The sequence below is a fragment of the Poromitra crassiceps genome (genome assembly GCF_964638095.1).
Source record: "Poromitra crassiceps genome assembly, chromosome: 10".
Lineage (NCBI taxonomy): Eukaryota > Metazoa > Chordata > Actinopteri > Beryciformes > Melamphaidae > Poromitra > Poromitra crassiceps.
In genome coordinates this window covers 49,729,440-49,971,729 of record NC_139631.1, presented here as the reverse complement: position 1 = coordinate 49,971,729, position 242,290 = coordinate 49,729,440, and the positions used below count along the sequence as shown (strand labels likewise).

Sequence of the window (242,290 nt, the reverse complement as noted above, 5' to 3'; positions counted from 1 at the left end):
ATCTCGGCTTACATAAACATTTTTTTTTTTTGACGGTGGGACATCGATCAACCCCTTTTACGTCTCCTATACCAATATTGGAGGAAGAGAATGTGTATAATCTATTTTACCGACCAGCTAAGTGGCGACAGTGCTCTCCAGACAGAGACAAAGCCGAGCAAAAACAGCCGCGGGTCCGCGGGAGAAAGCCATTCTCAAGGAAATAGCTGGGTGAAAACGCTTTCGATTTCACACACACACACACACACACACACGCGCGCACACACACACACACACTCGAGTACCTTTGAGCATAAATAAGACCAGAATCGCAAAAGCTTCTTCAAAGCTCTCAGCCGACACCTCAAGAAACGAACGAGCCCGTTTTACAGTAATCCAGACTGCCCGAGAACGGCCGCGGAGCCAGCAGCAGCAGCACAGACGGAGGGAGGAGTTTGGAGACACACACACACACACACAATACAGTATACAGACTTGCCCAAGGGCACCCATAATCACAGGCACGTGAGGTGGTTCTAAAAATCCATTTATCTCAAAACTCTGAAAATCTCTGAAACCATGCTGTACTCAACGGCTAATATCTACATAACTACTAACTCTACAAACTAACTCTTTTAGACAGAGAAAGCACACATTCTATTAGTTCTTTTTAGATGATTGGTGTTCACGAAGTCTTAACAGAAAAGAATCCTCGGCTCTTGTAAAATGAGCCAGAATCCTCAAAAAAAAAACTGGCAGAACCTACCTACAGCATTGAAAAAAGGGCTGGCAGTCAATGTGTTAAGAGGGCCCACAGAAGAGAAATTTTCCTAGCTGGACAGACGAACTCCAGCCAGTCAGATATGTCTAGTCTAACTATTCACCTTTAGGTGACGGTCACCTTTTTGATCTCAAAATAGGGCACTTAATTGAATGATTTTGATTGGTTTTGTGTCTGCCTTGGTATCTGTCACCTTTTTCACTCTGGTGAGTTTGCATCCCTGGTCCAAATAATCTATCATATTGTATCGTGATGAAACTTGTGATTTACTCTATTGCTGATGCGACGAAAGTGGCATTGAGGTATTGAAAAAGTCTTAAAAAAGGTCTTAAAAGAAAGTAATCCTGAAGGAATGGAAGTCCCCCTCTTCACCCTCTTTTCAATTGTAGCTGATGAATATGACCTCTGTTATACGGATGGAGAGACTTAGGTTCCTGAGGACCAACTCACTTGGGAAGTTCTCAGTTATTTGGGACCCGTTTCTGGCCTACTGTATCTCGCTGGGGTTGGGGGCAACGGGTGACTCGCCTGGCTGGTTTCTCATGGACCCCTTGCATGGGATCCCTGGCATAATATCTTCTACAAACCTATAAGCACCTTATGTGACTGGTAGCGTGACGTAATGCAGAATGTCGACAATATTATGTAGGTTTGTTTTGTTTTATTTCCTTCTTTTTCTTTCTTGTGTCTGAGCCAATTTGTTTGTCTTGTTCATGTTTTGTTAAAAAAAAAAGTTGAAAAAAAAGGTCTTAAAAGGTATTGAATTTAACTTCAGGATTTCTGCATATACCCTGATATCAAATTAAACCATTTTAAATACTTTGAACTGTTTTCGGCTTGTACAGTCTTTTCCTAGAGTGATGACAACTGCGATTCATATGGGGTTGGATACCAGGCTGATGATGATCAAACATGATCTGTGGTAAAACAGCTCTGCGCCCGCTCTGCTATTGTTTTCCTATGGGGACAGCGATCCTGGTCAACTATGAGGCAGCAGTATCCTTGGTGTTGCGCACCGCTCAAATTTGCCAACATGCGCGCATTGTTTAAACTTTGACCTACTTACCGCTGTCCCTCCTCGGGGTCATTCCCCATTTCTAAGAAATGTTCCTCCCCATCAAGATTAGGCCCTATGTTCCCACAGCCCTATTAAGGCCGTGAGCCAGTAGGGTTGGTCGGTACCATCTTGGAGGACTAACTTTCATAGTGATTTTTAGCAAGGTATACACCCCTACTGCTAGAAAAGATGTGATCACCCATTTTATAACACTACAGGGAATATTTTTCAGGCGTCCTGCCTGAAATGACGTCCCCAAATTAATCATGATCGCTCCTGAACCATAAGGCCTATTATGCATGTTTCTGGTCTTCCCCGATAGGTAACAAACTAAGCAATATGAATCCAGTGTAAGTAAACCTACATCTATTACCATTCCAGAGTAAATGGAGATACAATGAAGGGAAAAAATGTTTTTATCCTGACCTGGACTTAGCCAATGATATATTGCTTATTGGTTTTTAGAAAAAATATTTCTTTATTTTGGAAAAGTCAATAAAAAAGCCCAGGACACATATGTCACATCACATAATTTATTCAGGACTTCAAATAATGAATTACTTTTTGTATAAGTTCCATCAGTACATGTACATTCTCAGTCTCCTCTATTCTTGGCGATGTTGGCGGCACTCTCCAATTGTCTGGGAGCCAAGACATAGTACATAGTAGTACAGTACAGACAATAAAAATATATATGTAAAACAATAATAACACAAAACTGACCATACTTTGTTTTACATATTTAATAACCTAATAATCACGATCATTTCCAAGTCTTCATCTTCCACATCTTCATCAGAACTTTCCACACTCTCTGAAAGGATGCCTGGTTCTCAGTCTGCCAGTCTATGCATGTCAGTACACCTGAGGCCATTTGCAACACATACATCTTGGGAGTGATTTGTTTTTGGGACAGTTACAGGCCAGTAGATCCAGTGCTTGGGTGCTGGCTGGCCTTCCATCCAGTCCACCAACAACTGTTCAGCTTCCTCTTCTCTCTCCATCTTCCAGCCTCTGCCAGGTACTGATAAATCTTTTTTCAGGAGTCATTCCTCATCAAAATCATCAATTTGGTCCGTTTCATGTCATCTGCAATCCACAGAGTGGAATGCAGTACCTGAACCTTGGTTGTTTCTTCCCAACTGCCATCCACCTATTCAATGAGACCCAAAAGCCCCCACAAATCAGGACTTTATCAGTCCCTCAAATATGCACCATACAGTAAGTCAAATTCCTCATTTGTAATCTGATTACTTACTGTGGCTATTCAAGTTCATCTTAATCTTAAAAGCTCCTTGTAAAAACAACATATTTATTTATTTGACATAATATTATATGTCCCATGTCAGTGCAAAACCTGATTGCCTGCAATGTCCCAAAAATCTATTGTATGGTCCATAGTGGATTATGAGCTCTTGGAGCCCAGGGCCTGTGCCCAGTTGGCCCGTTCAGTAATCTATTCATCGGCGTGACCACAGTAACTTGTGAGCTGGTTTTGATTGATCTGGCAACACTAAAAGTAAAACATGTAAAAACATCTTAAGGTTCAGTTTGACCATAAAGTCAAATCCATCCTCGTACACCTGGACACTGCAGGCAGGACCTATGCCAGGGTCCTGTTTGTGGACTTTAGTGATGACTTGTCATTCTGATGTAAATAAAACATTCTGTATTTTATGAAAACAATTTATTTAAAGTCACACGACAATGAATCAAAAAAATCTGAAGGATTTTATTTCATGGTAGAATGTAGTGTTAGAGAGCAGGGACATGTAACAAATGCTATTTTTGTGTGTTCTAAGTATAAAAAAAAATACTAAAGTTTTAAATTATATATCTTAAGTCGAAGTGAACCGGAACGGAATGCACTAGCGCGAGCGTCGGAGACTGAAAACAAATCTTGTCTGAGATGACAGGGTTGAGAGGCGGACCATATACGGTGTCGATGATTTGATTTGACAATTCTGGGGACTGGCTTTGGCATTGGCCAATCCTGGCGTGTTCCACCCCCAATCGAGTGGGATTCAGCGTGTTGTCGTGCTACGCGAGTGGGATCCACCGAGTACCAGGCAGCCAGCTACTTCTGTGCGGAACGAGCGGACAATCCAATGCATGGGTGCTGCCCGCCCGCCAATCAAATGAAGATTTGATTGACAGCTGCCATGTCGTGATATGATTGGTTGAAATGGGGTAGAAATTTGATAGTACTAGGTGACGTCAGCAAACTGTAGATTACTGTTATGAATGAAATCTTGAAAAATGAACTTTTGATGTGAAAAAGTGTGAAAAACGAAAGAAATTCGATTTTTGTGATTTTTTTTGCATACATTATTAAATAGGTGCACTGCATACCCAGGTATTTGAACTAAAATAAAATAAAAAAGTAATTTTTGGGTTCAGCTGGACTTTAACCTTTAATTCGATTAATGTGCAGGACACTTTGGTTAATAATGAGGTTCTACTGCTGCTGTGATAATAAGTTTAAGGCTTAATAAAATGTCCCATACAGTTCAGTTATGAAAGGTACAATTAGCTATATAGACCATAACGTGTTTTAAATTGAACCAGGCTGTAAACATGTTTATTTCTGTTGTAAAGTCAGGCATTTGAACATGGAGTTGAATGAGGAATGACTCGCTTTTGCAGCCAGCCTCAATTGGCCATTCAAGGAACTGCAGTTTTTGGGGACTTCCACATTGGCTTCATTTTTCCAAAATGGAGGTTGGGGCTTAGACCTCACAGAACAGCTGCTGGTTGGTTGGATGCAGACAGGAGGCGGGGCTAACAGAACAGCTGCTGGTTGGTTGGCTGCAGAGAGGAGGCGGGGCTAACAGAACAGCTGCTGGTTGGTTGGATGCAGGCTGAAGCTCTACAGTCACATATTCACTTCTCAGATTAAACATTAGTGATTAGAGGGATAATACAATAATCTCTTGCTAAACATTATAGATATAAATCAGACAGGTAGACAGACATGGGGCTGATTGGACAGTCATCGCTATGGGCGTGGCCAGAGCCAACTGAAGACCAAAATTTTTGATCGTCACGTGACTCACTTACCTATGAGCTCCATTCTAGCTAGTTCCAAGCATAGTTCCATGAATTACATGCCGTGTGAATGCATAAAATTAAGCTGATAATACAATTTGATTCTTTAAATGTCTGACCCTTTCAAAGTACTTAACAAATGGTCCATTTTGCTGCAACTCTACAGCGCTGCTTAAGCCATATCTCAATGTGAGACTCAGCCTTCATTCTTCAGGTTGAGTCTCGCCGTAGCAAGTCCCCAGTCAACTGCAGGCATCGTTAGAATTTGTTTCAAGCGACATAAACGTACCCAACTCCGACGCAATGTTGTTTTCCAACGATAGGGCAGCATCCCCAAATATTGCATAGTTTCCAATAAATCTCAAAAACTGTTTTCTTCGGCTGTGTCATTTCTGGTTTAAACTGCTCTACAGCACCGGATGTATCGGTTGTGAGCTCAGTGGTTGGGAGGGTGTACTGCACTGTTTACAATTTTTTTGCTTAAACTTCGGCTTCGGAATGTATGGAACTGCATAGGTATGCGAGAAGAGATGGGGAATTACTCAGATTTACAGGAAATGTCAGGACTTTCAGGATTCATCAAGAACATTGCTAAATTCAGATTTTAAGCGCCCATGGAGAGTCTGTCTGTCTGTTCTTATGCATGTCTGTCTTTCTCTGTCTCTGGTTTGTTGCCGAGTTCTGAGGCTCCTGTCAGTCTTTTCCTGGCCCTCCTCCCTTTCTTACTATTGGCCAACCATGGAGACAGGCCTTTGCTGGTAGGTCAGCTCGGTAGGTCTCTCTCCGCTCTGACTGGCCGGTGTGGTGGAGCCAGGCTCACTCCGGTTGGCTGTCTGTGTGTATGCTGCGTTGTGATTGGCCAGCTGGGTGTAGAGGCGGGACCTGAGGAAGCGAGGGTAGCTGTCTGTCAACATGAGGCCGAAAACCTTATCCTGGACCAGCTGGAAGGAAGCAGGGCCAACACTCTCACATAGCTTCTGATTGGTCAGCTCCCTGACGGATGAGTCCACATTCACCTGGGGGTGGAGCCAAGAGATGCTGTGATCACATGACCAATCACATGACAGACAGACATACGGACAGACAGGTACCTGTCTAGCAGCTTTTGTTGAGATGAAGTCGTTATAGATCTTGTCAGCTCTGGCTGCCATCTTGCTGAGAGGGCGTGTCTTCTTGTATTTCTCCACAGCCAACCAGAAGTCCAGATTCTCCTCGCTGAACTCTGATCTCAGGAAGTGTCGGAACACCGCCAGCCCATCTGACCAATAGGGAGACAGGAGGAAGGTTGATCAGCCAATAGTGAGAAGAGAGAGAGATTTAGACCGTAACTATTCTGTTCTAAAATATATTTTAAGGGAAGTATTCTTATTTCATAGTTTAAAGTAGATAATATAGTTTAGAACACGGCTCTCTTGAATACTCGATTCTGATTGGTCAATCAACAATATTCACCGGTCATTATTTCTCGACAACCGACCGCTGCTCTGCCACACCTGGATTAATCAGTTGATAAGAGCCTTTTGTCAGCAAGCCACTACTAATTAGGCCAACCAGTTGCAGCTGTGGTGTCTTGTGTGCCAATTACGAATGAAACCGCTTTGTCGTTGAAAACGCTATTAAAAATATATTTGAATAATTATTTTTGTCAGATTATTGAATGATTTAGTTGTAGGCCGTGTTCTAAGCGGGATAATGTATATTGAGGCGGTGATTACTGGGAAATAATGACCTTCAGGCTACGCGTCGGGCTCAATCCACCTGTCGGTCATTATTTCCCCCGTAATCACCGCCTCAATATACATTATCCCTTACGTATATGATAGACCTTTAGGGGGTCTCAGGAAAAATCTGCAATTGTCACAAAAATGTATCTTAAACCTTGTTTAAGATGTGTAAACCATAAGAAAACTGCATTTACAACACATGTTTTTTTTCCAGTGAGGCAAGGGAGGATGGTCCTCCCTTATTTTTTAGAAGAGATGGGGGATTTTAGATAATAATATATATTTTTTTAATAAAATATCAATCAAATGTGTTTTTTCTTAATAAAAATCATGCTATTCTTAAAATGCTTCAACAACAGTGACACCTGTAGGGCACTGATGGAGCGGCATGAGTCTGTGCCAGTCTGTCATGCCCTGGTCATGCCCTCGGGGGGTAGAGGAGAAAAAAATCCTCCCCTAGGGTGTTTGATTCCCATGGTAATTTATCTCATGCTAAATATTATTGGTTGAAAACGCATGCATTTCACAATGAACAGTGAAATTATGTGTTTTTCAACCAATAACATTTAGCTGGAGCCTAACCCGCCCTCACCAATCGATACCAAACAATTAATGTATTCAACCTAATTAGTTGTTGATTGGATAGATCGGTAAGATTGACATTGTATTGTCCAATGTTGAATGAGTCTCTGAACGCTGAATCCAGTTTACTACGAGGAAGTGATGACATCAAAATTCCACTTTGCTGTGATGAGCTGACAGGAATATATATATTTACACGACACTGACGACAGTAGCAGCATATTATATTTCCCCCTTATTAGGGGTCCAAGCACGAAGTGCGTGGATCCCTATTGTATCTGTTCCGTTTATTATTAGGGGTCCAAGCACGAAGTGCGTGGATCCCTATTGTATCTGTTCCGTTTATTATTATTTTTATTATTCTCCGCTAAAACAGTATGCACAGCAAAAACCGTAAGGGGTACAGTAGCCAGACTTTGCACATAGGTTGGAAATGTGCCCCACTACTCAGAGACAAAAAATTAGCCATATTGGCCAGATGGTGGCGCTATAACAGACCCTTTTGCGTATTGGCCCATAACTGCTGAACCGTGAGGCGTAGAATCAAAATTCCACATCTGCTGGATTCCCTGGATCAATACGCATCTATCCATATAGACCACGCCCATTTAAGTCTGCTAGATTTTCCGCCATCTTGGACTTTGTCAATAACCTATTTTTGCTATCTCCTCCCAGGCCATTTGCCTGAATGAGCCTAAACTTTTTCTGTGCAATCTCTGGACTTACCTGACCAAAACTTTTACACAGAATTTGGATACGTGAAACCGTCTTGAAATGATAAATGTTTAAACTTTTGTGTATTTACTTTTGTTCTTTTCCTGCCCTAAAAGTGTGTGGATCTCAGAAACCATACACCCCCCATCACCCAAACTTTCCACACAGGTTCACGACATCACCCACTACTCAGAGTAAAAAAATTACACCAATCCACCAGATGGTGGCGCTATAACAGCCAACCACCACTACTACTGCCGCTGCTGCTACTACTACTACTACTATTCTTAGTACTTAGGCTGCTACTATTGCTACCACTCCCACTACTACCAACACTACTACTACTACTATTACTACTACTGCTACTACTACTGTCCTGGCTTTCTTTCAATTTTTAAGCCGTCAGACGCCATAGACTTCCAACGCGCAGTCGCGCACAGTTGCTGTCTTCTTACCTTGAGTAGCAGCTCTCGCTCTCGTGCAGATGAAGAGATGAATGTTTGTTTGATGTAGGCTATAGAGTGTGTGTACGTGTACAGCGCAGCGGCCTCGTTAAGTTCAAATCAAAATAACGTAACGTAGGTTCAAAAGGGCTCAATATGGATTCAAGTATCAAAATAAATATCGATAATCAACTTAAAGAGCGTGTAATGCGCGGTGCGGTGCGGTTGGAAACTGTTTCTCTCTGGCGTCTGTTTGCTGTGTCGCACACCTGGCTCAATTAATGTCTCTCACCGCTGTCGCACGTATAACACGTCATCGGCTGGTGACTAACTCTCAGCCACTCAATTACAGCCAAAAATACAAATAAATAGAATGGCTCCAACATAACCGGCCCCTATTGTTATGAGCACGGTGCTAAATAACAATATAACTAAAAAACAGGAGCCAAATGATTTAAATGCTCTTTCAAAAACAAAATTTCAATCTTTTTCTCTTAATTTCATGTAATGTCATGTCAATATGTGAGGGTGAGTGTGAGTATGTATCTTTTCTTCAGTTTTCCACAGGTGCAGGAAGCAGCAAACAGATCTTGCTGACTGGCCGCTCAAGTTGACTTGTTCTTGTCTGAAGTTTCACACTTCTCACGAATCCTCTGTGGTCTGGTTTAGTGTCTACGATGCGGGCCATAACCCAGGAACCTCGGGGGGCGTTTGCATCGGCCACTAATACAATGTCTCCTTTGCTGAAGTTTCTCCTAATTCTGTTCCACTTGTGTCGTTCTTGCATAAGCGGGATATATTCCTTTATCCATCTTGACCAGAATAGATCGGAAATGTACTGCACTTGTCGCCATCGACGTCGAGCATATACATCTTCCTTCTTGAAAAGTCCAGGTGGAAGGATCGGTTGCGACTTCAGCAAAAGCAGGTGGTTTGGAGTGAGGGGTTCAAGATCATTGACATCTTCAGAAATGGTTGTCAACGGACGACTATTCAATATTGCTTCTACTTCGCACATCACTGTGGAAAGACTTTCATCATCAAGAGTTTGTTGCCTTGTGATGGTTAGCAAAATTCTTTTCAATGATCTTATCAACCTCTCCCATACGCCTCCAAAGTGCGCAGCTGCGGGAGGATTGAATGTCCATTTCACTCCTCTTTGTTGTAGTGCTTGCTCTATCTTGTCTTGATTCAAAGCTGTTAGAGCTTCTTTCAATTCTCGGTCTGTAGACACAAAATTGGTTCCATTGTCAGATCTTATTCCAACGACTTGACCACGGCGACAGATAAAACGTCTCAGTGCATTGATGCAAGAATCAGTGTCTAATGAATGAGCTACTTCAAGGTGGACGGCACGGCTTGCAAGGCAGGTGAAAATGACACCGTAACGTTTCACAGTGCTTCGTCCTCGCTTTACCTCAATTGGGCCGAAGTAGTCAACTCCTACTTGAGTAAAAGGGGGTAGATCAGGTGTTACTCTGTCTTGTGGCAGGTCTGCCATCCTTTGCTCACCGACATTTGCATGGGTTCTTCGACATGTTACACACTCAGAAATGACTTTCCTTGATAAGGAATTAGCACATGGAATCCAAAATTTCTGTCGCAGAACTGACAACATGTGGTTCCTACCACCGTGCCCAGTTTGGATGTGAATGTGTTCAAGAATCAATCTGGATACGTGGTGCCTTTTGGGCAAAATGGCTGGATGTTTTGTTTCTTCGGGCATTGCCATTCTGCTAAGTCTTCCACCCACTCTTAGCACTCCTTGATCCATCTTTGGGTCCAACTTAAAGATTGAGCTGTCCTTTTTTACGTTTGAGTTGCCTTTCTTCAAGGTGGCAATCTCATCAACAAAGCCTTGAGCTTGACATAAGCAGATTATTTCAGTCTCAGCTTTCTTTAGCTCATCAATACTCAACTTTGTTGGTTCAAGAGATTCTTTGAACTTTTTCATTTCACATTCAATCCTCAATTTCTGCTTAGTGAGGTCGTTCTCTTGTGCTTGCATGTTTTGACACACATCCTTCCGCTTCCTGCTCAATTTTAGCAACAGGTCTTTGGTGGCAAGCATCCAGGCTACTGCTCTTCTTAACTTGGTCCAGTTGGAATAGCGATGTAATAGAGCTGTAATAGCATCTGGGCCTGTCTGGATGATGTTAGCTGTCACCTTTGGTTTTCTAACTTCTGGGTCATCAAAGCAAAGAGGTTCAAGACGTTCAGGAGATTCAGGCCACTGCTCCTCTGTGGCTAAAAGGAACTGAGGACCATTAAGCCAGTCATTGCATTTAGTGAATGCATCTGCTGTCAGGCCACGAGATGCATGATCTGCAGGGTTCACTCTGGTGTTGACATATCTCCATTGCGCATCATCTGACGCTTCTCTGATGAAACCAACTCTATTTGCCACGAAGGTTTGGAATCTTTTTGAGTCATTTCTTATGTATTTTAGCACTGCTGTGCTGTCAGTCCAGTACATGGATTTCTGAAGATCAATCCTCAATTCAGTTCTCAACATCTTGTCAATACGTACTGCTAACACTGCAGCAGTCAGTTCCATTCTGGGAATCGTTATTTGTTTTAAAGGTGCAACGCGTGCTTTTCCCATAAGGAATGTGACGTGTTTCAGATTTTTTACATTCGTCATCAAGATGTAGGTTACCATTCCATAGCCTTTGTCACTAGCATCACAAAAATGATGAAGTTGGGCTTCTTTGATTTTTCCAAAGGGTTTTGGTTTGATGCATCTTGGGACATTGATGTTTTCCATTTGCTTTAAACCATCTAACCATTTCAGCCAGAGCTGATGGTAGGCAACTGGAATCTTATCGTCCCATCCAATTTTCATTTTGCACAGCTCTTGCAGCAGGTGTTTACCAGTGACAACAAATGGGGCGAGAAATCCTAACGGATCATACACAGAGCTAATGACAGATAGAATTCCCCTCTTAGTGGGTGCTTGATTCTTTAATGTCACTTGAAACCCGAATGAATCTTCTTCAACTTTCCATGCCACACCTAAGGCTCTTTCAACAGGTATGTGATCTTTATCCAAATCTATGGTTTTGACTTCGGCTGCTCTTTCTTCCTCAGGAATTGAGTTCAATACAGACTTGTCATTGCTGATCCATTTGGTTAGCCTGAAACCACCTCTTTCACACAAGTTCATCAACTCCTTGCATATTGCCTTGGCTTCAGATGCAGTGGATGCAGACTTTAAACAGTCATCAACGTAAAAGTTGTCCTTGATCGTTGCAATGGCTTCTGGTGAGTAACTTTGAACATTGTCTTCAGCCGTTCTTCTAAGTGCGTAGCTGGCACAACTAGCAGAAGAGGTTGCTCCAAAAAGGTGAACTGTCATTCTGTATTCGACAAGGCTTTTTGTGATGTCACCATTTGGCCACCATAAGAATCGCAGGTAGTTGGAGTCAGATGATGTCACTTTGACCTGATGATACATGCCCTCTACATCCGCCATCATTGCCACTTGTTCTTCTCTGAATCTCAATAGAACACCAAGTAATGTACTTGTGAGGTTTGGGCCTTGCATTAACTGTTCATTTAGTGAGGTGCCTTGGTAGGATGCAGAGCAGTCAAAAACAACACGAAGCTTGCCTTTTCTTGGGTGTCGAACACCATGGTGAGGTAAGTACCATACTTTACCTTCTTCTTGGCTTTGTTCATCATGTGGAACAACTTCTGCATGTCCTTTAGCAATCACATTCTCCAGAAAAGCAGTATATTCCTTTTGAAAGGTGTCGTCTTTCTCAAACTTTCTTTTTACAGAAAGCGCTCGCTGTTCAGCCATCTGCCGATTGTTGGGCATTAATGGATCATGCTGTTTAAAAGGGAGCTTGAGCTGGTAATGTCCATCTTTTATTTTAGCTGAGCTTGAGACTACATCCATGAACCTTTTGTCTTCTACTGACATTTCTGACTTTTCATTTGAGGTCTTTTCAGGGAAGTCATGGTTATATTGTTGAATTAAGAGATCATTTAAATTTACTACTGATATACGGTTACTGAAAATGTGGTTCAATGCACTTCCTTCAGGGCTGTCTTTGTGCAACATTCCATTTACAACCCATCCAAGTTTAGTTTCAACTGCATAAGGCCCATTTCCTTTGCTGTTGATTATCTTCCAGGGCTCCATCAAATTCGGTGCATCATTCCCTATCAGCAGGCCGACATCTGCATCGGTATGGGCCAATTTCACCTCTTTCAGGTAGTCCCATTTACTTATTGCTGCCTGTGTAGGAATTTGCTCTTTGGTTACTGGAATTTCCTCTTGGATGTACAAAGATGGAAGTTTCATGAAATCATTTTTGTTAATACCTGAGATTTCAAGACCGGATATGATGTCAATATTGGTGACTTTATCTTGCCCTAAAGTTCTCAGCAGTATTTTTGTTTTTCTTCCCTTTATATGCAACTGTTTCCTAAGTGCTTCAGTACAAAAGCTTGCAGTGCTCCCTGGATCTAGGAAAGCATACGTTTGTACACAGGTGTCACTGTTTGTCAGTTTTATTTGAACAGGAACGATGGAAAGGGTTTGGTTGTCACCGGCCCCAGTTGGCTTCTCCAAAGAAACCATTGCACTGCTCACTGACAATTTCTCAGTGTTGACGTTATCCACTTTGTCATCTTCTGTTTGCCTCTTCACAATGTGCAATATTGTCGGATGTTTTAACTTGCAGATGGTACAGGTTAAGCGTCTTCTACAATCTTTGCTCAGGTGACCTTTCTTCACACATCCAAAACAAATGCCATTTGCCTTGAAGAAGTGCACTTTGTCTTCGTGTTTCCTTTTATCCAACTGCTCACAAGCATCCGTGTTGTGATCCTTTTTGCAGTACAAACAAACTTTTTCCTCTGATGTTTCAGTGTTTCCATGGCTTGGACTCCTTGAACGCGTTTCCTGCGTGATTGTCACAAAGCTGCTTTTTTGAGATTTTAGAGGTCGAAATCCATCACTGGGTTTAATATTTACATTTCTGTCTTTCCTTTGTGCAGCATCATTTATGTCTCCAAACATTGGGTCACAAGCGATGTTTGCCTGTCTTTCCACAAAGTCCACAAGTTGTTTAAACTTGGCTCTTTTGGCTGTGCGTTCACAATAGTCATAAGCAATAGTGCGCCATCTTTCTTTGAGTTTGTAAGGCAGTTTTGTTATGACAGTCTTCATATGTGTTGGGCAGTTCATGTCTTGCAGCATGTCAATATCAGTCATAGCAGTACAACAGCTCCTTAAAAATAGTGAATAATCTTGAAGTCCCTTTCTATCCTCTGCTTTGAGCACATTCCAATTCAGGGCTTTCTCTTGATAAGCTGAAGCGATCAAAACCTCATTTCCAAATGCCTTTTGTAATAATTTCTTAGCTTCCTTATATCCTGTTTTAGGTGGCATATGCATGCAACTTCTGACAAGCACTTGTGCTCGACCACTTGTGAACTGATCCAAGAAAAATAGCCTGTCACATTCATTATCGGTTTTACTTTCAATACAGTGCTCAAATGTACGCACGAAGGACAAATAATGCATTGGATTTCCATGAAAAACTGGAATTTCTCTTGTCGGAAGAAGTGAGAGTCTTTGTTCTTTAATTAACATTTGAGTAATTTCATTTTGTCGTTCCATGATTTTCAACAGGTCCGAATTGTTGTCATCCTGCACAGGACTTTTCTTAGGATGACGTTGCACATGTACTTTGTGAATGCTGGGGACAGTCCTAGTATACAAAACTCTGTTGTCTTCGTCTTCATCATCATCATCATCATCATCAAGCCTTTGATCATCATCTCTGTGTATATACTTTAGATAATCCTCTTCCTTAGTAGCTTCTTCAAGAGCATTAACTTCTGCACTTGCTGCAGCAATTTCACTTTCCAGGTTTAGAGCATCCTTTTTAGCTTGAAACTCAGCCATCATTATAGCTTCTTCTTTTTCAAGATCATGCTTTTGTTGCATCACGGCAGCTTTAGCAATAAGGGCTGCTTTTTTGGCTTCTGCCCGTATGAGAGCTGATTGAACAGAGGCTTTACTCCTGCTGCTCGTGGCACTTTTCTTTGAGTTACATTTACTTATTTTACCCACAGAAGTGGCATGCAAACTTTCATGTATTGTTGTATCTGCATTAGGTGACAAATCTGGTTCTTCGGCTTCATTGGCGTGCATAACCGCTTTTTTTAACCATTTTTTCACAATTTCTTGAAATTCCTTGATCATTGCAACTTTAGGTAAATACCATTCATTGTGATCAGAATCCCTTTGCTCTTCTGGGAGCAAATTATAAATAGAACACTGCAGCTCTGAAAATTCCTTTATTAAGTCACAGAGCTTCTCATAGGCCGTTTCAACAGTGTCCACGTTATTGTAATCCACCATCATTGACTCAATATTATTTCTTTTGATTTTCATCTGTTTAAATGTACTCTTTCTTGCATTCTTTTGCTGAGAAAGTTTTGCTTCAAAACCCTTTTCCGTCATTTTGATCTCTCTTTTTTCTCTTTCTTCAGACATGTTTGCTTCCTTTGTTCCAGCCTCGCGGTCTTTGGACATAATTACTTCAAAGCAATATTTTCGCACACTTGCATTGATCAATACAGCTCCACGCCGTTCACTTCACCCGCGGGCGGGCTTTCAAGCAGGCTTCGTGCATACATGTTTCAACGTGAGTGCTTATTGAGCGAGTGGCAAGCCGGTTTGCAACATTCAATGCACGGAAATATCCCGTTCCTCTTCAAATTAACGTTACTCTCCAATAATGCGTTCCAACGCTCATTCACATTCAACAACAATTAACACGATGCAATCCTTCCAATCCAACGGTGACAAACGAAGTCTTCAACTTGAGAAGTTTCCAACTATTGTCCTGGCTTTCTTTCAATTTTTAAGCCGTCAGACGCCATAGACTTCCAACGCGCAGTCGCGCACAGTTGCTGTCTTCTTACCTTGAGTAGCAGCTCTCGCTCTCGTGCAGATGAAGAGATGAATGTTTGTTTGATGTAGGCTATAGAGTGTGTGTACGTGTACAGCGCAGCGGCCTCGTTAAGTTCAAATCAAAATAACGTAACGTAGGTTCAAAAGGGCTCAATATGGATTCAAGTATCAAAATAAATATCGATAATCAACTTAAAGAGCGTGTAATGCGCGGTGCGGTGCGGTTGGAAACTGTTTCTCTCTGGCGTCTGTTTGCTGTGTCGCACACCTGGCTCAATTAATGTCTCTCACCGCTGTCGCACGTATAACACGTCATCGGCTGGTGACTAACTCTCAGCCACTCAATTACAGCCAAAAATACAAATAAATAGAATGGCTCCAACAACTACTACTACTAGTACTGCTTGGAAACCGTCAGGTCACCGGATCTACACACACACACACACACACACACGCACACGCACACACGTACACACACGCACACACATATACACCACACCTGCACCTAATTCTGGACTGATCACCACACACCTGCACTTAAGACGCTAATCAGCCTCTACACTCCGTGTGTGTCTGTTACTGCAGTAGAGGCTGTGTTGGTGTTTCAGTCCTTTGGTGTTTATCCTCCCTTCAGATGCATTATTAAGTAAGTTGTAGTTTTGTTAGCCATTGTTGAATTGTCATTCCAAGCCATCCTGATCTTAAAGGTGAATTGCATATGTTTTTCTCTTTAGCCATGGTTAAAATATATTGTTTATTGTTTGTTTGATTGTTATATTGTTTTTTATTGCTAAACATACTACTTCCTATGACTATTTTGTCTGTTTGCACACGCACACACGCACGCGCACACGCACACGCACACGCACACTAAAATGGCCACCACTGGTGTACTTCATCTCCCAGAGTGCCTCACTCACTCACTTGTGGATTGTGCCACGTGGGTGGGGAGATGGGTGGAGCTATGGCTATAAAAGAAGTGCAAAACTTGCCCCAAACCCCAGTCTGCTGCTACAGAGGTGCTGTGAGCCAGTCCAACTCATGCTGACCTTAAAGGTGAATTGCATATGTTTTTTTCTTTAGCATGGTTAAAATATATTGTTTATTGTTGCTTTAATTGATTGTTACATTGTTTGTTTATTGCTAATTTGATGTCATTTGGATTGCTTGTTAACATTGTGTATTTGGGTAAATAATTCTGTTTGTGTTCTTATCCACAGACAACATGCTGATTGCCTCACTGTCACTTTTGATGTTGGGAAAATAAAATCACCCTGCACCTTGTCCTGCTGTGTGCCTGCCATCTTTCCTTGTGGTTTTATCTGGGTCCAGTGCAGAGGGGTCACATTGCCCTCACCTGTTCATAGGTGTGACACTCATTAACCGCTCATCCTGGCTGATTTTTTACCACATGTTGAGCAGAGTTGCTTTAACTTAAGAACACATAATTTGATAATTGTAAACCCAGTTCACCAATGTTTACACTGCAAAATGTATCACCAATGTATTTTACATGAAACAGAAGTTGGCGGGCTTGTAATCCTGCAGTGTGACTGACATCACTCTGAGCCAATCAGAGTTGGGCTGTGGTCAGGCTCTGTACCAGGTGCACTGAATCACTGATGAATGGAGATGGTGCAAGACAGTTGGCAGTATAGAGGGAATGTTTTTTAACATCCAATTCAACTTATCTTTGAAACCTGCTGAATGAAACCTCCAAAAGCCAAATCCGTGATAGGGAGGTTTACACAATCTGAAATATATTTTCAATGTTATGTAAAGGGAGGTATGAAGGTAATTTGAAGTGACGGCAATGTGTTGTGATTTATTCCTATCTTGTGTTTTAATTAAAGCCAACTGAGATGTTAGTTTTGGCCTTAAAGGGACACTCCACCGAAAACTGAAACAATGCTTATTTATTTTGCACATCTTGCACATCCGAAAACAGTTTAGCAGGCATTCATTTAGTTTGACACTTATTGAGTTGATTTGTGAAAGGTATAGTTTGGTTTATTTGAAGTGGGGTACTATGCGGTACTTGCATGCAGTCGGTGTACTGGGTAAAGCACTCTGGACGCATCACACACAGAGATAGAACTGTACTCTAACCACAACAGGCACAGAGCTGTCTGCTGAGTGAAGTTGACCATGAGCAAAAACATAGAAAAAACAAATACATAGAATGCTTCCATACTGCTCACCTGGTGTAATCAAACTCTCCACAAGCCCTGAGATGCCAAGTTGACTTGAAAATGTCATTTACACCCTGATTCTAGCTTAAATGTTCACTGTAGCAAGGTTGTACCTTAGTTGGTGTAATTCAGCCGCTAGCTCCAGTGCACATTGCCACACACATATACACCTATACACACACACACACACGCCACGCACACACACACACACACACACACATATACACATACACACACACACACATATACTCACACATATACACACACATATATACACACACACATTTACACACTTACACACATATACACTAACACTACTATTACTACTGCTACTACTGCTTGAACCCGGTCAGGTCACCAAATCTCAACCAAACTTTGTGCACTTGTGCACATACCAATTCTGATTAAATGTGCAATTCAGTGTCTATATTATCTGACATACACCCCCCAAGTCACCGGAAGCTTGGACCCCGCATCGCCGCTTGCGGCTATATTTATTTTTATTATTCTCCGCTAAAACAGTATGCACGGCAAAAACTGTAAGGGCTACAGTAGCCAGACCTTGCACATAGGTTGGAAATGTGCCCCACTACTCAGAGACAAAAAAATTGCCATATTGGCCAGATGGTGGCGCTATAACAGACCCTTTTGCGTATTGACCCATAACTGCTGAACCGTGAGGCGTAGAATCAAAATTCCACATCTGCTGGATTCCCTGGATCAATACGCATCTATCCATATAGACCACGCCCATTTAAGTCTGCTAGATTTTCCGCCATCTTGGACTTTGTCAATAACCTATTTTTGCTATCTCCTCCCAGGCCATTTGCCTGAATGAGCGCAAACTTTTTCTGTGGCATCTCTGGACTTACCTGACCAAAACTCTTACACAGAATTTGGATACGTGAAACCGTCTTGAAATGATAAATGTTTAAACTTTTGTGTATTTACTTTTGTTCTTTTCCTGCCCTAAAAGTGTGTGGATCTCAGAAACCATACACCCCCCATCACCCAAACTTTCCACACAGGTTCACGACATCACCCACTACTCAGAGTAAAAAAATTACACCAATCCACCAGATGGTGGCGCTATAACAGCCAACCACCACTACTACTGCCGCTGCTGCTACTACTACTACTACTATTCTTAGTACTTCTGCTGCTACTATTGCTACCACTCCCACTACTACCAACACTACTACTACTACTATTACTACTACTGCTACTACTACTACTACTAGTACTGCTTGGAAACCGTCAGGTCACCGGATCTACACACACACACACACACACACACACGCACACGCGCACACACACGCACACGCGCACACACACACACACACGTACACACACGCACACACATATACACCACACCTGCACCTAATTCTGGACTGATCACCACACACCTGCACTTAAGACGCTAATCAGCCTCTACACTCAGTGTGTGTCCGTTACTGCAGTAGAGGCTGTGTTGGTGTTTCAGTTGGTGTTTATCCTCCCTTCAGATGCATTATTAAGTAAGTTGTAGTTTTGTTAGCCATTGTTGAATTGCCATTCCAAGCCATCCTGATCTTAAAGGTGAATTGCATATGTTTTTCTCTTTAGCCATGGTTAAAATATATTGTTTATTGTTTGTTTGATTGTTATTGTTTTTTATTGCTAAACATACTACTTCCTATGACTATTTTGTCTGTTTGCACACGCACACGCACACGCGCACACACACACGCACACGCACACGCACACGCACACTAAAATGGCCACCACTGGTGTACTTCATCTCCCAGAGTGCTTCACTCACTCACTTGTGGATTGTGCCATGTGGGTGGGGAGATGGGTGGAGCTATGGCTATAAAAGAAGTGCAAAACTTGCCCCAAACCCCAGTCTGCTGCTACAGAGGTGCTGTGAGCCAGTCCAACTCATGCTGACCTTAAAGGTGAATTGCATATGTTTTTTTCTTTAGCATGGTTAAAATATATTGTTTATTGTTGCTTTAATTGATTGTTACATTGTTTGTTTATTGCTAATTTGATGTCATTTGGATTGCTTGTTAACATTGTGTATTTGGGTAAATAATTCTGTTTGTGTTCTTATCCACAGACAACATGCTGATTGCCTCACTGTCACTTTTGATGTTGGGAAAATAAAATCACCCTGCACCTTGTCCTGCTGTGTGCCTGCCATCTTTCCTTGTGGTTTTATCTGGGTCCAGTGCTGAGGGGTCACATTGCCCTCACCTGTTCATAGGTGTGACACGCATTAACCGCTCATCCTGGCTGATATTTTACCACATGTTGAGCAGAGTTGCTTTAACTTAAGAACACATAATTTGATAATTGTAAACCCAGTTCACCAATGTTTACACTGCAAAATGTATCACCAATGTATTTTACATGAAACAGAAGTTGGCGGGCTTGTAATCCTGCAGTGTGACTGACATCAATCTGAGCCAATCAGAGTTGGGCTGTGGTCAGGCTCTGTACCAGGTGCACTGAATCACTGATGAATGGAGATGGTGCAAGACAGTTGGCAGTATAGAGGGAACGTTTTTTAACATCCAATTCAACTTATCTTTGAAACCTGCTGAATGAAACCTCCAAAAGCCAAATCCGTGAGTTTAAAGGGAGGTTTACACAATCTCAAATATATTTTCAATGTTATGTAAAGGGAGGTATGAAGGTAATTTGAAGTGACGGCAATGTGTTGTGATTTGAAATGTATTCCTATCTTGTGTTTTAATTAAAGCCAACTGAGATGTTAGTTTTGGCCTTAAAGGGACACTCCACCGAAACAATGCTTATTTATTTTGCACATCTCGCACATCCGAAAACAGTTTAGCAGGCATTCATTTAGTTTGACACTTATTGAGTTGATTTGTGAAAGGTATAGTTTGGTTTATTTGAAGTGGGGTACTATGCGGTACTTGCATGCAGTCGGTGTACTGGGTAAAGCACTCTGGACGCATCACACACAGAGATAGAACTGTACTCTAACCACAACAGGCACAGAGCTGTCTGCTGAGTGAAGTTGACCATGAGCAAAAACATAGAAAAAACAAATACATAGAATGCTTCCATACTGCTCAGCTGGTGTAATCAAACTCTCCACAAGCCCTGAGATGCCAAGTTGACTTGAAAATGTCATTTACACCCTGATTATAGCTTAAATGTTCACTGTAGCAAGGTTGTACCTTAGTTGGTGTAATTCAGCCGCTAGCTCCAGTGCACATTGCCACACACATATACACCTATACACACACACACACACACACATATACTCACACATATACACACACACACATATACACACTTACACACATATACACTAACACTACTATTACTACTGCTACTACTGCTTGAACCCGGTCAGGTCACCAAATCTCAACCAAACTTTGTGCACTTGTGCACATACCAACTCTGATTAAATGTGCAATTCAGTGTCTATATTATCTGACATACACCCCCCAAGTCACCAGAAGCTTGGACCCCGCATCGCCGCTTGCGGCTATATTTTTTATTTACTTTTTATCAAACAGTAAGTTAGTTCACAAGCCAGACAGTCTTTGTATTGGATTACGAGCCAAAGCGAGTTTCGAGTTGCGGGCCACGGTACCGAGTGGAGACCGAGAAAACTGGGATATTTGCAACGTCTCGGCAGCATGCGGCTACACTACAGACGGCATGGATATGCAAGTAAGTCAATTAATTTCAAGTTATCCAGGCCTTCTATTAGATTCAGCGTGCAAATGGTCCACCAATTGTTTCGTATTAATATGTTTCATGCTGCATAGCCTGTCAAATTGCAAATAAAAACGGCAACCTTAAACTCCCACATTTTTAAACTGAATTTGGCCGGTACAACGACGGCTGACGAGGACCTCGTTTTTAAAGCTAGACTCTAGCTTTAAAAACGAGCTCCCTGTGTGATGATCTTTATACCATATGAAAGTAGAAGAAACAAGGAATCGATTTGGACCAAGCTTGTCAACCTAGCATGTTGGGAAGGGGGGGTAACGCTTCAAAGCTGATGGTAACTTTCCCCTCCATGCAATTGAATGGAACTAAACGAGTATGTTGGTATTAAGTTGATGACAGTATAGCTCCTAGTTCCTCATTGCGCGGCTCGCGAGACGCTGGCGGCTCTCGAAGCTTTAGTTGGCGGCTCTAAGAAATTGCAAAAAATAAATAAATTAAGATTTATTTTTTATTTTTTCCCCCCTGTGTAACCGAGTTGAATCAGCACGGATTCCTCGTGAGTCCAGGGTGGTAGCGAGTGGATTGGTTAAACTCCCAAGCAGAGGGTCGGCAGTTCGAATACACCCCTGGGCAAGCCCTTAACATGGGTTGCTGCAAGTACCACCTACACAACGCTGTTACATTGGTGCCGTGACCCGGATGTCCAGTGGGTGTGGAGTGAGTTTAAGGGGGTGAGTGTAACCGAGTTGAATCAGCGCGGATTCCTCGTGAGTCCCGAGTGGTAGCGAGTGGATTGGTTAAACTCACTCCCCAGGTATAAAGGCATGTTAATCAGCTCCGCCAAGGGAGCTAGCTCTCTTGGCGTTGCGATTAACATGTCGGTCTCCCAAACTGAGGGTCGGCAGTTCGAATCCACCCCTGGGCAAGCCCTTAACATGGGTTGCTGCAAGTATACCACCTACACAACGCCATTACACCTGCTCTCCCCAAAATTTCAATAAACCTTTATGGCATATTATTACAATACAACAATACTGGTGTTGACAGTAATAGAAGGTGCCAAATCATTCAAAACAATAAGCATTTTGCTTTTAGGAGTATTGTGCCAGCGTGCAGCACTGTTCCAAAACATGTCAACATGTGTCGTTGACTCGTTGCCTGGGAAACGCACATCCCATAATACAACTGTTCGCATCACATCCCATAATAGTATGATGATACTTGGGATGCCATTGCGAACATAGATGTGAACAGGTTAGCTAAAACTTCAGCGTCGCCAGTGACGGCCCCCACCGTTACGGTCGGGGTACATTTCGAAATCCCTCCAGGCCTGAAAGATTTTCTAGGGGAAACTGGTATATATGTGTGTGTGTGTGTGTGTGTGTGTGTGTGTGTGTGTGTGTGTGTGTGTGTGTGTGTGTGTGTGTGTGTGTGTGTGTGTGTGGAAAACAATAAAACAAAAAAATGGTAGGCAGATGTGCTTGGTTGGGGTGGCTTTTGGTGTTTTGCGGTAAAAGTGGCTCTCCTATTGACTTTGTCCTGCCAGTGCGGCTCTCATCGAAGAAATAGTGAGGATCACTGGTATAGCTGATAATCACTCCCCCTGTCTTTACGACAGCTACTGTCACCAGTACAGTAGTGGAGTGGTTTTGATTCATTTATTCATCAAACCTTTTACTGACAAACTAACTGTGGCCCCAGCAAAAAGGGGGGATAATCTATTTTCACTATAATTCAATCCATAATTAACACAATCTAAGCTAGTGTAGAAGTGAGTAACTAAGCTAATAATAACCATAACAGCACAGATAATCTACAAAAATCTCGAAATAAATATACAGTATTTACTCTGAGAAATGAAATAATGAGAAAAGGAACAATTATTGATGGTTAAAACTGAATAATGACATCACAACAGTCTAATCCTAATGCTAAATTAAACTGAGATATTCCTCTAAATCGGACTGCAAAATTAAAGAAAAAAATTAAAGAAAAAAAAACGCCCAATTTTTTAGGGAGTAACCTCCCTTGCTTTCAAGCTCACCAGCCGCCACTGATTTACAATGTGTCATGAGTTCACACAGGGAGCCACTCAAGCTCTTGTTTTGTTACATATTACTCTACCACATTGCCATCTAGCGGTCAATTATAGCTATGACATGCAAAATGAAGAGACAATTCTTCAGGGAAATTATCCTTAAAGTGATCTGTTGAATTGTTTTGTTGACCGTTTAGTTGATCAACAAAAGTCTCTTGCACACCTGAGAAGTCTTGTGGCAGGTGCGTAGGTGGAGTAGAAAAAGAAAAAGAATGGACACCCGCACAATGGGCCCTATCTTCGTACAGGCGATATCCCCTATCTACGCTTGAGCACCTGTTTGCGCGTGCCTAAGGCAGGGAAGATACCGGTCTGCCTTGCGCATTTGTCCAGGTGTTATGCCGAGTTTTGCACCCCCACCGGGCAGCATCCCCACCTCACGGGATGATATTGTAATGATTTATACAGAAATGTAACTGTTTAAAAGTTATATAAATGTCTGGGTAGACATGACCTCCCTGATTTCTAAGTTAAAACAGCCCCGAAATATGTTGGGGATGCAATTCTCGGCGGGGATGCGGAAACGTTCACGGCACGTACCGCAGGCGCAAATTAGAGCCGTGCCAAAATCATCTGACCTTTTTCAAGTATATGCTCACAGGAGGAATAGAAAACATTATATACAGGAGGCTGGCTTCACAGTGACCACAGTGACCAGAGTTACTGAAAAAGAGTGTCAGAAAAGACAAAACGTTTTCAGTAACGTGTCATCACATACTCACCCAATTCACATATCAAGTCTATTTTTAAGAAACATTGGCACATTTTGAGTTCTGATCCTGAGTGAGCCAGTTGGCACCTATATTTAAAGACCCCCTTGTTAGTGTTGTTGATGCCTTTATGTATTTTAATTGCTACTTTACTGACAGATGTAATTTCCTAAAAGACCCATATAGACCTCCAATTGAGGCCAATTGAGGTCTTGTAATTGAAGGAGGAGCTGGCTGTGAGCCACAAGGTGAAGGCTTCTGCCACTGATATGATGTCTGTAATGATTGGTCACTGTGAAGCCAGACTCCTGTATATAATGTTTTCTATTCCTCCTGTCAGCATATACTTGAAAAAGGTCTTTTACCAAAATGTTGTATTAAAATTTGTGAAGACAGTGTGTGGTTGACCGTTAGTTTAACCGTAGTTAAAAAGTTATTTGAGTTAACTGTGCTGAATTTATCAAAGATTAGCCCAGATGAACCATCCGTTCTCTGCGACATGGTAAAACCCCATACGCTTTCCTTCCATTAGCACCAGAGACTCTGATAGACTCTGTTTACTATGTGAATTACGCGAAATTGAAAACAAAATTAATTTCTTGTTCTACTGTACTGCTTATGATGACGCAAGGGATGTACTTTTTAGTAAAATGTCCTCTGTTTATGTTGACTTTTTTGAGCTGGATGAGAAACGAGCTGTGCTTAAAAAAAGGAACCTTCACCACAGCAGATTTTATTTGTCAGGCATGGGAGCAAAGACAGAACTTTTTGTTTAGTAAATGATGTATTACTCTGTATTACTGTCTGAGCTGTATGCTGACCGACCTGTGACCTGTTTTATTTAAATGTACCATTGTAACAATGTTGTTTTGTTGTATTTTATTGTGTGCCTTGGAAATCCATGTGGGTTGGGGACATTGAGTGCATGACACCTTAATAAATAAGACTTACATTTATTGGCCAGCAGCGCATCAAAGCTCTCCGCCCACCGCAGCAGCTCCTCAGGAGACGGCCTGCAGCGAAACAAACACACCAAACACATGAGACTGTGTGTGTGTGTGCGTGTGTGTGTGCATGTGTGTGCATGCGTGTGTGTGTGTGAACCTGTGGTTCCTTAGAGCTTTCTCCAGACTGTTGCCGTGGAGTAGGTTGTTGTTTCGTCGCCGTAGAAGTGCCAGGCGGCTCCGGACGTCTGCAGCGCTGAAGAGAGGAGAGCTAATCAGTTAGCATTAGCTGCTAATCAGTTAGCATTAGCTGCAGTAAAGCTCTGACTCACCACTGTGAATTATATTCTCAGGTAGGATGGCCTGCCCTGGCTACCCGTAGGCTCTGTCATTGGTTTATTTATAAGGGAATTTTTGGTCTGCTCCCAGCAGCTGTCTTTATCTTGCAGAAAAGTGCTCGACAATACTCTTTGTCATATCAGATCATATCTATAGGCTAAGCTAGGCTGCTACACCATAGCTACACAACAAACTGAGTCAACTTTGACCTGCCCCGGATGTGCTTCTCTTCTTCTTCTGTGGTTTTCTCTTCTTCTTCCGTTACCAAACAGAAGCGCTTCTCTTCTTCTTCTGGAGCACATCCGGGGCAGGTCAGAGTTGACTCAGTCTGTTGTGATAGCAGCCTAGCTTAGCCTATAGATATGATCTGATTTCAAAATTATGGACAATTCATTTCAATTCAATTGCCGCTCGTATGGAGTAAGGCCATAATGGATTACAAAGAGCAGCAGGAGATAAAGCGGGAGGTGTTATCTATGTGACGGACACTCGGACAGCAAACAGATCAGGCTGTCGGCAGCACGGAGGTACGATACATCGCTAATTCATGTTCTCTCTATTATATACTAAGCATATGAGCAACTGTGTGTCGGAAAATAAGCTTTTGACTAGACATAAATACAATCATTTCAGATGACCCGTTTTCAGGTTGCAGTTCAAACTGATTATCGTTTCTGCTGATGTTAATCAAACCCAAGTTGTCAGGGTGACTTAAACATATTTAAAGCTGGAAATAAGGTTCAGGGTTAACATCTGATTTCAAAATTCTCCTTTAATTGTCACTCTTCATGCCTAAACCCAACCCAGTCAGAGGCAGAGTAGGTGGGACATGCCTTCACAATCCTGGGGGAAAGAAATTGCCAACAGGAGGCGATGTGACATCTGTCTGCCAGCAGGAGGAGCTAGTGCTGACAGACTGCACCGTGTGTGTGTGTGTGTGTGTGTGTGTGTGTGTGTGTGTGTGTGTGTGTGTGTGTGTGTGTGTGTGTGTGTGTGTGTGTTGTCTAATATTTCAGCTAGCACTCCTGATGTTGTTGTCAATGAAAATCATAGAGAGGTGTTTGTTCTAGAGGTTGGTTTTACCTTTCTTTGACCACAGCCTAGAGGAGGCCTTTCTAACCAAGATGCTGAAATAGATGCTCAATATGGAGGAGACGCTGCTTTTTGTACCCATGAAGTGGATCCTGACCGTTATCTTGTCTTACAGTATAACTGTATTTTTCGACCTGCCATTGTCATCATCCTGTGTGTTGTTATCCGATGTGTATGCATTATTGTGGTTGCCGTTTGGGCACTTATGTAACTGACAATATCTGATTGCACTCTTAGGCCATGTTCACACTACAGGCAAATCCGATTTGCTGCTCAAGTCATTAATCATCATTACCTTAATTGGTTTCCCAAATCTGAATTGGGAGTGTGTCCTCACTGCCACAAATCTGATTTGGGCAACTGTTCAAGTACATATCTGTGTGTCCAGATACAATGAGCCTATCTGCATGGGTTGCTAGGGTAACGACATATTGTAACAAGCTTGGGGGTGTTGTGTAGCTTGTTAGCCTCCTGGATAGCCAGCTAACATGACAGACTCAAACCACGGCAGTTGTGGGATTTGCGCACAGACTGTTTATTCATTGCTAATACTTGTCGATCATATAAAGCCTGGTCTCTACGGCACTAATTCTCTACACACATGTAGAAGCTAGACATAGAGCACGCTAATTCACCCACGCCAAGTTGTCACAGATTAGAGTCTGACTTGCGTGTTGCATGGAGGCAGACTGGAGAAGAAGAGAGACGTAAAGTAAGTTGTCGTAAAGACAATACAATAACAAGGAGCGCCACACAGTGGACCAACATGTAATTGCAACCAAAGTGACTGTTACAATATGCATCAGTAAACAACTAGCTCTGAAGGTGCTTTCCAACACAGAAGCAAGATAAATGACGATCATCTCTTGCCATCCAAACAATCGCCAAACAATAGCTGGAACAAATTGCCTGAAGACCTCAGATCTGCCCCAACTTTACTTACTTTTAAAAATAGACTAAAGACTTTTATGTTTACCGTCGCTTTTAACTGCTGCCAGCACTATTATACAATTGGTTTTAAAACATAGATGATTGCAATTACTGCTAAAAGCTGCAGGTCTGGGGGATGGTTCCGTAATACGGATATACTCACAAGAGGGTGAGGTGATGCGTCAGGAGGGACGCACGCACGCGTAAGGGGAGCTTAAAAGAGGACACCGTACCCAGACCTGAGTTTTATGTGTGTGTAGTCATGTTTTTTATATAGTATGTCGGGGGACTAAATATAGATACATTGATTTATTCTATTATGCAAACCCAATGAGTCCTCTATAAGTTTTTAGCTGTTTTTGCAACTGCTGCGCCTATTGCTTAACTCATTGAATGCCATGGACGTCCTTCGACGTCCAATTAAATAGTGACGTAGAATGCCACGGACGTCCTTCGACGTCCAATGCGTTTTTTGACGGTGGGACGTCGATCAAAGCCTTCCGCAGCTCCTGTACAACTATAGTAGGTATTGAAGGTGTATAACCTATTTTACGGACTCATTAGGTGGCGACAGTGCTTGCTCGGTGCAGTCCAGATTAGAGACAGGTCCGAGAAACAGCCTAAAAGCCGTGGATCAAAGACAACCCGATGCATGCTCCCAGAGCCATTTGCTCTGTCGCGGGAGCTGACATTGGCTCCGAACAGGAGTCAATCCGCGCTCACAACTGAGCCCCTCTGTCCCTGTCTGTCTGTCTGTCTGTATAGTTTCTCCACCCGATTAGCAGACAGGAAAGCAGCCCCTGACGCCAAACCATTCAGCAATCCGGGTTGGCTCTTCCCTGCTGTGGCGCTGAGAGCCGACAGCAGCACACAAACGCAGCACTCCGAAAATATAATGGTTGCGTGAGGCTGTGTGCAGTGTGGGGAGGAGTTTACGGGGGGAGGGGGGGAGGGGGGTGGTGCACGCAGGGCATCACACAACAACTACGTCACTACATCAGAAAATATTATCTTCAGACTCAGTGAATGTGCTTGAAATGCTGCATTTCACAAAAGGCGGATTATCTCAGCTAATAATTTGAAAAGCCTGAAAACGCTGAAAACAACCTATCTTCTCCGGCTCATAACTAAAGAACGGAAAATGGTATCAATAAACTTTTTTTTGCTGATGATACAATAGAGCCAGCTCGTTCTTGTGCGTGTTCGGTGTTTACATAGTAATATCACACAATATTCTGTGGGCCTCGAGAAAACACTGAAAACGCTCTGAAAACTCTGGCACTGGGAGCATCCGTTCTCCAAAAGTGGCTGGCACTGAATGAGTTAATGCACCTTTTTATACTCTTTTTTAAAGTTTTGTTGTGATGCTTTTAAATGTCCATTTTATTTTCTTCTTTTATTCTTCTATTTTCCTGTCAACCATTTTATGTGAAGCACTTTGAATTGCCTCTGTGTATGAAATGTGCTGCTATACAAATAAACTTGACTTGACTTGACTTTCTATCTATGAAATAGCTCCATTATGAGCGAAGTTTGCTAGGTGCACTGTGTTTTCTGACAGTGTTTGCATGTCTGCTCTCTGCTCTTCAAGTCCCCGCCCCCTGCAAAAGACACTCTCAAATCTGATTTGGGTGATCAGCTCGTCCATACTGAAGTCACATCAGTCGAAAGCAGATTGGAAACTACCTCCATATGTGGTTTGGGACAAGTGACACAAATCAGAATTGGAGCATCCAGACTCATAAAACCAATCTGGACAGAATCATTAATAGGTCGTTAAGTTCACAAATCGGATTTGGCCTCCCAGACTGAACATGGCCTTAGTGTTTATGTCCTTTGCATACTTGTATTTATGTGGACATAAATAAATTATTCAAGTGTGTATGTGTGTGTGTGTGTGTGTGTGTGTGTGTGTGTGTGTGTGTGTGTGTGTGTGTGTGTGTGTGTGTGTGTGTGTGTGTGTGTGTGTGTGTGTGTGTGTGTGTGTGTGTGTGTGTGTGCAGGCCCGTATCTAGCTATGAGGACAGGGAAGTCCGGACCTCCCCTAATATTTCAGAGAAAAAAATAAAAAAAGCTCCATGGAAAAGCATGAAAAACACGGGATCGCTTTTATTTCGAAACGAAAGGCACGTCAGGCAGGAAGTCATCTGAATGAAAAGGTAATTCATGTTATTAGTATACACATATTACTGTTACAATTACACTTTGAATGATCATTATAACTTATGTTTGTTCTATTTAATTTCAGTTCTCATCCCTTCCGATTATTGTTTTTGGTCAATGACAATAAATACATGTTCTTGCCAGCCAACAGGTCCCTCTGTATGTTTTTTTTTATTATCGATGATGACTTTGTGTGTTGTGTACGGCTTGGGTTGTGTACCTGTGTTTGTAGGTGTCATTTTGATATGAATTTGGCTAAAACAGTTTGTGTTTGTTAGTTACAATTATGTTGACAGGAGAGCTGAGCAGGTGGTGACATGAAAGAGAATATACTGAATAATGACATCACAACAGTATAATCCTAATGTTGATTTAGAATGATATATTCCTCTAAATATGACTAAAAAAGGTAAAAAAAAACATATTTTTTAATTTAAAATGATATATTACTCTAAATATGGCTAAAAAAGGGGGGGAAAAAACCTCAAATATTTTTCCGCCTCCCCTTGCTGGACGTCCCCTATTTCGAAACTCTGGATACGGGCCTGTGTGTGTGTGTGTGTGTGTGTGTGTGTGTGTGTGTGTGTGTGTGTGTGTGTGTGTGTGTGTGTGTGTGTGTGTATGTTCTTACAGACTCTTGGTCTTCTTCTTCCTCTTCTGTTGAATATTTCTGAACTCCTGAACAGATCAATAAAACCATTAGAAATAAAACTAAAATACAAATATATATTTGACAGCTCTCTACTGATGTCTACTGTCCTCTACCTTGGTGCCATTGAGCAGCAGCAGCAGCTGCTGCAGCGACCCCCCCTCTGTGGTCAGCTGCCTCCTGAGGCTGCGGGGGGAGGGGCGGGGGGTAGGGTCAGAGCCGGAGGGGGCGGAGTCAGAGGTGGTGGGGCGAGTCAAGCGGTGAATGGTGCTGTCAGACAGGAAGCGGGGGGAGTGAGGCTCCTGGAGCAGAGAGCCTTCAGAGAGCGAGCGACGCAGCACTGCACACACAACAACACCGCATTAACACACACACACACACACACAAAACAACACCACCACAGCATTAACACACACACACACACGACAACACAACATTTAACACACACGGGGCACACACACACACACAGCACCACCACTACAACACAGCGTTAACACTAAAGAGATCAATATCAAAACAGAAGAAACATTTTAATCATTATCCTAATTATATGTAAATCAATTAAAGCATCAGTTAATTGATTCTGTTCCTATATAATGAGTGTGTCCCCGCCTAGTCTAGTCCAGGCCCTGGATCTCGTGGCGTTCCCCAGAGCACAGCGTCGGGCCCAGTGCTATTCAGCATTCACATGCTCCCTGCTGCAGATGTCACTGTTATTGTTTAGTTGTTATTATTATTTATTTATTTTTGTTTATTTCATTAAAGGGGGACTTACCCCCCAGATTTCTGGCAAAACGGTATTCTACTTGATTTGAAAACTCTGCAGGCAAGATGGCTGCCCTTGTACCCTGACAGAATTCCTAGCCCACAAACTAACATAACTTGGCCAATAAGTATGTAACATACAAAATAATAATAATAATTAATTGATTGGATTTATATAGCGCCTTTCTAGACACTCAAAGCGCTTCACATATCAAGGGAGGGAGGGGGAGGGAACTCAACTCATCCACCACCGATGTGTAGCACCCACCTGGGTGATGCACGGCAGCCAGTTTGCGCCAGAACGCTCAGCACACATCAGCTCTCACGGTGGAGAGTTGAGGACTGAATGTACCAATTAAGTAACGAGGGATGATTAGGTGGCCATGATTGAAGGAAGGCCTGTGTGGGAATTTAGCCAGGGCCCCGGGGTTACACCCCTACTTTGTGAAGAGTGCCGATGGGATCTTTAATGACCACATCAGGACCTCGGTTTAACATCTCATCCGAAGGACGGTGTTCACTCACAGGACAGAGTCCCTGTCTCTGCCCTGGGACATTGGGGAGATTATTCATCAGATCAGATTATTCATCAGACCATTCGGACCAGAGGGGAAGAGCACCTCCTACTGGTCCTCCAACACCACTTCCAGCACCAGTCTCCCATCCAAGGAGTATCCTAGGCCAGTCCTGCTTAGCTTACCAAGGAAGCCAGTAATGTAATGCAGGAGTAATGTCTTTATTTGATGTAGAATGCAGAGGACATGTAACTGTTTCGTTAAACTCGCATTCCAGGAATATTGTATTTACTGCGCTGCTCTAAATATAACGTAACTGCCGCATGCCTCAGTCAGAGAGCCTGTTCGTCCTGGAACCCACTCGCTTTACACCAGAACACAATCGATTTGGGGGTGGAACACACCAGGATTGTCCAACGCCAACGCCAGTGCCCAGAACTGTCAAATCAAATCATCGACAGAGACGCTATGACCTGCCTCCCAATCTCCTTTTCTTTTTTTTTCATGACAGTGTATCAACGTGGCTATATTATAAATATAGCCACGTTATAAACAACTAACCAACGCTGATGAACTGAATGACCAAATTGATATAACTTTTAACCATTTTGGGCAGTTTTGCCCATGGCGTTTTACTGCCTTGTAACATAACTAACTAGCTACAGTAATAACATTAGCCACAGTAGGCGATTACCCATGATGCATTGCGCTCTGTGTTTGTGTTTGTCAGAGAGTACTGCTGGCGTCGTGTGTGGCTGCCGCTTCTTCGTCTGTCTGTCTTTTCCCTGTTTTGTAACGTTACTTTATTCTTTGATCGACTTTTGTTCTGCTTTCCCTATACCGTTTTCATCTCTGTCCGACTTGTCTCTGACCACTGTCTCCTTACCCCCCCTGCCTACGCTTTTCTGCTAACCGGCTGTTAGCTCCACCTGGCTAGCCGGCTAGCTAACGTCTGGTGAGCTGCCCTCGGCTCTGTCCCTAATTCTCCGCTCGTATTTCTCACCCCGACTATTTCCCTCCGCTCATTCGGACTACCATTACCCTTACCTCACTCACTGGACCCTCCGGACACCACTCTCTCTCCCTGGCCTATTCATCACAAACTCATCTGTACCGTGAGTAGCAACGTAACGCTTGCCCCGCGCTAACGTTACTTTCACCCCACTTTCCCACCTCTCTACTGCCATTATGGGTCCCGCATTCAACTTTTTCATGTTCCTACTCACCCTACCCCCTGTTTTACTCCATGCTACTCCCTACCTGTTTTTCCTTCAGCCCAGCTTCCCCCCTCATATCCATTACTCTTCCCATGAACTCCTGCTTCTTAACAACAACTACAGGCTACACCATGATGCACTCATCCCCGCTCGCTCTGCTGGCATCCTCTGCCGCCGCCGCTATCTCCACCGCAGCCCCAGACACCCCCGCCATCCTCATTCCTCCACTATCCCCAACATCCATCCGGTCTCCTACATCCATACAATTAGCTCCCACCGTCCCCCCTCCACTGTAACATCCCGCACTGTCAACCTCGACAACCTCCGACCTCTCCTGTTTGCCCCCATTACTCCACCCTCCCATCCAACCACTTTTGCCCTCCTCAACACCCGATCACTCAACAATAAAGCCCCCCTCCTGCATGAACTGGTACTGGACAACTCACTTGATTTTCTCCTCCTCACTGAAACCTGGCAACAACCTGATGACTTCTTCTCCCTCAACCAAGCATCCCCCCCTGGCTTTAATTACATTTCCAAACCCCGTCCCTCCCGCCGTGGAGGTGGCCTCGCAGTGATATTCAATCAGAACCTTCGGACCTCAGAACTCATCCTCCCCACTGTCAACTCATTTGAATCACTCGCCTTCAAAACCTGCTTCTCACTGACTGTTATTCTCATCTATCGGCCCCCCAAACCAAACCCATCTTTTTTATCTGATCTGTCTGAACTTCTCACAATTGCCTCATCACTCTCCTCCCGTCTACTGCTCCTTGGCGACTTCAACATTCACATCGACTCACCAACCTCCAAGTTTACCTCCGAATTCACCACCTTACTGGACAACTTTAACCTCACCCAGCACGTCACTTTCCCCACCCATGTCAAAGGCCACATCCTCGACCTCGTCTGCTCCCTCAACCAACCAGTTCACAACATCCATCTGTCCCCATTCCCTCTGTCAGACCATAGCATCATCCAGTTCACTGTCCCATCCCCAACCCCACGTCCACAGATCCTCAGGCAAATCACCTTCCGGAAAATAAAATCCATTGACCCCCTCCAACTCTCCGATCTGATCTCCAACACTCTCCCCCAGGAACCTCCCCCCACCTCACCTGATGATCTCACCAACAACCTCAACAACACACTATCTGCTTCCCTCAACCTGCTGGCCCTCTCAAAACAAAAACCGTCTCCTTCACCACCTCTGCACCCTGGTTCACACCTCAACTCTGCACACTCAAACAGACCGGCCGCCAACTGGAAAGACTCATCAAGAAAACACCACTCACCGTTCACCTTGAAGCCTACAAACTCCACCTCTCAACCTACAAAGATGCCCTCACTGCCGCCAAGTCTGCCTATTTCTCCTCCATCATCAACGATCCCAGCCGTAATCCCAAAACCCTCTTTTCCACCGTCAACAGCCTCCTCAAGCCCCGTACCGACGCCTTCCCTACCTCCTCATCTGAACAATGCACTGCTTTCCTTCAATTTTTTGCTGACAAAATCACCACCATCTACCAATCACTGTCCCCTCTGTCCCCCCCAGCTGCCCCTACCCCTGCTTCTCTCCTCTCCATCCCGCTTGCCTTTCCTAGCCTCCCCCCCCCCACCGCCGTCTTTCCCGATTCACCCCTGTCACTGCCTCCACCGTCTCTAAACTCATCAGCTCATCCAAACCCACAACCTGCTCCCTTGACCCCCTCCCCACCCCCCTTCTGAAATCATGCCTTCCTGTCATCTGCCCCTACCTCACAAACCTCTTCAACTCCTCACTCTCCCATGGCACTGTCCCCTCTGCTTTCAAAACTGCTGCTCACTCCCATCCTGAAGAAACCCGGTCTTGACCCATCCTGCCTCAATCACTACCGGCCTATCTCCAACCTCCCCTTCCTCTCAAAAACCCTGGAACGTATAGTAGCCACCCAACTTCAACACCACCTGCACTCCAATGACTTATTCGAACCCCTCCAATCTGGTTTCCGCCCCCTCCACAGCACTGAAACAGCACTCATTAAAGTCTTCAACGACCTCCTCACCTCTGCCGACTCCGGTTCCCTCACCATCTTCATCCTCCTCGACCTGAGTGCAGCCTTCGATACCGTGAACCATAACATCCTGCTCTCCAGATTGGAAGATCTCGGTGTCGAAGGTACTGCACTCAGGTGGATTCACTCCTACCTCTCCAACCGTTCTCAGTTCATTTCCCTACACAACCACTCCTCTGCTCCCTCTATAGTTTCACACGGTGTCCCCCAAGGTTCTGTACTCGGTCCATTTCTGTTCATCACTTACATCCTCCCCCTCGGTCAGATCCTCCGTCACTTCAACTTGGACTTTCACTGTTATGCCGACGACACCCAGATCTACCTCAGCACCACCTCCCCCCACAACCCACCCCTCTCCCACATCAACTCCTGCCTGTCTGCCATTAAATCCTGGATGCAAGAAAACTTCCTACAACTCAACAGTGATAAAACAGAACTCCTCCTCATCGGCTCCAAGTCCACTCTATCCAAAACCAATAACCCCACCCTCACCATCGATAACACCACTGTCTCCCCTTCCTCCCAGGCACGCAATCTCGGCGTCATCATCGACCCCACCCTTTCCCTTGAACCCCACATCGTCAAATCGTCAAATCCTCTTTCTACCACCTCCGCAATATTGCCAAAATTCGCCCCTCCCTCTCACACTCCACTGCTGAAACACTCATTCACGCCTTCATCTCCTCCCGCCTGGACTATTGCAACTCACTCCTTCACGGCATCAACGCCACCCTCATCAACAAGCTCCAACTGGTTCAGAACGCAGCAGCTCGACTCCTGACCCACACCAAATCCTGCCACCACATCACCCCTGTCCTCAAAGAACTCCACTGGCTTCCCATCTCCTACCGCATCAACTACAAAATCCTGGTCATCACCTACAAAGCCCTTCATCAACTGGCCCCCCCTTACCTCACAGACCTCCTCTCCCCCTACCAACCCTCCCGGTCCCTCAGATCCTCCTCAGCCGACCTCCTTTCCACCCCCAAGTCCAAACTCCGCAGCTTTGGGGACAGAGCTTTCTCTCGGGCAGCTCCCAGACTCTGGAACGCCCTTCCCCAAGAAATCAGAACCTCAGAGTCCCTCACAGTCTTCCACTCCCGCCTCAAAACCCATCTCTTTTCCACCGCCTTCTCTTAGTCCCTCTGCTTCCTCCCCCCATCCTTGCTTGTGTGCTGTTTGTGTGCTGTCTGTCTACTGTCTTGTCTCACCACTATCACCCCCCCCACATAGTACTCATTGTTTAGTGTCATCTCTGTCGTTATATGTTCACTAACGTCGCCCCCCCCCCCCCAGTGTTTAGTTTTTGTGTAGCCTACTGTAAAGCGTCTTTGAGCTATGGAAAAGCGCTATATAAGCCCCATCTATTATTAAAGGGCTCGCGCTAAAAACAGGTCCATTGGAGTGAATGGAGATGTTGCAACTCTTCTGGCATGAACTACAGTAATAATCACATGAAAAAAACATTTTTCACATGAGTGGGGAAGGCGGGAGTACACCATGATGTAGGATGCAACCACATTTTGGACATTTTGAAGGGGGGGAAAAAGCAGGTTTGAACCCATAGAGATTTGGTCTCAAATGTGGAAATTTTGACCAGAATGTTAGATGATGTCATCATTCCTACTATGATGTCATCGATCTCTGATGATGTCGCAAACGGTAGTGATGTCATAGCACAGGTGATGTCATGTTCGGATCTATAAAGGCCCGTTCCGGCAGGTCCTCTCTAGTGATTCATAAACTAAACTAAGATCACGTCAATCAACCTCTGCAACCGTTCCCAACCTCGAACAGTGCAGACCTAGCTATCAAGTCCCACAACCTCCCTACTCATCGAGACTTCAGTTACCGAGAGTGTCTTGGCCATCAACTACCCGCGAATAGATCCACATGTCTAACACCAACAGCAAGGTTAACACCAACCCTGACAGTATGAATCACTCTAAAACGGATTTAGCGGATAAGGTCCCACCGATCAAGGAGGAGGACCATGAGGCGCCGGTTTCCCCGCCGGCCGCCTCAGCTGACCCACCAGGCCGCCAGCTGAAGAGGCGCCGGCTTTCCCCCTCGGCCTCTTGGGGGGTTCCTCGTCAGACGCCAGTTCCCCCGCCGGTCGCTTCAGGTGGTCCACCAGGCGAGTCAACGAAAGGTCTTGTCGCCGAGGGGACCTTACAAGCGGCGGTGCAGGCCCTGACGTCAGCCCTGATGTCAGTGGTCGTCACCCGACCACCGCCAGCAGCAGCCGCTGCTGTGCCTCTGCTGCCGGCAACCATGGCAGTCACCCCGCCGCCGGTGGCCGCCACTCGGTCACCCAGGACCACCTTCACGCTGCCGCGTTATGGCGGTAGCACACCTTTAGAGCCATACCTGGCGCAAGTAAGACTGGCGGCGTTGAACAACTGGAGTGCCCAGGAAACTGCTGTTCACGTTGCCCTAGTGCTAGAAGGTAACGCGCTGCAGGTGCTACTCGACCTAACGGCAACGGAGCAGCTGGACTACCAGACGTTAGCTGCGGCACTAGAACGGAGATTTGGTAAACAAGTTTCCACGGACAGCATGCGAGAGCAGATGAATCGCCGCCGTCGCCAAGAAGGGGAGACGTTGGGGAATTACGCAGCTGATGTGCGCCTATTCGCACACCGCGGTTACCCCACCTTCGATCCAGTGGCACGTGAGGAGTTAGCCTTAAGTGCCTTCATCCAGGGGGTTACCCCAGAGAGACTGAGAGAGCACCTACGCATCATGGCACCGATAAATTTCAGTGCTGCACTGAAGGAGGCAGAAAGAGTGGAGGCGGTGATGGCACCACGCTATCAGGGGGGGCCGGAGGTCGACTTGAGTCGGGCTGAGTTTCTGAGTTTGAGGGCCGAAGTCGAAAGGCTCAAGTTCTTGATCCCGGCCGGGGGAGCTCGGTCCGGCCAAGAGACGCCCACCCGCACCGCAGATACCGTTCCTCGCCCTGCCCCCGCCTTTGCCGCTGCCCTCCCCTCTCGATCGGGCAGGGACCACGTCCCCCCTGAGGAAAGACAACGCCGTATCCGCGACAACCTCTGCCATTATTGTGGTTTGCCGGACCATATGCTCGAGGACTGCCCCACCTGCCCGAAAAGACGCAAGGCACCAAAAGACTAGGCTCAGTAGCCGTTGGGCAGATGCTACTGAGCCAAACCGACTGCGCCCCTCTGCCCGTATCGTCGTTTGATTGCACCCTCTCGTGGCGGGGTTGGCCCCTTGCCCTCCCGGCCTTCGTCGACTCGGGGGCGGAGGGGTGCTTCTTGGACCGCGGTATTGTTACTCGACTGGGCATGGGAACCGTCCCACTTTCCCCCGCCCTTGAGGCCATAACCCTCTGGGGCCAGCGCTTCGCCCATATTACTGAAAGAACCATGCCAGTTGACCTTCGCTTTTCTGGGAACCATCGGGGGGCGATTCACTTCCACGTGACCGACTGTCCCAGTACTCCCGTGGTCCTCGGCCGCCCCTGGTTAAACCTGCACAAACCCTTCCTCCACTGGTCCCCAGGCAAGGGCAAGGTGGTTTCGTGGAGCCCCTATTGCCATGCAAATTGCCTGGTCGCCGCGCTCTCTCCGGCTTCCCCTGCACCGGTGTCGGCTGTGGCTCCCCCGGATCTGTCGTCCGTTCCCATGGTTTACCATGATTTAGCCCCGGTGTTCGGGAAGGAGCATACGCTGTCCCTCCCACCCCACCGACCGTTTGAATGCCCTGTTGACCTTAAGGCCGGGGCGACCTTTCCCCGGAGCCGGCTATACAACCTCTCCCGCCCTGAGCAGGAATCCATGAGGACCTACATCCGTGACTCCTTGGCTGCGGGCATCATTAGGCCCTCGTCGTCCCCGATGGCCGCTGGGTTTTTCTTTGTGGGGAAGAAGGATGGGACCCTCAGACCATGTATTGATTTCCGAGGGTTGAACGACATCACGGTGAAGAACACATACCCCCTGCCACTCATTAGCTCTGCCTTCCCACCCCTTCATGGCTCCAAGATATTCTCCAAACTTGATCTAAGGAATGCCTACCACCTTGTCCGCATTAGGGAGGGGGACGAGTGGAAGACGGCCTTCAACACTTCCCTTGGCCATTTTGAGTACCTGGTTATGCCATTCGGGCTTACTAACGCCCCCGCCGTCTTCCAGGCTCTCATAAATGACATTCTGAGGGATATGATCGGCCTCTTCGTTTTTGTCTACTTGGATGACATCCTCATCTTCTCTCAGGATGTTGACGACCATCAACAGCATGTCCGCCTAGTGCTCCAACGGTTGTTGGAGAACAGCCTCTTCGTCAAGGCTGAGAAGTGTGAATTTCATGCTTCCACTGTGTCCTTCCTCAGGTATGTGATTGCAGAAGGTGAGTTACGCATGGATCCCGCCAAGGTCGCGGCTGTGGCGGATTGGCCTGAACCCTCTACCTTGAAACAGCTTCAACGGTTCCTTGGGTTTGCCAATTTCTATCGACGGTTTATCCGCAACTACGGCCGTGTGGCTTCCCCGCTTACCGCCCTCACCTCTACCTCTACTCCGTTTCGGTGGACCCCCCTGGCCAAGGCTGCTTTTAGCGAGCTCAAACGCCGTTTCTCTACAGCTCCCGTGATCTCCCAACCTGACCCAGAACTGCAGTTCATCGTTGAGGTTGATGCCTCAGAGACTGGAATTGGGGCTGTTCTCTCTCAACGCTCTCCTGGGGATCATAAGGTCCATCCTTGCGCCTTTTTCTCGTGTAAGCTTTCACCCGCTGAAGCCAATTATAACGTCGGCGACCGTGAGCTGCTGGCAGTTAAGTCAGCTCTTGAGGAGTGGCGCCATTGGCCATTGGCTTTATCCCACTTCCTAAGCTCCCGTCCTCCAAGGAGACGGCGGACCTCTTGGTTTTACACGTGTACCGGGCACATGGCATTCCGTCTGACATTGTGTCCGATCGGGGGCCCCAGTTCATTTCTCAGGTTTGGAAGGCCTTCTGTTTGGCTCTTGGCACGACTGTCAGCCTCTCGTCGGGTTATCACCCGCAGACTAATGGCCAAGCCGAGAGGGTCAACCAGGAGTTGGAGACCATGCTGCGTTGCACCACAGCTGCTGACCCCTCCCACTGGAGTTCCCAGTTGCCGTGGGTTGAGTACGCCCACAACACGCACCCCAACGCCTCTTCCGGCATGTCTCCCTTTGAGTGCTGCTTCGGTTTTCAGCCCCCCTTGTTCCCCTTCCAGGAGGAGGAGGTTGCGGTGCCTTCCATGCAGGCACATTTGCGCCGTTGCCGTCGCACGTGGAAGAGGGCTCGCGCATCGCTATTGCGTTCCTCTGCCGGGACGCAAGTCCAGGCTAACCGCCGCCGCACACCGGCCCCAGCCTATGCGCCGGGCCAGAGGGTGTGGCTCTCGTCTCGGAACGTTCCCTTGAAGGTTGAGTCAAGGAAGCTTGCGCCCCGTTTTATCGGGCCTTTTGCTATTGAGCGGGTTGTGAACCCTGCGGCTGTCCGCTTGATTCTACCTGCTTCTCTCCGTCGCATCAACCATACCTTCCACGTATCCCAGGTCAAGCCGGTGCACTCTAGTCCCTTGTGCCCTCCTGCGGCGCCCCCCCCGCCGCCTCGGTTAATCGACGACCACCCTGCCTACACGGTCCGGCGGCTGTTGGACAGGCGACGCAGGGGTCGTGGGTTTCAATATCTGGTGGATTGGGAGGGGTACGGCCCCGAGGAACGCAGTTGGGTTCCCCGCCGGTTCATCCTTGACGCTGCGCTCATTCGGGATTTCCTTGCGTCTGATCGGGCGCCGGGTGGCGCCCGTAGAGGGGGGGGTACTGTTAGATGATGTCATCATTCCTACTATGATGTCATCGATCTCTGATGATGTCGCAAACGGTAGTGATGTCATAGCACAGGTGATGTCATGTTCGGATCTATAAAGGCCCGTTCCGGCAGGTCCTCTCTAGTGATTCATAAACTAAACTAAGATCACGTCAATCAACCTCTGCAACCGTTCCCAACCTCGAACAGTGCAGACCTAGCTATCAAGTCCCACAACCTCCCTACTCATCGAGACTTCAGTTACCGAGAGTGTCTTGGCCATCAACTACCCGCGAATAGATCCACATGTCTTACACCGATCCTGACAGTATTCTTCACACACCACCCCAAAAGCCATATATATTGTTTAAAAGCTGAAAAAAGTGTTTTAGGGGTAAGTTACACTTTAAGAGATAACATTTACTATCATCAATTTGCTGACGACACAGCTCTACATATGCACCTTTTTCACAGAGGTCATTTTGTGTCTAAAAGGCAGGAAGTAAGCACAACATTAATGAGGGTTTCCAACTTCCAATCCATTTAGGTGTTCCAGTGCTGGGGCCTTCCTTCATGTTTTGCTTTGTGATCTAACTGCTATTTGCACCCAAATAGCCGATGTGACTATTCACACCCGGGTGTAAATGGGTTATGTGGCTATTTACACCCCAATTCAGAAAATGATTAGAATGTATTTTATATTTAAAATTTTAAATATACTGTAACTAAATGTTTCTAGAGTACAGGGCCTAAAATTTATTTTGCAAATAAATATGCTTCTTGAAGGAATTAATCCAGGACAGCAGTAAAGCAATAAGTTTGACATTTAAATTGTATTGCCTGCACAAACGTTTCAGGCCAGATGCCCTTCTTCAGTGTGCTTAGTGAGTCAGTCACACACAGGTGACGCTTACAGCAGCTCCCAAAAAACCCCATGACATCACCAGCCAATAAATACAAAGAATAAATATGTAGGCTATATATTTTTACACTACAAATTAGCTTATTTTCTTCGTCTTCCACTTCATTTGATACATAATCACATTATTGTACATAAATTTTTTTTATCCAGGACTAAGCCCAGAAAACAGGTATAGGACATAAAGGGACAAATTGAATCCAGAACAATCTCAAGAAAGTTATAAAAAGCAAGATAAACATAACTCCTCATTGAGTCCCCTTTTTTTTTTTTTTTTTTTTTTTTAAGATTCAGATGCAGGTGTCACTAATGAAGCATTTTCAATAATGGACTTTTTTCAAAGAAGAGAGATATTTTATTAAAAATATAAAATCTCCCTCTTGCTTCTCAAAAATGTACGAGCCTCCACTGCTGCAAACTACAGTTACATTATATAACCGGCACCAGGAGTTTACCGGTATCCACCTGTTGTTACCTCTACCAATGGCCAACGAGTTGGCCGGGAGGTTATGTTTTCGGCCACGTTTGTCTGTCCCTTTGTTTGGTGGCAGGATATCTTAAAATATTATGAACGGATTTGCACAAAACATGGTTGAAACATAGAACATGGGCCCATGTTAATCAGTTCTCAGTTAGATCACATCGATTCTATGTGATCTAACTGAGAACTGATTAACTTTCAACACCCACTGGCCAAAAGGGGGCATGGCCAATCACAAAAAGGCGATAAATGCCCACACGCCTTCATGTTTGTAGAAAGGTTATTCCTGTGCCATGGAAGAACTTATTCACTTTCCACGCCCACTGGCCAAAAGAAGACATGCTAATGGACATGGCCAATCACAAAAATGTGCTTAAAGGCCAACTCCAGTCAGTTTCTCTACCTTTGAAATGTTTGGTGTTCCATGTCAAACACGCATGAGTGTATAATCGCACGCCATCGTTTGTCAAGCCTCTCGCCTTCATTATACTGTTTGTCTGCGCCCAGGGGCGTCATGCAAGCCACAAATCTGAGGGGGCATTTTTGGGTGTGTGTTTTTGTGTTTTTGTTTGTGTCGCATAATACAATACATCGAAAACTCAACACTAATGAGTAAATGATCACCTGCAGGCCGGTAGGAGCTGAACTCCTCTTCATCGTCTTCATCACTCTCCTCCTCTTCCTCTGTGGGGGCGGGACTTGTTGTGTGGTGGCGCCCCCCCCCTCAGGCTCTCTGAGGTCTCGGAGGCACTCTCCCCCTCCCCCTGCTGCCGTGAGCTGGGGGGAGGGGGCGGGGCCAGAGGGGAGGGGAGAAGGCGAGGGGGGGAGGAGGACGTGCAGGAGAGGAGGGAGGAGAAGGGAGGCGGGGGAGAGGAGGAGAAGGGGGAGTAAGGGGGGTCACAGGAGGAGTAGGGTGAGGACGGCCGGGGGGTGGGGTCAAAGAGGGAGGCGTAGGGCGAGGAGGGCTGGGGGGCGGGGTCAGAGAGGGAGGCGTAGGATGAGGAGGGCCGGGGGGCGGGGTCACAGGAGGAGTAGGAGGAGTAAGGAGAGGAGGAGCGATAAGGAAAATCAGACGGACAGAGAGAGAGTAGGCCCAACTCTGACTGAAGATCTGAGAGCTGAAGAGAGGAGAGGGGAGGAGAGAGGAGAGGAGAGGAGAGGGGAGGAGAGAGGAGAGGAGAGAGGAGAGGGGAGGAGAGAGGAGAGGAGAGGAGAGGGGAGGAGAGAGGAGAGAGGAGAGGGGAGGAGAGAGGAGAGGGGAGGAGAGGAGAGGGAGGAGAGAGGAGGGGAGAGGAGAGGAGAGGGGAGGAGAGAGGAGAGGAGAGAGGAGGAGAGAGGAGAGGAGAGGGGAGGGGAGGAGAGAGGAGAGGGGAGGAGAGAGGAGAGGACATGAGAGAGGAGAGGAGAGAGGAGAGGAGAGGGGAGGAGAGAGCAGAGGGGAGGAGAGGAGGGGAGGGGAGAGGAGAGGAGAGGAGAGAGGAGAGGGGAGGAGAGAGGAGAGGAGAGGGGAGGAGAGAGGAGAGGAGAGAGGAGGAGAGGGGAGGAGAGAGGAGAGGGGAGGAGAGAGGAGAGGAGAGAGGAAAGGAGAGGAGAGAGGAGAGGAGAGGAGAGGGGAGGAGAGAGGAGAGGAGAGGGGAGGAGAGAGGAGAGGAGAGGAGAGGAGAGGGGAGGAGAGTAGAAGGGAGGAGAGAGGAGAGGGGAGGAGAGAGAGGAGGAGAGGAGAGGAGAGAGGAGAGGAGAGAGGAGAGGAGAGGGGAGGAGAGAGGAGAGGGGAGGAGAGTAGAGGGGAGGAGAGAGGGGAGGGGAGGAGAGAGGAGAGGAGAGGAGAGGGGAGAGGAGAGAGGAGAGGAGAGGAGAGAGGAGAGGAGAGAGGGGAGGAGAGAGGAGGAGAGTAGAGGGGAGGAGAGAGGTGAGGGGAGGAGAGAGGGGAGGGGAGGAGAGAGGAGAGGAGAGGGGAGAGGAGAGGGGAGGGGAGGAGAGAGGAGAGGGGCGGAGAGGAGAGGAGAGAGGAGAGGAGGGGAGAGGAGAGGGGAGGAGAGAGGAGAGAGGAGAGGAGAGGGGAGGAGAGAGGAGAGGAGAGGGGAGGAGAGAGGAGAGGAGAGAGGAGGAGAGGGGAGGAGAGAGGAGAGGGGAGGAGAGAGGAGAGGAGAGAGGAAAGGAGAGGAGAGAGGAGAGGAGAGGAGAGGGGAGGAGAGAGGAGAGGAGAGGGGAGGAGAGAGGAGAGGAGAGGAGAGGGGAGGAGAGTAGAAGGGAGGAGAGAGGAGAGGGGAGGAGAGAGGAGAGGAGAGGTGAGGAGAGGGGAGAGGAGAGGAGAGAGGAGAGGAGAGGAGAGGAGAGGGGAGGAGAGAGGAGAGGGGAGGAGAGTAGAGGGGAGGAGAGAGGGGAGGGGAGGAGAGAGGAGAGGAGAGGAGAGGGGAGAGGAGAGAGGGGAGGAGAGAGGAGAGGAGAGGAGAGAGGAGAGGAGAGAGGAGAGGAGAGAGGGGAGGAGAGAGGAGGAGAGTAGAGGGGAGGAGAGAGGGGAGGGGAGGAGAGAGGAGAGGAGAGGGGAGGAGAGAGGAGAGGAGAGAGGAGAGGGGAGGGGAGGAGAGAGGAGAGGGGCGGAGAGGAGAGGAGAGAGGAGAGGGGAGGAGAGAGGAGAGGAGAGGGGAGGGGAGGAGAGGAGAGGGGAGGAGAGAGGAGAGGAGAGGGGAGGGGAGAGGAGAGGAGAGGAGAGGGGAGGAGAGAGGAGGAGAGAGGAGAGGAGAGGGGAGGAGAGGGGAGGAGAGAGGAGAGGAGATGAGAGAGGAGAGGAGAGAGGAGAGGAGAGGGGAGGAGAGAGGAGAGGGGAGGAGAGGAGGGGAGGGGAGAGGAGAGAGGAGAGGAGAGAGGAGAGGAGAGAGGAGGAGAGGGGAGGAGAGAGGAGAGGGGAGGAGAGAGGAAAGGAGAGGAGAGAGGAGAGGAGAGGGGAGGAGAGAGGAGAGGAGAGGAGAGAGGAGAGGAGGGGGGAGGAGAGAGGAGAGGAGAGGGGAGGAGAGTAGAAGGGAGGAGAGAGGAGAGGGGAGGAGAGAGGAGAGGAGAGGGGAGAGGAGAGGAGAGGGGAGGAGAGAGGAGAGGATAGAGGAGAGGAGAGAGGAGAGGGGAGGAGAGTAGAGGGGAGGAGAGATGGGAGGGGAGGAGAGAGGAGAGGAGAGGAGAGGGGAGGAGAGAGGAGAGGAGAGGGGAGGAGAGAGGAGAGGAGAGAGGAGAGGGGAGGAGAGAGGGGAGGAGAGGAGAGAGGAGAGGAGAGGGGAGGAGAGAGGAGAGGAGAGGAGAGGGGAGGAGAGAGGAGAGGAGAGAGGAGAGGAGAGGAGAGGGGAGGAGAGAGGAGAGGAGAGGAGAGGAGAGAGGAGAGGAGAGAGGAGAGGAGAGGGGAGGAGAGAAGAGAGGAGAGAGGAGAGGAGAGGGGAGGAGAGAGGAGAGGAGAGGGGAGGAGAGGAGAGGGGAGAGGAGAGGAGAGAGGAGGAGAGAGGAGAGGAGAGGGGAGGAGAGAGGAGAGGAGAGGAGAGGAGAGGAGAGGGGAGGAGAGAGGAGAGGAGAGGAGAGGAGAGGGGAGGAGAGAGGAGTTAGTTCATGTTCTCATCACATTGTTTCCATAATATTCATAACTACCAGACGATGCTAAGGCGACGGGAAAGTCGCTCATCCCGGCCGCAACTGTTCTCATCCTTGGCACCACAATAGTGGAACAAGCTCCGCCCCCCTCTGTCAGAATGGCCGAGTCACTGCCCCCTGCATGTGTGCGTGCGTGTGTGCATGTGTGTGTGCGTGTGTGCGTGTGTGCATGCGTGTGTGTGTGTGTGCGTGTGTGTGTACCTGCTGGCTGTGTCCGTTCTCCATGGTGACCAGCTGTCTCTGGATGTTGTCACGGAGACAAAGGTGGACCCTGTTCTTCTGCTCCAGGCTGAAGGCCTCCAGACTGAACACACAGCGCCACTCACCCTGCACACACACACACAGGGAGAGCTGCAGGGGCATGCACGCTACTGCACACACACGCACACATGCACACACACACACACACACACACACACACACACACACACACACACACACACACACACACGCACAGAGGAAGTAGGGGAGAGTGGGGTAAGTCTTCACATAGGTTGTCTCAGTGGCTATTTCCAAGTCATAGCCTATGTCTAATTACAAAAAAGCAGTGACATGTCATGGGGTTAGTTTGGCCAAGATGTCAAGTCTTATTTCACCAGTAATAACTCTTTCTTCCAGTAAATTATTCAAAATGTAAAAAATCCGTTTTTAGAGAAGATCTTAATCTATGTAGAAAAATTCATAAACTTTGCTATGTTTATGCGCCCACAATACTCCAATATTTTCGAACTCCTAAAACGGAGACTTTTGTAGTGACCCTGCCAGTAGCAAGCCCGGGGCTGTCTGGAGCTGGGCTGTCAGCGAGCGCCTGGTGGCCCTGGGCTGTCTGGAGCTGGGCTGTCAGCGAGCGCCTGGTGGCCGGGCTAGCCACGGAGCCTAGTCAGGCCTAGCCCGAAGAAGCAACGTGGACACTTTTCCACGCTGCGGACCCACCATCTACAGGGAGAACCACTCGGGTTGCGTGCATTGCCAGAGTCAAGACGGACCAGACCCAGGCAGCAGGGGGCTGGCTTTGCGGACATGGAATGTCACCTCTCCAGGGCTTAAAATTCGGCACGGTTATTGCGGGAATCCTGCACATTTTACCGAATTCCCGCATATTTTCAATTTAGAAAGGGGGAGTAATCCCGCAATGGTTTGCGCAGACCGATCTATGCAAGCGAAACGGCTGTCTGTCTGACCCACTGAGCACAGACTGTAGAAAGAGATGCAGGATAGCCAAGCGAATGTGATTGGATGAACATTTGACACTAGGCCAATCAGAGGCAGAGAGGGGCGGGCTTTGCCTAGCCTTTGCCATCATGGGGAAAAAAGGAAAAAAATATCGCGTCCCTCAGTCCTCTCTTGACATCAACGCTCCTCTGCTGGTTTCTCGGTGGATAGCCTACAGACAGCTGCTTGCAAACATGATAGATCGCTGGCTAAAAAGGAAAACTAGTCCTCAGAAGGGGGACCCGCTCAGAAAAATCAAACGTGACAAGTCGAACAACAAGGCACTTCTAGCTGAAACGTCAACACCGTGTAACATCAGTGTCAGTGATGTTTAGCGTTACGTTATTGATGATGAAGAATCTGATATCGATAATGACATTAATTATTAACGTTAATCCTCCTTATGCCGAGTGCCAGTGATGTCAACGATGTTGTCGCACTCTCACACTCATAAAGCAGCCGTGAAAATCTGGTGGAAGCATTTTCAATAAAAAGTGAAACGACACACAGATGGTTTATAGTCACTTCAATAGAACTCTCCCCAATGCTAAATTCGAACAGGTTTAGTTGCCAGTAATGAGAGTAAGAAAGGCAGATGTAGTGAGCAAAGATGGATGATTTAATATTCCATAGCTCTGACCTAACCAAATCAAACTGACATCACTATTGTGAACACAAAACAAAGAACACTTCTGATATGATATTAGTGTTTTAGTAGAGTGTATCAGTCAATACAACAAAATAAAGGCTTTCATAGAACCAAAAGCCTATGGCTTAGTCTGCAGAAAAAACACGACAAAAGCCATAGTAATTTAGACTCAGGTGTGCTACTTCCTTTTTTAAATACAAAAATGTGAAATTACAGTATTATCGCTTATTGGACAGGAGAAGCAGGTATTTGTCGTTATACTATCGCCTGAAAAAATCCCCCCCAAAATCTATAAATCCCCCCCATCTGAAGAACATAAGGGGGGACTTCCCCCTAGTTTGCAAAGTGAATTTTAAGCCCTGCCTCTCTATATTTTGTTCAAATTGCCATCTTTGATAACTATACTTTTGCCAACTTTGTACTTGTACCTGTCACTTTGCCTTCCTAACTTTGTTGTCTGCCACACTTGGCTGTTAATAATCTGTCCATCTTGTATATGTTGTAAATGTATTTGTATTTATTGTGTTGTCTATATAACTCATGTAACTTGTGCACCAACCACTGTACACCAAGTCACTTTCCTTGTATGTGCAAACATACTATGGCCGAATAAAATAATTCTGATTCTGGGGGAGCCTGGCTGAGTGCCACTGCGCTGGACTTTAACCCGGTGGACGAGAGCGTCGCCTCCTTACACCATGGGGTTATGGAGGGGGGGACTCAGTTGTGCACCGGACAGCAGTTCAGAGTATTCTGCCTTCTTGGAGATCCTGGATGGAGTCCTGCATGAGGCTCTGGTAGGGGACTCATAATTCTACTTGGATACTTCAATGCACACATGGGCAATGATGGGGAAATTTGGAGGGGTGTGATTGGGAAGAATGGCCTCCCTGATCTGAACCTGGGTGCTGTTCTGTTCATGGACTTATGTGCTAGTCATGGACTGGCCATAGCAAACATGTTCCAGCATAAGGATGCTTATACAGTAAGTGTACATGGTACCTTAGGCCGACAGTCAATGATGGATTTTGTTATCATGTCATCTGACCTGAGGCCACATGTCCACTCTCGGGGGAAGAGAGGGGCAGTGCTGTCAACTGATCACCACCTGGTGGTGAGCTGGGTCAGATGGTGGGGGAAACCTCTGGACAGACCTGGCAAGCCCAAACGTGTAGTGTGGGTGAACTGGAAACGTCTGTCGAAGGCCCTGTCCAGATGACCTTCAACTCCTACCTCCTGGGACAGTGCAGAAGGAGTGGCAGACAGGGGTTGTGGTTCCCCGGTTTACAAAGGGTGACCAGAGGATGTGTGCTAATTACAGGTGTATCACATTACTCAGCCACCCTGGGAAAGTCTACTCCAAGGTGCTGGAAAGGAGGGTCTGGCTGATAGTCGGACCTTGGATTGAAGAAGAACAATGCAGAGTCCGTCCTGGTCATGGAACAACGGACCAGTTATTTCCAATCGCAAGGATCCTGGAGGGAGACTGGGAGTATGCCTATCTGGTCTATATGTGTTTTGTGGATTTGGTCGGAAAATGCTTATCTCCCCCTGGAAGATACTGTGGGAGGTGAGGGCCCTCCAGTCTCTGTACCCCCAAAGTGAGAGCTGTGTCCTGATTCTTGGACCTGTTCTCAGTGGCTGTTGGCATCTGCCAGAGCTGTGCTTTGTCACCTATCCTGTTGTGACCTTCATGGACAGGATTTTGAGTCGTAGTGGTGGAGGGGTTTCAGTTTGGTCGGCTGAGGATTGGGTGAGTGCTTTTTGCAGATGACGTAGTCCTGATGACATAATCGGTCTGGGACCTTCAGCACTGCATCGGTTTGCAGCCGAGTGTGAAGCGGCTGGGATGAGGATCAACACGCTGAAGCCATGGTTCTCAGCAGGAAACTGGTGGATTGTCTATTCCAGGTAGGGAACAAGTTCTTACCCCAAGTGAAGGAGTTCAAGTATCTCGGGTCTTGTTCTCGAGTGAGGGGATGAGTGGAGTTGTGTGTGTGTGTGTGTGTGTGTGTGTGTGTGTGTGTGTGTGTACCCTCTCGGAGCCGTGTTGTGTTCAGGTACAGTGGACTCTGTAGGACATTGCAGCGTCCAGCCTCATCCTCTCTGGTCAGCAGCAGGAGGTCACTGTAGATCAACACCGTGACCTGCAGGCGGTAGCACACGCACGCACACGCACACACACACACACGCACACGCACACACACACACACACGCACGCACACACACACACACACACACACACACACACACACACACACACACACACACACACACATACACACACACACACACACACACACACACACATTCATGGAATTTGTTTGGTTAATTGTAGATTTCCATTCCAGCAATTTCCCTTCTAATCAATAAATGAGTAAAGCATTTGGTCTATTCAAACTCTACTCTTCCACCACAGATGTGTAGCACCCACCTGCGTGATGTACGAGAACGCTCAACACACATCAGCTATGACAGTGGAGAATTGAGGACTGAATGTGGCAATTAAGTAACAAGGAATGCTTAGGTGGCCATAACGGAAGGCCTGTGTGGGAATTTAACACATTAAACTGGGCTAAATAAAGCTATTAGTTTATTTAATTACCCTTATTGTGAAGGTTTTAAAGATAAAAAAAATCTAATTTCTCCTCTGATTTGATTTCTGCTTTGTCCGTCTGTCGATCCCTTGAAACTCACTTGCTCTGTGTGTGTGTGTGTGTGTGTGTGTGTGTGTGTGTGTGTGTGTGTGTGTGTGTGTGTGTGTGTGTGCGTGCGTGCGCGTGCGTGCATGCGCGTGCATGTGTGTGAGTGACCTTGGCAGGCAGCAGGTGGTTCTGGTGAAGGATCATTTCTTCTGACAGCAGCAGAGTTCTGTCTGGACTGCAGAGGTCCAGAGGCTGCAACCAGTAAGCAACAGATAAACAACAACAACAACAACAACAACAACAACAACAACAACAACATGGATGCCTAAATAACATAATAATAATATAATAATAAATAATAATCCATCCACATACAAAAATTGAGGCAAAATACCCCAAAGCCAAATTGACAACATTTCCCCCCCAAAGTATTTGCATGCATCAGAATCAGAATCAGAATCAGAATCAGAAAAACGTTATTGATCCTCGAGGGGAAATTGAGTCATGCTAATGCTACAGAATCAGAATCAGAATCAGAACCACTTTTATTGCCACAGAATGCAAGATTACATACGAGGGGGGTGGGGGGGGCAATAGAATGCCAGGATAGTGTCACATGTCACATGATCCCCGACCCAGCGATCATGTGACACTATCCTGGCATTCTATTGGCTGTGGATTTCTGACAGGATTGTTGCACAACAAATCTGAGAAGAGAAGAGATCCAAGAGCAGAAGTTTCAAGAGCGCACAGAAGCAGTTTGAAGGGGGAGGGGAGGACATTTGCATGCAGGTTTGAGTGCGAACAGAGGAAATGTAAGTGTGAGCAGGGGATTTTTGAGTGCGAGTGCAGGAAATCTGTCCAAGCAGAAAACTTTTGAGTGTGAGCGTACTGTTTGAGGACAAGCAGAGCAAATTTAAGCACAGGCAGGGTCCAAAATCTGAACATGAAATTGATAAATCATGCTCTCAAATTGCTTGAACGACTTCTTGCATTTAGATAGATAAATAATTCCAAATATGTTTCGGTATGCCTGGAATTCGCACTGAGAAACGTTCCGCGGTCTCTTGAGTCCAAAATAAAATGCGTAAATCTGCGTTATTTTTTCTGTAATTAATTAATCTAAGTTAAATCTAAGTCCCAGCCCTAGTCGGAATATTTTGAATAAAATCAGAACAAACAAATTTTCATTTTTAAATCAAGTTGTGTGTTTTTCTGCAATGTCTTGGGACATGCGCATATCGATACCAATACCAATACCAATACCAACACCAACACCAACACCAATACCAATACCGATACCTTACATACACAACACAATACCGGGCCAGAGTCCCAGCAAACTAGATTTGAAGGCCGCGTAGCAGCCTGATAATCTAGTATTGTTAAATGTCACTTTTACAAACCATGCGATTTCATTTCATGAATGGAGAGTTAGGTTGTAGGTTACAATTGTTTCTGCACGCCATGCTTTTCTCTCATATATCTTACTGCATCACAGTGTGGAGCCAGGCCCCTCTGACTCTGGCGCTTTCACACCGACTTGAAAGCCGCCAAATGCATGGAAAATAGGATCCGCGCCTCCGATGTGAAAGTTTTGAACGCGCGTTGGTGGGTAATTGTTGTACGCCTTTTGTCCCGCGAGCCGACCTAGTCTCAGCGCCAGGTTAGCAGGTACCCGCCTCCACTTGAAAGCGTAGGAGCAGCAAGCCGGAACAGTGCGAATGCTCAGCTCATTCATAAAAAAATTACAGGGGAAATCACCTCATGCAGCAAGAAAGACAGTGAAAGTAAAAAAAAGTAGCCTATACAATCATGCGCCAGGAGGAATGCTCCGTGCCTGTAAGTAGGTTAGGCTTTATGCTCAAACGATGTTGACATTAGTAGCCTAGGTAAAATTAACGGATATAATAATACTCTTCAGAGGACTATAGCTGTCTGTGGCGAGTTGGTCTGAGGATATTCCCTCTGGAAAGCAGCTCCAGAACTGCAATCTGTCTAGCTAGCCACTTGTGCATTCCCTTACAAAAACTACTAACGTTATAGTAGTCATGTGCATTTATAGCCTATACTATTCCCCCGACGAACGTTATGCAGACTGCAGCTGTTTGATATGCGGGCGTCGTCTTTCAGAACGGCCCCTAATTAGGCTACTTGATGGGAATCATTTGCTTTACAAAAAACTGGAACCAAAAGATAAGAATTAGCCTTGTAGCCTACCTAATAGGCTACATGATGGTGCGTCTGTGATGCATAAAGTCGATCAGATGAATATTGAAAGCCTTGTTACCATGCTGCATGTGGACAACACTTTCCTGTTTTATCAGTTTGATCCTTAACGAGCGCAGCTTTATCAGCTTGATCCTTAACAACCGCAGCTGCACCTCGTTGGCTGGCGTACATCAGCGATGTTTGGTTGTTGAATGAATTCATTCATCATACAGTAGCCTAGGGCCTAGGCTACTGTATGATGAATTAATTAATATTTTCATAGGTTAGTGTAGCCTAGGCCCTAGGCTACACTAACCTATGAAAATATTAATTTGGGCGAGGAGCTGGGTGGAAATGCCTCCGCTCGCCTTTCAATCCGGGAGCGGTGGCTGTCACTTGAAAGCACACCCCAGGACGGGAATGTGGCGGTGCTGCTTGGCTGTGTGTGAAAGCAATTTCTGTGGCGAGACTGCCGGTTTTGCGGGCCTTTTGAACTGCAATTTTGCGCGATCTGTGTGTGAAAACGGCTGTGATTCAACCGGTTGCCTCTTTATATAAGCAAGCTCTAAAAATAATGGCAAAAAAACAATGTGCTGGCATCACTGCCATAAACTGAAGCAGTATAACCTGCTCAGTTTTGATAACTTCTTAAAATTGTCTTCTCTTAACTCATTCTCTGCCAAAGACGTACTCGGACGTACTTTTTACAATGGCGTTCTGTGCCAAAGACGTACTCGGACGTACTTTCATGTTTTGCTTGTTTACATTAGATCAGACCCTTTCCCAGCCTGTGACATTGTTTCAAGTCAAACTGATAAAAGGAACCCGCTAAATCACGTTTAGTATTTATAGTATAGTCACCCATTTAGCTCATTGAGTGCCAATGACAGCCTGAAAAAGCCCCGTGATCAAAGAGAACTGCATGCAGCCCAGAGCCATGTAGATTGTTCTGGCTGCAACTGACGGTGCCTGCGAACACAGTCCATCCGCTCCCACAACTGAGCCCTTCTGCCTCTGTCTGTCTGTCAGCATAGTTTCTCCACACGATTAGCCGCTAGAAAAGCAGCAGCCGACACTGAAAAGCCAAACCTTTCCCTGCAGTCCGCGTGTGGCTTTTCCATGTTGCGCTGCCTGGGAGGCGGCGCACAAAAAGCACTCCGAAAATAGACGCTGGGTGCGTGAGGCTGTGTGTTACTAGTGTGGGGAGGAGTTTTCAGCTGAGGGGGGGGAGAGGGGGGTGGGGCACGCAGGGCAGGACACAACTACACCACGTCACTACATCAGAAAATATTAGCTAGAGTCAGTGAATGTGCTTGAAATGCTTCATTTCACAAAAGGCTGAATATCTCAGCTTATAATTTGAAATGCCTGAAAACGCTGAAAACAACCTATCTTCTCCGGCTCATAACTAAAGAACGGAAAATGGTATCAATAAACTTTTTTTTGCTGATGATACAATAGAGTCTCCTTGTTCTTTGTGCGTGTTCGGTGTTTACATAGTAATATCACACAATATTCTGTGGGCCTCGAGAAATCACTGAAAACGCTCTGAAACTCTGGCACTGGGAGCGTCGTTCTCCAAAAGTGGCTGGCACTCAATGAGTTAAAGAGAATTTGCAAATCTATTGAAAGACATAGTGTCACTAGAGCCACTAGGGGGCGCGGCTCGTGGTAACTGTGAAATTGCACACCGTAAGACCTCCTTTGGGCAGAGTGCTTTCTACATTGAGGCCTCTCATATGTGGAATGCTAAAGCCCACCGAGCTGAAGCAGACTCTCGATCTTTATTATCTTTAATAAAAATGTTAAAGACTGGCTGAAGAATAGTCACCCCTAGTTATATATGTGCTTTATTGTAGGCGTTTCTTTTCCTTTGCTTGCATGTCATGCTTTGTCTATTGCTTATGTGCTTTTGTCTGCATGCAATACTGATTAGTCTCCTTTCTATATATTATGACTGAGTAACTATTGTGTTTGTTTTATAGCACATGCATTTTATCTGTTTAACATTTTAGGGTGCCTTGATAACATCTGGCCAGGGACAGGAGCTGGGAACTAGCTTCGGCTATAGGCTCTGTATGCATCGCATCAGATACTTTATTTTGACTTGTTGAAATGAATGAATGTGACGATGTGAACTGCATTGTCCCTGTTAAATAAATATTATTTAAATATTTATTTAAATAAATAAATAAAATAACAGATGAGTTTGGAGTCTATGCGATAGGTTGTAGGTTCGAGGTTCTGGGTTCTGGTAGTGTGAGCTATGCTACAGGTTGCAAGTTCGAGGTTCTGGGTTCTGGTAGGTTGAGCTCTATGCTACGGGTTGCAGCTTCAAGGTTCTGGGTTCTGACCTGGACGAAGACGGGGAAGATGAGTGTTTTAGGTGTCAGGCTGACATAGGTTCCGTAGGCAGTGCAGGGCACGTGTGATTGGACGATGGTGCAGTTCTGGTAGTTGCCATAGCTACCGGGAGGCGCCGAGGAGGAGGCAGAGCTGGAGGAGGGGTGATGAGCCAAGGTGGGTCGCCGTGACAACGAGGCGGGGCGGGGGTCATGGAGGAGGCTCTGCCCCCTGCTGGGGTGAGTCTGGTACAGCCGGCCTGGAGACAATACAGCTATCATTATACACAATGTGTGTGTGTGTGTGTGTGTGTGTGTGTGTGTGTGTGTGTGTGTGTGTGTGTGTGTGTGTGTGTGTGTGTGTGTGTGTGTGTGTGTGTGTGTGTGTGTGTGTGTGTGTGTGCGTGCGTGCGTGCGTGCGTGCGTGCGTTATGTGTGCGTGTGTTACCGATGGTTCCGTTGCGGTCATGGTAAATCGGCTGAAGAAGCTGAAAGTAGATTGATAAAAACATTATTGTCAGTAAGCAGATGACAGGATGACATCATCATCTACTGAACTTGGGGCAACCTCCGGCTCTGAAAAGTGAAGCCAATGTGGAAGTGCCTTAAACCTGCAGTGTTTGGCCCTACTTTCCACTTGATTTATGACCTCAGTAAGCTGCTTTCATTTGACCAAACTACACTAAGCAGCAGCTCGCTAGTGTAAAGCTAGTGTAGACCGAACTACACTCTCTAGCAGCTAGGTAGTAGCAGTTCGGTCTAAAGACAACAGTTGCTACATGAGACTTCTCACAACAAGGTCTGTGGAGTATCTTGAGTAAGCAGGTCATGATTTCTGGAAAGAGACATTGCTGTTTGTTTTGTGTTTTTTTGCGCTTTGAGCACCACACGCTGAGAGCCATCCAGTCACTGCAGGTAAGAGGATAACATGTATTTTTGTTTTTTGGGCTGAAAGGTCCCTGTAAAGTGTTTCATCGAATGTGAAGTGTGGCTCCGCCTCCTCTTGCTCACCTGACTTCCTGGATTGACGGGCGACAGGATGATGTAGTTGTCTCCGTTTGATGATGTCACACGGGTGAGTGTGGAGGCTTGAGCGGAGTAATCCGTCCCCTCCTCCCCCTCGCCCCCCCTCTCCTCCCTCCTCTCCCTCCACAGTGAACCAAGTGCTCCCAAACCAGACCTGACCCCCGACCCCTGACCTCTCCGTCGGCCATGTTTAATGTGGGCGGGGTGAGGGAGCAGCTTCTTCATGCTGGTCTGGGAGAGAAACAACAATGGGGAGGAGTCAGACCGAGAGGAGCAGAATCATCAAATGGTTCATATCTCTCAAATCTGCATGGCCCGAGCTAAAAGGCGAAATAAATAAATCACCTATAATGTTCACTGATATTGGCTATGTTCACACTGCAGGCAAAATCTGATTTCTTCCCCATAAGTGACTCAGGTGTGTTTTTTCATGAGGGGGGTCAGTTGTCTGACGTCCCCCAACACACCAGCGTAGTGCACCTGGAACGCTTGGCAGTCAGAAATCAGTAAATTCAACTGGAAATTCCGACCTCTGAGTTGTCTAGAAGGCAGCATAAGACCTCAAGTATTTTCTGTAGGAGGAAAACTTGAGTGGTTGTATCGTAACCGCTCTGTGTTTGACAATATATTGAAAGAAATGGCCTAATAATGGGCGAAGAAGAAGAACATGACTTCAGTGTCAGAGAAAAGTGAACAGCTTTTTAAGCTACGTTTAAAAAAGCTACAGTCCCATCCAACGAAGCGCTCATGGTCGGATCACCTGCCTGTTTTACAGCGAGCTGGACTGTGTTTTGGTGATAAACCGACTGTGACATCTTTGTTAAGGTTCTTTAGCTCCTGCGGGTCAGTTCAGGACCATGCCCAGTTCATACTTTGTGGCCTGGGCATAATGTGGCCTATATCAGATTCCAGTGACTGGAATCTGATATAGGCCACAAACAAGTGCAAATTTGCCATTGAATGAACACAACACACACCTTCACACACTTGACCTCCATGCAACATTTCAGCCATTATCGGCCATTATCGGAATAATAAGTAATAACGCAAAATGGCCATATCGGGCAATAATTTATCGACCCGATAATTATCGTGCATCCCTAATGAAAACTGTGTCCGCTAAAGGGTGGTGAACTTTTTGTGGACTGTCCGACCAACAGAGTGACTTATAGAGCTAAAAAAACAACAACAACAAACAAACCAAAATTTTATGCTAGCAATAAATCGGAATTGAGCGCTAAGGTTTGCGGCGTGAACGTAGCCATTTTGTCCTAAATTAAAAATTTGACAAAATCGCGTTGTGTTTTCATGGCAATTGCTAATACACACAGTAAACCGTGTGTGCGTGAGTGTGTGTGTTTGTGTGTGTGTGGGGGGGGGCAGTCACCGCGCCGCAGGTCGGGGGGCGGGGCCACAACTCGCTGCCAGACTTCACCTCCGGCAAACCTCCTCTCCAGACAACCAACACTATCTGACTGGAACACCTGAGAGACAGACAGACAGACAGACAGACAGGCAGGCAGGCGGACAGACAGGCAGACATCACTAGTTTTGCATGGAATATCTTTGCAAGAAGACACTAACACAGATTTACGACAGAGTATTAGGGCCATGCATGATGAAAAATTACAGGAGGATTTTTTTTTAGTTTCCAATGACAGGAGGGAAAAAAATTAGTTTAGAAATTTTGTGGAAAAAAGTCTAAATTTAAGCACCAGGCAGAAAAATAAATAAATCGGAGGAGCATGTTTTTTTTTTGGAATAAAGTTGAAATACTGTAACGAGAATAAAGTCGAAATGTTGAGAATAAAGTCGAAAAATGTAAAAAAAGAAAAATCAACTCCATCAAAACAAGTTAGGAGAGCACCGCCTTACTGTACAGTGTGTAGCCTACATACTGTACTGTACATAGCTGTCTTCGACTCAGTCTTGTCCAAGTCCAAGTTGATTGATCCTGAGGATGTGGAGGACAGGCGGGTCCTCCACAGAGGGTAAGCTAAACTAGATGCTAATGTTAGCATGTGACGATTTCTCTCTGACCAATCAGCAGTCTGCAGTGTTTTCACATCACCTTTTGGTACCCGCTCAACCAGCCTTGGAACCACAACAAGTGTGTGTGTGTGTGTGTGTGTGTGTGTGTGTGTGTGTGTGTGTGTGTGTGTGTGTGTGTGTGAGTGAGTGAGTGAGTGAGTGTGTGCGTGCCTGTGTGCGTGCATGTGTGTGTACCTGATGGCATGGGCAAGGTCGACACACTTCCAGGTCTCAACAGGAAGTCCGTTCAGCTGCAGAACTGAGTCACTCTGCTGGAGGCCAGCATGGTGGGCGGGGCCACCTGCACGCACGCACGCACACACACACGCACGCACACACACACACACACACACACACACACACACACACACACACACACACACACACACACACACACACACACACACACACACACACACAAGAACGGACCAGTTAAAGAGGACTCCTGTTTTGAAGCCTCGATTTTGGCATTTTGACCATCTTGTTTTTTAGATCATGGGTTTCCCACACCGCCATAGTGCCGCCTGCTATTGGTCCGTGAACAGCGAGCTGCGCGATCACTGGACAGACGACCTGTCAATCATGCCCCACAGCTTTATGGTCTTTTTGACTCTAAATAGGACCATAATTTAGTAAATTAACATCATGCTGTATTGAAGAAGACTTGAGATTGAGACCATAAACTCATTAGGAAAGTGTTTACTGAGGTCTTAAATCAAGTGAGAAGTAGGCTCATTTTACCTTTTGGAGACATAGGGCTCTATCGTTGCAACGGTCTTAAATTAGCGCTTAGCGCCAGGCGCAGCGCATATTAGTGGCCGTGGCCCGGCGCACTAGCTACTCGTGCCTTGCCCCGCTACACGCGGCCTTAAGCATTATAACCACGCCTTTTAAGCGTAGAATTATTCACAACTGTGCTCATTGGTAAACTGCAGGTACTCAATGACATTCTTCCTTTCGAAGCTCCAATCCACTCGATCCATGTCCGGGTTTTGGCTCCATGCTGTCATCTCTTCATGCCAATTTGGATATCTCAGCACATCACAGATCATAGCCTGAATAAAACAATTCAACCTACAGCCAGGCAAATACAGATCTGTTCAGCAGGGCTGATGGTCTCCCTGTAGCCTACAATATAGAACGTTAACTATCGGTGACATTCCTGATAGCATCCAATTCCATGATCTTTATGTTGTAAACATAACTTTCACAATAGTGAACAAGCACCCCCACTCGGCTCATTCAGGGCAGTTAGTTTTATAACTTGTAGACGACCTGCTGCACAGGCTAAATGATGCACATAAATATAGCCTACATTATGTAAAGTCATTGCACATAAATATAGCCTATATTATGTAAAGTCATTGCATGAATGTGTTTTTATTGTAAAAGTACATGTGAAGTAAGCCAAGTCTTATTGGAGCAGACATCACAGTAGAACCGTGTTACGGCTATCACTCATCTATATCACGTTAACTTTGCGAGGGATATATATACCACCTGGATTACATATATGTTTCACATAGGGTTGTGTTTTCATTTTTATGTTTTATTTTGTCCAATATTGAAATGTTCTAGAATTGCATGTTTTGTTAACATACATATTATTTATATCTACCACTTAGCCTATTTAGGCTGATTTGGTTGCTATTTCTTGTCGAAATGTATTAGCCTCAATGCATGCTGGGAGATTTCACATGTGTGGCTTTGGTAGGGGAGCTGGCGGCGCAGTGAATATTTGTTTGGGCAGAATGATATCGTTTTCTCTCGCTACCTTTTCTTCTCCCCCACTGCACAGGTAGGGTGATGCAACAGCCTCTGAATGACAGGGGCTCAAAACTACGGTATAAGAACTTTTTTTTCATCGGTCATTGTGTGCCAGGGGGGAAGATAGCGTTAGGCCGGTATTTAAGGCCGAAACGCCCATTCTGGCCTATTCTGGCACTGCGCCACGCCTCTTCGGCGTAAAGCGCATTTCGGGGCCTAAAACCATGATGCTATCTTCCCGAGGCAGGGGCAAGGCACGTTTTTTTGCGTTTAATGCCAGTTTTAGCGCCTAAGGCCAGTGGGAAGATAGGGGCCATAGGGCTCTATCTTGGAACAGGCGATATCCCCTATTTGCGCTTGTGCACCTGTTTGCGCATGCCATAAGGCAGGGAAGATTGCAGTCCGCTGTCCAGGTGTTATGCCGAGTTTTGCACCCTCCCCCGGCAGCAGCTAAACGCATCCCCACCTCACGGGAGCATATTGTAATGATTTATACAGAAACATAACTGTTTAAAAATGATATAATTGTTTGGCTAGACATCACCTCCCTGTTTTTAAGTTAAAACAGCCCCAAAATATGGTGGCGATGCAATTACTCACGGGGAGGCATAACTCGTCACAACAACGGGCGCAAACGCAGATTAGAGGCGTGCCAAATCATTTATGCACGGCGCAAACGGGATTTGGGCGGTGTTAACCACAGTCTTGCAGTCCCTGTAATACAGTTTGCGTGAGGCATGCTGTAATTCTCCCCATGCGTAATTTGGATAGGTGTAGGCCTATTGACTGTATATATTATCCCTATCTCATAATGACACCATCACATCATATACTGTACATGTTAAAAACATCTGTGTTTTGATGCAATTCGGGTTATTTTGTTGACTGGGGTGGGACAATAGAAACGTGTTTGCAGCGTGTAAACGGCGGAGACAAAAGAAAAGATTGGAGGATTTACAGTGGCCTCAATTAAAACTCGGCGAAACATTGAGCTGCCGACTCCTGCCAAGGACAGAGAGAGATGGAGAGAGCTTGTGACAGATCGGCTGTGGTGCCAATGACCCTCCGGGTTATGGGATAGAAGGTGAAGGTGAATAGCCTATTGCAAGTAGGCTACAATGTACAAGTTTTCTCAATTCATTTACCATAACCCCTCCCTGCGATGTGATAAAAGTTTCTCAGTGAATTATAGTTGATTGCCTCAATTAATAATCTGCTGGTTACCCAATTTTAGCAGCAGAATTTGATGTCCTGGGGTGGCACGTCCGTGCGTAATGACGTTTCTGCGCTGCGCAGCGTGGAGATTATGGTGCGGTCAAGCGCAGCAATTGTGTTTCACCGCCTAAGAGGTGCTTTTCAAAGCTCTTAGCGCAAAGTAATTGCGCGCTGCTGACGATAGGATGATGCCATCTATCCCCACATTTTAGCACTGAAACGCCTGCTTTGGCATGTGGCACGCCTATGCCCAGTACAATTATAACAGGCATGCGCTTGTGCCCGCCCCCAATTTGCATTGCGCACGGCATTAACTCATTGAGTGCCAATGACGTCTAAAGACGTCAATTCAAATAGTAACGTCAATTGCGTTTTTTGACGGTGGGACGTGGATCAAAGCCTGATGCATCTCCTGTAAAAATATGGGGGATGTTGAAGGTGTATAAGCTATTTTACGGACCCATTAGGTGGCGACAGTGCTCTCCGGATTAGAGAAAGGTGAGGAAAAAACAGAAGAAGCCATGGGGAAACGGAAACCGATGCATGCTGTAACGTTAGCTGTGCCTGTGAACAGCAGCCAATCTGCTCCCACAATTGAGCCTTTCTGTCTGTTGCGATAGTTTATCCATATGATTAGTTGCCAGAAAAGGAGCACCCGACACCAGCGTCTTTCTGAAAAGATAAATTATTCTCAGCTGGAAGCGCTGGGAGCCGGCGCACAAAAACGGCGGAGCGCTGTGAAAATATACTGTAGCGATGTGGGTTTGTCAGTAAACATGGGGTTGTCTAGTTGTCACGTTAGTCTGGGGTCGACATGTCTGTGGGGATTTACGGGGGTACGTAAAGGCAGCATACGAGCCAGTGGGTGTGGTGGAAGAGAGGGGTTCACCTGTGATTGGCTGGGGGAAGGGGGAACGTGAACGGGAGAGCGATAGCTCTGGGTTGTTGTGTGTGGGAGCCAGGAGGGAAGGCTGCGGTGTTGGGAGCTGCGAAGCTAGAGGAAGCTAGCTGGGTTTGGGAATGTGGTTGTGGGGTGTTAGTGGCGTGGACGACGGCTGACAGTCGTCCTGTAATAGCGATCCCTGAATAAAGTGCGGTGACAAGATCCTGACTCTTCGCCTGGTTCCTGACATTATTACATTGGTGTCAGTCAAGTGACTACGAACTTTGGCCGCTCGCCTCGCGCGGTAGCAGCGGGAAGGTGGAGCGGAGAGACAGAGGAAAATTAACGCCTTGGAGGATCGATTTGGCGTGCGCAGTTAGCTGCGTGTGCTAACTGCTACAAGGCTAGCTGTGTGTGCTAGCTGGAGGCTAGCTGTGTGTGCTAGCTGAGGGTTAGCTGGTGTGCTAACGGCTACAAACACCACGTGGAATGGCGCACGTTGGTGGACCCTCGTCGTTGGACGCGGGGGAAAAGGAGCTGCCGACTCCGGAGTTCAGCTCGGTGCTGGCCGGCATGGAGGCCCGCCTGGAGCAGAAGTTCAGCGCGGCGTTTGCCGGCGTGGAGGCCCGCCTGATGCAGGGGATCAGACGGCTGTGGGAGGCGACGCCTGCCTGGGCAGAGGTGCTTACGAAGCTACTGAGGGGGGCCACGCAGCGCGGAGAACGGCAGACGGAGGAGCCACAGAGACTGTGTTGGACTTGTGGAGCACAGGGTCATCTGGCGAGGTGGTGTCACGGCGTTCCTTCGGGGCAAACCAGGTACGCGGAGCAACGGTACTGGGGGTGCCCGGGGGTCTGCTGGTCATGCGGTGGGTGGGGACATCTAGCCAGGGAGTGTCACGAGGCTGTCGGAGACCGGAGGACAGCGGGAGAGGAGAGAGGTGCCGGCGGCGGGCAGGTGAGACTCTGTTGGACTTGCCGGTCGCCTGAGCATTTGGCCAGAGACTGCACTGAGGCTGTAGAGGACCGGGGAGAGACACAGGCTGGGGAGGAGGTGAGCGGCAGGGGAGAAGAGAATGTTGTTACCGTCAGGAGAGTGTGGGTTGTGTGTCCAGATGGGCGGGTGTTGCTAACGCCGGAGGAGCCTAGCCGCTCTGCACCCCCCACGGTGGAGAGAGACATCTGCAGCGCTGTTACAGTCGGGAGAGTGACGCTCGTGTCTCCGGGTGAACGAGAGGGGTTACCGCCGGAGGAGCCGGCCCAACCTAGCCGCTCCACACCCCCCACGGTCGCTGTGCAGGAAGCCCAGGTGGAGGTCGCTACCGGTGGTGTTCTCCCTGCTGTCCTGAACACGCCGCCCCCCGGGGGAGGGGGACGGGAGGACAAGCGAGTGCAAGAGGCGGAGGAAGAGGAGTACTGTTCAGATGTGGACCTGACAGACGACGACATGACCATCATGGATGTCGACGTGGGTGAGTGGAGACGCAGGCAGGCGGAGGACGCGGCTATCGGTCCGGTGCTTGCGTGGGTAGCGGCCGGACGCCGGCCCCCTGTGGGGGAGATTCACAAGTGTTCCGGTGCCACGAAGGGACTGTGGAACATGTTTACGGACCTGCGTCTGTGTGAGGATGGGCTTTTGGGGAGGACAGGGCACGGGATAAAGGGGTTCCAGAGGATTGTACCCAGCTACCTGCGGGGATTGGTGCTACGGTGGGGACACCGGGCCCCCAGATCCGGTCCCCCCAGATCCGGTCATTTCGGGCCTGAAGAGACACTCCGCCGTGTTCATGCACTGTTCTATTGGGGGAAACACAAGGAGGATGTGCGGAGCTACTGCCGTGTTTGTGTTCTCTGTGGGGGGCACAGGGGGGAGTAGTGTGCTTCTGGTGGTGGTTGCGATGTGTGTAAAAGAGAAAAAAAGGAAAAATGTAAATGTGACGGGTTTGAACTGAATTGGGATGTGGGGGTGTTACTGTGATGTTGTTGTGCATGTTTACTGTACCACTTGGGACAAGTGTTTGTTTAAAAGGGGGGGCTGTGTAGCGATGTGGGTTTGTCAGTAAACATGGGGTTGTCTAGTTGTCACGTTAGTCTGGGGTCGACATGTCTGTGGGGATTTACGGGGGTACGTAAAGGCAGCATACGAGCCAGTGGGTGTGGTGGAAGAGAGGGGTTCACCTGTGATTGGCTGGGGGAAGGGGGAACGTGAACGGGAGAGCGATAGCTCTGGGTTGTTGTGTGTGGGAGCCAGGAGGGAAGGCTGCGGTGTTGGGAGCTGCGAAGCTAGAGGAAGCTAGCTGGGTTTGGGAATGTGGTTGTGGGGTGTTAGTGGCGTGGACGACGGCTGACAGTCGTCCTGTAATAGCGATCCCTGAATAAAGTGCGGTGACAAGATCCTGACTCTTCGCCTGGTTCCTGACATTATTACAATACGCTGGGTGCAGCGGGTGCAGCGCACTTTGAAACGTGCAGCAGAAAATTCAGAGCAGCAGAGAGCCACCAGAGACACTCCCACGGAGGAGGAGTGTGCAGTTGAGGGGGGTGGGGCACGCAGGGCACCATACAACACTGACCCAGACAGCAGGCTCGATGGACAGATTGGCAAACACAAGCTGGAATACCTGATGCCCACCAGCAGTAAATCAAGACCAGCAAGAAGGTGTAGGGTCTGCGCACGCAGGGGCCAGCGCTGCTGGTTGCAGCTAAAAAATATTATTTTGCCATCAAAATTCCTTTGTTTTCGCTGTTTTATTGAAGGAAATTATTTTTGAGGTGTCACTACATCAGAAAATATTAGCTTCAGAGTCAGTGATGTGCTTGAAATGCTTCATTTCACAAAAGGCTCATTATCTCAGCTTCTAGTTTGAAACGTCTGTTTTTGGTGAAACCAACCTATCTTCTACTGCTGATAACTAAAGAACGGAAAATGATATCAATAAACTTTTTTTTGCTGATGATACAAGAGAGTCTCATCGTTCTTTGGGCGTGTTCGGTGTTTACATAGTAATATCACACAATATTCTGTGGGTCTTGAGAAATCACTGAAAATGCTCTGAAAGGGCTGGCACTGGGAGCATCCGTTTTCCAGAAGTGGCTGGCAGCCAATGAGTTAAACAAGCGCAAACGCTAAATTACGAAGATAAATTTGCAAAGATAGGGTGTGAGAGCAAATGATTACAAGGGCCCATAGACTGTATAAAAGGGTAAAAAGTCAGCCCCTGTACAGAAAGGTGAAATTAGACATAGCCTGTATAAAAGTATAAAACTGTGAAAGTTGTCATGAAGGGTGAAATTAGCTAAAACCGTGTTTTGAACCAGGGTGTAAACATGTTTATGTCTGCTGTAAAGTTGGGCATTTTAACATGAGGGTCTACTATGACTCGCTCTTGGAGCCAGCCTCAAGTGGCCATTCGAGGAACTGTTTTCCACCTTGGGTTAGGCCTTACCGGGGTCGACAGCCTGGACTCGGACCGGACAGTCGGAGCAGATGGTGAAACCAAAACCATCTTTTCCTCGAACGATGCTCACCTGAAACAAAAGAGTCAGAACAAGATGAGCCGAAAGCAACACACACACACACACACACACACACACACACACACACCCACACCCACACCCACACACACACACACACACACACACACACACACACACACACACACAGGTGCAGGACGGGGGGGGGGGGGGGGGGGCACTGATAATGGCAGTGATAATGTCATCAGTGATGTCATCAGTGTTGATTGAAATAGTACAGCACATCTAAAGGTGTACAGGATCGACCACAATTGTCTAACAAAACCAGGAAGCAGAAAAAGGTCCATAGCACAGCTCCATGGAACGGCTCAAACACTGGTCCAGCAGCTTTTATTCATACAGGTTTTTGGACTCCATTACAGCGGGGGGGGGCAGCCTGTCACTCAAACGTGAAGGATTTTGTTTTCACCACGCACCACACAACCTGCACGCAACAAGTCCATAAGTCACTTGTCCTCAGGAAATAGTAATCCAGTCCCTAAACTCTTGACGCCGTGTAAATATCAGCCGGTAGATTGCTCCTGACATACAGTAGGCTACACAGACAACCAGTCATCCCCCCGCGCAAGAAGAACGCGCGACCCGGGCTCCCCTCTCTCATAGCGGGGTGAATCTCTTTCTCACACCGGTGTTACAGTAAAAGCTGTGCCCACGGGCACGTTTGACCGGAAGGGGAAACAAAATCATTATGGGGTTCATAGTTGAGTGTAACACCGCCAGTATCCGCCATTAAAGGCATTTATTCAGGTCAGGAGCCGTGATGACTTAATTTACAAAAATGCCATTTCCTCAGAGACTGCTGTTTTTGGTGAAAACGACCTACATTCAGGTGTCGATAACTAAAGAACGGATGAAGGTAGAATCAAACTTTTTTTTTTCCTATGAAAGTCAAGGCTCTCTTCTTTGTTTTGGGATATTCAGTCTTTACATAGTCATAGAAGAAAATATTCTGTGGGTCTTGGAAAATTAATGAAAATGATCAATGAGAATGAGTTAATACCCTACGGGTACCGTGACTAAATATATTTTCTAAATGTTTATTCATTTTACTATTCTGTATTTTAGTCTAATATCCCCATTGCCTTCATTCTGCGTTTTAGTTTTCTTTACTGTTTCTCCCCAGAGTCAATAAAGTTTCATCTCTGTCTGAACTTCAGTGTGTGTGTGTGTGTGTGTGTGTGTGTGTGTGTGTGTGTGTGTGTGTCTGTGTGTGTGTGTGTGTGTGTGTGTGTGTGTGTGTGTGTGTGTGTGTGTGTGTGTGTGTGTGTGTCTGAGATTCCTGGGCTGTTACCATGACTCGGTCAACATGCAGAGGCAAAGGTCTCTTCTCTCCGGGACTTTTCTCTCACAAAGACTTTAAATGTCTCTGAGCCGACTGACTGACAGCCTGGATATTATTGATGCCTTCGTTTAGAACTCGCTCACAAATTTCCACTTGCTACTAGGAAATCGAATAAAGCGGCACGTCAACTCGGAGTTCTTTCTTGGATTTCTCAACCCCTAGTTGCTCCCAACTCGTCATTTGACTTCATTTCAACATGGCCACCCATGGTGGAAAACATAGTGGGAAAAAATAAGATTGTATGAATTTAAACATATTTTTGTCACATCTTTTATTTTCAACAAGAGACATGACAGACTCGGCCTGAACACGAGCCTCCTCTCGCTGTGTGTCTGCGTTTAGAAGTACTCTATAGAAACAGCCAATCTTCTCACTGATGGTCTCAGTTGCTGATGTGGGTCATTTGTGTATCCCTATGTGGGAGGTACTATAGGGGGTACTGAGAGACAGGGGGAAACTATGTGGAGGTACTATAGGGAGTACTGAGAGACAGGGGGAAACTACGTGGAGGTACTATAGGGAGTACTGAGAGACAGGGGGAAACTATGTGGAGGTACTATAGGGAGTACTGAGACAGGGGGAAACTACGTGGAGGTACTATAGGGAGTACTGAGAGACAGGGGGAAACTACGTGGAGGTACTATAGGGAGTACTGAGAGACAGGGGGAAACTATGTGGAGGTACTATAGGGGGTACTGAAAGACAGGGGGAAACTACGTGGAGGTACTATAGGGAGTACTGAGAGACAGGGGGAAACTACGTGGAGGTACTATAGGGGGTACTGAGAGACAGGGGGAAACTACGTGGAGGTACTATAGGGAGTACTGAGAGACAGGGGGAAACTATGTGGAGGTACTATAGGGAGTACTGAGAGACAGGGGGAAACTATGTGGAGGTACTATAGGGAGTACTGAGAGACAGGGGGAAACTATGTGGAGGTACTATAGGGGGTACTGAGAGACAGGGGGAAACTACGTGGAGGTACTATAGGGAGTACTGAGATACAGGGGGAAAATACGTGGAGGTACTATAGGGAGTACTGAGAGACGGGGAAATGAAAAAGTTAAGAATAAATCATGAGAATAAATGAAACATTAAAATAAATCTGCTCAGGAGGCACAGATTACAAATATTTCACTCCATTTCTTATTTTGTAATGTTATATTCTTCAAAAGGTTATCATTCATTCATTGTATCATAAAATATGGTATAGTTTTTTCTTGCGGCTTTCTAAGTAAAATATAGTCGGGTAAAGCTCCTGGATTTCGAAATCAGGGAGAGGGGATACTGAAGCCCAAAGAAAATCAGCATATCATAAGCAGTTAACAGTTCCAGGCTTAGCAAGTACAGTATAGGGCAGGGGTGGGCAACTATTTTTCATGGGGGGCCACATGAGAAACCCAGATTGTTGCCGGGGGCCGAACAAATATTGTCATGCCGTAACCCATGAATGGGCAACTTTGATGATAGAGAAGGCCACAAAAAAATGTCCTCGCGAGTCGCTACCAGATTTTGCTGAGGGCTGAACGGCGCCAGCGCGAAGAATTTGGGGCATTTGAAGCCAGGTTTAGAGGAATAACTCATTTTAAATTAACAATTGTGATGTCATTATTCAGTCTTAACCACCAATATTTGATCCTTTTTTCACTCCTATGTCACCACCTGCTCTCCCTGCAGGGCTTGAAATTAACTTTTCACCACCTGCCAATATGGCTGCTAGATTTTAAAGTTACCAGCCAATTAGAATTTCCACTAGCCGAAATGTTTTTCTTGAAATAAACCAGAATATGAGTGGGTTAATTTAAGCATAAGTATCAGTAAGTGGCCCGGGATTCTCAAAGCCTGTGTTGAGGGTCACACAAGAACAAAAATGCACTCTTGAAGCTAAATAAATCCAAAACCAACAAGTTAATTATTTCAATTTCTACTGCAATGTAGAACAGTCATTTCTTACACATGAGATTACTTTTAGCCTTTTAGTCATAAATATTATTGAAAGATATTCCATATTCCAGACTGAAATGCTATAACAGAGTATTGGCCAGAATGACATGAACATTTGGACACTTATTCAGCGGGTATCTTGCATGTTGCGTTCAGGTGCACTGTAAAAAAAAAAAAAAAAAAAAAAAAAAAAGTTTTTTTTTTTTTTTTTTTTTTTTGCAATTCCATCGCGGGCCACACAGGGGGCGCCCGCGGGCCGCATACGGCCCGCGGGCCGTATGTTGCCCATGTATGGTATAGGGTGATTATGAAAGGGAGTCTCTGAGTTTACAGTCTGTAGCCTACAGTTTCACAGCATGCAAACCTCATGCGCCAGCCTCCATCGCTATGATGACCAGTTTGGGGGTGGGGGGCACATTGAGGGGGAGCTATTTGTGATGGAAAACCAACAGGTACCAAAAGGATGTATGCGGGACTATGTGGTCGAAATGACGAGGCTGAAGTTGGCTCCCGATTCGCAGCTCCCGATTGGAATTTTCCAGTCCACCTTAAAAAGTGGAATAACGCCTCTAGATGGCGTGGTTCGACCATTTTCAAGCGAGTTCATGAACTGGAAAACATAGGTATATAGGGGGGATATGTAATGAGAATACATTATAGAATGAATCATGCATTTTGTTCGTTTTTAATGTTGCATGCAATTCTTATTGACCTCAAAAAGGTTCTCCTATTGGTGTAAACAGCTGGAAAAAAGAGTTGATTTCACAGCTTTTGCCCATCTAGACTGCATAAAACCACCTCCAACTCACAGACCATTACACATATTCTTTTCAAACCTGGCCTAGATTATAAAGGGGACATTAGACTCTCATTATAGCACAGTGTCTGATTTGTGAAACATATTTCTGATTTGTGAAAGTGCTATAATTGCAGTTTTCTGCTGATTTTGGCCATCTAGACCGCATCAAACCAGGTCCAGCTCAAAGACCATCACTCTAATTCTTTTCAACCCTGGCCTAGATTATAAAGGGGACATTAGACTCTCATTATAGCACAGTGTCTGATTTGTGAAACATATTTCTGATTTGTGAAAATGCTATGATTGCAGTTTTCAGCTGATTTGGAGCATCTAGACCACACAAAACCACGTCCAACTCACAGACCATCACTCTAATTCTTTTCAAACCTGGCCTAGATTACAAAGGGGACATTAGACTCTCATTCTGGCACAGTGGCTGATTTGTGAAACATATTTCTGATTTGTGAAAGTGCTATAATTGCAGTTTTCTGCTGATTTTGAGCATCTAGACCGCATCAAACCAGGTCCAGCTCACAGACCATTACACATATTCTTTTCAAACCTGGCCTAGATTATAAAGGGGACATTAGACTCTCATTATAGCACAGTGTCTGATTTGTGAAACATATTTCTGATTTGTGAAAATGCTCTAATTGCAGTTTTCAGCTGATTTTGGCCATCTAGACCGCATCAAACCAGGTCCAGCTCAAAGACCGTCACTCTAATTCTTTTCAAACCTGGCCTAGATTATAATGGGGACATTAGACTCTCATTATAGCACAGTGTCTGATTTGTGAAACATATTTCTGATTTGTGAAAGTGCTATAATTGCAGTTTTCTGCTGATTTTGAGCATCTAGACCGCATCAAACCAGGTCCAGCTCACAGACCATTACACATATTCTTTTCAAACCTGGCCTAGATTATAAAGGGGACATTAGACTCTCATTATAGCACAGTGTCTGATTTGTGAAACATATTTCTGATTTGTGAAAATGCTATGATTGCAGTTTTCAGCTGATTTGGAGCATCTAGACCACACAAAACCACGTCCAACTCACAGACCATCACTCTAATTCTTTTCATACCTGGCCTAGATTATAAAGGGGACATTAGACTCTCATTATAGCACAGTGTCTGATTTGTGAAACATATTTCTGATTTGTGAAAGTGCTATAATTGCAGTTTTCTGCTGATTTTGAGCATCTAGACCGCATCAAACCAGGTCCAGCTCACAGACCATTACACATATTATTTTCAAACCTGGCCTAGATTATAAAGGGGACATTAGACTCTCATTATAGCACAGTGTCTGATTTGTGAAACATATTTCTGATTTGTGAAAGTGCTATAATTGCAGTTTTCTGCCGATTTTGAGCATCTAGACCGCATCAAACCAGGTCCAGCTCACAGACCATTACACATATTCTTTTCAAACCTGGCCTAGATTATAAAGGGGACATTAGACTCTCATTATAGCACAGTGTCTGATTTGTGAAACATATTTCTGATTTGTGAAAGTGCTATAATTGCAGTTTTCTGCTGATTTTGAGCATCTAGACCGCATCAAACCAGGTCCAGCTCACAGAACATTACACATATTCTTTTCAAACCTGGCCTAGATTATAAAGGGGACATTAGACTCTCATTATAGCACAGTGTCTGATTTGTGAAACATATTTCTGATTTGTGAAAGTGCTCTAATTGCAGTTTTCAACTGATTTTGCCCATCTAGACCGCATCAAACCAGGTCCAGCTCAAAGACCATCACTCTAATTCTTTTCAAACCTGGCCTAGATTATAAAGGGGACATTAGACTCTCATTATAGCACAGTGTCTGATTTGTGAAACATATTTCTGATTTGTGAAAGTGCTATAATTGCAGTTTTCTGCTGATTTTGAGCATCTAGACCGCATCAAACCAGGTCCAGCTCACAGACCATTACACATATTCTTTTCAAACCTGGCCTAGATTATAAAGGGGACATTAGACTCTCATTATAGCACAGTGTCTGATTTGTGAAACATATTTCTGATTTGTGAAACTGCTATAATTGCAGTTTTCTGCTGATTTTGAGCATCTAGACCGCATCAAACCAGGTCCAGCTCGAAGACCATCACTCTAATTCTTTTCAAACCTGGCCTAGATTATAAAGGGGACATTAGACTCTCATTATAGCACAGTGTCTGATTTGTGAAACATATTTCTGATTTGTGAAAGTGCTCTAATTGCAGTTTTCAGCTGATTTTGGCCATCTAGACCGCATCAAACCAGGTCCAGCTCAAAGACCGTCACTCTAATTCTTTTCAAACCTGGCCTAGATTATAAAGGGGACATTAGACTCTCATTATAGCACAGTGTCTGATTTGTGAAACATATTTCTGATTTGTGAAAGTGCTATAATTGCAGTTTTCTGCTGATTTTGAGCATCTAGACCGCATCAAACCAGGTCCAGCTCACAGACCATTACACATATTCTTTTCAAACCTGGCCTAGATTATAAAGGGGACATTAGACTCTCATTATAGCACAGTGTCTGATTTGTGAAACATATTTCTGATTTGTGAAAGTGCTCTAATTGCAGTTTTCAACTGATTTTGCCCATCTAGACCGCATCAAACCAGGTCCAGCTCAAAGACCATCACTCTAATTCTTTTCAAACCTGGCCTAGATTATAAAGGGGATATTAGACTCTCATTATAGCACAGTGTCTGATTTGTGAAACATATTTCTGATTTGTGAAAGTGCTATAATTGCAGTTTTCTGCTGATTTTGAGCATCTAGACCGCATCAAACCAGGTCCAGCTCACAGACCATTACACATATTCTTTTCAAACCTGGCCTAGATTATAAAGGGGACATTACACTCTCATTATAGCACAGTGTCTGATTTGTGAAACATATTTCTGATTTGTGAAAGTGCTATAATTGCAGTTTTCTGCTGATTTTGAGCATCTAGACCGCATCAAACCAGGTCCAGCTCGAAGACCATCACTCTAATTCTTTTCAAACCTGGCCTAGATTATAAAGGGGACATTAGACTCTCATTATAGCACAGTGTCTGATTTGTGAAACATATTTCTGATTTGTGAAAGTGCTCTAATTGCAGTTTTCAGCTGATTTTGGCCATCTAGACCGCATCAAACCAGGTCCAGCTCAAAGACCGTCACTCTAATTCTTTTCAAACCTGGCCTAGATTATAAAGGGGACATTAGACTCTCATTATAGCACAGTGTCTGATTTGTGAAACATATTTCTGATTTGTGAAAGTGCTATAATTGCAGTTTTCTGCTGATTTTGAGCATCTAGACCGCATCAAACCAGGTCCAGCTCACAGACCATTACACATATTCTTTTCAAACCTGGCCTAGATTATAAAGGGGACATTAGACTCTCATTATAGCACAGTGTCTGATTTGTGAAACATATTTCTGATTTGTGAAAGTGCTCTAATTGCAGTTTTCAACTGATTTTGCCCATCTAGACCGCATCAAACCAGGTCCAGCTCAAAGACCATCACTCTAATTCTTTTCAAACCTGGCCTAGATTATAAAGGGGACATTAGACTCTCATTATAGCACAGTGTCTGATTTGTGAAACATATTTCTGATTTGTGAAAGTGCTATAATTGCAGTTTTCTGCTGATTTTGAGCATCTAGACCGCATCAAACCAGGTCCAGCTCACAGACCATTACACATATTCTTTTCAAACCTGGCCTAGATTATAAAGGGGACATTAGACTCTCATTATAGCACAGTGTCTGATTTGTGAAACATATTTCTGATTTGTGAAACTGCTATAATTGCAGTTTTCTGCTGATTTTGAGCATCTAGACCGCATCAAACCAGGTCCAGCTCGAAGACCATCACTCTAATTCTTTTCAAACCTGGCCTAGATTATAAAGGGGACATTAGACTCTCATTATAGCACAGTGTCTGATTTGTGAAACATATTTCTGATTTGTGAAAGTGCTCTAATTGCAGTTTTCAGCTGATTTTGGCCATCTAGACCGCATCAAACCAGGTCCAGCTCGAAGACCATCACTCTAATTCTTTTCAAACCTGGCCTAGATTATAAAGGGGACATTAGACTCTCATTATAGCACAGTGTCTGATTTGTGAAACATATTTCTGATTTGTGAAAGTGCTCTAATTGCAGTTTTCAGCTGATTTTGGCCATCTAGACCGCATCAAACCAGGTCCAGCTCAAAGACCGTCACTCTAATTCTTTTCAAACCTGGCCTAGATTATAAAGGGGACATTAGACTCTCATTATAGCACAGTGTCTGATTTGTGAAACATATTTCTGATTTGTGAAAGTGCTATAATTGCAGTTTTCTGCTGATTTTGAGCATCTAGACCGCATCAAACCAGGTCCAGCTCACAGACCATTACACATATTCTTTTCAAACCTGGCCTAGATTATAAAGGGGACATTAGACTCTCATTATAGCACAGTGTCTGATTTGTGAAACATATTTCTGATTTGTGAAAGTGCTCTAATTGCAGTTTTCAACTGATTTTGCCCATCTAGACCGCATCAAACCAGGTCCAGCTCAAAGACCATCACTCTAATTCTTTTCAAACCTGGCCTAGATTATAAAGGGGACATTAGACTCTCATTATAGCACAGTGTCTGATTTGTGAAACATATTTCTGATTTGTGAAAGTGCTATAATTGCAGTTTTCTGCTGATTTTGAGCATCTAGACCGCATCAAACCAGGTCCAGCTCACAGACCATTACACATATTCTTTTCAAACCTGGCCTAGATTATAAAGGGGACATTAGACTCTCATTATAGCACAGTGTCTGATTTGTGAAACATATTTCTGATTTGTGAAAGTGCTATAATTGCAGTTTTCTGCTGATTTTGAGCATCTAGACCGCATCAAACCAGGTCCAGCTCGAAGACCATCACTCTAATTCTTTTCAAACCTGGCCTAGATTATAAAGGGGACATTAGACTCTCATTATAGCACAGTGTCTGATTTGTGAAACATATTTCTGATTTGTGAAAGTGCTCTAATTGCAGTTTTCAGCTGATTTTTGCCATCTAGACCGCATCAAACCAGGTCCAGCTCAAAGACCGTCACTCTAATTCTTTTCAAACCTGGCCTAGATTATAAAGGGGACATTAGACTCTCATTATAGCACAGTGTCTGATTTGTGAAACATATTTCTGACCACGCCATCTAGAGGCGTTATTCCACTTTTTAAGGTGGACTGGAAAATTCCAATCGGGAGCTGCGAATCGGGAGCCAACTTCAGCCTCGTGTCGAAATGCGCCAATAGAGAGAGAGAGAGAGAGAGAGAGAGAGAGAGAGAGAGAGAGACGGAGAGTTGGAGAGCGAGCGAGAGACAGACAGAAAGAGAAACAGAGAGACAGAAACAGACGGAGACAGAGAGAGACAAGTTGGCGTATCGATAACACATAAATGCGATAAATGCAGTGGAAACAGATTAAGCGAATCTTCCCTTCAAGAATCAAACAGTTTCATGTTGACATGTCGGCGTAGCTACACTAAATAAGGCTACACTTGTAAGGTAAATAATGGTAAATAAGCAGCACACTTTTAGACCGCCTGGCATGGTGTGTTTATTCTACTAACTGTTCCGTGGATTATAACGTTATGCTTGCCGAGTTGATCACCCAGTAATCCACAAATTGCATTCATGGTCTGTGTACCTTTGTAGATCATAAAGAAACTAAATGAATAACGTTAGATGTGTTTAATAGAACATTGTCGCTGCCTGCCTGCCTGCAAGACGATGGCATGTATCAGGTCTAGCAGCAGATCAGCAGTGGATGAAAACGCTCATTATTTCACATTTTCTTTTGCTGATTTTCTGAAAATTGGGTTAAAATGTGAAACCCAACTAGAGACAGAGAGAGAGATGTTTGGTGTTTTGACAGACAGAGAGACGGGGAGGGGGTAGAAGTGTGTTTGTGTAACTGGAAAACATATCAGCCGTCTGCCAGTTCAAACACACTCTAACACACACACACACACACACACACACACACACACACACACACACACATGCATGCACGTGCACACACACTCACAGAATACCCATGAATGGATGGCCATGAATGAATGGCCATGAAGTGCAAATCATAAAACAAATAACAAAAGACAACAAATTGCAAATCAGATTAACAAAAGATCAGAAACAACAGAAAAGTTACCAGCTCAACTCTGAAAGTGTTTTTTGATTTGTTGACATGCTTTCCTATTCGTCGTTACATTTTCTTTTCTGTTGCTCCACCCCCTCTGCCGATCTGGGGAGAGTTGTAGCACATGCTTCCTCTGATACATGTGCGGGCTTCCCACCCGCAGACACAGACAATTGTGTCTGTAGGAACGTTTGACCAACCTGGAAGTACCGCTGCTGGGAATTAAACCCAGGTCTCCGCAATAGTAGGGGAGTGCTTTTACCTCTACACTACCCAGACGCCCGGTCGCCATGTTTGTTTGTTTGCCTGTTTTTCCCCTCTTCATCATTGTGTTTTGCACTTCAGGGCCACCGTACCGGTTACATGCAAACAGAAGCATCACGATTCATCCAGTACACATCCAGCACACACACTTCTGGTGGTTTTGTGACATGAGTAGAGCTGCAATGATTAGTCGATTACAGTTTTGTACAATAGCACAACATTTTTCTCCATTCTGTATAGTCACATTTCTTCACTTTTTTTGGCCAGCGTAAGCGGGCCCTATATCTGGCTTTGTCCAGTACAATTTGTGTGCCGATTTGAGTGCTGATGCTCATGAGCGCTTTATCGCGCTGGCCATATGCTAGGTTCCAACCTAGCCTTGTTTAACTCTTAACACAGTTAGCACAACTTGTGTCTGTGCGGGCTATACCATTAACCCATTTATTGTTGCTTTGACACAAAATGCATCCAGTGAACACATTTTCAAAAAGCTTACAATTATTTTACACACAAGCTGAACTAAGATTCTAATTAGGGTGTCCAGACTTTGTGTGGGACTAGCACAGCATTTTCATGCCTTTTCCCATGTCCCACATATTGAGATATTGTCCCACATTTTGATTGGCTCTAGTTTTCAAAAGTCAAACCACTGCAGGACAGAGAGAGACAGAGAGATTGGTTGTACTATAGAAGTATGAATAACTTCAATATTATTCAAGATTCAAAAGATTTATTGCCATGTCAACAAAAGTTGATAGGAATTTGTCTTGGTTTCACTCTCAGAGACAAACAAAAACATAGCAGCCAGCGACAGGAACATACAGGAACAGTTCTCAGCTACAGCATATACAGTAGAAAGTGCATACAGTTTAAGGTGCATACAGTTTAAAGTGACAACGGTAATGTGTCAGTGCAAATTCAAGTGCCTTATGGCTTGGAGGTAGGTGCTATCTCTGAAGCGAGATGTTCTACTCTTCATACTCCTGTATCTCCTGCCTGATGGGAGGAGGTTAAATAGGTGGTGTGCCGGATGAGAATGGTCTGCAATGATTTTGTTAGCCTTCCTGATTATTCTTTTTGAGTAAAGTGATGACAGTGAGGGGAGACTACAGCCGATAATTTTAGCTGCTCGGCGTACTACTCTTTCCAGCCGAGTCTTGTCCTGAGTGGTTGCGTGACCAAACCAGACAAGCATGGAGAAAGTGAGCACACTCTCAATAGCCGACCTATAGAAGTGGGTCATGGCTACTTTACTGACCCTGAATTTTTTGAGCTGCCGCAGAAAGTAGAGACGCTGGTGGGATTTGCTGATCTTGAGACTGGTGTTGAGATCCCATGATAGGGATTCATGGATGGTGGTCCCGAGGAACCGGAAAGAGGTGACCCTCTCTACCACTTCACCATTGATGAGAAGAGGGGGAAGGAGGCTAGTATTCTTCCTAAAATCAACGACCATCTCTTTGGTTTTTGAGATGTTAAGTATCAGTATCAGGTGTTTTGAAGGCACAATCATGCCACCGGACCGGTTTAAAATGGACAATATTGCTGTGAAAGGGGGGGGGGCTTTGTTATGGCTAAGATTTAATGGATATTAAACGCATAGTGCGTAGTTCATACGTTTGGATCAAATACACAGGGCATATTTTCCTAATATGACCATCATAATATAAAAACAAAAACAATTGCAGCTCATGTGTCTCCCAAACACTGCATGTGTTTGTTTACTCCTTTCTCTCTCTCATGTCTGTGAGATGTTATGTTTCTTCACATTGATATTATAGAGCCACAAGAAATGCATTTGCAACACTTTATAATTTAACTTTAGTCGTATTTTTACTACACAAACTTGTAACATTGCATTGCATTGCATTGTAACCTGACGTGCAAACCACGTGGGGTCTTTTTTATGTGTGCGTGGGGGAAAATAAGCACAATCCCAGCGAGCACAAAACGTTTTTTTCAACGTTGATTTTTAGTTGAAATCTGGGTGATATTTGGTTTGAACGTCTAAGACCTAATTTCACCCTCTTTTCAACCGGCTAAAATGCGGTTACAATGTCAACGTGTCAAAAAACACAATTTGGTTAATCATATTGTTAAAATGTTTGCTGCAGATTGAAATAGAGACAATATTGATAGTGTGTGAATTGGCATTTGTCCAATTTATTGTGTAACAGAGTTGAAATCTGGTCTACACAAACACTACATTTCAACACATTATGTCACATGAAATATCAGAAATATGGGACTATATAGGCTATGTGCTGCCAGCAAAAAGCTTCCAGGACACAACTATGGTTGATACTTTAGCGCAATACTATAAAATCATTAATTGAGTTCCTACAGTAACGCGCATGTGCAAGTACTTAGTAGTCGCTTGCTGTGACTGACTAGACCAAAGCAAGTCTGCACCGGTCTAATTGACCTTATTTTGAAGGTGAATAGCCTGAGTGTGGAGCGATGAGATGCTCTGGGCACGCTATGTTATTGTAACAGACTGTATACGAGGCTCTGTGTACCCCCTGAGTTGCTGGTGTTAAATTAAATTAACCTCTGAAGTTGTACAGCCTACAGACTACATATAGACTAGACGCACACACACAGTCAACATCATTTTAGTCTGTTACATAATATAATAGTCTGGTACACATGATATAAAACACCTGTCCCATGATCGTTTAGCCTGTGGTAACGTACAAACGTGTACAAGTTGTGTACGAGGTCGAGATAGAGTATAATGTTTCAACGTTGACCCTAAACGTTTTTAAACGTCTTTTCAACCTAAAAATGCTCGCTGGGATGTTTTATTATGATCCTCTCTCCTTGTGCCTGTCTTTTTACTTTCAATTTCAGCTACCGCTCGCTCTCTTCTGTCTGTCTCTCTCGCTCTCACTCTCTCTCTCTGTCTCTCTTTTGCTCTATCTCACTCGCTCTCACTTTCTGGCTCTCTCTCTCTCTGTCTCATTCTCCCTGCCAAATCATACCATATAATACTTTGCGGACTGGCACCGGCCCGGGGCCTGGCAGTTGGGACCATTGGCTTAAAGTATAAGAGCAGGAAAACCTTTGAGTGAAATTCTGTTTAATTTAAGGATGGACAAAGTGTATATGGACACTTTTAATGCTTGAGCTAAACATAGCCTACTTTTATTTATTTTTGTTATAATTAGTCACAGGAGATAGACATAACATTTTAAACTACCTCTCAGAATTAGAGCTGCAACAATGAGTCAATCAACAGAAAATTAATCACCAATTTTTAAGAAAAGCTCAAACTAAAATTATCTCTTTCCAGCTTCTTAAATGTCAATATGTTCTGGTGTCTTTAGTCTTCTATGACAGTGAACTAATTATCTTTGGGTTGTGGACTGTTGGTCAAGACAAAAGAAGACATTTGAGGAGCTTTGGGGGGTAAATGATCAAGTTTTTTCCACCATTTTGTGACATTTCATAGACAAAACGATTAACTGATTAGTTGAAAAATAATCAGATGAATCAATAATATAAATAATTGTTAGTTGCAGCCCTACTCAGCATTGATGTGTCCCAATGAGTAACGGCTGCTGTATGCTCTAGGGCTGGCCAATAATTCAGTACTATCGTTTGTCGTCTGTCAGTGGTATCATATCATGACAATAAGGTAGGTAATTATAATACAGTAGATGATAATTGGATTATTAAATGTGACTTTGCGTCTATTAATATACATATTACTGACATATTACTAGATTACAATATACATATTGTGATATGCCCCAGTATACCGTTTGTTTTTGCTCTCTCTTCTCCCACTCCCTCGCCCTGTTCTCTCCCTTCTCTCCCACCCTCCCTCCCTCTAATAGAAGATTGTTCAATCCCGTTTATTGATAGTGCTTAACAAGATTTTGCGAGACATATCTGTAAAGCCCTCTGAGACATGCTTGTGAATTAGGGCTAGACAAATAAACTTGACTTGAAATTAAAGTGACAGACGAGTCAATCGGATATGGTCGAGCTGAGGAGGCCTGGCTGGTGGATTTCTGCCTGAATTCACCACAGGTTCAAATCCTCTGGGACAAGTTAGCGTAACGCCTAGCGCGCAACGTTAGCTGATAAACAACAATTCCATGAGAGACCAGTCCCAGCAGAAGACAAGAAAAGTTTGATGCCTCTTCTGGTGGGACTCTGATGTCCATGTTAACACTATTCTAAAGATCAAGTTAAGTAGTGTCTACACACACACACACCCACACACACACACACACACACACACACACACACACACACACACACACACACACACACACACACACACACACCTGAGGCAGGTTCTGTCCGATGCAGACTCGACATAGCCGGTGGATGGTGTGCATGTCTCCTCAGCACAGGGTTCCAGTCAGATTTAGAGTTAGAGCTTAAAGTTAGACTAAGCCTAACCACATCACAGCCCGTTCCATCTGGCCCACCAGGTCTGATCGAGAATCAGTTCCTCCAGGTTCACCAGTTTAACAGACTCTACCTGACCAGTATGGCAGTCGGTCTGGACTCTTCTGAGACATGCTAGCTGTGTGGTAAAGCCACTGGTGTGTGTGTGCGTGCGTGAGCGCGTGCGTGCGCGCGCGTGCGCACGCGTGTGTTCCTCTCAGGAAGTGTGCTGGCTTATCGGAGGGCACACACTCTTCCTGCTATTATTCTGTCAGCTCGTTCCCAGCAGACAACACACACACACACACACACACACACACACACACACACACACTCCACCCTCCCCGTGTGAACCGTGCAATAGTAAAAACAGGATCTTCCTCTGTTCAACTCTACTGGACTCTACTATGGAAGAACCACTAGAGGGCACCAGACCTGTAGGGCGGTCCCTCACAATCACATGTTTAGGGCTTGGAAGCTTCGGTGATGGGTTACCCGGGCGGAGGGAAGTGGGGGTTGACCTTAGAAAAAAAGTCCAACCCTACCCGAGCGCGTGCACGTTCTGTCTAAGCCCGGCCGTCCCATTGGCTGCATTTATGGGCCTGAGCTCGGTTTAAACCCAAACATTTTCTGGGTAAGTTCGCTGTTTAGAAGTTAACTAACTCTGAGTTGTATGAATGACAAAAATGTTACACACAGGATCTCACTGAACAGCCTACGAGTCGGCCCATTCCATTTGGCCCACCAGGTCAGAATCAGTTCCTGGCCCGGTAGCGTGACACCGTTTCTGGGTTGAAAACGGTGACGTGTTTCCTGGTTTTGTTTAGAGTTTAGGGTTTTTGTTTAAAAAAACTGGGTTAAGGTTAGAGTTACAATTACGACGTTGGTGTTCCATGCATCACCTTGTCTCCGTTTCAGAAGCCCCCTCTGCTGACATGATTGGCTGTGAGGTGCCATCACCTGGAACTGCTGGACCATCAAGACAGAGAGAGATGGGAGAAAGGCTGTCTGATCAGACACAGTCACCAACCTGACTTTAATTTGGATGTCACACCCTTACTGCGCAATTGTCAAGGAGCTACTTCTCAGTTAGATTCCAAGTTTAGCATAGCGTGTGATTAAGAAGAACACACCACTGAAGCGTGTGGGGGCTGCCATCTTTAGCTCCATGCACACGGTCTCACAACAAGCTACTACTGAGCGACATCTCATGGAAGCAAGGCTTGTGCTCTTCAACCACGCAAGACAGAAGGTGTCCTCTGAAGGGCTTCCGGGCCACACCAGCTGTATAACTGCAATACAGGTGAGCTAAACCGCTAAGTTATTCATCCTGTTCACAAAATGTCCTCCAGCATCCAATCTTTCTTTCTTACGTTAATACTCCAGGTATTGTCCATAGCATGAATGTCAGCGTGTCTTGCGCTGCTGGTTTGTTTGAATTGTCTGTTTCTGTGTCACTCGTAGCACGCTTCCTATTGAACTATTTTCTATTGTTTTTATTGTATCGCCTATATATATTGCTATCGTTTTATCGCCCAGCCCTAAGATAACATACACACACACACACACACACGCACACGCACACGCACACACACACACACACACACACACACACACACACACACACACACACACACACACACACACACACACACACACACACACACACCTTTTGGTCACCTTTCACCTTTCACTCAAGGTGAAAGGTGTTAATACACCCTACTACAGTTTCTAAAATATGTTATATGAGAGACTGTGTTCAAATTGATCTAAAGACGTAAATAAAGACCTTTAAAAAGTTATTACTGTTTCCTCCTTTCTTTCACACATGGGACACATTTATCTTTGGAACATGATGATTACTGTACTGTATGCATTTTAATCTGGGCTAATTTCACATTAAAAACAGCAACTTTATGCACTAATTTAAACCCCCCCCCCCCCCCCACACACAATTTTGAAAATGCCCCTATTTCTTAGACTGTAGGGGCAAAATTTGCCCTGAAAATATTTTTGTTAAATTCCTACACTGCCTGTAGATGACTGTCAAAAGTGCCACAACTGACCCATTGTCAGAGCCCGGCTACTACCATTTAGATACTGAGAACGTTCTCAATGTTATTAAGTTATTGTCATACAGAAACCTAATTTGTATTTTATAGCTTCGTTTAAATGCTTAGTTCATTGTTTTTAATGTGCAAAATAATAATTTCTCAATGGCTTCTGTGTGCTCTATACATTACACAATCATTTTGATCTCAAAACAACGCTAGGACGGCCAGAAACGCCGCGGAGATCGCTGGGTGAGTGGCCAAATCATAATTATTGCCAGGAGAGGGGTCCAGGTTAAAAAAAAACGAAATTCTCCTTTAACTATACGGTTAGCTTCCACTGTCACTTCGGTTGCTAACTACTATCTTACTGGTCTATGGATGAAATGCTCAAACAATGATGATATGCGGTAGGAAATTGGTGTTTACTTCGACGTGCAAGCTGAACATGTTTATTTCTGCTAAAATAAAAAATCCTCTTGTCCCTACGAAGTAACAAGAACAAATGTAAGACCTTTGTAGACAAAATTAAAAACTTGTGAACGAAATTCAATATTTCTAAGGCCTTAATTTGAGAATATTAAATTCAATACCTTTTTGATACTTTTTTCCCTGGGAGCTTCAGTAACCAGGGGCCCCTGGGGATGCTGATCTGGCCTTGACGGCCACAGATGACTAGAGGTTGCAGCACTTCTCCAGTATGAGTGAAACATGAGACAGGAGAGAGGACCCAGAAACTGCTGTGTGTGTGTGTGTGTGTGTGTGTGTGTGTGTGTGTGTGTGTGTGTGTGTGTGTGTGTGTGTGTGTGTGTGTGTGTGTGTGTGTGTGTGTGAGGCAGTGATATTCTATAATTTATCACACATGAATCTTTGATGAGTTATAGCATGAGATTTCCACTAAAATACACAAAATACACACACACACACACACACACACACGCACGCACACACGCACACACACACGCACACACACACACACACACACACACACACACACACACACACACACACACACAAGGCCTAAACACAAGACAGTTTACTGTGTCACATAGATGTAGACTTCAACCAAGATGGCGGTGCCCTGAGGAGCGCGGTTACACTAGCAGAAACAAAACCAGGTAAAAACAAATTGAACGAAAAAAACCCGGAACAAAACGAAAGTGGGGAAAAAAGAGAAAATTACACCAAAAACAGCATTTAATCCACTTGAGGAAGAGTTGGAGGGGATTTGAAATGATCTGGATTTCATGTGAGAAGAGCTGAGCACAGTGGCTACAGCCTATGCTAATGGCTCTAATGGACGAAGTTAAACAACTAAAGAACATGCCCCTTTCACACCGGGGGTCCAACCAGTTAATCCCAGGTTGATTTTAGGTATGAAAGGGTTAACACTGGTTCGAGAGCTGGGTCGGATCAGGGTTGACCGCCTCTGTTTCACTCACTGCACTTTCTGCTTGTGTGTGTGTGTGTGTGTGTGTGTGTGTGTGTGTGTGTGTGTGTGTGTGCCCCTGCCCCCCTCTGCTGCGCTCAGAGAGAGAGAGAGGGGGAAAGCGAGCAGACAGATTATTCGTATATAAATAGTTGATGTGAGCAAACGAGCGAACAAACATCAGATAGTTTCCGTTTTTCCAAATGCTCCATGTGTCGCTTGATTGAAAAAACACTCGCCTTGGCTTCTGCAAAGCTTCGTGCACCACTCCACCTTCAAAATAGGGCATTTTTGGACGTGAGGGTCATCCTGCTTCGCAGTATTGGACATCGCTCGTAGGATATTTGGACCTATCGCCAGAATAAAGTGTTAAAGTTTGTTTTTGTTTTTTTAAAGGAGAATTGCTTTATATCTTTGATGTAGTCTACATTGTATCGCATAAACTCCACAGCGCTAAGGCCATGTTCAGACTAGGAGGCCAAATCTGATTTGTGAACTTTAGTGACCTATCAATGACTTTATCCAGATTGGTTTTATGAGTGTGGACGCTCCAAGTCTGATTTGTGTCACTTGTCCCAAACCACATATGGAGGTAGTTTCCAATCTGCTTTCGACTGATGTGACTTGAGTGCGGACGCGCAGATCCACCAAATCTGATTTGAACGTCACTCGCAACTCGTCATCAAATGCTTCTGCGCAGGAAAACCACGTCACCAACGTACGTATTTACTGACGCCCACGTCGTTACCATAGCAACCCATGCAGATAGGCTGTTTAGGTCTGGCCACACAGATCCGACTTGAGAATCAGATTTGTGGCAGTGCGGACACACTCCCAAATCAGATTTGGGAAACCAATCAAGATAATTATGATTAATGACTTTATCAGCAAATCAGATTTGCCTGTAATGTGAACATGGCCTAAGTCATACCCCAACTCCCCCACACCACCACCCACCCCCACTCTCTACTCTCTACACCGGAGATTTTCCTCATGTTTAGAAACAACAAAGATCCCACCCTGAGGCTAAAAAATGTTGTGCACTCCAGACTGACGCCCTGTTTATACGGCGACGCTCCCCGCGTAAAATGGCAAACTTCTTTTAACGTTAGTGCCTTCCTTTTACACGGTGACGGCGTCACGTTTTAAGTTGGTTTCTTTGATTTCGTTGTCCAGTTTTAAACACAAGTTGTCAGAGGTTCTTGTCTCGAGCTGCTCCTGTGGCAACATTTAAACTTCCACTGTGCACTTTGTCTCTTTATGCACTTTATGCCTCTCGTAGCAATATTTGGACTCCTCTGTGCACAATATGCCTCTGCACTTTATGCTTCTTTTATCATCATTTTATGACTATGATTTTAGGATGTAAATCGTAATATACGATTTTTTTTCGTATGCTTTTTACTATTACTTCTGATGCAGTGTTGGTGTTGTCTGTGCTCTGTTTTAATTAGTTTTTGTATCTTGTATGTAAATGTGTGTATGATCTGATCTGTAACTTGCTGCCTTCTTGGCCAGGTCGCAATTGTAAAAGAGATTTCGTATCTCAATTTGTTTTTACCTGGTTAAATAAAGGTTATAATAAACGGGGTGAAAATGCAAAAAAGTGAAAACAGGTCCCAGAGTGGAATTCTTGAAAACGCTGCCCCTTACTGTCGCCGTGTAAAGTGGAGAAACGCAATTCAGGTGATGACACAGCCCCCCTTCACCATGGAAGACAGGTAGGCAATATGAGCATTGAACTAGCCCAAGACAGCCTTATGTCACAGGCATAATGAGTCGCATTGACATTCAACAAACGTGATTTGCTAAAAACACATAATCTGCATTAAGTGCCCACTAACGTCGCACATAGCCTATTAATCATTGTCTCCCACATTGAATAATTGAAGACAACTCACTGTCTGCGATGCATTTCCTCATGTGAAGTCCCAATTGTGCTCAGGTATTTTTTATGCTTTACTGGGTTTTTATTCGTAATCCAATCTGGAGCAGTTTATTAGGCTACCATTTGTGACTTCTGTGTCACTCTATCGTGTGGAAAATTTTTTAATCACAAAGCTAAATCAAGCCCGTTAGAAACAGACAGAATAGGGAAATCTATGCGTTTTTACCTTCAAAATAAAATCCGTATTTTATAACTGGGTAAATAAAAATCAGGGTCGTTGACTCACTACGTGTTAAAATTGACTTTCGGTTGTCTGTTTTGACCAGGTGACCAAGGTTCAATGCCTTCAGTCTAGGGTTGTAGCGGTACTAAATTTCTGTTTCGGTGCCGGTACCAATTTGTATTTCGATACTTTTCGATACTTTTCGATACTTTTTGTAAAAAAAAAGTGAAACTGTCCAATGTCAAGATTTGGCTTTATTTTAAGAGTTTGGGAACAATTACACCAATAAATTGGTGTGGCATTTAAATGCTGAACAAAACAAACCTTTTGAGCAGTGAGAATACCGGTAAGTAAAATAAAGTAATGCCAGTGAAAATAAAATGACCATAAAACACTAGCCTATAGCAGCAAAAACTCAGAGAAACACCAATAACAACAATAAATAAATAATTGGTGGCATTTAAATTCTGTCTAACTTTTACTTGTCAAATAAGTACACACTCAGTAACATAACACAAATCTTTTGAACAGTGGGAAATGGGAATAAGTAAAATAAATAAAATAAATAAAATAAATAAAATAAATAATAATATAATAAAACACTATAGCAGCAGAAACTCAAATCTTTTTTTCTTCAACAAGCAGCATAACTGGCTTCATATTCCCATTCTGTCCCCCAGCCTACTCAGTCTAAACCCTAGTTCTCCTATGGGTGGTAGACAGACTCACTGTTTGGCTGACTCTCAGTTTACTCACTCAGTCCCTCCCATCCCAATGTCTTCTTCAGGTTCCTAGCCAAGAAAACGAGGGTGTCAACATGTTCCTCGGTCAGTCTAGATCTTGTTGGACTGCAGATATTCCCAGAAGTACTGAAAACACGTTCAGATGCACAGCTTGATGCTGGAATACAGAGATATTGTCTAGCAAACTGAGCTAAGATGGGCAGGTCTGTCTGGTGTTGCTTCCACCATGCCAGGGGATCCTCTGCAGGGCTGATGTCTCTAAATTGTTTATACTCAGTAATCTCAACTTCCAGTTTAGCACTTCTTGTCATGGGTGGGGCATTCAGGCAGTATTACTCACAGTTTACATCTAACGTTATGTAGGCTACTTTCACGCATACTTCAGTCAGGGTTATCGACAGTCCATATTATTGCCTCTGCACGTTTCCCGACGCTACAGTGAGCGCTCGTTAACTAACGTTACTGCGGAGTCCGCTGTAAACGTTAGTACAGCAGAGTCCGCTGTAACGTTAGTACAGCGGAGTCCGCTGTAACGTTAGTTAACGAGCGCATTTTCTCACTGTAGCGTCGGGAAACGTGCAGAGGCAATAATATGGACTGTCGATAACCCTGACTGAAGTATGCGTGAAAGTAGCCTACATAACGTTAGATGTAAACTGTGAAAGGGCACAGCTGCTGCACCCGATCTACTCCACCCCATCGAATGGGGACATTTTGAAGCAATTCCTTTCCATTGAATGAGGTGATTCATAGTAGATCGGCTGGCTGCTGCTACTAACTGGGCTGGGAGAGGCTTTGTGTTTAGCCATAGCCTACTTTGCTAGTTTGCTTTTAATGTGCGCGGGTCTGCTCAGTGCTCAGCTGCTTTTTTTCCTCAAACTCTTTTCCTCACCGCTTGACATGTGGATATGACGTCACTCACTCCAGCGCATTTCTTAAAGAGACAGGCTCATATTGACCATTATCAGTCATAGCAGCGGTCGGAAAAGTACCGGTCTTTTTAAATCTTAGTATAGAACCTGTTCTACAGCAATAGTACCGCGGTTCGGGGGTAGTACCGGTAGTACCTACATCCCTACTTCAGTCTAAATGTAACAAACAGGTTTCAGAAAACTCTCCAATATGTTGCACCAAGTATTCCCCGCTTGGTGCGCAATTTAGAGAAGTCATTAAAAAACACTGGCATATTGTTGAGTCAGATCCTAAATTAAAGAGAGTCTATACTGAAACTCCTAAACTTGTTTTTAAATGACCTTCTAATCTAAAGGACTGCCTGGTCAAGTCCGACATGCGCCCTCATTGCGCACCTATCTTTGCTGTGCCAGATGGTAATTATAAATGTGGTGGCTGTGTTCAATGTAATTACACACAAATGCTTCAGTCACCCGCATAGCAGGCTCAGTGTATTTATACATGGTGCTATCACTTGTAGCACCACGCATGTCATATACCTCATCCGCTGCCCTTGCAGCCTTGCTTATGTGGGTACCAGGATGAGCGAACACAACATTAGAACCGGCGACGAGCGCAATCCTGTTGCTCTTCACTTTAAACAGGCCGGCCACAATCTCAATGCCTTCCGCTATGTTGGTGTTGAGAAAGTGGATAAGCCCCCTAGAGGAGGCGACCACAAAAGGAGGCTGCAGAGGGAGACCTACTGGATCCATTTCCTCAATACCATGTCTCCTAATGGTTGGAATGAGGAATTTGACATTAAAACTTTTATGTCATTTGTCCTATTCTATTGTTATTTCTATACAAGTCTTAGTCTATTTTTGTACCCTATGTATTTTTCTGCTATGTATTTTATTGATGTGGATATGTTTGGTCTATACAACTTCACTGATTGCTCCTTTAAATTGTATGTATAGGTAGGCTCCTTTTAAGGCATTAGTCACCTGCCATTGGCTATGTGCTATAGCCGACTTAATTGACTGACAGCAGCTGATGTCAATGCGTTGTCATTAGTATTATTTTCTATATATATTTTCTGCTGTCTTCTTTTCTAGTCATTTGCCTGATGAAGACCCACTGTGTGGGTTGAACCGTTGTAGTCATCATTCAATATTTGGAGGTGCTCCAGTGTGCGGATATTCACTTTTTCAACCCTTATGTATATCTGTATCCAGCACCTGGCCTCAAAACAGGTTGGATGTGCACACATGCTCTTTATTGAACTAGATAACAACAAACCCTCATGTCTGGAAGGGTAGCTTCAGGAAATACCTGGACCTGATTCAATGGGCATAGTCCAGAGTTCATGTCTGGAAATGGCTAGAGGGAGGAGGGCTGGTTGACCCAGGCAGTCACAGAGGCAGGAGGCCTGGTTGGTTTGCAGCACAGAGAGAAACTCTTAGAGAGAAGTCTATATTGATGATATTGATTGGCATTGTGTTTCCAGTGAAGAGACAGCTGATCGTTATCCATGTATCCACATCCCCCCAACTTGCCTCCATTGGTCCACAAACAGCACGGCGGCTCAGTGGTAGAGCTGTCGCCTCGCAGTCAGAAGGTCCTGAGTTCGATTCTCGCCTGGGACACTGTGAGCGCTGTGGTTGTGTTCCCCCCCATATCTTCAGTGCCTACTGCCCAGGTGGGGTATCTCGTCGTAAGGGCCTTTCTGTCTGTGTGGAGTTTGCATGTTCTCCCCGTGCTCCCCCAGGGGGGTTCCTCCGTATATAACCCCCCCTCATTAAAAACATGCAGAAGATCAGATCGTCATCGTCATCCGACCAGTGACGACAACATCCGAAGTCGGTCCCCGGGCGCTGTACGAGAAAAGCGACCACTGCTCCTGGCCTGCCCCCCGGAGGAAAGGACAAGCCAGGATGGGTTAAATGCAGAGGACAAATTTCACCGGCCACCGTCAGCATGTGTGTGTTTGTGGCCGTCCGTGCATGTGTTGATGTGTAATCGTGTGACAATAAAGACAGGCTTGTCCGTCTGAAATCGTGTTTAAAATACATGCTTTCAAAGCAGTGGGCTAGCTTATATTACCAATGACAATGAGTGAATGTCCCGTAACCTAACTTAAGAAATAAGGCCAGTTACGTCTCTCTCCATCCAGGCGTTCAGTCTCTGTGGTGATTTCTATGTGCAGGGTTGGTTCTGCGCATCCCTGAGCCTGCCTCTCTGCTCTTCAGACAGTAAACAAAACCAGAGAAGAAGATCCACATGCTAGAACAGGCTAATGTTAGCTAATGCTAATGGACTGCACGAACATCATCCCCCTTGAGACCCCCCAACATCCCCCCAACATCCGCCCCAACATGCATCATCCCCCCTTGATGCATACCGCCCCAACAGGAGCACAGCGGATGCAGTAGCACACGTACTCCACACCGCCCTCTCACACCTGGAGGGGAAGGACACCTATGTGAGAATGCTGTTCGTGGACTACAGCTCAGCATTCAACACCATAGTACCCTCCAGGCTGGTAAGCAAGCTCAAGGATCTGGGACTAAACACAGCAATGTGTGACTGGATCCTGGACTTCCTGATAGACCGCCGCCAGGTGGTGAGAGTGGGCAACCTCACCTCCTCCCCACTGACCATCAGCATAGGAGCGCCCCAGGGGTGCGTCTCCAGCCCCTTCTAGTACGACCTCTACACCCACGACTGCGTGGCGACTCAAACTTCGAACACCATCGCGAAGTTTGCAGACGACACAGCAGTCGTGGGGATGATCTCCAGGAGCGACGAGACGGCCTACAGAGAGGAGGTGGGGGCCCTGGAACAATGGTGCCAGGACAACCACCTCTCTCTGAACATCTCCAAGACCAAGGAGATCATTGTAGACTACAGGCGCACCCCCCCCCCCCCCAATCACCATCAATGGCACAGTGGTGGAAAGGGTGGACAGCTTCAAGTTGGGAGTCAACATCCACCAGGACCTGACTTGGGCCGGCCACACCGCCACTGTTGTCAAAAAGGCCCAACAGCGACTACACGGACTCAGGCGCCTGAAGAAATCAGGCGCCGGTACGGGAACTGTACCACCATGGACCGCAGGGTGCTAAGAAGAGTGAGGCGCGCGGCCCAGCACGTAACAGGATGTGAGGAACTGCAGGAACTATATAACCAGCGGTGCCTCAGGAGGTCCCTGAAGATCATCAAAAACACAAACCATCCCCACAACAGCCTGTTCTCCCTGTTACCCTCAGGGAGGAGATTCAGGGTCCCAAAAGCACGCACAAATCGCTTGAGGGACAGTTTATTCCCGCAGGCCACGAGACTCCTTAACATACACAAATAGTGTAGTAGCTGTACTGTACTGTACTGTAGCTGCTACCATTACGTATGTCTAATGTTTAATTGTATGTTTAATTAGGTCTATGCTATTTGCACCTGTGCAAACAGAATGTTAATTATGTTTAATTATGTTTAAAGTATGTCCATGCCATTTGCACCTACAGTATGTGCAGTGAAGATGTCACTGTCTTTGGCTTGTCTTATCGCTTTACTGCCTTATTGCTTGTTGCTTCCCTTGTTTTCCTGCACCTATATGCCCTGTTATTTTGCACTATGTTGTAACGGAGTCTACAGCACAAGGATTTCACACGTGATACTTGTACTACGGAGTGACAATAAAAATCTTGAATCTTGAATCTTGAAATGATCTGCAAAAACAGAGTGCACGAAAGAAGCGCGTCTGGCCAAACAGCAGCAACGTGACCGATGTCAGGGAGAAACAAGTCGGACTGTGTTTTCGATTTATCAAGGGAGCTTTTAGCTTGTTAGCTTGTGGTTTGTTATGTTAGCTGCTGTTTACCATGATACTTCCTGCAAAGACTTGATACCTCTGTGACTGATAAGTTTGACTTGTGATATTGTGGTTTTAGCTGGCTGGTGGATAACATTAGTTTGCTTGCTAACGCAGCTATCTAGCTAACAGTTAATTGATTTACCAGCTAGAAGCCTCGCTAATTCATCGAATACCCTCTTGTGTGGATAAGGTAACAGTCGCAAATATGCCTAACGTCACTTATATGCTTTTGGAACATTTTGTTTGGTTGCAGTATCAGATCAAGTCCCTGTTCAATGCCACATGTTTGTTAGTGTCCCAGCTCACAATAACGTTAGCCCTAGGGGAAGCAGGCCGCTCCTGGCTCATGCTAACCTTGTGCTATCCACTTGCCCACAGCCAACACAAGCATAATCACACACCACAATAACGTCAATAACAATAATTTGTCCAGAATCCTTCCTGGCCATCCTGGGGCTGGCTGCCATTTGCAAATAAGTTTATCGGCTAACGTTACGAAGCAACCGACGCCGTTCCATGCTGTGATGTCATTGTTTTGGCCAAGCAGCTGCTGGGCTGACTGCAGTTACTACAAAGGCCACCGGTGTCATTAAGAGTCACAAGTTATAGGACCTTTCATCTTGTATCTGTTATTATTATTTTATATATATATATTTTTACTCAATGTAAGCACTATGGAATCATGTTTGAGAAGCTAAATAATTGTTTGTGTGTGTGTGTGTGTGTGTGTGTGTGTGTGTGTGTGTGTGTGTGTGTGTGAGAAAGTGCTGCGTAACTCACCGTCAGTTGCTGTGTGTTGTCGTCAGTGTTTCCTCCGGCCCCCTGGTGGTTAGCGTTGACACACAGAGTGGAGATGTAGCTGCTGTAGTTAGCGTTGGCCAGTGTGGCGTTAGCATTAGCTTTGGCGGGGTCAGGGCTGTGGATGGGTTTGGTGGTGCCTTGGTTTGGCAAGTCACACTGAAGTCCGGTGGAACCACGGTTCAGGTCAGACGTGGTTCTGTGGTGTAGCAGCTCGCTGCATGCCGTAGCGTCCGTGCGGCCCGTTGGCTCGCTGCGTTCCTTAGTGTCCCTGTGGCTCGTTAGCTTGCTGCGTGTCATAGCATCCGTAAAGTCTGGAGTCTTCGTCAGCTCTGAGCCTAGGAGATAACCACCATCATCATCATCATCACTATTGGCCCACGACCACGCAGTGTTCTTCCAGAACATCCTGACTGTACACACACAGACAGACAGACAGACAGACAGACAGACAGACAGACAGACAGGTAGTTCCGTCTGTCCTTCGTAACAGAGCTAGCTTCTAGCTGTAGTCAGAAACTTGTAGCTAAATAAAACTAGTTACCAATTAAACTAGTTTACAACTGATGAGAACTAACACAGGAGCTAACCAAGTGACTCATTACTACTGCTACTACATTAACTACTATCACTGCTAGTACTGTTACTATTACAATAGTACTCCAGGTAAACAGCGGTAGTGCAGTTTTAGTCTAAAGAAACAGATGCTGTAGAATAATGCATCTCTCCCCTCTCTCCCTCTCTCTCTCTGTCTCTCTCCCCCTCTCTCATGCTCCTCTCTCTGTGCTCGGTCGGAGCGAGCGAGTGTTGTATCTCTGGTGTGATGTCAACATGACAGAGAGACTAGGAGCCACGGCTCGGGGAAGGGGGTCGAGGGTAGATCGAGGTAGAGAAAGATGGAGAGAGAGAGAGGGAGAGAGAGGGGTGGGGGGTGTAATATAGTATATATATAGAGAGAGAGGTGTATTTAGTGGGGTGAGAGCGCGGTAGAGAGACATAGATGGCCACAGGGAGAGAAGTATTGTGTGGGTGAAAGCTGGTGCACATGGTTACTGGGCAGGCTTCTCATCGCCATGGAAACCGTACGGACCCCCGGGGAGAGAGAGAGGAGAGGGGCAGAGACAGGAGTCTCTCTCCCTCTCGCTGTCCCAACACACACTCACTAAAATACATATTATATATACACATACACACATTTGGAGACTTGGAGACGTGTTTTGAGACTTACATTATGGATTTGTGTGTGTCAAAAAAGAATCTAAGATCAGCAGCATCATGTTGTGAAACCACTCCCACTCTCTGTCCACTTCAATGGTAAAAGCTAGAAATATTAATTTAGAAGGTTTTGGGGTTTTTTCTTTCTTTCTTTCTTTTTTTCTTTCAGATTTTTCCCAATTTTCTCCCAAATTGTACTTAGCCAATTTCCCCCCCTGCTGCCCCGATCTGGGGAGAGCTGAGACTAGCACCATGCTTTCTCCAACACATGCGCAATTGCCAGCCGCTTCTTTTCACCTGACAGGGGGAGCTTCACCGGCAGGACATAGGAGGATGGGAGGATCACGTGGGACGATCACGCTAGTTCCCTTCCACCCCAACCAGGCACCCCGACCGACCAGAGGAGGTGCTAGTGTAGCAACCATGACACATACCCCCAATCCAACTTCCCACTTGCAGACAGTCAATCATGCCTGTATGGACGGACGCCCGACCAAGTGTTACCAGGTAACACGGTGGTGCGAACCTGCGAACCTCGTATTGGCAGGGAATCTACCGATACACTACCCGGACGCCCAGAAGGTTTTGGGCTTTTACTTTTTAATGCTTTGGGCTTTTATTATGAAGGTTCTGAGCTTATATTTTGAAGGTTTTGTGATTTTATTTTTGAAAGTTTGAGGCTTTTATTTTAAAGGTTTTAGGCTTTTATTTTCTGGGCTTTTATTTGGATTGTTTTTGCTTTTATTTTGAAGGTTCTAGGCTTTTGTTCTGAAGGTTGTGGGGTTTTATTTGGAAAGGTTTAGAGATTTATTCTGATGTTCTGAGCTTTTATTTTTGAACTTTTGGGATTTTATTTTAAAGGGGTTTAGGATTTTATTTTTATGGTTCTGGGCTTTTTCATTTGGAAGGTTTTGGGCTTTTATTTGGAAAGGTTCTGTGCTTTTATTGTGATGGCAAGGCAAAGCAAGTTTATTTGTATAGCACAGCGGTTTTCAAAGTAGAGTAAGCCTCCCCTGAGAGAACATGTAGACAGCCGGGTCTCCCCATTAGTGGCAGGGCCACTGTTTGTATTTGCCAATATTATTATTATTATTATTCTGCTGGGAAGTTGGACTTCTCATGCACGAAAATAAACCAAACTTTGCACAAAGGTACAGTTCCATGCCAAACTTCATCGACACAAATTTGGCGCCAATAATCCTAATGGTGGCGCTACACCGTTTTGCGGTCCAAAGCAAAACTGCAAAAACTGTAAAACTAATAAAACCCTACTCCTCCCAAAATTTTTCTTCAAACAAACTTCAGCATCTGCATCGTATGTATGTCCTACATAAAATAAAATAAAATAAAACAGATTTTCGATTGATAAAAGATTTAGCCCACAGTGCATCAAAATGTTTTACTGTAAACGGTACTGTAAACAACTACTGTACATTTTTACAAGATTTTGTTGTCACAGTAGTTGAAGTGTGCAAAATCTCAGAATTGTATCTCAAAAACTAAATTTTTGACAGTATTTTGAATTCTGCCCCCATGTATTCACCTTATGTAGCCACGCCCATTTGACCCGGTTGTGTGGCCGTATCAAAACTTCCGGCTAAAAATAAAATAAAATAAAATGGCTGGCATCTAACTCTGAATTAACTAATAATTTAGCCAATTGTATGTAACATACCAAATAAAAGCAAACGGCAATGTCTAAGAATGCAACGCCATGTAACTGGCTCGTTAAGTCTCGCATTCCAGGGAATTACGTTAACGTCTGCGACGTTAGTGGCTCGAGCGCAACTCGGAGGAGAGAAAACTATCTGAAGCTTTCTTTGTTGGAGTCCAGGTATGTTTTACAAGAAAGTGCTCGTCATTGTCGACGATAACGTTATCTGACCTGGCTAACAATGGCTACTCGCTTGCTTGCTGTGTACCGGCTCAAAGTAGTAGGCTACGTTCTTTATTTTACCCCCTTCACTGTCCGCTCCAAAAACAACTCTCTTATTTTGCGCCGTGACTGCCGGAAGTGTTAAAAGGACCCGGAAGAATTTGGCCCACTGTAAGGTCTGAACATAAGGTGAATGTGTGTTCTGCTCTTTTATTTTGGAAGGTGTGTGCATGCGTACGTGCGTGTGTCAAATACGTTTGTGGATTGGGTGGATTCAGATGACAGTCATCATAGATCTAGAGACATCCTAGAAAAGGCATGTGCATTGGAATAGACGGGGCTTAGGGGTTAACTCACCACAGTATGTTGGTAGAGCCCCGTCCCTCCGCTGTGATGTCACCTTCAAGTGTTTGCTCCTCCCAAACTCCTCCCCCAGCAGGTAGAACCAGCCATTGACGAGCTGCCAGCAGAGGGTGGGCAGGGCAAACATGTCACTCATGGCAATGTTAATAATATAATGTACACATGAGAGAGGAGTATATACACATTGTGTGTGTGTGTGTGTGTGTGTGTGTTCGTCTGAATAAAATAATAAAATAAAATAATCTCATATCACCCTACATATTACATATTTATTTATTACATGTTTGTTGTTGTTGTTTTTCAAGTAGACCACCCCCCCCAATTATTCTCCCCAATAGTACTTTTCCAATTCCGCCTGCTGTCCCGAGCGTTGCTCCACCCCCTCTGCTCATCTGGGGAGAGTTGTAGACTAGCACAGCCGGTTACCCTCCTCACCAACAGACCGACCAGAGGAGGTGCTAGTGCAGCGACCAGGACTCATACTCTACCTACCGGCTTCCCTCCCGCAGACACGGCCAATTGTGCCTGTATGGACACCCGACCAAGCCGGAAGTAACACAGGGGCTCGAACCTGCGACCCTGGTGTTGGTAGGCAAGGAATCTACCACTGCACTACCCGGACGTCCCCATATGACATGTACCTTAGGTTTTCATGTTTAGAGCTTTTATATCAATATTTCTTTGTGGATATGTCCAGGTCGTCTATGTTCTGTCTGAGTCTCGTATCAATTATTTAGATGCCATGTTTCTTCCTTGCGTCATCTGTTTCTGTCCCCACAGGTTCAATGACCTTTACTTAATGTAATCTATTGCTTCTATTCTTACACACGCACACACACACACACACACACACGCACACGCACACGCACACGTACACGCGCACGCACGCACATACACACACACATACACGCACACACACACACACACACACACACACACACACACACACGCACACACACACACACACACACACACACACACACACACACACACAAACATACCACACACACACAAACATACACATGCACATAGCCTACGACAGACCCGAAACACCTTACGACCCCAGTTAACATCACTGATGATGTGTCCCAGTGCATGCTGTAGTATGTATTTTAAACAACAAGTGATGATCTTGGGTATGTAGTCTATTTCAAATAGCCTGTTTTCGCTTCCACCAATGCGTAATGATGCATTGAGAGAGAGAGACGTCATACTTGGCTTGCACGTAGGCTATATTTTGTGCAGTGGGAGTGCACAGTGCATTATGTGTGAAAGACGCAGACTTTACAGCATGTTTTGGGAATTGGAGTTGAGCTGGTGTTTGTGTGTTGTTGTTGTTGACGTGCCCCCCGACAGTTAGTTAATTACCCTCCCATTCAATTTGTTCTGTAGCCGACCCTGCCTTACTCTGTAGGCATGGAGAATTCCTCCTGCCTGTTGCAGTCACGGATCAGATCACTTTTTGCTTTCATTTCAGCCTTTCCCCTGCCATAATGTCAAATATACTATAATATTCATATAGGGATGTATGGATATGTTGGGATATAGGCTATTTAGTAGGCTATAAATACACAGGAATACAATAACATTTTCCATAAGGGGACGTGCACAGATGAGACTGCAGCCATTTTTTTCCTGCATTCCTTTGATTCCACTGCTGTATTGAATTATATGCTTTGGTTAACGTATTTCTGATAGTAGAACTTCAATCTGGAGCTGGTTTCCCCTCAATCCTCCTGTCATTTTTTATGAATGAGCTGAGCTTCGATCCGTCTTCCCGGTTAATTATCCTTTTAAACAGACGTCGATTCGGGGCTGATACTGCCTCCAGTGGTGTAACAAAATGAGACGCCATTCCGTCCTTGTGACTTTTAAGCAGGAGGCGAGACGTAATAATGCCGCAACGATGGCAGCTTTCACAAGCTGTGTAAAATAGGCTTCTGGGCTATGGAGAGATATATGTGTCTTTATTCTGTGACTGAAAGTTTACATCCTGTAACCAAAGACTGTATCTGTGAGAAAATAAATCCACTTTGTAATCAAAAAATAGATCTGTAAGCAAAAACATAGATTAGAAAACAAAACTATCAACAATCCAATCAAAGAAAAATTTAAAAATAAAATAAAAAAAATGTTTTTAGATTTTTCATTAATGTGAATTAAAAAAGTTGCATGCAAACACAAACATTTTGTTCTCAACTCCAAAACATTTGTTTGCGAAACCATTACGTTTGCTTACAAAGCTCAACTTTTCTTTTGCGAAACGAAAAGTTTTGTTTGCAAAACCTGAGTTTTGCAAAACTTTTTCTGTTGCAATAAGGGCGGGACCTACAGCAGAAAGACGTAACGCACGTCCCTATTGGCCAGTGTCGATCGGAGTGATAGCTTGGCAACATCCAATCCAGTACGAGACAAGGCGGAGGGCGGGCACTTGAACGGAAGTATTTCCTGAAGGAATTTCCATGCCATTTCAGCGCCAGTTATAACCACAGATTGAAGAGAGAAGCCGTGAGTATGTTCACACCAAGTGCATGTAACCTGACCAAACATAAAAACAACATAAAAACATTGGTGTGAACATACTCACGGCTTCTCTCTTCAATCTGTGGTTATAACTGGGGCTGAAATGGCATGGAGATTCCTTCAGGAAATACTTCCCGCCCTCCGCCTTGTCTCTTACTGGATTGGATGTTGCCAAGCTATCACTCCGATCGACACTGGCCAATAGGGACGTGCGTTACTTCTTTCTGCTGTAGGTCCCGCCCTTATTGTAACAGAAAAAGTTTTGCAAAACTCAGGTTTTGCAAACAAAGCTTTTCATTTCGCAAAAGAAAAGTTGAGCTTTGTAAGCAAAGGTAATGGTTTCGCAAACAAATGGTCTGGAGTTGAGAACAAAATGTTTGTGTTTGCATGCAACTTTTTTTAATTCACATTAATGAAAAATCTAAAAACATTTTTTTAATTTTATTAAAAAAAAAATCTTTGATTGGATTGTTGATAGTTTTGTTTTCAAATCTATGTTTTTGCTTACGGATCTATTTTTTGATTACAAAGTGGATTTATTTTCTCACAGATACACTCTTTGGTTACAGGATGTAAACTTTCAGTCACAGAATAAAGACACATATATCTCTCCATACTGGGCCTCTCTCTCTCTCACTCACTCTCTGTGTCTCTCTCTCTCTCTCTCTCCCTCCCCCTCTCTCTCTTATGTGTGGCTGAGATGAAAATATGTAGCTGTTTATGCAGTTACATAGTCTGGCCTATTGGGGCAGTCTGGGTTAGTTACAGTAGGTGATTCACAGAGATGACTGATATGGAAATGTCACTTTCTCATAGTAGATTAATGTTAACTAGCATTAGGTTAGCAGAAATTAAGTTGCAGGGCGAATTTACTTTGTCACAAACTGACCTTGGAAGAGGTGATGAGAGAACGAATCCCAAAACTCATACAGCCAATGAACCCACTATGCCTGAAGAGAGACACAGACAAGGAGAGTCCTATGTCAACAGCTACAGAAAATACATTTGCCGTCATGTTACATTACGTGGAAGGTTAACTATGGAAGATTACTGTAACAATTAGTTTCATTACACAACAAAATTCCATTGCTTTTTCCAAACTTTCAAGGATTTCACGGCGACTTTTCCAGGCCTGGAAAATGAGAATTTGAAATTCCATGACTTTCCCAGGTTTTCCACAACCGTCTCACCTGCTGTCTGCTCGTCTTCTGAAGACTGTCACCAGCAGCCTCTTCTGCTGCTGCTCGGGACTGACAGCACTGACACACACACACACACACACACACACACACACACACACACACACACACACACACACACACACACACACACACACACACACACACACACACACACAACGAATAAGCTGATAATGTGAACAGTGAACAGTCTGATGACTGAGAGAAGCACATTTACCCAGCCTCAGAGATCAATAATCACATCTGTTCATCCTACAATGTGTTGCATTTTAAACTTGCATCAACAACAGTCTGCTTCTGTGGTGATATAATGGAGATATGACCATCTATAATGTGTTTCTATGGTGTTTTCCTTCTCATTTTGTGAGCAAAATGAAGAGGCTAGATCTATGAAGAACTACACACATCACATTAATATCCTATTTACTATGCTGTGGCTTTACAATTATCAAAGAATTGTGTCCTTATATATATTCTGCATACAGAATTCAGTCAATTCTCTCTCACTCTTAATTAAGAACATTCACATATCCAAAAACAAAGACTGAACCGACATATATCTTTGGAGGACTCTCTCTCTCTCTCTCTCTCTCCATTCATTTAATGATCAAACACAGCAGCGCGGCGGGGAAATCAATGTACAACCTTATTTATACTGTACTTATACCAGAAGATCAGAACCACACATGTGCCTATCCCAACAGCAGAACAGCGTAACAGTCCGGCACAGCTGCTAAATCAGAGGTGCCCAAATTATTTTCGTATGAAGGGCCAATAAATGCTGTTATGTGAAATGACATTAGATTTTATAATTGATAGACAATTTACATTCTAAATCTAAAATAAATTCTCAAAATAATAAAAACGTTAGAACTTTTATTAAAAACTTGTATTAAAGTTAGATTTAGACTTGATTGGGAAAAAAGACACCTTTCTGACAGAAAGTGCATGCAACTCAAGGTGTGTAGCCCTAACCCACCCATAGAACCCATTCTCATTCAGATATCTTGAGGTGAGAGGTCAAGCGACCCCTTTGAAAATGGCCATGCCAGTTTTTCCCTCACCAAAATTTAACTTTGGACCATTATGTAGCCCCCTTCCCGACATGGTTGGTACCAATTCATTAGCCTGGGTAAACCCATCCCCCACGTGACCTGCTCTCAGACCTGTTCTCAGTCACTATGGTCTGGAATCCCACCATTGTTAAACGATTTCCTGCGGTTGTTGGGCCCCCCCCGATAGACCACTCCATTACGCAACCATCATCCAACCAGTTTAGTGCACAGAGCACATGCGCAGTGCAGCAGATGGCGTCATCACTCTGCGACCTTTGTTGTTAGCGCATGAGCTAACACTTTTCATTTCAGTACTGCTAGCACGCAAATGGTTACAACCAGCTACAAGAAGAGAGAACATCGCGTGACGGTGGTCAGGGAATGAAAGAGGAACAGGACAACTGTCTACACGGACCCAAACCTCGATCCCTGCTGCAGATGGCCGCAGATCTGGAGAGATATTTGTGGCTGTGAAGAACAGTCATCATCTATACAGCTGCTGCCAACCTGATGAGGAAACAGGCGTGCTTGTTATGCTGGACACTGAATGCCAGTCTGCAGACTTCATCCTCCAGTGCTGTTCGCCTCAGGACTTGAAGGCCTAACGTTGTACCATGGACTGTATACATTCTGTGCTAATAATGCTAGCATGCTAACATCCTTTTCACACACACACACTGAATATACCGAAATGCTAGATTTGATCATGGACTTAACGCTAATGTTAATCAAAAACGGCCGCAGTCATAACGGTAAGGTGTGTTTGACCTAATTGAAATATTAACGTTAATGCCCTCACATTTCAGCGTGGTTACAGATAAACCTATTTAACGCTAGCTAGCTACAGTAGATTTTTGGAGGCGTTAATGTGAATGTCATGACGTAGTGAGCGTAGTATTATACTGTATATTATACATAATCCAGATGTAACCTAGCTATAGCTAGACGTTAAGAGGTTAGCGTGAATGCGACTGAGACCTGACATTACTGGCTTGATATCATATTCCAGATGCAACCTAGCTAGATAAGCTCCACACTGCTGTATGAGTAGCTACAATCAAATGTATCAAGCCTTGATATCATATTCCAGATCCAACCTAGCTAGCTAGATGTTAAGAGGTAGGAATATACCGAAATGCTAGACTTGATCGTGGACTTAATGTTAATCAAAAACGGCCACACTCATAACGTTAAGGTGTGTTTGACCTAGCTAGAAATATTAACGTTAATGCCCTCACATTTCAGCGTGGTTACAGATAAACCTATTTAACGCTAGCTAGCTACATTACTGGCTTGATATCATATTCCAGATGCAACCTAGCTAGATAAGCTCCACACGGCTGTATGAGTAGCTACAATCAAATGTATCAAGCCGATATCATATTCCAGATCCAACCTAGCTAGCTAGATGTTAAGAGGTAGGAATATACCGAAATGCTAGACTTGATCGTGGACTTAATGTTAATCAAAAACGGCCACACTCATAACGTTAAGGTGTGTTTGACCTAGCTAGAAATATTAACGTTAATGCCCTCACATTTCAGCGTGGTTACAGATAAACCTATTTAACGCTAGCTAGCTACATTACTGGCTTGATATCATATTCCAGATGCAACCTAGCTAGATAAGCTCCACACGGCTGTATGAGTAGCTACAATCAAATGTATCAAGCCTTGATATCATATTCCAACGTGAATTCAGCTGAGGGGTTCGCTCCAGAACGAGACTGTTGCGTTCAATATTTGTACACGTTACTGTGCAGTAGTTAGTGCAGGCTAGTTAATTGTTGGAAGTAAGGTTTTTGAATTCTGTATATTATACATAATCCAGATGTAACCTAGCTATAGCTAGACGCGTGAATGCGACTGAGACCTGACATTACTGAAGTGAATACAAGTGACCTATATTTTTCAATCCTGTCTTTGAATAAAAGTTGTACATTGTGTTATACTTGAAAACCATGTCTTTGCTCCCTTATGTGTTCACAATTACAACAAATCTGTATGGTTTATCTGTTGGCATTAAACCGTGGTATTTCCTTGGGTGATATTCCATATTTGTCATTAAACCTAGCTGTTCACATAAATTTGCAATGATGATCGACCACGTGAGATATCACAAGTAGCCTACTTTTATTAAAAAATAAAATGCAAAGAGAGGTTTCCTTCTCTAACTATTGGTGCGTTCACAAAATATTTACACGAGATTTTTTTTATAAATAATAATCAATAACGTGGATAATGATGACATCTGCAGCTGCTGGACGAGAGACAGAAGAAACTACGAACGAAGATTGGAGCAGAGGACATGACTACAGAGAAACTTAACCGACCAGCACTCTGCTTCAATCAATGAATGCTTATAAATAAACCATACACATGAGAATTACCGTTAACGTTACAGCATTTAATAACATAAATATGGTGATATCTGGTGGTCTGAAATTACTCTATCTACAGTAGGGTAACTGGCTCCTATTGTGTCTTATTATTGTAACGTTTGAATCAGCGTTTCATAACTATAATAGCCTAATGTTACTGTAGCCTGGATGACGTTAGCTAATGCTACCCAGCCTTCCAGCGTTTATCTTCCATAATGCATTAAATCATAATCACAATGCGAAGACATTAGCTGATCACCACAGAGCTGCACAGACAAGTTTATCAGATAATTTCGCCGTAAAATGTGTCCAGGTGATCAGCTCTGAAGCCCCGGCTTGTATGGTCCGCTAAAATCCGATTTCGATATAGGTGTTATTTTGATCAACAGACCTAGCATCACATTATTCAGTTTAAGGATCCTTATGTGGAAACATTTTGAGAACCACTGTTTTGAAGTACTATTACTATAGCTGTTTTCATTCTCACATGACAATACAACAGAATAGAGTATCAAACAAAAACATTTTTATTCGGTTCCACCATGATTCCCACATTAACATTAACAGCTGTTTTCACTTGAATGTCCTCAACATAGTTGCATAGCCATATAGCTAGCCATATAGCTAGTAGCTAGCTCGGGAGCTATGCTTTAGAGAGGCCAAATGCTAACGGCTAGGTAGTGCTAAGCCGCTGCAGCTGTTACACGTCATTGACAAAGACGCACTCTCTGATTGGCCGATCACGGCAGGACTGATGTTGGCAGTCACGCCGTCACTCATTGGCTGCGGGGTGGCTGCGGGTCTGCGGGAGTCTTTCAACCGCCGCGGAAATCGATTTGAATGGCCCGTTCGCTAGACGATAGTGACTGGGAACTGAGAGAGCAGGTCACGTGGTGGCTGGGTTTACCTAGGCTACCAATTCATTCCTTGGGTCTTCTAGTCTATATATAAAATCTCTACTAGGGATCTCGTGTGCTACGCGCTCGATCCTGCAGCTCGCATTCACAGCTCGGCCGCCCACAGCTCGGCTGCTGTGTGGCCAATGAGACCAACATCACTGATGATGTCAGATTTATGACATCACTGATGATGTCACAGTGGGATTTATGACATCACTGATGATGTCACATGTCACAGTGGGATTTATGACATCACTGGGATTTATGACATCACTGATGATGTCACAGTGGGATTTATGACATCACAGATGATGTCACAGTGGGATTTATGACATCACAGTGGGACAATCACAGTGGGACAGAGAAACAAACAAACAAACAAACAAACAAACAAACAGACAGACAGAGCCCCAGCTCCCATTTATATACTGATGATGATGATGATGATGATGATGATGATGATGATAAGGGGCAATTGGACAATCTCTGTCTGTCTGTTCTCTGTTTCAATTTTTGTCCTACTGATGATGTCATAGGCATTGTGACATCAGTGATGTCATAAGAGCAATTGTGATGTCATCAGTGATGCAAAGTTGTGACATCATCAGTGATGTAAAAAGCCGAGCGGCGTAATATGGGAGCTGCATATTCGCCTTTCGCTGCGGCATAGCTAGTGAGCCCGCGCAGCGGGCAAGCCTAGGAATCGAGCGTGCGTAGTACGTGAGATGCCTAGTATGGTACAAGAACAAACAAATGAGCCTGCCACAGCCTCCAAAAGACAGTCATATCTGTCGCGGAGTGGTGGGGACAATTTTAGCTCCTCAGAAAACCCATATCCTATGCCCATGATGACCATCTATAATGTGTTTGTATGGTATTTTCCTGTGAAATGCAGAGAAAATAGACAAGAGGCTCCACATCACGAGGCACGAGCAGAGATCTGCGCTGTAAAACGTTTTTAGAAGCATTTTATGAAACGCCTATGGAAAAATGAATGGGGATGAAATCAGAACCCGGAAGAGGGTGAGACTTTGGTGGGTCTTACAGTAGGAAGCTCTGGTTGTATTCTGGGTTCTTTGAGTCCAGGACCGTCCCAGTCTTTCTCCTGGAGCTGTGATCCACATCAGGCACCAGAGCCAGCTAGACGCACGCACGCACGCACGCACGCACGCACGCACGCACACACACACACACACACACACACACACACACACACACACACACACACACACACACACACACACACACACACACACAGCATCATCATTACTGTGACGTCCTTCTATGAGCACAGATATTTCAACACAACATTTTCATCTTTACAGAAGCCTGACGTTAGCATGATGTTACCTTGACATAGGAGTCACATGGCCGGCGGGTTTTTCCCATCAGCCCCCTGGCCTCGTGGACTGGACAGGAAGAGGAAGTGGAAATGAAAACGTCACATTCTCTGGAAATATTCAGGAGCTAGTTCAGTTTAATTATGTTTTTATTGTTTTTGTTGTGTTTTTATAGTTTCTATTGTGTATTTTTAAAGGGCTGTAATGACGCATGATCATGTAATAACTGTGCATTATATAATAAATCCCCTGAAAGCAATATGTAATAAAGTTGCGGTGGTTGCGTGGTATTGCGGTGGTTATTACAAAATGCAGCTGTTCTGTTTCTTGGTGAAAATGTAATAAACAGTGTTATTACAACGTTATGTAATAAAATGCACTGACTTTGTCATTTGAAAACAATTAAAATGTATAAATATATTTGACCATAAAACACATTTTAATTGCTGCTGTTACTGACTTTCCTTACATGCAATGTAATGTTGACCCGTGCCAATTAAGCCGAATGTGCACAATCTCATTCAAATTCAAGTCCTTGGGCCCTATCGTCGTCAAGCGATATCTGCTTTTTGTGCTTGCGCCCCGGTTTGCCATATCTATGCTATTGTCGGACGAGCGCAGACGGCCATTTGGCACTCCGGCCGCGAGCAGGCACGTTTGTGCCGGCTTCTCCGCCTCAGCACAGCTGTGGGTTAGGGTTAGGGGGTCTGAGGGGGTCAGGTCGGGGGGTTAGGGTCCCTTCGGCTGGTTGACAGAGCCTGGTGCGGACTGGTGTGTATGTGTGTGTGTGTGTGTGTGTGTGTGTGTGTCTGTGTGTGTGGAGGTGAGTAAAAAAACAGACTGACGGAAGTAAGCGTCGTCCAAATGACGGAAAATATTTCCGTAAAGAGTGTGATTTGCAATAGAGGGGTGCGCGGGACTTTAACACACAGGGGTGCGGGTTTTTTAAATCCCGCTCCTGCCCGCTCCAGCTGGATGACCATTACCGCCCGCTCCCGCAACATGTGTCACTGACCGCCCGCAGCCACGTTATGACCGCCTGCTCCCGCCCGATATTTAAAAAAGCAGGGTCTCGCAGTACTTAATTGAATTGGGCTCTCTCAAACATCACATCATGCTTTTAAACTGTTGCACAATTCTTATCTGCTTCAGTCATGGTGGTTAAACTGCTGAAACATCATCAGCTGCATCTCCCATCCCATTCATGAATCATGAAGCGATCCAAAATCTTTAAACTCTTCTTATCCACTGCGGCCATTCTGCTGGGTTTGAAAAGTTCAATGTCTCACTCTGGGTGTAACTGAACAGCCCTCCCTGCCATCTCTAATTTTATTGCCTCGTTTCATGTTGTGGAAAAACTTGATTTCTCTGCTCGCTTCGACGATGCTTCTCCACTCACAGTCTGTCTCTGTTGCTCCGAGCAGAGCGGCTCAGAGGGGCTGAGAGGGGCCAGGGTTACCTAGCGACTCACAGGCCTGCCAGTGCTTGCACATGACTCGCACTGATCGTCTATGTCCGAGATGATGACTCACCTGGCAGTAAACGAGGAGAGATTGAAATCGCGGGACCCGCTGTTTATTTTTTCACTGCCCGTTACGCCCGCGCCAACATGATTACCGCCCGAGTTTTGCGTTGGGTCCCGCGGGAGTCTTGTCCCGTTGCACCCATCTAATTTGCAACACAACAATATAAAGGATAGAGCATAATATGAAACAATAGACATTTTCTATCGTGAAAACAATATAGCCTATATCATACTGGGGAGTGAGTTTAGCCAACTTACTCGCTACCACTTACTCGCTACCACTCACTACCACTCAAATAATCACTATTGTACCTTCACAGAGAAAAATGACAAGACCAACTTCTGCTGCTGATGGACCTCGGAGGTTTTGATTGCGCCCAGATACTGAACTTGGTGTGCAAAGACCTCACACATCCCATAATACTCACATGACTGTGTGCATGGTACTGTGCTACTGTGTAGTGTTATGGGGTTAAATATCTCTGACAGCTGATTGGCTGTTCCATCACTCACTCTGAACGACAAGCCGGCTCGCCTCCGCGGTGATGGACAGCCGTAACTGACCTATAGCAGAGCAGAGACAAATTCTTGATTTACATGTGTATCTAGCCAATAGGAGAGCAGCAGTGCCCTGGGTTGGAGTGGTTTAGAGGAAGCTGTTCAGTAAACCAAACGCACCTAGGGACCACACATCTTATACTTAAAGAGTCACTTAAAGTTAGTTAAACTGTTGCACAAAAGAACTTAGCAGGGAAAGTAAGGAAACAGAGTGGAGATAGGTGGTTTCTGCGGGTCCTACCTCTCCCTGTGAGCCCAGAGGGTGAGATCTTCCTCCTCCTCTGTTGGGCGGAGGGCAGCACCTCCTCATCCAGACCCTCCCGCCTCCTCCAAGACCCTGCCTCAGCTGCAGTTCTGCCTGGGGAAGACCTCCTGCTCCTGGGTAGGCTCTCAGAGACTCTCCCCTTGGAAGACCTCCTGATGCTGGGTAGGTTCTCAGAGACTCTCCCCTGCGAAGGCCTCTTGCTGCTGGAGAGGCTGTCAGAGACTCTCCCCTGGGAAGGCTTCCTGCTCCTAGAAAGGCTCTGCCTGCCTGTCTGTCCTCTAGGCACAGTCTGTCTGCCTGCCTGTCTGTCTGTCTGGTTGCTAGGTAATGTGTGGTTGCTGGTCTGCCTGATCAGCGCAACTCTGACCTGCGGCTTACTGGACTGGACCTTTGCTCCGGCTCGAGTTCCGGTTCCAGAGCTGGCTCTAGCTCTGTCTGCCTGTGGTCTGTTCAGTTTCAGGTCCGGAGGTGGGGCTTGTTCTTCATACTGCGCAAGAACAAGCCCTGCCCCCAGATCTGCTCTGACAGATCTGAGCCCAGCTCCTGTCAAGATGGTAGTTGCAGCCCCAGTCATGATTTTTGCTCTAACCGATATGTCTGCAGCCTCTGTGCAGGCTCCAGCTCTGCTACTGATTTTAGCTCTAGCATGTCTGTCTGCCTGTATGTCTGCAGCCTCTGTGCAGGCTCCAGCTCTGGTCCTCGCTTTACAGTCTGCAGTCTCAGTATCGGTCCTGTTCCACTGCCGGATCCACTGCGGCTCTTCCAGGCTCCCACCTCCTGGCAGCACCGACCTGAAACCAGAGATACTGAATACTTAAGCTGTTTTCCCACATGCGCTTTTTACCGCTAAATGACCGGAACGCGGTCTAATGCCTTCATGTGTGAAAGTTGTTTTTCGGTATAAGCGCGACCCCGTCGTCGCGGACATTTCACCAGTTTCGAGCCAGTCAGAAGAGCGGTATGCGCGATCAGGGACACAAGTGTAGAACGGGTCCAGTCATTTGCTGGTCCTTCTCTCATGGGCGAGGTGTACACACGTTGCTTAACGTTCACTTCCAGCATGCATCATCTAATCATTCGCGCACATAAAAGCAAACTACTTCCACATTTCGCTTCGTGCATTTGCTTTCTCTACATACATACAAGCGTTGGGCGGCTTGCAAGCCGCTGCCATTCTCGCTGTGTCTGTCCTGTGTCAGGCTGCTGCGAAGTGCGGAGGACTGAAGGACTGGCCTCTCTCGAGCAGAGAGGGGAGGGGGGAAATCGGCTGTGTTTATTACGCTGGCTTGACGCTGCTCTTAAGTCAAACGAGTGTGATTTATTGTGTGACAAGCAAACTTATTTCACCATCGGAGTTTTGCCGACCCCCAAAATAAGCTCCCCCCCTCCCCCCGCCCCCCAACATACAGGCAATTTCGCTGCTATATTCCCACATGCGAGCGCCCAGGTGTGAAGGGAAATGTCCGATATTGACTTACAGGTAATTTTCCGGTACGCATGTGGGAAAACGGCTTTAGAGATGCCACATTCCAGGCTCCGCTAATAGTATGAAATGCTAACTCTTACGGTCTCCTCTCCCCCTGTCTGAGATGTTTAGCCCCCGCCCGCCCCTGACCTAGCAAGCTAACTTGAGCTAGAGATTGTGAGCTCCCAAAACTGAATAAACACCACACATATAAACACAAAACTGCCTTCTTAGCTCAGTCCAATTGTAACTGAGATATCAGAAAAAAATCCAAGCACAGATGCAGTTACTACATCCGCGAACTTCACGATCATTCCCTTCTAACGTTAGCTCTGTTAGCGTCTGTTAACGTTAGAGTGTGTTGCTGAGACAGAGACAGGTCTCGAACAAAGTTTATTTTCTCCTGATTTGTCTGGGTAAAAATTTTCATTTTAGTGTCAGAATGTACCGAAGATATGTGGCTTGTGGAAAATGGGTCCAATATTTACTTTGGTGCCTTTTGGTGTCATAATCTGTGATAACGTGCACTTCTCCCATTGACTCCAATAACCCAAATGACACAGATACAGGAAGTGACTGGAAATTGAGCCGTCTCGCTCTGAATTTACTGTCTCTGCTGAACCCAAGCGGCCAAAACCAGAGGTGAATTCTGAACCCAATAAGGAAGCTGCAGTGCCTCTATCGTCCATTAGGGTTAGCTTCAAAAAGGCTCTAAATTCCTAAAAATTCCATTCTTGTCTACGGGACCGGCTTCTCACTCAAAATATAAAGCCAGTAAACTTTTTCGAGGTTTGGTCTCAGTAGCTAGTTCACTTCTAATACGTGTTACCTAATGATGTGATGTCATCAGTGATGTCATCAAGCCACAAACCAGGCCGCATGACTCGGACTCCTGGACGACAACACTGAGCTCGACAAGGTAAGAAATAATACAGCATAATACACTACAAATACTGTTTAGTTATTTGTTTGCAGGATAATAATGAGAGTGATTTGAATGATGCTCTTTGCTTTCTTTGACATCGTTGCTACAATGAACTTGATTGCAGGTCATGGAAGAACGTCCGTTTCGGATGAGAGCTCCGCGAAGTGTTTGCAGCAATCCTCATCTGGATACGACCAGCAAAAGCCATGGACAGGGCCGGCCCGCCCTATATGCAAACTAAGCGGCTGCCTAGAGCCCCGGGAGTTGCCAGGGGCCCCCTAATTTTTTTTAAAAATAAACATAGGCTATAATATTATATAGGCTGTGTGTGGTTGTTAAAACATAGGTTGACGTTTATTTATGTTTGTAGTTTAAACAAAAACATAAATACTGTAGGCTACATACAGTACAACCCAAAAGGCTGTTATTTACCTTTTGTCGCCACCTGGTGAGTAAATATATATGTAACTAAAACCATTAAAATTGACAACCGGTCCTGCATGTACTGTATCTACCGGTCCTTGGCACAAAAAAGGTTGGGAACCCCTGGCCTGACCTGGCAACCCCTATGGCTGCTGGGTTCTACACGCTTGCTTGACACTGATAGGGCTACAAACGAGCATCATTGTCATGTTTGTTTGTTTTAAATATTCTTCTAAATATGGCTAAAAGTCCAAAAAACGTCAAATTTTCTTCGGCGCTGCAGCACAGAGAGTCCCCTCCTTACAGCACCCCCTACTTAAAAGTACTTCCAGCGCGGATGCCCCCAAACCCCTGCCCCTTTTAAGGGTATTTCTTATCATTTTTATGCTGTATTTTTCGTTTAACCCTGACAGGACGGATCATTTTAATGTTTTATGACTGTTTATGTGCAATCAAGGATTGGCTAGCCAGCAACTTTCTTAAGCTAAATGCTGAAAAAACCGAGGTATTGATTGTTGCTCCTGATAATGTTGCCGCCAAGGTGGCTGACTGTATTGGGGCCCTTAGCTCGAATGTGCGATCAAGACTGAGAAATCTTGGAGTGATTTTCGATCAGGCTATGCACCTGGATAAACACATCAAGTCCCTGTCCCGTACATGTTTCTTCCACCTTAGAAACATAGCTAAGCTCAGGTCTGTCGTTTCACACGACGAGCTAGAAATGATTAGTCATGCTTTTGTTTCGTCTCGTTTAGACTACTGTAATTCTTTGTTTACTTGCCTCAGCAAGGCATCTCTGGACTGCCTCCAACTGCTCCAGAATGCTGCAGCCAGATTGCTGACCAGGACAAGTAGGTCTAGTCACATTACCCCTGTCCTGGCCTCCCTGCACTGGCTTCCTGTTAATTTCAGGATCCAGTTCAAGGTTCTGGTCATTACTTATAGAGCCTTGCATGGTCAGGCACCTGCATATTTGTGTGACCTGCTTTATTCACATGTCCCCAGCAGGTCACTGAGATCTGCTGACCAGGGTCTTTTGGTTGTGCCCCGCACCAGACTAACCAAAGGTGGCCGAGCCTTTGAGTCGGTAGCTCCTGGGTTGTGGAATGCTCTTCCACCGGTCTTGAGGGCCGCGGCCTCAGTTGAGATCTTTAAAAAGCATTTGAAAACATTTCTGTTTAGACAGGCATTTGCTGCCTAGACTGGCCTGATGTTTTCGTTTCTCTGTAACCCTGCTATCCTGTATGCTATTTCTCCATCTCACTGTTTTACTTTGTATGCATTGTCCTATTTTTGTGTTTATTTTGTGTGTTTCTTAACCTGTGAAGCACTTTGTGAGTCCTCTCTGTGATAAGTGCTATATAAATAAAATTTACTTACTTACTTAATACTTACATCAAGCAGCGTCTGGACTATGTAAGCTAGGTCTATGAGGGGACCAGCAGTGACGGCTTGAAACTGGCTGACACAGCTGTCAATCATCCCTTTTTCATCATCCCGTCAAATATCTACTTAAAAACAAACTGATCAGATAATGAGCACTTGGACATACATTAGCATGATAAAACAGACAGAAACTTAAACTCTTGTAACGGACAAGCCCGTCTTTTATTGTCACACGAACACCACAATACATGCATGCGGCCACAACACACTCATGCTGACGGTGGCCGGTGAAAAGTGTCCTCTGCATTTAACCCATCCAGGCATGTCCTTTCCTCCGAGGGGCAGGCCAGGAGCAGTGGTCGCTTTCTCGTACAGCGCCCGGGGACCAACTTCGGGTGTTGTCGTCACTGGTCGGATGACGATGACGATCTGATCTTCTGCATGTTTTTAGTGGGGGGGGGTTATATACGGAGGAACCCCCTGGGGGGTACGGGGAGAACATGCAAACTCCACACAGAGAGAAAGGCCCTTACGACGAGATACCCCACCTGGGCAGTAGGCACTGAAGATATGGGGGGGAACACAACCACAGCGCTCACAGTGTCCCAGGCGAGAATCGAACTCAGGACCTTCTAACTGTGAGGCGACAGCGCTACCGACTGCGCCACCGTACCCCCAGTACGGTGCACCAGAAGAATGGCTGAAGAAGATTGACAGGTCCGGACTCCCCGGCAAGTTCAAAACCTGGCTGTACCACTACCAGCATGGCCTTATGCCCAGGCTTGTTTGGCTCCTTACAGTCTATGAGTTCCCCATGACAACTGTAGAAGGCATCGAGACAACAAGCACCTGCGGAGATGGTTGGGAATTTTCCCAAGCTTCTCTTCGGTGGGTTTCTACATCCATTTCGGGCAGCTACAGCACATAAATCGTGGAGGAATTCAAGGTCGCAAAATGCAGAGTCCTGTTAAAGAGATTCCAATGATGACCGGGGAAAGCAAGCAGGCGTCACAAGATCTGGCCATAAATGGACAGCCAATACAGCCATTGAACAGGCAGAGAGTTCACTAAAGCTGCGTGACATCGTCGATTCGTCGGCAGCCCCTCCATTCGACGGAAAGGCCTCGGCACACTTTCAACAGTGGGGGAACGCAAGTGCAAGGATCAAGCGAGGCATGGTCCAGCCAGAGATACGAGCCCACGAGGAGGAGAAGCGGTTGTCCAGAGCAGTGGAACAAGGATCCCAGGGCACATGGACAAAATAAGATCTGCCCAAGCGCAAGATCACATGGGCAGCGATGTGGAGACTGGAGCCACATCTCCTTCCTTCTGCGTTCTGTGTACAACACAATCACACCTGCACACATGGGGGCTGAGGGAAGACCCGTCCTGCACACTCTGGCACACATATTGTCAGGGAGCAAAACATCGCTAACCCAAGGACGATATAGGTGGCACCACGATAAGGTGCTCCTGTCCCTTGCTGACACACTAGAGCGGGAGAGGTGCAAGAAGAGGCCAGCTGGCATGGATGCACGGAAAACCATCACCTTCATTAAGGAAGGAGCCAGGCCCTTAACATCCAAGACGGCAACAAAGCCCAACCTGCCAGCTCCTGGGAAATCAGGTTTGATGTGGGAAGGAAGCTGCAGTTCCCGGAGGTGGTCCACACAACCCTCCGCCTGGACATCGTTCTGTGGTCGGCCAAAGAGAGTAATAATTATTGTAATCGAGCTGATGGTGCCATGGGAGATGGGCTCTGAGGTGGCCCACGAGAGGAAGGCCTTGAAATATCAGCCTCTCATCCTGGGGCCGGTTGCACCAACTGGTCTTAACTATGCCTGGTCATAACTCCTACGTCGGTCTTAGTTAAGACCAGTCTTTAGAGTGGATTTACGCCTGTTGCACCAACAGGGCTTACGTCTGGTCTTAACTATGCTGGTCGTAGCAATGCGCGTTCATGTGAATTGTCGGGGAATGCCCTCTGATTGGCCCACAAATGTGCCTCGCGCCGTCACCCACTACTGTATGTGCGTCACTACACCCTCCCTCGTCCCACCCCCCTCCTCCTGTAGAAGCCCCTGGGGAAAATGGCGGCGGCGATTAGTGTCAGGCAGTCTGAATGAAATTGAATGTAACGTTCCAAATTCTATGTATTAAATTCTAAAGAAATTAACGGCAACATTTGGGAAGGCTAAGCCACACAACTAGTTAGTTATAATCTTAACATCGTGCTTCAAAGACGGAGAACTGGCTGTGTTACGACGATGACGGTCAAAAAGGTCTCCGCGGAGATCTCTGTTACAGGCAGGCTCTACGCCTCCTCCTGACCAGGCGTAACTCTTACGCCTGGGCGTAGTGAAAATAAGGCTTAAGCCGTCTTGGTGCAACCGGCGTAGCTGTTAGGTCGTAAAGTTACGACCAACTTAGCTTAAGACCAGTGTAAGACCAGTTGGTGCAACCGGCCCCAGGAGTGCAGAGACAAGGTTATCCAATGCGGTAAGTGAGGAAAGCCCCCACCAGGTGTATGTCACAACATAAGAACTACCGAAAATGATCGAAACCACATTTGGAAATAAATTATCTGACTTTGATTGTTTAGTTTGGCTCATTTCCCATCCACTAACATGGCGGAGGCGGGACTTGTGACCTATACTGGGACTGGCCACCAGAGCGGTGATCTAACATGCCGTGGCCTCACTATAGAGAGCTGAGACGACGTCCATCTTTTTTATGTCGATGATACACAGCCATAGACTTTGAACATGCTGGAAATCAAACTGTCTGTGTCCAAGGCTAATGCTTACGTAATGCTTAAGTAAGAGTGTCATGGGCGGGGGTGCCCATGACACTCTTACTTCCCACCATGTTATTCAATAGCAAACTGTCATTATTTAAATGACCACTAGAGGTCTAGACTATAACATTACACGTATGCAACGTAATTTCGGTTCACAAACGTTGAGATTCAACGTACTTGTGGTTTGCAGAAAAGTATTATTGAAAAGTAACATGCCAACATGTTATTCTGGAGACTGGGCTATAGTTCACGCTAGCTGCCAGCATGGGCCACTTTTGTGTTGTGTTCTTGGGGGCACCAGACAAATAAAATGCTGTTATTATCCTAGAGGTCATTTTATACAGTGAAGTCAAGTTTCGAAAAATGGTCTCAATATGTTACTATGGGGAGTAACATCATCACACAGGAATACAATTTGGCTCATTGAATCCACAAGAGTCTCAGCCATCCAGTCATACCCAATTTATGCAATTTGAAGACTGTTTAGGGACCTCAATATGCAGAAATATTCAACAATAGGTACAAATAACGCATTTATACTGCATGCAAAAAACTGCATGTCTAAACAAACAAAAAAACAGCCCTTCCGAAACCTGTGGGGATGTCATACGTCACCACGGCCATCATACATTAGGAATGAAACGTCCGCTACCTCGCTAGTCTGCCCCAGAAATTCTACTTAGTTAATCTAATAATTAAATAATTAAATCAATAATTAATAATGTACAACACCGGTATCCGGTGTTGGGCAGTAACGCGTTACTGTAACAATATTACTTTTCCCAGTAATGAGTAGTGTAACGAAATTAGTTATATTACTTTTTTAAAGTAATGAGCCCAACACTGGCCGCCGGTATCCATATGTAAACTGTTACATATAAGATGTTATGCAGCCACTCAGCAGGCAGTAGCCCCTCTCTAATGCCTGGGTATAAATACAAGCCAGCATGTTGAAAGTGGGAGTGGACATAACGTTAATGTTAACACATTCACTGCCAGCCGTTTTTTTTTTACTGTAGGTACTGTAGCTTCTGCCAGAGGTTTTTTTTGAGGATTCTGGCTCATTTTACAAGAGCCGAGGATTATTTTCTGCTTGGACTTTGTGAACACAAAGTTCACAAAAGTACTAATAGAATGTGTGCTTTCTCTGTCTAAAAGAGTTAGTTTGTAGAGTTAGTAGTTATGTAGATATTAGCCGTTGAGTACAGCATGGTTTCAGCGTCTGAGACTGAAAGCTGAGATAATCGCAGTTTTGTGAAATTCAATCAAACAGGCAGAACAGTCACTTTAACCATTTATTTTTGGCATCAGTGAGAGATCAGACATCTAAACAATATAGTTCTGAACGCCCTCTCCTTCAAACTCCTCCCTCCGTGGGCGTGTCTGGTGGCTTTCAGCAGCGTTTGTCACAAGCGAGTTTCTACTGCCTGTCTGAGCAGTGAGCAGCCTCCCTCCCTGGCGGCCCCCTCGTCGGCGAGTGTGGATGGGGCTCACTCGTTTCTTGGGTTTGAGAGCTTTGATGAAGCTTTGTGCGATTCTAGGCTTTATGCTGCGTGTTTCAAAGTGTGTTTTCCACCCAGTCTATTTTTGGAACCCCCCACCGTTGTGCGCCTGTGTGCAGCAGCGTGAAAGCGTTTTCGCCTACAGTATGAGAATGAGGCTCGTTCGTTTCTGGGTTTTCGGTTGAGCTCAGCTGGAATGAAGCTGCGTGCGATTCTGCGCTTTCTGCTGGTGTTTCAAAGTGTGTTTCACCCATAATCTATTATGCAAATTTGCAATCCCCCACCGCCAGCTCCCAGCGCGATAATGCGCGAAAGCGAAAGCGTTTTCGCCAATCCATTTTACAGTATGAGAGAATGGTTTCCTCGCGCGTTCCCCTGCAGTTTTGGCTCGGCTTTTTCTAGTCTGGAGAGCACTGTCGCCACTTAGTGGGTCGGTGGAATGGGTTGTACACGTTCGGTGGCTCCAATATTTTTTATAGGAGACGTGGGGGGCGTTGATCCACGTCCCACCGTCAATTTTTTTTTTTTTTTTTTTAAGACGAGATATCTCGTCATTGGCAGTCAACCGTTGGATTTTGTAAGACGAGATATCTCGTCAATGGCAGTGAACGTGTTAAGAGTCTATGGAGCGGGCAGAGATAACATCTCGTAAAACAAGTGCGGTTTGGCAGTATTTTGGTCTAGAAAATTGTAATAAGGTTGCCTGTACAGTAGGCTGCTGCCTGGGTCAGATAAAACTGGCATATACTGTATATCCACTCGACCAGAGCCACAGCAATGCCTAACTAACGTTACATTCAGCACAGGCATGTGGAATGGAAATTACATTAGCCTGTAAGCAAGCAGGCTGCTGGTGCTATAGCCTGCTAGCTAGCACTGCTACGTTAGTTAGCCACACTCTGCAAACACAGCTCATCCAAGGGCACGGGAAGGTGGGTGCGGAGGGTGCTGCAGCACCCCCTGATGGCAAGAGATGGGATTTTGGAAATTGTTGGATTTGGCTGTCTTGTGTTTACCACCAACAAAATGGATAAAAAAACAGTTTGTGCTTCCCAGCTCTAATCTTATTTCATATGCTCTCTCTTCAAAAGTGTTCGATTTTCATCATAATCTGGTTTTCCATAATAATAATAAGTTCAGTGTTTATGGCTGTGTTGCTGTCTGTTGTAGTGTAAAACAACTAAAGGGAGAGCAGGTGAGTGAGAAACGGAGAAGATACTGAATAATGACATCACAACAGTATAATCCTAATGTTAATTTAAAATTAAATATTCTCCTAAATATGGATAAAAGTCCCAAAAACTTAACATTTTCTCCTACGCTGCCCTTGAATGACAGTGCAAGACAAAGGCTTCAGAAAGTTAATGGACTATATTGAGCCTGAACACATGGTGCTGGTGTGAGTTGTCATGTTTTCTAATGTTCATGATAAACAGTACAAAGTGCCACAGGCGATTTGGTTGACGAAAATAATTAACGGCTACAGATGGATCTTAAATACACACTATTGTTTTCTGTTTTACCATATATATTATAAATTGAGTGTTTTCTTACTTATAGATTAGTCGACTCGACAAAATTGAATTTTCCGTTCGGAAATTAGTGGCCACAGACATCCCTAATGTGTGGGTGTGTGTGTTGTGTGTGTGTGTGTGTGTGTGTGTGTGTGTGTGTGTGTGTGTGTGTGTGTGTGTGTGTGTGTGTGTGTGTGTGTGCGCACCTGTGTGTGTGTGTGCGCACCTGTGTGTGTGTGTGTGTGTGTGTGTGTGTGTGTGTGTGTGCGCGCGCGTGCAGTCGTACCGTCTGTCAGATGTCTTGATGTTCCTCTGCTCTCTGGATGGAGCTCGGTTCTCTTTACCTGCGCCTGTCTCCTCCTCCTCTCTCCACCTCCTCTTGCAGACTGGAGGCTGGTATTGAACCTCCTGGCGCAGGTGGGATTGAACCTCCTGGTGCAGGTGGTATTGAGCCTCCTGGTGCAGGTGATACTGAGCCTCTTGGTGCAGGTGGTATTGAGCCTCCTGGTGCAGGTGATATTGTACCTCCTGGTGCCGGTGGACCAACATTCCACTAGAGGGCCTGCAGGACCATGGTTAGAGTTAGAGTGTCTATGTCTTCTTGTTCTGTTCTCTCTCGTACTTCGCTCTCTACATGCTCACTGAATACACACCAGAGCCCTGTACTACGAAACTAGTTTAACAGATCCGCGATAAGTCCCTTTGATCTGGTTTGACTGAACAGGATCAAAGCTATCTAGTTAACTGATACTACGACGCTGGTTTTTTACTAGGTAAGTGGACCTGGGATCTGCCTGTGCACGCGCACGTTTTTCGCTCGTGCACAGGCGCGCGTCCACGCGAAAGAGGTGCGCTGGCCAATCACATTGAACAGCTGAGTTGATCCACGCCCACACCCATTTCCACACCCATTTCCTCGTTCCATGAAAGCCAGTGCATGATCAGAGTTTTAGCGGATATTTAATGTATCCGCGATTTAATGTCAGAATGAAAATCCGCGTTGGATAGTCTGCTGAAGGGCTGTCTAAAGCAGCAGCTTGTATTCACATCAGTCATTTGATTTAGGCTACTTTGATCAGCGATTTCTGTCTGATACAGCTGCATACATTAATACAGCAGTCTCAGTCTATACATTTCCACAATCTGTAAGCCTATTTAGACCATAGATTTAGAAACGCATGCTCAATGAATAATGATCTCTATCACTCATGTGTGTGGTTGCACTGATCGAATAATTCATATATAAAATAGCCTAGTATAAAGCCTAATAGCCTACTATAAAAGAGAAAACTGCTGAACTGAATTGAGACGATGCGGGCATATTATCATTGATAAAAACTAGCCTATTTTTGCTCATATATTGGCATACAGCCTACAGGACACAGTTCCAGCTGAAAGATGCAAGAATAGCCTGCATATTTAGTATTGGGGCTATCCATATTTATCCCATATCTATATTATATGTATAGGCTTTTCTGGCATGTAGGAGAATATCACCCTCACTCCATTTGAGGGTCCATTCATGATATGCGCCGCGGTGATTAATAGTGATCATATTTCTCCACGCATCGTTGAGCTGTTAAGACATAAAGTGGTAAGTAGGCTTAATTTAATTATGTAGCCTACAGAGCCACAAATGTTTTTCTTGTTATATTCTCAGTTGACTGCAATCTATTTTTCATATGGCGATCTTATATGAATGGTGAGTGACTCCAGAGAGCCGATTATATGGGTCTGTCATGGATTTTGATCTTATCCTCTGAAGCTAACCTGGTCGCGACCAGGTTAGCTTTGCAGCGTCAGTTGCCATGGTGATTGAAAGTTAACTTGCTTTGTAGTACGGCTAAACCAGGTTTAAACTCAAACTTACTCGGATAAGGCATTAAACTAGCTTCGTAGTACAGGCTACAGACAGATCCCTTGACTATACCTAGAATAAACTCTAGATCAGGTTATGGTGCCTTCAGTCATCTTGGTCCTACTCTCTGGAACTCTCTACCACATGAGCGAAGGTCTGTTACAACAGTGTCACATCTCTGTTCACAAGGTTTTAGTTAGATTTAATAATAATAACAACAACAACAACAACAACAACAACAACAACAACAACAACAACAACAACAACAACAAAAAGAATACTAATACTAATAATACATTATCTTATTCCATTGTACTATAATATCTTCTTATCTTGTGTTTTATCTTATTTTATGTTTTTATATGTAATACCTTCTTATTTTATATGTTTCTATATCTTATATGTTTTGGCATGTTTGATCTTTGCATATTTCATGCTTTTATTTTGAAGCACATACGCCTGTCAGATGAAAGGTGCAATATAAAAAATGAACTGACTTGACTACTACTCTTCTCTCTCTCTGCTCTCTTCTCTCTCCCTCTTCTCTTCTATGCTTGTTTTATATGCTTTATATAAGTTGTCAAATTCTGTTATTGATGCGCTGATGTGCTTCTCTGCACTTCATTTCAACAACCATACATGACAGTGACTGGTGTTTTGGCTAACAAGTAGGCCAAGGTCATGGGGGTCTGTGGTCTAATTGTCAGTTTAGGTTCCTTGACATGAAAAAGTTTGACAACCACTGCCCTACAGTGTTTTTGGAGTTTTTAGGTGTCCCCCCCAACAATATATTTATTATTTTTTCAATTAGAACATTCATGCACAAACCAAATTACAATTGCAATATAAACAACCAAAATACAAACCACCACCCTCCCCTCCCCACAACAACACGACAAAAACAACATACAAATAGCGATTTAGCTGGGGATCATTAACTTCAGTTCAGTTCAATTTAGGTACATCTTGTCTAATTTACAGATAGTGAGGATGAAGTGGAGAAAACATAAGAGAAAAAAACAAGCAAAAAAAACAGGATTACTTTGTGTATCGCAGAGTCTCGCGGGACTTTCCTGGCGAGAGTTGTGTCTCACTGACCCGACAGGCAAAAATGGCATGCCTCTAACTAGTGAAAAGAGCCCGGGGGAGAAATGCAGTCTGATCGTTCCTTAGGGAACAGTTTATGACGATATGCGTTGAAAACGGGAATAAAACTGTCTATTTAAATGGAGGAAAAGCATGCTGCCACTTGGCCCTCACGGAGCTCCATTCTAGGACTGGCTTGGACGATAGGACGACAAAAACGCTGCGGAGAGCACTGGGTGAGTCGTCAGATCATAATTAATGTGAGGAGAGGGCTGCAGGTTAAAAAAACAACGAAATTCTCCTTTAAAGACCCTGGAAACCGAATATACTGTAAATATGCATTTTGAGTTCATCACACCACAGGAACCTATGTTAATAAGCTGTTGTGTCTTCCCTATGGTATAGAGACAGTCCGCATGTCTGGGAACGCCCACAAAATGTTAAACGGCTGGCGCGCGAGTGGGGTAAAACCGCCGATATATCTCATGGGATGACTCACCAAAAGACGGTGCTGCGGCTCTAAACTACAGGTTTCGGGGTTCTAGAGCAGAACACAAGACGTCTGCTCAGATGTGCGTTTACTGCGGTGGTTAAATCCCCGATCGTGTCTGCCTGGGCTGGGCTATCAGCTAAATTCTAACTTTGCTGAATAGATAGAACGGGGGTTTTTACCCCACCCTGACCACACCCCCAACCAGGCTGAGCCAGCTATTGTGGGCGTTCCTAGAGCCTGTATGGGCGTTCCCAGACATGCGGACTGTCTCTATTACTTCAACTTATACCACTAGCTACAACATTAATTCAGCCAGAGACGGACTTCTCATTTGCAATGGTAGCTGGTTTATTTCTACACAGTCACTGTTATGTGACTCTCCTAGTGGCTATACATGTCATGACTCATTATACCAACAGAGGGCAGTAAAGGCAATAACCCCAATATATGACATAAGCCACCAGCAAAATTTGAACGATGATGAACTTCGCAAAATATATAAATTTAGGTTTGAAAGTCATGGAGAAACTAGGCAGAATCCTGCCCTTTCTGGGATTGTGTGGGCGTGTCTGCGTTGAACCTGTGTGTGTGTGTGTGTGTGTGTGTGTGTGTGTGTGTGTGTGTGTGTGTGAATATAAAGCTCTCAGACTGTAAGCGGTGTGTTTGGACTCTCCAGCTCTTTTCAGCTTCTATTCACATTCATAAACTATTACAGCTCTCTGCCAATCACACTGATGGGTGGTAATGACTGTGTGTGTGTGTGTGTGTGTGTGTGTGTGGTGTGTGTGTGTGTGTGTGTGTGTGTGTGTGTGTGTGTGTGTGTGTGTGTGTGTGTGTGTGTGTGTGTGTGTGTGTGTGTCCTGACCCCCACACCTCACAGAGAGCTTGACGGCTTGATGCTCAGCAATAGTAGTACGGACACTAGGTGCAAAGTGTGGACCCATAAAAAACAGGCTAATGTAGACATGAAATAAGATAAGGCCATGTCTACATTACCCCATATTGTACTTTGTTTGCAGCTATTGTCCACATTACCTCTATTGATCTGAGCATCAAGCCGTTTGATGAAACGTAGGCTTTCGTCTCCGGCTATCTGACCCGTCTTCGTCACCAAAATCTGTGTGGACACGGGGAAAACGCAGACGTTTCGAATTCCCCATTGTAGGCTATATATAGGCTATATAGATATTTTCATATTCTGAAATAGAAGTGTTGGGATTATATGCGCTGCCCCCTGAAACGATGGAGATTCAACCTTTCAACGATAGGAATTTTAAATAGGCTACTACTGCTAATCATATACTGTAATATGGCTGGCAGCTAAATAAAAAGGTAGCTTTTTGCCTTATTTAGCCTATTTTATGTTTAAGAGAAATACCATCCTGTTAACGAGATGTCCATTATTTCAAAATGCTGTGTTTCAAATATAGCCTGACATTGCAGAAACACACACAACTTGATTTCAAAATGAAAATTTGTTTGTTCTGATTTTATTCCAAATATTCCGACACTTTATTTTCACTTCTGTTGACATCTTAACAGTATATTCCTCTGAGAAAGGATTGTCAGCAAGTGGTCATATACATATATACCTTTTTTACATCAAAAATCCCACTAGTACTACATGTGTTTTTGTTACCCAGGAAAGCAGCAGGGGGTAGCAGCAGCAGCATCGCCTTTTAAACTTTTATATCGCACTCTGAACCCACGTTTCTCCACCGCTGCAGGCTGTCTCTTCCCCCTCCCTTTTCCCTTCTTCTCTCACAGCTGAGCAAAAACAAAATGGAAACTTCCAGGTAAAAATGTGAAACTAATGTGATTTAAACAAGTAAATAGCCTCACTGATGCACGTTGGAGGAGAAAAAGGTGTTTCAACAAACAAAGCAGCAAACAACAAGAACAAGAGCCGTCGCATAAAAACCCACCTAACTTGGAGGGTCACTCTATCGGCTAAACGGCCTGGCTTGGAAACTTTTAGGCTATAGAGCCTAGTTCATCATTGCACGGCTTGCGACATATCCGTGACATATTCGATGCGCAACATCCTCTTCTAGATAGTGACAGATGACGCCGCTTCCAACTTGTTGCATAAAATCCACTTTTACGTCTTTTATATCAAAAAGTCCTTAATGCAATACCATTCAGGAAGTGTGGGGGTCAGTAGTGTAAACACAGTGCGTTGCTGTCCATACTGCCCCCCACACTTCCTGAATAGTATTGCATTAAGGACTTTTTGATATAAAAGACGTAAAAGTGGATTTTATGCAATAAGTTGGAAGCAGCGTCATCTGTCGCTATCTAGAAGAGGATGTTGCACATCGGATAGGGTCTTCACTTCAAGTTTCTGGATCAGGTAAATAATCTTTTAAGACATAGCCGCGAGAGCGCAACGCTGGTCTTATGGGAAATGCTAAGTGGGTCCCCGGATTTTTTAGGTTGGGGTTGCTGAGGCTCCTACGAGTTTGGAATGGGAAATACCAGCTCTGATGACGTCACCGCCCAGCTCATGACCTTTGAAGTCGTAAGATTACCAGTCCCCAGTTATAAAGGAATGCATGATAATGCTCAGGATGAACGAGAAGCGCCCGGCATATACTGTAAGGGATCCCCCCCACGCACGCACACACACAGGTCCTGTGAATTGGGGTTTAATAGTCACACATGCTATTTACACCCGGGTACAATAGGATATTTACACCCAGATGTAAATAGTCACATTGTCTATTTACACCCGGGTGCAAATAGCATCTGCCCAAATAAATACATAAATAAATACATAAAAGCATGCCTCCATGGGAGAAATATGGAGAAAAAGGTGGTATTCTAATGTATATGCTCTGGCTACTGTACAGCAGGAGCCATAATGTTTTGTTTGTTTGTTTGCTTGTTTTTGCTGTCCAGCAGCCAGGCTGATTGAGTGATGTCACTGGTGTTATCTGCCCAGATCAGATCATGAAAACCAGTCTAGATGCAGCTGTGTGTGTGTGTGTGTGTGTGTGTGTGTGTGTGTGTGTGTGTGTGTGTGTGTGTGTGTGGATGAAATAGAGTCCTACTGCTTCACCAGTCCCACATATTAATGCAAAGTGTTCTCCAACCTGCGGTGTGTAAGCTTCTATTCACATTCAGAAACCATTACAGCTCTCTGCCAATCACACTGATGGGTGGTAATGACTGTGTGTGTGTGTGTGTGTGTGTGTGTGTGTGTGTGTGTGTGTGTGTGTGTGTTGTGTGTGCGTGTGTGACCTGAACACCACCCCCCGCAGAGCCATCACACTTTCATTCATGAAGTCACTCCAACAACATTAACATGTCTGTCTGTCTGTCTGTCTGTCTGTCTCTCTCTCTGTCTGTCTGTGGCTCTATTAAAATTGAAAGTAACTTGTACTTTGAGTTATTTACCGAACCAGCTACTTTTTTCTTTTTCTTTTTTACTTTTAATTGAGTTCAACTTGATGTCTACAGGCCTAAACTATAACATGTCCCAGAGGACGTTACAGAGATGAGTCCAGTTAGATCTACACAATCAATCAACAGATATAATAAAAACATGAGGTAGACAGAGCAGACTTTAGCAAGACTAACCAACTATTCTCCAGTTTAGCCTACAGTTTAACCTGTTTAACCTACCCAGCACCCAGCCTTAGACCCTGATGCACACAAGGAAAAACTCTGTCAGCTAAACAGAATCTATTTCATCTGTTTACAAACTACCGTAACTCAATCTCACCTTTTCCTCCGTCCAGCCTCCTTCATCCTGATTCACGACAGATTAACAGATAAACTGATTGAAACACCTCCTCCTCTTCTTCTTCTTCTTCAGTCTCCTCTGTCAATCTGTTGTCTGTGATTCTGAGAGCAGAGAAATTCAAACCAGCCACAATTTTCTCATTGTTAAGTTAAAACAGTCAGGCAGATAGCTTCCAGTCATAACCTTCAAAATAAAATCACACAGGGCGGCGGGGGGGCGTAGCCTACTACTAATATTAGTAGTATTACTACTACAACTGTGGTAGGTCAGTAATAATACTAACACTAAGTTAAGTTAAGTTAAGTTATCCTTTATTAATCCGTCCGCATGGGGAAATGTATCCTCTGCATTTGACCCATCCTCTACTAGGAACCTTTCTAGAACTAGGAGCAGTGGGCAGCCGCAGTGCAGCACCTGGGACCAACTCCAGTACTTTTGCCATTGCCTTGGTCAGGGGCACTGACAGGAGTATTAACCCTAACATACATGTCTTTGATGGTAGGAGGAAACCGGAGCACCCGGAGAAAACCCACACGAACACGGGGAGAACATGCAAACTCCACACAGAGAGGACGTGGGATGGACCGGGGTTCGAACCCGGGACCTTCTTGCTGTGAGGCAACAGTGCTAACCACTGAGCCACCGTGACACTAGGCTAATTCTTATGCTAATATCTTTATTTATGTACCGTTTTGGGATGCAGTAGTTAAAGTTCTTTACAAACACACGCAGAACCAACAGCAAAACCAAAATGAGAGCAAAGTATACTACATAGACATTTTAAACAATATCAGTGATATTTAAGTTTTAAACGTTATGCTTTGTAAAATATTATGGAACCAAAAACAAATCATCCGCAAAGCCAAAAGACACAAAACGGATCAACCGTCAAAACTCAACTCAGGATTTAAATATGTCTCACATGTAATTTCTCTTTACAGATTTTTTACAGTAGATCCTAATTTAGATTAGTATTTTCCTCACCGAGAAGTTTCAAAATAAAAGTTCGGTAACATCATCATCATCATCAACCTTTATTTAATCAGGCAAGTTAATTAAGAACAAATTCTTATTTTCAATAACGGCCTGGTGGTAACACTTTATAATAATGTTCAGTCGTAAGTAATTTTTTGTTAATGATGAACTAATTACTTACAAAACATGAATATATATGTTAACATATCACAAATGTGTGATAAGTCATCTATAAACTTTTAGTAAATTAAGTGTTCCTCACCTGTTATAAATGATGTGTAAATCATTTACAATTAATTTACAAGGCTTTCTGCAATCCCCTAATCTAAAGTGTAAACCATTCGTCACACATAAATGTGTTACATACAAGGGGGTAGCTCTGTCAAAATTGAAGCCAATGCGGAAATGTTAAACCTGCATTCTTTCGATTGGCCTGCAGGGGGGACCCATTGGTCTGTGATCTTGACACAAGTCCAGGGGTTTCCCACAGAGCACGGCCTGCTATTGGTCCGTGATTGGCGAGCTGTGTGATCAGTGGACAAGCAACCTGTCAATCATGCCCCAAAACAAAGTCTGCAACTACAACATAGTCTGAAACTAGTGATTGAGACCATAAACACATTAGGAAAGTGTTTACTGAGGCCATACTTGAGGCTTCAAAACAGAAGTCCACAAACCAATGCGTCACCCCCTGCAGGCATAGAGGACACTTCCGCATCGGCTTCAATTTTGACAAACAGAGCTACCCCCCTGTAGGCCTATGTGTCATGAATGGTTTACACTTTAGATTAGGGGATGCAGAAAGCCTTGTAAATGAATTGTAAATTAGATGACTTACAACACATTTGTATATGTTAACATAACATTTATTAATCATCTACAAATGTATATTCATGTTTTGTAAATGGTTCATCATTAACTAAAGGCTTATAAATGACTTAGGACTGAACGTTATTATAAAGTGTTACCAAAAGTTCTTCAGGTAAATAAACTCACTGTGTCCCTGTACAGAAACAAGCACAAGCTATGCTTTTATTTTGAAGGAAAATGTCCAAGTTCTGCTAACCTGTGGCTGCTTGACGCCACCTAACACCCCCCCCCCCCCCCCCCCCCCCCACACACACACACACACACACACATGTTTGTGTTTAACTGATGGAGGGAAAGAAACGACAGTAGACAGAGAGAAAAACAGTTCTCTTGTTTGTATGTTTTAAGTGTCTTTTTCTATTTTATATATTATTTACTTCCTGTCTCTGTATTTTTAACTTAATTTTACTGACTCTTATCTTCTTATCTTATCTTATCTTACATTGTATTCTATTTGATGACAATGTTGCAATGTTACAAGCTGTTTAGACACTTCTTGATTCTACTGTCTTTCATTGTATGCACATTTTTGTTTTCATTTTACATTTGCTTTGCTAATGTAAATGTTTCCCATGTCAATAAAGCCCCTTTGAATTTGAATTTGAGAGAGAGACAGAGACCAAGAGAGACAGAGAGTGAGACAGGGAGAGAGAGAGACACACACAGAAAGAGAGCGACAGAGAGAGAGGTACTCCGTCTCTCCCTGTCTCTATCTCCCCCTCTCTCCCCCCCTCTCTCTCTCCCCCTCTCTCTGTCCCTCTCTCTGCCCCCTCTCTCCCCCTCTCTCTGCTTCTCTCTCTCCCCCTCTCTCTGTCCCTCTGCAGCACAACATTCCAGACTCTTCACTACTCTGCTCGTCAGCCTGTGTTCTCATGTGTGTGTCTTGTGTGTGTGTGTGTGTGTGTGTGTGTGTGTGTGTGTATGTGTGTGTGTGTATGTGTGTGTGTATGTGCGCACGTGTGTGTGCGCTGAACTCAAGTGTAACCCCCCCCCCCCTTCCCCCCACGCTGGAATGTTACAGGAAGTATTTTAGGGAGTATGTATCTGTGTGTAAGTGTGTGTGTGTGTGTGTGTGGGGGGGGGGGGGGGGGGGGGGGGGAGCTGTTAGTAGCCTATGTGTGGGCAGGCTGTTTACCTACTAAAACCCAAGGCCATGTCTACATTAGGCCGTTATGCATGGATTCATACTTGGTTTGCACCTAATTGTCTACATGCCCTTTGTTGTTGTATCAAGCCATTTGATAAAATCCAGGGTTGAATGGGAATGTGGACAGCAGGAAATTCCATTTTTTTCCCCACCTTTGGAATTCCACTTGTAGGCTATATATTTTCATATTCTGAAATAGAAGTGTTGTCGGGATTATATGGGCTTCCCCCTGAAAGTCGACGAGGACGGAGATTCAACATTTAAATAGGAATTATAAATACACTGGCTATCATAAATATGGCTGCCTGTTAAATAAAAAGGGCAGGCTTATTTGCCCTATTTTATGTTTTAAGAGAAATACAGCCATCCTGAGATATAACGAGATCTCAGTTATTTCAAAATGCTGATGCTGATGATTTTCAAATATAGTCTGACATTGCAGAAACGCACACTTTGATTTAAAGGAACACCGAACACGTCAACATTTTGGGAGATTTGCTTATTTGCCATATTCCCGATAGTAAGACAAGAAGATAGACACCCTTCTTTTCTGTGGGCGTGCAGTAGAACGTTGCAAGGCACCCCTCCTGTTAGTTAGCTTAGCACTACAATGGTAGTCAACGGTACAGCAGCTTAGCCCCATTCAGGCACCAAAAATACACATTCCAACAGCGCCAAAACGCTCTTATGTACATGTTGTGACTCGTGTAGCCTACTCACCACGCTATGAAATAATAATCCAAAATTAGGAGACACTGCAATTTCCGAAGCAAATACATAGCAAGAACTAACGTTACTTCCACGTTCTACTTCTGCATTGATTGAGGCGCAGGCAGTAGTTCTGGGTATGTATTTGCTTTGGAAATTACAGTGTTGTGGAATGCGCAGGAACGAGGAGACCGATCGCTTGATCCACCATATCTTTATTCCAGTACTCCAACAATTTACATTACATGCTATGCATTGCTGTCCTCATAGCCCGGCTAACGACATACCCACCAACACGGAAACTCGTGACATCTAAAACTCTCACGAGCCAGAAGGTGAATGTCTTCATCAATAGCTCTCAATAGCTCTGCACTGCCACACATGCCTCCCCAGAATTCACCTTACCCCCCACAACAGTCAATGACATGGAGGGTGGATAATCCGACTGTAATGGCTCCGCTACACCGGAACTGTTCCAGAGTCCTGAACAGTGGACCCCCGGGGCCAGGAGGGATCAGGTTGCACAGTCCATTAGCCGGCAGGTGGTACACCATGGTATGATGGAGCTTCATGCCCAGCCCCTCCGCCATGGTGTTCCAGAGTTCAGCCATGAACTGCGGGCCCCGGTCGGAAGTGAAATCAGCTGGTGCGCTGAACCAGGCGACCCAGGACCCGATAAAGGCCAGGGCCGCTTCTGTGGACATGGTTGATGACAACGGAACCGCCTCTGGCCACCGGGTGGTCCTATCCACTACGGTGAGGAGGTAGGTGAAACCGTGAGAGGGTGGAAGGGGACCCACAAAGTCCACATTGGTTGAAACGTCTTTCAGGAACCAGGAACGGGGCCAAGGGGGCATGGGTGTGATGATGGACCTTAGCGTGCTTGCAGGCCACATGACTTAGCCCAGTCCCTTACATCCTTTAGTCCAGGCCAGACGAACTTGGCAGCCACCAGCTTTGCGGCGACTTCACACCCGGGTGTGAAAGGCCATGGATGGTGTCGAAAACCTGCCGGCGCCACCCAACGGGAACCATGGGCCTGGCCCGATCCATAGAGACAGAGGAGCGTGGTGCCAGCATCGCTAAATCCCAGGCGCACTGCGCCCTCCACCGCCCAGGAGAGGCAGTCCGTCACAAAGTTGTATTTTCCGGCCACATGCTGAATTTCCATGGAATTTCCATAGATTTCCGAAAGCTGGCATTGTGTCCTATCTTTGGTGGCTCAGCCTTGGACCTGGCTGATGCTAGCAGCTTATGGTCCACGTATGGGGTGAAAATACTGGAGGTTAAACCACGGTCGTATGCTAAAGCTGCAGCCGTAGGAAGAAGCGACGACGCAGATGCTCTCATCAAGGACCAATAGTCGCTTGAAATGCAAGTTACAAGTTTTCTTAAAACCAAAAACACCCTCCCTCAAAAGGATCGCAAAGCTAAACCTGCCATCATAGTTTAAAAGGATCTGCGGTTTACCTGAACGAACACCTAACATCAAAGAACGCTGAGATTGCCCGAGAGGCCCGCAATCTGAGGAAACTAAACAAAATACAAGCAACATGGACCAGAGGGCTATACCACGAATGTAGGATAAGCAGATCCAGGATCTGTCCCTTGATCTGGTTTGGCTTAACCAGATCATTGCCATCTAGCTAACTCGATACCACCAGAGGCGGTTCTTGGCCCAGGCCGAACAGGCAGCCGCCTGGAGCCCCGTCCACTAGAGGGCCTCGCAGGAATTTTTTTTTTTTTTTTTTTTTTTTTTTTTTTTAAATATTAACACATTGAATGCCAGCCATGTTTTCATTCCTGTAGGTAAGTTGTGCCAGGGGTGTTTTTGACGATTCTGGCTCATTTTAGAGACAGCCGAGGATTCTTTTCTGTTAAGAATTCATGAACACCAATCATCTAAAAATAACTAATAGAATGTGTGCTTTCTCTGTCTAAAAGAGTTAGTTTGCAGAGTTAGTAGTTATGTAGATATTAGCCGTTGAGTACAGCATGGTTTCAGCGTCTGGAAATTTATTCAGAGATAAATGGCTTTTTGTGAAACAGTCACTTTAACCATTCATTTTTGGCATCAGTAAGACCGTCAGACATTCTAAACAATAGTTTTGAACAGTAATTTCCTCCATAACAACAGGAAACACCCCTCTCATTCACCCCTCTCATTTAAACTCCTCCCTCCGTGTGTCTTCTCCTCCTTCCTCCTGGCTGTACAGCGGGCGTGTCAGAAGCGCTTTTGCTGCTGCCTGCCTGTGTGCCTGCCTGCCTGCTTGCCTGCGTGCAGACGCTCCTTGTGCGAGTCAAGATGGGCCGGGGAATGCGTGGGCGATGGGCAGATGTTGATTCTGGCCTTTCTGAGGTGTTTCAAAGTGTGTTTCACCTATGATCTATTTTGCAAATCGCTCTCCGCTCTCTGTGTGCTGCTGCCGGTGCGCGGCCGCTCTCAGGCAAGACAAGTCTGTTACTGTAAAATCGCCACGGCATTTCCTTGAACGGCTTGGTCCCGCGGCAGTTTTTTCTTTGATTTCGGTCGTCTGGGGGAGCACTGTCAACACTTAGTGGGTCGGTAAAATAGATTATACACATTATCTTGCTCCAATAGTGATCTCGAAGATGTAAAAGTTGTTGATTGATGTACCACCGTCAAAAAAAAAAAATGTTTATGTAAGACGAGTAAACTCGGCTCTGGCACTTAAGCGTTGGATTATGTAAGACGAATTATTTCGGCTATGGCACTTAAGGTGTTAACTGATAGACCGACAGCAATAACCGAACAACGACGTTAGCAACGGTTAATCGATTAACGGTTAACCGTTGACATCCCTAGTCCAAGGAACAAGTGAGTGTTATTATTTGTTGTTGTCTGTGTGGAATGACGTTTATACTGTGTTCTACATGCGGTGGATTCGTCCGCCATGTGGCTCCTTGTTCATGCTAAATTGCAGTGCCCGTTCGCTGTCCACTGATAGTGCCTTCATTTGAGTTATTGATGTTTATTTGTATTGTGGGAGTGCCTTATTGTTTACTTATTATTTACACATTGATGTTTATTTGTAGATTGATGTTGAGTTGAATGAGTGATCTATATTTGGTTTACTGTATAAAGATGACAAGTGACAAAGATAAAGATATGATTATGAAGATTACAAGTGATAAAGATATAAAGATGACAAAGATAAAGATATGATTATGAAGATTACAAGTGACAAAGATAAAGATATAAAGATGACAAGTGACAAAGATATAAAGATTACAAGATTCACAAAGAGAATGAGAGAGGATGCAGAGGGTCATGCCCATTGAATCTGAGGGGGGATGTAACTTCAAACAGCCTCTAAATATGGCAAAAATACGTCCAAAAAAGGTCAAATTTTTTTCCGGGGCGCCACCGGTAGGGGCCTCCTTCGTGGCTTGGCCTGGAGCCTCCAGATGCCTAGGACCCCCTCTGGATACCACGAATGTAGTTCTCAACTCGTGATATTAGTCCATGGGCCAAACCCCAAAATTTCACATATCGGTACCACTCAAGTGGGCAAATTCTAATCATGATTTTTGAACAGGTATATATCCATAGATGATATTTTAGTATGATAGCCTTTGCAGAATAGTAGCTTTGTCATAGTTATCAGCTCATGAAGTTAGCCAGCCCTTACAATAAATTGGATTCTAGGCGCTGATGCATACCCTATCTATGCAGATTTTCAGGACCTTTACTCATGTTCTATGAGAACATGTTTGACAACATTTTAAAGGGTAGCTTCTTAGCTTTCATTTGAGCTCAGTTGTGAGTCTGTCTGACAAATAAAGAGGTCACATGGGCTCTTCAAAGTGTCAGTGACATTCATTTTTCCACAATTTTCGCCTAAACTATAGTTTTATTTCAGCACTGTGGCAACTAGGAACATCACAGACACAATCAACAAACACTGGAATACTCATAGGACTATAAGGATTCAGAAAAGGTATAATGTCCCCATACTCTCCCATCGTGAGGGGTGAATTTGGCCCTTAAGGTAGAAGAATGACTTCTCAAGGGAAATGAGCCAGAGCCCTAAATTTAACGTACTTGTGATTTTTTAAATTCATATACATCCCTAGATTATGTTTTTATATGATAGACCTTGATGCCTGGTAGCTTATTAGTGCTTATCCCCTCTTAAATTATGGACTGCTGTCGTTCAAAACCAGGAAAGTGCCCTCCCTGGAAATCATCTTTCTTTCATTATCTGTTGCCTAGGGTGTGTCTGGACTACTGTTAATATAACATAGATATAGGAAAACTATCCTATGATATTGTACATACTATACTATCCTATACTATACTAGATATATATACTATGCTTGTCTACTAAATTGACACATTTCTCAGTCAAAAACAGAGTAAATTGACACGTTTCTCAGTCAAAAATAGTTTTATTTGTGTTACATTATATGAACAGCTACATGCAAAATGTTTCCAGTCTTTCAGGACAATATTAGGACAATCTACCCTCCCTGAGACACCATGCCACCCACAAGGGCAACACCATCATCGTCATTCATCTGAGTGTGCTGGTTGGCACATTTTTGTAGTTTGCACAGGTTTGTGCACTTCAGACCATTATTGAGACCTGTGCACTCTGGTGGTTTGCACAACCTCACACACTTGCAGGAGAGCAACTGCAAAAATTAATGGTCTGGTGCTGGGGAACCGCACATCCACTGGATTTCAAGCTGCCCCTCATCATCTGTGGTCCACCCATGGTCCTTGGGGCTTGGTACAGATGGCTGGGTTTGAAGAGACCGTCTACAGATTGCAGTCTGATCGTTTGCATGAATGGAATGCATTAATAGCCAATCCTCAAATGGTGGAAGCTGGCTGGACTCGACCTCCCCACGTCTGGTGCAGAAAAGTTGGTATCGGAGGAGGTTGACATCTGTAATGTGTGTAGAGAGTACATATACATGTGGCACATGATTTCCAGCAGCTTCTTGAAGAGCTCATTAGATACATCCCAAGCACGGCCGAGCTCAAGGAAGGCTTCTTGATATGTCCTGTCTGTTCAGGGTTCCCACTTTTCCGTGTCCTTCAAATGCGCTGACAGTGTTGCAGCCAGTGAACGTGTGCATGCCAATCAAGGCGCCAGCAATACTATCCCTGCGTGATTTGCATAGTTTGGTGATGTCCAGGAACATTGTCTTGTTCTGTGTTCCACATTTTTGGTACATTGGGCATGGGATGTCCTTGCTCCAACCCAGAGTCATTAGCAGGACATCTGTGTCTGCCATGATGATCACTGCCTTGAAGCCAGACTCTGCTACAGTACATGGAGAGCATGCATTAACATGCAGGTGTCAGCTTCTTCCTGAGAGGATTTGAGCTGTGTTACCTCCTCCCATTGGTTCTTGTTGATTTTGAAGCAGACTACTTCACAGGTAACATACAAGGCCTTGTCTTGTAGTTTCGATCTGTGTTTGGGTCCTTTCCATTCCTCAAACAAGAATTTGATCAGACTGGCGTTGCTGGCAGTGCTGTAGAGCAGTTTCCTCCACTGCTGGATGTTGTGGCTGGAATCATGCAGGTTGGCTATATCTGGCGGGGCAACAGTTGCAGTTGACAAGCTGACAAACTCATATTGGTCTGGACTGAGTGGATTCACAAAGGAGTTTTCCATGATATCAACAATGGACTGTACTTTAAGGACCATGGGTGGACCACAGATGATGAGGGGCAGCTTGAAATCCAGTGGATGCACGGTTCCCCAGCACCAGGTGCCGTCATGCAGTTGCTCTCCTGCAAGTGTGTGAGGTCGTGCAAACCAGCACATGTCTCAATAATGCTCAATAATAAGCTGCTGCACAGCTGATAGACTCAGATGTGAATGACGATGATGGTGTTGCCCTCGTGGATGACATGGTCTCAGGAAGGGTAGATTGTCCTAATATTGTGTTGAAAGACTGGAAACATTGGAAAAGCGTGCCAATTTACTCTCTTTTTGACTGAGAAATGTGCCAATTTAGTAGACAATTAAGTAGTATAGTATGTAGACGTTTTTGTTTTCTTGTGTTCAGACATAGGTTTATAGATGTTATTTATTTACCTTGACAGTTTCGACGAGTCAACTCAGCTGGGCACACCGCCAGTTGCTGAAAAGCAACTGGTTGACACGTCATACCCAGCTGTCAGTGCGACTGCTTCTGAAGAAGACGAGAGTTGACTCGTCGAAACTGTCAAGGTAAATAAATAACATCTATAAACCTATGTCTGAACACAAGAAAACAAAAACGTCTATGTAAAAATGAAGACATGATGAACATCATTGAACTAGTATAGTATGTATAGTATCATAGGATAGCATGCCTATATCTAGACATGTCATATTAACAGTCAGTAGTCCAGACACCCCAGGGAGATGATATAAGAAAGATGATTTCCCATAATTCCCATAAGTCCATAATTTAAGAGGGGTGGTTAAGCACTAATAAGCTACCATGGTCATCAAGGTATATCATATAAAAAGATAATCTAGGGATGAATAGGAATTTAAAAAAATCACAAGTAGAATTTGTCCACCCGGATGGTACCGATATCTTACATTTTGGGTACTGGCCCATTTCCCTCGAGAAGGCATTCTTCTACCAAATTCAAAGGGCCAAATTCACCCCTCACGATGGGATAGTATGGGTACATTATACCTTTTCTGAATCCTTATAGTCCTATGAGTATTCCAGTGTTTGTTGTTTGTGTCTGTGATGTTCCTAGATGCCACAGTGCTGAAATAAAGACTATAATCTAGGCGAAAACTGTGGAAAAATGAATGTCACTGACACTTTGAAGAGCCCATGTGACCTCTTTATTTGTCAGACAGACTCATAACTGAGCTCAAATGAAAGCTAAGAAGCTACCCTTTCAAATGTAGTCAAACATGTTCTCATAGAACATGGGTAAAGGTCCTGAGCCTAAAATAGGTTATATCAGCACCTAGAATCAAATTTATTGTAAGGGCTGGCTAACTTCATGACCCGATAACTGTGACAAAGCTGCCATTCTGCAAAGGCTATCATACTAAAATATCATCTATGCATATATACCTGTTCAAAAATCATGATTAGAATTTGTCCACTTGAGTGGTACCGATATGTGCAATTTTTGTGTTTGGCCCATGGACTAAATAGGGGAAAATAAGAAAATGTCCAATAAATATGAAAAGCTACTCCTGTGGAAAGGCTATCATATATTAATTTACTTATATTGACCCTATAAACAATTTAGTATAGGTAAAGTTTTGCCCACCCAGATGGTACCGATATCTGGTCTGGCCCATGGACTATATACTTACTATCGTTTTTACTATCGTTTTTACGTTTTCGTTACTAGGCTATAGATCCCTTTTCAAACCACATATCAACTACTGCAATATCGTGTAAAACCTTCCCCTGTCATCTCACAAAACTACAGTCCTTGCAAAAGAAAATAATTCGTGCAATTTCCTGGTCCAAATTCACTGCACCTACTGGCTCACTCTTCTATGCACATGGTCTCCTGAGGCTAACGGAATGTATTTTTTTGTACAACACTTGTACAATGTATCGGGTCATAAACAAGATCAACTCTCGTTTCTGCCACGGAGGATTGGTGCTCGTCTTTCTCAAGCGTTTGAGAGCGCAGCGCTGCTCTCACTATGGAGCCAGAACAGTCTCATATAGAATTAACTCTCGCATGGGTTTTTCACGAATGCACATGCTTTGTTTCGCAGTTGTATTTCGGACTCACTAATGCACACAATCTGTTTTACAAATGCACACGCTCTGGTTTACAAATATAATTTTTATGCAAACTTGTAATATAAATTCGCAAATGCACACGCTCTGCTTCACAAATATTATTTTGAGGCACACTTGTAATATAAATTTAAAAAAGCACACGCTCTACTTCACAAATATTATTTTGAGGCACACTTGTAATATAAATTCACAGATCATGCGAATTGCTGAATGTGCATTTACAAACTGCTTCTCATTTGTGAACCTCTTTCTACATTTGTGAGATAAATCTGTGTGGTGAATTTTGAGATTCCCCTGACATCGCAGGTCAACGAACGTCACCATTGGCTGATAATTATTATATATATTATTATAATTATTACAATTACAATTATTACAAGTGTGCTTCAAAATAATATTTGTAAACCAGAGCGTGTGCATTTGTAAAACAGATTGTGTGCATGCCATTAGTGAGTCCAAAATACAGCTGCGAAACAAAGCATGTGCATTTGTGAAAAACCCTGCAAGAGTTCATTCTATATGAGACTGTTCTGGCTCCATACTTTTCCCTAGCCACACCCCTTCCTAGCCCCACCCCTTCCTTGGCCCCGCCCCGGATTGGATCCGCGCCAATATATACATACATTCAGGCGGTGTCTTGTCTTAGATGCGTGGTCAATGGGTCAGTATGGGGGAAATCCTCCCATTCGCCCCATTCAGCATAGATAGCATTTAGCTGCTAGCCCAGCCCAGGCAGACAGGATCGGGGATTCAACCATTGCAGTAAACGCACATCTGACATCTATGTACCTGCTCTTTACTCCCCAACCCTGTAGTGTAGAGCCACAGCACCTTCTGCTGGTGAGTCAGCTCATTGAGATATATGGTCTCCCCCCCACGTCTAGTCTCGCGCCCCAGCCGTAGTAACATTTTGTGGGCATTCCCACACAGACCGACGGTATCTACTATCAATTCTTCCTTGGTCTATGATACACACCAAGTTTCAGGAAAATCGGCCCATTCGTTTTTCCGTAATCCTGCTAAAAACAGTGTAGGTGTGTGTGTGTGTGTGGGGGTGTCTCTGTGTGGGGTGTCTGTGTGTGTGTGTGTGGAGGGTTAGTTAGTTAGTTAGTTAGTGTAGCAGGCTGTTGGGTGTTGTGTTCTGTGTTGCGTCTGGATGCGAGGTGTTGTGTGTGTCCCTCGAGGGAGCCTGGACATTTGGCTTGTGAGTGTACCGGGACTTTTGAGGACATGGGGAATGCACAGGCTGGGGAGAATGTGATCAGCCGGGAGGAGGAGCCCGTTGGTACAGTCGGCAGTGTGACGACTGTGGTTCCGGATTATGGGCATGTGGAGCAGAGGTCTAGAGAGCCGGTCCAGCCAGAGTACTCTACATCCCCGACGGTTGTGGTACATAAAGCAGAGGCAGCGAACGAGATAGCTGGTGATTGTGTTTCCCCTGATGAACTGAACACACCGCCCCCTGGTGGAGGGGGGAGAGAGAATGAGCGACTGTGGGAGAAGGATTGATCAGGAGGGGAAGGAGATGAACATGTGGATGTAGGCGAGTGGAGTCGCAGACAGGAGGATGACGCTGACATCGGACCGGTGTATGCGTGGGCGGCAGCACGACGCCGACCGACGTGGGATGAGGTGGCCCGGTGTTCCAGCACCACGAAGGAACTGTGGGAGATGTTTCCAGACCTGCGTCTGTGTGAAGACGGGGTTCTGGAGTTGGAGAGGCTCAATAAAGAAGGCAAGGGGTGCCTGGTTGTGCCCCGTTACCTGCGAGAATTGGCACTGAGGGGGGCGCACAAGGGCCCTGGATCCAGTCATTTTGGGCCTGAAGAGACACTCAGCCGCATCCGTAAAGTTTTCTACTGGGAGCGAGAGAGGAGAGACGTAGAGGAGTACTGCCACCGATGTGATGGCTGCGGAGCGAAAAGGAGAGTAACCCCTTGGTAACCTCAGAGGCTGAGATGGGGCCAGATGCATGAGTGACTTGGGGATGTGATGTGGGATTTTTATTTTTTTCTGGGAAAGGAGGTTCTGTTTAGGGAAATGAAAGTTGAATGGCTTATAATGTGTAAAGGTTGATTGGGTTGTGAAGTTTTGATGTAGTGTTTGTTTTGGATGTGTCATTTGGGGGGAATGGTTGTTTGAAAGGGGGAGCAGTATTGTGTGGGATTTGGGTTATTGAGAATGTTTTTTCCTGTGCCTTATTTAAAACGTGGACATTTTTTATTGAGGGGGGGACGTGTGTTGCAGACTGTTGGGTGTTGTGTTCTGTGTTGCGTTGCGTCTGGATGCGAGGTGTTGTGTGTGTCCCTCGAGGGTTCCCGTAGAACAGGGTCCTGGAGAGGAAGAGTGAAACTTCCGGGGTTGGTGTGTGTTCTGGGGGTCAGAGAATAAAGATTGGAAGCGTGTTATAATGTTACAGCCTGACTCTATTTTTTATTATTTTTATTATTCAAGTGTGAGTAATAGGCGGACCCGAATACTCGGCTACATTAGTTATAGGGATGGGCATCGAATTTCGAATTTTCGAATAATCATTGTTATTATCAAGGTCGACTTTTATTATTGATAATAAAATAATAATATCGGATTTTTTTTTTTTTTTGTGAGTGAAATGTTGCATTGTCTCCCCTGATTCTAAGTATAGTCGAATCGCTTGGTTTGAGCAAGTAAAACAATTGTTATAAGCATTTTAGCAAGGTTTATGGAAAAATGAATGGCGGATGAAATCCCATGAAGAGGGAGAGGGGGTGACTTTGGCACCCCTTTGGCACTCAGACTTGAGCCTACTAAATATTTAATGAACCACTCATGATTGTCAAAACTGTTTTTTATTTTCGAAAATGTCAATGTCATGTAACATGTTCTTTACTTCAGTGGTGCAATGCTTGTTTGAGCTAAAAAATCCACAGCAGAAGCTTTTTCTATTAATTAATAAAGCCTTAGACTTAGAATCAGGGGAGACAATGCAACATTTCACTCACAAAAAAAAAGAAAAAAAACATACATTACATTTTTATTTTCGAATTTCGATTAAAAGTCGACTTTGGCCAGCGAATTTCGAATAGTGTTTTTGCTAGAAATGCCCATCCCTAATTAGTTATATTTTATTTGTCCAACTTAATGGAGGCTGGAACAAAGGAAAGCTTCAAGAGGTTTGTGTTGCACTTTGGCACCTGGAGTCTCCTGCAAGGTTTCATATTCAGAGAAGAGGGTGTCGTGAGTCTGCAGTGATTTTTGTTGCTTGTTTGATAACTGCTTGCTTTTTGTATGGGCTCATATTCTTTCTTACCTATTATTGTCATGGCCGCCTTGTGCATGCTCGCCAGCCTGCTTCTCAGTTTAACAGTAAGGTTGCCAAACCATGCTGTTAGACCGTATCTGATCACACTCTCTAGAGTCACCCGGTAGAACAGCAGCTTGATCTGACTGCTCACTCCATACACCTCAGCCGTCTTAAAAAATAAAGTCTCTGCTGCAGTTTGTTGCACAGTTTGTCAATGTGCTTTCCAGCAGAGAAGATTATCTATATCATGTGGTGTACATGATATAGATAATCTTCTCTGCTGGAGATAAATATTTATATGAGGACACCTGAGTTATTACCTGTTTTCTGATGACCACTGACTCATGGTCAGTTATTTACTTGTTTTTATGCCCCCTTGCGCTCATGTCTGCTCACTTTCTGTTTTTATACCTCTCTGTGTTATTGTTGCTGTCCTTGCGTTGATGCTTGCTGTTGTGTTATGTGCTTTTTACTGCTGTGTTTAATGCTTATTGTTGTTTTGTTGCATCTCATTTAATTGTCGATTTAATTGTAGTTTTATGTGCTTTGTTTTTAACATGTTTGATCTTTTAGCCCTCCTCCCTTTTCCCCTTATGAGGCAGGCCGACATTGTAAATAAGAATTTTGTTCTTAATTGTCTCGCCTGGTAAAATAAAGGTAAAATAAAAATAAAATAAAAATATTTGCCTTGGGTCAAAGACTATTTTTTGTGTTTTGGTGGTGTTTAAAATTAAGTGATTGGTGTCACACCACGTGATAAATGTCTCTATCTCCTTGCAACACGTTCTCACTCCGAGGGCGTAGCATATTGACGCTTTGTCACGTCCCTTGTGCGTTGCTTGTTACTAACACGGTACCCTTGAGCGACGCATGAAACGACTTGGGCTTTCCGACTAAACTCAATGTAAACCCGTGGAAGTCATCTTTGATGCTCATGGCAACTGCTCCCCCATTAGTCAACTGCTCCCCCATTAGGGTCTGGGGGGGAGGTTAGGTTTAGGCGTGCTACGTAATATGCTACGTGCTCGGAGTGAGAACGGTACACAGAAGGATCTGTGTCCTTGTGGAGAAGGCCCAGGATCACTGCATCTGCTGTTGTCAAACACAATTCAACTCTTGCCTTCAATAGAGAGCCAAAGTGGAACGTCACTTCCTGCTTCAGCACGGTACCAGAGATTGTCATCCGCCATTTATTTTCCCATACACATTTTGTAAAATGCTTCTAAAAACAGTTTTACTGGTTCAAACCCAGGGGCGGAGCGACCCTATCAGCCCAGAGGGGGCGAAGCTCTTAGGGGGGCCCCATCAAAAAAAAAAAAAATTTTTTTTTTTTTTTTTGAAGGCCAGGCCCACTCGAGTGGCCGAAAAATTTGACATGTTATTTTACTAAAAATAATGCATTTGACCATCATTTCAAGTAGAATGATACCACCCAAGCAAGAATATTTCAAGTGTTTCAAGTGCTTTACTGAAATATTTGGACCATATAATGATAATACAATTATCTCAACCTTAAAAGGTTACATATAGGTGCCAAAAAGCCATAAAATCACATCAAAGAACAAAGAAAAACAACAACTATAATTCAAGTTTAAACAGTAAGTGTGCAGCTGTAGCATTTATACATTTTTTTACTTTTCAACTGAGCATGCAGACAAATAAGGGTGCAATGCATGCTTTTGCACCCCCGTAGAACCGGGCCTGCCAGGCCGCGAAGAAAAATGTGCCTTTTTTGCATGTTTGAATCGGTTTTAGCCATATTTAGTGGAATATCTCATTTTAAACACACCAATGTTATTGTCTATTGATTGAATTCCTCTCAGACTCACACCACTGACTTTATTAAATAAAGTCATTTTAAGTCACAACTGTAAAATAGCTGATAGCCCCTATATCCGAAAACACAATTTGTCACTCACTGAGCCAAGTAATATTATGTCCAAGAAAGACTACAGTGAAGCCACTTTACAGACAAGCTTGTTCTGAAGAAGAAAAATAAAAACACAGGTTGCCAGCCAGGTGGCCTGGCCTGCAAAAAAAAAAAAAAAAAAAAAAAAATTTTTTTTTTTTTTTTTTGATGGGCCCCCCTGACGAGTGGGCCCGTGGCGGCCGCACCCTCTGCCCCGGCGTACGCTCCGCTACTGTTCAAACCAAATGGTACAGATATAGGCCTATTTAGAAAGAGGAGAGATTGCATAACATTTCACTCGGACCAAAACGTAAAAAAAGTGTGGGTTTGAAGAATTTTTTTTCTATGTTGTTTTTTTTCAGTTTTGGTCCAAGTGAAATGTTCTATGGTCTCTCCCGATTATAGCGTTAGCTGGACCGTTTGGTTTGACAAAGTAAAAATATTTTTATAAGCATTTTACGAAATGTCGATGGGAAAATAAATGGCGGATGAAAATCTCTGGTACAGTGGTGAAGCAGGAAGTGACGTTCACTTTGTCTCTCTATACTCTCTGCAAGTAGGAGACAAGTAGAGATTCCTGGAATAAGGGGAAAAAATGTCTTGGGCGTGGCTCCGCCGTATAGACACTGAGCTTTCCCAATGGGTAGGCTATATGACGATGTCCGGCACTGCCTCTTTGGCCATTTATTTGGATCCTAGACCATCCCCACAGTGAGTAGCCTACGGTTCACTTTCTGCAATCAGAGGCCTATACCACGAAGCAAGATTAGTGGCTTAGCGAGGTAACTTCAGGTTTAACCCTAGGTTTGCCGTACCACAACGCTAGTTAACTTCTTACCAAGATAGATCACCATAGCAACTTCTGCTCTATATATGGCTAACCTGCTTTGTAGCAGGTTAAGTTCAGAGGATAAGATCAAAACCCATGAAAGACCCACCTGCTTACCAATCAGCTCTCTGGAAACAGTGAGTTGCCATTCATATGGTCCCCATATGAAAAATACATTGCATTCAAATGAAAAAGAAAAAAACATGTGGCTCCTGTTGAATTAATCGAGGACTGAAGCCTTGCACTTGTTGCAGGCTACATTTAAATTAAGCCCTACTTACCACTTTGGAATATGTTTTTATATATTAATTTTTGTGCTCTCAAGTAGGCTAGATACGTTTGCCGATCGATTGCAGCTGAACGGTGAGTGGAGAAATATCACTAAACCGGCGTAAAAAGGTTAGCCTACATAAACGTCTCCAAAGCGCATGGTGCCGTGTGCGCAACAGAGCTGAGGCTGACGTTGGGTTGGACGCATGGTCAAACATGCCAGAATAGCCTACAACATCTAAGCAATTTAATATGGGATCGCCTGCACACAGATGATTCATATCTAGGCTACTCCTGCATTTTGCAGCTGCAACTGTGTTGCTTTTGGCCTGTATGATGTGATTGAACTTCATATTATCTCCAGCATAGTCCTTGTATGAAATATGGAGATATGCGACTCTGCTGCCAATAGCCTATATGTGACCACAACATAGGCTATTTTTTTATAAATGAAATCTATGCCCGCACGTACCGTGTCGATTCAGTTCAGCAGCCTTTTTTAATTTTATTATCATAATTTTTTTATTGATAGCCTATTAGCCTATAGGAATTATTCCATCAGTGCGACCAGACGCATCATGACATCATTATTATTCATTGAGCCTAAATGGTCTAAATACGCCTACGGATTTTGAAAATTTAGACTGAGATAGATTACACATTACTTCCACTCGCAAAAAAGACATGCAGGTTTTATTGAGTTTATTGAGAGGGTGAATTGAGCTGCTGTAGGAATATACATGAGGCAGAAACCGCTCTTCACAGAAATTACTGATGTGAATAAAAGCGGTAACTTTAGACAGTCATTCGGGAACAGACTAATACGAGGGATCAGTCGAGCAGCCTTTTGGTAAACAAACCGCGTCACTGGGTGGCAACGGCAATGGCACCCTATGGAGCCCAAGTGGCGCGAGGCGTGAGTGTCTGCTCTAGCTGGCTTGACTCTGTTTACATTTTAAAAACGGCAACAGTTCACACAACTTTCACACGACATGCATAGGCCTATATACATCAAACTCTTGAGCTACTTCTGCTCTCACTCAGAATGTCAAAATATAAGCGATGTGATGTATAGTTTTTGAGATATTAACGTTTGTTTGGCACAACTCATACTATTAACTGCCGCGGGGTTCAGCATTTCTGGGTGTCAAGTGACGTCACGCTGATTCGTCCTATCAACGCGGATTTTGATTCTGACACAGTAAAGCTTCACGATTTGTGCTTTGAATGAATGAGGGAATAGGCGTGTCTTGGCTGTAAAAGCTGGAGCAGTCCACATTGCATTGTGATTGGCTAGTTGTTAAAAACCACGCCTCTTTTGCTGGCACGAGCATTTTCATGTGCAGTGCTCTCAACTTGATTAGAAAAACCTGGATCAATTTACCGAGTTGAAAACCAGTTGTTCAGCTGGAATGAAATGATCTGGTTAAGCCAAACCTAGATCAAGGGACAGATCCTGGATCTGCTTATCCTACATTCGTGGTATGGGCCTCAGTTCAGCTCCACCCACCAAAATACGTAATCGTTGTTTGCAAACACAAAAGTGATCTATTAGAATGTGTTAAAAAAACGCATTTACGTTCCAAAAGTCATAAAAGTTATTCACGTTTGTGAAGATTATCCTGCTAAACACAAATTCGTGTTCCTATAAACTTTTGTTAACCACATACCTTATTTTATGCATTTAAGTGAAATCCCCATTCACTTTTCCTCTTACGAACCCTGAAGTATACTTCCGGACTCATTGCTAGCATGTGTCTTGTTGTGGTTAGTAACTAACATATTGTTGGAAAAATGTGTCTCAATAAAGATTCAGGAAAAAACCCACTTCCTGGTGATGACGTCACGACGGATGTTATGTAAATGATGGGAAAAGCTCCGGCTGTGATTCGCGGGAAAATGAAAAAATGGCGGCGGGGCAGTTTGAAGTGTAGCACCGCGCAGACAGACGGAGAGTGGAGAGGAGAGAGAGAGACACACACACAGACAGACAGAGAGGAGAAAGAGAGGAGAGAGAGACATACAGAAAGAGGAGAGAGAAGAGAGAGAGGAGAGAGAGACAGACAGACAGACAGACAGACAGACAGACAGACAGGAGAGGCACAGAGTGAGTGAGAGAGAGAGACCCACACATTAACGTTACAGCCAGTCTCACGGCTGTCGCTCTGCAAACAGACAGGTTACAGCAGCACGAAGGTAAGACGGGTTTCTTTTAGTAATATGATTATCCGTTCACTAACTGCTAAGTTTGCTACTCACTGTGTGTTTGTGTGTGTGTGTGTGTGTGTGTGTGTGTGTGCGTGTGCGTGCGCCCGCGCTGCGTGTGGCTGTCAATGCGTTTCTGACACTACAGTCTGTTGTTGAACGGCTGCTAACGCTAGTTAGCTTAGCTACTGTGTAGTTAACTAAACTACTTTACAGCTTGTTACCTGTCTCTCTTCAAACTGACGGGAGGACAGTGCGCATGCGCCCGGCATGTCAAAATCCCCACTGACAGTTGAGATGAATCATAACAAGATCTGTCTGTCTGTCTGTCTGTCTGACAGACAACCTGTCTGTCTGTCTGACAACCTGTCTGTCTGTCTGACAACCTGTCTGTCTGTCTGTCTGTCTGTCTGACAACCTGTCTGTCTGTCTGTCTGTCTGTCTGTCTGTCTGTCTGTCTGTCTGACAGACAACCTGTCTGTCTGTCTGACAACCTGTCTGTCTGTCTGTCTGACAACCTGTCTGTCTGTCTGTCTGTCTGTCTGTCTGACAACCTGTCTGTCTGTCTGTCTGTCTGTCTGACAACCTGTCTGTCTGTCTGTCTGACGACCTGTCTGTCTGTCTGTCTGTCTGTCTGTCTGTCTGTCTGACAACCTGTCTGTCTGTCTGTCTGTCTGACAACCTGTTTGTCTGTCTGTCTGACAACCTGTCTGTCTGCCTGTCTGACAACCTGTCTGTCTGACTGACTGACTGACAGACAACCTGTCTGTAGCTGTCAGTGGTTTTGGCAGAGTGCTGTTTTATTATTATCCCAGTATTTGTTACTACCTGTACCTGATACTATTACTACACTGAGGAGTAGTTGTACTGATAGTCGTTGTAGTAGCAGTAGTAGGCTAGAGCAGTGGTTCTCAAATGAGGGTCCGGGGACCCCCAGGGGTCCTTGAGGGGGTTCCAGGGGGTCCCCAGCCAAAAGGGATGTAATTTATTTGAGCTATAATTCCATTCATAAGTAACACAATGACTATTTTGGTCATGGGTTATTTATACACTTTCTGTAATAAAACATCTAAAAGCATAAATCTTATCATATGTGGGACCGTGGGACAAAATCCTATCAAATGGGGGTCCGTGGTCTAATCTTGCTCAGTTTAGGGGTCCTTCATGTGAAAAAATTTGAGAAACACTGGTCTAGACACTAATATGAACCTAGATTTTATTGTATTGATTATTTTCTGGACTAATGGAAGATTTGTTTGGTCTGTATTTATTTAACTTTTATTTAAACAGGGAGGGCCATTTAAAGCAAGCTCTCTGTAAGGACACCCTTACAGTACATGAAAAACAGTTACAAGTGTAAAGTAAATATAAAGCAGATACAATCATAGCACACGACAAACAGGCCAAGAACATCGAAACAAGAGACATCAAATTCAAAGAAAATTCCTGCAGTTCAGATTACAGGCCCAGTTCTACTGGGGTGCAAGAGCATGCATTGCATCCCCAGTTTAATAATCTGCACCCTCAGCAGGGCTCAACACTAACACTTAAAAGTGGTTGCCAGGCTGGCAATCAGCTTATGGTTTCCAAAACTGAAATTATGGTTGCCATTAGGGATGGACATATTGAATGAACTAGGCATCTTGCGTGCTACTGATGACATCATCAGTGATGTCAAGTATGGGAGCTCGGGCTCTTGTTTGTTTCTGTTTCTCTGTCCCACTGTGTTTGTTCCACTGTGATTGTTCCACTGTGATGTCATAAATCCCACGGTGACATCATCCGTGATGTCATAAATCCCACTGACATCATCAGTGATGTCATAAATCCCAGTGATGTCATAAATCCCACGTGACATCAGTGATGTCATAAATCCCAGTGATGTGTGACATCATCAGTAGGGGTGGGAATCACCAGATGCCCACGATACGATACTAAAACGATACTTGGCACACCTGGCAATATTGGCACCATGGCGCAGCGTTGTTTTGTGTCGGTAAGATGTTCTTCGTGATAAATTACACCCTTTGATATTTATGACTCACGCTTTTGTTTTCCACATGTTGCATCACTGCATACAAATTAAAATAACAGCAACAATTTAGCGAGGCAGGATGGTCGTAATTTAGCCTACTGATGAAGAGCTCACAGATAAACATTAACAGTAGCCTATTATGAACTTAAACGTGTTATTGTAAGTCGCTTTGGATAAAAGCATCTGAAATGAGTAATTTAATGTAATGTAAACGAACGTTACTCAATAACGTCCTCATTTGGTTAGTTTTGATGAAATATGAAAGCACTAATTTGCTGTCGGTTCGGCAACATGTCCAGACTGTTTTCATTCCACTTAATTAAACAACAGTAAATAAATACCGTTTTCACTGATTGATCGCAGATAGTGTACACGTCATTTTCTGCGACAATATTTTGGCTAGTGTGAGGTTTAAGGACTACTAGTTCAGATGTTTACCAATACATTGAATGTAGATTAACTCATTGAGTGCCAGCCACTTTTGGAGAACGCACGCTCCCAGTGACAGAGTTTCAGAGCGTTTTCAGTGATTTCTCGAGGCCCACAGAATATTGTGTGATATTACTATGTAAACACCGAACACGCACAAAGAACGAGGAGACTCTCTTCTATCATCTGCAAAAAAAAGTTTATTGATCCCATTTTCCGTTCTTTAGTTATGAGCCGGAGAAGATAGCTTGATTTAACCAAAAACAGCAATTTTTTTCTAGAAGCTGAGATAATGAGCCTTTTGTGAAATTAAACATTTCAAGCACATCATTGACTCTGAAGCTAATATTTTCTGATATAATGACACCTCAAAAATAATTTCCTTCAATAAAAGAGTGAAAACAAAGGAATTTTGTTTGGCCAAATAATATGTTTTAGCTGCAACCAGCAGCGCTGGCCCCTGCGTGCGCAGACCCTACACCTTCTTGCTGGTCTTGATTTACTGCTGGTGGGCATCAGATAGCCTATTCTAGCTTGTTTGCTCTCTATGCATCGAGCCTGCTGCTGCCTGGGTCTGTGTGTACTGTCAATGGTTGTATGCTGTAGTGCCCTGCGTGCCCCACCCCCCTCCTCCTCCTCCTCCGTGGTGGGAGGAGTGTCTCTGCTGCGGTTTGCAATGAGTTTGATCTGCACTGAAAAGTCCGCTGCATCCCCCCGCTTTTTTACAGCGTGTCCCCGGCTCCCAGCTGAGAATAATGTAACTTTTCAGAAAGACGCTGGTGTCGCCGTGTCGGCAACTAAATCATATGGATGGGCTATCGCAGCGGACACGGATGGGGCTCAATTGTGGCAGCAGATGACTGCTGTTCACAGGCACAGCTAACATTATGCTTGAAGCATATCGATGCGATTTCCGTTTCCTCATGACTTCTTCTCTCTTTTCTCCTGGCCTTTGTCTAATCTGGAGAGCACTGTCGCCACCTAAGGGTTCTGTAAAATAGGTTAGACACATTCAATAGCTCCCATATTGTAAGAGGCGATGTAAGAGGCTTAGATCGACATCCCCCCGTCAAAAAACGCAATTGACGAACATGTTCGTCCTTGGCACTCTACGTTACTAAACGAAATGACGAACATGTTCGTCCATGGCACTCAATGAGTTAATAGTTGCAGTTGGTTGTGGCAGTTCACTGCAACATAGTAGGCCTACACTGTATATTTATTTTAGTTTAAATTTTATTTCTAAATCTTTGCAACATCCAAAGTAAAAAAAAAAGCCAGTGTCAATGTTCAATAAATTCATGATGTTCTCAATGTTAATGAGTAATCGTGTTAAATAATCGTGATCTCAATATCAATCAAAATAATCGTGATTATGGTTTTTGCCATAATCGAGCAGCCCTATGCCCGGTGGCCTGGCATGGCATGGCCTGCAAAAAAAAAATAAAAAAAAATCGATACTTGGCGTCCAAATATCGATACAATATCGCCAGGCAAAATATCGCGATACTATGGTGTATAGAGCTGGGTATTGGTTCAAATTTCAAGAATCGATTCGATTCCGATTCACAAGGTTGCGAATCGATTAATTTCGATTCGATTCGATTCCGATTCGATCAATTTCAATATTGATTTGGTTAGTGATACCAAAACGTTTTCTGAGCTGTACCCTGAATTACATGACTGTCCAGTTATGTAACACAGGGGTTCCCAACCAGCCAAGTAGACCTGTTGTCAATTTTAATGGTTTTAGTTACACGTATATTTACTCACCAGGTGGTGACAAAGGGTAAATAACAGCCTTTTCATCTGTCAATAAAGACACTTTCACAATTATGCACAGTGATTTGATTTCAGCCTATATAATTTCTAAAAGTAGATATAATGATCAAACATTTCCATTCATGTAGCCTACAGTATTTATGTTTTTGTTTCAACTACAAACATAAATAAACGTCAACTTGAAACTATGTTTCAACTACCACACACAGCATAATATTTTAGCCTGTTTATTACGGTACATTTTTTTTTTTTTTTTTTTTTTTTTTAATTAAAAAAATCGATCTCTGGACATATGAATCGATAATCGAGGATTAAAATAAAAATCGATAAAAAATCGGAGAATCGATTTTTTTAACCCAGCCCTAATGGTGTATCGATTCCCACCCCCACCCCTAATCATCAGTGATGTCATACATCCCACTGTGACATCATCAGTGATCAGTGATGTCACAAAAAAGAAGTGGGAGTCTGCCTTCAGACCCCCGTCTTCAGCCATGGACAGCTGAATGTAGCCAGTAGGGTTGCACGGTATACCGGTATTAGTATGGTACCGCGGTTCCCTGCCGTTAAAAAGGATACTATACCACGTTAATTTAGTACCGATACTTAAAAAAATGTCATGGGTTGCGTCAGTGTGCGACCGTGGTGTTTGTTAGCGGAGGAGAGAGACACAGCGGCATTACAGTTGAGAGCCTGTCTCCCACCTCACGTGAAGGCAACACAGCCTTGCCTTGAACCAATGGTGACTCGTGAAAAGTGAAAAAAAGCTCGTCTCTGACTCTGTCTGCTTCATGTGGGGGCGTGTCGACTTTCCTCTCTTCCCTCTCTGCTCGCTCTCTGGCCACAGTCGTTCAGTCCTCACTACAGCACCCCGACACACAGGACAGACGCAGCGAAAATGGCAGCGGCTTCTTCTAGTCTTGCAAGCCGACCAACGCTTGTAGAAAAAGCAGATGCACGAAGCGAAATATGGAAATATTTTGCTTACGTTGCCGACAGCGAAGGCAAGCCCGTGGACACATCCAAACCAGTGTGTAAAAGGTGCTTCAACGTGACGCAAGCGAAAGGATCAAACACATCGAACCTGGCTAAACATCTTGCCGACAGGCACCCCGACCTGTTCAAAGAGTTTAAAGACCGACAGGTTAGCGAACGTGAACGATAAACATACATGCCCTCAAATAAGTCCAACGAGTATTGTGTGACAAGCGAACTTGTTTCACTGAAAAAGTTCGCTTGTCACAATAGCCTACTCGTTTACAGTGAAACACGAGGCAATGTGCTGGAGCACAGATCTCTGCCAAGGAGAAAGTCATGACATGTAACGTTTAGGGGAGGGGACATCAGATGACTGCATACCATGTACAATATTTAATAACACTATGGTCCTCAATGCCAGTGTTATTAAAGCTTTTACATGGTAAGCAGTCATCTGATCTCACCTATCCTAATATTTACAATAATCCCAATTATTAATGATATACGAATTCATTGTAAAAAACACCTAGCCTACACGTATGGGGGGGGGGGGGGGGGCTGGGAATACACCACATAATAAGCCTACATTTATGTGTGAAAATAATATATATTACTAGATTAACCATAAATCAGGCACTTCATGTTAATGAAGCTTAGGAGCTGCAAGTACAGAGTACTTTTTTTGGATAAAACAAATAGCTATAATAGTGTAGCAGCTGTGTGAAAATATATTTTATTTATATTATTTATAAGTTTAAACGGTTGACATTCCTTTAAAATATGTTTACAGGAGAGATTATGTTAATTTTACACTAGATAATAAAAGTTCTAGCATGTTCAGCGCCACACGTGGTGGCAGTACTACCAGCATGTAGTAAAATGACTACATGGCTGTGCATTACCTTGTTAAATCAATAAAATAAGTTTTAAGTTCCATGTTTTGTCCCCTCTATTTATTCCAATACTTTTCCTGATGTTTTAGTTTTTTGCCGTGGTATCGTTTCAGTATCGGTATCGAGATACTTAGGCAGGTATCGGTATCGAACTCATAATTTTGGTATCGTGACATCCCTAGTAGCCAGCTCCATGACATGTGATCCAGCATCCCTGAAGTATGCCATCAAGGAGCAGCCAGGGCGAGGCCACGCAGCAGCCGAGCTGTGTATGCGAGCTGCAGGGCCAGCTGGGCGAGCTGCAGGGAATCGAGCGCGAGATCCCTAGTTTGTATAGTCTTAATTCACAAGGATGCCTCAGAGGGCTTCACATTATGTCTAGCTAAATATAGCTGACACAACAATAACAATTACAGTAATAATTATAGCTGCTGCGCAGCAATGGGTCGTGGCCGGGCAAGTCTCAAGGCTTTGAGCTAGAGGTCTTCGGGTATGCCCGACCCCCCGAATACCCGAGGTTCCGACCCGGACCCGGCCGGGTCTGGGTCCATTCAAAAGAAGTGCCAAACCGCTTGACCAAACCCTTAGAAAAGTCATAGCACACCTGTCCTCAATAAGCCGCATGTTTTGAGTTCGGGCATGTCTATGTGGCGCAGAAATTGTGGGAGTTATTACGCGCCAAAAAAGTGGCTGCTGCGCAGCAATGGGTCGTGGCTGGTCAAGTCTCAAGGCTTTGAACTATTATGACATCACAATTGCTCGAGTGACATCAGTGATGGCATCACAATTGCTTGACTGACTGATGACATCACAAATACAACCTAATTGCCATAGGTAATTAAGGTAATTAGGCTATACACGGAGCCAGAATTCAACGTTTTGATGCACTGTGGGCTCAATTTTTGACCGATCGAAAATCTGTTTTGATACTTTTGTGTAGGACAGTCTTAACGATGCAGATGCTGAAGTTTGGTGTCGTTTGAAGAAAAAATGTGGGAGGAGTAGGGTTTAATTCGTTTTTGCAGTTTTTGCAGTTTTGCGGTCTTTAGACTTCATAATTGGCCATAGGTTGCATTGTACAAAAGTTTCCCCTCATTTAGGCACACATTTTGGTGAAAGTTGCAAAGCCGTAGCACGTATGCCTGATTTTTTATGCATTTTTTAAGTTTTAAACTTTAGACGGTCGCTGTAGTGCCACCGTTAGGACTATTGGCCCCAAATTTGTGTCAAAGACGTTTGGCATGGGACTGGACCTTTGTGCAAAGTTTGGTTAGTTTTCATCCATGGGAAGTCGAACTTCCCAGGAGGAAGAAAAATAATAATAAAGGCAAATACAAGAAGTGGCCTGGCCGCTTCGCTGGCCCGGCCACTAATAATAACATCTCGTGTACGGGATTTCATGGGGGGCGGGGTTTCATGGGGGTAACATTCAAACGCAAAATATATATATATATATTTTTTATAAACATAGGCTATAATATTATAGGCTATGTGTGGTAGTTAAACAGTTTCAAGTTGACGTTTATTTATGTTTGTAGTTGAAACAAAATCATAAATACTGTAGGCTACATGCATTGTGCATGCACCATGAGCCAGATGTACAGACCTCAAATCTGTTTGCACTATAATGTTTGTGAACAGGAAATGTTCATGAGCTGTATTTAATTTAATTTAATTTAATTTAATTTAATTTAATTTAATTTAATTTAATTTAATTTAATTTAATTTACAAAGCATTTATACTTTATGAAACACTGTTTACAACATGCTGCTGTTCAATGATTCAGTTGTATAGTGGAAATCTAAAGCCGTTTTCCCACATGCGTACCGGAAAATTACCTGTAAGTCAATATCGGACATTTCCTTCACACCTCTCCTCTGGCATGTGGGAATCTATCAGCGAAATTGCCTGTATGGGGGGGGGAGGGGGGGGCGGCACTGCAGAGCGGGTGGGGAGTGACGTGTCGGCAAAACTCCGAATGGTGAAATAAGTTTGCTTGTTTATCCGTTCACCTGCGTAGCGTTGAAGCACTTTTTACAGACTGGCTTCATTTGATGTGTCCGGGCTTGCCTTGGCTGTCGGCAACGTTGCTTAGTCCCTGTCGGACTGTGACTGAAGGAGGAGGACGGACTGTGGCCAGAGAGCGAGCAGAGAGGAGAGGGGAAAATCAGCACAGCACACACATGAAGCTGACATAGGCTACTGCTCTTATTATCACAAGATCATTTCGCCAGTTTGCTTTAATGTGCGCTAATGATTAGATTATGCCCGCTGGAACATTAAGCAACGTGTGTACACCTCGCCCATGAGAGTGTCGCGCAGAATATGAAGATAGACTAAACCGGGGACAGATCATGACTGATGATTATGTACCTCTGCGCTGCTGCGTGAGACTAGAGCCGTCTGGAAGCGAGAGAGACCAGGAGGGAATTTATTTTGGGAAGATGCTCTGAACAATTTTGACGACGTGGAATGGAAGCGTCATTTTCGCATGTCCCGGTATTACGTGCTGAGTCTGGTCCGACCCGCACGCAAGATCACCCGGTGGCGAAAACCACTGGAAGCGCGTTTGCGACTGGCAATAGTCCTTTGGTGGTACGCAACATCAGGGGAATATCGAACAATCAGCTGTGTATTTGGTGTTGGACTGTCTACTGTGTGCATTGCAACCTGGTCCACGAAGTCACAGCCCACTGATAGCGGAAAATGCCTTCGGAAATCAGCAAGCTGACATACTGCTCTTATTAGGCTATCACAAGATAATTTCGCCAGTTTGCTTTAATGTGCGCGAATGATTAGATTATGCCCGCTGGAACATTAAGCAACGTGTGTAGGCTACTCCTCGCCCATGATTGAAGGACCGCTGTCGCGGAAAATGACCTGAACCGTTTCCACTTGCGTCCCCTTAAGACCATACCGCTCTTGTGACTGGCACGAAACTGGTGAAATGTCGGGGACGACGGGGTCGCGCTTATACCGGCACGGCGCCTTTCTCACATGCAGGCATTAGACCACGTACCGGTCATTTTGCGGTACAAAGCGCATGTGGGAAAAGGGCTTAAATTTGTTTGGCTTCTCACAGAAGACTGTAAAGAAAGAGACAGAAGACTGTAAAGAAAGATAAGAGGTTGAATGACTATGTTGGTCATGTTTAAATAAAAAAGAATTACATGATGTAACTGCTTGCTTTATGGTCAATTATTAATGTAAATATTAATATTTCTTAATAATGCACCAGGTTAGAGGGTTCCTTGTACAATTTACAGCATTAGTTCTTTGAGAATCTCTTCCATTATCAAAACAAAACTGGTATTGTAACTAAAATATCGATATCGAATCGTATCGTATCGTATCGGAAATCGTATCGACTTGGGACCTTGTGTATCGGAATCGTATCGTATCGGGAAGTCAGTGGCGATACCCAGCCCTAATGGCTACAACATTTTTTAAACATGATTGTTAGGGCTGGCACGGATCAGAAAACCCACGGATCGGATCGCGTGACGGATTTTGAGCCACGGATCACGGATTTTTCGGATCAGCAAAAAAATATATATATCAGATTTTTTCTCTCAAAATTAGATTTTCGATTAGATTTTTTTAATACTATTATAATTCTCTAACCATTTGTTGCCCTGCACAGCTCAAAAAATATTTTTTTCTCATAAGTGACACAATGTATGCTTTTACTCTGAAGGCAGAACGACCCAACTTCCTGTTTTAGGTGGCACTGCTATGCCTAACTTCGTGGCTGTTGCTTGCACCAGTCACATGACACGGGTACAGACCTACAGACCAGACCAGGTCAGTCTGGAAATATAACGTTGATGCTACGTTAAGCTACTCAGTGGCCCCACGTGTTGTTTTGTTGTTATGTGTCCTAAGGCAACATTTCACCGTCCGGTGATAATGTGTTTGTGAAACGTGTGCGCGCGTGTGTGTGTGTGTGTGTGTTGTGGCTCTCGTTATCTTGTGCAGCGCGCAACACGCTGATCGCATTCCTGTGCTTTTTCAGAGGTGTTGAAATAAGTTTGTGTGACTCTGTCTTTAGTAGCCACTAGCCACAGCCTTCAGACATACTTTACAGCAGCGACAAGGGATGAGGAAGCTCAATTGTGCTTGCCATGATTATGCCTGTCTGTGTCTGGCTGCGCTGGGCGTTCTCATACACTAACGTTAAACGTTAAATGAAACGAAGGGGGGGGGGGGTCCGCGGACTATTGATGTTCCGAACCGCGTTCCGAACCGTGGGGGCTGATCCGTACGGGTCACGGATTATCCGTGATCCGTGCCAGCCCTAATGATTGTACACGGTTATCATCTGTAGCTTACACAGGCAGCAGATTGTTGTGTATGCGCTGACGATATCCATTTGTCAGCTCTGTCCACTTTGCGTACAGGAATACGCTTAGTGGACACACGCACAGTTTATTTTTGATGAGAAATGAATGATTGCGAGTCCAGAACACAGTAAAATCACTGTCAAAACTTTATTTAAAAGGACACCCAAAAAAAGACGTGTAAACGGTTTTAGATTTTTCGAAACGGATATGATTTAATATCTGTGTACCAGGGTAGGAAATAGCGGGGGCTTGGGCCCTAAAAAATCTAGAATTGCTCTTGGAATTGGGGTGACGAGGGCTTTTAAATGCCACCATAAATTAAAGAGTTTAATACTTTCTGTATTTTAACATTATTCTGTATTTGCAAAGCGTAACTCAAAAATGGCCAGCTAGGCATCCGTACAACCCCTGGCCCTACTCCTACTTGCGCTATTTACCTCAGTGACAGGCAGCACAAGCTAGCTGGCCAGCTAGCTCACTCATGTTTTGCATTTTTATCCAAAATGCCCCCGAAATATATTTCACAGGGGCAAAAATAGCCCTAATTTAAGAAAGTAAATTTACTACCCTGCCATGACACCCCTAATCCATGCACTGAAACGATAATACACTTTGAGCTGCGACCTGGAAACGAGGAATACAGGGCATGTGTAATGAATACAGGGCATGTGTAATGAATACAGGGCATGTGTAATGCGTGTATTTACGTCCTGTAAATAGCTTATTTTCTGACACGCAGTGGCTCATATCCTTATATCAAAGAGACAACGAGAAAATGAACAATCTATTGACCTTGCAACAGTGTGTCCTGGCTTTGCTTTCTACAGCGTGTCCTGGCTCTGCTTTCTACAGCGTGTCCTGGCTCTGCTTTCTACAGCGTGTCCTGGCTCTGCTTTCTACAGCGTGTCCTGGCTCTGCTTTCTACAGCGTGTCCTGGCTCTGCTTTCTACAGCGTGTCCTGGCTCTGCTTTCTACAGCGTGTCCTGGCTCTGCTTTCTACAGCGTGTCCTGGCTCTGCTTTCTACAGCGTGTCCTGGCTCTGCTTTCTACAGCGTGTCCTGGCTCTGCTTTCCATGCTCCTCTTCCCCCCGCTCCTCAGGTTGTAATCCATTATGACCTTATTCCAGCTCAAATAAATACGGGCGGACATCGAATTCAAATGCATCGTCTATATTAGGGGTGCACAGATCGATCGGTACACAATCTGTATCGGCCGATTTTGACCCAAATATGCGATCGGCTGATTGCCGATATTTCTTTATATATATATATATATATATTAGGGATGTCAACGGTTAACCGTTAATCGATTAACCGTCGCTAACGTCGTTGTTCGGTTATTGCTGTCGGTCTATCAGTTAATATTATTTTTTTTTCTTTTTCTTTTTTTTTCCATGCAACTATTTTGTTCAAATTTTGTTCAATTGTTGGCAGCAAATCGAAATAGGCTATATTTTGTTTAAGTTTTTATGCTGCAAAAGACTGTAGGCCTAATGTGAAAAAATCAAAAGAAATAACAGATTGTTGTTGTTGTAATGTTTACATAAACAGGAAATAAAGCTCTCAAAAATATATTTCCTTGTCATCCATGTAAGAGCCAGAATGATTTTGGAATGATTACCTGATCAAAATGTGGCAATAAACTTATAAATTTCAGCAAAGTCAACAAAAAATAAAGGCATAATTCTAACACAAAAAGCATTAACATTTCAGCATCTAAATAGACACGCCTTGTTTGGGCATGAGCTCATTGAGTAAATAGAAAAAATAAATAAAAATAAATAAATAAAATAATAATAATAATAATAATAATATTAAAAAATTATGAATTAACCGATAGGTTAATCGATTATTAGCGTCGGTTAATCGAAAGTGAAATTAACCGAAAATTGACATCCCTAATATATATATACCGTATATAATAATAAAAAAAATCGATCTCTGGACATATGAATCGATATCAAAGGATTCAAATAAAAATCGATTAAAAATCGGAGAATCAATTTTTTTAACCCAGCCCTATCACTAATCAGGCTTTCCAACGATATAAAATACTAGGGGTGGGGGAAAAAATCGATTCACCTAAGTATCGCGATTTTTAATGTCACGATTTTTGGATCGATCTTTTATTCCAGAATCGATAATCGCAAGCAAAAAAAAAAAAAAAAATTTTTTTTTTTTTTTTTTTTTTTTTTTTTGGTGCTTGCAGTCAGGCCACTCACTGAACAGCAGGCCAGGCGCCGCCTACTGGTTTACTAGTGGTTTTATTACTTTATTAGTTAGTCTGAAGTAATAATTACACTTCAGGGTTAAAGTGGGTGCATCTCATTGTAAAATTGGACTTCAAACGGCCCAAATCTGGCTTCAAACGGCCCAAATTGGGCTTCAAACGGCCCAAATTTCACGCGTGTCGGCCCATATTGGCCTGGCCTGCTTGGTATCTAATGCCCGGCCTGAATTATGATCCCAGTCTGCCCCTGTTTTTAACTATATCGCCCAGCCCTACTCATGATATATAATATACAGTCTCTAGTGTATGATTCAACTTTTCCCATGTTCTAATCTAGTGTAAAAAAGCAAACAAACTGAAAAAATAAAAGAAAAAAAGAAACAAAAATCGCAATAAATCGTAATATCGAATCGCAATAATCGTAGAATCGCAATACTTAAGAATCGCAATATAAATCGAATCGGCACCCAAGAATCGTGATAGTATCGAATCGGGAGATAAGTGAATCGCCACAGCCCTATAAAATACATTATAAAACGGCTCTCTCAAATCAAGCAATCTGATTGGTTCACAGCCATTGTATAAATCCAGTAACCCACTCCAATAACCCATGGCCATGGGTTATTGGTTGCCATGGCAACTCTCTTACTAAAAGCCTTTGGTTACCTCAAAAAAAACAAATGGCGGAGACAGCTGTCAGATCCTTGTGAATCGATCTTCGCTTATAACTTTACTAATACTTCGCAGAAAATTATGTTTTGTACAAGAATAGATGCGGGCTAATGTCTTCTTTGCAAAAAAAAGGCTGTTAACCCCGCATTTAACCCCGTAACGTTAGTTGGTGTCGGGCTTTGCAGAAAGCACTCAGCTTCTCAGCAAGCGCTGAGAATGCAGCGCTGCGCTCGAGCTGCCTGTCGGCTTTCCAGAAAGCTCTCAGCTTCTCAGCAAGCGCCAGGATTGGCCAATGTCAACTTCAGTCTCCAGAACGATCCAATCAAATCACCCGCACGTTCTTGCGGTCCCGCCTTACAGTAGTGTTTCAACTGACTCTATCAGAATACCATGCCAGTCGGACTTATAGTATTATTATTATTATTATATTATTATACTTGGAAACCGTTTTATAAAAGCAATATAGCACTCGAGCTGCGTGGTGTTGTGGAATATATCCCGCTGATAAGCTGTTATCCCACGACGCCACAGGCCGAGTGGGATAACAGCTTATCAGCGGGATATATTCGCCACAACACACTTGCTCTCATGCTATATTGCTTAAATACCAATTGGTATTATTAAAGGGGATAAATAATCGACCGAAATAACGTTTCCAAACTTTTTTTGAGGAGTTTATATATCGTGATCGGTAATCGGTGAGCGGTCGATGATCGGTTGGGCAGATATTTCCCATAGGCGATCGGCAATCGGTGATCGGTGGCAAAAAACGTGAGTCTATATTATCGAAATCAGATAAATATCAGCGGTGTTTACCATGCTGCTAGCCTACAGATCGACTGCTCTGAGCGCTCAAGTCGCCCTGCAAGTACCCGGATGTGATTTCAACTCGCCCTGTTGTGAGACACATCCGGGGAGTTGCAGGGTGACGACCAAAAAAAACAACAACATAGAAAAAATATTTTCTTAAAACCAGCATTTTTTTAAACGTTTTGGTCCCAGTGAAATGTTATGCAATCTCTCCTGTTTCTAAATATATTATCTGTACCGTTTGGTTTGAACCAGTACAACAATTTTTATAAGCCAGTGTTTCCCACAGGATTTTGAGAATTTGAGTAGAGTTGCGCGATCTTGACCACAGTCAGATCGTCCAATTGCCACCCTTTGACATCGCCAATGCACAATGTCATCGCCCTCCCAACTAGGGATGCACCGATCGATCGGCACGTGACCGGAAATGGCCGATTTTCACGTGATCGGCCTCGATCGGTGATCTGCGCCGGTCACTCTAAATAGCCGATTCTGTGAGCCGATTTTCACATGACGTGCGCGCACCCCAAAGCACCGAGACAGGCACCCAGCCACCACACCACACACGCCAGCATACCTTCCTCTTTGTGGATTTTTTTCACCGTCAGTGAAGTAGACAAATCTCGCAGTTTGTCACACATGCAAGTGTGACAAATAAGCCGTGGAGACAGAGATGCGGCCGAGTCCCGCTTGGCTGGAGTCAAGTCTGAGCGGCTCGCTTCACCTCACTGGCCCCCCTCTCTCTGCTCTCTCTACCCGGGAAGCAGTGCTGCTGCACCCGGCCACAGTGCACAGCCGACTTGGCGAGGTGAACGCGAGCATTGTGTCCACCATTCCCCGACCTGCCTTTTCCATTCCACATCAGCGCTGGTGCCTCAGCCTGTCAGTCATGTTGTAATGTAGATACAGGAGAGACTATTTGTTTCGTATTGCAAATAGAACGACGGACATAATAATAAAAATGCATCGGACTCACAAGTGTGCAAGGATTTCTGTGCGTGACGATATTTTTTCGGATGGCAGATAAAAATACGCATACCAAACTTCGGACTGTGTGTAAACTCCGCCTGATATTCAGACTGAAGATCGTTACTGTAACTCATGAACTCATTTCCCCTCTACTCAAGAGGACTGGTCTGGAGCCAGGCTATAAACTCCTTGTCCATGGATCATTTTGATGTTCTGTTGCACCTGTTTTCTTTTGGAAAAGTAAATGCATGATAGCTGTGGGATATAGGCTATTGGATTTAATTTAATTTTTGTATTCATTGTATTTGCACAAAAAAGCTCTGTCCAGTAGCCTAACCTGGAACACTTTTATTTTGAGATGTGTTTGAGTGAGATGGTCCTACTTCATGCAAATGATAAGAATTGTTAATTTGTTTATTTGGATCCCCATTAGATGTAAGAATTGTTCTATGAATCTTAATTTTCAAACAAAGTTACAAAAACGTTTGTGTAAGCTGTCAATTGTTGTTTTTAGAAAAAAAAATCGGAATCGTCAAAAATCGGTATCGGCAAGTCAGACTATTCAAAAATCGGAAATCGGAATCGGCCAAGAAAATGGCAATCGGTGCATCCCTACTCCCAACCCAACCCCCCCCAACCCCTCCGCATCTCCGTGGATCAATCTCCACAAACAAATCTCAAAGCAGTTTAAATATAGCAAGTAGCATGTAAAATATAACTCTACACTATAGCAAGATCTTCTAAAAACATCGGCTACTAAACTATACTTCCCTGCATCTCATTAGATTAGATCATCCCCACAACAGCCTGTTCTCCCTGTTACCCTCAGGGAGAAGATACAGGGTTCCAAAAGCACGCACAAATCGCTTGAGGAACAGTTTCTTCCCGCAGGCCACGATACTCCTTAACATACACAAATAGTGTAGTAGCCGTTAGGGATGGGCATTTCTAGCAAAAACACTATTCGAAATTCCCTGGCCAAATTCGAATTTAATTCGAAATTCGAAAATAAAAATAAAAATGTAAAAAAAATTAAAAATGTAATTTTTTTTTTTTTTTTTTGTGAGTGAAATGTTGCATTGTCTCCCCTGATTCTAAGTCTACGGCTTTATTAATTAATATAAAAAGCTTCTGTTGTGGATTTTTAGCTCAAACAAGCATTGCACCACTGAAGTAAAGAACATGTTACATGACATTGACATTTTCGAAAATAAAAAACAGTTTTGACAATCATGAGTGGTTCATTAAATATTTAGTAGGCTCAGGTCTGAGTGCCAAAGGGGTGCCAAAGTCACCCCCTCTCCCTCTTCATGGGATTTCATCCGCCATTCATTTTTCCATAAACCTTGCTTAAAATGCTTATAAAAATTGTTTTACTTGCTCAAACCAAGCGATTTGACTATACTTAGAATCAGGGGAGACATTGCAACATTTCACTAAAAAAAAAAAAAAAATCGAATTTCGAATTTCAATAATAAAAGTCGACCTTGATAATAACAACGATTATTCGAAAATTCGAAATTCGATGCCCATCCCTAGTAGCCGTACTGTACCGTACTGTAGCTGTCTAATGTTTAATTGTATGTTTAATAAAGAATATGCTATTTGCACCTGTATGTCAAATACGCCGAATTTAAAACGCCGAGTTTAATTGTATATTTAATAAGGAATATGCTATTTGCACCTGTATGTCAAATACGCCGAATTTAAAATGTTTAAGCACGTCTAAAGTATGCACATGACATGTGCACCTATGTGCAGTGAATATGCCACTGTCTCTGACTTGTCTTATCACCATACTGCCTTATTGCTTGTTGTGTCTCTTGTTGTTTTTGCACTCATATGCCCTGTTATATTTGTACTATGTTGTAAACGGAGTCCACAGCACAAGAATTTCACACGTGATACTTGTACCATGGAGTGACAATAAAAATCTTGAATCTTGAAAATCTTGAATCTTGAATCTTGAATCGGTAAAAAGTTTTGACAGACTGGATTGTTTTTTCATGCACAGCAATGCATGACAGGTAGGAAGATTAATTACAGCTTCTGACTGTCAGCGGCACAAAACTACGGTATAACAAGGTTTTATTCATCGTCATTGTGCCGCCTGCCTACGTTTACATATAACGTTACTCTTATGGAGCCTGACTACGTTTACATATAACGTTACCCTTATGGAGCTGAGCCTGCCTACGTTTACATATAACGTTACTCTTATGGAGCTGAGCCTGCCTACGTTTACATATAACGTTACTCTTATGGAGCTGAGCACAGAGCCTGCCTACGTTTACATATAACGTTACTGTTATGGAGCTGACAGCTGAGCACAGAGTAGCCTAGTTTTGCAGGCTTGTGGAGAATGAGAAAAAAACCCGAGATGAGACAGATCAAAGGACAACCGACAATGACAACAGATTTCATTGCAGACATCAGAAGCATGTTTAAATAAACAGTAGTAGTAACATGTATTCACTAATAGTCTGAAGAACACTCAGTCACATCGCTGTTTCACATGTCAGGCAGCAGCCACACGCGGGGGCCGGGGGGCGATCGAGATCGCCTTGGGAAAATCAATCGTCATTCCAGCCATTGAGTCGGGCCTACATTTTTTTTGTTTGGTTCCGGTTTCCGACCGACTCTGTCAATTTACGTGCGACCCAAATTTATTTTATGAGCTTGTTGATTTGACGGTGGCGCTAAGGGGCGGGGTTTGCCACTGCACGAAGGTGCTTTTCACTACGGATACTTTAAAACGAAAATGGCAGGGAGCATGACGGACATGTGCTTTGTGTCGCTTCTCTACCCATGCAGCACTAGCGTGCCAACCAAAATTGTGAGATTGGGGTTAAAATCATTTGAAAACGTGCTTCAGGAAGTTAAACAGTGCCCTTGTATATTCGTATCAGCAGCCGGCAAAGTGGACAGAGCTGACAAATGGACGGATATCGCCAGCGATGTGGTGTCGAGTAGAAAAAAGAACACTTTTAAAATCAGCACGTTTTAATAACATTGAAGCATTCATATTGACTTAAATATTTTGTTCATATAAAAATGTGTGTAGAGCACAGTGGTAGAGTACATGTAGGCTATGTTATGAAAAAAGTATCCATCGCTGCTGTAATTAGAGATGGGCCGATACCGATACTGGTATCGGTACTTGGCGCCGATACCGTACTCAAGTACTCGTATCGGTATCGGGAGAACGTCCCGATACTCTGGCCCGAGTACTGTGTAATTTACAATTAATACAAAAACTCAGAGAGTTACAGAGAGTGACTACTAAGCATTTATTTGACTGTTTACTATTATTTAACATACTGTTGTACTCAATTCTGTTTTGGGTTTTGGCTGTGCTGGTGTGTGCTGCTTAAAGAAGGTAAAGAAACTGTAAACAAATACGGTAAACAGTATCTTAAGAATCAGCAGTGTTATTATTTTCATTGTGGTAATTGAACATTACAGTATCATTAAAAGTACAAGGCATGACAATGAAACGAAATTGGGGGAAAAAAGGGGGTAAAATAAGTGGTTACTCAACAAAAACAAAAAGTACTCGTATCGGTACTCGGTATCGGCGAGTACCCAAAATTAAGTACTCGTACTCGGTCTGAAAAAAATGGTATCGGCCCATCTCTAGCTGTAATTTTAAGGAAAATAAAAAAATATATATATTTCCTATCTATCCCTTGCTGCCACTGGAAAAAAAATAATAATAATAAAAAAAAAATTCCCTACCGACCCATCACCTCAACTGACAACCAACAGGAACCAAACTTTTTTTTTTTTAGGCCTCGGCAATATACGATCCGATCGCCAATCGGCACAGCCCTATTCCAGAGCGACATTCGTCACTATTCGGCACTGGTGGGAGGAGCAAGCAGGAGGAGGGAGGAGCAAGCGGGAGGAGCAAGCGGGAGGAGGGAGGAGCAAGCAGGAGGAGGGAGGAGCAAGCGGGAGGAGGGAGGAGCAAGCGGGAGGAGGGAGGAGCAAGCAGGAGGAGGGAGGAGCAAGCGGGCAGATTGTGATTACAGCTGAGAGGGAGCTAATCAGTGGAGGGACAGTGAGGTTTTACACATTATAACTAAGTATTAGCAAGAAGTAGCAGCTATTGCTCCACAGAAAGTCATCATTAAAATGTTGTCTCTCGTTCTCCTCCTCCTCGCTATATCATCTGCTTCCACTGCACAATAACTTGTCAATTAAACCGTAAACAACAGATGAAACAACATCGTCAGCTACCACCATGTTTACCGCTGTCTTCTTCCGGGTTTACGTAGAACAGCGGTGTGCTGCGTGTGACATTATTGTTGTTCTCCTGCATATGAGGGTCACTTCAGGTCCGTGATCTGTTCACACTGGAGTCTGATATGGGCCACTTTTAAAAAGTCTGTGTGAACACAAAAAAAATCTGACCTGATCAAAAGAATGTGATTCGAGGCGAGCACTAAGGTTTGCTGAGTGTGTGAACTTAGTCCCTCCTGAGCAGATTCATTTTAACGTTTCATTTATTTTCATGATTTATTCTTGTTCTTGTTTCTAATTTTCCCTTTCTCTCAAGTACCAGTACCTCCACGTACACCTAGAGGTACGCCTACCCCAGTTTGGGAACCACTGGATTAATCATTGCAGCTCTACTTATCTGTGTGTGTGTGTGTGTGTGTGTGTGTGTGTGTGTGTGTGTGTGTGTGTGTGTGTGCGTGCACGTGTGTTTCTCTGCAGGATGTTTGAGGACCTGGTTGAGTCCCTCTGTGGTCTGGAGCCTCAGGTGGGTGTGGCCGGCCGGAGGGGGCGTGGTCTAGAGGAGGGGGCGGAGTCCAGCCTGACCGTGGGACAGTTCGTGCTCTGTCATTGGTCAGATGGTCTCTACTACGTGGGCAAGATTCAGAGGGTCAGTACCACACACACACACACACACACACACACACACACACACACACACACACACACAAGCTGTGCGATCACTGGACAGTAGGGGTGTGGACATTTCTCAATTCTTGCAGATGCATTCTGCATTCATCCACAGACGTGGATGATTCTGAATTGATGCACAAAATGTAAAAAAATGGATGATCTAAATGTTAATTAGTAATGTGATGTTGGCGGAAAGAAAAAGGCGGAACTCAGCTGCCTCTTGTTTCCTGGTGGGGCGAGGTTGGATTGGACCAATTGGGTTCTTAACACGTTGAGTGCCATAGCCGAGATATCTCGTCTTACATAATCCAACGGTTAAGTGCCATAGACGAGCTATCTCGTCTTACATAAACATTTTTTTTTTTTGACGGTGGGACATCAATCAACCCCTTTTACATCTTCTATATCACTATTGGAGCAAGAGAATGTGTATAATCTATTTTACCGACCACTAAGTGGCGACAGTTCTCTCCAGACAGAGACAGAGAGAAAGCCACAGCCACGGGACCCGTGGACCAAAAGCAGCCGCCTCCCGCGGAAATGGCTTGGCGATTTTACAGTCAGAAACGAACGAGCCTCATTCTCATACTGTAGGCGGGGACGCTTCGCGCTGCTGCGGTGGGGGGTTCCAGAAATGGACTGGGTGAGCAGCATAAAGCCTAGAGTCGCACGGGGCTTAATCGGGGCTCTCAAACCCAAGAGACAGTGAGACCTATCCACACTCGCTGCCAGGGAGAGAGGCTGCTCAACTCGCTGCTCAAACTCCCAGCAGCAGAGCACTCCGCAGCACAGACGGAGGGAGGAGTTTGGAGACACACACACACTCTCTCTCTCTCTCTCTCTCTCTCTCTCTCTCTCTCTCTCTCTCAGAGAGAGAGAGAGAGAGAGAGAGAGAGAGAGAGAGAGAGAGAGAGAGAGCGCACAGAGTGGGAGACAAGGGCACCCATAATCACAGGCGGTTCTAAAAATCCATTTATCTCCAAACTCTCTGAAAATCTCTGAAACCATGCTGTACTCAACGGCTAATATCTACATAACTACTAACTCTGCAAACTAACTCTTTTAGACAGAGAAAGCACACATTCTATTAGTTTTTTTAGATGATTGGTGTTCACGAATTCTTAACAGAAAATAATCCTCGGCTCTTGTAAAATGAGCCAGAATCCTCAAAAAAAAACCTGGCACAACTTACCTACAGGATTGAAAAAATGGCTGGCACTCAATGTGTTAAACACGGCCGACTGGGATGCCGAAATGCAAAAAACGCACCTCCAGTCAGACGACAACAACAAGCCGGACAGTAAGCTGCCCCGGGACCAGAGCTGTAGCTGAGCTATTAAAGTCGAGCTGAAATGAAAAACGACTTTTTAACTATTTTATGTAGATCACATCCCTGTTGGCTGAAGCTCGTGAAAATCTTCCTTAATGTTTTGATTAATGATGCAAGAATTGGCTGATTCAACTACCGTATATGATTTATTACATTTTATGGAATAGTAATGTTCAAATAGCATCCGTGCAGCTCAGACTCTGGACACTTTCAAGTCCCACCTGAAGACCCACCTTTTTGAACTAGCCTTTAAATAAAGCCCTCAGCCACCTTTTTAATCTTCTTTTGCTTTTCTATGCTTGATGTATTTTAACCGTGTAGCTTAGTCAATGTCTTTTAACTTTTCTACTTATTTTATAGGGCTGTGGCGATTCACTTATCTCCCGATTCGATACTATCACGATTCTTGGGTGCCGATTCGATTTATATTGCGATTCTTAAGTATTGCGATTCTACGATTATTGCGATTCGATATTACGATTTATTGCGATTTTTGTTTATTTTTTTCTTTTCTTTTTTCAGTTTGTTTGCTTTTTTACACTAGATTAGAACATGGGAAAAGTTGAATCATACACTAGAGACTGTATATTATATATCATGAGTAGGGCTGGGCGATATAGTTAAAAACAGGGGCGGACTGGGATCATAATTCAGGCCGGGCATTAGATACCAAGCAGGCCAGGCCGATATGGGCCAACGCGCGTGAAATTTGGGCCGTTTGAAGCCAGATTTGGGCCGTTTGAAGTCCAATTTTACAATGAGATGCACCCACTTTAACCCTGAAGTGTAATTATTACTTCAGACTAACTAATAAAGTAATAAAACCACTAGTAAACCAGTAGGCGGTGCCTGGCCTGCTGTTCAGTGAGTGGCCTGACTGCAAGCACACAAAAAAAAAAAAAAAAAAAAAAAAAATTGCGATTATCGATTCTGGAATAAAAGATCGATCCAAAAAATCGTGACATTAAAAATCGCGATACTTAGGTGAATCGATTTTTTCCCCCACCCCTATTATTTTATTATATTTTTAACACTTTTATATAGCGTATATCATTTGTTTATGCCTTCTTGCACCTTATGTGAAGCACTTTGGTTGCGGCTCAGCCGCTTGTAAATGCGCTATATAAATAAAATTGACTTGACTTGACTTGACATAGAGTGCACCTATTTAAAGGTACATTCAGCAATGTTTTTGTGTTAAAATAAGTGTTAAATGGCTCTATATTCTGACAGCAATCACTGAAATAGAGTGTTTGGTCAGTGACTTGAAACCCCCAACCCCCCGCTGTCCTCTATCTCTCTCCTGTAGTCCTGCATGCAGGGCGGACGTATCTCCGCGACCGTAACTTGTAGAGACTCAGGGATGGTGGTGTTGGGTTCGGGGTGACAAAATACATATACCGGTACTTCTTTACACGCATTGTGATCTGACCTTCCGTTTCCCAGAAAATGTCAACTTTTCTCTAATTGGATAGTTTGAGGTCGCTGCCAATTTTTATCCAATCAGAGAATTGTTGACATTTTCTGGGAAACGGAAGGTCGGATCGCGATGCCTATAAAGTACTAGGCATGGGTCGGTGTGAAAATTGTGAAACCGGTTCGATATTGCTCTTCAAACCGAATCTTAACCAATAACTAAAGAAGAAGAAAAAGAAGTAGCGTTAGAAACTGAAGTTGTTTTGTTTATTAAACATCTGCGAGATATAGTGTAATGAATGAATGATACTTGACCACATGTCCGTCAGTGCGAAGTTATGGCCCTCTGAGATCAAAATTTGTTGTATGATGGCAACTTGGAAGAAATTTTAACCTGGTGGATTATATTTATTGGTCGATCATCAGAAGCATGGATTTAAGACTCCTTTTCCACAGTTTCGAAGAACAGCATATCTTTAACCAGGTGAGTGGTGATTGCTGCACGCTGTCCCGTTTATACTTCATCCAAAAAACTCAGTGTTCTGAGTCTGAGCCAGCTCCGCCCACCCCCGCTAGTGACATTTGATCTACGTTCATGTTGCTGCAATCGCCAGCAGTACACAGCTCTCAGTGACTCCCCTTTATGAGCCTTCGTTTCATTCTGTCAGGCTGGCTTGGCAGGATAAAGCTAGCAACAATTTTAGCCAGCAGCAATTTAGAGCAAGTCTGACTTCACGTTAGTAAACACAACACAGCCAGTGAGTAATAACACGTAACGTTACGTTAGCACGCTACCGTTACGTCCCTATGAATGAAGCGCGGGGATGCCGATGCGAACGTCGGATTGTGTGTGTATGTCAGTTTATAAACAAAGTAACTATAACTAATAAACATGAGATTAATCACGTTGTCATGTTGCTCATTACTAATGCAATACAAGTTGGATTTAGCTCTGTATAGGCTGCTGAGGCTGCCTTTTAATTGACCAGTTCCTGGCATAATTAACTCGGTTTAGCTGGTTGCCAATAAATCAAACCGGTTTAAAGCCCCAATCAGTAACTTTTCCAAGTTTCGCTATTGGGGAAACTGCGCCCTCTGGGTGCAATAGTATCGGTATCGATATCGCCGTTCAAAGTCAACAAAACAGCACCATAAAGCTCTATGCATGTTGTGACATCGGGTACTCACCACGTGATGAAATAATAATCCATAGTTACGTGAAACGTCATTTTCGTAGCAAATCCGCACCGAGCATGGATATATTATATTATGGGGGCACCGAGTTACTTCCTTGTTTTCCTGAACACAGCGCTTCCGCTGTACACAGCACATGCGCAGTATACCACACACGTTGCCTCCGTCCCGGAGGCACACAAATGTTTAGTGCCAGGAGAGGCCTTTGGAGGGCAGTGTGGGACCAATAGAGGCAACATTCTCCCTCTTAGAATACACTCGACCATCTTCAATGACTAAAAAGCTGTTATATTAAGGTGAAAGATTGTGGCTTTAAGCTCGTACACCGGACCTGACCGGCAAAACCGGAAATCGACCCATGCCTATAAAGGACTATGTATTTCTTCACCCTGAATCCAACGCCACCATCCGGGAGTCTCTCCGAATTACGGTTGCGGAGATACCTCCGCCCTGCCTGCATGACTACAGGAGAGAGATAGAGTACAGTGGGGGGGGGGGGGGGGGGTTCAACTCACTGACCAAACACTCTATTTCAGTGATTGCTGTCAGAATCTAGAGCCATTTAACACTTTAACACAAATTAATGAATTAATTTTAACACAAAAACATTGCTGAATGTACCTCTAACAATGTACGGTATGCCCCCAAAAAATCACAAAAATCCAATTTCTTTGGTTTTCACATAAGAGGTCAACCATGTTGTCTTCATTCATAACGATATCTACAGTGTCTACATGACAGCTGTCAATCAATCTTCATGGCTAGAAGAAAAGTAGGCAACATGGCTGCGTACATGGGCAGACTTTGTTGATGTAACATACACAATAAATAATATCATCTCACACACACACGATTTTTTATTTTATTGATTTATTTTAGCTTTTTTTCCCTTTTTTTCTTTTCTTTCAATGGGTCAATGGGTTAGGTAGGAATTGATAGATCTGAGGGTTGGTTTATGTTGTTATGTTTGTGTCTTGAAAGAAAGAAAATCCATTGGCATGAACTGGTTTAATTTGTTTGTTTAATCAACACGTTTCCCACTTTTTTCTGCTGAAAATATATATATATTGGAAATTAGCTGTGTTCTTGATGAATCCAGGTCAAAGTCCTGACATTTACTGGAAATCCGAGTAATTCATCATCTCTTCTCACATACCTATGCAGTTCCATACATTCCAAAAAGGCCAGAAGGCCAACAATGCTCGACGGATATAGGATTTTTGAGACTGATACCGAAACCTCGTCTGATATGGGATTTTGAGACTGTTTTTTTTAGTTGGAATAAATACATTTTCTTTAAGCGTACAGCTCCACTTTTCCGCAAAAGTTTTAACCACAAACGAGATCATTGGCATGTCCCTTTCTTCTCTCTCCGGCACATTCAAAAGTCTCAAATTGTTTTGGCGGTGACGATTCTCAAGTTGGTCAATATGTTCGGTAGCCTGCTGTAATTTCTTCTCAAGTGCAGTGACTCTTTTTTCCTGAGAGTCAGATTTCACTCCGTGCTCATGCATTGCACCCATAAGAGTCTCCGAGCTTATTTCGAGAGCATCAACTCTCTGAACTACAGAGTTCAACAGCGTATTAGTTGACTGGTTTAGTTCAAGCAGTTTCTCCATACTTGCGTCTAATGCATCAAATCTGGTGTCATAATTGGTTCCCATTGTGGCGTCCTCGTGTTGAGTCGCTGGTCGCCTCCTGGCAGGCATTGATTTACTTGGTTAAACAGGTTAAGGAAATGTGTTTTCGCTGGAAAATCTCACCACATTGACGTTAGGTGTTCTCCATTCAGGACGTGGAAAGATTTATTAGTAAATGGAACTTTTTCAGTGAGTTTTACTCCATTGTTTGACTCGCCTCAGGAGCTCCTCAGCCCTTCCGACCTCTCACGTCGCGCATGCTCCCTCGTTTTCTCCCACATTTTCTATGTTGATTTTGCACCGATTTGACTATGCAAAGATACTCAGAACGCTGCTTTCTTAAAGTTATAATCTGGAAGATTTCAGTTTTGTTGTCCCTGACACCTATAGCGATGAGAAGATATTGCAGGTGAGATCCAAACAGTGTGAACAATACGTGACGTGAAGTTTAATACATTCAAGTTGGCCAGTGGGGGCGGTAATGCAACGCTTGGATGCCAACCGCACGCAACTCAAAAGAAGAAGAAGTTGGTCAGCGGTGCGTTATTATGGATCCCACTGGAGATCGCTATGACACGTGGGCAGCTGGGTGCCCGTGTGTGTGTGTGTGTGTGTGTGTGTGTGTGTGTGTGTGTGTGTGTGTGTGTGTGTGTGTGTGTGTGTGTGTGTGTGTGTGTGTGTGTGTGTGTGTGTGTGTGTGTGTGTGTGTGTGTGTGTGTGTGTGTGTGTGTGTGTGGGAGATTTGAGCCGTCAAAAGGGAACAAAAGGCTCGCTCCTCCTGGCCAATCCCGGTGCTTGACTGCTGCATAGGCCGTTGCAGGGTGTGTTCTGCCCAAATCTCCAGTGGGATTCATAATAATGCAGAAACGATAACAACTTGTTCCTCCTCTGTCCACCTTCTCTGGTGGACCTATCACTGCTGGGTGATGGGAAACATGTCAAGAACTGTGCACCGCTTGTGATATCTTTTTGTTTGCTGGTTTAGGGGGCGGGGAAAGTGACACAAGTTCATAAATGATGCAATACAGAGAGATGCAAGGGCTTTCATCAATGGGTCATATAGGCTCAATCCACCATTGTGTTAACTCAGTTGGCCATATATAGTGACTTTACAGACATTTATTTACATGAAAATCTTCCGGATTATAACTTGAAATAACTTTATTAAAGAATATTTAATAGAATATTTAAATTGTCAACACATCGGCATAATGCCGCAGTTACAAATGGCAGAAATCCACCAAGTGCAACACTTGGTGGAAAATAGGGTAACACTTTATAATAATATTCATTTCATTTCATTGATCAAGTCTGTTAGTTAATGATTTTCTTCATTTACTAATGATTTGCTCATCATTTGTTCATGATTAACAAATGTGTATAGAGACAGGTTGGAATATAAAAACTTGGAATGACTTACGACTTAATCATCTACAAATGTATATTATTGTTTTGTAAATGATTGGTTCATCATTAGTTCATCATTAGCTAATAGCTTGTAAATGACTTACTACTAAACATTATAAAGTGTTACCGAAAATAGTGATGACGACACCTGTTTTGTCAAGAGCTGGAGGTGGCACCAAATTTGACTTGTGGTGGCCGCCTCCGAATTCGGTCCAATTTCTGCCGCAGTTGTAGGCATTTGACACAGCTGCCTGGTGGCACTGCATGGTACTGTATCTGTCCTTGTTCTTTTTCACCACTAGATGGCAGTAAGACTCTTTACATCTCCATGACATTGATCTGGGCTGCATGATAACCTGTAAATTCAAGTGTGTTGTTCTGTGGATCTGTAGGGCCATATGAAATCAGTTTTTCCCCTCCAAATTTAATTTAATGCCACACCCTCACGGGTTGCGATACCACAAGCAGTTTGCACATATTTGGAAAGACGACTGCAGTGCCTTCACAAGACTGAAGATCCCTCTGAGTGAATTAAAAGAAATGGCACATTCTTCGATTGTCTGAAAGTCTAGATGAGGCTTTTCCAGTGCCAAGAAAGTATTACCTCCAACTCCTGTATGACCAAAGGTAAAAGAAGAACAAGGGCTTGACATTAACTTTTTAAGGCACTTGTCCCTTGGGACAAGTACAATTATCTTTAGGGAGGCATGGTGGCTCGGTAGAGCTGTCGCCTCACAGCTAGAAGGTCCTGCGTTCGATTCTCACCTGGGACGCTGTGAGCGCTGAAGGAGTGCGTGCCCGTCCGCATGTCCTCGAGTGCCCACCGCCCGGGTGGGGTCGTCAAAAGGGCCTTTCTGTGTGGAGTTTGCATGTTCTCCCCGTGCCTCCCGGGGGTTTCCTTCATATAGGAACCCCCTTCACCAAAACATGCAATATCCTGGTTGCTAATGTGGTTCCTCCTCTGGTCGTTAAGGGCGCCTGGTCAGAGGGAGGGGAACTGGTTGGAATAGCGTGAACCTCCCACGTGCTATGTCCTACCGGTGAAGCTTCCCCTGTCAGGTGAAAAGAAGCGGCTGGCTAACTGCCCATGTCTCGGAGGAAGCATGGAGCCAGTTTCGGCTCTCCCCAGATCGGCAGAGGGTGGAGTAGCAACCAGGATAAATAAATTAAAATTTGCACTAATGGGGGATAAAAATGGGATAAAAAAAACGGGAAAAAAAAATATATAAAAAAAAACAGTACAATTATCTTTCACTTGTCCTGACACAAAAGTCATAAAAATAAAAATGCCCCAAAAATGCTCATCCCAAATATGTTTTTAACAAGCACGTCAAAATACATTAACATATTAAGGACAAAAGATGACAGACTCATCACAGATTATTCATGTTTAGGGGTTCCCAATAAGTCTACCTCTGTCAGAGGTAAGTCTACCTCTGCCAGAGGTAGACTTATTGGGAACCCCTAAACATGAATGCATTATAACGTTACCTGCGTTTACGTCAATTTGGGAACCCAGATCCAATTTTTTTTTAAATAGACTCTGGGACAGACCTAGCTTTTTCCCGGGCTTCCTGTACAGCGCGCCTCACCTGCCACCGTCACTTCCTTTTCCGCGTCCGTTTCGGCTATTCGCTAATAACGTTAACGCATAAACACACTGCATAGAAGACATCAACTCGTCTCACAACAACAGTGGAAGATTACTGGAGGTGTAGTTGTTGTGACCAGTGTTGGGGGTAACTCATTACAAAAGTAACATATTACATGTAATATATTACTTTTAGCAGTAACTCAGTAATATAACTTATTACTTATAGGATTTCAGTAATATTATACCAGTGTCAAGTAACTCAAGTTACAAATTGAGTTACATTTTCTTAAATCAAAGCACATATTTAAAAAAGATACAATCATTTCCTAATCAAACTGTGTGTTTTATGCAAATAACCACTATAGATGACAATAACAAAGGAAAAGAATAACATTTAGAATTTTGGACGGTTTAAACTGACTTCAAGACGGTTGAAATTATTTTGCGGGATGGTTCTGGGGCGGCGATGTCATTCTGCTGCTGCTGTTGTTTTGGTAAAAGTAATGCAAAAGTAGTGTAATAAGTAACGAGTTACTCTACACAGAAAGTAATATTGTAAAGTAACTTATTACTTTCAAATGAAAGTAACTAGTAATATGTAGTATATAACATTTTGAAAGTAACTTGCCCAACACTGGTTGTGACTAGTAGTATCGCTAAAGTCGCGGCGCAAGTTGATATTCAGACTGTAAACAGTGGAGCACGGATGCAGAAAAGCAAGTGACGGTGGCAGGAGAGGTTTGCATGTGTGACAAACTGCAAGTCTTCACTGACGGTGAAAAATTTCCACACCGACGAAGACATTCTGTGGCATGTGTGTAGTGGCTGCTTTTGTTTTGGCTGCAACTCATCCGTCTCGGTCTCGCTGCTTTCGGGTGCGCACACGTCACGTGAAAATCGGCTCACAGAATCGGCTATTTAGAGTGACCGGCGCAGATCACCGGTCGAGGCCGATCACGTGGAAATCAGCCATTTCCGGTCACGTGCCGATCGATCGGTGCATCCCTAGTTTACACTCCTACTCGCAAAAAACACATGCGGGTTTTATTGAGTATATTAAGCTGCTCTAGGCACTAGACAGAAATGGCAGCAGAAATCAAATGACTGATGTGAATAAAAGCGGTAACTTTAGACAGTCCTTCAGTAACAGATTCATATCCAAAGCAGACTTTGATTGTGACATGCAGTAAAGCTCCGCTAATTAATACACTTTGATGTGGCTTTCAATGAATGAGGAAATAGGCGTGTCTGACGCTGTAAAATCGGAGCTGTCCATATTGCATTGTGATTGGCTAGTTGTTACAAACCACGCCTCTTTCGTGGGGACGAGCTCCTGTTCACTAGCATTTTCAGGTGAACGCGCTCTCAACTTGATTAGAAAAACCTGGATCCACTTAACGAGTTGAGAACTAGATTCGTGGTATAACTTAGCTAGAATCTAGCTAGATGGCAATGATCTGGTTAAGCCAAACCAGATCAAGGGACAGATCCTGGATCTGCTTATCCTACATTCGTGGTATGGGCCTCCGGACTGAGGCTAGCTGGCTGGTAACTCTGCTAGCGATAATAACATTAAGAATTCCAGTCGGATATTTTCAAAATAAAATTATTCTGCACCAATCTTAACTCATTGAGTGCCAGCCACTTTTGGAGAACGGACGCTCCCAGTGCCAGAGTTTTCAGAGCGTTTTCAGTGATTTCTCGAGGCCCACAGAATATTGTGTGATATTACTATGTAAACACCGAACACGCAAAAAGAACAAGGAGACTCTATTGTATCATCAGCAAAAAAAAGTTTATTGATACCATTTTCCGTTCTTTAGTTATGAGCCGGAGAAGATAGGTTGTTTTCAGCGTTTTCAGGCATTTCAAATTATAAGCTGAGATATTCAGCCTTTTGTGAAATGCAGCATTTCAAGCACATTCACTGACTCTAGATAATATTTTCTGATGTAGTGATGTGGTGTAGTTGTGTCCTGCCCTGCGTGCCCCACCCCCCCTCCCCCCCTCAGCTGAAAACTCCTCCCCACACTAGTAACACACAGCCTCGCACCAAGCGTCTATTTTCGGAATGCTTTTGGTGCGCCGCCTCCCAGGCAGCGCAACATGGAGAAGCCACACGCGGACTGCAGTGAAAGGTTTGGCTTTTCAGTGTCGCGCTGCTGCTTTTCTAGCGGCTAATCATGTGGAGAAACTATGCTGACAGACAGACAGAGGCAGAAGGACTCAGTTGTGTGCGCGGATTGACTGTGTTCGCACGCACCGTCAGTTGCAGCCAGAACAAACTACATGGCTCTGGACTGCAGCATGAGCGGGTTCTCTTTGATCAAGGCTATTTCAGGCTGTGTATTCCTGACATTTCTGTAATCTGGAGAGCACTGTCGCCACCTAAGGGTTCTGTAAAATAGGTTATAGACCTCCAATAGCTACTATAGTTGTACAGGAGCTGCGGAAGGCTTTGATCGACGTCCCACCGTCAAAAAACGCATTGGACGTCGAAGGACGTCCGTGGCACTCTACGTCACTATTTAATTGGACGTCGAAGGACGTCCATGGCACTCAATGAGTTAATCACACAGAATCCATTGAAAAGGTTTTATCTTGGTATTTCCCTGGCTTCCTGTGTGTGCATGACGAGGGCGGAGAGATTGACACAGAGCACTGTGGAGAGTGGAGACAGACCACACACACACAGACACACATAAACACTCACAGCCACACACAGACAGACCATAATGTTAGGTGCACCGGTGCGACCAATGAAAATGTTTAGTCGTACTGGGCAGGTTTTAGGGTAGGACAATGCAACCAATTGGTCACACTCTGGAGCCCTGTGTATTGTGATTGGTTGACAGTTATTTGGCTGTGTGGTGATTGGTTGACAGTTACTTGGCTGTGTGGCGATTGGTTGACAGTTAATTGGCTGCATTGTGATCGGTTGACAGTTAATTGGCTGTGTTGTGATTGGTTGACAGTTAATCGGTTGTGTTGTGATTGGTTGGGTACGGTGGCGCAGTCGCTAGCGCTGTCGCCTCACAGTTAGAAGGTCCTGAGTTCGATTCTCGCCTGGGACACTGTGAGCGCTGTGGTTGTGTTCCCCCCCATATCTTCAGTGCCTACTGCCCAGGTGGGTTATCTCGTCGTAAGGGCCTTTCTGTCTGTGTGGAGTTTGCATGTTCTCCCCGTGCTCCCCCAGGGGGTTCCTCCGTATATAACCCCCCCACTAAAAACATGCAGAACATCAGATCGTCATCGTCATCCGACCAGTGACGACAACACCCGAAGTTGGTCCCCGGGCGCTGTACGAGAAAGCAACCACTGCTCCTGGCCTGCCCCCCAGAGGAAAGGACATGCCTGGATGGGTTAAATGCAGAGGACACTTTTCACCGGCCACCGTCAGCATGAGTGTGTTGTGGCCGCATGCATGTATTGTGGTGTTCATGTGACAATAAAAGACGGGCTTGTCCCGTTACGAGAGAGAGGGTTGACAGTTAATTGGCTATGGCGTGATTGGTTGACATTTAACAGGGCCTGAAATTGGGCGTGGGATTGCGGGAATTTCGCATATATTCTGGAATTCCCACATATTTTGAATTTATAATGCGGGACTAATCCCACATCTGTTTGTGGGGGCCGATGTCTATATGTATGTAGTAATCATGAACATCGCATTGTTTTCAACCTGCCGACATGAGACTCGCTTCATATCAGCATCTCTTCTCTCCCTCTATGTCTGAGCTTTTTTGCGCCCCCCTTCTCCCCCCCCCACACACACACACACACAAACACACACACACACTCAGACGAGCGGACAGCTCTCCAACATGTAGGTTGACTTGTCGCAACGATGGCGGCTTTCACAGGCTGTGTAAAAGGGCGGTCCATTTTGGAGTGAGCAGACTATGTAGCCTACAGTTGGTGCAACCGGCGGTTGCACCAACTGGTCTTAACTATGCCTGGTCGTATGTCGGTGCGCAAGAAGAGTGCGCTGACGTCAAATGACGCTCCGCTGACCTCCGCCAAATTGCTGACAACCCTCTTGTTGACATTTTATTTAATTTGCGGCAACACAATGGAGGACCAACGCCAAAGAAAGGGACATTTCTAATGGTTTATTTGAATCCGAACTGGTTCACCCTCCAATTCTCTCCCTCTCTCTTCCCTCTCTCGTTCTCTCCCCCTCTCTCTCACTCTGTCTCTCTACTTTGGCACTGTCACTATACTGCACCTTACGCCTGCTCTGGACTCTGGTCTTAGTGAGAAGAAGGCATAAGCCCTGTTGGGGCAACCGGCATAGCTGTTTGGTCGAAAAGTTACGACCGACTTAACTTAAGACCACTTGGTGCAACCGGCCCCAGTAGCCTACATGTCATCCTGTGTTATTCCTTCCAGTTTAACGTTATTTTCAGCCTAAACAGCTGGCCATTAACCCCTTCCTGCAATATCTCTCTCTCTCTCTCTCTCTCTCTCTCTCTCTCTGTTAGTAGGCTATTGTATTAGCTGTTTTGTAGTTAACATTAGTGTTAGTATTTAGCCTATTAATGAAAATGTAGCCTATTACAATTAATGATTGTCTTAGTATCGTGCTGTTAGTGCATTAGTGTTTGTGTTCATATTAATTAAGTATTCATGAATTAATGTTTAGTGATAGTATGTATATTTGCATATACGTGACCCCAAAAGGCAATTTATTATTTTGTCCTGTAAAAATATGCTTGGATTCTGAATTTATTTTATTTTATGCAGACTTATGTTGCAGGAACTAGAATCATCATACTGGTGTAATTGTAGGCATCAAAGGGGTGACAGAGCCTTCTCCATAGTTGCCCCGTCCTCTGGAACTCACTCCCAATCTGCCCCAGTTGTTCCCAATCCCTAGTCAAAACCCACCTATTCAAAACTGCTTTTAATGTTTGATTACTTGTGTTGCGATTTTATGCTATGTAATTGTTGTTTTTAATGTGTTGTTCTCTTTGATATTTTAACCCATGTAATGTAAAGTGTCTTTAGCTGTGTTCACACCGAGATATTTATTTTTCTCTCTGTCGCTCGATTCAACCCTTTGAAATCGCTCTGTCGCTGTGTTTAAATCGCTCGTCAACAGGCACAATAATTGACCGACATCTGGGGGCTATAACGTTACGCAATGTCATGATATTTGTCCACTACGACCCACCGTAGTTGTTTAGCCTATCAGCGTGCTCCTAACGCGAGCTCTATACCGGTAGTACAGACTTCACTTTATGTCAGCTGTCAGCCTGTCAATGAGCTGTCAATGCGGTTTGTTGCCACACAAAAAACCAGCGGTTTGTTCCAAGCCTGTGTGATCCTTGACTCACTCTCACACGGCAGCCAATCAGCGTGAACAGCGAGCGACTGATGCAAGTGAAATTTCGCTCGAGTTGCTATATTTCATCTCGGGCGACGAGCGAATTTTCGCCCTATCGCTCTGTCTCTGTCGCTCGGACGCCCAGCGATTTTTCTCCCGGGCGAATATACGCTCAATCGCTCGTTTGCATTGACTTTGTATGGAAACTCGCTGCCAGCGGAAAACTTTAATAGGTCGGTGTGAACGCACCTTTTGAGTTTTTAGGAAAGCGCAAAATAAATTACATTTATTATTATTAGTATTATTATTATTATTATTATTATTATTATTATTATTATTATTATAACGACCAAAATCTTTAGCCGGCGACTGAATAAATCCCCCCAACGTCTCTAAATCCCCCCTATCTGAAGAATATAAGGGGGGGATTCCATCCTAGTTTGCAAAGTGAATTTCAGGGCCTGGTTAATTGGCTGTGTTGTGATTGGTTGACAGGTCAGTCCTCCCAGACAGAGCTGCTTCGTGACGTTTGAGGACAACTCCAAGTTCTATGTCCTCTGGAATCACATCCAGCACGGTGAGTGAGAGTGAGTGAGTGAGTGAGTGAGTGTGTGTGTGTGTGTGCGCTGAATGGCACAGTGCACATCTTGTCTCTGACATCACACGCTGCCATCCAATTATGTGCTGCAGCCGGCGTCCCGGGGGAGGAGCCTCACTGCTCAGTGTGTCGGGAGGCAGAGCCAATCCAAAACAACCAAATCCTCATCTGTGGCAAGTGTGGGATTGGTAAGTCACGCACGCACACACACACACACACACACACACGCACGCGCGCACGCACGCACATATAGATAGATAGATAGATAGATAGATAGAGTACTTTATTCATCCCCGAGGGGAAATTCTGGCGTTACAGCAGCAGTAGCATCGATGACAGCAACAAGAGCATCAATGACAAGAGCATCAATGACATTAAACAATCAAACAATAAAAAAAAGTTACACAAATAAAAAAGTTACACAACTTCCGTAGGTAAGGTGCAGAAACAGCAGTATTAAAATATTGCAATAAGAAAAGAAACAAACCAATACGCGAAAATATACAATATACAATATATACCACTTTACTTCCACCGCCTTTACATCTTACGTTTCCCAGAAACTGTAGGTAAATTAAATCAAATCAACTAAATACTCCTAAATAGTATTGAATAATACTATTATTTATATTTCTATTATTTCTATAACTAAACTATATACACACACATACATATACACACACATACATACATACATACATACATACACACAGTTTATCGTGCCATCTCTGTAGCACGACAATGCTTGTCTGTCCGTCCGTCCGATGTTCGTTAATGCGATATCTCAGGAACGCCTTGACTGAATTTCGTCAAATTTATCTGAAAAGTCCACTTCATTTCATTTTAAGATGAAGAAGATTCAAAGATGAACTGACTGGATTTTGGTGGTCAAAGTTCAAGGTCACTGTGACCTCACAAACACATTTTCTAGCTTGTTAACGCCATATCTCAGACACGCCATGACTGAATTTCCTCACATTTGGCTCAAACGGCCACTTGGACTCAAGGATGAACTGATTAGATTTTGGTGGTCAAAGTTCAAGGTCACTGTGATCTAGGCATGGGTTGATTTCCGGTTTGTCCGGTCCGGTGTACGAGCCGGAACCGGTTTGATTCCATGCAAAATGTCTGAACCGACATTTTTCATTATGCCAGGAACTGGTCAATTAAAACGCAAAGTAAAAGGCAGCCTCAGCAGCCTATGCTACAAGGTTAAATCCAAGTTGTATTGGTAATGAGCAACATGACAACGTGATTCATCTAATCTTTATTAGTTATAGTTACTTTATTTATAAACTGACATACACACACAATCCGACGCTCGCATCGGGCCCCCCGCGGAACGTGGGTATTAATGTTACTGCAGGTTCTGGGTAACGTAACGTTACTTGTTATTACTCACCGGCTGTGTTGTGTTTACTAACGTGAAGTCAGACTTGCTCGGTCAAGCCAGCCTGACAGAATGAACCCAAGGCTCATAAAGGAGTCGCTGAGAGCCGTACTGCTTAGGTGATCGCAGCAACAATGTAGATTAGATCACATTTCACTAGCGGAGGGGGGAGATGGCAGAGAGCACCGTGAGTTTTGGGGTGAAGTCAGATGAAAATATAACACTAAACGCTACAGTGTAGGAAGGCGTGCTGCAATCACCACACACCTGGTTAAAGATATGGTGCTCTTCAATCTTAAATCCATGTTTCTGATCATCGACCAATAATCCACCAGGTTAAAAGTATTTCTCTAAAGTTGGCATCATCCAACAAACTGAGAAAAACAAGGTTCAAATGTTGCTCTCAGAGGGCCAGAACTTCACGTTGACGGACATGTGGTCAAGTATGACCATTCATTCATTACACTATATCTCGCAGACGGCCATTTAATAAACAAAACCACATGTTGTTAACCATACTGTATAGTGAAGTAGAAGCATATAGGCTACTGTAGTAGGCTGCAAGTTGCAACATTGTTGTGATTTTCATTTGGTCTGGTTCTCTTTCACACAACAATTTGTCACAAGCACCAAACTTTCTGAACAATGTCACATGGTCCAAACAGTCACTCATCTATTGGACAGAATAGAGAAGGGAAATGTCTCCTCTCTAGCAGGCTTCTTGCCTGGCTGAGGGCTGACTGAACACTGACTGAACAACACAAGTGAATCAGCAAAACACAAACCATGGAGCAACACCACCTGCGATATTGGGATTTCTGGTTTTACTTTGGTGTTACTATCAAATAAATATTTAAAAAGAATGTGCCCAATATGAGCAGCAGATGAGGCAGAAAGCTGTTGAACATTTCATTCTGCAGATGAGACGAGCCTACGTACCGAAGGATAGCCAAGCCAGCTGTTGAGTGTTGTTGTTATGACGACGTATGTCACGCGGCGTGCAGGTACTGTAGTACACGTGTGCGCACCGCAGTGTTTGTTTTGCTCTCTTCTACCGTCTTCTACTCATGACATCTGCTCACCCTACTTGAAGCTGCACTTGCCATTAATATCCTTTTCTTCCTCCTTTTTTGCTCCTCATGGACATTTATTTCTGCTTTACTTCCTGAAACCGCTGCGAACGGCTTGACTACAAGTACGGGTGCGACGAATGGACAAAATAGCGGCATGCGATTAACGCAATGAAAAAAAAAAAAACACGTTATGGTCGGCCCTTAATCACATCGCGATTAACGTGTTAACGCTGACAGCCCTAATATATATATATATATATATTCGAGGTTTATTAACTCATTGAGTGCCAGCCACTTCTGGAAAATGGATGCTCCCAGTGCCAGCCCTTTCAGAGCGTTTTCAGTGATAACTCAAGACCCACAGAATATTGTGTGATATTACTATGTAAACACCGAACACGCCCAAAGAACGATGAGACTCTCTTGTATCATCAGCAAAAAAAAGTTTATTGATATCATTTTCCGTTCTTTAGTTATCAGCAGGAGAAGATAGGTTGATTTCACCAAAAACAGACGTTTCAAACTAGAAGCTGAGATAATGAGCCTTTTGTGAAATGAAGCATTTCAAGCACATCACTGACTCTGAAGCTAATATTTTCTGATGTAGTGACACCTCAAAAATAATTTCCTTCAATAAAACAGCGGAAAACAAAGGAATTTTGATGGCAAAATAATATTTTTTATCTGCAACCAGCAGCGCTGGCCCCTGCGTGCGCAGGCCCTACACCTTCTTGCTGGTCTTGATTTACTGCTGGTGGGCGCCATCAGGTATTCCAGCTTGTGTTTGCCAATCTGTCCATCGAGCCTGCTGTCTGGGTGGGTGTTGTGTGGTGTCCTGCGTGCCCCACCCCCCTCGGCTGCAGGCTCCTCCTCCGTGGGAGTGTCTCTGGTGGCTCTGCTCGGGTCTCTGCTGCCTGCGTCACGGTGCAGCCACATCTACGCGTCGTTTGACGCGGGCTGACGCTTGGCAGTATCGACCCTTGACGCTTGGTGGGCGTGGAAATCTGGAAGCAGCAGCTAGCTCCCAAGCTAGCTGCTGCTAGATTTACTTTGCTTCTTTGAAAATTGGTGGAAGAGAAGAAGTGGAAGAGGACAGGAAGGGTAGGATAGGTCCTAGGACGAGCTCAATTGGCTAGCTTTGTACTTTGTCAAACTCCACCCCGCCCCCTCTGTTGCCCACTGTCGCTTCACAAGCCTGCTACGCGTCGTCTGGTCTCCCAGCATGCTTCGCGAGGCGTCGAGCAGCATGTTCAATACAAAGTGGATGGGCAGCAGCATCAGCGCGTGTCAAACGACGCGTAGATGTGGCTGCACCGTCAGGCGACGGATCTTTGCATGCTGGAGCTGGCAGAAACTCACCCCCACACTAACACACAGCCTGCGTGCCGTTGCTGGCAGAGACTCATCCCCACACTGACACACAGCCTGCATGCTGGAGCTTGGAGAAACTCACGCCCGGTGCAGCGCACGGGCCCCCACGAGCCCTCCGCCGTTTTTGTGCGCCCTCCCAGCGCGACACCGAAAAGCCAAAGGTTTGGCTTTTCGCCAGGGTTTGGCTTTTCGGTGTCGGGTGCTGCTTTTCTGGCGGCTGATCGTGTGGAGGGACTGTCGCAGCGGAGACGGAAGGGCTCAGTTGTGGGAGCGGATTGGCTGCTGTTCGCAGCTAACGTTGGCTCCAGCCAGAGCAATCTGTGCCGCTCTGGCTCCAGCATGCATCGGTTTCCCTTTCATCACGGTTTCTTTGCTGTTTTTCCTCGCCTTTCTCTAATCTGGAGAGCACTGTCGGCACCTAATGGGTCCGTAAAATAGCTTATACACCTTCAACATCCCCCATATTTTTATAGGAGATGCATCAGGCTTTGATCCACGTCCCACCGTCAAAAAACGCAATTGGCACTCTACGTTACTATTTGAATTGACGACTTTAGTCGTCATTGGCACTCAATGAGTTAATATTTATGCAAATCAAATAATAATCGAATACGGAAATTATTTTCAACAGCCCTAGTGGACATTACAATCAGCTAAAAACGCTTATGTTTAGACAAGCGTTTGTCTAGCCTTTTTGAGTTGACATATTTTCTGTAAATCTGACTATAGTCCTGTCTTTTGTATTTTACTGTGACTTGTATTGATTGACAGATTTTTCTGCATGTATTTTAACCTGTGAAGCACCTTGTTAGTCCTCTGTGAGAAGTGCTATACAAATAAAATGTACTTACTTACATTTTTATTCCAAAACGGTATTTGCATTTTGCAACAGTTAACAGTTACAGAACAGTATGTTAGGGCTATATCATAATAGAACATAAATAATTGAATTATTTTATGAAGATTGGATGGTGTGTTTATTAGGGGTGTCAAAAATAATGGATTATAAGATGCATCGCGATGCGGACGTGCACGATTCTGCATCGATTCACAAATGTCAAAAATCGATTATTATTATTATTATTATTTTTTTTTATAATCGAATAAAATATAATGGAAGTACATGCAGTTGTTTATTTGGATCATAATACAATGCAATTCCAAATGCACTTTTATTTTAAAAGTAGCCACACTTTGAGAAAAAATAAATCATGTATTGGGAAAAAAAGTGATGTATCGAGATGCATCGATAATCGTAATCGAATCGAATCGTAGCCCTCTGAATCGAATCGTGAGGCCAGTGAAGATTCACAGCCCTAGTGTTTATACTATTGTACTTTTTGTCTGTCTGTCTCCAGGTTTCCACCAGCAGTGCCATGTTCCTCCTGTAGAGGGCAGCAGTGAGCTCAGTCCCTGGTTCTGTCGACGCTGCATCTTCGCCCTGGCTGTCAGGGTACACACACACACACACACACACACACACACACACACACACACACACACACACACACACACACACACACACACACACACACACACACACTGAACACAGAGTAGCAGTAGTAGGAAGGAACTGCCTGTCTCTCTCATTGACAGTATCAAAGATGGCCGGCGCGTCTCCACTTCCACTTCCATCTTGCTTGTGTGTCATCATTTGGAGGCGGAGTCTGTACCCCCTCAGCCATGCCACAGTCTGAGGGAGTTTTGAGAATGCCTGTCACAGCTGTCAATCAAGACGTCATGACAGCTCCCCAAAAGATCGCCTCCTGGAGGCTGGCTGGCTTAATCTTGTTGACTAAAACTAAAACTAGACTAAAATTACCCTTTTTACTTATGAAAACTAGATGTTAAAGGTCCCATATACTTTTTTAAATAATAATAATAATAATAATATTAATAATAACAATACATTTTACTTGGAGACGCCTTTCAAAACACCCAAGGTCGCTGTACAGTGCATAAAGAGACATAACATTCTAAAAGATCATACAAGGGACAGCGGCAGTTAACTATCACCGTGGAGGCAGGTACGGGCATGTTGCTGTGTGTGTGTGTGTGTTAGAGCTGTCACTTTTTCCAAAAGTAAAGTTCGAACGAACTTTAACACATTCACTGCCAGCCGTTTTTTTTTTTACTGTAGGTAGGTTCTGCCAGAGTTTTTTTTTGAGGATTCTGGCTCATCTTTCAAGACCCGAGGATTCTTTTCTGCTAAGATTTTGTGAACACACAATATCTCAAAATAACTAATAGAATGTGTGCTTTCTCTGTCTAAAAGAGTTAGTTTGTAGAGTTAGTAGTTATGTAAGCATTAGCAGTTGAATACAGCATGGTTTCAGCGTCTGAAAAATTATTCTGAGATAAACGGCTTTTTGTGAAATTCGATAGAACAGTCACTTTAACCATTCATTTTTGGCATCAGTAAGACGTCAGACATCTAAACAATAGTTTTGAACAGTAATTTCCTCCATAACAGCAGGAAACCCCCCTCTGCTTCCAACTCCTCCCTCTGTGGGCGTTCTCCTCCGCCCTCCTTGGCTCTGCAGCGGGTCTGTGACAAACGAGTTGCTGCTCCCTGGCTGCTGCCTGGCAGTCTGGATGGGGCTCGCTGGATGGGTTTCGCTCGTTTCTTGGCGGTCCGGTTGAGAGCTCTGATGAAGCTCTTGCGATTCTGGGCTTATTTATGGTGCGTGTTTCAAAGTGTGCATCCAGTCTATTCTTGGAACCCCCCACCGTTACCACCGCTGTGCGTCAGCGCGAAAGTGAAAGCGTTTTCGCCATCCATTTTACAGTATGAAAACGGCTTCCTCGCGCTTTTCCCTCCAGTTTTGGCTCGCCTCTTTCTACTGTGGAGAGACATGTCGCCACTCAGTGGGTCGGTAAAATAGATTATACACATTCAATACCTCCAATACTGGTATGGGAGACGTAAAAGGGTTAGATCAACGTCCCACCGTCAAAAAAAAAAAATCGACGTAAAAACACGTCATTGGCAGTCAACCGTTGGATTTTGTTTGACGTAAAAACACGTCATTGGCAGTGAACGTGTTAATTGCCCCTCAATTTGTTCGAATATATCCAAAGTTAATTGGTTAATTCCACCCCCCTCAATGAATTAGATTTTAAAAAATCCCCCCGCCGCAAAAACCCCCAATATTATTATTATTATTTTAATTTGAATGGGTCAATTACATATCGAACGTCCCCCCCTACCCCACATTCGAAGTTACCTATTTGTTCAGTAATATAATTCAACATTACATAACCGCAAGTAGGTAATGTAAAAAGTTAAAAATAAAAAATCAATCTCTGTACAAAAGCTTCAAATCACAGCAAACCTCACCCATGTCAGACAGAAGCCCCAACATTTATGTTAGAAATGTACAGTATGGGTGCCCAGCATTTAGAAACTGTTGGATGCTAACTTGCATATGTTGGGCAATTTGCAATTAGCATCAATGGCATTAACATACTCACATATATAGACAATATTTCACCAACTGATTGGCTAATTTGGCCAATATTGGTTTTGGGGTTATTGGGGGTACTGAATGCATTACATTTTCATTATTGAGGTTTGATTAATTTGAAGTTGATTTTGAGGTTATTTATATACTTAACACATTCACTGCCAGTCGTTTTTTTTTTTTACTGTAGGTAGGTTCTGCCAAAGGTTTTTTTTGAGGATTCTGGCTCATCTTACAAGAGCCGAGGATTCTTTTCTGCTTGGACTTTGTGAACACAAAATATCTGAAAAGTACTAATAGAATGTGTGCTTTCTCTGTCTAAAAGAGTTAGTTTGTAGAGTTAGTAGTTATGTAGATATTAACCGTTGAGTACAGCATGGTTTCAGCGTCTGAGACTGAAAGCTGAGATAATCGCAGTTTTGTGAAATTCAATCAAACAGGCAGAACAGTCACTTTAACCATTTATTTTTGGCATCAGTGAGACATCAGACATCTAAACAATATAGTTCTGAACCCCCTCTCCTTCAAACTCCTCCCTCCGTGGGCGTGTCTCTGGTGGCTTTCAGCAGCGTTTGTCACAAGCGAGTTTTCTGCTGCTGCTGCTGCTGCGAGTTTGAGCAGCCTCCCTCCCTGGCGGCCCCCTCGTCGGCGAGTCTGGATGGGGCTGCTCGTTTCTTGGGTTTTCGGTTGAGAGCTTTGATGAAGCTTTGTGCGATTCTAGGCTTTATGCTGCGTGTTTCAAAGTGTGTTTTGCACCCAGTCTATTTTTGGAACCCCCCACCGTTGTGCGCCCGTGTGCACCAGCGCGAAAGCGTTTTCGCCTACAGTATGAGAATGAGGCTTGTTCGTTTTTGGTTGTGAGCTCAGCTGGAATGAAGCTGCTTGCGATTCTGGGCTTTCTGCTGGTGTTTCAAAGGTGTTTCAAAGTGTGTTGCACCCATAATCTATTATGCAAATTTGCAATCCCCCACCGCCAGCTCCCAAGCGCGAAAGCGAAAGCGTTTTCGCCAATCCATTTTCATGAGAATGGCTCCCTCATGCTGCTTTTTGCTTGGCTTCCTCTAGTCTGGAGAGCACTGTCGCCACTTAGTGGGTCGGTGGAATGGGTTGTACACGTTCGGTGGCTCCCATATTTATATAGGAGATGTTTTTTTTTTTTTGACGTATCAACTCGTCATTGGCAGTCAACCGTTGGATTTTTTTTGACTTATCAACTCGTCATTGGCAGTGAACGTGTTAATACATTGCATATAAACATTGAGTATTTCCTTACCCTGTGAAAATGACCTTGGAAGCTTCCGACATGACAAGGTGGTTCAAGACACAAGTCCAACCCTCCTGAAGCTTGTCTCCAGTCAAATGAAGGAAAATGAACTAAACCAGCAGGTGGTCACCGGTAGAGAGTGTAACTTTGTAATGTCAATGTCTCACATTCAACCAGTCAGTCTGTGCATGTTTATTGCAAATGGACAATTTAAATACACTAACAAATAATGTTTATTGCTAATTGATTATCATTGAAATTAATAAACATAATTTCATTTGTGGTCATCTCTACCCACCCTTAAGTATGGAATACGATTTTATGATTAGTATTTTTTTGTAATTATGTTTTGGTGTGTGTACAAACAAAGTCAAAGGATCAGGTTTACTGTTACAGCGGGGGTGGGGGGTAGGTGGGTAGATCTTGTGCAGTTGAAAAATGTAAAAGTTGATCTGAAGTGTAAAAACGTCCAGCAGCACTCTGAGCTGGAATCAGACAACTCTTGGGCTTGCTGTAAAACTCCACCATAAGCATGGTAGCTCAGAACTGCTTGAGAACCTAAATGACCATGGCATTGCCACTACCTAGGATGAAGGCCTACCTGCGTGCAGTCGGCCTGGAGAGCCGCGTCGGCCCTCTCATAGTTTGAGTGATCTTTTTTTTTTTTTCAATTATTTATTTATGTATTTTCATCTTTTTTGCAATACAATACAAAGACAACACAAACAAAAACAACAAAATCCGAGAGGGGCAAATACAAGCAAATAATAACAACGGTCAGACAAATTCACACATAGTGTATACAACAATAGGCAATGGTCAAAACAAGATTATTAAAGTATATTCAGAGGTCCATTAGAGGTTCCCACGTTCTCAAAAAGACGTCTCCCTTATTCTTCAAGGCATAGGTACATTGTTCCAGTCTCAATGTTTCATTCAAAGCTTCTTTAAACAAATTAAATGTTGGAGGTTTTTGATGGTTCCAGTTAAGCAAGATGCATTTCTTAGCTATATATGATATTATGCTAGTCCGTTTGACAGACATGGGGTCTAGTGTCCTGTCCAGATCCACCCCAAAAAGATATCTTATAGGTGTACTCTCTAACGGGATTTCCAGGACTTTAACAGTCAGATCATGTACTGCTTTCCAGAAATGTTTCAGTTTTCTACATTCCCAAAAGACATGGATAATTGACCCTGTACATGTCCCACAACGATTACATTTGGGAGAAGAGTTAGGACACATCTTACTTAAACGGACCGGAGTAAGATACATTCTGTGCATAAATTTGTAATTCTGTTCGATTATCTTATTACAGGACAGAGAAGTAAATACATTCTGACACACACTATCCCACTGTTCGTCACTGAGTTCACAGTCTAGATCTCTTTGCCATACCTTCTTGAGTGAAGTCAATGATGAACTATGATGATCTAACAGAGCTCTATATATTAAAGAGATTTTTCCTTTAAGCACTACAGCGCCCTCCAGAATCTCCTCCATATCTGACAGCCTCGTTTGCAGTCCCTTCTTTTGAAGGTCAGTAATAAGATGGCGGATTTGTAGGTATTTATAAAAGTCCTGTTTTGGAATGTCAAATTCCGATCTCAGATCCAAAAAGGATTTCAGAGAACCTTCATTGAACAGATCATAAAACGTATGTATACCGTGTTCTTTCCACTTTATAAACAAGGACTTTCCAATTGAGGGTGTCAAATCTGGATTCGAGGATAGAGGAGCTAGCATAGAGATTCTGGTATGGGCCCCACAAAACTTTTTTATATCTTGCCAGGCTTGTAGATTATTGTTAGTTACATAGGTTCTCAATACTGAGTGTAGTGCACTTGTGTTATTAATAAATGGTAGAGAGGGCAAGGAGATGGGGTGGACAAGTTCTTCCTCAATCTCCTTCCAATGGGCTGCCTTTCGTTCATGTATCCAACTAATCAGATTCTTTGTTTGGGCGGCCCAATAATACAACTGGAAATCTGGGAGTCCCAGTCCCCCTTTTTCCTTAGACTTTGTCAGAGTTTTAAGAGCTATTCTGGGTGAAGAGTTCTTCCAAATAAAGGATCTTATCAGTTTGTTTATAGAGTTAAAAAATGCTTTATTTAAGTAACAGGGCAATGATTGAAATAAATAGCTAAATCGCGGCAGTACGTTCATTTTAATTACATTAATTCGTCCAAGAAATGAGATGGGAAGCAGGTTCCAATGTTCTAATTCTTCCTTGATCTTTTTAAGTAATGGGGTATAGTTCATATGGAACAAGTCTTTAAGCTTTGGGGATACGACCACTCCCAGATATTTAAATCCGCTCTGCGCCCAGGTGAAAGGAGAGATACTCTTTAGTTCGCTAGTAATGGACGAGTTTAATAGGCAAGCGTTAGATTTAGTTAAATTAATTTTGTAGCCTGATATCTTTCCAAATGTATTTATAAGGTCTAGCACTGCTGGGATTGATTTCTCTGGACTGGTCAGGTATAGGATTATGTCGTCCGCATATAACGAGATTCTATTATCCATCTTCCCAGCATTTATTCCCGAGATTTCTTTACTTATCCGTATAGCCTCAGCAAGAGGTTCAATCGCCAAATCAAACAGAAAGGGGGACAAAGGACATCCCTGCCGACAGCCCCTATATAAGCCAAACCTTTCAGTGAGAGCACCATTAACACATATCTGAGCTTGCGGATTGCTATACATTGCCTTTATCCACCCGATACATCTGTCACCAAAATTAAATTTCTCCAAAACAGAAAATAAATATGACCACTCAACCCTGTCAAACGCTTTTTCTGCATCAAGAGATATCAAAAGTGCTGGCTGCTTGTGCAGGGCAGAGTGGTCAATCACATTCAATAACCTCCGAATATTGTCTGAGGCATATCGTGCTTTTACAAAGCCAGTTTGGTCCGGGTTAATAAGGTTAGGTAATATATCTTCTAGTCTATGGGCAATCAGTTTAGATATTATCTTGAGGTCTACTGGTAGTAAGGAAATAGGTCGGTATGAACTACATTCAGCGGCGTCCTTATCCTTCTTGTGTATCAATGATATTATAGCTGTTTTCATTGAGTCAGGCAGGATTCCGTTCTCGAAAAAATCTGTAAGCATGGGCATAAAGAGGGGCTGTATTTGAGGCCAAAACGTCTTATAAAATTCTGCCGGATATCCGTCCAAGCCTGGAGTTTTTCCTGAAGACAGTGCCATAATAGCTTCCAGCACTTCCTCCGACGTAAATGGAGAGTTCAACCATTCCTTTTCATCTTCAGAAATCGAAGGTAAAGATACCTTATCTAAGAATGTGCGAATATCTGATTCAGAAGGGCTGTCTGACGTATACAGCTGCCCATAGAAGTCAAAGAATGATGTCTTTAGCGATTGTATATCATATTTCAGTTGGCCTGTTGTGTTGCGTATGCATTTTATTGTACGGTCAGCCTGTTCTTTTTTAAGCTGATAGGCTAAAAGCCTGCTGGGTTTGTTCCCATATTCGTGATAATGCTGTCTAGTGAAGAATAAAAGTTTTTTGATATGTTCCGTTTGGATAAGATTGAGATTGGCTCTAACCATATTCAGTTTCTTCAGGTTTTCATCTGTGGGTGATTGCTTGTGGGTTTGTTCCAAATCGACAAGATCCTTTTTAAGTTGTTCAGCCTGGTTGGTAGCTGCCTTTTTCTTTGCTGATGTATATGAGATCAGCTGCCCCCTGATCACTGCCTTAGCTGCGTCCCATATTACTGCAGGAGTAACAGGGGAAGCTGCATTGTCCTGTCTATATTGTTCCAGCCATTTTCTAATGTTGTTGCATGCCTCAGTATTTGTAATAAGCGAAGAATTAAATCTCCAGTATTTGATGTGATGTGTCTGTTGGGGAAGAAATAGTTGAAGGTATACTGGTGAGTGGTCCGATATGAGAATGGGCCCTATGCTGCAAGAGACTACAGAAGAAAGGTGATTCTGAGGTAAAAGGAAAAAATCTAGTCTGGAGTATGTTTTATGCCTAGCTGAGTAAAAAGTGTAATCTTTCACTGTTGGATTGAATTCTCTCCAGACATCAATAAGGCCTGCCTCGTTAGATGCAATCCGTAGTGCTTTTGATGCATTTGGATTAGAGGCTAAAGATGATGATTTATCCAAGCTGTTGTTCATACAGCAATTAAAGTCTCCAGCCACCAACCCCAAGTCTGCCTTATATTGACTAAATAGGGTGATCATATCTGTCATGAATTTTGGACAGTCCTCATTTGGAGCATAGATGTTAAGCAGTACAAGCTCCTGACCAAAAAGCAGCCCCCGTACCAATACATACCGGCCCTCACTGTCATTATATTGTTCTTTAAGTATAAAAGGGAGATTTTTATGGATAAGTATTGCCGTCCCCCTTTTATTGCTTGTAAAACTTGAAAAATAAAGTTGCCCTACCCAATCTCTCTTAAGTTTTTTGTGTTCCTCATTGGACATGTGTGTTTCCTGTAAAAAGGCAATAGATACTTTCTCCTTTTTCAAAAATGTAAGAACTCTCTTACGTTTAATTGGGTGACCTAGTCCTCTGACATTAAATGTTATCACATTAAGTGTATTAGCCATATTGCAAATTGAATGTTAACTTAGTGATGCTTGACCATTGTGAAACAAGAAAAGAAAAATGAAAAATGAAAACAGACATAACAAACAAAGAAAAAGGTGCAAAATAAAAGAGCCCCCTCGACCCCCACCCCCCCACCCAAGAAACCCACAGCCTAGCCCCCAAATGACTAGACAACCCCATAGCAACAAGTAAAACCCTCAACTTGTCTGGCAGACGGTGAATACCCATCAACAACGCACAATGCCTATCTTTGAACTCTATCTAATTATATTAGTAAAGGAGAGAGGGTTGCATTGAGCTTGCACTTATACATGAGCAGATGATGAAAACAAAAACAAAAACAAAACAAAGGCAAGCTCTCCTCAAATTTTTTTTTTTTTTTTTTTTTTTTTTTTTTTTTCCTTCCTTCCTCACCTCTTCCCTCCTCCCCCCCTCCCCCCTCTTTTGTTTGTGTTTAATGCTTATGAAAGCAAACTCACCCCTGCTCCGATAAAGGACACTCACGGAGGGGAACAGAGAACACAAATTGCTCCTAGCTTATGATAATAGGGTATAAGCCCCTTCCCCCCTCACGAAACATCTGGTTACCATAATATAGCGGACAGAGCTGCCCCCTCATGTATATGTCAGAGAAAATAGCTCTAAGCTTGTGTTTACACATTAAGTGTATCAGATGCATCAAAGCATATAGATCAAAAAGAAAAACCCCTCTGAAACTGTAAATATACAGAAGCTTCACATCTAAAATAAATGGGTTGGTAATAACCCAACTGTTTATAGAGTGTTCAAACTCACCCCTCCTCCCATAGGTTTTGGAGATAGAGGGGAGAGGAAAAAAAAAGAAAAGAAAAATATATATGTACACATATACATACATACACATACACACACACGCACGCACACACACACACACACACCCACACACACACACACACACACACACCCACACACACACACACACATACATGTGTACACATAAACACCAAACTTCTCAGTCCTCCTAACTTAAAGTACCCACAAGAGAGAATACTCTAAGCTTATGTAATATAACTTACACCTGAATCTATAACAGAAAGCAAATATTCGTCTAAGAGAAAGAAGAAAAACAAAACAAAAAATTGTACTGAGCTTATGTTATAGAAAGAGTTTGAATGGAACTCACCCCTTCATCTTACTAAACAAACAGTTCAAACCTGACCACTCGTCGTGTGTCTTATTTGTCAATACCACGGTGAAAGTCCTCCGCCTCTCTTGGTGAGGAGAACAGCTGTATCTTCCCGTTGTGTAGGACCCTCAGCTTGCACGGGTTGGGGTGGAATCCACGGAAGGTCCCCTTATCGATAAACAGCTTCTTGACGGCGTTGAACTCCCGTCTCTGGCGCATGGTTTCTGCAGACAGGTCCTGTGCAAATGAGAGCCTGGATCCGTTGTGTTTTATGTCCCGTTGTCTCGTTGAGCGCATCACCAGCTCTTTCTCTTGGAAGTTGAGGAAACGTATGAGGACGGCTCTGCTGAAATTGGGATTTGCTGGTGCCAGCGTGCGGTGGACTCTTTCCAGTGTGAAGGACTTGTCTGGGCCTAGGTTCAGCCATTGGGGTAGCATATCATGCACAAAGTCCAGAAGGGGACGACTGCCTTCGGCGCCTTCTTTGAGGCCAAACACCCGGATATTCTTTCTCCTCCCTCTGTTCTCCAAGTCGTCCGTCTTGGCCTCCAGGTATGTGATACGCTTCATAGCCGAGGCTAATGCTGTAGCAGCGCTGGCTAGCCCGTCCTCTGTTGTTGATATGCGGGTCTCAGCTTGCCCGATACGTTTTTCGTTGGTTACTACTTCTCGTTTGATATCAACCAGGCTGTTTTCTAGCGTTGTAACAGAGTTCGCCATTTCACTCAAACGCTTGTCGATTCCATCCAGCTTTGAGCCGACCTCTGAGCGGAGTGCTTTTAGCTCGTACAGCACTTCAGCTATTTCCGCCATGTTGCTATCTTCGTTAGCCTCGCTGGTCACGGTTGATTTCCTGTCTTGTTGTCTTCTTCCGCGAGCTCGTGTAAAAATGTCACACTCTTTGACATCCGCGGGTTTTGGCAAAGACATGTCCCTATTACGGGCCAGGTTTATAGAGGTTTGGGGTAGTTTAGGTGCGAAGTTGTGAGGAGCCTTCACTCTACGCCGCCATCCTTGTTCGGGTCACGTGACTCCCCCCTTGAGTGATCATTTTGATCTTGTCATCTTCACACCCAATGGTCTTCGCACGACAACTCATGCTATGGCCACTCAGTTTGTCCAGAATAACGTTGGACATGCAGCTGTCCATGATCATTTGCCTGATTAAGTGGAGTAATCCACAGCAATGGTCATCAATGATGCTCAGACCTGGGATAATCCACACTTTCATGTCATTCATCGGCTCAGTTGGAGAACTGATTAATTGAACCGGTGTGGAGGACCTAGTAGGTGCGTCATTTAGAGGCCTGACGTCCATCTTCAATAGGAAGGTCTGGCTCAAGGCTACGCAAGCCTTCTGTATGGTTGTCTCTGCTCTTCTTCATGACTTCTTCAGAGGGAAAGAAGACTCACAAGCAGATAACGGCATTCCTGGAGAAAGTGAGAGAGCACCACACAGACCGGCTCTGGGTGGATTGCTTCATCACCCCAGCAGCTTAAAGTTCTGGTGAGCAGAAAGAGAGGGTGACTGGCTGCTGCTGCAACAACACTGCCTTGAAGACATACTGCCCTAAGGACTCAAAGTCCTAAGAAGATCATAGTGACTTTGAGGCATCGTTTGCTCAGCTGCTGGTGATGGGGAGCTGCCCTCTTTGACTACGAACTAGGCCCGGTCCCTGCATCCATCATGGATAGTCTGGATGCCTCAGAAAGCGTCACAAGTATGTGATTGTCCAGCGTCTTGGAATCCTTGTCACCAAACCCCGCCCCCCCAGACATTGTAGTCTACTCATAGATGCATCGCAGCTCATCTACCAAGTGGTGTGGCCATGCATCATCAGCATCGTCAGGCACCGTGGCTGACCTAGCAACCAGCATGGGGTGCCGCCTTAATCGCTACATCACCCAAACATGTGTCATGTTTGTCTGCTGTGAGCAAGTCTCTGCCCAAAGAGCACATAAGGCAAAGAAAAGCCGGGGAGAGCTCAACAGAGTACCAACTCTCATTGACAACCCCTCTATCTAGCCACCAAGTGATGGACAATACAAAAATTGGACAAGAGGCTGGCTCACTGAGATGGTCAGCAGAGCAGACAGTATTGTCATACATGATACGTCTCCCTAATCTCATACATCATGTTACTAACATGTATAACTTGAAGTGCAACTTTGCTGTCTTCTTGGCCAGGTCACAATTGTAAAAGAGATCTCGCATCTCAATTGTTTTTATCTGGTTAAATAAAGGTTAAATAAAATGTTGGATGCAGAAAGGCTACAACTGTCCAAAATCTCAGCGATGACACTGATGTGTTTGAGCTTATGGTCTATTGGTGCTGGAAGGTGGGTATCTCATGTCACCTGCAGATGGAGATAATATGAGATGTTCTCAACATCAGTTCGACAGTAGAGAATCTGGTCGAGCAGTGTTGCTCCATCCTGGCTATGCACACTCCGGGTGTGCCACCACCTCCTATCCCATCAGGAAAGGGAAAGGTGTCCATGCCCAAGGCCATGAGAGTAGTACCTGGTGATCTGCTTCATTTCAATGGAGAGGAGGGGGCTACTGATTTGCAGATTATAGAGGCAGTGAGGTGTTTCTTCTAGGCTCTGTACAACCAGAGGAAGTCACCACATCTGAATGTCACCAAATATGATCTGCCAAAAGCGTCCCCTCCACCCACAACACTGAAGACACTGCCTTCTACAGAGCGCAAAGCACACATCCATGGATAGCAGGCCCATGTACAAGTGCTGCTTTAGAAAGCTGCAGACTGCCCTGATCCACCAGCTGTGGACATCACCAAGTTTGGATGGGACAAGAAGGAAGTAGAGGAGGAAGGTGAGCATCCCCAATAACCCCCCCCCCCCCCCCAAAAAAAAAAAAAAAAACGACAAAAAGAAAAACCAAAAAAACACTCCAATATTGGCCAATCAGTTGCTGAAATATTGTCTATATGTGAGTATGTTAATCCTAATGATGCAAATTGCCCAAGATATGCAAGTTAGCATCCAACAGTTTCTAAATGCTGGGCGACCCATACTGTCCATTTCTAACATAAATGTTGCGGCTACCTAACATTTCGGGGTTCACAATAGCGCTCTCTATAGGCTGGCAAATAGACTATCCTCAAATACTGTGATTTCCTTCCCACAATGTCATTGAATTCACCATTAACTATTTACCTGAATAGTTTATGATGTTATATATAGTTTTATTGTAATTCTTGACCATCAAAACATAGGAGTAGACATCACCTTTTCTGTGTTATCATGTGGGGTTCAAGAGATATGATGCAAAATGCATAATTCGGTCAAGGCAGAAAGTAAAATGGCTGCCATGGCCACCACAAGCCATTCATGGCTCCCTTTCTGAAAATGTTCAGAGCCCCAAAATGTACAAGTTCACCAAGTTTCATGCTTTTATGAAAAAGTGAACATAATTTTCACATCACCTGGACGACCAGTGATTGGAAATGCTGTTTTCTCTGATTTGAGGAACAGTGTGGATTCTCGGCCACAGTAAATGTAATTTTTGAGGTAGGAAGTTCATCTTGTGCCCAAATTGAAGCTTATGAACTTGGGCAGTTTTCTAAATACAAGTGAGGAAGTGATATTCATCATAAAGTGCTGGAAAATAATGATTTTTGAGGAGAATATGTAAAACGGACAGTATTTTTGTGGGTTTTGTGGGTGAAATTTTAAAATAGAATTGCATCAAGCCCCAGAATCTTATTTTGCTACTTCCCCCTATGTTCCAGCATACTTCCTGCAAAATGTCATGTATGCATGACTATGTATGCCATTGCATTACCTTATTATTTGCATTTACATGATTTTTGTCCCAAAAAAGGGGTTTTGGGCCCCTGAGACCAAACGGCCCCAAGTTGAACGGTGTCCCTACACCTTGAGGAGTTTGCAGAAAACAAATTGATTTTATGTTTTCATGGACATTTTAATATCAGCCTATGTAAAGAGGGCTATTATAGCGCCACCATGAGGTCAGTCTGACATAGATCCGTACCTAAATTTAGAACACGGCTCTCTTGAATACTCGATTCTGATTGGTCAATCAACAAGATTCACCGGTCATTATTTCTCGACAACCGACCGCTGCTCTGCCGCACCTGGATTAATCAGTTGATGAGAGCTTTTTGTCAGCAAACACTACTAATTAGGCCAACCAGTTGCAGCTGTGGTGTCTTGTGTGCCAATTACAAATGAAACCGCTTTGTCGTTGAAAACGCTATTAAAAAATCTATTTGAATAATTATTTTTGTCAGATTATTGAATGATTTAGTTGTAGGCCGTGTTCTAAGCGGGATAATGTATATTGAGGCGGTGATTACTGGAAATAATGACCTTCAGGTGAATGATTAAGCCCTCCGCTGCGCGTCGGGCTAAATCATCACCTGTCGGTCATTATTTCCCCGTAATCACCGCCTCAATATACATTATCCCTTACTTATCCTTTGTCCATGCTTCACCCTTCCACCAAGTTTCATGAAAATGTGCATATTAGTTTTTGTCTAATTCAAATAAACAGACATGCAGACAGACAAATGGCACCACAAACAACCTCATTGACAGAGGTAATTATTAAAAATGTTGTCTTGAAGAACAATAAAGTAGCCTTAATGACAGATGTATCGATTTCAACAGGGGAAAGTGATAAGAAAAACATTATATGTGGCCATTAGTATCTGTTTCTGAGTGTACGAGGCGTACCTGAAGGCACCATGAGGGCATCACCCACTCTTTACCGTACAAAGCGAAGTAGACGCTCAATGAATTTTACGTGCAGATAGCGCGACTACGCTTCCCCAAAGTGCGGGTGGGGTACTTGGATGGCGTGACCGCAGTCTGGTTGTGGAGGGGCGTGCCCTTAAGAGCACATGATGCCCTTAGTCTCACAGGGAACAGGAAGGTGATCCGGTCTTTTGGTTTGCTACGTAGTAGTGTGTTTATTCCCAAAAAAATCCTTTGAAATCCTTAATTGATACGCTTAAGAAAGCAATGGCTGTAAGTTTATTTTATTTACTTTATGCTTAGAATCATATATTGAAGAGTATTTCTGATGGATGATGTTTGACGCCAGCATTTAGCACATGATGTAGCACAGAGCAAAAGCCTCAGTTCAGGCTCAGTTCTTGTAGCTTGCGTCGTCATGGGAATCTAATCTCGCCCAGAACCGGATGCGATAAGAGGTACTGATGATGATTAGATGATTAGAGCGTGACGAACTGAGCCTCTAATCTCGTTCCGGACGGCGCGCGAGTGGGGTAAAACCGGCGATATATCTCATGGGCCGACTCACCAAAAGACGGTGCTGCGGCTCTAAACTACATGTTTGGGGGTTCTAGAGCAGAACACAAGACGTCTGCTCAGATGTGCGTTTACTGCGGTGGTTAAATCCCCGATTGTGTCTACCTGGGCTGGGCTATCAGCTAAATTCTAACGGTGAAAACACACCGCACGCGTCTCCTGCACGTAAGCTGCGCGGCGCAACCATTTGCGACCTTGTGCGCAGCCAGTTTTCATTAGGACACCATGTTAACAGATCTGTCAGTCCACACCGAATTGCGCGCAGTGCGCCGCTCAGCTCAGCTCAGCGGCCGCTCAGGGCCGTTCAGGCCAGCCTGGATTTCTATTTTCCTGCGCGGCCGTCTGCGCCCGTGAGCGACTCTGTCAAGCTGAACAGATCAGATAAGGGCAGACTGTCAAGATCGGGGTGAGAAGTGTGGATCTAATCGCGGGTAGTTGATGACCACGGGAAACTTGGTAGGTCTGGAGAAGCTGGGGTGTTGTGGAACTTGGTAGCTTGAAAGCTGGGGCTGCACTGTTCGAGGTTTTGGGAACGGTTGCAGGTGGTATGATCCTAGTTTAGATTATGAATCACTCGCCAGAGCCTGCCGGAACAGGCCTTTATAGATCCGAGCATGACACCACCTGTGCTATGACATCATACCGTTTGTGACATCATCAGAGACATGACATCACCTGTGCTATGACATCACTAGCGAAAGGCATGAAAGACACTTATGAACCATGACATCATCAGTGATCGATGACATCATAGTCGGGGTGACGACGTCAAAGTAGGAATGATGACGTCATCCTAACAGTACCCTCCCCTCAACGGACGTCACCTGGCGTCCAATGAGGCCATCAAGGATGGCATCTGGGAGACAAAAAATCCGTAGGTTCTGGTGCTCTTCCGCAGGTGGTTAGACGCAGGTGGTTAGGCCCCAAAGGGGGTGTAAGAGAGTGAGGTGCTCTTCAGCAGGTGGTTAGATGCAGGTGGTCAGACCCCAAAGGGGGTGCAGGACAGTGGAGGTGCTCCTCCCTAATACAGGATATCGAAGCCATAGATGGACCGATACGTGGATAGAACTTCCACCGGGTCCGGTGGATCCTCTGGGACCGGCCATCCCCCGGGGCACGATCCAAACATGGGAGGCTGGGGACCATCAAAAGGGTCAAATGCCGCCGTCTCCGAAGGCAGAGCCGCAGGGGGATCTGACACAGCGAGGCCTGCCCTCCCGACCTGTAGTTTGTGGAGGTCACTCACCGTCTCCTCCTTTAAACGCCTCTTATTTCTTCTTGCTCTTGACCGAGGGCTGACGACACTACGGGAGCCTCCCAGCATGAGTTGTTGGTCCAGCATGAGTTGTTGGTCAAGGACAGGAATTGGCTGCTGCTGGGGTACGGGTTCAGACTCGGCGAGGGGAAGGTCCACAGGTTGTGCCTCAGGTACAGGTTCAGACTCGGCGAGGGGCAGGTCCACAGGTTGTGCCTCAGGTTGTGCCTCAGGGCCAGCAGACTCGGAGACCCCCTGCGGGGGGACGGAGCCGATCTGCAGGCAGCGATTGAGCTTCCCAATGAGACGGTCGACAGTCCTCTCCAACTCGTTAACCCTCTTGGAGACACACTGCCACTCCTGGGTCCTGCAGGGAGCGCTACCCAACCGTACAGATCTTTCGGCTGGACACGTAGAGTCTTGATCCACTGAGAGTACCACGGGCCGGCGAGCGGAGGGACCACTTACTGGACGCCGGGAGCAGGAGGAGAGGTAATGCCCGGCTCGACCACAGTACAGGCAGCTCCGGGTGTCCAAACGGCGCTGCCTCTCCTCTGGTGTGATGCGAACCCTGCCGGTCAGGTCACGGTACAGATGGCTGCTGGGACTCGAATGTGGCTGCCCCTGCTCTGGGATGACGCGAACTCCCCCCCAGAATATGCCCTTAGCAGCTGGAGGCGGCCGAGAGGCAGAGCTAGAAGCAACGGCCGCTGCGGACGGGGGAGTGGCAGGTCTGGAAACCTCCGGAACGGCGGCGCGCTCGGAAACTGGGGCAGGAGGGGCAGAAGGCTGCGGAATGGCACCCTGGGGGCCTAGCCCGTCGAGACGATCTAGCCGGCCAATCAAGAGGGCGTGTCGATCAGCGGCTTCGGAAGCCAGAGCCTGGATTGTTTTTTCCTGCTGGGCGTGCCGATCAGTGGCTTCGAAAGCCAGAGCCTGGATTGCTTTTTCCTGGTGGGCAATCAGGCGACTTGACTCAAGTGCGAGGTCTTGCAGAGGCTGCGGGGTGACACCCTCAGGAGGATTCAGTCCGTCGAGACGATCTAGCCGGCCAATCAAGAGGGCGTGCCGACCAGCGGCTTCGGAAGCCAGAGCCTGGATTGCTTTTTCCTGCTGGGCGTGCCGATCAGTGGCTTCGAGAGCCAGAGCCTGGGTTGCTCTTGCGAGCTCAATTATCATTCGAAAGGCCTCCCTGATTGGCGGAGATGTATCCGCTAGATCCAGTTCTGAGTGATTCATACTGTCAAGATCGGGGTGAGAAGTGTGGATCTAATCGCGGGTAGTTGATGACCACGGGAAACTTGGTAGGTCTGGAGAAGCTGGGGTGTTGTGGAACTTGGTAGCTTGAAAGCTGGGGCTGCACTGTTCGAGGTTTTGGGAACGGTTGCAGGTGGTATGATCCTAGTTTAGATTATGAATCACTCGCCAGAGCCTGCCGGAACAGGCCTTTATAGATCCGAGCATGACACCACCTGTGCTATGACATCATACCGTTTGTGACATCATCAGAGACATGACATCACCTGTGCTATGACATCACTAGCGAAAGGCATGAAAGACACTTATGAACCATGACATCATCAGTGATCGATGACATCATAGTCGGGGTGACGACGTCAAAGTAGGAATGATGACGTCATCCTAACACAGACAGGAACTCCGAAACCGGACATTTGTCAAATAAAACCAATTTCAAAGTAAAATAATGTTTATTTACGTTGTTGATTGCCCCTTTGGAAGTGTGAAAAGAGAGAAAGAGCAGTGGGAGAGGGGGAGCGGCTTCTAGGGGCTCGTTGCCTGCGGAGCAACAAGTAGAGAGCTAGGACTCGCCTTCTCTCTACAACAGCACCAGCATGCACTGGGAAAACGGGAGGAGAACAGACAAATATGATGCAATTGCATTTTATAACGAAGGTAGCCATTAACTGTTATCCCAAACATATTACTTTAGATATTTATGTCGTCATTTACCCCACCCCCAGGCTAACCCAGCGTCTATTGTGGGCGTTCCTAGAGCCTGTATGGGCGTTCCCAGGCATGCAGACTGTCTCTATTGGACTGGTCCCACTTACAGCTTGTACCCAGACCGGATATGACATCACCGGTGATGTCTCCTTAACTCATCTCCCTCCCTGGCAATCCCGATGGCAGTGATAATAATCAAGTATGACATCATCATCAATGGCGGCGTGTCCAGGAGGCCTGGCATTGTGATGTTGTCGGTCTCGATAGAGAAGATGATGTCATACCTGATAGAGATGATGTCATACTTGACTATGACATCATCGCCAGTAGGGCTGCACGATTAATCGTATTTTCATCATCATCGCGATATGAAAATGCGCGATGAACACATCGCAAAAGTCACGTGTTATCGTTTTTTTTTTTTTTTTTTTTTTACACATTGCACCTGAACGCAACATGCAAGATACCGGCTGAATAAGTGTCCAAATGTTCATGTCATTCTGGCCAATACTCCACTTCTGTTATAACATTTCAGTCTGGAATATGGAATATCTTTCAATAATCGTTATGACTAAAAGGCTAAAAGTAATCTCATGTGTAAAAATTACTGTTCTACATTGAAGTAAAAATGTAAATAATTAACTTAACATAACAAGAGTGCATTTTTGTTCGTATGACCCTCAACACAGGCTTTGAGAATCCCGTGCCACTTACTGATACGTATGCTTAAATTAACACACTCATATTGCAAAATGAATTGAAAAATTAAAAAAAAAATTGGCGTTTTTTTTTCTTTCTCTTTTGCAGTTTGAAGACAGATTTTAACATACAAACAAAACAAAAGCTCAGACACAGCTGGAAAACAAAGCAAAGCATACTATTGATTGACAATTATAATATGGTGCTACCACCCATATAAGGGTGCTTACATGCTTATAAAAGCATATGGGTTATACAAGGGGCCAAGACAAACCAGCTGAGCAAGTCACCCACCGGGGCGGTGGGTAACCTCATCAAGGTAGGCCAGAAACGGGTCCCAAATATGTCACTCCTATACCCTAATGTAATCTCAATAGCAGCACCAGTCTCCTCCAAGGAAACAAGATCAATAGAAATCATTAGGCTACAGACCACTTTATAGATCCACACTGTTACAGCAGGCAACATCAAACTTAATTTCAGTTTAATTCAATCACACAAATTACACCACGCACCCCCATATAGATAAGATTTTGTTCCAGGGTCCCCCATCTGATAAGAGTTTTGCTTTTAGATGTTTTATCACAGACATTATATGAAACCCATGACCAAAATAGTCATACATTCTGTGATTGCGTTACTTATGGATGGAATTATAGTGAACATAGATTAATCCCCCCTTTTTGCTGGGGACCCCACTTTGAAAACCACTAGCTTAGGCTACAACTGTTGCAAGAAGGTGAATTTTCACACATTTGCAATGCAGATTGAGGACAAATAAGATGGATTGTCATCTGGTGCATTTTAACGTTAGGCGCACCCAGGAGAAAGAGAGTTGAAGTGGGAATAATTTCTGGCTGAGCAATGTAATGCACCTCAAAATAAAGTAAGATATTTAGGCTACAGTTAGTCTGTCAGTAAAAGGTTTGATGGATGAACAAATCAATCAAAAACACTTCACTACATCCAACATAGGCTACAAGTTTCGTTTCATTCCATTGAATTTGGCAGCACGGAACAAAACATGGAACGAAATGCAGAACGAAACATGCAAATTGCATGTTTCGTTCCATGTTTGTTCCGGCTGCCAAATTCAGTTAAAAAATGTGCGAGTTTAAGATCGCCAAATGGCGGGCTATTCAGCATAAAACAATATAATACGAAAAAGTAGCACTGCTTGGTGGACGCCGAATTTAGTAGAAGACCCGGATAACTCGAACTTAATTGACTTACTTGAATATCCATGCTGTCTGTAGCCGGTGCGAGTGCAGCCGATGAGGTTAAATTATCCCAGTGTTTGCTTCTGAGCCTCTGTGAGCCTCCGTGTGTACCACGCTGCCCTCTCTAAACTCTGCGTAATACAACGCAACGACTGTCTGGCTTGTGAGCTAACTTACTGCTTGATAATATAAAACATAGGAAAAGAGAAAGGGGAAAATATAGGTGCTACTGTCTGTAAATCTATCTATTAGCCTGTCAGGTCTTCATTTCCTCCATTTCATCATGGTCATCACAGGCAGTGGATTTCACTTCCTACTTGATTCAGCGTGAGAGACCAGTGGACAATACAATGTCAATCAATGTCAGCAATCTATCCAACCAACAACCAATAGACCCTTCTCACGGGCGCCATTTTGTGTCAAAAAGGCAGGGTAAACACAGGTGCAAGCAAAACACTAATGAGGGTTTCCAACTTCCATGATTGGAATGTGGAAACCCTCATTAGTGTTTTGCTTGCACCTGTGTTTATTCTGCCTTTTCGACACAAAATGGCCCCCGTGAAAATGGTCTATTAGATTTCACCTGGGCTGCTTTCCAATACCCATACTTGTACTTCTTTCTTGTAGTATGTACTGCCGCTGCCCTCACAAAGTATGGATTGTAGTGTGTAGCATGCATGCAAAATGCATACTATTGGGACACACTACATCTGTCGTCACGTGAGCTTCCTGAACTCCGACCTCTTGCTCACCTCCGCCGACGTCCGCAGCGCCACATTTGATTTTTTTTTTTTTTTTTTCAATAAACAAAGTCTGGCAATAACAAACAGTACATTATACAAAAAATTCAGACTAAGCATTTACAAAATTGGAACAATCAAATAAACAAATTGCTGTTATATTGTAATGTATGTTGTTGTTTCTAATAAACTGATGTGATGATACTTACATGCAGTCTCATTGTTAACAGTATAATAACGTGCATATTTCTGTCAGTGTTTTTATCATAGTTATTGACGTGTTCACGGCGTCATGGAGGTGGGCGTGGATTATACACGCAGCTCAGTCAGTGCGACGTAACTCCAGTAGGTTGCGGTAATGCACAAAAAGTTGTTTGCCAACCGCCATAAAACATTAGAAGAAGAAGAAGACGTAACTTCCGCTGTGCAAATGATTGTGGGGAAGATTGGCTGGCGCAGCATGCATCGATCCATACTCCGAAATAGGAGCTGATGTAGTACAACATCCTGGTACTCTTGGCATACTGCATCTGACATACTATGTATTGGGACATACTAATTCTTTTTTTGCCTACTAAATAGTATGGAAGTATGGGTATTGGAATGGGCCCCCGGTTTCACCAGGCTAAGGGCGTGCTCCCTTCCAGCTCAATCTGATTGGCTGGAAAACACATCACTCTCACGTGTTCTCTGTGAATTGCAAGTGTTTTTCAACCAATCATATTTTTTCATTAGATAAATTACCAAGTAAATAAACGCCCACAGGGCGAATGTTTTTTTATCTGCCTACCCCATGCTGGGACCAGGGCCAGAGTGACTCGTCTGCATGGAGCTCTCCTTTCCATCAGTTCAGGTCACTGTTGTTGAAGCATTTTAAGCATATAAGAATATAATGAATGAAAAAATGAGCGTCTGCACATAAGAAAAAACACATTTGATTGATATTTTATTATTTTTAAAAAAATGAAAAATGAAAAATATAAAAAATTAACACGTTCACTGCCGTTGACGAGATATCTCGTCTTAAAAAAAACACGGTTGACTGCCAATGACGAGATATCTCGTCTTAAATTTTTTTTTTTTTTTTTTGACGGTGGGACGTCGATCAACGCCTTTTACATCTCATATTAAAATATGGGAGGTATTGAATGTGTATAATCTATTTTACCGACCCACTAAGTGGCGACAGTGCTCTCCAGACGAGAGAAAGCTAAGCAAAAACAGCTGCGTGAGGAAGCCATTCTCATGAAAATGGATTGGCGAAAACGCTTTCGCTTTCGCGCAAAGAGCTGGCGGTGGCGGATTGCAAATTTGCATAATAGATTACGGGTGGAACACACTTTGAAACACGCAGCATAAATAAGACCAGAATCGCAAAAGCTTCATCAAAGCTCTCAACCGAAACCCCAAGAAACGAGCGAGCCCACCAGACTCGCCCAAAGAGCGGCCGCCAGCAGACAGGCAGCAGCAGCAGCAGCAACTCGCTTGTGACACGCCTGCTGCAGAGCCAGGGAGGCAGGAGGAGAACACACATGGAGGGAGGAGTTTGAAGGAGAGGGGGGTTTCCTGCTGTTATGGAGGAAATTACTGTTCAAAACTATTGTTTAGATGTCTGACGTCTTACTGATGCCAAAAATGAATGGTTAAAGTGACTGTTCTATCGAATTTCACAAAAAGGCATTTTTCTCAGCTTAAATTTTCAGACGCTGAAACCATGCTGTATTCAAGTGCTAATGCCTACATAACTACTAACTCTACAAACTAACTCTTTTAGACAGAGAAAGCACACATTCTATTACCGTAAATTCCGGACTATAAGGCGCACCGGTCTATAAGACGCACCTTCAAAGGTGACTATTTTTTTCTTCTATAAGCCGCACCGGTCTATAAGCCGCGGGTGTTTTGATGTTTAATTACCATATGTAAGGCTTCGTGCACAGAGGGGATTGTCGGGAAAGAGATGGCTGTTTGGGGAAGCTCCCATTTATTAACATTTCAACAAAACAAAAGTCAGGTCACTAATCCCCAGACAAAATCACACATTGTGAGATGCTTAAAAATCACCATCGGCGGGAGCTGCTGTGCAGCCAAGAACACAAGTGAAATTCGTTCTCTCGTGACCTGTGGTTCTCAACGTGATGGACGATTCACCTTTCTTGTTAACTCATTCAGGGCCAATGACGTCTTTGACGTCTTATCAGGAATAGCCCAGAGGGCCAATGACGTGTTTGACGTGTTTTTGTTTTTATTACTGCAGGGCGTAGTTAAAACACTTCCCCAGCCTGTCACATGGTATCAGGTCCCTATCATCTAAGACAACACGTGAACAAACACATACCGCAGCTGTTGTTTTGAAATTGAGCAGGAGGAATATCAGAAAATGGATAAGGAGCTTGCCTTGTGCAGACAGGAGAAACCCAATTGAAACGCCCCTCGCGCGCTGCAGGAGCTGGTCGCTTTTCTGTGTGCCAGCCTTCCTGTGTGCCAGCCGGAGAAAACCGGAGAAAGTAATCCACAGATGCGTTTGATCATCGGAGGAATGAGGAAATGATCGATCAGCAGTGATCAGAGGGCGGTGAGGACGTGTTGAATAGCCGAGGGGAAAACGGCAACGATAGCAGGAAGAATATGACAGGGGGAGACATGGACGAGCAGCACACGAACAGCTAGGCACGCAGGCAGAAGCCCGCTGCCCGTTCTCAAGAGCTTCATGAAATCGCTGGACTGCGTGCCCTCCAGTGTAGTGTCTCTGCTCCACTGTTGCTCCTGGCCAATCCCGGCGCCACAGGGCGTGGTTATTGCTTATCCTATGTGGGGTTAGAAATCACGCAACGAAGGGGGATCGTGTGTGTGTGTGTCTGTGTGTGTGTGTGTGTGTGTGTGTGTCTGTCTGTCTGTCTGTCTGTCTGTCTGTCTGTCTGTCTGTCTGTCTGTCTGTCTGTCGGTGTGTCTGTCTGTCTGTCTCTCTGTCTGTCTGTCTGTGTGTCTGTCTGCACACTCACTCACACTGCAGTATTGTTGAATGTAAAAAAAAAAGCACTTCATGTGTATATATATATATATATATATATTTATTTATTTTCATTTGTGTCATAACGAATAGTATTTACATGTCTGATGTCAATACAGTTCAAAATAAAAGAATTGAGAGCGAGTTCTGCTTGAGAATGTATATTTTACAGAAATTGCATTTGCTCCTGTTTGTCATCTGAGAGAGAGACATTTTGGGTGAAAACAGGGTGTATATAAATGGATATAAGTAGAGTACAGAACATGCTAAAAGCTAACTTTTTTTTTCCTGGTGAACCCAGAGACGTACATCTTCATTTTGAGGTATTGCAAATCACTCTGGTGCTAATAGATAATTTACTGTGGGTCTTGAAAGATGACCAACAATTATGAAAATCTTTGGCCTGTGCTAAATATTGGCAGTCCTAAACTGGCCCTGAATGAGTTAACAGTCCTAGTGAGAGGCAGGTCGAACGTCAAAGGCACTTCATCCATATTTATGATCTGCTCCGGTCCGATGGAATATTCCTTGATCTTTCTTTGTGTGAATTCGCCGAAGTTTGTAATTTTCTCCTGGTAGTCGGGAGGGAGTTGCTGACACAGTCGTCCGCGCCCTGACGGACAGTCCCTTTCGTCTCGGGTTTGTGCATGATCCTTTGCTGCTGCTGCTGTTGTTGTTCCTGTCTCGCTACTGTCTCAGACATGGCTTTCAGGCTCAATCGCCGCCATCGTCGTAACACAGCCAGTTCTCCATCTTTTGAAGCATGATGTTAGATTACAACGAGCTAGTTGTGTGGCTTAGCCTTCCAAAATGTTGCTGTTAGTTTTTTAGAATGTAATACATAGAATTGGGAATGTTACATTCAATTTCATTCAGACTGTCTTTCAAGCTCAATCGCTGCCTTTTTCCCCCCGGAGAGAGGGAGGAGGGAGGGTGTTTTACCGTAGTGGCTGAGAGAGAGTAGTGGCACAGTGCTCCAATCAGGTCGCGAGGCACATTTTTTGCAACATCATCCAATCAGGGTCTCGCTCTCATAATGTCTGTCTTGCTCTCGTTCTGCCTCATACCAACATCCATAGATTTTGGAGGTTCCCGAGTGGCCGTTTGCTGGAAAAATCCATAGATAAGACGCACCGTTATTTAAGCCGCAGGGGGCAAAAAACGGGAAAAAAGCCGCGGCTTATAGTCCGGAATTTACGGTAGTTCTTTTGAGATATTTTGTGTTCACAAAATCTTAGCAGAAAATAATCCTCGGCTGTTGAAAGATGAGCCAGAATCCTAAAAAAAAAACCTTGGCAGAAGCTACCTACAGTAAAAAAAAACGGCTGGCAGTGAATGTGTTAAAATTAAAAATGATAATATTTTTTTTTATATAAAATCCCCAATGTAATAGAGGAGGACCATCCTCCTATGCCTCACTGGAAAAACCTCCTCTGGTTCACAGTCAACACCATCAAACAGACGAAACCAGCTGGCTGTGTGATCGTTGTGTCCTAAACTGTACTGCACGCGACTGCAGCTGTGTTTTGTGCACAATGGAAGCGCTCTCAACATGATTTCCATAGCGTTCTTACTGAAAAAAGCGCGTTGTGTGTGAACGCCGCCTAAGACTCACATTCCTAGCTCAATATATTCTCATTAACTCATACCTTTAATATCTGTAACGTTATGATTGCAGGGGGGATGCATGTACTGCGAAACGCTCGGCTTGATAAGAATAATAACATAACGTCGTTCAATCTCCAGCCAGTTCAATCTCTCTTCCGTCTCAAGCGACAAGTCAATTTACAGCAGGTTGCACAAGAGCTCAAAACTTTCATCACATTAACAACTTTGACAGGCTTGGGTACACCGTATCCACCTTATTTTTGAATGCCCCACTGTAAAAAACAATTGTGGGAACAAGGTCAACAACAAGGCAGCTAGAAATAAGGTGGATAGGAAGACCGCTACGCTACACACTCTCTCATTAAACAGTAAACACTGTACACACGCACGCACACACACACACACACACACACACACACACACACACACACACACACACAGGGAGCTATTTAGGCTATGGTATGCTAGCTAGGAAGCTAACGTTAGTTCCTTCAGCAAAACACTGTTGACAAGTTGATAGCGTTAACGCTAGCTTTCAGACGCGTGTTAAGGTAACCCCCTTGTTGAATCTCTAGTCCACATTAGCAAATGCAACCTGCTGTGAATAACGTTGGATTGACTTCTCTCTTGCGACAAGAGGAGAAATTGAACTGGCTTGCGTCTGCGTTATATTATAGCCTATCATTCATCAACACCATAATGCAGTATGCATCACCCCACAATCACAACGTTACAAACAAAACATATAAGAGTGAGTGAAAGTATACTGTATATTGAGCTTTGAAAGCTATGAATGTGAGTCTTACCGTTTCACCGACCGCAGCTGTGCAGCGAGGGAGGGGTGACATAGCAGCCAGCCACACTCAAGACTGCATTAAGCGTCTCCCCCAAACACTCTTGTAAACCGGCCTTTGTGTGTGGAATTTTCATGTTCGTTTCCTCCAGATATAAACCCAGATAGGAATCCCCCACTAAATAATAATAATAATACAATAATAATAATAATAATAATAATAATAAATCGGATTTGTGAGCGCAGGCAGCAGCTGATGCCGATTAATTAAAAATGCCAATAATTGACGGCAATTAATCGGCCTGCCGAATAATCGGTCGACCTCTATTGTTTGTACACACACCAAAAAATAATTACAAAAAATGTCATAAACTCGTGTTCCATACTTAAGTGTGGGTAGAGATGACCATAAATGAAATGCTGATTCAAGATTCAAGATTTTTATTATTATTTTGTTATATTATTCTGTGTATGAAATGTGCTATACAAATCAACTTGACTTGACTTCCTGCTTGCATGACTATTTATGCCATTGCATTACCTTATTATTTGCATTTACAAAAATTGTGTCCCAAGTTTTTTTTGGGGCCCCTGAGACCAAACGGCCCCAAGTTGAACATGGTCCCTATACCTTGAGATGGCATAACCCTAACCCTATGAGAAGGTATAGGAGGAAATCATAGTGGTGAAAAAATATAGCAGAAAACATGCTGAGGAGTGTGGGGCTAGCTCCCAGATATATATATCGTGATATTGACTGGCTGTGGCCCAATAAAGTTGCTTAACTCCTCTGGCTTCTCTCTCTCTGTGTCTGTCTGTTTGCCTGTCACTCTCTCTCCTGCAGAAAGGGGGCGCTCTAAAGAAAGGTCCTATAGCTAAAGCCCTGGCAGCCGTGAAGCAGGTGTTGACCTACGACCCTGAGGCTCTGGACTGGGACTCGCAGCACCGGACCAATCAGCAGCAGTGTTACTGTTACTGCGGAGGCCCCGGAGAGTAAGGCTGACCAATCACAGACAAGCCTGTTGTTGCTTAGTAACGCTGGCTCTTGAACATGCCTGCAGTGTGTTTTGATCATCTGCCACTAAAACAAACTGCAGGCTATGTGTGGTATGTGTAGGTAGTGAATCATTAGCCCTTTTCGAAACTGGTCAGAAATAGTGGCCATTTTGTACTAGTGTCCGAATTCTCAACTGATTCACTCAGGGGTGTCAAACACGGGCCACATGTGACCCAATTTGGTCTCAAGTGTGCCAGACAGAGAAAATCAATATTAATGACAAAATCTCAAAATGTCCCTGTTTCTTTTAGTGTGAATATTACAGGTACATTTTACTGCCTGTAACTGTGCATTACAATTGATGGCAAATGTGGAATTCTCTATCGTCTACTGGAAATAGTTGGCCATTTAGTGATGAATACACAAAGCATGAATAGGCTACTGAATATTTAACTTGCTGCTCCTGAAACCCAGTACCTCTTAAGGTCCTTACACAGCGGGCGGAAGCGTTTTTGCAGTGCAATTAATTTGCACATCAATAATGTTTTTCAAACCTATATCAGTCAATGCAACTGTGCATACCAACGGCGAAGTTTCGCTGAGTGTTATTGCGGTGTACGTTACCAAGGTTGATTTTTCAGAAATTCACTTCTGACGTGTACACATCTGTTGCTGTGATTGACAGATGGGTCAAAATTCGCATCGCAATTTTGTGCTGTATATTCGCATCACTCTTGGTGTGTAACAGCCTTCAAAAGTGCATCACATTGGATTGAAGGACTTCTCAGATTTTTATTTTACACTTTGCAAACTCATCCTGTGGGCCGGATTGGACCCTTTGGTTCTGGGCCCCGGGCCGTATGATAGATAGATAGATAGAGTACTTTATTCATCCCCGTAGGGGAATTCTGGCATTACAGCAGCAGTAGCATCAATGACAGCAACAACTAATTAAACAATAAAAAGTTACACAAATTCCCGTAGGTAAGGTGCAGAGCAAAAACAGCAGTATCAACATATTGCTAGAAAGAAGCAAGAAACAATACAATACGTAAAATATGCAATATACAATATATCGTCGCTGTCGTTCCAGGACCTCGAATCTCCAAAACAACAACTTTTCAGGAAGTAAAAAAAACCTGTTGGCTCTTAACACGTTCACTGCCAATGACGAGTTGAGTCGTCAAACACAATCCAACCGTTCACTGCCAATGACGAGTTGAGTCGTCAAAAAATAAAAAATAAATTTTTGACGGTGCTACGTGGATCAATGCCCCCCGCGTCTCCTATGGAGATATTGGAAGTATTGAATGTGTATAATCTATTTTACCGACCAGCTAGGTGGCGACGGTGCTCTCCCGACAGAGAGAAAGTCAACCAAAAGCAGCCGCGGGACGAAGCCATTCTCAAGGAAATGGCTTGGCGATTTTACAGTCATCAGTCACCAGACTCGCCCGAGAGCGGCCGCGCCAGCAGCAGCACACTGAGAGCGGAGAGCGGTGCTGGCGTGGGGGATTGCAAATTTGCATAATAGATTATGGGTGAAACACACTTTGAAACGCCCGCAGAAAGGCCAGAATCGCACGCATTCCGAAAACCCAGAAACGAACGAGCCTCATTCTCATACTGTAGGCGGGGACGCTTTCGCGCTGCTGCGCACGGGCGCACGGCGGTGGGGGGTTCCAGAAATGGACTGGGTGGGCAGCATAAAGCCTAGAGTCGCACGGGGCTTCATCGGGGCTCTCAAACCCAAGAGACGAGTGAGCCCTATCCACACTCGCTGCCAGGGAGGGAGGCTGCTCAAACTCGCAGCAGCAGAGCACTCGCTTGTGACAAACGCAGGCTGAAAGCCACCAGACACGCCCACGGGGGGAGGAGTTTGAAGGAGAGGGCGTTCGGAACTATATTGTTTGGATGTCTGATCTCTCACTGATGCCAAAAATAAATGTTCTGCCTGTTTGATTGAATTTCACAAAACTGCGATTATCTCAGCTTTCACTCTCAGACGCTGAAACCATGCTGTACTCAACGGCTAATATCTACATAACTACTAACTCTACAAACTAACTCTTTTAGACAGAGAAAGCACACATTCTATTAGTACTTTTGTGAACTTTGTGTTCACAAACTCCAAGCAGAAAAGAATCCTCGGCTCTTGTAAAATGAGCCAGAATCCTCAAAAAACAGCTTGGCAGAAGCTACCTACAGCAAAAAAAAAAACGGCTGGCAGTCAATGTGTTAAAATACTGAACCAAACGTCGTCAAAGTTGGCACATGTCTTAATTATAGTTAGTTTCCCGCTGAATGTGTCATTACTTTATTAATATCTTACCTAGATAAGCTCAAATGATATATATATATATTATATTATCAGTCTGAGTTGGAAGCACTCTCTGCCGGCCAGTCAGGCGGGAGAGAGTCGCATACTCTCATGGCCGAGGCGGGGGCTTGGGCATGGGGTGAGAACAGTCTGACATAACGTAGCGTTAACGTTACTTTATTCTCGTCAGAAAACACTCCGATTTGCATGTTAAAACAAGTTTGCAGCCTAGGAATAACTGGAAAACATTTGATTGATCTATTAACGTCAGAGGAAGCCAGGATTAGTCAAAACGATATCAGAAATACACAGCACGTCTGCCGTGTGACTTTTCCGGGTTTAGTGTCCTGCGTGGGGGGGTACAGACGGAGGTAGGCGACAAATTTTGAGGTTTGACTGACAGATTGAGGGCGAATGGCGTTACGAGATTTACTCACAAGCTCGTTTTAATGCTTTTCCATTGGTTGCATTTGGTAAAAACCACACAGAGACGTGAAGGGTGACCAATGGCACTGATTTATGACAAAAAGTAAAAAGGTGAAAAAAAGGGACATACGAGGTCCTGGCACAACAGCGACGATAAACAACTTTACTTCCACCGCCGTTACATCTTTCGTTTCACGGAAACTGTAAGTATATTAAATAATACTATTATTTCTATGACTAAAGCTGTACACTGTTTGATTATTTACATTATTATTGCTATGACTATGTATGGCGTATTATATGACATGGTATTATAGCTATGACTATGCATTGTGAGTGTGCAATGTGCAACGTGGGCATGAGTGTGCACTGTGCATGTGCAGTATGGATTCAACATTCAGGAGGGTCATTATAGGAGGGTGGGAGGGGAGGGGGGGGAGAGAGGGAGGGGTAGGGAGAGGAGGGCCCTCCTCTCTCAGCATGTCCAGGAGTTATTGTATATTGTTATTGCGGTGGGCACGAAAGACCTCCTGTAACGGTCCTTGCTGCAGGGGAGCTGACGGAGCCTCTGACTGAAACCGCTCCGTTGTCCAGCCAGCAGGTTGTGTAGGGGGTGTGTCGTGTCATCCATGATTTTGAGTATTTTTTGTAGCATCCTTCCCTCCACAACCACCTCCAGGGGCTCCAGAGTGGTCCCCAGCACAGAGCCTGCTCTCCTAAAAAGTTTGTTCAGCTTGTTAGAGTAGCCGGCTCTGATGCAGTTGCCCCAGCAGGTGGCTGCAAAGAGAATTGCACTTGCTACCACAGACTGGTAAAAGATATGCAACATCTTGCTGCACACGTTGAAGGATCTGAGCCTCCTCAGGAAATAGAGTCTGCTCCTCCCCTTCTTGTAGACAGCCTCGGTATTGCATCTCCAGTCCGGTTTTTTGTCCAGGTGATGAACGCCCAGGTATTTGTAGCTGTCCACACTCACCACCTCCTCACCCCCGATCGAAATAGGGTTCGGCTCCATGCTGGTCCTCCTGAAGTACACAACCATCTCCCTGGTTTTGGACACGTTAAGGAGGAGGTGGTTTTCTCCGCACCAGTCCACAAAGCATATGTTTGACACCCCTGCACTACTGTATATAGTCCACTATAAAATAACCAACATGCACTGCAATTTCTAGTGAACAGAGAATGTACTAGAGATGAAATGGTATGAAAATTTTACATCACGTGACCAAAATTACCAGGGTTACGGTATTATCACGGTATTCGTAAAAAAATTCTGAAAATGTTCAAAAAGTACCGAGACTCACTGAAATCATTTTACAAAGCAAATATATATATAATAATAATAATAATAATAATAATAATAATAATAATAATAATAATAATAATTAGGGCTGTCAGCGTTAACACGTTAATCGCGTGTTAATGCGTGCTGCCCATAACGTGTTATTTTTTTTTAATCGCGTTAATCGCATGCCGCTATTTTGTCCCTTTGTCGCACCCGTACTTGTAGTCAAGCCGTTCACAGCCGTTTCCTGTCTTCTGCCTGTGGAGGCATGGAAGACTTAAAGACAGCAATGCGCTTCTAAATGGCTCGTTTTACTTTAAATAACTCCCAAATGGCACAGTGGACAAGTCAAGAGCAGTAGTTTGCACCTTGTGTAAAACGGAATTAAAATATCACGGAAGTACATCGAGTTTGAGCTATCACCTAAAAGCTAAGCATACCAGAGCAGCTAGCGGCCAGCTAGCAGCCAGGTAGCTAGCTAGCTACAATAATAATAATAATAATAATAATAATAATAATAATTATTATTATTATTATCATCTCACTGTCTTGTCTGTCTGTCTCTCACACACACACACACACACACACACACACACACACACATACACACACACACACACTGGCGATCGCCCAAAAGATTGTAATCAATTGTGACGCGTAACGCATCAGAACGGAGCGCTTTGGCAGGGAGATCTCCGTGAGGAAAACACAGAGAGAGGTAAACACTGCTCATGTGCTTATATTACATATGACATATTTCGGCATTTAAATGTATATTTATTACTTTTCACGAATTAAATGTTTGTCACCTGTCTGCTGCATGTGAAACGGTACATCCTCGTCTCTCTGTACTGTGGTGCGGTCTAGATAGATGAGCCGTTCAAAACCGGAAGTCCCCGGATGCGGAGCGTACCACTTGGTAGTTTCTGGAAGGGGTTTCCGGGGGGTCAGACCAAGTGTTCAAAGTGGCAGGGGTGTTTCATTGTTGGTTTGTTTAAACGTTATTTAATACCTTTAGAGTGGAAAATGGAAATGTCTAATGACCTAATTATTGTGGAATATTATGAACCAGGTACCTAATGTTATGAGATAATTGATTACCAAATACTAATTGTGTCTCTTAGTAGGAGCCAGCTACCGGCAGAGGGTCCTTCTCTAAAGCAGCAATGCCTAAATAGTTCAGATTTGATTTATAATTATCCTTCTTTGCCTTGTATATTTTCTCCATTTTGTCTGTTTTTTTCAAGTTGTATTTTTCTTTCCTTTTTCCTTCAATTGGCCAAATTTTTGTCTGTACTGTATATTCAAGAAAAAATAGCTATGGTATCGGAATGATATCGATATCGGCAGATATCCAAATTCAGGTATCGGAATCGAATCGGAACTGAAAAAACGTGGATCAGTGCATCCCTACTGTACCTTCCACCACTCATCCGGATTTGTATGCAAGGTGGAATGTCCCGTATAAAGTTCTCAACCTCCACCTCCACGCTGCTAATGGCAGGAGCTGCTGAATAATGCAGCCCCAAAAGCATAGCCATTGTGGAGGCCTGATTCACAGCTGCAGGTCCCGGTTCTGGTTGAGCATCTGCATCACCTTCGGGCTGTGCGTTCGGGCCTGTGGTCTCCACCTCGTCGTCCTCCAACGCCTCTCCCAGCTCAATCAGCTTAGATTTTGCATCCTGCTGCTGTGCGGATCTTAAAAAGATCAGGTGCTTGTGGCGGGGGTCCAGCATCGTTGTTGGAGGGGAGGATGTCAACTGGTCGGACTGGATCTGTGTTAAAAATAATAAAATAAAAGTTGCTTAATGACCAATTCAAATGTTTTGGGAAACGCAGAATTTAAGAGATGGCTATGCAAAGTGTAATGTTTAGGCTTACCATCATTCGCTCAATCAGGGAGGAGCGGACTTTTCCCTTGAATTCCACCACTCATGGGTAGTCACCCTCTTTCCTCAGGAGATGTTCATTGATGAGGCCAAATGTGACAGGATACGTGTTGCTGATGGAGACAGTTAACTCAGCCGACATCGCTTTCGTTGCAATCTGCAGTGCGGCTAATACTGGCGATATGTCCTCCATGACACGTCCTCGTATTCCTCTTTCAGCTCCAGGGTTCTGGCGAGAGGCAGCTTGGTGACAGTCCGGTCAGATAGGACAGCGACCACCGCCCACCTCTGCTCCACTAGCCGGGCGAACATTTCACAAACTGAATTCCACCGAGTCTTGATGGACTGGATGAGCTGGTGGGCTGGCAGCCTCTGTTGACTTTGCTTCTCTTGTAGGGTTTTGGTGGCGACCGTGCTATGGTTAAAGTGGCTCACAAGCCTGCCAGCTGCGGAGATGACTTTGTTGAGGTAGATTGTGAATGTGTGAGCGAAGCAAGCCACCGAGTACCAGGGCACTTTGCTGGGGTTATTTGCTGCGGTGATGTTCCTCGTGTTGTCGTGCACACACGCCATAACGTTTCCATCAAGCCCCCACTCGTTCCTGCATCCTTTCATTGCTGGGCGAGGTGCTCTGCTGTGTGCCTGCCTGGCAAGCTTCTGGTTAGCAACAGCGCACTGCTGACTCCCCAGTCCTGGGTGATGTAGTCGCAGGTGATGGTCACGTAGTTTCGGTTGTCAGGGCAGTCCAGCTATCTGTCATCAATGCAACCTTGCCGGTAGATGTAGTGTCAGCTAGCTGTGCTAGCAACTTGGACTTAGCATCATCGTATCTCTTCTCAAAGCGCCTGGTGATTGTGCTTCGGCTTGGGATCTCGTATGCTGGTTCCAGCAGGTGCATCATTTGCTGAAATCCCCTGCCTTCAACCATAGAGATAGGCATCATGTCTTTTTCTATAACCCCGCAGATCGACTGGGTTATTTTCACTGCTCGCCATGCAACTCTTCCTCTTAAACGCTGAGGTGATGGTGGGTTGCTCCAGGTTTGACGAAGAGGAGCCAGCCAATTTATCCAAATGAACACTGTTCAAGTGATAGAGCAGTGCTGTCGTCGTCGTGTTGTAGCTGTACACTGATTCACAGTGTTTGCATACGGCTGTTATCTTCTCCTTTCTTAACAAAATGTTCCCATACAACACTTCTCTTCGCCCTCTTCATGTTGGTTGCAATGGTGTTGTTTCCTTTCTTTCAGACCAATCTTAAAATGGCTGCCAGGTGTTCAGAGGTCCCTGCGCCTGCGTGACGTCTGAAAAGGGCTATAGTGATATCATTGCGCCCTCTGGAGGATCATTGAAAAATGATTTGAAAACAGAATGCATGTTGCTTTTTGTTGTTGTTTTGATCTAGTGAATTTTCACATGCTCGAGTAAATCCCATTCAGCAAGTTTTCCAAGTTTTGCTATTGGAGAAACTGCGCCCTCTGCGTGCAATAGTATCGATAACGATATCGCCGTTCAAAGTCAACAAAACACAGCGCCAGAAAGCTCTATGTACATGTTGTGACATCGGGTACTCACCACGTGATGAAATAATAATCCATAGTTCCGTGAAACATCATTTTCGTAGCAAATCCGAATCGAGTTACTTCCTGGTTTCCAGGAACACAATGCTGCCGCTGTAGAGCGCATGCGCACATTTTTTTTTTTTTTTTGCCACGGGACGTGGCAGACAAACTGCTTAGTCCCAGGGCTGGCCAATGGAGGGCGGTGTGGGATAAATAAAGGCGAGATTCTCCCTATTACAAGTCAATCTACCATGTCCTAAGACTAAAAAGATCTTATATTACAGTAAAAAAATGTCAAAAATCTTACTGATTGGGGCTTTAACGAGCGAGTAATCGATCTTCGATTAATTGTGTGCATCCCTACTGGACAGGGATTTGCTCCAAGATTCGTCATGTCACAGATCTTGCTTGTTGAAAACCGCCTTTTCAGTGAGCTCAGAGAAGTTTCCACTTTCAGCAGATGATTGGGAAAACAGCCTTTTAGTGTCAAACTCTGCACAGACATGATTCTGCACAGTGAAGCTCAGACATCCAACCGTAGGAACAAGAAGAAAAAGTGATTTTTGACTTCAGGGGGTCTTTAAGTGTTAATCATAATGAAGATATTCATGGTAATCATCAAACGGCAACATGTCCAATCAACAGGAGGCTACTGCAGGTGGCGCGAGAGAGAGAAAAGAAAGAAGATGTAAAGCAAATGAATGAAAGGCCGGCCTAAATATGTAGTAGCCGCATCTTTCTCTGATTACAGCAATATATTTTCTTCTGTGCTGGTTTTTAAAATGGCAAGCTATTGTTAGGCCTATATTGTTTTGCAGCTAAACGTAAAGACCCCCTAAAATCACAAATACGTTTTTATTCTTCTTCCTTAAGTTGGATGTTTGAGCTTCAATTTCGAACTGCACAGACAATATTTCTCTGAGCTCACTGAAAAGGCTGTTTTCAACCAGCATGATTCATGACATCGCGAATACTGGAGCCAATCCCTCCCGGTCCCGTCCGTATTCAGCAGTTAAAGCCCTTGTTTGTATGCTGTGATTGGCTATTTATGAATCTAGATAACCCTGATTGGTTGCTTTGGAATATTTAATGAAGCAGAAGGAGGGGAAGTCATTTTAAGTGGGAAAAACCATCAGACACAAATTATTATTCAAAGTAGATTATTTTATATACATCTTAAAATATGACTTAGTCTTAGGGGGTCTTTAAACTTAATTATTCAGCATATTGGATGGGTTCCATCGTGTCTAATGGATCTGGTACTGTGCTGGCTTTTTTATCTACTTTATCATTGACATCTTTTCAAGGTAAAGCCTGTCAGTGTTGTAGCCTAGCAGATTAGAGAGAAAGAGAGAGAAACACACACTTAAAGAAAAAAGCACACACACTTAGTAGCTCTTAAAAAGGACCAGTGCACCAAAAAATAAATGACTAGAAACCAGATAATATCAGTGCACTATAACCAAAAGATGGAAAAAGTATTATTGTTATTGGCTCGGCCGCTGGGCGGCCTCACCCGTAGCCCGGCTGCTGTGTGGCCTCGCCTGCCCTATTGGCGTGTGGAGGTGTGTGTGTGGCACACTAAATGTTATTGCATCAGTTATGTCACAATGCCTCCTTGTGTGTGTGTGCCCCATTATGATATCACTGATGACATCATCAGTGTGTGTCTGTGTGTGCCCCCCTATGACATCACTGATCAGTCTTGTCATAATGCCTCCTTGTGTGCGGGCGTGTGTGCGCCCTTATGACATCACTTTTTACATCATCACTGATTACATCACTGATGACGCCACATCATTAGCTAATTAGCCTAATCCATCAGGTCACCCGCATGGGTGCCCTTTACACACCCTGAAGGTTTCAGCCCGATTGCACGTAAAACAACATAGCTGTGGCCGAACACAGAACTTGAAACAAAGTCCACATACTAAATTGTATATAGATAATGAGACACAGGCGATTGCTGAAAGCCTGCTGAAACAACACACAAGGTCTGAAAAAGCTGTTTGTTTTTTAAATGTCCTCCTGAGGAGCATGCCCCCGCACTCCAGTAGTCAATTGCAGGAAATGTGTTCAAAAGTAATGGAAAGTAATCAGTTACATTCCTTTAATATTGTGATACTTGAATTACGTTACTGATTTTTTTTTTGCATTTTCAAAGTAACCCTCCCAACCCTGTGTGTGTATGTGTGTTTGCGTGCCTGTGTGTGTGTGTGTGTGTGTGTGTGTGTAGGTGGTACCTGAAGATGCTGCAGTGTTTCAAGTGTGAGCAGTGGTTCCATGAAGCCTGTACTCAGTGTCTGCAGGAGAGCATGTTGTTTGGAGACAGGTACACCCACACACACACACTCATCTTGACTAGAATGGCCCTCAAATAAGATCATGATATTTCAGTGTATTTCTTACGTCTGCCGCCTAACAGTCGATGAGACGAGTCTTAAGCTTATGGTAGGATGCTGGACATTTTTGATAAGTGTCTCCCGACAGAAATAAACTACAACGACCGCACCACGGATATATGCCTCTGCCAACAAGTGAGCAGTCGACTCGACATGCAAGTCTGTCCAGACTTTGACGTTTGAGCCAAATGAGAAGACATTTCGTCAAGGTGTTACTGAGATATGGCGTTACCGAGCATGAAATGAGCAGCTGTGATGTCACAGAAACCTTGAAATTTGACCACCTAAATCTAATTAGTTCATCCTTGAGTTGAAGTCGACGTTTGAGCCAAATTGGAAGAAATTCCGTCAAGGCGTTCCCGAGATATCACGTTAAAGAGCTTGGAAATGGGGTTTGTGAGGTCACCGTGACCTTGAACTTTGACCTTTAACCACCAAAATCTAATCAGTTCATCCTTGAGTCCAAGTGGATGTTTGAGGAAAATTTGATGAAATTCCGTCAATGCGTTCCTGAGATATCGCGTTAACAAGCATGAAATGAGCGGTCGTGAGGTCACAGTGACCTTTTAACTTTGACCTTTGACGACCAAAATCTAATCAGTTCAAGATTCAAGATTCAAGTTTATTGAGTGTCCCAGAAGGGCAAATTGGATTGGAGCGAGCGTAAAAAACAGACAGATTGGCACACATGAATAAAAACAAAACATAAAAACAAACACAAAGCAGCAATTTTAAATGCACAGCAGTTCAAAGCAGTTCATCATTGAGTCCAAGTGGACGTTGAGTCCAAGTGGACGTTTGAGGCAAATTCGAATAAATTCCATAAAGGCATTCCTGAGATATCACATTAACGAGCTTGAAAATGGCGTTTGAGAGGTCACAGTGACCTTGACCTTTGACCTTTGATCACCAAAATCTAATCAGTTCATCCTTGCGTCCAAGACGTTTGAGCCAAATTGAGCCAAATTGGAAGAAATTCCGTCAAGCCGTTCCTGAGATATCGCGTTAACGAACATCGGACGTACGGACGGATGGACGGACAACTGGAATCCATAATGCCTCCGTCCTGGCTATAAAGAGGCATAAAGAGTTACACGCCTTTTTAGTTCATGTTTCAGTTATCTCCACGGTAACAGCGAGCCGGCCCCTCCCTGCCCCTCCTCCCAGCAACAGTGTCTCCTCTCGCCTTCACTCTGAGCCGTCCGAGGAGGAGCAATGGTTTGTTTTCCTCTGAGTTCAAATCACAGTAAAAACATCTCACCCGAGTCCTACAATTAATAAATAGCCATGGATCCTCGTATCTCTATAGACAACGGTCCTCCTCTTTTCACAAAATCATTCCACTCCTCCAGACCTCCGCCCACACCAGCCCCTGTTTTCCCCGGGAAAAGCAGCAGCTGCTGGCTGGTCAGGCTGGCTGCCACACCGCTACACTGACGGAACTCTCTCTCTAGTAGGGATGCACATTTTCCGCAAATTCCAAACTCGATCATTGGTAACGTTAACAATCAATCAATCAATTAATTGTAATAAAAATAAAAAATAAATCCAAACCATACCAAATGCATTTGTTCCTCAATAAAACATTTATTTATGCAGCAGCAACTTATTGTATATTTCTCACAGCATTGCATAGCATAGCCTATGCTATGAAACACATAAAAACGTGGAGGCATAACTTTTTAGACATGTCAACATTTGCCCAGAATCCCGGTCACGGCCGCAGGGGCTCACTTACCCACGCAGATTGTTTATTTTTTCTGCTCGCAGTCCAGGTGAGACTCCAGGCGAGCCAATTTATCCGAATGAACACTGTTCTACTTGAACAGCATCTTATGACTTGTCTGAAAAGGGCTATAGTGATGTAGCCGAGTGTCCGGGTCCGCCTATTACTTACACTTTGTTAAAACAATAAACAAGAGTCAGGTAACGTTATAACACGTTTCCACATTTATTCTCAGTTAGCGCCTAGCGTTAGCACTAAGCACACACCGGCTCTGTGGTCAACAACAAAGTCCCCCACTTCCTATTGTACGGCAACTCTCGAGGGGACAAACACAGAGCCTCGCATACACGCTGAACAGTCTGTTACAGTGATATCATTGCGCCCTCTGGAGGATCATTGAAAAATGATTTGAAAACACCATTTAATGCACGTTGCTTTTATGTTTTGTTTTGATCGAGTAATTTTTCTTTGCTCGAGTAAATCCTTAACAAGCAATTAATCGAGTTTCGATTAATTGTGTGCATCCCTACTCTCTAGCCAATCACAGTGCGTGGCAAAAATATGACGATGTCCAGGGAATAACAACTTTCTCCAGGTAGGGGTTAGGGTTAGAGGTAAGAGGAGAGACAACGTCTCTTGCGCGTTCCTCCTTTTTTGTTTTCTTTCTATAAGTTGTTTGTGAGTTATGTTGTGTTAATCGTCTTCATGAACGGTATGGTCTCTTGACACTGAACACTATCCACTCCACCGGCTGAGCTGTCCGAGGGAGGCCGACGCAACACCTGAGCCTGAACGTGCCAGTTTCCTGAGATGAGCTATACTCCCAGTCATTAATAACAGCCATGTCATTTTTGTGTTGCGGGGTTCGGTGTGATTGGTTGCCCCTAGACCGAGCTAGATATAATGAATCTCCTTGTGTCCTCTGGTGTGCAGGTTCTATCTGTTCCTGTGCTCAGTGTGCAATAACGGCTCAGAGTATGTGCGGCGCCTGTCTATGCGCTGGGTGGATCTGGTTCACCTGGTTCTATATAACCTGTCTGTGAGCAACAAGAAGAAATACTTTGAGCTGGAAGAGATCCTCAACTTCGTCTCCGCTCACTGGGACCACTTCCAATTGGGCAAGGTACAGTAGCACCCCTTATGCACACCACGTTCACACCATTATGCCGAAGCAAGGCTCAACCTAAGCTCAACCTACGCTGAACCCACAAGTTTCATTTCGGTGTCCTTGTTAACAGGCAAAGCCCTTCACACCAGCCACGCGTGCCTTGCTCAAGGCACGCTCAAGCCGCGCTCAAACAATTGTTCAGGATTCAGTCCTATTTTCCAAGCATGAAGCATGAAGCTGCCAGGCATGAAGTCAAATGGAAGTTGTGGGTGGGTTCAAGGCGCACCTTCGCAGGCCATTTCAGGGCATTGTGCATCATCACCATCACCATCCCTTCCCTTTGTTCTTCTGCCACGATGCAAATCCCTGTGAGTTGGTACATCGCAGAGACCTGAAATATGGCCCAATGACAGATATTGGTGGTTACTAGATAACCTAGAAATATTTTTTTTCATTCTCATACTTTTTAAGCGGTGCAGCTACTTCTATGCGTGATTTTGCTCATATGCACCTGGATGTCAGTAGTTGACCTGCCCATTTTGTGTAAAAAGGTGTAGTCACTTGTAGGCTTAAATGAAGCACATAACATGGAATATTTCTATTTTATCATACACACACAGACACACACACACACACACACACACACACACACACACACACACACACACACCTTATTGTCTGTGTTTTTATAAGCTACCATTCTATATATATTCTATTCTATAATTATAATTAACCCATGTAATCCAGAATTTTTCCCAGACATGAAAATATACGAATCATGTGTCATTAGGAACCCTTTGAAATAATCATAATTTTTTGAAAATTCCAAGGAAAAATAGGTGAAACGGTGAGTTTTATGGTCGGCAACAATTGTGACCGTTGGGATAACACCTAATCTAATGTGTATACTGAATTAACATCCTTCCATGCAGTCATCAAAATTCCTATACCAGCCCAGCTATTAACACGTTCACTGCCAAAGACGAGATATCTCGTCTTAAATTTTTTTTTTTTTTTTTTGACGGTCGGGCGTGGATCAACGCCCCCCACGTCTTTTATAAAAATATTAGAGCCACCGAACGTGTACAACCCATTCCACCGACCCACTAAGTGGCGACAGTGCTCTCCTGACTAGAGGAAGGCAAGCAAAAAGCAGCTTCCTCGAAGCCATTCTCATGAAAATGGATTGGCGAAAACGCTTTAGTTTTCGCGCTGATTGCTGGCGGTGCGGGATTGCAAATTTGCATAATAGATTACGGGTGGAACACACTTTGAAACACGCAGCATAAATATGACCAGAATCGCAAAAGCTTCATCAAAGCTCTCAACCAAAACTCCAAGAAACGAGCGAGTCCATCCAGACTTCCTCAAAGAGCGGCCGCGCAGACAGGCACAGCAGCAGCATAGCAGTGAGACTGGTGACGTGAGGTTACCGCAGCAACAGAAACGAGCTTGTGACACGGCCGCTGCAGCCAAGAAGACACACACGGAGGGAGGAGTTGGAAGCAGAGGGGGGTTTCCTGCTGTTATGGAGGAAATGACTGTTCAAAACTATTGTTTAGATGTCTGACGTCTTACTGATGCCAAAAATGAATGGTTAAAGTGACTGTTCTATCGAATTTCACAAAAAGCCGTTTATCTCAGAATAATTTTTCTGACGCTGAAACCATGCTGTATTCAACTGCTAATGCTTACATAACTACTAACTCTACAAACTAACTCTTTTAGACAGAGAAAGCACACATTCTATTAGTTATTTTGAGATATTGTGTGTTCACAAAATCTTAGCAGAAAAGAATCCTCGGGTCTTGAAAGATGAGCCAGAATCCTCAAAAAAACCCTCTGGCAGAACCTACCTACAGTAAAAAAAAAACGGCTGGCAGTGAATGTGTTAACACATTTGAGGGGGGCTGTCCTGGAGGGTGATGCTCTCTGTGCTAGAGAGTGGAGCCTATGTGTTAGTGGGCGGAGCCTCCAATACTGGAGGGTACCGCCCCTCCTCCTCTTCCTCCACCACCACCTCACCAGTGGGGGACTGGAAGCTGCTGTCATCATGCAGCAGTGGGGGGAAGTCCAGCGTGACCTCTGGGGGACATGGGCCCCTGCTCCGTTTCTGTGGCGGCAGCTGCAACACCTCTGTAGCTCCTGGTGCCTCCTGGTTGGTGTGTGTGGAATAAAAATCGTGAATAGGAGCTCGTCCCCACGAAAGAGGCGTGGTTTGTAACAACTAGCTAATCACAATGCAATATGGACAGCTCTGGATTTTACAGCGTCAGACACGCCTATTTCCTCATTCATTGAAAGCCACATCAAACTGTATTAATTAGCAGAGCTTTACTGCATGTCACAATCAAAGTCTGTGTTGGATATGAGTCTGTTACTGAAGGACTGTCTAAAGTTACCACTTTTATTCACATCAGTCATTTGATTTCTGCTGCGGTTTCTGCTTCCATGAGCACAGCAGCTTATACTCAATAAAACCCTTTTGCGATTAGAAGTGTAATCTGTCTAAATTTACTATTTAGAGCATAGATTTAATGTTAGAAATATAGGCTCTGAATCAACACTGTGCAGGTGTAGTTTTCATTGATAAAAATAGCAGCTCCGTTGCACACAGAGCACCTTAGTGCGCTTTGGAGACGTTTATGGTAACCTTTTTACACAGGTGATTTAGTGATATTTCTCCATGCATGCAGCGTTCAGCTGCAATCGGCAGGGTCAAACGTGCTTGGGAGCAAATAAAAATGAATATGTCATGCTGGAGGAACAAACCATAATCTTAAGTAAATATGAAGAATTCAAACATGTAATAAAAACCAAAGGCAAACCTGCTGCACATAATAATCACAGAAAGGAGGGCTGGCAAAAAAATTGCAGATTGTCTAAATGCGTAAGTTATTCAGCTTGCTTGATTTCGCCACCGAAGTTCAGCCATCTCCGTTGCGGCACATGGTGCGCTTTGGAGACGTATGCTTTGACGCCGGCGATTCCCATGAAATTATTGTGTTGCTTATGCAGTATTCTGCTGCGTGTATGACACAAATCCAGGCAGTAGCTCCGTTAGTACACGGGCGACTTGATGAATTGTCCTGATAGTATTTTTGCCGAGGTTTTCAGCATCCTCGACACTAATATACATAAAAGCCCCCATAGTGAAAAAGCACAGGGCGATACAGACCATCTGTGGCACAGTTAGGGCATGGCTAAAGCAAGGTCACATTTGCAGGAAATCACACAGATATCTGCTCACTGGAGAAGCGATACCTCTCGTATGATTAAATGGGTCTTGGCGGTCGCAAAAGACTATTTCTCTCCTGAGAGCCCCCCTCACTTTCTGTGTGCCTTCCTCACTGGACATTTCTTCCAGAAAGGGGTTGGCCATTTGCAAACTGCTGCTTTTCCAGGAAGCTCATTGGTTCATGGGCGGTGCCTTTTAAGGTTTAATCTTATCCTTGCAACTTAACCTGCTCCGGACCAGGTCCGCTGTGAAGCATAAAGTTGCTATGGAAATATATCTCGGTAAGAAGTGAACTAGCGTCGTAGCACGGCAAACCCAGGGTTAAACCTGAAGTTACCTCGCTAAGCCACTAATCTTGCTTCGTGGTATAGGACTCTGGTCACTAATTTCTCTCTATGCTATGCTCACCAATTTCTGAATTGAATTGAATTGAATTGAATGATAAAGGTGTTTAGTGGAATACATTGGCATACTTGTGTATATCAATATCCAGTTCTGGAAGTACAAGGTATTCAACAAATTATTTCAACTTAATTTGTATCTGTTGATTCGCCTCACTCACTAACTCACTCACTCATCTCATCATCCCTACTACTCTGATATGAACCGTATTACCTTAATACCACCCACGCCTAATGTCCAGGGTTTCTCCTGTATAGAGACACTGCCTATACCACACCACTCAATGTCCAGGGTTTCTCCTGTATAGAGACACTGCCTACACCACACCACTCAATGTCCAGGGTTTCTCCTGCATAGAGACACTGCCCACACCACACCACTCAATGTCCAGGGTTTCTCCTGCATAGAGACACTGTCTATACCACACCACTCAATGTCCAGGGTTTCTCCTGCATAGAGACACTGTCTATACCACACCACTCAATGTCCAGGGTTTCTCCTGCATAGAGACACTGTCTACACCACACCACTCAATGTCCAGGGTTTCTCCTGTATAGAGACACTGCCTACACCACACCACTCAATGTCCAGGGTTTCTCCTGCATAGAGACACTGTCTACACCACACCACTCAATGTCCAGGGTTTCTCCTGCATAGAGACACTGTCTACACCACACCACTCAATGTCCAGGGTTTCTCCTGCATAGAGACACTGCATACACCATAATGTCTATTGACACTGTTTGTTTGTTTGTTTGTGTTCAGCTGTCTAGCACCCCTCAATCTGAAAGAGGAAAGCAGCTGCTGGACGCTCTCAACAACTCCAAGAGCAAGTAAGACACACACGCACAAATGCACAATACCCACAGATTGGTTTTATTTAGCACCAAGTGTTGGCATTGATACAGACAATATATAATGTGTGTGTGTGTGTGTGTGTGTGTGTGTGTGTGTGTGTGTGTGTGTGTGTGTGTGTGTGCAGGTTTCTCTGTGGGAAGGAGATAAAGAAGAGGAATTGTATTTTCCGGTTGCGGAATCGCGTCCCCCCCAACCCCCCCTCCAAGCTATTTCCTGAGCGTGCTCAGAACGACAAGAGAGGCGGGGCCAGGAGCAGGTAACCCCGCCCCCTAACTCCCACCTTTAACCGCGTCCTCTATCCCCCACCTAGTCTCTCCCCAGACTAAAATATTGCGTTGAATCGCTGCGCTCCGCATACTACATAATGAGTCTGTGCCACTTCACAGCCACTGCTGGTTTTTGAAGGCTGGTTGAAATTGAATGAGTGACAGGTCGTAGCACCGATGAGAGAGCGGTTCGAATAATGGGCTGTGCCTCCCGTGTCATCTGATCGCAAAGACGTTACTGATTGGTGAAGACTGAATCCACCACTGGCCAAATGAACGGTTCCCTCCCATAACCAGCTGGCTGAGGGGAAGCATCCCAGACCCAGAGAGAGCTCTGCAGCATGCAGTAACGTAGTGTATCAGCGTAGGAACTCTCATGGGTCTGGCCAGCGTTGAGACTATCCCCCACCTGATCTAGATGGTTTGGGTGTGAGTTGCTGAGTTTTGGAGATATCGGACATAGAGATTTCTGCCTTCTCTTCAATACAATGGAACTGGATGGCACTCAGCTTGTGGTCCTCAAAGAGCCAATAAAATACATTTGAAAAACTCAACAGCAATGTCTATTTCCAGAAATCATGACCCAGTTACTCAAGATAATCCACAGACCTTGTTGTGAGAAGTTTCAGTTGTTTTTATTTTGACCGAACTACACCCGCCGACCATCTCACTGCGTCGTTAGTTAATCGGTATATTATGGGATGTGCCGTCGGTTAACCCAGTCCCTTTATGGCTCCGCCGGTGATAACCGTGGCCGCAAGCATTATGTTTTCCAGTTATCCGTCTGTCCGATGCTCGTTAACGTGATATCTCAAGAGCGCGTTGACGGAATTTCTTCAAATTTGGTTCAAACGTCCACTTGCACTCAAGGGTGAACTGATTAGATTTTGGTGGTCAAAAGGTCAAGGTCACTGTGACCTTACAGCCATCTGTTCCATCAAGGAAGGGTTGGGGCTAGGGATAGAAAGGTCGGGGTTCGAGGAGTGGTTTGGGGATGTGGGTAGTTTAGCTTAGTGGTAGGACCATATTCCATGATGAAAACGATTAGCCGTGTTGTCAGAAATGGCTCAGTATTTTAAATAAATGTATTTTAGAAGGAGAGCTCCGCACATCTCTTTCCCGGGGGAGGTGTGTCGGACAAGGACAAAGCGTTTATAAAATGTAAAAAGGGAGTCCCGCACACTTTCCAAACATGCAATGAATATTTATTTTGTGACGTTTCGGTCTTGGACCTTTTTCAAACAAAGAAATGTGTTTGAAAAAGCTCTGTGGTGTAAAACCCCTATAAAAGCTCTGGTGTAAAACCCCTATAAAAGCTCTGTGGTGTAAAACCCCTATAAAAGCTCTGTGGTGTCCCCTATAAAAGCAGGCAGCTCAGAATGGCTGGCAGAGAGAGAGAGAGCAGTGGACTAGTGCTGTGGAGCTGAATCCAATCTGCATGAGCAAAGGAAAGTAAGCAGTTTTTTTTTAAAGAGTTGTGGCCTGGACTGTTTCACACAATGACTTTTGAATTATAAGATGGAGCTGTTTTTATGAAGGCCCTATCTGCTTTTATCTCCAGCATCAGTCCACTGCTCTCTGCCAGCCATTCTGAGCTGCCTGCTTTTATAGGGGACACCACCAAGCAGCACACCAATCAAGTCATTCCATTACTAATGAGTCCAAATAGCTGGCAGCTGGGCAGGACAGGTGCTCTCTACTTTCCACCTTACATGGGCGGGGTTAGTGTCTCTCACACACACAACAGAGAGGTCCAGGGATGACATATTTTTGTAGGCTGAATGCGGAAGTCCCGAACTTCCTGGTTCTACACTGTTTCTGTCTATGGGATTTTTGAATGGGTTTTTGCCGCGATGCTTCAAATAAGGTCTCTGGGCAACGCAAGATTAATCAAACGCAAACCAGAGTTCAGTCGGATAATCTTCACACATGAGGACCACTTTCATGAGTTTTGAAGCGTAAATGCGAGCCCTAGAAGTAAAATGCTCGAGCTAAGCTAATCCTGAACTACACACTGTCGCATAGGCTTCCACGTCACGTCAGCACACAACCTGGACTGTTGTTGATGTGTGCACTGATTACCCCGGGCTGAACGGGGCTGAACCAGGTGAGGGAAAGAGAATTTCCGTGTTCGCCCTTTGAAGTGGTGACGTTATTGACGTATATATCCCCATCGACTCAAAAGTGTAGTCTCATTTAGCCGTTTGCTAGCTAGCCGTCCTTTTAACGGCAAGTAAAAGCTTCAAAACTCGTAAAAGTGGTCCTCCTGTGTGAAGATGATATTACTAAACACTGGTTCGCGTTTGATTAAGCCAGCGTTGCCCAGAGAGATTATTAGAAGCATCGCGCCAAAAACCCATTCAAAACTCCCATAGGCGAAAACTGTTTAGAACCAGGGGCGTTAGCATCGATGATTTCCGGACTCGTTACTGGACCTCTCTACTGAATTAGAGGGGAAAGACAAAAGCATGCGATGTCCAAGTCAAAACAAACCCAGTGTGTGATGTGATGTGGAGGTTTCTTCCGTTGGGCCTGTGTGTCACATTTCATAACACAGTATCCAACTTTTTTGATGCCCGTCCCGGGTAGAACCGTGCTGGAGGTTTACCTAGATTTTCACGAGCAGATGTCCTAGAACCTTCCTGTTCTAGAGAGGAGGGTTGGTTAGGGGGAGGATACGGATTGTCCAATGTAGTCCTCTGTGCGTTGCTCCACCACAGCAACCATTGATATGGGGTCGTAGCTGCGTCCTGGGTGGTTGTGGCATCTAGCCTGACTCTGCCAGACAGAGGCGGTGTTGTGTTAACAAGACATGCACCGTCTGAGCACCGGTCAACCGTGGTTCATTCATGCCTTCATATAGCCTCAGCCAGGAAGGATTTATTACACTAGTGGACCCGTGGGAGTTAGATGCACCTGGGATTTAGGCCGCCCTGGTCTGGAACATGACATCATCACTGATGACATCATCACTGGACTCAGCCAGGAAGGATCACATCATTAGGTAATTAGGGCAATTACCTAATTAAATCTGTCAGGAGGGGGTCAGGGGTGCTCCTTGCACTTCCTGAAAGTTTCAGCCCGATCGCACGTAAAACGGCATAGCTGTGGCCGAACAAAATTCTACTCACTCACTGTGTGTGCGTGTGTGTGTGTGTGTGTGTGTGCGCGTGCAGTACTCCAGCAGAGAGGAGGAAGAGGAAGGCCAAGTGGCTTCTAGAAGACGCCATCCCCAACGTAAGCCTGCTAACCACACACACAGCTTGTATCCATATTTAAGTTATCCTTTATTTATCCCCATGCATTCATCCTCTGCAGATTTGACCCATCCTCTACTACACACATGGGCAAAACATGGCCCGCGGGCCGCTACATGGAATTGCAATGTATTTTTTTATTTATTTTTATTTGTGCACCTGAACTCAAACATGCAAGATACCTGCTGAATAAGTGTCCAAATGTTAATGTCATTCTGGCCAATACTCCACTTCTGTTATAGCATTTCAGTCTGGAATATAGAATATCTTTCAATAATCTTTATCACTAAAAGACTAAAAGTAATCTCATGTGTAAGAAATTGCTGTTCTGGAGGTACGGTGGTTCAGTGGTTAGCACTATCGCCTCACAGCTCGAAGGTCGTGGGTTCGATTCCCACCTGGGGACGAGGTGAACGCTGAAGGAATGCGTGCCCGTCCACACACCGCATGTCCTCGAGTGCCCACCGCCCGGGTGGGGTCGGCAAAATGGCCTTTCTGTGTGGAGTTTGCATGTTCTCCCCGTGCCTCCCGGGGGTCTCCTTCATATAGGAACCCCCTTCACAAAAACATGCAATGTAGAAACGGTCCATAATGGCCCACCGTCAGGCCTGTTCTTGGGGCAGTCGATGCCTACCAGCCGGCGCGCCAACGACGTAATGATGATGACATCATCAACGATGACAATGATGTCATAGCATAGAGTTCACCTGTGAGGTCATCGGCGATGTCAGACATAACACCGATGATGTCATAGTTCCCTCGAACGTTGTGACATCACCAATGACGTGATGTCATACACCGGAACGCGACCATATAAACACAGTGTTCCGTGACGCTACACCACATCCGAGAGATTCCTGCTTGATTCCTTCGACTTCCATACTTCTTCAGGTATTCCTACAACCCTAATAATGTCAACCATTAGCACAACCAATTCCGGACCCGAACTGAATCCTGGCTACCTAACCAGCCAGGCCCTGGTGACTGACTGCCTTACACCCAAACAGGTCACCAGTGGTATTTCAACCGCGTCTGAGGACCCACATCTCGGTCCCTATCTCCATCTCCGTGATTCTGATCGATCACAGCGCGTGAGCCCTCATGCACGATAGCCTCAGCCTTAGACCAATCAGCATTATGGCAATTAATCTACCCTAATTAAAAAATCCGGCTCCGTCAGGTCATCTGCACGGGTGCTCTTTACACCCCCTGAAAGTTTCAGCCCCGATCGCACGGCCGAAATTCTGCTCTCACACACACACACACACACACACATACACACACACACATACACACACACATACACACACACACACACACACACACACACACACACACACACACACACACACACATACGGACACTTCTCTTATTATAATAAGAAGATACTAGCGGACCCGTCAGGGACATCCCTGTGAGATAGGCCCCCCTGGTCTATGACATGACATCATCACTGATGACGACATCACGGGGGGAGGGCGTTTAAAGGCAGTTTTGGAGAATATTAACATAAGGATTAGACTGTTGTGATGTCATTATTCATTCATATTCATTCATATTAGTCATTTATGTTATTAGTCTTTTTTTCAGGCCTGCGGGGGCCTTGTTGGCCTGGCGGGCCACCATGCCTACAGTTGTAGGGGAAACACTGATAGATAGATAGATCGATGTGAAGTTAGTGTGAGCGTTTTACTGCAGCTCCGTATTTAGTCCACCCTAGCTTTTATCTGCCTGTTATCTGTGGTTGGAAATAATCATTCATTCATCATTATTACTTTTTATTGCAAAAGCTAATACTATGTCTTTACTGTACTTTACGTTTGTGTGTGTGTGTGTGTGTGCGAACGTGTGTGTGTGTGTGTGTGTCTGTGTGTGTGTGTGCGCGCATGCGTAGAACGAGCTGTCCTGCAGTTGGACGTCCAACCATCACATGGCCAACATCTTCGACTTCACTCTGGACGAGCTACAGAGCCTGAAGAGGTGAGAGAGATGGGAGAATGAGTGAGGGGGGGAGGGGCAGTAACATTACATATAGACTATATAGATATAGAATGAGTGAGTGCGTTCCTGCTCATGATAAAGAGCTTTTCTGAAAGCACAGTTTGCAGTCCCGCTGCTTTAGTACAGTTAGTCCATGGGCCAGACCAGGAAAAAGTTTTCAACCAGGAAAAATACATTTTCAACGGATTATCTGCTGCTTGTTAGTATTTTTCAACCAGGAAAAAGACGTTTTGTACACATTAATGGCTCTTATATCATTAGTGCATGGTACAGTAGCTCCCTACGGCTCCATGTTCCAAACAGCTACCTATGTTCCACTAACGACAACAATAATAAGACTTCAGGGCTGGCTTTTTTAAAAAATATATTTTTTTTTTATTTTCAATTTTTTATAGAACAATATACGAACAAGACAAACAGGCTCAGACACAGGAAAAGAAAGGGAAAAAAACATACATACATCTAGGGATGCACCGATTGATCGGCACGTGACCGGAAATGGCCGATTTTCAGCTGATCGGCCTCGACCGGTGACCTGCGCCGGTCAGTCCACATAGCCAATTCTGTGCGCCGGTCGGCTTTCCCCTTTTTTTGTTTGGTCAATTACCTGCAGCTGCACGATGCACGCGTTCATGTGACGTGCGCACACCCCATGGCAGAGAGACAGATGGGCTGCAGCCAAAAGGAAACACATGCCAGCATGTCCTCCTCATTGTGGAAATTTAGCAGTTTGTCACACATGCAAGTCGAAAATAAGCCGCGGAGACAGAGGTGCAGGTGTGTAGTCCACTCCAGTCTGAGCGGCTCGCTTCACCTCACTGCCCCCTCTCTCTCCCCGGCCACAGCGCAACACAGCCGGCTTGGCGAAGTGAAGGTGAGATGGAGCCCTGTGTCCAGTATGATATGGTTATCATTCCCCGAACTGCTGCAGCTGCAATCCACAGCACCGCTGCTGCAGATCAGCTGCTGCTGCTATCTGTCAGACATGTTGTAATGTGGATACAGGGGAGGACTATTTGTTTCGTATTGTGAATAGAATGACGAACATAATAATAAAACGCATCGGACTTCAGTGTGCAAGGTTTTCTGTGCGTGATTAATTTTTTTTGGATGGTGGATTAAAAAACACGCATACGAAATTTTGGACTCTGTGTGTAAACTCTAATATTCAGACTGAATCGTCAACTCAAACTCATTTCCTCATCTACTCTAGAACAGCCAAATCCACTACTGTAGAGTGGGCGTGGCTTCGAAGGTCTCTGGGCTCCAGACCTATAGGCTATAAACTCCTTGTTCATGGATAACATTTTGATGTTCTGTTGCAGCTTTTTTCTTTTGGAAAAGTAAATGCATGATAGGTGTGGGATATACTGGAATTAATTGTTTTATATTCATTGTATTTACACCAAAAAGAAAAGCTCTGTCCAGTAACCTGGAACACTTTTATTTTGAGATGTGTTTGAGTGAGATGGTCCTACCTCATGCAAACGATAAGAAATGTGACATGAATCTTAATTTTCTATTCGAGCAAAGTAAAAAAAATTAATTGTAACCCGCCAATTATTGTTCTTAGAAAGAAAATCTGAATCGGCCAAAATCGGTATCGGCAAGTCAGACTATTCAAAAATCGGAATCGGCCAAGAAAATGGCAACCGGTGCATCCCTACATACATCATTGACATTCAACAATACAACATAGTGCTATCAGCCGCATAAGGTGCTTATGTGTTTATAAGAGATATCGTGTGCCTGGGATCCCGCCTAAGGGGTCCATGGGATACCAGCCGGGCGAGCCATCCATCACCCCCAACCTCAGTCACTTACCATTCTTAACCTCGTCAAAGTAGGTCAAAAACGGGTCCCAGATATCTGAGAACCTTTTAAGCGCGTTGGTTCTCAGGGACCTGAGTCTCCATCTGTAGAACAGATTCATGTCCATCAGCCACACCCGAAAAGAAGGCGAAGAGGAGGACTTCCATTCCTCCAGAATAAGTATTTTGGCGACAGTTGTCCCAAGTGTCAGAGATTGTTGCACAGCTGTAGGGAAGTCCAGAGAGGACTCCGAGCAGTCGAAGATGGCGAGTTCTGCCTCCGGCTGTAGAGTTATTTTGTAGGCCTTGGAGTACCAGTCAAATATTTTGGCCCAGAATCCCGTTAATGAAGGGCAGAACCAAAAGGCATGAGATAGTGTGCCCTCTGACGCCTGACACCTGTCACACAGTGGCGAGATAGAAGGAAAGAACTTGGAGAAGATCTTGTGCAGTTTATGCTTGAAGTAGTGAAGACGGTGAGCAACCTTAAATTGGATCAGCTGTTGTCTGCTATTAACTGAGCAGAGTTGTACCAGAGATTTTTATTTTATTTTATTATGGATAAAAAAAAAACACACAATCCAAGGGATAGCATGTGAAAGTGCAATCACTTATTTCCAACATGGTCCCTGTTGTTAAGGGAATCTTGAATCGAACATAATTTCTGATTTGCAGGAACCTAAGCCAGTTTGTGCCGGGCAACTCAAACTTCCTCTTCAATAGATCCAAGGATGCAAAATTACCATCTATAAATAGATCTTTGATGGAAACTAGCCCCTTCTCACTCCAGGCATAGTAGCTTTTATCTAACCATAGAGCCAAAAAAGAGTGATTGAAACACATTGGCGTGTGAACAGAAACATCTGGTAGACTCAAAACACCTCTAACTTGGTTTAAAATTCTGACCGAGTTTTTCATGACAAAACTTCAATTTAAATTCTCTAAGGTCCCAGATTTCTCCAACTTAGCAAATAGGATGGCTGGCAAGGAAGAGATAACAATGGAGCTGGCCTCCATTTTCTGCCACAGGGGGGCCCCGGAAGTAAAATTAGTCCCTTGCCGCCAGTACATCAGAGCCCTAACGTTGGCAGCCCAGTAGTACTGCCTAAATACTGGTAAGGCCAGTCCTCCCTCAGACTTGGGTTTTTGACAGTGGTTCTTTTAATTCCAGATGTAGGACAGAATCACGGAGTCTGGATTTTGACAAAGATGAAGGAACCTAGGAAGAGAAACCATCTTGATTGAGTTTATACGGCCAATCATGGAGAGGGGCAGGATTCTTCAGTTTTCTATAAACTGTTTAAGTCTTGAAACAAAAGTCTGCAAAGTTCAATTTAAATATTAATTTAGGATCTCTGGGAATGGTCAGGCCAAGTGTAATTTCTCAACACACTTACAGTATGACACATTCAAAACAAAGCCCAAGCTGCAGTATTCACAAGCTGTTTTGGGTTGTCCAGGGGGCAGGCTAAATAACAAAGGCAAATTCAAAACCTCCACTTGTCACAAAGGGTCAAAGTACTGCTTGGACATACATGTTGTGGAAGGTCCTGCAGTCAATAACCTACTGAGCAGAGAAGAAGTCAGTAGCCATGGGTCTCGTAAAAAGAATGGAGAATGTGACAAGCGTGGGACTTTTGAAAACAACTCAAGTGAAAATAAAACTGAAAAAGGGTGCAGTACCATATTCTGTCACCACGGCTCACAGAGTTTCTGTACCCTTACTCCCCAAGGTGAAGGAGGAGCTTCAGCGGATGGTCAAATGTGTGGTTATTGAAGAGATAACCGAACCAACTGAATGGTGTGCCGCAATGGTGCCTGTGCCACGAAAGAATGGTCGAGTGAAGAATATGTGTGGGACTGAATCGCCTCAGCTTCATTGACCTAACGATTCGATTTAAAAACACGATTTTAGACGGACAAGCCCGTCTTTATTGTCACACGGTTACACATCAACACATGCACGGAGGGCCACAAACACACACATGCTGACGGTGGCCGGTGAAATTTGTCCTCTGCATTTAACCCATCCTGGCTTTGTCCTTTCCTGCGGGGGGCAGGCCAGGAGCAGTGGTCGCTTTCTCGTACAGCGCCCGGGGACCGACTTCGGATGTTGTCGTCACTGGTCGGATGACGATGACGATCTGATCTTCTGCATGTTTTTAATGGGGGGGGGGGGGGGGGGTTATATACGGAGGAACCCCCCTGGGGGAGCACGGGGAGAACATGCAAACTCCACACAGACAGAAAGGCCCTTACGACGAGATAGCCCACCTGGGCAGTAGGCACTGAAGATATGGGGGGAACACAACCACAGCGCCCGCAGTGTCCCAGGCGAGAATCGAACTCAGGACCTTCTGACTGCGAGGCGACAGCTCTACAACTGAGCCACCGTGCCCCCTAACAACCTTTATCACGCCGTTCGGAAGATACTTTTTCCATCGCCTTCCGTTTGGCATATCCAGCACTCCAGAAATCTTCCAAAGAAAGATGAATAACCTTCTCAAGGACCACGCAGGTGCAGCACCTTTCATGGATGACATAATAGTCTATGGAGAAACCCGTGAGTTGCACGACCAACGCCTAAAGACCGTAATGAAAACACTAAGTGACGCAGGGCTGAAGCTCAATGAGGAAAAATGCAAACTGAAACAAACACAGGTCCAGTTCTTAGGCCACATCTCCGTTCTCCATCTACTCTCCAAAACGTTCCTGTGCTCCATAAGATTAATAAACATTATGGATATGAATGAATTTGATTGTGATATTAAAGATAATGTATGTTAAATCGAATATGATGCTGTGATATTGTCCAAATCTCCAAGAAGCCTTTTATTTTTATTTTTTCCTGTGATGGCAAAACACTATAGTCCTACATAATAATTTCCTACTTAGTGGACTTACAGGGTCTGAGACTTTATAGTGACACTCTTGTCTTGTCCTAACCATAGAACTGTCCTAGTGAATGTTATTCAACTTTTGTATAGCCTACTGGAAATTAAGCTGTTAGTCCATAGTGAAATAGGCTGTTACTTCACAGAAGATTGTTTACATTTCGCTCGTCTTCTAGCCACTATTTAATCAATGCAGGGATTTTTTTTGGAAGCCATAACAGTCTATAATAACAGACTCCTGTTGGACTCCATAGTGTATCAATATTCTTTCTATGTCATTAGTTTACTGATAGTATTTATTTGTTCACTCTGGGGTATTCAGAGCAAAGAGGGAGAGAGAGAGAGGGAGAGAGCATGATGATTCAACAGGGCAAGGAGAGCTGGTATAGATGATATGGAGGTGAGTGAGAAAAGGCAAATAATGACATTACAATAGTCTAATTTGAATATTAATTTAAAATTAGATATTCCTCTAAATCGGGCTTCAAATGGCCAAAATCTTCCGTCGGTGGGCCTGATATATCCTTTCATGGGGCCCGAAATCCCTGGCAGCGCCCCAATTCAAGTTTTTTTGTACTCCCGAGCAAAAGAAGGAAGCCATTGAGAATTGCCGAGAAGACAAATTTGGATCTAGCTGTCAAGGAAGTAAGTTGGAGTGTTCATCTTCCGCAGTGTCTCTATGCCGCGACTTGCTCCATGACGACAAAACCGTTATTCCCAAACCCCTGAGGTCAGAGATAGTGGAATGACTGCACGACAGCCACATGGGCATAGTGAAGTGCAGTGAATGTGCCAGCAGAGCATCTGGTGGCAGGGCATCGGCAAATTGTTATTTTTCAAAATTATTTTTCCAAAATTGTTATTTTTCAAAGTTATTTTTCAAAATTGTTGTTTTTTTGTTGTTGTCTTTTTGTTCTCAAAGTTGTTATTTATTAAATTGTTATTTTTCTGTGGCGGGGGAGGAGGAGGAGTTTGTCATCTGTGGGGGAGGAGGAGGAGTTGCTTGTGAATTTCTGAGAAACAAGTTTTCTGTCTGTCATTGAGAGAGAGCTGTGTTGTATTAGGTTTTGCAATGGTTTAATAAAGGGCTTTTGAAAACCTCTCTCTCCTCTCCTTTCCTTTCTCAGTAGTTCCAGTATTGACCAGGACTCTACTGATGCCTCCACATCTGGATCTGCTACAACCAGCGCCTCCTACCACTTCAGGTAACACGTGCACCTGCACGCGCACACACACACACACACACACACACACACACACACAGCTTACTATATTGCAGTACATTGTAGAGTAACACGCTTTAACGAGTAAACAAAGAGTTAACTGCTGAACCACCCAGCTCCTCTGACCTCTGACCTGTCTGCTCTGTCCAATCAGGAGGAGGGTGGGCAGTAGGAAGAGGAAGTTGCCTAGCAACAGCTACAGCCAATGGGCCACACGCAGTGAGGTGGGGGAGGAGCCTTCTGAAGGTACAGACCATGCCCACCTGAGCCCTGACCCCACCCACTTCCTCTCCGACCCCTCCCACATCCCCTCTGACTCCTCCCACCTCCACTCCTCTATCTCCTCCTACTTTGGAGTGGCGGGCCGGCTGACCAATGGGGAGAGGTATCAGGTGTTGGCTCGCCGCATCACTCCACAGGGAACCGTCCAATACCTGCTGGAGTGGGAGGGGTCAACACCTTATTAGGAAGCCCAGGGCATGCTGGATGGCCTTATTAGGAAGCCCAGGGCATGCTGGATGGCCTTATTAGGAAGCCCAGGGCATGCTGGGTGTCCTTATTAGGAAGCCCAGGTCATGCTGGGTGTCCTTATTAGGAAGTGTAGCCGATATTTCTCCGTTGTCATGGAAACCATTTTGTTTCCTCCCAATAAACCTTACGTTTAATTCAGTCTTGATGCTGATTGGTGGAAACATCCAGATCCCCTGATCCAGTTAGTAGCTAGTTCAGGAGTACCAATCCTGCGTCTCTTCACTCAAAGCTCACCAACACATAGAGAGCCAAAGTCACGCCCAGCTATATTTAGAATCAGTAGCTATATTTAGAATTAGGAGAGCCCATAGAACATTTCACTCAAAAAAATGTTTTTCCAATTGGATAGAATCCCTTGGTTCGTATGCTTGACCCGGAAGTGGGCGTGAATTTGGTGCTCTATTTACTTACATCGTTACATTGTGCACTGCCAGTTAATTGGTTCGTTAACGTTCAGATTTTTACGGTGCCCGGGAGAGGCCACGTTTTACTGTAACGTGCACAATGTGCTCCAGCCCTTTTTGTTTGTTTTGTTTTTGTGATTGGATTTCCTCTTACGTGGCCAACATGGCTCTGGGTCTTCAACATCTGGCTCTGGGTCTTCAACATCTGGCTCTGGGTCTTCAACATCTGGCTGTGGGTCTTCAACATGTGACTCTCTGTCTTCTGGGCGTTGGGGACTGGAATGGAACTCATATGATTGTTGAGAAATGTGGATCAAAGATAATGGGCTGTTCTGGTTCTGAACAATAGAGCACATCTTTTTGTAGACCAACCCAGAAGTTGGCATCGCCTGGTTCTGGTGTTTTCTGGTGATTGCCAAAAATCGCAATAGCCAGAAAACACTTCAAAAATCATAAACGTGGTCCTCATTTGTGAAGATTATCTTGCTGAACACAATGTCTCAGTTTCATAAACTTTTGTTAAGCACAGACCTTATTTCAGACATCTAACCAAAATCCCCATACAAAAGTCCCATTAACTTCCAGACGAGGGAACCAGGCAATGCTAACTTCCTGGTTTATGACTCATGCAGAACTCTATTAGTCAGAACATCCGCTATCACACATTCCAATACAGCCAAAGAATACACACGTGCCCCCCTCCCCACCCCCCCCACACACACAGAGTAATGTGTGAATATAGTGTTATTATGGTCTGTATATTATCAAGCTGAAGCTCCTGTTACTTTCCACACAGTGTTCTGATGTTCTGATCAATATGTTGTCTGAGGCTGATATATTGATATTGATCTTGATATTGATGATATTGATTTTTTTGTTCCAGTATTCAAATCTTTACATATTTTCGTTTTCATGCCAGAAACTTCCCAGCATTCCATTTTCTCCTTAAATCATAAAACTCTGCATAAAACTCGGACGAACTACAGAATGAGCTGCGCAAGATCCAAGATGGCAACGGTCAAAACGCCAAACTACAGGCTTCCAAACTGGAGTCCACAAACCAATAGGTGACATCACGGTGACGTCAGAGTGGCTACGTCCATATTGTTATACAGTCTAAGCATCACAGCCAAAGCCCTGCCCCCATTAGCCGGCTGACAGACAGATAGGCGACATCGCCTCCTGCTGGGAGGAAATAATCAAATCTATTCACACTTTATAAGCTGATCCCAGGTCAGGTTAAAGGTTCATTTCAATAAGAACAATATCAGCCTCGATATCCACGTTCACTTGACAAAATGTTGCTGTTTAATAATCGCAGGAATGAGTCCGGAAACCCTGGATTTTAGCGCTTCCGGCTCTTTCATGTAAAAGTCAATGGGATTTTTGTATGGGGATGTAATAATTCATAAACTTTTGTTAACCACAGACCTTATTTCAGGCATTTAACCCAAATACCCATACAAGAATCCCATTGACTTGGAGGTGAGGGAACAGGAACTGCACTGACTCCTAGGTTGGCCTGCAAAAAAACTCATCGCTGCGATACTCAATATAAGATCAATATCGGCCTTGATATCCATGTTCAGTTGACAACATGTTGTTTTACTAGGGCTGTCTCAAATACATTTTTGGGTGCTTCGAAGCTTCAGTGAGAAGTATTTGAATATATTCGAAGTTTCGACTGGGAATCGAACTTCAAGGATTTTCCTTTTTATTGAAACAAAAACGGCTCCAAAATGTGCAATAATCGCATCAAATAAATTACAGCCAAAGCCCATAAAAATTAATCCATTCATCCAGGAAATTGTGATTTTGTGATCACAATAATGAATGCAAATTGAACGATTCTCCGCAATATTGGCGGAGGCTGACAATTTTTAAAGATTTGTGCAATTTCTCCACAAAAACTGCAAAGCAAATTCCTCAACTTGCAATTTTTGACAGTTTTAGCAGTGTTACAGCAAAAAAAATCACACTTTGTTCAATTCCATTGCAATTTTTGAGAAAAGTTGCCTTTAGGTAGTAGT

General features: G+C 44.4%; 2 protein-coding genes across 2 annotated transcripts; one reads left to right on the top strand and one right to left on the bottom strand.

Annotated features, from left to right (window-relative positions):
• Positions 1-5,590: 5,590 nt before the first annotated feature.
• LOC310784499 (regulator of G-protein signaling 3-like) lies at positions 5,591-106,148 on the bottom strand (the record flags this gene model as incomplete). Its single annotated transcript, XM_083645484.1, has 30 exons — positions 5,591-5,881; positions 5,957-6,123; positions 24,913-24,974; positions 25,066-25,161; positions 30,061-30,107; positions 30,195-30,418; positions 36,806-36,960; positions 37,439-37,648; positions 38,442-38,506; positions 38,742-38,897; positions 42,456-42,598; positions 42,733-42,949; positions 45,663-45,788; positions 48,917-49,011; positions 49,358-49,469; positions 50,136-50,219; positions 54,533-54,780; positions 54,969-55,008; positions 55,532-55,777; positions 56,934-57,030; positions 57,773-57,878; positions 64,888-64,969; positions 79,803-79,858; positions 87,732-87,882; positions 91,788-92,143; positions 95,254-95,356; positions 98,672-98,732; positions 104,361-104,455; positions 104,666-104,724; positions 106,115-106,148. 30 exons carry the CDS (start codon positions 106,146-106,148, stop codon positions 5,591-5,593), a joined length of 3,984 nt encoding a protein of 1,327 aa, XP_083501610.1.
• A 57,880-nt stretch (positions 106,149-164,028) lies between these two features.
• On the top strand, positions 164,029-240,158 carry phf19 (PHD finger protein 19; the record flags this gene model as incomplete). The annotated part of the gene is made up of 13 exons (XM_083644525.1): positions 164,029-164,196; positions 178,625-178,706; positions 178,820-178,915; positions 183,920-184,014; positions 210,506-210,654; positions 220,376-220,471; positions 223,201-223,390; positions 227,781-227,848; positions 227,998-228,129; positions 231,316-231,376; positions 233,291-233,376; positions 239,230-239,307; positions 239,480-240,158. The coding sequence occupies 13 exons, from the start codon at positions 164,029-164,031 to the stop codon at positions 239,790-239,792; spliced, it is 1,614 nt and encodes a 537-aa protein (XP_083500651.1). The 3' UTR covers positions 239,793-240,158.
• Between the last annotated feature and the right edge of the window lie 2,132 nt (positions 240,159-242,290).